General features: G+C 41.0%; 3 protein-coding genes across 3 annotated transcripts; 2 read left to right on the top strand and 1 right to left on the bottom strand.

The window, feature by feature from the left end:
* Positions 1 to 48,553: 48,553 nt before the first annotated feature.
* Positions 48,554 to 148,176, top strand: ATG10 (autophagy related 10). The gene is made up of 7 exons (XM_054398275.1): positions 48,554 to 48,679; positions 53,689 to 53,805; positions 110,628 to 110,754; positions 123,981 to 124,078; positions 145,602 to 145,699; positions 146,009 to 146,128; positions 148,020 to 148,176. The coding sequence occupies exons 1-7, from the start codon at positions 48,554 to 48,556 to the stop codon at positions 148,174 to 148,176; spliced, it is 843 nt and encodes a 280-aa protein (XP_054254250.1).
* Positions 148,177 to 156,663: 8,487 nt separating this feature from the next.
* On the bottom strand, positions 156,664 to 158,721 carry RPS23 (ribosomal protein S23). The gene is made up of 4 exons (XM_054397860.1): positions 158,664 to 158,721; positions 158,204 to 158,363; positions 157,257 to 157,377; positions 156,664 to 156,853 (listed from the first exon to the last, which is right to left on the bottom strand). Exons 1-4 carry the CDS (start codon positions 158,665 to 158,667, stop codon positions 156,707 to 156,709), a joined length of 432 nt encoding a protein of 143 aa, XP_054253835.1. The 5' UTR covers positions 158,668 to 158,721; the 3' UTR covers positions 156,664 to 156,706.
* Positions 158,722 to 158,770: 49 nt separating this feature from the next.
* Positions 158,771 to 183,770, top strand: LOC128979857 (V-type proton ATPase subunit S1-like protein). Its single transcript, XM_054398271.1, has 7 exons — positions 158,771 to 158,853; positions 173,478 to 173,518; positions 174,319 to 174,371; positions 176,074 to 176,315; positions 181,300 to 181,350; positions 182,054 to 182,297; positions 183,468 to 183,770. The coding sequence occupies exons 1-7, from the start codon at positions 158,771 to 158,773 to the stop codon at positions 183,768 to 183,770; spliced, it is 1,017 nt and encodes a 338-aa protein (XP_054254246.1).
* The last annotated feature ends 104,588 nt before the right edge of the window (positions 183,771 to 288,358 follow it).

Genomic DNA, 288,358 nt, shown 5'->3' with positions numbered 1-288,358 from the left:
ATGATTCTATAATTCTATGACCTGATGTTCACACTATTTGTGGGGGGGTTCACTTAAGACTAACTCCAGTCTAGCCGAATCAACAGAGTGATATATTGGAACAAATTGTACAGGCTCTTAGGGTGAATTTTTGATGCAGCATTGTCTGAAAGAAAACTAATTTGCATGCTTCATGATGCAAACAAAAGAATGTTAAGATAGGATAATTGGGAGAGCCACTTAAAAAGCAAACTGGTCTGAACTAAAAGTGATAATGCAGATGGGCTCATTTGGTCACTCTTTAGCATACATTTCTGCATCTTCCTTGTCTGTGCTTCCTCATGTCTGAAAAGGAGAGATGGGCTGGAATAGAGAAGCAAACTTCAGTCAGTGAGTAAATATCTCTTGAATATTCTTAATTTCAGAGCAGCATTTCTGAATAATTCCATAACTGCACAAACATTAGACTGTTTTTATTTATCGTATTGAAGAAATAAGCCTGACAGTCACCTGAGAGCTGGACCTCCATTTGCTGTTAACCAGCATAGCATTAGAGTGGTTAGGGCAAATACAAACAGTTATGAACACAGAACGTGATGTAATGTATTACATATTTAATCTTAATTTATATGATGTCTGGGCAGTTACTGAGAAGTGAATATAACTAATAGCAGAGGGATTACATATGTAAATCTAAAATTATTAATAACTAGGATATGATAAAAAACCACACACACGTGCACAAAAAGACCACAAAAAAACCCACCAACCCCCCCAACAAACCAGGGGGGGGAAAAAAAAGAAAAAAAACCCAGAGGAAATCTAGTATGAAGACAAAAAGTGGTTTATCATAGCTGTTATCCCTCCCTGGAAAAATCATGTTCTAACCAGGGAGACCCACATATCTGTGATGAAAGAATTCATACTGTTTCTTCAGGACAGAGTTACAAGCATGGGATAAAATTTTTGAGTATTTTTAGTTGGTACTATTTTATTTACTGTAAATACTGTCATTAATGATACTGTACTACCATAAAATCCCCATTATGCAGTGGCCATTTCTGTGCCATCACAGACAAAAAAAGGGCTCTTGATCCAAAGAGCCCTTCAAAAACTTCAAAAACAAGCAAGGGTACAATCACCTGCGACACCTGACCCGGAGATTTTGGGATCAGCATTGTTCTGTGGTGATGTAATACAGCATCTTAGCCCATCAGCCACAGCTACCATCTTAACCAGGTTGCCTTGGTAGTGTCCCCTGTATTGGTACTCTTTTGACAAAAGCACTCTGTAGACTCTTCTCTGACATGCCATAGACCAAGAGGCGAAAATAATGAGATTCCACTATCAGAGTTCAACCTTTTAAGCTAAAAGAATTGTAAGTGCGAAGAAATTTATTTGCACGAAGACCATGGGAGATATACGATGTTTTAATTCTAAATAAAATTCAAGCTTTTAATAAAATTTTATTTGAAAATACCATTTTTAGTATGTAAAAGAAGTACTTAAGTTCTGGTAATTTGAACATGTTCCAATCCAGCTATTGAGAAAGGCCAAACTGTACATAATAAATTATTGTTGAGAAATAGGTATCACATTATCTACCTTGTCCATGGCAAATTATAAAACTATTTTAAACCACAAATGTTGAGTTCTTAATCAAAGAAACTGCTTACAATAATTTTAGCATGGATTTTTATACAGCTGTAAGGATGTATGTCTGAGGGAAAGATGACAAATTTTTTTTTATAAGATCAAATGTTATTCAAAAATTCATATCACTGTATTTCTTGAAATTGTACTTGCAAATCCTTTCACTTTTCTCTCCTCTTCAGTACTGCCATCAGCTCAACACTCTGGTCTTCACAAGCAAAAACACCATGCATGGTTTGCCTATATGATGACATCACAGGGGGCATTAGAGCAACCTCAGAACAGTAAAGATAACAGTGAGACTCTGCTTCCTTAATCGAAGTCAGTGGGAGTTTTTCCTGAGTAAGAAGGTTAGGATTGGGTCCTTGAAAAAAAGAAGGTAATGAGACATAACTAGGAATAATAGGGTGATATGAAGACATAGAAAATGTAGGTTGAATATCATTAAAATCTTCCTGACAGTGAGCTCTATTATACCAGGGAATAATCTCATTGAGTTCAATGGGAGAACTGCCAGAGTAAGATCTGAGTAAAGGCTGGAGTAGCCTTGGTTCTGATCCAAAGCCCACTGACATCAGTGGGGATCCTTTCATAGACTTCCATGAGATTTGGATCAGGCCCAGGGTGAACAGTGCAGGTATGTTTGCCTGAACCCCCACAATTCCCAACACTTTTTTTCATACTTGTTGAGAACAATTCTTAGATGCATCTAAATACCAGCAACACATGGTGTTACCAGTTCATTTAAGCATAGCTAAAACTGATCAGTTTAAGAGGCATCTTCCACATAGTGCAAATGTGAAGAAGCTGTTAAAATTGCCTGGCTGCTGTTGTGCAATCAAGTAATTTAAACAATAGAGGCCACTATGAAGAACACAGGTATGTCATCAGGCTATACTGTGTACTTACAACACAGTGGGGTATGGATGGAGGCTGGGTATTATCTGAATTAGAAACCTCTGATTTTTGTTTTCATTCCTCTCAGTGCTGTGGACAAAAAGCAGGGAAGGTACAAGCAAAGATGCACCAGGCACAGTATCAGATACTTACAGAGCACTGAGAAGGAAAAGTGAAGAAACAAACCCTTTTTCTCATTCATCTTTTGTACACTTCTGGTAAATAAACTGGATCATGTTGGAGCTGCCAGCTCCTGCATCTGTTTCTCTCCTCACAGACAAAACTTGCAGAATTATAAACTTTAGCTGCTACCTGATTCAAGAAAGGCAACAGACTAAATATTTGTGGCTTACGCCTTTGCACATATAATTTAAGTCATATGTTGTTTTGTAGACACCAGTGATTAAATGCATTTTAATACTGGCAACCATTGAACCTCAGTAGTGTCACAAATACCAAACATTAAAAATTAAATTCCTTAACAGTAAACTGCTGTTTTTCTTAACAGTAAAATGCTTTTGTCCTTTAGTGATTTTCCTGCACCTGGTTATTTTTCTCAGCATTGCAGGCAGCTCTCCAGCCTAGGCATATGTTTCTATCCTCAGCAACAGACTGGCAGTTACTTACATGAAGGTTTCTCCTTCTCAGTAAAGTTTCTATTAGCTCATCACTTGGGTCGTTGATGGGAGAGGGGAAAGGGAATCAAAGAGGAAGGCCCAAAGCTCATCATTTTTTTATTAATTAAGATATGTACCACAGCCAATGAGAAGGAGCTGTAGAGATCTTTGGCACTTGCATGAGACTAATATAACCAGACTGAATAAAATTACTGCATTTGTCCAGGTAAATTTATTAAAACTTCTATGTATGGGGGAAAATCAGTATGCAACTTGCAAAATTTTCACTTCCAGCACTCTTGTAGAGGGCTTGCAGTAGCTCCAGTATGTTGATCCAGTTACTATAGTACTTTACAATTATATTAAACTCAAAGCAAAATGACAAATTGAAATCATTGACTACACCTCTCCTACATAATTTGAAGGTGTTGAATTAGACAAGTCATAGGAAGTATTTACAGAATCACAGAATCACAGAATTTAGAGTATCTTCTAGACAATGTCACTGCCTCAGTGAAGATTAAGTTCCAGACGCATAATTCTGCATATGTGGTCTTCCTAATCCTAGAAAACTCCAGTGATGAAGATTTCATCCTAGGCTATTTCAGTGTTTCTCTAGCCTTTCTGTTCAAAATATTTTCTTAATCCCTAACCTTTATCTTCCTAACTGCAATTTAATCCACCAGCAAACCGACAAAAATGTATTGCCTCCTTCATAGCTGTTTTTTGAGTATTGAAGTCTTGTACCATGCCTCTCTCTCTCTTCCTCTGTGTAGACTACCCAACCCCATTTCATTCACTCTTACCTCACAGATGAAGTTTTCTAGTCCTGATTCTCCTGCTCATCTCTTGTCTCTCTCTCGATTGTTGTCAAATTGTGGATCATATGTAAGGGTGTATCAGAAGAGGCCTTTCAGCACCAGGTAAAGCAGAGGGATTACTTTACAAGTTTTGCAGATGACACTCACAACTATCCCTGAATAACATCAACCTCTTTTGGCAACAGTCTGCTACCAGTTTTCACTTCTTGTTAAACTTTGGTTTACTACAACTCTAGTCTTTTGTTTCTGCAGCACAAAGTCTGTCCTTGTCCTGCGTAGCTTCCTTGGAGTGAAATTTTGCAACTATCCACACTGAATTTCAATCTGATTTTCAGCATTTTTCTAATTTTTCAACAAAATTTTGAATTATTGTCCTACACCTGAACATGATTGTGGCTGCCCTCCACTGACGTTATCTTCAGATGACAGAAACCTTTCCTAGTCTATTGTCTATGTCATTACTAACACTACTAAATGGTATTGGAGCAGAAAAGATTCCAAATGTGGAACTCTATTTGATAAGTGTTTCAACGTTCATAATGAATCTCTTATTATTATTCTTGATGCCTGTTACTCTACCACAGAAAAAAGTTACATTGGTTTGACATTATTTGCTCTTGACAAATTTATCTTGGCTGCTACTTACCTTTTTTTTTTTTTTTTTTTCCTTTCAGAACCCCACAAATAGTTTAATTAATTGGTCCACAACTGAAGTTAAGAAGAGTGATCTTTTATGAGTTTGTCCTCTCTCACTTGTTTGCCCCTTTTCAACAGTCTGGGACCTCAACCACCCTTCATGCACTTTCAGAAATAACTAGTGGTAATGCTGCAACTCCCACAGCTAGGTATTCAAGTAATATCTAGGCTGAATTTCAATGGATTCAATCCATTTAAATATACCTGAAGTTGTTCAGGCATCCAAGGTTTTTTCTTCTTCCCCTCCAAAATGTAGTTTCAGTTCTTATGCCTTTATCTTTGGTGATAAATACTTTTGTTGTCTGATCATGGGTTTTGTTGCTGTTAAGATGGATTTTTTTTTAAAGGGCTCTTTTAGTATCAGTATCTTTTTCTTCCTTTTGAGAAGTAAACCAACTTTCTCATTTGATTTTCTTCTTCCTACTACAACTCCTTTAGAACACCCTCCTGCTCTGATTTATCTTTCTTATTAGTTGTATTTCATTTTTTGTCATGGCCCTTTTAATTTATCCTCCTAGTGTTATACCCTTTTGTAAGCTGACCTAGTTTCCAGCTTCCTATACTATATTCTGGTGTTTTAAGTCATTGAAACACTCCTTATTTAGCTACATTCATGTATTAATGTCCTTCTGCATTGGATGAGTTTACACTTCTGCCTTTAATATAAGGTTTTAAAGGAACTGTCAAATCTATTGGATATCTCTGTTTCGTTTCCCAGAAAATCTTTCCAATTCTGTGTATTTATTGAATAACAACTTGAGGATATCTATTGGTTTGTTTTGCTTTCCCAGATTAAAGACTAGGAACTCTGATATTTTATGGTAAGTCTCACCCAAGCTGGTTTACACCTTCATGTTCTCAAACAGTGCCAATGGCTGGCTTGAATAAAATCTAGAAGAGCATGTGGGGTGTTCTTTTTTTTTTTTTTTTCACAACTGATTAGAACTATTTTTTGCTAGAACGTGCTGGTTTGCCTCCTATTTTTTTGGTTTCCTACCAGATGTCCAGAGCCATTAAATTTCTGCATTTCACCAAGTCCAGTGCTTTCACACAATTCTGTCAGTTTACAAAAGCATCATTCACTTAATCTTCCCGCTTCAGTGGCATACAAAAGCCTATGCTGCCACAGTGCCCTCATTTTTTTTTCCTGTTACTTTCACCCACAAATTTAGAACCCATCGATCTTCTTTCCCACCCTGGAGACCTTGGAACAATTCTTGCATAATCTTGATATGGAAGAAACATTACCTCTCTTTTGCCCTCCCCACCCTGTCAGAGCAAGTTATACCCTTTCATATTAATATTCCAGTCATGTAAATTACTTGAGCAAGTGCCTGCTATGCCAATTAACTTGCAGTTTTGATCACGCACTGCGACTTTCAGCTCTTCCTGTTAATCCCCCTACTTTTTGCTATACAGTGTTGCAAGATATTGAGAGATGGCTTCATCCTTCTCCTTGTCCCTGCTGTAATGTTGTTAGAAATATCCCTAGCTGTTCTACTTGTAGGACTTTGAGCTGAACTTCTATTGTAACAAACACATGGATTCTTGTAGCAAATTCACATTATTTCCAATTTAATGTCCTCAAAAGGTGGGTTGCAAGCCTATGCCATCCCAACTGAAAAAGACAAATCAGAAAAATTAATTTTAAACACACTTCCTCTGCTCCAGCTAACTTGCAAGGTGTCTGGAAGCAAGAAAAGAAAGGGTCGGCTAAAAGAGGAGATCAAGTAAACTTGGCAAGCTTAAAAGAAGTTACTTGCTCAGGGGAACCAGACTGAGACATGGGAGATTGTCTGGGATGCAATCAGGAAGGAGAGAGGTCTAGATAAGATAAATAGGTGTGCAAACTCCTTCTTGGAAGCCTTTCTTCCCCAAATACTTTATTTCACTAAGTAAGCAGTTCTTGCCCAGTTTCTGCAGATTACTGCGGCAAAGGGGAAAACGTTAAGCACACATTTCATTGAAGCACAAACACATTGGCCACAAGTGAAAGGAGGAATGAGATACTCCCCCAGGATGGGCTGAAGCATTCATCCTGACATTTGGGTTTGCATTGAGTGGTTACTGTCCTGCATTCTATAGTCTAACCTAGCTTTTGGGCATGAGTCTCACAGTCATGCAGTTCATGCCATGCATCAGCACTCACTGTAGAGTTTGGTTTCAAGTGTGAGACATTTTGCACCTACACTTGAGCTCCTCTGCACACAGAAGCCATCTGGCTTTTCCAAGACTAGCAGCATAGCAGCGAACTGATTGCTTTATAAAGGATTGGGATCTAAGTGTCTGCTTAAGCCCCAGACTAATATAGACCTAAACCAAATCTGAAAAATAATACAGTAAAAGGTAGAAATGCACCAAACTGTAGCACAACTGAAACCTGGGGAGGCCCCAAATAGCTCATTTTGACCTCTGAAAGCAGCCCACATAATCAGCTCAAAACAGCACATCAGTGGCAGGATTCTGATGTGGCCACAACTGTTATCACATGTGAAAAATCATGAATTCTGACATTGCCTTTTCTCTACTTTTTTTGAAGATGGATGGTGTTTTTTTCTTTTCCCCCTTCATTCATTTTTCTGTATTTGCAAAGGAGAGATAATCACAAAGACTCCTTTAAAATAATGTAATGCTACCAGAAGTCATAAAGGACTCTGCTGAAAAATATATAATAGGTTGAACAAGGGATTAAACTGAAAAGCAGTTTCTGAAATGCTTGTTAAAATCAGGCCCAGTTTTGTGGAAATAATGAAAAATTCGAAAAATTCTGCTGTTAAATAACATTAACATTCCCTGGGTTACTGGAGCTCCCCAGATACTTAGAGAAGCTATTAGGAAAAATTTGGGGGGGATTCAGGAGGGCTTTTCAGCATTTTGTGAAAGCACATTTTCTACCAGATGTTTGTAAAGACAAAAAAGCATATTTGATTCCACTGAATCATCAGCTGCATGAGAATCTTTGTCTTCTGAAAGTCCCTTAAGCACTTTCTCTAGATCAAATATTAAAAGGAACTCTTATTAGCTAATATACATGTATATTTCTGTAGACAACAGAAACTGGGATTGGAAGCTTCTCAGAAAATTTTCTAACAATTTGAGGGACAGGTTCTTAGTTTCTAGGATTTTTCCAGAACATTACCATCTAGAGTATGATGATGTTTTTCAGATTAGCAGAAGATGTTGTTTATAATGCAGAACCCTCTCTGTCATAAAATTATGTGAAAAATATCAACATGATATATTTTAATGCCACTGATAATTGCTATCACTTGGTAAATGCAAAAGCAAATCATATTCATGTGGAAGAATTTGCTTTCTCTCTACTCAGGCTTTATTGAAGCATGATTTTCAAACTCTCTGTGATGATCACATGCATAATTGCTGCTGTTGCTTGTTTTTCAGTGCTTCCAGTTTATGTGATGTTTCTAATGAAAACTAATATATCGCAGTCACCATGAATAAGCCAACATTTACCAGCAATGACCATACAATGGCATCTGGAGTGATACAGCTATAACTTACTGAAAGCTCAGAAAAAAATGCTTGGGTGACTTGGATATGACCTGAAAACCAGAGGGTCTTGCCTCCTGAGCACCTTCCGCGGATCTTCAGCGACAGAGCTGCTGAAGCCAGCGTAAGCAGCTCTCCCACCCCTCCAGCTGCTTCTTCCCACCTCTGGGCCGCCCACAGCCAAAGAAACAGCTGTGCCCGCACAATGCAGCGGGTGGTACAGGAACAAGGGCTGGCAATGAGGAGGGCTGCTTAAAACGCTGGAGAAACACATGTGGTGGTGTTATACAGTGCCTAAGTTCCTTAGGTGGTTTTAAAACCATCTCCATTCATTCACTCAGCACAATTGCCACTTTTGTCCATCTCTCCTTGGAAACAGCCTCAGGAAAACAGAAGGATAAAACACACTACAGCCAGCTGTGACTTCTTGGCTGTATCAGTCCACAATGAGGAACAGTTAGTGTCCAAGTGCACTGATGAAACTTCAACTTCTGGATGAAAATACAGAACCAATGCCAGTAGGAGACAAGCCTCCTACAGGCATTAGAGCAATCTCTGAGTTGGTGGAAATCTACCAGAGCATGGAGCACACCGCATTGGTTTAGTGGAATGACAAAAGGTGACTAGCCCTGTCACCCTTCATAATCAAAGCAAAAATCCCAGCAATGACTCACTGGATTTGATAGGCAGTAACTTTGTCCCCTCCAACAGTGATCTTCACAGGCTGCATATTTAAGAGTGCTAAAATGCAATTTTCTCTTGTCTGCATTGGGGTAAATACGAGTAGCACAGTTAGATACACTGTGAAACATCCTGTTAGGATTAGTTGCTTTCACTCCTCTGTTGTTGTTCTTCATATGATGTAAAGATGAGTAGAAATTAGAAAGATACTGTTGGCTGCTCCCTAATAATGCTGTAGACGTAAGGGTGAAGACACAAGACAAGCTCTGTTGGGCAATATCAGCTGCACTGATGAATTGCTAACCACAGGATGGGAGAGGCAGCAAGTTGTACAGAGGCCTTTAACAAACAACGTTGATGATTTCACCAACAACAGCCTGCAAGATGCAGGCTGCAGACCAGGACAGCTGATGTGCTGTTCTACCATACACAGGGGCAGGCAGGCACTTGGCTACCATGGCTTTGCTTGCCCCGTTCAATGGGTTGATGTCCCTGGCTATTTGTTCTGTCCTGCAGCAGCAGGAATGAAAGCAGGTTACTCACGGCCTCTGCCAGCAGCCTGAAGTGAGGTGTGGTAGGCAGACGTTTCAGTGGGGTGGAAAAACCTCATCCTGGCCCTGATCACAGGCTAAAGTGAAACACTGAATTTAAAGTGTGCTGCCCTCTCCATGGTAACAGCTTGTGTGCACATTCCTACTCAGAGACAAAAGTGAGGTAATTCAAGGTAGTCTTAACCCTCATTTTAAGCATGCATGCAGTCCATGCTCCACCATACAAGCTGACTGTTGCAAATTCCTGCCCTAATTCACCCCTGAAGTGACTTGTCCATGTATTCATATCCCAAGGCCATCTGGTCTAACATGGTGTCACAGTGGAAGTCAGAGTGTTATTACTGTCCTGACACAGAGATGAATGACTTCCTACCCATCAAAGTAAGAGCCAAGTTTGTAAAATGAGAATCTGCTATACGAATAAATGTTTTGGCGGATGTGAAGTGGGTTAATACTAGTCTCTCAGCTTGAGAAACCCAAGTCACGTGCACCAACAAATATAATTGAAAGAGCATGTCACCACAGTAGGTATTTTCCAGCAGATGAAAGTGACCACACAGTTTGAAACAACTCATTAATTTGCAATTTCTTCTTAGTTCAAAACAAACATAGGTGTATCATTTAGGGATTAGATCTCTCATTCTCTGTGGTTCTTTAATCTGTTTCAGTAGTTGCTAGAATCAGATGTTTCAAATAAAAGTTCAAGGAGCTGTCAGTAAAGATGTGTGGTAATCTGCCTCATATCTTACTTGTTTATTCTTAGATTGAGTGATGATCTGGAACTTGAGGCTTTATATCTCCTTGTGTATATGTTTATTTTAGTTTATCTATTATGGTTTTGAATGTTCTTGCTAGTCATACAAAACATTGCTTTCTTTTGTAGCTTGGGAGCTACTTGACTCCAATTATCTATTGTGGCAATGTGTTCCCTCATCTAGTATCATGTGGTTTGATAAAATGTTTTCTTTCATTGGTAGTGAATTTGTAAACTCTGATTTTCAGTGACCGTTACACTGCCCTTATGCATCAAACAGTGGGAACAGAAGCTCTTAATTTTTTTTTTCTGCAACAAACCATGAAACCATCATCACAGTAGCAAATAAGGACAGAGGTAATCCTTATGGAGACCTAACTGTCCAAAACACTGCCTGGCCCTCACAGGTGCATCAACAAGATCATGTATCTTTTGTAAACAGTATCTTACAATGACTGATTTTTTAGTTATGAGCAACTCTTAGAGGTTCCAAAGTCTTGAAAAAGGTCCTATGCTCCCTCGTAACTTTTCAGTTGTGCTGTACTAGTTTCCAAAGATGTAATATGAGAAATTCTCTGGCCTCAGGTACTAATTCCTCATAAATATATCCTTCTTACTCTGCAAATGGAGATTCCTGCTCACAGACTGCTCTGCAGAATCCTATAGGACATCTGACTTCTTCCAGCTTTGTCAAAAAGCCATTGCAAAGAACTCCTCTAAATGTACAACTGAAATAGCACATGACAAAGCTTCTGTCTCCTCGGCCTGAGACTGAAAACACTTTTTCTTTCCAACTCTCAATTCCAAAACTCTGGGTTTTTTGTTTGTTTGTTTGTTTGTTTGATGTGCTAGATCACCCTGCTGTGGCATTAAGTCTTAGTAAAAGTGGATGATTACTTGTAGTCATCTTCACGACCTCTGGAGATCTTCTCGGAGAGCTTCTTAGAGCTCCTAGACCAAACTGTTTCTTGACTTAATCCAGGTATTGTTCCAATTCACATGCTATTTGTGCATGAGAAAAATCTGGATGTAGAACATCTAACACTCGGAAGCTACTTGCATGAAAAAAGAAGATGGCTGAAAAAGCCAAGGAACTAATTCTTAGGAACTGCAACTTCAGTGCTTGAAATAAATCTCTAAATATCAAGACATGTAAACTCTCCTGAGATTGTAGAAAAAAAAAACGTAAGAAAGAAAATTCAGTTTTGCATAGGTAGCGTAGAAGGATTTGGCTTAGAGAAGCCCTTGTTTAACACAAACAAAATATGTATAGATGTTTCATCTGAGTTACAGAACTAAACAGAAAAGCTGCATTATGGTAATGGGTGAATCTGAACTAGGGCAATGGGTGAGTCTGAATCTGATACAGAAAAGCCAAATTAGGGTAATGGGTGCCCATCTGTTTGATGAATGTTAAAGGTACATAGCTCTGGGTACCATATGTGAAACCCTGAACTCACTGGGAATTCTGAAATGATACTTCACCCTCTGGATTTCATGTCATTTATTCTTCAGTTAAAGAAGAGTTAATGTTGGTCTATGCGTGTGTGTCTAAGCAAAGTGCTATCTTTTTTAGATAGTGAAAAAATCAGACATTAATTAGTAGCAAGTAGCAGAGTTGGGCAGCGAGCTGTGTGGAGAATGCAGCTGAAAGAGCAAAGTGGACCCGTCTGGAAAAAGCAGCAGACAGAGTGGAGTTCACAGAATGACATAAAGTGATAGGCTGGAATAGTGAACCATCCTGGACAGGGAATTAAAGAAGAAATGAGATAGGCCAGCTTGCCAGGAGGCAGCAGGGCTTACTGGACAGCTCTGGTTTTAATGACTCTCTTGCAAACCACGTTTGCAGGATGTCAATAGTACTCATGCTGCATTTATTTTATTTATGAATAGACATCTCTGCGGCAATGATGAATGCATAAATATTCCAAAGATACAAAACTCTTTTTAACAGTCGACACCACATCTTCACATGATGAAGCTGTGTCACAACACAGTAAAAGGTGTCATGACATTAAGTGGCGGCTGATGTGGTGATGAAGTATCAGGATACTGCAGTTAACGGCAGCTGTAACACTGCTGATCTGACATGCGTAAGATGTGAGCACAGGGGCAGCTTCGTCTTTCATGGTAAAAACAAGAGCAACGTGATGTTACTGCTCCCCGACACGAAGTACTGCCCAACTTCCTTAAAAAGGGGTGCTCAAAGGTAGGTCCATCCGTCCCTCCTTAGGAGTCTGGTCTTCAAAAGATGTTGAGCAGATGGGTCAGTGGGAATTGCTGGATACCGGACATTTTTTAAATTCAAAATGGGCCTCTTACTATGTATCCAGAAAATTACTTTTGGAACCCAAAATGCTGTGTTTTCAAGGAGGGCCAGCACAGTAGCCCATCAACTGCCAAACACCCCCAGGTCCACCAGGATCAGGCAGACCTCACCCACTGCCTAGTGCAGGACCCCGGAGGCTGGTTTTGTGTCCCGGGGCAGAATGCAGGCAGTGCTCAAACCAGGTGATGCTGGAAATGAAGCATCTACGTCGTTGAGCTGCCGCGGGGGCCCATACCCGCAGGCAGGCCTGCGGGGAAGACCAGATCCCAAGGGCAATCCACTGCCCGGCAGGGAAGGAGTTCTGCGGACACCTGCCCCGCCGAGGGCCGGTGGACGGCGGGGGGTCAGCTCGGGGCAGGGTGGCAGCCCCGGGCGGCAGCCCCATACTTGGCAGCGGGGCAGACCTGGGGTCCGTCCCCAACTCGGCGTCTGGGACCCGGCGCCGGAAGGAGGGCTGGGTGCCCAGCGGCCCTCTCTGGGCAGCGATCTGCAGCGTGAATCAGCCCTTGCCAGCAGACGCAGTGTCTTCCCTGCGCCTGCCAGGTTCCTGGAGGAGAGAGAAGAGGGGGGAAATAAAAAAACCCAGAGGAAACAGATCGTCCCCCACCTATCGCTGCCCCTTGACACCTTCGGCCTCCCCCGGCTCGACCCTGACCGCGGCCAGGCGGCCCGGCCGGCATGTGCCAGTCTGCCGCCGCCACCGCCTGCCCCCCCAAACCCGGGTAGGCAGGAGCCGCGCTCCCGCTCCCACTTCGTCTTGGCAGGGCACCGCCATCAGACGGAGTGGGAGGAAGAAACATTAACTCCAGCAGCTGTTTCTTGACCCCAGCTGTCAGTCTGCCCGAGAATACGTTTGGCTCTTTTTAAAAATATATATTATGATTATTATTTTAAATTGGACAAGTTCTACCGAGGGGGCACAAGGAGGGAGTTTTCGGGGGAAAGTTGGGTGCCCCCTGTCTCCCCCAACCCCTTTCCCACCACCCCTCTCCTCAGGCGGGCGCCGGGCTGCGGCGCAGCAACTCCGCGCTGCCGCCCGGTTCCCCCGCCTGCCCGGCGCACGCACACACTCACGCACACACACACACGCACACACACACATACACACAGCCAGCGCTAAGAGCCGTAGCTAGACTACAGTAATTCCCCAGCATGGGCGGCTTGAAACTGCTCGGGCTGAATAGCATTTGCTGTTCCGTCCCCGCGCCCGCCTCCCGCCGGCCCCGCTGCCTCTCCTCCTCCTCCTGCTGCTGCCGCTGCCGAAGTTGTGCTGACACAGGCTGGCTGCTGCACCAAGTTTGTCCACAGCCGCGCGCTCCGCCCGCCGGCGGGAACGGGGCGGCCGCCATCTCACTTTGGGGGGCAACGCGGGAACGACGCGACGCCCCTCAGCTAGGGGTGACCCTCGCTTATACGCCGCATCCCGGCAGTGTGTCTGTGGGGGGTGGCCTGTGGAGTGCGGAGTCCTGTGCAAGGCGGTTGCCTGTGGGGTGGTGGAATGGGGCACAGTCTCCTCTGAGAGCAGGCGTATACTTGCTAGCCTGGCAAAGGGGTGGGCAGGAAGTTCAGTTTTGCCCATGAGTATTTCTTTGGTTGTTAGCTTTTTTTTTTTTTTTTTTTTGTCTTTAGTATGTGGGGAAAGTGGCAATGCTCCTTGGGCTTACCATGGTGTGACTTGGAGAGGGCAGCCCAGCAAAGTCAGAGGTGAGATTCACATGATGGTATCTGCTCCTATGGTGGCCATCCTTCAAACAAAGAGAGGTGCCAAAACTGTTTGTCCTTGCGTCTCGAACCTGAGTAAAGCTGAAGAATGCAGAATTTATGAACACACACATACACACGGGATGCAGAAGCAGGTATACCCACACTTTCATTGTCAGGCAGGCCAAAGATTTCTGTTGATGTGTTCTGCTGACGTTGGACCAAGGTTGCTTGAAGTTGCTTCGACATAATCTTAAGGGTTTGGAGGTTTCAGGGGGGTGGTTTGCTCTTGGCTTTGTGCCCTCTGAGTCCTCTGAAAGCTTCCCGAAAGAAGGATTAACTCTTTGCAGGGCTCGAAATGCATGTTCCATAGGCACAGCCCTTTTCAGTGCTGACTTCTTTGAAAATAAGGGGCCTCTTTAGCAAAGCCATAACCTGGCATACCTAAGGGTCATGACTGAAGGGAGGAAAGAGAGTGAGCAAAGTGGTAACACTTGAATTTACTTGCGGTGGCTCTTTTCCCCTGCCTCTCATTTAGTTTATGTTTTACAGCACAGTGAGCAGAAAGCATGCAAGCATACCTGTGCCAGTGCCCTCATCTGTATGGAGAAAGCCTAAAAGCTGAAAAGCTTTGGCTTGCCAAGTGACGATCATTAGCTAATGCCAAGGAAGTGCTCAGAGCACAGGTTTACCTTTCACCAAGTGAGCAGTCCCACTTGCTTTGGAAGGATATGGTCCTGAAAGGAAGGAATCTCAGTATTGCTCCTGCTTGCAGTGCCTCAAACATGCTGTGTATTTTCAGCCTAAACTGAACATCTGTCCACAGTGATCTTGTGGTATCTAATAAGGATGCATCATTGTTTCATTCCTCCGCAGCAACCATGATATGGGAAAAGGAACTAGGAGGAGAAGATGATTATTGAAAATGTGTCTGTGGGTGTTTGTTCATTGAGGGGGAAGGGGTGAGGTTGAGTACTTTGAGAGCTGGATGAGGGCAAACAAATTCATAAGGGACAGAGCAAGATGATCATCTTTACTGTGCTATGGACAACAGGCGATTCATCCTCATCAACTTTTTACATGAAGTAGTACTTTTATGTTCTGTACCAACTGTAAAAAAAAAAATCTTGAACACATTGTATAGATTGATTGAGGGATATTTATCTTATTAAACTATCAAAGAATATTTTTACTGTTAGGTAGAAAAGGAATGCTTGTGTCTGACTTCTCAGATCTATATAAAACCTTATTTTGGGGTGATCAAAGAGAGAAATTTTAAATTAAAATTAATTTGATTAAAACTGGTGAATAGCTGTGTTTTGGGTTTCTAAAATAAAAATTATTATTGTACAAATGAAAGATCACTGATTTATTTTGGAAATGTCTCGAGCTGCCTGAACAAAAAACAAAGATGCTCTCATTGCTCTTTGAGAAAAACTGTACCATCTTCTTGTAAAGTTTCTAGAAAGTACTATGTTCATACTTAAATCAGGTCAGCATGATCATCTTACTTTTTTATATATCTTTCTAGTTAGCACAGTTGTGTTTCTGGGGAAAAGGACTTGGAGATCCTATAATAATTTGTCCACCATATGCTTCTGACTCTGCCAGCTGTGGGACACAGGTGAGACAAGTTTCAGGACAAGTTTCCAGATATACAGCTAAGTAATTTTCACCAGTCTTTACTTCTAGTGATAATGAACTACATCAGCAATGAAAACTGTTCCTAGTTTTTAAAACTTTCCAAAAATTGCTGATTGACTTAGGAAAATAATAAATGAGTATATGGCTGTATGCATTTGAAATATGCAGTTTTATATTTCTGTGATTCTTTCACCTTTTTAATCGCATTTTTCTTCAATACTAATTGCCCAGTCTGTAAGTTAAAGGTATTAGCCTGTGTGAAAACTCTGGGCACTGTACTCATTTGAATTCAATTACCTGTCTGCTAAATAACACATTAATTTGCAAATGTTGGTATCAGATGTCTTAGTCTAGAGCCAAAGTGGGACATCCAAGTACAGAAGGTATGTGGGGCTGGGTGCTTGGGATATTGAAGATGTATTGTTAATTGAATATTTTCTAGGAACTTTATATCAAATTTTAATGTGTTAATTACAGCTTGCAAGTATGTGATTTTTATTCCAAAAGTTTTATTTTAAAGTGGCTTCATTTTAAAGACTACTTTAAAATAGCTTCATGTGGATAACAACTTGAGTCACAGAACTGTTAAAGAGTTCATTTGGCTTTGGGATCTTAGTATGTCTTCCCATTGGAACTGCATACCTGCATGGACTGCAGCTGCTGCTCAAGGGAATGGAACATCTCTCTTATGAGGAGAGACTGAGGGAGCAGGGTCTCTGTAGCTTGGACAAGAGGAGACTAAGGGGTGACTACATGTGTAAAGGATGAGTGCCAAGAGGATAGAGTCAGGCTCTTCTTGGTGATGTCCGATGACAGGGCAAGGGGCAGTGGGTGGAAGTTGAGTAGGAAGTTCCATGCAAACATGAGGAAAAAAAAATTCACTGTGAGGGTGGGGGAACACTGGAACAAGCTCCCCAGGGGGGTTGTGGAGTCTCCTCTGGAGATATTCAAAACCCACCTGCATGCATTCCTGTGTGACGTTATAGGTAATCCTGCTCTGGCAGGGGGGTTGGACTAGATGATCTTTCAAGGTTCCTTCCAGCCCCTAACATTCTGTGATTCTGTGATTCCATATGATCCTTCAGATGCAGTTGGTTTTCTGTTACTTTGATGGGTCTACTGGTCTGTTTAAGTACCTTACCCTGTGAGCTATTTAAGTCTCTGGCGAAGCTGGTATTTTCAGTCCTTTCGATGTCTGCTAGAAGCAGTGGTGCTCTTTGTGCATGAAGTTGTTGGCACCTTGATGGATTGGGCCCTGGGCTCTCTTAGGTCTGTTGCCTCAGCTGACTGCAGTGAGTCTGCCATAAAGAGATCTGTGGATAATATAATGTTTTATCATTGCAGATAAATAGTGACTTTTGTGCGTTTGACTTCTTAAATCTTCTTGGAGAGACACAAATTATTTGATCAAGCTGTTTATCAAAGCTGTCTCTGAGTGAGGTCTCAAGATGCACATTCATCATTATGAGAAATTCTCTTGTGAGACTTTTAAGGGCTTCCTTCTCTAATCTGAACCTATAGAAACATTTTGGTAACTGAAAAAGAATGACTAAACAACTTCATTGTTTCATGCATGATTATATAGTATATAATGTCAGTGATTGCCAAGATGACCCATTCATCCATCTAAATTTGATGAGGCATATTAGAGGCTGCCTACACAAATTTTCTTCTGAAAATGGCAAATGAATGCCTGTAACTCTAATTCCGCCCACTCGCCACCATTTTCTTTGCAGGGCACATAAACAGAAGAGCAAAATTTGTTCTTCATAGAGACAGGGTGGCATAACTTGAGCCTGCACAGAAGACACTGAACTAGCCAACAGTCAAATTTTCTTGTCATTAGTCACATGGACCCCATGACAAATTTTGGCAAATTTAGTCTAGCTTGGAGTAAACAGGAAAAATAAAAGTGAGGGGAATAAAAGTGTGTCTTCTGTTCTCTTAGTTTGTATACTCCCGAGGCAGCCTAAGGTCACTCTAGCTATGTTTATAAAATGTCCCTGTTTATAACAGTGTTAATAGAAGGTAGTCATCAGCTCCAATTGAGAAAGAATTCGCACAAGGTTAACCAGAACACAGTAATCATGAGCTTCTTGTTCTTGTCAATAATTATCATTTAAGTGCACACCTTCTTTTTTTCTTATTTTCTTTCTTTTTTTTTTAAGTAGTATTTCTATTAAAAACACTAAATATTGAAATATTGTCTGGAATGATTGGAATATTATGATATTCCATTCTGTGTTTAGTACTCTCATACAGTAGCTTTTAAACTCTTCTTAAACCAAACACCCAGTCCAGCTGGCTTTGTTTTATGCATATTTCATAATAAGGCGGAAGAATGTGTTGCATGAAAGTAAAGATATATTTGGTGGAGCATTGTTCTGCACAAAAGAAATAAAAATATGGTGGGCTAGTAGATACAGCTATGATAAACAGAAAGAGTTTGTGCACTACAGTTACACTCCATATTTAGCTGGTATAATGATTTAATACACAGAAGAAATGAAAGTAACTGGAAGAAAAGGTTTAATCTCTTTAGAGTTCAACCTCTGTATTTTCAGGGAAGGCTAAATCCTAACTCAGTTGCATTGTGAAAAATCAAATAATGTTTAAAAATTGTTCTTAAAATAGTAGATCAATTTTTTTTAAAATGCTACCTGGTGGTAACTAGGTGGTGTCAAATCCCCTAAGATTAGCAAAAGTTGTTTTTTCATTTGCTTGGGTTTGTTGGGTTTTGTTTGTTTGTTTGTTTTCCTAAATATAAGCTATTATCTGTTCCATATTTTGCACAAAAATGAATTTTATCAGCCTTGTAACTGTAAGTGCATCTCGTGCATATTTGCAATCCAAATGCAGTGTTCCCCATTCATGAAGAGGGCAGTACAATATCTAGGCAGAATAATCAAAGTCTATAAATCAAAGGTATCTTTGTAGAATGCTGTAGCTGCTTTCACTGAAGTTGGTGACAAAACTCCCAGAGGTGTCATGGGTACAGGATCAGTTTTGTAAAAATATAGTATACACATAAACAGAAATAATAGGGGAAAAAAAAAGAGAGAATAAACAGTGACTGGATGAGGCACTTGGTGCCATGGTCTGGTTGATTAGATAGGGCTGGCTGATAGGTTGGACTGGATGATCTTTGGTCTTTTCCAACCTGGTTGATTCTTTGATTCTCTGATTCTATGAAAATCAAGCTGTTCCATGCAGACAAAATTAATCTTTTTCTAAACTTTTCAAGCTAACTTTTTGTTCTTCTTCACTGCAGGTGATAACCATCTCTATCAAGTTTTGTAAGAATAATTTTATGTTAGTGTTGATGCCAGTTTTAACCCAAGAATACCTGAAGTTGGAATCTGTGAGTGTTTCATAATATCTATCATGTTTTTACATGTTTAGCAGCAGTGCTAATGATGGTACGATATGTAGAGGGTGTGCTGATTTATGTTTAGTTAAAAAAACATGTATAATGCTTAGGTTTGAAAATGAAGGTGGTAAAAAGTAGATAAATGAGATCTGGATAAACAGTTGATAGGAGATTAAATTATAATAAATATTCAATATATATTTTTTGTTCTGAAAAATTTGCGTAGTGTTGTCTGACTGCTAGAGGGATTTCTTAGCCTAGAAATCATGGGGAAAAAGCCTGATAACTTATAATTAAGATTTCCTGATTTATTTTAGATTTGGACAGCAGTTTATTTATTAATACAGTGGCTACCAATCTTCTAGTCATGAATCATGGCATAGTATTTAAGTAACCCCTGTGGACAAATCCTAAATCTATCCTTCTTATAGCAGAACGTAGAAAACATTTTTTCTTACTATGTATTGGGAAATTAAATAATGTACCAAACGCCCATTTAGCATGTGGCTTGATTCATTAACATATAAAATGAGAAAGCGTAAGCATCTGAAGTATGGATTTAAGATTTCAATAGCTCTCTAAAATGTGAATATGGTCCGCAAATGAACTCCATATAAAGCTGAAATCTGTGCTTATGTCCCACTAATCATACAAGTCTGAACTACAGAGTAAAGGACACCAGTAGTGACTGCACAGTCCTGTATCTGACAGTCTGTTTGTAAGGTAAACTTTTTTGCTTATTTTATCAGTTATTGTATAGGCAGAGGCTTACTCCTATATTCATGATGATGCATGAAACTAACATTCTCCTTGTCCTGCTCATTCTTTACATACTCTATCTGCTTGTATTTCTTTTAGGTCCACAAGTTAACAGTTGTATTAATTTCTGTTTGTAGTAAATCTAAGAAAAAACAGAGAGGAGGTAAATACTGGAACTATTGAGATGCATCTCCTGTCACGTAAGTTTTCTGACTATTTAAAACATTTCACATGTAACATATGCCAGAAAATTTTATTCTGAATCCTCCTGCGTTAGGGTGAGACTTTGGGTACTCGCCAAAGTACCTCTTTGGTTCCTCTGATCCATCATTAGGGACCAAACTTTGATCCCAAGTGTTGAGTGATTTAAGAGCCTTCATTTATCCATATTGCTTGGATATATGGTATGAATGAGAATGGTCATATTGGTTTTGAGAGAGTTCCTTCCTTGCTGAAAAAACGAGTCATAGTCTATGCATAGTTGATCAGGAGAAGGAGAATATGTCATGCGGAAGTCTAATGTGGGTGACCTCTGCAGTGACTTCAGGGGTTGCAGAACTGGTCTTTGCAGGAGGAAGGGGTTGGCATGATGCAATACAAACAAGGACAGTATTGCCAAGAACCAGAGTCTCCTGCCAGCCCATACTGATCAACAGTGAGGTACCATAGCGGGAAGCATTCCTCAGTTAAGGAGGAGTGAATGTGTCTTTTTGCTGGAGCAGTCTGGAAAAGGTTATTTTAGACTAATGCAGAATGTGTATTCTTTCATATACCACTGTGTGCTAATGCAGTGCTCATAAAGTTCAGCTGGAGTTACACTGTAGTACACGAGACAGAAATGGTTCTTGAAAAGCACCTTTAGTCTTTTGCCTGTATATTTTTTGAAAAAGTGCTGTGATGTTCTCAGACTGCATATTATGCATGTCCCAAAATTAAAAGCATTTTGACAGATGATGAGAAAGATTTTATCTGCTGAGAGCTGTGTTTGATAACACAAGGATGGGGAGCTCACATAACAAGAAATTTAATATGTTTTTACTACAAAAATGTACCAATAGTCTATAATGCCCAGATACTGTTTACAAAAGTCCCATGAGAGCTGACCTGTTCCTCAAAGCCTTACGAGCATTCATCATTGCCTGCCACCCTTCTCAAACTTCCCTTTAATTTAGTGCCTTGTGGTAGTAAAGAGATGTATCTGGTCTGTTTTGTATACCAGTAGTTAGATGTAGCAAAGATGTAAAAAGAAGTATCTCTCCAATATTAACACATAGCAGCTGGGAAGGTGCTCTCCTGCTGGGATTAGCTAGGGTAGTAAAGGAATTTTTTAATGAACAGAATTAAATTGATTCATCTGACTGGTACTAGGAAATGTGTTGATTATATGATTATGTAGCTATTGCAGACTAGTGAGCTTGTATTTATAATTTCTGTGTTAGTCTTGTAATTTGTGTCTTCTGTGTGTCCTTAATGTTTCTGCTTTGTTGGGGGGGGAGGGGGGAATGGTTACAGTTATTGTTATGATGTTAAGCCTAGATACAAGTATTTTTGACTGGGAAGAATAAAGGGCTGGAACATCATCAGCCTTGCACACATCTATGCTAGTGCTCTAAAACTACATGTTGTAAACTGGGAGGAAATAATATAAGCATGGAAGACTGTAGCCAGTGTTAAAGAGGCAGATTACTCAGCTCTACAGCCTAAATTGTATTCCCTGTACAAAGATTAGCTGAGCAGGGTGTAATAATCATAGACTTGTTTCTGGGAGTTGAGGAAGAAGTGAAAACAAAGCAGAGCTAGTGCTCTGTTTTTTAAAACAGGGTGTGTGAGGAATTTGGAGAGAGAGAATATTTGGGCAACTTTTTTTTTTTTTCCTGAAAAAAGAGAGAGGAGGAAAAAAGAGTAAATCACTTCCTTTAAGATTTTTTTTTTTTTTAAAGGGAGTAGTTAGAACTTCTGCTTCTCCCAGAAGAGGAAGTCCTCTTGATATGTTAGGAAGTTTTCTTGCACACTGAGGAGGACAGCAATAAGAGAGAGATTCCTAAGGGACCCATGATTCACCCCCCCCCTTCCCCCTCCCAAACTAGCCCAGACTTTTCATGTGGGTTTGTGCAAGAATGATGACAGTACCAGAAAAGCAGTTCCTGATTTTAGATCCTGCTACTAAAATCTTACTGTGTTTGTGGGTTATAGGAGTCAGGAGGAGATCACTAATGAGTAATTCAGAGAGGTTGGAGTTGACAAAACAGCTTGCAAAGTGACAACAGGACTGCTCCCTCCATCTCTGGGGCTCAGGTTACCTACCAGCTCAGGTCATAGTTCCACCTGGTTTCATTGCAAAGCTCTGGTGCTTGAACTGCAAAGAAGCTACTGCTGTTTGGTTGCAGGATGTTTCTCTCTCTAATTTACCCAACATCTTCCTTCATCTTTTTTTCCACAGAGAGGGTTTCAAGCCAGCCCCTTCCTGTGATTACAAACCTCCTCATCTGTGAGAATTGCCCCTGGATTCCCACCTCTGGTCTCCCACCCCTGGTCTTTGCCTGTATGCATCTCCTCAAGATGCTGCTTTCTATGTTCTGATGTGTTCTGTCCCTTCTGTATTTCTCCCTAATTTGGGCCTAACACACTCAGTTCATCTGTTGTGATAATCCTGAGTACTAGACCACCTATTTAATCAATATTTGTGTTACTACAAGTTTATGGTAAGTGATATGGCATTGATAGTAGCTTCAAATGACTGAGATTCACATTTCCTGCTAACATGGGTGTGTTCAGTTAGTAATATCTTGCCAGGCTTCTTGCAATGCCAGGTGTCCACATCCATCTTAGGCACATAAACATGCTTATATATTGGAGATAGGTGATCATGTATGACAGAGTCACAGAATCAGCCAGGTTGGAAGAGACCTCCAAGATCATCAAGTCCAACCAATCAGTCAGCCCTAACTAATCAACTAGACCATGGCACTAAGTGCTTCATCCATTCTTTTTTTAAAGATATCCAGGGACGTTGACCCCCATGACCTCCCTGGGCAGCCCATTCCTATGGGCAATCACTCTTTCTGTGAAGAACTTCTTTCTATGATTAAGCCTAAACTTCCCCCTGTGCAGCTTGAGACTGTGTCCTCTTGTTCTGTTGCTGGTTGCCCAGGAGAAGAGATCAGCCCCAACCTGGCTACAACCACTCTGTAGGTAGTTGTATGCCTGTTCTTCACAGGCATAGGGAAGTGGTGATGTCCCTGTACTCAGCCCTGATGAGACTGCATCTTGAATACTGTGTTCAGTTCTGAGTGCCACAGTGTAGGAAAGACATTGAGGTCCTGGAGTGTGTCCAGAGAAGAGCAGTGAGGCTCTTGAGGGGCTTGGAGGGCATGTCATACAAGGAGTGGCAGAGGGAGCTTGAGTTGCTTAGTCTGGAGAGGAGAAGACTAAGGGGGGATCTTGTTGCTCTCAACAACTACTGGAAAGGAGGCTGTAGTGAGGCTGGTGTTGGTCTCTTCTCCCAGGTAACTAGTGATAGGATGGGAGGAAATGAGTTTTAGTTGTGCCAGGAGAGGTTCAGATAGGACATTGGGAAAAACTTATTTGCTGACAGAGTGGTGAGGTGTTGGAACAGGGAGGTGGTAGCATTGCCATCCCTGGAGGTGTTCAAGAAGTGTGTAGATGTGTTGCTGCAGGATATGGTTTAGTTGTCATGCTAGTTGGGTTATGGTTGAACTCATTGATCTTGAAGGTCTTTTCTAGCGTTGGTGAATGCCCAGGGTGGACCTGCTTCCAGATGAACCCTGGCTTGTAAGAAGGGAGGATGTTTTCTGTAGGACCTCTAACTCATTTCAGAAGGCAGAAGCTATTTGGTTGGTGAGTCGGCAATATTTTAATGATTAGAACCACAGAATTCTACTCTGGTAAATCTCATGACAGGACTCTGTCCCTGTCATGGGATTCATATATGACATGAAGCAAGTAATTTAACCAGATTTATCACAGCTGGTCATGGTCTGTGCTCTCCTCTTTTTCTAGCTTCCTTACTGGAGACTGTGTGACTTAATTTGTGGAAGTTGTGAGCGCTCATGGTGGCAAGCAAAACCAGAGAGGACTGTCCTCAGCATATGTAAGTTCTCTGGGAAAAAAAATTAAGTCCTAGGACTACCAAATTAACAGATATCTCTGGTTTTCTTCTGTGCATCACAATTCCCTCCTATAAAACAGCATCAGTCTTAAGGAGTACTGCCCCACCTTACACATGAACAGTGAAGGTTCCTCTGATGAAGTGGAATGCTGTCTTTATGATAAACACCCCAAAAAGCAATAATTCAATCTTGCAAACAGGGTTTAAATTTAGTACAGTAAATAAGACCTGCAACAACACATTAGAGAATGGGGAAAAGCATAAAAAATGTATAGCTGCTCATTAAACAAACATCATGCATCCTATGCCTGCTAAAGGTGGGCATGTACTATACAATTCAGTCACCAATTACTACACCAGGATGCTGATGTGTAAGGTGGACAAATTAAATCTTGATTCTGTGTTTGTGACTTCTCAGTACTTGCCTTTGCAAATACAGTAATATTCTTTTAACATATTCTTTTCTATAATGTATGTATAAATGCTGATAGTTTTGCTAATGTTGCTCTTCAGAGGGCCACTTTACTAGTGGGAGGGTCACTTAAAGTCCTGGATAAATCCCTCTTTCATAAAACCAAAGAAATAATAAACATAGAAGTACCCAAAGAAATAAGCCTGTATATGTATCTTAATCCCTCAGCAGTCCTCCTAAAATACTAAAGGGCACTTCTCCTTAATGAGGTCAGCACAACCAAAAAATTGAAGCAAAGATTCCAGAGAAAAGTTTAGCCAAAATAAAACCAGAAAGAATATTCAGCTTGTTTTCAAAACAGTGCAATTCAGGATCTTATTTTATATATTTCACCAAAATCTCCTTTAAAAACATATATGGATAAGAGAAAGCACGAAAAAATTGTAGGGGTAGTTGTTTTATTACACAGAAACCAAAGAGGCCAGACTTAACAACACGTTTAGATCAAAAAGCAAATTCTTGCCTTATCTGGAAAGTAGCTATTGCAACCTTTTAATGCAAGATTAGCACAAATACGAAGACAGAGATAATGCAAAGGTTATGAGGCTGGTTTTGCTTCATATGGCAGGTTTTGGAAAGACAGGTGCAGTGATTTCATATTTGATTGGAAACTCCAGGTTTTAGGAGGAATTACATTTTCATTGCATAATAATCAACTGCACAGAAAAGCTGAGCTTCGTGACAAAAGTCTGAAGATGCCCAAATATACTGGTAGGTGTTCAGGAGTGAAATACACACCTGCTGCCCAGAGTGCTGATGTATACACCGTCAGCAACCATTGCCAATAACTGAAGTAACTCATAGGTTTGTAGGATAATCCATGCTGGAAGGGGTCTTAGGAGGCCTCTTCTCCCACCTTTTGCCCAAAGCAGAGCAAGTTATGAAATCAGACGAGATTACTGAGGGCTTTTCTCAGCTGGGTCTTGAAAACCTCCAGGGTTGTAGACCAGAGACTGGAAAACCTCTCCAGAAAACCTTGACGGTCCTCATGATGTGTAGTTTTTCTTTCCTAGTATCTATACCAGAACTTTGCTTGTTTCAGCCTGTGCTCTCTGTATTTTTAAAAAAACATGGTTTGATTGCATTGCTAATGGTTTATATCTGACTCCTCATTGATAACATTTTAAATACATTTTAAAATACATATATAATTTCAGCTGTATCTGAAACTGATTGATATTAAAAGTGATTTTTGTATGCAGTAGTAACTTTATATGATTAGAATGCTCCAAATACCAAACAAAAGTGTAACACTGGAGTAGAATAATCACTGTCTGATAAAATATGTTTGTTAGCACCATAAAATGTCAATGATAAACAATGCAGGTATTCCCCAATGAGAGCAAAATACAGCAAAGTGAATCTAAATAAAAAAACCAGACAAGCTCAGATATGTACAAACTTGTCCTGCACACACCTTCAAGAAATATTATATACGGCTGTGATCAAAAGGATCGTCTGCAGTTTCCATATGATACCATCATTTCAGGACTGGCATTTAGTGTTATAGCTCATGGATACAAACTTTGAAGAATATTAACAATATCCCATCTAATGACCCTGTGTTTTTAATATTCTCTGTCTCAGCATGTCTACTCAGTGAAAAACTTTATTCTTTCTGACAAGCTTCTCTCAGTACCATTCAAAAGGCTTGTGATGTTACTAGTTCACAGTGACAGAAGACATACCTGGAACTGAAGTGCTGAGTAAATAAGTAAGAAGGAAAAAAAAGGCACAGAATGACTAGGAAGGAGGCACTAACAAACTTTTGGCTTTTATCTATCCCATTAGACGGCAGGTCTGGGCTGGAGTAAAGCCTGTGCAGGATATGTGGGGCAGAAAACTTCCCTTTGTGGGAAGTCCACAAAGTTTTCCCAACCTTTAGTTCTCTGAGTAGAACCTGCCTAAATCAGAACACTCCAGTGTTTCAGGCTATTTCTTTATAAAGCTGCAGGGCAAATGATATATGAAAGACATAATAAGATGTAACCATCTATAACCAACTGGTAGAGATGCTATAGACTTGTCTTAAAAAAGACTGCACCCAAGTAGTACAGGACAAAGGTACAGTACTTTCAGGACAGATACATGCTTCAGAGGTAAGACCAAGTGCCAACAGAGTCATGAAGTTTATGATAAGCTTTGCACTGTAATCACATGCCTTGGAATTAATTACTGAGCTTCTTAAATGGTCATGCTAATGTCTTTACTTATGAGTTCTTACCTGTAGAGGTATGGTCTCATAATTACTGTAATTACAAGGGTTATGAGTCTCATCACTCAAATCACCTTGCTCCCTCCAGACATTCTCAAAATTGCTACCTGTCTGATTCCCACACACTAAAAAGGTAATTTTGGAGTAAAGTTTCCATACTGAAAAACACAACCCAAAAAGTCAGAGGAAAGAATATACAGCTGTATCATTTAAGCCCTAAACACTCAGAGGTTTCCTTTCTAAACTTCTGCTATGTTGACTCCATCATCCAAAGCTGATGTACAGAACCTACTACCCTGAGCAGACACACCATATCATATATAGTTAGGTTTTGATGATAGGCACAGTCAGTGTGGATTGTACATGTTACTGTAATAAAAATGTATATTTTTATATATTTTATCATTAATATTTCCTGGTGGTGGTAACTTCAAACACCACTGCAACTTATTTACAAAATGTATTCACAGGTTCAATTATTTGATTGTGGGTTTTACACTGCACATATAAAGGCAGTTAAATGATTTAAGCACAGATCTAATATTTACAATACAGCAATTCAAATTGGAAATACAGGTGCTGTGATTTGTGGTTTTCCCACAAATGGGATTCTGTGGCAGATTGGCCAGGAACTTACGACTGGCTCCTCTGTCTGGTGTCTTCCCAGATGCTGTGGCTATGATGATTCGAGCAGTCCTTGGCTCGGAGAGGGCTAAGGAGCCTCTCTCTTGTCATGCCCAGTTCACAGTCTGGAGCTTGCCCTTGGCTCAGAGAGAGCTAGGGGGCCTCTCTCTTGTGTGCTCTGTCTCTGGGCTGCAGCCTCTTCTGGGATTCAATTCCCTTGGAGCTTTTTCGCTTTCTGTTCAGGTGCAAAGCCTGGCTGAAGTTGTTGGTCTGCTAGAGCAGGTTCTTCAGCTGCTACTCAGGCAGCATTTGGCTCTTGTTGCTGTCTGGGTGAGAGCAAGGCAAATTGCATGACTTCTTGGCTGGTTTAAATACTGTCCCAAGACTATTAATGCCCTTTGGTAACACAGAACCCTGATAACTGGACCTATGGGATGGGGCCTATCCAAATATGGCCAGGGGCACCCACAGTTCACAGCTGTGTTACAAAGTTAATTACATGTGGTACATGTTTATCAGGACCCCAGGAAGTGTCCAGGTTTGCACATCTGCAAGTGCTTAGCCAATTGTCTGGGCTAGGGCATGTTTGAGGGTTTGACCGTTCAGGACAGTTACATAGTGAAAAGTAATGTGCATAGTTTTCTTAACTGGTGTTTATGTCAGATAAGAGATGGTGATAAATATTCAGCTGTAGTGTGAGTCTGAATGGCTGCAATACTGACAGCTGTACTGGCAATGTACTCAGGACTGAAGGTTGTTGAGTATTTCTTGGGCTTGTTTTTCCCTTTAAAATTGTAGAATAGTAGAATCATAAAGTGGTTTGAGTTGGAACAGATCTTTAACCATCATGTAGTCCAAACCTGCTATGGGCAGGGACGTCTTTCACTAGGTCAGGTTGCTCAGGGTCCTGTCCAAGCTGATTTTGAATACTGCCAGAGGTAGGGACATCTACAATTACTCTGAGCAGCCTGTTTCAGTTCTTCAAAACCTTCACTGTAAAATATGTCTTCCTCATGTCCAATCTAAATCTCTTTTAGTTTCAAATCGTTAACCTTTGTCATGTTGCAACAGGCAACAGGCCCTGCTAAAAAGTCTGTTCCCACTTTTCTTCTAAGTCTCTCTAAGTACTGAAAGGCCATTATAAGGTCTTCACAGAGCCTTCTTTTCTCAATGCTGAACACCACCAACTCTCTCAGCCTGTCCTCACAGGAATGGTGCTCTGGTCATTTTTGTGGCCTTCTCTGGACTGGCTCCCAACAGGCTGGACTTCAAAGGTGGACACAGTACTCTAGGTGGGGTCTTACCAGAGAAGAGGGGCATAATCACCTCTCTCCACTGGCCACTATTCTTTTGATGAAGCCCAGGATGCAGTTGGCTTTCTGTGCTGCGAGTGCACATTACTGGGTCATGTTCAGCTTTTCATCCACCTGTACCCTCAAGTTCTTTTCTGCAGAGCTGCTCTCCATCCTGTCTTCCCTGAGCCTGTATAGATGCTGAGGATTACCTCAGCTTTGCACTTGGCCTTGGTGTATCTCATGAACTTCACCTGGGCCCAATTGTCCAACTTGGCCAGGACCCTCTGGATGGCACCACTATTTGGACACAGCTATCCAGCCAGTTCCTTATCCATCTAACAATCCACCCACCAAACCAAACCCATCTCTCTCCAGTTTACTGGCAAAGGCTGAGTCTAGTTAAGCATCACATAGAGCTGAGTAGAAAGACGTTATACATAAGACAGAAATTACTTAGAAAGCAAAAGAAATCACAGAATTACAGAATGGTAGGCATTGAAAGGGACCTCTGGAGGCTCAAGTCCAACCTTTCTGCCAAATCAGGTTCACCTAGGTCAGGCTGGTGTGCACAGGAACATATCAAAGCAGGTTTTGAAAGTCTCCATGTAAAGAGACTTCACCTCTTCAGCCAGCCTGTTCCAGTGCTATGTCACCCTCACCATATAGAAGTTTTTCCTCATGTTGAGGCAGAACCTCCTGTGTTCCAGTTTATATCCATTGCCCCTATCTTCTGTTCTATAGTGAACAGTTGTGTGCTTAATTCTGAAAGTTCAGAATTGCCTTATGGCTAAATGTGTGCATGTGTGAAACCTGAAATTTCTGGAGATGGTTGCTGTGTAGCCCCAAAATACATAAAAGAAAAATGAGAAAATGTAAGCGAGGAACATTTAGAAATGTAACCTTCTTCCCAGTTCCCAAGAATTATAAAAACTGATTGTCTTTTGAAAGAATGCTGAGTGAATTTTGTATCTAAATTCAATTATTCAAGATATCTTAATTCTGCTTTAAGGGCCTAATTACTGCCTCATTGACACTAATGTGGAGGGGCATCCAATGAAGAGAGAGCATGCTATAAATAGAAATCCCAACTAGAGGGCTGCTACCGGAGTGTTCCTGATAACTGTGTAATCCAAACAAGCAGATAAAGAAAGTTCAATAAATGAAATGCAGGGTAATATAACTTCCACTCTCTTAGTGTTATATCTCATTTATGTCTGACTTTACATCATGTGCAGTACAGTTATAGTTAAATCTGATTTGTGGCAACCTGAGTTTTATAAATGTCATCTCTTTAGCCTTTTCTGGATCGAGTTGTAGCTACTCCATTTCAAGGACTAAATGTTCTCTGAAAAAGAACATTAGTTACAGAAGCAACATGGGCTTCTTATGAAGCCAGTTAACGGCAATGTGGGTTAGTTTGGATCTTTCATCTTTACTAAATCAAAATACAGTAAATCTTCAGGTACTTCATGAATACATAATTCTTTAAAAGGCTCACAATTATAATAAACTGATACTGTCTCCACTAGATCTTGATGTGTTGATTATCACCAACAGGGACCTACATCAGGACTTGGGTTTGTTAATGTTGTATCACTGGGTCTATGAATACGGTTACAGGATCGGGCCCTTAAGATACTATCTTACAACTTCCTATTTCTAATCATACTGGAACATCTTACATCTTGTTTGTGATACTGATACGAAAAACAAAAATAATGAAGGGAATGAACATTTCTTGCTAGGAAAACCTTCCCTAAGCTCAGTTAAGTGTTCTGCTTTTCACTTATTTAATATCATATCTCAAAATCCTTCAGTTCCAGTGGCCTGATTATCTCATCATCATGCCTTTAATTCCCATTTACTCTAAACAATAATGTACATTTTCATAATAAGTATACTTTGATTTTCTATACACCCATGTTTTCACTTGAGTGTCTGAAGGGGCCTTAAGTACTATTGAGTTAATCTTCAAAACACCTATTACATTTTCCTCCTCATCCTCATTCTGCAGTTAAATGAAAATAACAGCAAGAAGCAAGAAACTTGCCAAAGGTAATACGAGAGAGGTTGTGGCAGAGGTGGAATAGTGTGAATTTTCTTTTCTACCTTATCACAGAATCATAGAATGCACTGGTTGGAAAAGACCTCTTGAGGTTATCTAGTCCAACCCTGTAGTAATTAAGGACATCCCCAGCTAGATCAGATTGCTCAGAGACCCATCAAGCCGGACCTTGAATGTCTCCAGGGATGTGACCTCCACCATCTCCATGGGCAACCTGTTCCAGTGTTCCACGCCCATCATAGTGAAGAACTTCTTCCTAATGTCCAATCTAAATCTACTGTGCTCTAGTTTAAAACAATTGCCCCTTGTCCCATCACTACAAGCCCTTCTAAACAGCCCCTTTCCTGTAGACCCCCTTCAGGTCCTGGAAGGCAGGACTATAAGGTCTCTACAGAGCATTAAGGTCTCCATAGAGCCTTCTCTTCTCCAGGCTGAACAACTCCAACTCCTTCAGCCTATCTTTGTAGGAGAGGTGCTCTGGCCTTCTAAAAATTTTTGAGGCCCCCTCTGGACCTGCTCCATCAGGTTCATGTCCTTCTTGTCTTGCAGACCCCAGAGCTGGGCAGTTGCCAAGTGAGATTTCAACAGAGCAGAGTGGAGTGGCATAATCACCTCTCTCGATCTGCTGGCCATGCATCTTTTGATACCACCCAGGATGTGATTGGCCTTCTGGGCTGCAAATGCACATTGTTGGCTTGTGTCCAGCTTTTCATCCACCAGCACTCCTAAGTCCTTTTTGACAGGGCTACTCTCTGTCACCTGATTCCCCAGCTGGGAGGGATATATATCCAGGGGGAATTGCCCCAACCCAGGTGCAGAACCTTGCACTTGTCCTTGTTGAACCTCTTGAGGTTTACCTGGCCCACTTCTCCAGCTTGTCCAGGTCCCTCTGGTGACCACCTGCCCCTCTGGCCTATCAACTGTACCAGTTACAGGATCACATAATGTCAGGGATTGGAAGGGACCCAAAGAGATCATCAAGTCCAACCCCCCTGCCAGAGCAGGACCATACAATCTAGCTCAGGTCACAGAGGAATGCATCCAGATGGGCCTTCAAAGTCTCCAGAGAAGGAGACTCCACAACCCCTCTGAGAAGCATGTTCAGTGGTCTGTGCCCCTTACAGTAAAGAAGTTCCCCCTTGTGTTGAGGTGGAACCTCCTGTGCTGCAGCTTATACCCATTGCTCCTTGTCGTATCACAGGGAGCAAGTGAGAAGAGCCTGTCCCCTCCTGACACCCTGACCTATCCTGACTCAGATATTTATAAACATTTATTAAATCCCCTATAAGTCTTCTCTTTTCGAGTCTAAAAAGCCACAGGGCTCTCAGCCTCTCCCCATAATGCACATGTTCCAGTCGCCTAATCAGCTTCATGGCCCTCTGCTGGACCCTCTCCAGCAGATCCCTGACCCTCTTAAACTGGGGAGCCCAAAACCAAACACAGTAGTCAAGATGAGGTCGCACCAGGGCAGAGCAGAGGGAGGGAAGAACCTCCCTCAATCTGCTGGACACACTCCTCTTAATACACCCCAGGATCCCATTGGCCTTCTTGGCCACAAGGGCACATTGCTGTCCCATGGATAACTTGTTATCTACCAGGACTCCCAGGTCTCTCTCCATGGGGCTGCTGTCCAGATCACCTCCCAGCTTATACTGGTGCAGTTTCATCATTCCTCCCCAGATGCAGGACTCTGCACTTGTCCTTGTTGAACCTCATTTGGTTCCACTGTGCCCAGCTCTCCAGTCTATCCAAGTCTCACTGAAAGGCCACACAGCCTTCAGCTGTATCAGCCAAGCCTCCCTTTGGTGTCATCAGCAAACTTGCTGAGCAGACTCTGTCCTCTCATCGATGTCATTGATGAAGATGTTGAGCAGCACCAGACCCAGCACTGATCCCCAGGGGACTCCACTAGTCACAGCTCTCCAGCTGGACCTGGCACCATTAACCACCACTCTCTGAACTCTTATCTTGTAACCAGTTCCTAATCCACCTCACTGTCTGCTCTTCCATCCCACACTTCCTGAGCTTGCTCACTAGGATGTCATGGAAGATGGTGTCAAAGGCCTTGCTAAGGTCAAGGCAGGCTACATCCCCTGGTTTCCCTGAATCTAGCCATTCAGTTATGGCGTCATAGAAGGCTATCAGATTAGTCAAGCATGATTTCCCCTTGATAAATCCATGCTGACTACTCTTGATAACCTTCTCTTCTAAGTGCCTTAAGATGCCCTCCAGAAAGAGCTGCTCCTTGATAGTTCCCTGGAACCTCTTTCTTGCCCTCTTTGAAGACTGGAGTGACATTGGCTCTCCTCCAGGCACCTCTCCTGTCTGCCATGATTTGGCAAAAATGATGGAGAGTGGCAGAGTGATAACATCAGCCAGTTCTCTCAGCACTCTTGGGTGCATCTCATCAGGGCCCATGGACTTGGGAATATTCAATTTGTGTAACTGATCCTTAACCTAGTCTTCACTGACCAGTGGGAGCATTCCCTCCTGCAGGCTTCCTCTCCTTCATCCAGGATCTGGAGTACATAGGGGAGTTCAGTCTTAGGTGTAAAGACTGAAGCAAAGAAGGCATTCAGCAACTCTGCCTTCTCTGCATCCTCAGTTATGAGGGCTGCCTCCCTGTTCAGCAGTGGCCCCACACCTTCCCTATTCTTCCTTTTTCCTACTGGTGTATCTGCAAACCTCCTGAGGGTGCACTCAATTTTCATATCTATATCATTGATGAAGATATTAAACACCACAGATCCCAGTATGGACACCTGAGGGACACCACTTGTCACTGCTCTCCATCTGGACTTCAAGACATTGAGCACCACCCTCTGGATGTGACCATCCAGCCAATTCCTTATCCACTGAACAGTCCATGCATCAAATCCTTATCTCTCCAACATAGAAGGATGTTGTGGGAGACTGTGTCAAAGGCCTTGCAGAAGTCCAGACAGATGACATCCATTACCCTGCCCCTGTCCACTGATGTAGTCACTCCATTGTAGAAAGCCACTAGCTTGGTCAGGCAGGACTTGTCCTTAGTAAAGCCATGCTGGCTGTCTTGAATCCCCTCCCTGTCCTCCATGTGCCTCATCCAGCCACACCCTGGCCTTTCTGACCCCATGCCTATACAACCAGGCAGCATCCCTATGCTCTGCCCAAGATACCTGTCCCTGCTTGAACTGCCTGTGCAGTTCCTTCTTGCCTTTTACTTTGACCAGCAGGTCTTGACTCAGCCATGCTGGTCTCTTCCCTTCCTTGCCTGGTTTCTTACACCTGGGGATTGAGAGCTCTCATGCTCCAGGGAAAGTGTCCTAACGATTTGCCAGATCTGTTCTGCTCCCTTGTCTCTCAGGGATCCTATTTACTTGACCCTTGAAGAGCTGGAAGCTTGCTTTCCTAAAACTCAGGGTTCTGACTATGCTCCTTGTCTGATTCCTATGCTTTAGGGCTGGGAACTCCACCAGTGCCTGGTTGTTGCAGCCCAGGCTGCCTGCAGTCTTGACATCCCTGATAAGCTCACCTCCATTGGTGAGCACCAGGTGCCCTTGGGAAGGGCTGTGTATTTCCTGTCTTTAGAAGTTATCATTGAGGCACTCCAGCAGCCTCCTGGATTGCCTACAGCTTGCTGTGTTCCTTTTCCAGCATATGTGGGGGTGGCTGAAATGTCCCAGCAGGATGAAAGCCTCTGAGTGTGCTGCCTCCTGTAGCTGAAACAAGAAGACTGAATCAGTAGGGTCTGTAGGTTCAGGTTGGCCTGTAGTAGACATCAACCACAAGGTTCTCCTTGTTGCCTTGGTCTGTAATTCCTACTTGTAAGCTTTTAACTTGCTTATGGCTATTCTTCAGGGACATTTCTTCACACCTCAACCATTTCTTAGCATAGAGGGCCAGACCTCCTCCCTTCCTCTCCTGTCCCTTCTGGACAGCTTCTAGCTGTCGATAGCTACACTCCAGTCAAAGGACTCATCCCCTCAAGTTTCAGTGATGATCACTATATCGTAGGTTTCCATCAGCACAGTAGCTTCCAACTCCTGTTTCTTGCCCATGCTGTTTACATTCCTGTAGAGCCACTTCAGCTGCGCAGTTGGCCGTGTCACCTTCTTAGGGAAACATCTCTGCCTCATCTGTGTAAGATTTCTACAGTGCTGCAGTGTCCCTAGCATGCCTCAGGTGGAAGGACCTTACCAGCAGAAAAAAAGTGGATGATACCACCCTCATGACTAGGCCCCAGTAACCCTCTAGCTGGGTGCAGCAGCTGTTTCCAAGGGTACTAACCACCACTGTTAGCTCCTTCCTAAAAAAAGGCCAGACAGTCACTAGACAGGCAATATTATAAGTGCTGTTGAAAACAGGCATGAAAATGTTTTTATACCTAAACAAAATACATCCATCCATAAAGCCACAGTGTTTGACCATGAGCAGGTGAAGGGACAGGAAAAGTTAAGACGTGTTGGGATGAAGGGGATTAGACAGAAAGTGTCCTGGATTTGCGTAAGTCTTCTAGATGGCAAGCAAAAGCATCAGGGCTGGGAAAACACAGTCCTCCTGTTCACTTCTGCTGGGTGGGTCTCATTCGAATGGGTGCTTGGGGGTACATTCTGCTGTTGTTACATACAGAATTGCTACCTCTCTGGCCTCTAAATTACAAATCACATGCACTATGCATACATTGTACATTAGGGATCCACAATTTAAATTTACATCTTATTTTGGCTTTGCTTCTTGAATTTGGCTGTTTGGTGAAAATTTGTAGGAAAAGAAATCTGTCTCTTAAACATGATTTAACTTGAATCATATCCAGTCAACTCTCAATTATCTGTGGACAATATGTGCCAGATGTGGCCCATTTCGCTGTGGAGCTATATGTAAGCTAAACACTTTCAAGCTATATTTTAGCTATATATCAGCTAAACCTCTCTATAAATCCATGTCAGCTCTGTGCCTATTCAGCCACAGTGTCTCAGCATTGTCCTCCAGATAAGAGTAGCATGGGGTTATGGACCCATCTGGATGATGCTGAAATAGAATTAGTGAATCTGGTCCGAGGGAACCCATTTGCTACAACTTTGCATGATGCTTTGATGTGCTGGAGAGGATGTGCTGGCTCTGCAACATGTACCCAGCCTGTAGCATTCTGTAGCACTCCATGAAGCCACTTGCGAAGTTCAGCACAAGTTCTGGGCCTTGCTAGCTGTGTTGGATCTCAGCTACTCCCAAGTATGCTGATGGTCTCAGCCATGCATCATGGTACCTCTAGTACCCAGTTTTATCATTCATCAGATGTTGCAGCCCTACCATTATTCCAGATAATGAGGATTAATTGCTGTAAGAAGTCTATCCTGACATACCTCCATCGACATCAGCAGAGTTACGCTGTAGGTGACTTTGGCTGCTGAGTGAGGTGGATCAAGTGAGGTCATTCTGCCACTTTACTCTGCTCTGCTGAGGCCTCACCTGGAGTAGTGTCCAGGTCTGGAGCCATCAACATAGGAAGGACATGGAGCTGATGGAGCAGGTGCAGAGGACGGCCAGGAAAACGATCTGGGGGTTTGAGCACCTCTGCTACAAAGACAGGCTGAGGGAGCTGAGGTTTTTCAGCCTGGTAAAGAGAAAGAGGAGGCTTCGGGGAGACCTAATAGCAGTCTTCCAGTACATGAAGGGGGCCTACAAGAAGGATGGAGAGAGACTGTTTCCAAAGGCCTGTGGTGATAGGTTGAGGGGCAATTGCTTCAAACTAGAGAAGAGCAGATTTAGATTGGATGTTAGGAAGAAGTTCTTTACCATGAGGGTAGTAGAACACTGGAGCAGGTTGCCCACCGAGGTGGTTGGGGCCCCATCCCTGGGAACATTCGAAGTGAGGCTTGACAGGGCTCTGGGCAACCTGATCTAATTGAGGATGTCCCTGCTTACTGTGGAGGGGGTTGGACTAGATGACCTTGGAAGGTTCCTTTCAACCCAGACCATTCTGTGATCCTATGATTTCATTGTTATGTTCAGAAACTGTCAGTGCTGATTCTGATGAGCTGGTGAAGCTAAAGTGTGCTATTTCACAATGAAATTAAATAAACCATTCCAATTTCAGTGTCAATCTGCCCTTCATCCTCTTGCCTTCCTTTCTTTGACTCTTACTGTATTATTTACCTTGTGGAAACCCTGCACATGGCTAGAGTACAGTGGCTTCAGTTCAGAACTGGAAGTGGTTTGGGCAACCTCTACACCTTCCCTGCATCAGATATTCCAGTGCAGTGTAACTGTGTTACAGGTAAATACAACTTCAGTGAACAGAGTGGAGGTACAGCCTCCACAGCCAGGATACACTTAGTCAGCTGGGTCAGTGCATTTGGGAATCATAGACGCTGAAGAAATTACAAGGTGAGTCGTAGTGGTAGGGAAGAATACTGGGGCTTCAAGATGACTTATTTTGAAATTCTGCTGGCAGGGGTTTGGAAGACTAGACTCCTACAAATTCTTATTTCACACTCATTTCTGTGGTGGCAATCATCGACAGTTTCAGGGTCAGGAAAGTATTCCAGCATCATTCAAGGGACTGTCTTGTTTGACAGACAATGATTCTATACAGCCGTGCTACAAGTTAAATATCAGAATAAATGTACATTTTTTTTCTGGGGAGAGAAACCCAACACACTGGATTTGATAATATCTCAGTAATTCCACAGCTGATTGGAATTTTGAAAGTCTGGTAGATTTCACATAATTCAAGAGAATGAAAAAAAGACTTTGGCTTTGTCCAAATGAGGATAAACAAAAGCACAAGTGTCATATACTTACTTATGTTAGTTAATAGAATTTGGTGAAGTCTAGTGTAGAAATGGTATTTTTAGAACATGCTAACCTGTCCATTTTATACAGTAGATCTTTCCTGTAAAGAAAAACCTTTTCATTAATAGTTCAGTGACAACTAAATGGTCAATTCATCATCACATTCATGGTCAGTTCATTCTCACTTCATCATTTTATGAGGATGGCTTCTTTTCCCAGTCCTGGCAGGTGAACCCTTATGTACATCTTTCAGGCAATGAAGATTTTCTTTGTCACTCTGAGCTGATGAAGAAACAAACTCAGCAGACTGATTCCCAAACTCCCCATTAATTGGTATGATGTCCTTCCACTGGGCTTCTAGATATCTCATTTGATAAATGAGGAAAACCCCATCACTGCCTGCAATGATATTTTTGTCTTGTGTGCTGAAGCATTCACTACATTTATAATTTCAGTAGTAGGTTTTGAAAATAATAAAAGATGATGTTAAGATGTTAGGAACAAGTTCTTTACCACGAGGGTAGTGAAACGCTGGAACAGGTTTCCCAGGGAGGTGGCTGGGGCCCCATCCCTGGAGATACTCAAGGTGAGGCTTGACAGGGCTCTGGGCAACCTGATCTAGTTGAGGATGCCCCTGCTTACTGTAGAGGGAGCTGAACTAGATGACCTTTGGAGGTCCCTTCCAATCCAGACCATTCTGTGATCCTATAATTTTATGATTCTATGTGTTTAGGAATCAACCATATTCTCCATTTGCAATGCATGCAGTATGACTAAAAAAAAAAAAAAAAGTAGCTTTAGAAAAGATTGTTTTTATCATGCTGAGGCTGTTCTCTTGCTAGATTTCTCAGAAATGGGCAAATAAAAAAATACTAAGTTAGAGGTTGCAATGTTATGTTGATGAAGACAGTAAAGTATTTTCTCCAGTGCTGTACATCAAACTGGATAAATACCCCTTCTTCCATTTCTGTGACAGACACTTCCAAATAAGAACAGTTAGCTGTGCCATTGGGAAGGCTGAACTGGTGAACAGTCCAGCTGTTCAGAGAATAAGAAGGAACAACAGACAGTGGGTTTGAGAACACAGGAGTTGGATCTGGCAGCTATGAAACAGAATTGGCAGCAGGAAGTAAAAACCTGAGAGACAGCTGACGTTGGCCCACATAGTGGTCTAGTCCACCTCTGATTACAGCAGCATGAGAGGCTGTTTCAGGAATACAAGTAAGCCTAGCCCTGCTTGAACCAGTGTGAATCTCCTTGTACCTGGATGTAGTCCCATACAACCTGCTCTAAATGAACCAATTTTAGCAGGGGGTCTGGACTAGATGATTTCCAGAGGTCCCTTTCCAACATCTACCAGTCTGTGATTCTGTGAACACACATGAGAAGAGGTACCAGGAAAGACAGGCAAGGGGCATACCAGAGAAAATACAAAGCCCACTCTGTCTGGTTGCAGTTTTATTTATTGCTGTCTCTGTTACTGTGTATATTAAAGCCAAGTTTTAGATTACTTTGTTTCTGCACCCATTCAGACTGCATTTTAAGAAGTGGTTTTCAAATGGTAATGGAAAGATCATTGCCAGGCTATGCTCCTGCACTTGAGACGTATTTAATAACATTATTTCCAACTAGATTTCTTACAGAAGTATCTCCAATCTGCTAATCATAAACTTGCACTGGCTTTAACTGGTATACTTTCTGACAGCACAAATCAGCATTGCAGGTCCATGTTCATAATCTGGTGAATGTTCTTTAGAGTACCCAAGTCCACAGGCATATCCACAGCTTCTACCTAGCCAACATCAGAAGGGATTTTCACAGTGTCTTCAGTCAGCCAAATGCACACTCCTGTTTTACTCTTCCACTGTTAGGTAACTGATTTTTCTCATAGGACCTATGTATTTAGAGAAGGATATCACGGTCCTTAATAAAAACTAGTGGTTACTAAAATGACAGGGAACAGTAACACTGTGTGGGTAACATTACAGGGAAGGGCCTCATTTTATCTGTAAGCTAAAGCACTAGGCTCCGTGACTTTGGTGTCACTCGCTTTGCTCTGTTTCCCATGTTGCTGTTCAAAACATTGACCTTATTGAACCTTTGCTGAGCTAAAGCACATTGCTTTTCTAGATAGTGTTACTCTTTAAGAACAAACTGGGGGCATCTGCAGTCCCTCAGTATCTCCAGAGCTATCCAGGACCTCATTCAGCAACAGAAGCATTTGTCTCCGAAAACCACTTATTTCTCTCTTTGGGACCATCAGCAGAAAACCAGTTTGGGTTTTTTCAGGGCAAAATGAAACCCAAGAAACAGTCTCATTGCTGGAAAGACACATATGATAATCCCCAGATCAAACATATAGATGATGTAACATCTCTAGCGTGCAGGATGTTGTGTCCACACAGTGCAGTGCCATGAATAACATAAGTCAAACTCGCTGGGATACACCATGCACTGAAAGACATACAAATACTTTCTAACAGGGATATCTCTTGTCATGGTGTGTTAAATGCCCAGAGGACGTTCCAAGGTAGAAAAAGGGTTTGGTATGGACTCAAAAAAAAATGACCTTGAAGGGATTATTTCAGTCAGTATAAATTAGAGCAACCATAAAGGGAAGTTTTCTCCCAGCCAGCCTGGAAAGCTGCTTTGTGCCTCCTCAGCTTTCTTTCACTTAGCTGCAGGGTAAGGCTAACATCCTGATGCATCATGCAATTTGTGTCATGGACTGAGGTCAGACAGAGTATGTCTTGGTTTGAAACTCAATGGAACTTACTAAGAGTGAAGAGCTACCACTAGACACCTGCCTAGTCAAGCGCACACACCTGCATTCAGGAATTTGCTATGACAGACAAGATCCCGTTTCAATGTCTTTTCCCATATGACAATTCTATAGTACCTGCATGTTGGTCAGATTGGTCAAAAAAAGGTACCCAGACAGAGTATCTTAGTAAATACGACTGGGTGTTTCAACTTCCACTAATGAAAAACTAGCATTTGTTCAAAGTAATGTTTTATGTATTTTGGTGGAACTTGAATTCTTGCAATTATACATTTGTTCACAAGAACCTGGGCGGAAAATGATAGGAATTACTCTGTAATTATTAGTAACATTACGTGATGTCCACTACTATTTGTCTTATTTCTTGCTTAGCTTCTAAATGAATGGTTTCTTCATAGAATCGTTTCAGTTGGAAAAGACCTTTAAGATCATCAAGTTCAACTGTTGATGTAAAACCACCATAGCCATTAAACCATGTCCCAAAGTGCCATGTCCACGCATGTTTTGAAGACGTCTAGGCATGGCAACTCCGCCACCTCCCTGGTACAGCATCTGACCACTATTTTGGTACAGAAATCAAAACCTCCTCTGATGCAATTTGAAGTCATTTTCTCTTGTTCTATTAACTGATACTAAGGAGAAGAGACAAATCCCCTACCTCACCACAACCTCTTTTCAGATAGTTATAGAGAGCTGTAAGATCTCCCTTCAGTCTCTTCTCCAGTCTAAACAAGCCCTGTTCCCTCAGATGCTCCTTGTAAGAGCTCCAGCAACTCAATGAAGACTAAGGGGTGACCTTATTAATGTTTATAAATATGTAAAGCATGAGTGCCAAGAGGATGGAGCCAGGCTCTTCTTGGTGATGCCCAGAGACAGGACAAGGGGCAATGGGTAGAAGCTGAGGCACAGGAGGTTCCATGGAAATGGAGGGAAATTTTTTTTCACTGTGAGGGTGAGGGAACACTGGAACAATCTGCCCAGGGGGGTTGTGGAGTCTCCCTCTCTGGAGATGTTCAAGACCCACCTGGATGCATTCCTGTGTGATCTGTTACAGGGATCCTGCTCTGGCAGTGAGGTTGGACTGGATGATCTTTCAAGGTTCCTTCCAGCCCCTAACATTCTGTGATTCTGTGGTTCTTGGCAGTGAGAGACCTAAAACTGAACTCAGTATTTGAGGTGTAGCCTCACCAATACTGAGTACAGGAGCAGGACTGTACAGTGTGTACTGTACCTGATCCAGGCCAGGATGCTGTTTGCTTTCTTGGCCACCTGAGCACACTGCTGGCTCATGTTCAAACAGCTGTCAACCAGCACCCCCAGGTCCTTTTCTGCCAGGCAACTCTCCAGCCACTTTGCCCCAGGACTGTAGTGCTGCTGGGTGTTACTGTGATCCAAGTGCAGGACCCAGTACTTGGCCTTGTTAAACCTCACACAACTGACTTCAGCCTATCAATCCAGCCTGTCAAGATCTCTCTGCAGGAGCCTTCCTACCTTTCAGCAAGATCAACATTCCTGCACAATTTAGTATCATCTGCAAACTTTCTGAGGGTGCACTCAATCTCCACATCCAGATCATTGATAGAGGGTGCAAGCTTCTTTTAGTTTTTCCTCTGTCTTGGGTAGTTTCTGTTGTTGAATTATTTTACCAGAAAAAAAAAAAAAGGAAAAAAAGTGTAGAATCTGTCATTCTTTATTCAAGAAAAAATTCCCTCATTCTTCAGTTCAGCCAGTCTCCTTAAAAAAGTTCTTACTTTTTCAGTAAACTTTCAAGTTAAGCTCTACAGAAAGCAGATGGTTTGGTCTGCTCTTGCCTGTCATTTCCCATGCAGCCAGTTTCCCTCTTGACCTTTCTATCTATCATCTGAAGAAAATATTCTCAAACCACAACCTTTGCATGTTACATTCTGTCGTATTGGGTTCGTAATATTTTGTAGGAATCGTGAATAAAATCCTGTTTTCTTAGCATCAATATCTGTCTGTCTTGACTGACTTCAGTGTTAATTATGAGCTGCTAATTTTAAATGTGGGCCTGCAGACCTATACCTGATGAATAACTGGAATAATTTACTCTGGAGCTTAGCACTGGGCTTTATTTGCCTTCTATGTGTAAAACGAATCCTAGTTATGATCTAGCTAGCAACTTGAACAAAAATATTTCATGTTGTACTTTGAACTGGCTTCTGACTTGTCAATTTTAGCAAACTGAACAGAGGGAGCATAGGTTTGCTGGTTTAACAAAACCAGGAGACAGGTGGTAACTCGCTTATTTATTACAGTTGTATCTATTTACTATAGGCTCTAACAGTATTCTTTTATTGCACTTTCATGTAATCCTGTGTTGTAATGACCTTTGCTCCTCTGTCTGTAGATATTTTAATGTTGTTTTGACCGTGAACTTGTAAGCTGATTAAAAAATTTATCTTTCTGTATCAATTAGTTCTCCTCATTATACTCAACATCCTAAATCCAATATCCCTGCTTAGGAGCAACATTTTTGCGGTCTCCAACTGCTATTATCTTTTATATTAATAATCTGAGTATTTTACAGGTAGCCTATGTCAAGTTGATTACAATATGTATTGGTCTAATAGGGGGGAAATGAAAAAGACCAACCAAACCCTAAGAATGAAACACGAGTAACAGAAAGAGAACACAAAACAAATGAAAAAAAATCTGAAGCCTGAAATAATTACTAAAAATTTAGATAAAATAAGTAGAAAACAGAAGGAAAAATTGCCAAAAACAGAAGGTGGCAACAGTCACTGCATTACGCTAGTCATTTCTTCAGTGCTGGTTGGTAGCTGCTGGAGTGGAATAAAAATACTCATGAAAAATGTATACTGTTTGTATACCTCTCAGTTTGTTTCCTTTTGAACTTTCAGAACAATCACAGGGCACAAGACTGTGCATGTTGAAGGCACAGACCATGCATCTACAAAATTTAGCTCCATTCTCCAGTCTAACAGTTACCAAAGCCTTCCGCAAATTACTTAATTCCTCTTTTTCTGCCAGCAAAAGGAAAATAACACTACTTGTCTACTTCTTAAGAGCACTGTAGTATTACAGTGATTATTGGAAAATAAGGTTTGTTAACAATTTTCAAATTGCAACTCTCTACCTACCAGGTTCTATCAGGGGAATTTTGACTATTAAACCTCCTAAAGAATGAAGCAGAAGAATGCAGAATATCTTACTATACATTACTGGAGCAAGAACTCCATAAACAATATTAATGACAGACAATGAAGAGATTTAAACTAAGGAGTTGTCCATGGTGAGTGTTTGCTAATACTAATTTTCAACTGGAACGAATTCCAGTGTTTTATTTTTGCAGATGCTGCCTGTATATGTGATGCTTCTGAAAATGCAGGTAGGGTACATTTGCTGCTGTGACCATGTTAGTAAAGCAAATGAAGAAATTGTTAGCACAAATGGTATGTTGGGTTTGAACATGCTGTCCATTAGCCTCATTAGATTTTTTAAATGACCATCTTGCTTTGGCTATATCATTACTTTGTATTTGGCCCACCTGGCAATATTCCTTTATTATAAAACTTTGCAACCCAGGTTCTGCCAGGCATTGGCAATAATAGATTGTGACCTTTTTGTTTAACAACATTGGCCAACATCTGAATTTATGAGTAATCAAAAACTGAATTGGAAGAAATAGCACTGGAATTACTGTGAATTGCTTGGGATCTGAACCATACTAAGGAGGGATTTGTGAAATTGAATGTACTTTGTGTTAATTCTATCAGTCTGAGAGCTGTAATGTTGCCTTTTTTCTTTGGAGAGTGTAGTGTTGCCTGAACAGCCTGACTGATCAGTGGATTTTGAATGAAGCTGTGTTTCTTGGGACCAAACAACAGGATGAAGAAATGAAAAAGACCTTTTTCACTGCCTGGCTGATTACAACCACTGATGTTCCTACAACAATTGTGTTTTACTCCCAAAAAGTATCAATGTGTGATAACATATATTAACATGTATACATGAATCTGTTCAGAATAAATAAAACTGATGACCTATTATATGTGTTTTAAGTGTATGGACATCTAAATAGTGAGACAAGGAACAGGACAATTAATGCTTTTGTATGGCAGAGATGAAATGGAAGCCTGGGGCATTTATTCAGAGTACAGCAAATGGAGTTCCTATGAGAAAGAGGCCCCCACTGCAAATTACTGAAAAGCCCTGGTAACAATACTGGAGATGACCAAGCTGATAACCAGATGCTAAGAATACACCACGAGTCTGATTTGCTCTGCAGGCAGACAAAAAGGGAAACAGATGTAGAAAACTCAGACTATTAGACCAAATTTGTCAACAGCAGAGCCGAGATAGGAATCTACTTCTAGTAAGTAACCTGTCTATGTAGAGGTAAGTAGTATTTCTGTTAGCAGTTTTTTAAAGTTAAGCATATTAGACCTTAACTTCTGTAACACCGAGTTAGTTATGCTTGTTATGAGGAAGCCAGCAAGTCCTGAAAGGGGATATTCAGGTCAGTATTTTTTCACTTTTAACAATAATTATTGTTTATGTTCAGGTTAAGGTCTACAGATAATATGGCCTATTTGTGATGCTCCAACAGTTTGGCTAATCCTGTACTTTTAAAATGACCACTAGTATTAAGATTACTGGATCTTCACAGGGGTCTTTTACTGATGTTTACAGAGGCTCAGAATTTTAAATAAAGCAAATGGATCTGAATATGGCTTCATATTCTGGAAACTGACAGTCACAGTGACTCGTTTGCTAACTTCAATGCAAAATCAGGGCCCTATCAGCCACTTTTAAAATGAGCTGTAAAAAACCCGATGATTCTTCCCTAAGAAAATCCAGAGAGCCAGTAACAAAGCTAAAATTAGAAATCAGGAGCTGTAGCTTCCAAGGCAATGCACATTATGTGACATTTTTTCAATACCACAGGCATTTTGTGTTAGCAAAAATGGCTTACAGAATATATTCCACAATGTAAAAATGTTCCTTCAAAACTCAGGATTGGATGACAACATGGTGCTTGCTTTACCAAATTTCAGAACCCCAACATGTAAAAGAAATAAAGAACAATGTAAGTAATTCTGATTATTAAATAATGACTATAGCATTGCAACTTGTAGTTATAATGGTATCACCCAAGCTACACAACTGTTTTAAAAAATAATATATATGCAGTCACAATGGTAATCCGTGGAGGTACCGCAACCTGTTCAAAGCACATCACACAATTAATCTTTCTCCAGAATACCTTCATGAAACAAGCCTTTGCTTAACTATACCTTTTGTTGAAAACTACAGACTTAGATGGAACATGTTCATTGTTCACAAAGAGTAGTGAAAGTTATATTTAAATATGAATCATATTTGAAGAAATTGGCTGCTAACTGCCAAAATCTAGAAAATAGAATTTTAAGAACAAAGAGAAATGGGTTACCTCAGGAATATTCCAGCAAAAACCTATGGCCCATGTGAGTTTTCTATACGCACCAAATTACTAACAAATAAGGAAATGCACAGTCAGAGAAGTCACATTACAACCATCTAGAGCACAGCACCATTTGCATACAAAAGCTCTCCACTGAGCATGATGATTGCCAAAGCTGAGGGCATAGGTCTTGTTTACTTTAAATTCAACAGTCATAAAATTCTTTAAAATGGCAGATTACAGCTAAATAGGCAATGTCAACATTTTAAGGCCTATCCAAATATAGTACATTCTGCACATACGACAGTTTGGATAGCTTAGTCATGCCAGACAAGCCCTTACCACTGAAAAATGCATGGTTTTGTAAATTCTTCTAAAATTTGTGTAGCAAAACAGCTGCTGGTGCAAATTCTCATACCTGAAGTAACTATGTAGATAACGCAGCTGGGTAACAAAATGAACATGGAAACCTGGATATAGCTCAGCATTATGGCTTTGGCGAGATCCTGCGTTTTTTATTTTCACCAGAACAACTGTCTATAGTTATTTCTGGTTATTCTTCCACCTAACCCCCATGCTGTAAGAGAGCACTTGGGTGCACTGGCCATGTTAGTTCACATTGCCCCAGTCCCCACCAGGGAAAAGTAATACCATGGTATTTATACTGTAGGGAAAGAAAGGCGATTACGTCTGTGGAACCAACTAGAAACACTCACATAGAACTGGCATTGTTGAGCTACTGGAAGAAAGCCAGCCTTACCAAATCTGTCTGGGGCTAACACTTTTGGGGGCGGGAGGCGACAGAGGAGCTCTGAGAGGAGGCCTTTCCAGAGCCGTGATGAAGACGCTCTCGCCAAGCACCTCATACATTGCTCCATACATCGCCTCACGCAGCGAACCCCAACGCTTGCAACACAGCTAAGACAGGCTCTCCCTAGCGCCCCAGCCGCCCTCATAGACACGCATGCGCAGTCACCATCTGTGGCCGCCGCAGGCCGCGCATGCGTAGTGGGCGGGGCGGGTGCGGGACTGCGAGCTGGCGGGAGGAGGAGGAGGGTAGCGTATGTGGGGGGCGGTGCGGTGGGGCTGCTTCCTCCCGCTCTGCTCAGCCGGCGCCATCCACTGGGGCTGTGTTTGGAGGTGTTCTGTGCGCGGTGTGCGTCGGGCCTTCCTCCCGCCTTGTCTCATGCGGGACGGGGCGCCCGCGCCTCACGCCGGGCCCTGCTGCCGCTTTACTCTTAGTCTCTGGTGGACGTCGCCTGCCTGTCCCAACTGGAAGCTCCCTCGGCGGGGGCCTGAAGGGACGTGGGCGGTGCCGTGGGAGCCGGCCCGGCGGGGCAGCGGGGCTCAGCAGGGATGGGCGGGCAAGGAGCAGAGAGAGTCTGGCTGTCCGCGGTTTCCTGTCCTTCGTGCTGCTTGTGAGGCCCGTGGCCGAGTGGGACCTGTTAATGTGGATCTGCTCGTCACTGTTTCTGAGGTAGTTCAAAAAAGGGAGGCATGGTGCATACGTGTTAGCAGCCTGGTATCTTTACAGCCACCAGTTTCCACTAGTACATAAATCTTCTTTAAACTTAGGTGGGAGCTACATGCTCATTAGGTGCACATACCACAGTTTTGCAGTCCATCTTCTGGACTGGGAAATTCAGGAATTGCAGATACATTGACAACGTCTGTTTGCACATTTCCTCTCTGTTGACAGCAAAGTAGCACAGAGTAATGAGGGCTTGGACCAACAGCCATTGAAAATAATGTGTTTTCAAGTGCTGGATAAATGATATATGTCATAGCATGATTTGATTTAAGGCCAGATCCTGAAAAATGATGCATGAGGTGCTGCGTCCCTTTTATTGCTTGCTAAGGTGTGATCTAGTTGTAATAGTTACTATTTGTATGTGGTGCTGCAGTGATGCCTGATGTCTATAAACACATTTTCAGAATTTTTGTGTTACCTTTAAGACCCTATGAGGGAAGCATTCAAGGGGTAGGGAAGGTACTAATTTGAAGCATTCCTATAGACCCCTGAAGCCACATTGTTGGGCCATTTAGAGCTGTGCTGCTGGCATAAGCAGGAGCAGTTGCCTCTGCTGGACCTGGCTGGCCATGCTGGCTTTTGTGGAGCTGAAAAGAATGGTAGGCCAGTTAAAGTAGCCCACGATTGGGTTCAGGTTTCTGGTCACTAGTTGGACCATACTACTAAGGAAACATGCCAAAACTACAGTACTGTTGAGCTGTGGGCTCCCCAGTATGAGAAAGACAATACCATGCTGGAGCAAGTCCAGTGAAGATCCACAAAGATGATTGAGGGTGTCTGATGTGTGAGGCAAGGCTGACAGAGCTGGGACTCCAGCCTAGAGAAGAGAAAAGGCAGTCAGAGCTTATAAATATGTGTAAGTACATGAGGGGAAGGAACAAAGAAAATGGAGCCTGACTTTTTTTTTTCAGTGTTATGCAGTGAAAGCACAAGAAGCAGTGAACGCATGCTAACAGTTTTATTTTTTTTTTCATTTAAACAAAGAAATTACTACTATGGTAATGGAATGCTGTAACAGGTAGCCTAGAGAGGTTGAGTCATCTCCAGCCACCTCCTTTAGTTAATCGTACCAGGAGACAGAACTAGACAGTCTCCAGAGGTGCCTTCCAAACTTAGCCATTGTGTTTATATCTGATTCTTTAATGTACTTGAAGAAACGTATTATTCAAATAAACTTTTTTTCCCCTCAGTGCTTTGTTACTTTACTATTGTTGCAAATCAGTGAAAGTTTTTAGTGTTAATTTCAATTGTCAGTACTAACATTTAGTTTGTTCTGCAGATGTCCTGTAGCATGGCAGGTGAAGAGGACTTCTTTTTTGAAGAAAAAAGATTCAAGCAGCACTGTGAAGAATTTATTAAACATTCTCAGCAGATAGGAGATGGTTGGGAGTGGAGAATTAGCAAGGTAAATTAATGATAAGTGTTAATTTTTAGGTACCCTTATTGGTCATTTTGAGCTGTTGGCAACCACCACAAGCTGGAACATCCGTTAAAGTCAGTTTACAACACATGAATTAAATGGCCCTTGACACAACTGGCCCAAGAACAAAAATAGTGCATGGGTGATTTATATGGAGATTTGGGCCAGTATGTGGATGGGGTTTGAGATTCCAGAAAGAACTGCTAGGATGGCCTTTTGTAACTTGTATAACAGAGGGGTAGGGCTATCTGAAATGATTTCTGTTTTAATCAGAAAATGTCTTTTTAGACATTAGGCAGTCTTCATTTTCAGAGATCATAATGACAGGGAAAGTCACAGCTCTTGCAAGCCTTGTGAATGGTTGGCTGTATTTAAAGTTGAATTAAAAAAAAACAGTATGCCACAAAAAAACCCTGTTACTTTTAATCTTTACTGTTGAAATTCACATTCCAGCTGTTGGTAGCTGTACCTTGTCTGCTAAGCTGACAACCTTTCTTTTATCAGAACTCTCCCTGTTTTGGTAGTTTAGATTCAGATCAATTCATCCCTTAACCTTGTCAGTGCTCAAGCAAGGCATGTTGAGCTCCCTGCTTGACATGTTTTCCAATATTTTAATCAGTCTTGTGGATCTTTTCTGAATCCTTTCCAGTATTACAAAAATCCTTTTTTCATTTGTGGGCAGAACTAGACAATAAATGTTGTATCACTGTGAAATTCAAACCTTTCTACTCTGGGCAAGTACTTACGGTTATATATCCAAGGATCAGGCTAGCACTTTTAAGCTGAAATAGCACATATCCCTTCCTCTAGATGTGTATCTTAATGCTTTATATTAAAATACATGTTAGTTGCATACAGCAATCAGAAGAATCTGTATTAATGATCAATCATTATTTGCTTCTTCCCTATAATTCAGTCCTCACCAAAAATAATTACATATTGTTTCTAGGTCATTAATCAAAAATTTAAATAGCACGGGACCAAGACTAGTCCCACAGGACCCCATTAGAATCACTTCTTTTTGTGATGATTCTCCATTTTTTTCAGTTACGTTTGAGGTCTGTGAATTAATAATTTTTCTTCTTCTGGTGTGTGTCAGATTAGTGTAGGATTACCTTAATTTTTTAATTTCTACATGTGTAATCCACAATTACTTTACAGAAGCCTGAGAATATATTGTTATAAATTTTATCTTTATTACCCAATCATGTCTTCTTAAGTTGACCCTGACAAAATCTGATTTGTCTTAAGAAATAAGTAGGTTTACTGTATACTTATTTACTGAATTCTATGTGACATCTTCTGTTACTTTTCTTGGAATGACATCAGGTTAGTAAACATACGGTTACATGAATTATCCAGTATATAAATTCACATTGATACATGCAGGTTTTTGTCAAAGTTGTTTGACAGAAAAGAGTGTCAAGCACTGGAGCGGGCTGCCCACGGAGGTGGTTGAGTCACCAACCCTAGACGTGTTTTAAAGGTTGTTTAGATCTAGTGCTTCGGGATATGGTTTAGGGATTGACTTTGTAGGGTAGGGTTGTCAGTTGGACTTGATAATCCCTGGGGTCTTTTCCAATCTGAATGCTTCTTTGATTCTGTGAAATGTTTACAGTGCTCAAAGAAAATTAGCAGATTTTACATACTGATTTAAAAGTACCTGGTGATGTCCACTATATGCTGATATTCTGCTAAACCACTGCTGAAATGTAATAGTTATGGCTTACAGCTATATCATTTGTATTTATTATCTAATAACAATATCTTGAATACTTTCTTCTTCTGCTTTGAGTGCTTCTGTTATTTTCCATCTAATAACAAATTCATGCTGTGGGATGTTTTTTTTTTTGTCATACCTTTTTGGATGGGTGGGTGATGTAGTTTTTCATATGTTCTCTTGCTTCTTTGACTGATGTTTGGATGGTTTGGGATACTTGTTATCTGTGTATTTCTGCTGTAGAAAATGTATTGTGCTAGTAGGGTGTTAGTTTTTGTTTGTTTGTTATTTTAACTTTAATGGCTTTAGTGGTTTCCCATGCTTTCATGACTTTTGGGGAGAAAGATCATGTTTGTACCATTTTGAAATGCAAGAAATCCTGAAGTAAATACACGCCATCCTTTCTACGTAAGTAACAGTGCAGTGGCATTTGTAACTCTTTCATCACAGATGAAACAGAATTTCAGTAAGAAGCAGAATCTTGGCCTTAGATGCATTCTGTTTAGAAGTTTATAGAAAAGTGCAAATACTAGCCAAGTGTCACAATGCACCTTTTCTTACACGCAGCCATTTGAAACTTTATATTTCAGTCCAAGGCTGTATTTGTGAGGATTTATTCAACAAAGAAAGATGCTCTGAGCCTCTGTTGGGAATTTAATACATGGGTCAAAGTTTGAACTTTCTGGAAATAAGAAGCTTTGCTGGAAATAGCAGAATGAAGTAGATTTTTGTTCCTACATATAAAAAAAATAAGGGTTTTTTTGTTTGTTTCTTTGGGTTTTTTAACGGGCTGAGTTGACAACTCTGTGATTTGAGTGTGTGATTAAAACCTGGCCATTGAGACCATCCATTTACAGTATGTAGTTGGGGAAGGAAGCTTTTTGTTAACAAGATGTCTCATTGTCTTACTGCTTTTTTTACCAATACATGTTGTGGGTAGTTTGGGGCACTCTAAATTTTGCTTATGTAATGCTCTTGGATCCCATTCCTCATTCCATACTCATGTGAATAGACCCATTGATAGGAGTAAGACCACACACGTAAACCAGGCTTGTAGAGCTCTGTTCTTGTATTTCTATGGTTTTTTGTAAAGATTAAATTTAGATAATGAAATACTTAATGTTTTTGTGGAGCTGGCTCTAGTGGCATAAGCTTGCATGGGCCAAACAGAACCCTGTATTTATCAGTGGTAAGAGACATGTTCTAAACAGTTATTTTTATAATTTCTTTATTCCCCAGAAGAAAGCTCTAAGACAGCCAGTAGCTCCTCTACTGTGAGACATGAGGGAGCTAAACTTGAACCCTCCTAATTAGGAATTGAAAGTTAAATCTTGACTGTGAAGGCTACCCTCTGTTTGCTTCCTGTTTTATGTTTATTTCATATTTAGTTAGGTTAGTCTAGGTGATCATATCAAAGGCTATATATCAGTTCCCTTTTGCTTTTGATAGTCACAAGACATCTGGAATAGAAATAGACTCACTTTCCACATTAATGGGATCAAAGTGCTTGATAAAATATTAATTTATTTATAGGGGCAGAAGTGCCCAAAACACATAACACTACAGAGAGTGCAGCAGGAGGGAAGCTTCTCTTTCCTGCCACCTCTTCCCTAGCCACTGACATGCAGCTATGAAGTAGAGAGACTGCTAACTCCATGTTTCCAGTTATCCATAGTCACTTTTTCAGATACTGTAGAATGCTTGACTCTGCTGACAGGAAGAACTGGTTCAGGGAGGTGAATGCTATATACAGCCCTTCTCTAGGAGAGCTCGTGGCGTCTTGAGGTATTTTACCTCTGTGGGTGGCTGTAGTACTTTCTTTGCTGCTATATAGGGATAAATACCAGTGCAGATAGCTTTACACCTGCTGACACTTGCAGAAAGCTCCACTTGAGAGACTTGAGTGTTGAGAGTGAGGGAGGTGGCTTTTCTATCACCAAGTTAAGCTTAATTTTTGTCACTATCATGATTCTTCTTTGTGCACGACGCAGGTGGCTCTGCACTTAGGACATCCAACAAAGTTTGGGAGATGCGTTCTCTTGCTGAGATTTAGTGAGAATAAGGTATGCAGTAGGAGAAGTTACAAGCAAGGTAACTGCTTATAGTAAAATTCATGGTTAAAAATTGGTGGACCAAAACATATTTATCAAGCATAATTTTTTAAAGTATGAAACTTGATCTTGATTGGAACAAAGTAAACAAATAGTTCATAGCAGATTTTGGGGGTGCATATATTCTAGAGTGTCCTTGAAAAGGAAGAACTAGTGTGTCAGAATAAAACTCAGGTTGATTGAAAGATCAGAATACATGAAATAAACTGTCACCAGTGACAGATTAACTGAAGAGTTAAATTATAGTTAAATTTGCAGCCTTGTCAAGCAATTTAATACTACATTAATGAATTTTGTAGAGAGACTGTTTTGAATAGGATCCTTTTTCATCAGATGTTGCGCATATGCTTTCTGTGTTTATCTAAAAAAAGTCATAATGAAACAGCTAATAAACCCCCAATTTATTTGTTTCCTTTAATAAATAAGTACTTAACATACAACTACTGTACTTTTTATCTTTTCTTAACTTTAAATAAATAACTAAAAAAAAGTTTATATACGTGTACGATAGTCAGGTCAACAAGGGAGGAAAGCTCCTAAAACCTTTTGCCACTCAGATTGCAGAGAGGCCTTTTACAACAGAGGGCTATGTGGCCTGGGAAACAAGATGATAAAAAACAAACTGGGAGAAGGTATAACTTTGTCTGTTTTCTTTTACATTTGACCCTTGGAGGTGATGAAGAGAAGGGAACAAGTTGTGATTGTGCACACATCATTCTGAGTGTTGGGTTGCTTTTTATTCAGAACTTTAAGAAAAGTTAGAAGTGCAACAGAGCAAAAACAAAACCAAGAACTGGCAAGTTTATATTGGCCTTAATGAATTGCTTGAAATAGGTCAAAATTGTTAATAGTTGCTTATTTCTTGATGACTTTGATGCACTGTCTTCCAGTCCTTTGGCATTCATCCTGATCCCCGGGTAGCAGTTGTCTTACGCAATTAATAGCTATGTTAAGTTTTTTTTTAACAGTTCAGGTTTCTGACTTCCTTTAACACCAAGAACTACCTGTGAGAAGATGCTGAAAAGCAATGCAGTCATTGGTGCCTATAAAAAGACTTGGAGCTTATGCCTCATAGCATGCTCTGTTTATTTTCTAGAACAGTGATGGTATTTAGCAATTTGGTTACAGAAATTTTCTTTTCTTTCTTGTTTTTTTGAACATAGGACCTTAGTGACGGTTATCTTAGTAAAACACACTTCCAAGTCAGAAATAGAAACATCCCACCAGATCTCAAGGAGACAGACGATGTTGTTGAACAAACCTTGTTCTCACATGTTGAAGTAAGTACATATTTCAAACTTATACATTTATAGAATAAATCTTGAACAGGATTTTTAAAAACACTAAACTATTAAATCCCTACTGAAAAATTTCAGATCTTAAGTCATAAATGGCTTTGAATAGTTCTTCTTAAAATTGTTCTTATTGAGGTATACAGCTATATTGGGAGGAAATGGGAATGCTCTTTTTCTGTATATATTTTCTTTATTGAAGGATAGTATCTCTTTGCATATTGGTTCATTGACAGTAAGGAATTTTTTTTTGGTGGAAAAAGATTAGCCGTTGAGGTTTTGTTATCTTAGAAGTAAATATTAATTTAAAAAATAAAAAAAACCCTTTGAAGTTAGTATTACTTCAAAGTGATACATAATAAGTAGTATGTAAGAATTCTATACTCAGTATATACTTTTTACTGTGGAACTAACTTAAAATAAGGATCAATTTCTTTAAACTGGTGGTGGAAAATAAAGTAGATTTAGGTCTTGAGTGAGAGTAACCTTCTTTATTCCAGAAAACGAAACCAGTTCATTAAACTCAGGATGAGCTGATCTGAATAATTATTTGCTTGTTTGATTCTGCATTAGACCTTCAGATTATTGAGTAATTAAGATATAAACAGTAGAAATTCCCTCCCTTGTTAGGTTGTTACTGTAACTATGAAAAGAAATCTTGAATTATAATTGAGCGAGAGCAATATATTTTGTATATTAGAAACTGCGAAATGAATGGGCATGGTATATTCTCCAACTACCTCAGCAGACTGTTTTTTCCTCCCCCTTCCCCCCCCCCCCCCCAAACCTCTGGTACTGGGTCTGAAACTAGTATTGTTTTGGGCCTAGTTTCTGAAGGAAATGGCACTTAAACCAATCATGCTGTCTGCTAGTCTGTGATAAAGGTATTTCTACTGATTTTTGAGTTCATGCACAGGTTTCAGCTGTATTTTAAAGATGGTTTGGTTCTTGAAAAATTTGTGAAAGTAGATGGCTGGCTAGATGAAAGCTACTTTTATGGCCATTTAGAAGTCTGATCTTTATGTTCTGTTCATCTAGTCAATGGAAGTACAGGACTGTACTAAAGCAGCACCTTGGTCCTTCAGAGTGTCATGAGGAACAGCTGGGGTTCACATGACACAAGCTGAAAACAAGACATGGTTTTGTAATCAGTAAGATGACTCATTCAGTCTGCTGAAAAAAATAAATAAAATTTTGCAACCCCATTGCTGATAGACCAGCTTTGAAAGGATGTTTTAGCAAGGTGTGTGTTCGTCTCTTCTCCCTCAGGTTTACCAGGAGAGGTTTAAGTTGGATATTAGAAGAAACTTCACCACTGAAAGGATTCCCAAACACTGGAACAGGCTTTCCAGGGAGGTAGTTGAATCCCCATGCCTGGGGTTGTTTAAGAGATACAGAGATGTGGTGCTGAGTGGTATGATTTCACACCAGACGTAGAGTGAGTCATGGTTGGACTAGACAATTCTGATTCTATGATTCTTTGATACAAATTGGAATCTGTATCTTTAGAATCGTTAGCTTGCATTTGATAAGCATAGTAAGTCATCTAAAGGCTAGATGAAGCGTTTTAAGTTCCCTTTTACTTTAAATTCTAGATTGTTTTTCTTTAATTGAAAGCCAATGTCAATGCTTCTGAGGTTGTTGTTTAATTGTCACTGTAACATTGTTTGTGTGCTTCAACCCTGATTTACAAGAACAGCTTACTGTTCATAGTCAAAAGTGCTTTTGGCAATTACGATTTTTTTCTTTGTTAATAATTAATTAAATCTTTGTTACAGAGTGTATTTTAAAAGAACATCTTGTAAAAGGTTATTGAATCCCTCCTATAGAATCAACTATAGAAGAAGTATGACAACACAGAAAAGGCTTCAGAGCCTGTAACAGACTGAAACAGTCGTTAACATAATGAAATATAATAACAAATAGTCTTTAATATACTGAAATATGATTACAAAATTATGCTAGGAGTAAATATCTTTTGTTATGGTAAGATACTATTATTAGTAATTATTTCTTGAAATATTGCGGAGGATTTCTGTGGTTTGAAGCAAAGAAAAGTCTAGGTTGGAAGATAGCTTGTACAGAAACCTGTTCGTCTTTGAGAAGGAGCCTTTGTTCATGTTGAATACCAGCAGTAAAGATGAGGATTTAAGCAAGAGAGGTCTTGGAAATTAATTATGTAGATTATAAGACAAGAGGATATGCATAATAAAAAAAAAATGGATTTTCCTCTCCAAAATATTCGCTGCCTAATAGGAATTATGTCAAATTTACATTCTCATTGAACTGAAGGGTAACCAGTCAAAGTTATTTAATCTAGAAAATGAGAAAAGCACACCACTAAGTTGGAAAATGAAATTTTGCTGTAGATACATAAAGTAAAATTATATATTTAACACTGACAAGAAAGATGGAAACAGTGACTGTAGAGGGGATAAATTTTCTCAAGCACAGCACTGCATGTGAAAGATGCATGTTCTTTTCCCCACATCTTGAATGTGTGCCGCACTGTTCTGATGGTCTGTTTAAGTATGTTTTGCTTTTGTAAAAATATATATTTCATCCTCAAATCATGCCATGTTATGGAGGTACTGCAATATCTTTTAATAAGTTATTGAAATACATTCTGATGAATAGAGTTCAGCAAAAGTTGCGATCTCAGTAGAACTTGGAAAGGTGTCTACTCGTTATATGCATTTAATATTTAGCGTTTTTTCCTTTGAAAATGCATAAATGTTAATTTTATATGCTTAAAGTCTCAAGGGTCTCTTTTTTTTTTGTTTTTTTTTGGTTTTTTTTTAATGTGGCCATTTTCTGATAGTTGCATATTTCACAATTTTAAGTTTCAGAATTACTGTTGCAGATTTTTCTATATTGTATCTCTTACTGAAATGTTTCCATCTGGCATTCTGCAGTCTGATCTTCTTGTTCAAGGCATGGTAGGAGAGACGATGCATAGTTTCATGTAAGATAATTAATGAGTGTGTGGTGTGAGCTGAAATTCCCCCCCCACTGACAATAACCAGGCTAGCTCAGTCTGGAAGCAAATGAAAAGCTGTATTTACAAGCAGAGTCTAAAATCTACAATGAAATGCAATGAATATGTACAAATATACAAAATTCACAACATTCACAAATATATACAATCAACAGAAAAAGCACAACGATCTCCCTTTGCTTCCCCCCAAGGGGATCCTCCCAAAGGGGCCTCCCTCTCCCAGGAGCTTCCCCCCCAGACCCCCCTGGACAGAGAAGCAGAGTTAGTTAAGCAGAAAGTTGTTAACTTAGCTGCCAAGGTCAGTGTGTTATCTTCAGCCAGAAGAGAAGAAGAAACAGCAGCCAGACAGCCCAGCAACTGCCCCCACTGCCGAACGCAGAATGTGCAGAATGCCTACTTTGTTTTGGGTAATAGTTCTTAAACATTTCTATCTATCCAATGGAAGTGTTTAGAACAATCGTTATTTTGCTTTCTTACACCCAATAGTGACTTATTTACATTCTTTCACTTTCTCTGTTCTGAACTTTGCAAGGAAAAATTAAAAAGACAGTTTCAAACCATCACAGTCCACCCCTTCTAAACAATTCCATTGGCTGCTACTATCATTTATCTAATCTAAAATAATACCTACAACAATAGGTGAATAAAGACCATAGTCCATTCCGGCTATCTCAGATGTAGATGATTCAAAAGAGTCAAATCACAGGAAAAACAGCAAACAGCTTGTTTCCTCGCAGATGGAGCGAAGAAAGGAACAGGGACTCTCAGGTGACTCAGGGCTCTCAGGGTTCGTGCACCGTAGATCTCATGAACTCTCCTCTTGGGCGCGATGCTGTATCTGCGCAACACTCTGAATTTAACCTCTCTCAGCCAAAGTTAGATTTCTTTGTGGAATACACTGAATTTCACCATTTTCTTGCATCACCCAATAGGTGTGACCAGGACCTTCAGCAGAAACCACCCCTCGGACAGGTTTGGCCTCTCCTGAAGGAGAAAATACCCAAACAGTTTTGCCTAACAGATTCTTTTCTCTGATAACAGGAACTCTATCACCTTCTTCCTTTCGCAACAAATCTGATTGGGCAGGTCCAGCTCGATTCACTGAACCTCTACTATTCACCAACCAGGTTGCTTGTGCTAAATGTTTCTCCCAGTTTTTCAAAGATCCACCCCCCATGGCTTTGAGAGTGGTTTTCAGCAAACCGTTGTAGCGTTCGATCTTCCCTGCAGCTGGTGCATAGTAGGGAATGTGGAATATCCACTCGATGCCGTGCTCTTTGGCCCAGTTTTTTACAAGATTGTTCTTGAAATGAGTTCCGTTGTCTGACTCAATCCTCTCTGGAGTTCCATGTCTCCACAGGATTTGTCTCTCCAGGCCAAGAATGGTGTTACGTGCAGTTGCATGAGGAACTGGATAAGTTTCCAGCCATCCAGTGCTTGCCTCTACCATAGTCAGCACATACTGCTTACCAGATGGAGAACGAGGTAGAGTGATGTAGTCAATCTGCCAGGCTTCACCATACTTGTACTTGGACCATCGGTCACCGTACCACAAGGGCTTGATCCGCTTTGCCTGCTTAATAGCAGCACAAATGTCACAGTCATGGATGACTTGTGTGATAGCATCCATGGAAATGTCAATGGATCTGTCACGAGCCCATCGGTAGGTTGCATCTCTGCCTTGATGTCCTGACGAGTCATGGGCCCACCGAGCTAAGAACAGCTCACCTCGGTGTTTCCAGTCAAGATCAGGATCAGGATCAGAGTTTGTGTCCACCTGGGAAACTCTTGCAGCTAGATCTGCCTGATGGTTGTGTTGTTGTTCCTCAGTAGCTTTGCTCTTAGGAATGTGAGCATCGATGTGTCTCACTTTCACTGGGATTCTCTCAATGCGAGCAGCAATGTCTTGCCACAGATCTGCAGCCCAGATTGGCTTTCCTTTCCTCTGCCAGCCATTCTTCTTCCAGTCTTTCAGCCAACCCCACAAGGCATTGGCTACCATCCACGAGTCGGTGTAGAGATAAAGCTTTGGCCATCTCTCACGTTCAGCTATGTTAAGAGCTAGCTGGACAGCTTTTACCTCTGCGAATTGACTGGATTCTCCTTCTCCATCTCTCGCTTCTGCAACTCTGCGCGTTGGGCTCCACACTGCAGATTTCCATCTCCGCTTGTTCCCAACAAGACGACAGGAACCGTCTGTGAACAAAGCATATCTCTTTTCATCATCAGACAGATCACTGTAAGGAGGAGCTTCCTCAGCACGAGTTACTCTCTCCTCTGGAGGTTTTGCACAGCTTGTGCCTTCTGGCCAGTTTGTGATCACCTCCACCAAACCAGGCCTTTCGAGATTTCCCATTCGAGCTCGCTGTGTTATCAGAGCCATCCACTTAGACCAGGTAGCATCTGTTGCATGATGTGGTGAAGAACCTTTGCCTTTGAACATCCAATTCAGAACTGGCAATCTAGGAGCTAGAAGAAGTTGTGACTCAGTTCCAATCACTTCAGAAGCAGCTTTCACTCCTTCATAAGCAGCTAAAATCTCTTTCTCTGTTGGAGTGTAGTTTGCCTCTGAGCCTCTGTAGCCACGACCCCAGAAACCAAGAGGACGTCCTCGTGTCTCCCCTGGAGCTCTTTGCCATAAGCACCAGGTTGGACCATTGTCACTCGCGGCCGTGTACAGAATGTTCTTAATGTCTGGACCAGTTCGGACAGGTCCCAGACCCATCGCTTGGACTACCTCTCGCTTGATCTGGTCAAAGGCTGCTTGTTGCTCAGGACCCCATTGGAAACTGTTTCTCTTTCGAGTCACATCATAGAGAGGTTTCACAATCTGACTGTATCCAGGAATGTGCAGTCTCCAAAATCCCACTATGCCTAAGAAACGCAGAGTTTCTTTCTTGTTGATGGGATTTGCCATGGTGGAGACTCTGTTTATCACATCCATTGGGATGTGACGGCGACCATCTTGCCACCGCACTCCCAGAAACTGGATTTCTCTGGCAGGTCCTTTCACCTTGTCTCGCTTGATAGCGAAACCAGCTTGCAAGAGAATGTCAAGGATTTTATTACCTTTCTCGAAGACTTCTTCAGCAGTCTCACCCCAGACGATGATGTCATCGATGAACTGAATGTGTTCTGGAGCTCCACCTTTCTCCAAAGCATCATGGATCACTGCATGGCAGATGGTTGAACTGTGAATCCACCCCTGGGGCAAACGATTGAATGTGTACTGAATGCCTCTCCAGGTGAAAGCAAACTGAGGCCTGCATTCCTCTGCTATGGGAATAGAGAAGAAAGCATTAGCAATGTCTATGGTAGCATACCATTTGGCCTGCTTGGATTCCAGCTCATATTGGAGTTCCATCATGTCTGGTACAGCTGCACTCATGGGTGGAGTTACTTCATTCAAGGCACGGAAATCAACTGTCAGACGCCACTCTCCATTCTGCTTTCTCACAGGCCAGATTGGACTGTTGAAAGGTGAATGAGTTTTGCTGATGACCTTCTGACTCTCCAACTGACGAATCAAGTTTTGAATGGGCACCAAAGAGTCACGGTTGGTTCTGTATTGTCTGTGATGCACAGTTTGAGAAGCAACCGGCAGCTTTACATCCTCTATCTCATGTTGTCCCACAACTGCAGATTCATCTGAAAGCTCAGGTCTAATAGACAACTTCAATTTTCCTCCATCAATTTCTACAGTTGCTATTCCAAAAGCCCATTTGTAACCCTTAGGGTCTTTAAAACGCCCTTCTCTCAGAAAGTCAATTCCCAAAATACAAGGTGCATTAGGACCTGTTACAATAGTATGTTTCTTCCACTGCTTCCCAGTTAAACTTATATCAACCTCTATCTTAAACAACTCTTGAGATCCACCAGTGACTCCCTGAATAGTTATAGATTCTCCCCCTTGATAATTTGATGGTATTATGGTGCACTGAGCTCCTGTGTCAACCAAGGCCCTGTACTTCTGAAATTTTGAAGTGCCAGGCCACTGGATGTACACATCCCAATAGATTCTGTTATCTCCATTATCCCTTACCTCCCCCTGGCGGAAGGCAGGGCACCCCTAATGGTGGGGATTACCTCCACATGTACAGCTGGCACAACGTCCAGCACCAGAATTAGGATCACTGTTGGAGCTATCAGAGTTGTTCTGGGAAACTGAGGAAGCGACAGCTACCCTCCTGGTATTGCTACCTCGGGATCTGCCCCTCTGCAGCTCCCGTAACCTCTTGAAAAGATCAGAAGTTGGTTGACCATCCCATCTGTTCATGTTCTCACCAAACTGATCACGCAGAGTTATCCAGATACTGCCACGTGATTGCCTCTGCTGTCTGTTTTGGTTTGGCCTGTTTTGGAATGGCCTCCTTGGAGCACGTCTGTTTCTGACAGCTGAAACTTGTATCCATCTGGAGGAAGAGGAATTAGAATCATCCCCCTTCATCAAGTTGGATATGGAGGTTTTAAGTTCCTCCTTCAGCTCTTTCATGCAATTCTCCATCTTTCCAGACAAAGTTTCAATGGCTGAAACCAAAGAAGTGCGTGCAAGACTATCCTCCAACTGCCTCATCTGGTCAGTGAAATGGCCAACAGTAGGAGGCACTCCACCATAATTTCTTGCCACAATCCTGCTTGCCAGAATAGTGGCATAATTAGGAGGAGCAAGCTTAATGAGCTTTTTGGCAAGGCCTGTTCCAACAGGAATTTCATCAGGATTCAGAGTCTTATGATCTCCATACATTACTTCTCTCACAGCAAACTCTCTCAGACGCTTGATTCCCTCAGCTATTGTGGTCCAAGGCTTAGGGTTCCATGGTAAATCATCTCTGCTGGGGTACCTCAGCGAGACTGCCAGTAGGAGGCGTGCCCACAGAGAAACTTTACCAATGCACTTGCCTAGGTGCCTGTCTATGCCTGTATCCTTTGAGAGCATCCCCAACTGAGAGGCCGACTTGTCGCCTACCACCAATGCTGGGGCTCCCATATCAAAACACCTGGCTAGCCAAGACAGGACTGGCTCATTATCTCCTCTGATGTAATCCTTCCTCACATGTCTAATTTCCTGTCTGGGTGCATTAGCTGACTGTATGTCATCCTCATCATCACCATCATCATCATCATCCTGAGGTCGCTGTCCCCATAATCCTATTTTAATCCTCCGTTGAATTTCTTTGAGTTCAGAGGCACTACCAGCAGTTGCTAATCTACTAGGGTCTACATCCTGACCTACATCTCCATCATCCATGTGGGGTCTCAAGAGGTCTACCAGAGTTTTAAGGCTAACCCTCTCTTCCTCACCAGAAGGATCTTTCTTAACAGAGGGACCCTGAGTAGAAGGACCCTCATCTCCATCTGCACCATCTCCTGCAGCATCTGCATCTCCTTTACGCTTTCTGGTTACAGTGGCCACCAAATTTACTGGCTTGGTTTTCACATTCACAGCAGAGTTGGAAGAGCAAGTAGCCTTATGTCTTTCTTGACACAGTGCTATCAGTAGCCATATGATTATTCCAAGAAGCAACAAATTTAAGATTAAGGCTAGTACAAGATATCTAGGGTACCACTGGTTCCAAAGACCCTCTGTAGTTGTAAGAGGAGTAACAAACTCATATGTGTCTGCTAGCAGATCCATAGTTGAGTTACCATAGCTTCTTAGCCCAATAAGACCACAACAGAATTCACCAACATTCAGTAACTTGTTCTTAACCCAAAGAAACAACTTATATGCCACATATCTCACAATCTTGTCTATCATGCAAGAAATGGCCCATCTGTAGACAATTGCACCGATAATAGATGAAATAGAATGACTCAGAATCCAAAACAGCTTCATTTTGCTTCCTAATCTGAGCAGAAATAAATCACAAGCAATCGAGCCCCGAGTTGGAGCGCCAAAAATAAAAAGTGTGTCAGTGTGAGCTGAAATTCCCCCCCCACTGACAATAACCAGGCGTGCTCAGTCTGGAAGCAAATGAAAAGCTGTATTTACAAGCAGAGTCTAAAATCTACAATGAAATGCAATGAATATATACAAATATACAAAATTCACAACATTCACAAATATATACAATCAACAGAAAAGCACAACCGATCTCCCTTTGCTTCCCCCCAAGGGGATCCTCCCAAAGGGGCCTCCCTCTCCCAGGAGCTTCCCCCCCCCCAGACCCCCCTGGACAGAGAAGCAGAGTTAGTTAAGCAGAAAGTTGTTAACTTAGCTGCCAAGGTCAGTACGTGTTATCTTCAGCCAGAAGACAAGAAGAAACAGCAGCCAGACAGCCCAGCAACTGCCCCCACTGCCGAACGCAGAATGTGCAGAATGCCTACTTTGTTTTGGGTAATAGTTCTTAAACATTTCTATCTATCCAATGGAAGTGTTTAGAACAATCAGTATTTTGCTTTCTTACACCCAATAGTGACTTATTTACATTCTTTCACTTTCTCTGTTCTGAATTTTGCAAGGAAAAATTAAAAAGACAGTTTCAAACCATCACAATGAGGAACAATAAGAAAGGAAAAATCAGGAAATTAAGGTTGGAATAATCAATATCCATCATTAGAAACAACCAGTGTTGACGAAAAGACAAGGTAAACAAGTACTGTGGGATATGACAGAGCATTAGGAGCATCAGGATGTTCCTCTCCTGTTCATGGGAGTCCAGTTCAGAGATCACAAACAGAATGTTAGCTTTGGCAGGTGAGGTGAAAATTAGGAGGAAAATGAGAAGACAATTTTTTGAAGCCAGGTGGAAGTACAGGCAGGTTATCCACAGTGAGGCAGTAACAACTATTTAAATAGCTGAACCAAAGACGCAGCAGGGAAGAGGTGAGAAATTGCTGAGTATATCCTGCTGCAGCAAAGATGTTGAAGCTGCCGAAAAGCAAAATTACGGCTCAGTTTTAATCTGTGAAGAGTTACTAAAGTATAATAATAATACAGGAAGTAAACAGAATAGCTATATTCAATTCAATAGAAAATCAATTACCAGTTATGACAGTTAAAAAATGTACCAATCTTACAGGATCTTCAGAGACCTGATCAAATTATTTGAAAATTTTATTTCAACACATTGGTCATATGGATAGTTAATGTTTGTAGCTTTCATCTTGTTGTCTGGTATCTAAATAGTTGGAGCCATCCTAGTGAAGCAGTGGTGAATAACTACGTGTTCTTGTCTTTCTACAGAGCAGTCTGTGTTATGTGGTATGCTTGATTCCATTTATACAAGTTGTGTTTTCATCTGAAAACCAAGAATAAAATTCTGTGTGGGTTTCTTTCTGCTTATTTTAGGATATGTGCAATATAGAGCTTGTCACTTAAATCTTTGTTTCATCCTGAGGAGGGAAAAAAGCATTTTTGGGCATAAATCAGTAAGCCTATTTTAGGTGCCTTCTCTAGAAGTTGAATCTAAAAGTGTCTGTTTTTATTCACTGATGATCAAAGGAAGCTAGATGGTTAACCTGGATGTACATTTCTGCATTTTGTCATGGGAATCTCATGGGAAGCTCATCTGGTTCTGAGCTCATTGAAAGCAGGAGTTATTTTTGCTGGTGACTTCACCGAGGCAAAGATTTCACTTTGTTGGTAACAGTGAAGCTTATGCTTAGCTGAGGACTGTGTTTTGGAAAGTAGGAACTCAAAAAATAGAGGATTTAAGGATAAGCTGTTGGAGCAACTGACGCTGCCTTAAGCTTTGGTCAGAGACCTTATGTTGGGACTTCTGTGCTTGTGCAGTGGCCTCTCTGATATCGGGGGTCAGATGGGACAATCACAGTCCTAATGTGTAACAGACCTGCACGTGCTAGTACGCTAAAGAACCACCTTTTTTATGATGGTAGTGGTGTGAGTATCTATATTCAGTTTCCTTTTGGAAATTATTACTTGCACAGAGGTTCCTGTATTGCAGGTGTTATGAAATGCTAGGGATTAGCTGACTGTCATTAGGTTGCTTTAGGGGGGGCAGCCTGCTTTATAGGACCAACAGGAATACACTTAGAGCTAGGAACAGATTTGGGAACCACAATGCTGTACTGTAGCAAGCTGGCATGCTCTCTAGTATGAAGCAGGTTTTCTATTTTCTGGTACTGGAAGGCTTCTGCCTTACACATAACTGTTAATTGATGGTTTCTTCAGCTCATGGGCAAGCCAGCAAAATTCATAGTTTCCTTCTTAACTTTTCACATGTCAGTGAACCTTTGATACCTGCTGGTTTCCAGACTCACTCTTGCTAATTCCTGAGTTTTCCTGGAAGTAGAGGAATTATCTTGTGGACTTGTACAAGGACTGTGTAGGGTGCTGGGGGCTGTGAGAAGGCTCACAACTTTAAGTGGGTGCAATGTTAAGTGTCATGGGTTGGTCTATACTTTTTATATTGAAATAACCCTTAATATAAGCTTAGATGAAGGGATATGTAAAAGAGGATTTATGTCCACATGGATGCACTTACAGTATGAAGCAAGGTGCCTGGAAAGAGGTAGCTTAAATGCTGGTAACTACTTAGAGCAGTTTAAGAAGGTTTCTGTCTATACTTTGCAGTAGCTGAGTTGTCAAGCCATGTATCTAACCAGGTGCCAGGAGAGCCTGTTTTATGCAGACCCTGTCTTTCCATTTTCTGTCTTGATAGAAATGGATTTGAGGGTGTTCCTCTGGAATGCCATTCTCTGATTTCTGTGGATTTAGTTTAATCAAGATGTTTATTTTCATGTCTATATTGATAAACAGAATTTACTGACGACATTGTGACTAACAATAAGCAAACTTTTGACTGATTTTGTCGAGGACACCCTTCAAACTAGGAAGACTGGATTCAGTCTCTAGGATATGAACTGAAGAGTTCATAAACCTTGTAGAGTATCTTCCAGTAGAATAAAAATGGCATGATATGCAAAGCAAGGACCTGATACACAGACATTTGAAAATTTTTAAGTTGCAGTGTTGTTCTGTTTAAATTTTTATTGAATCAGTTGTTGTCTTTCTGTGCTGTCCCAGCTTTCTGCCATTTCTGAATGGCACCTATATTTTTCTGCAGACAGCATAAATCTTGTGGAACCACTGTACTATGTTCTGTCTAATTCAACAGTAGCCTTCAGTGTATGTTCTTTCTTGATCCAAATCATATCTGTCCTGCCAAGAGATCTGTCAGGATCTGTATCAATGAAGATGGAATCATGTCTTCTTTTGCATAACTTAGTATATCAAGTATTGAAAATCTTCTATTACCCAAATTTATAGAAGAGTTTCATGCAAGTAGCTCATCAGAAGTTCTTTACTGAGACTAGATGCAGTAATGACCAGCTGTGGGATGAATTAACCTGGGCTTGGTGTTGAGAGAGATGTTGTGGCACTGTTATCTAGCTTCAGCTTCCATGGAAACTGGAATCTTACCCTTCTATATTTGTGGGGTTTTTCCAACTATCCTTCTTTTTCTCAGTCTAAATAAATCCCTCTAACTGAAAGTATTTAAATAATACTTTGTTATGAGGCTAGGTAGCCAACTGCACTGGAAAGATGCCTTTCATCATAGACTTCTGTATTTGCCATCATCCAGCTCTAGCTTTAAGTGCAAAATGACACATTTTAAGCAAGGGCAGAACAATTCTGTATATTATTATGTGAATTGTTGATAAGGTGAAAAATACTGTGCAAAATTCGAAATTAAGATAGTCCTCCTTCCTTGAGGAACTTATTTTCTAAATGAGTGAAATGGGAAAATCTGGATTCACTTTATGTATTCTTTTTTGTTTGTTATTCAGATAGCTCAAGGGAAGCAATAACTTGGAGTAGTAATTCTCTGTGTGTGGTTTGTCTCATCTCTCATGGGTATTGCAGAAGAAGTGAGTCAGTGTGGAACCATTTCTGAAGCTAGAGCCATTGCTGCTTTGTTAGAGAGTGGGCAGGTTGAGAGTATTGAAGGTCTGATGTCGCCTTTGCAAAATGAGCACTTCACAAACCTGTTGATACAGTGTTAGTGAAGATCTGCTTATGGATGATATGGGAATGAGTCTGACGTCTTTCTTAAACTTTATAATACCGTGTGATTTGCTCTTCAGCTGTTTTATTCAGTTTGCAACAACTAGAGAATTACAATTCTTAGTAATTATTAATCATTTTTTCTTTAAACAAATCCATATTTTTAGAATTAAAAACAGCTCCCTTTTTTTGTGCAAAAGTAAATAAGATGAACTCAGTGTAAACATTTGCATAACCACAGTATTTGTTGGATGGTTAAAACATGTGAAGTGAAAATCCAGCAAACAGTGCTTAAGGAGAAAAATGTAAATACATTTGATGGAATCCATCACTTGCTGAAGAAAATTGAAAGGGCCTTAGTAAATAGGAAGAAAATAAAGTATTGCTTACTTAGCTAAAACATTAGTTTGTAATGAGTGATCCAACCTTAATAGCAGTGCAGTTGCTCAGAAACAGGTAAATTTACCCCTGATCATTTTGATAGCTTCTCTGTTGCTCTGAGAAGTAAATAATATTGCATCTGTATTCAACCCAAAATATGTTTCCTTAAAAAAATTGACACGAGATAATTTGCTAGCTTTGATAGGAATAAAGTATTCTGATTTCAGTTTGTCTTATATCTACTCAGATCTTATTCATCCATCAGTCTTGGCTTCCTATTCCAGTTACAATAGGTCTTCTGGGATTGATCTCTTCCTTTGGTGGTGCTGCTGCCCAAGGTGTTGTTAGTCAGCCTTAGCTGGGCCACAGTATGTATTTTGTGTTAGCCGGGCCAGTGTTTGATCCCTTCCAAATTCCTTAATGCTTCGTTGTCTGGCATATGTACCAGAAACCTTTTCTAATGTCAGGTCACAGAAAAGAAACTCAAGTTGTTGATGGAAACCTGTGAAAAATAAATCAAGAAACCACTTATTCTAAGGATATATAAAGTGTATTACAGAATGTGGTGAAGATGTCTGTGATTTCTCTTAAATATGTGTTAATCAAAAAATGGAATTAGCCTTTATTAAACCACAAGAAAATATTCTGGTGTGGATTTTATTAACTGTGTTCTACATGAAAAGAGTTGGCAAAAGAATGGTGGTGTTTAGAAATATCAAGGCTGGAAGAAACTTTGGTGTAGGCATTACACCCTTTTCTTGAGCTGGAGAAACTCAGTAAAGGAAGAATGATATGGTGTCAGGAATCATTTGAATCCCAGGTATGTCCTGCTTCTGAGCTCCCTCATGTATGAGATGTCTCAGTCATGATGGAAGAGGCTAAATGCTTCTGCTCCTGTAAAGTTCTGGAAATGTGAAGTTTTAATCTCCCACACACAGACCTTTGTATATCATTTTCTGTGTGTCACCCCTGGTATCCTGGGAAATCTTGATAACAGTAGTTACATTTAGTTTTCAACAGCTTTGATGACATGCTGTTGGCTTGACTACCATTGAAGGTGGTGGGACTCTGATCTTAATTCTCATACACATTCTTTGATTGCTGTTCTCTTTTAACCAGTAGGATCTGCTTAATAAGTTTTTACTCACCTTAAAAATTATATCAAAGCAAATACATAAACTAATTATGAAGGCTTTGGTAGAACTGAAGAAGTACATTGTATCACCTCCAAAAGTGATTTCTTTTTAGTTATGATGTTGGTCTAGATTGAGTTCAACTTTTGATCTGCTCTTCAGAGTTGTCACTTAGTATTAGTAAATAAATGCTACATCAAACACAGAAAAAGGTGCTCTAGTTCAGATTTGGTAACTGAATGTGACAGTTAGTTGGTTACTATGTTTGAATTTGTGTCATAATGTCAGCAGAATGTCTTGCTTCTGCAGTAAATAAACCTCCGTTTCTTATGGAGCACACACACACTGAGACTGTGGTAGGTGAAGGTGGTTTTCTCAGAGTATGAACTGTGAGAGAGTAGTAATACCACTGACAAAATTATTTGTAGGTATTAAAAATGTACTTTTTTTCCTGTTAGTGCATTTTTCATAACATCTAGAAAACTCTTTTGAAAAACATATAGAGGTGATTTTAGCACATCTACACCAAAAAAAATCCAGTTTGAAGTCTTATTTTTTTTAATTCTTGAAGTTAAAGCGTAATTAATGTTACTTGTCATAATGTAATTTTTTATATATGTGCCTTTTTAATTAATCAAGTCATTATTATGAGACTGTAAAAATAATAGCTCAAAATGATGCCAGAGTAGACTTCAACAGAAACTGTCTTTTCATTGTAAGTTAAAACCGTGTTGCATATAGAAGTACCAGAAATATGTAGGCCACGTGTTCAAGTAGTTGCCTACCTGGGCTATGTGTTTCTCCTCTCACAGAATCACATAGAATCAACCAGTTTGGAAGAGACTCATCAAGCCCAAGCAATCCCCTAACCCTAACTAATCAACTAGACCATGGCACTAAGTGCCTCATCCAGTCTTTTCTTAAACATTTCCAGGGACGTTGACCCCATCACCTCCCTGGGCAGCCCATTCCAATGGCCAATCACTCTTTCTGTGAAAGTGAGACACATCGATGCTCACATTCCTAAGAGCAAAGCTACTGAGGAACAACAACACAACCATCAGGCAGATCTAGCTGCAAGAGTTTCCCAGGTGGACGCAAACTCTGATCCTGATCCTGATCTTGACTGGAAACACCGAGGTGAGCTGTTCTTAGCTCGGTGGGCCCATGACTCGTCAGGACATCAAGGCAGAGATGCAACCTACCGATGGGCTCGTGACAGATCCATTGACATTTCCATGGATGCTGTCACACAAGTCATCCATGACTGTGACATTTGTGCTGCTATTAAGCAGGCAAAGCGGATCAAGCCCTTGTGGTACGGTGACCGATGGTCCAAGTACAAGTATGGTGAAGCCTGGCAGATTGACTACATCACTCTACCTCGTTCTCCATCTGGTAAGCAGTATGTGCTGACTATGGTAGAGGCAAGCACTGGATGGCTGGAAACTTATCCAGTTCCTCATGCAACTGCACGTAACACCATTCTTGGCCTGGAAAGACAAATCCTGTGGAGACATGGAACTCCAGAGAGGATTGAGTCAGACAACGGAACTCATTTCAAGAACAATCTTGTAAAAAACTGGGCCAAAGAACATGGCATCGAGTGGATATTCCACATTCCCTACTATGCCCCAGCTGCAGGGAAGATCGAACGCTACAACGGTTTGCTGAAAACCACTCTCAAAGCCATGGGGGGTGGATCTTTGAAAAACTGGGAGAAACATTTAGCACAAGCAACCTGGTTGGTGAATAGTAGAGGTTCAGTGAATCGAGCTGGACCTGCCCAATCAGAGTTGTTGCGAAAGGAGGAAGGTGATAGAGTTCCTGTTATCAGAGAAAAGAATCTGTTAGGCAAAACTGTTTGGGTATTTTCTCCTTCAGGAGAGGCCAAACCTGTCCGAGGGGTGGTTTCTGCTGAAGGTCCTGGTCACACCTATTGGGTGATGCAAGAAAATGGTGAAATTCAGTGTATTCCACAAAGAAATCTAACTTTGGCTGAGAGAGGTTAAATTCAGAGTGTTGCACAGATACAGCATCGCGCCCAAGAGGAGAGTCCATAAGATCTACGGTGCATGAACCCTGAGAGCCCTGAGCCACCTGAGAGTCCCTGTTCCTTCCTTCGCTCCATCTGCGAGGAAACAAGCTGTTTGCTGTTTTTCCTGTGATTTGACTCTTTTGAATCATCTACATCTGAGATAGCCGGAATGGACTATGGTCTTTATTCACCTATTGTTGTAGGTATTATTTTAGATTAGATAGATGATAGTAGCAGCCAATGGAATTGTTTAGAAGGGGTGGACTGTGATGGTTTGAAACTGCCTTTTTAATTTTTCCTTGCAAAGTTCAGAACAGAGAAAGTGAAAGAATGTAAATAAGTCACTATTGGGTGTAAGAAAGCAAAATACTGATTGTTCTAAACACTTCCATTGGATAGATAGAAATGTTTAAGAACTATTACCCAAAACAAAGTAGGCATTCTGCACATTCTGCATTCTGCAGTGGGGGCAGTTGCTGGGCTGTCTGGCTGCTGTTTCTTCTTCTCTTCTGGCTGAAGATAACACGTACTGACCTTGGCAGCTAAGTTAACAACTTTCTGCTTAACTAACTCTGCTTCTCTGTCCAGGGGGGTCTGTGGGGAAGCTCCTGGGAGAGAGAGGCCCCTTTGGGAGGGTCCCCTTGGGGGGAAGCAAAGGGAGATCGATTGTGCTTTTTCTGTTGATTGTATATATTTGTGAATGTCGTGAATTTTGTATATTTGTATATATTCATTGCATTTCATTGTAGATTTTAGACTCTGCTTGTAAATACAGCTTTTCATTTGCTTCCAGACTGGGCTAGCCTGGTTATTGTTGGTGGGGGGGAAAATTTCAGCTCACACCGACACAGATCAAGCCTAAACTTCCCCCCCTACACGGCTTGAGACAGTGTCCTCTTGTTCTGGTGCTGGTTACCTGGGAGAAGAGACCAATCCCCACCTGGCTACAACCACCCTTCAGGTAGTTGTAGATGGCAATAAGGTCTCCCCTGAGCCTCTTCTCCAGGCTAAACACCCCCACCTCCCTCAGCTGCTCCTCATAGGGCTTGTGCTCCAGACCCCTCACCAGCTTTGTTGCGCTTCTCTGGTCATGTTCAAGCAACTCAACAACTTTCTTGAACTGAGAGGCCCAGAACTGGACACAGGACTCAAGGTGTGGCCTAACCAGTGCTGAGTACAGGGGCAGAATGACTTTCCTGTTCCTGCTGGCCATGCTATTCCTGATACAGGCCAGGATGCCACTGGCCTTCTTGGCCACCTGGGCACATTGCTGGCTCATGTTCAGCCTACTGTCAACCAGTACCCCCAGGTCCCTTTCTGCCTGGTTGCTCTCCAGCCACTCTGTCCCAAGCCTATAGTGTTGCATGGGGTTGTTGGGGCGAGTGTGTAGAACCCGCACTTAGGTGTGTTAAATCTCATTCCATTAGACTGTGCCCATCTATCCAGTCTGGCAAGGTTTCTCTGCAGAGCCCTCCTACCCTCTAATAGATTGACATCTGCTCCCAACTTGGTGTCATCTGCAAACTTACTGATGATGGTCTGAATCCCCTCATCCAGGTATCAGTAAAGATATTGAACAGGATGGGGCCCAACACTGATCCCTGGGGGACACCACTAGTTACTGGCCACCAACTGAAAGTTGCTAAGGTCTTTTTCTGCAAGGCATGGTGACTTTTGCATCAAATGTTTTGATAGCTATATGCTTGACATGCCTTGATACCTGGGGAAAACCATCAGGGATTCCAACCTCTGCAATTTTGTCAGTGGAAGTACTTGTGAGAAATAAAAATCTGTGTTTCTGTTTTAAATTTAGAACTATTACTGTTGTAATCTTAGTAAAAAAATTGTTGTAAAAATAGACACTTCATTTGTAATTTTTTTTCAAAAAAAATTCTGCAATTCAGTGGTTTGTTGCTACAAGTTTTGGTTCCCCACTCTTTTTCTACTCCCTCCAAACAGAGTTCAAATTGAACTGCCATGAGTGGAAGATACATTGAAGTGATAGGCATATCACCAGTGCTTATGGTGGTACATACGCAATACCATGGCATCCTATTGTGTTGTTTACTATTTTAAAACTAGTATGTGTTGTCACATAGTACCACTGTGGCCTTTCCTAAGCAGGGCTGTGCTTGAGGATACCAGGAATGAAGGGTTTGTGGGCATGTCAGTAGTATACAGTGACTCCTTGTTACATATGAGCAAGTAGATACCAAACACTTCCCCAGGTAAACCTCCAAAACTGCATTGTTCAGGAGTTGAAGGAGGCTGTACAAGATATTGTTTCTGCTAGGTACAACTCATAAATGGGGCTAGCCGAGTGCTTAAAAGCTTACTAGAATGCATAGAAGACCCTCATGTGTTACTGCAAATTTTATTCTCACAGGTTGCTTTCTCTCTAAATTGTGTGTTTTCATTCTGAGACTGTATGCTTTAGGATTCAGTAGAAAACAGGATATGTTTTGCTGTTAGTTGTTCAGAACTGATTAATCACTGAGATATGCAAAAGAGTTATCCTCCAAGCATGCATATTGAAACCAACAGTGCTATTAAATATAACAGAAAGAAGGTTAGGTTGCATTCTAAAAACAATCCTTCATGTCTGTCTGGAATAATCTGGCTTCCAGAAGGTAAAGGGAAGGGATTTTTGAGCAATAGAAATTCTTTTGAAATGAATTGATACAGAATTGTGTTTTGGTTTGGCCAGTGTAGGATATGGAGATGTAAGAAAGCCACATAAATCATGAGTAGCCTTTTGGAAGCCTGGGTTTTAGAGTGTGCTTCTGTTTTATGCTTATACATCTCTTCTAAGTTAATGATGGTGGCAGGAAGGGTGGAGGAAGTGAAGAAGCATGAGCCCTGCTTCCAACATTCTGGGTGGCATTGCTGCACCAGCACATTGGGCGGTACATGCTGCACCAGGTGTAGATTAGCTTATTACTTCCCAGAGTGGTGAGGGAGTCCCGAGGGAGATTGCAACACCCTCATCATGATTTCAGCATTTGGCTGCTTGAGGGCCAGTCTGGTGATGAGCTGCCGTGACGCCAGGCAGAGCATTGTCTTTTTGTCCAGAATGTACTTTTCAAACGTTTATAACATTAGCTCACAAACAAGAAACATGACACTATAGTATTTGTCAATGCTGTTTTACCACAGAGGAAACAAAATCACAGTCTCACCATTTGTTAGCGTTTTACTTTTTATGGGGAACCTCAAAATACTTCTTGCTGCCAGTATCACACATATGCCTTCCTTTGTTTCTTTTGAATTAAATTGTCCTGGTACAGTATTATGCTCTAATTTTCTAGGGACAATGTTCATCAGTATTGGAGCAATACTCTTATTTCGGCCAAGTGCCTGTGTTATGTGGCAGTGTTATAAGATTCATCTTTCAGAGTATTTGGATTATTTCCCTGCAGCACACAGGTCATGTTGGCTTGGAGTGAATATCGCAGATCTAGAGCTGTAGTGAGAAATGGACAAAATGGCTGAACTTGGTGCTGCTTTGTAGAAAATCGTTATTATCCTTTCAGCTGTGAGGTCTAACTGTGAGTTTTGTTTCCTTCCCAGCACCTTCTCACCATCGTAGTCTCTGAACTGTTTGCAAGGTTCACTCTCAATGTACATGAAACAATCCTTTTCTCCCCTTTGTTGCACAAAACAGTTATCTCCTACTCTGGAAAAAGATGCAGTCTCAGTCTTTTTATGCATGTTATACTTCCTACGCTGCAAATCTTATTTGTTAGCCTTATTAATTTAAAAAGCATCCACTGCTGATTTTGTGTTAATATAGTAATGGCAGTTTTTTAGCTGCTTGAGGTCAGGATGCAGTGTCCTTTGAGGACATTGTTGAGTTCTGCTGTGTAATCAGTGTGTGATTTGGAGGTCTGATCTCTCCTAGACACAATTAAATAGCACTGAAGTTGATTGAGATTTAAGAATTTCTGCTGCAGAAAAATAGGTTCTAGAGTTATGAAAGTTTTATTGTCAGTGATAGCACTAATTTGTCTTTCATCATACAGACAGGCACACAGTGAGGAGGCAGTGCTTTGTTATCTTCTAGGAGTCAAGTCTCCTTAAAAAATGTAGCTGCAAAAATAAGACTTTTTTCATGCTGGACTGGTACTCAATATGATAATACCAAAGCAGAATGTTCAAATTTGGTACTAATGTGATTACAAATACTCTGATTTCAAAATTATTATTGTAGTTTACAGCAGAAATGAAATTGGCTCTGTGAACTTGTATAGGATACAGGTGTTTTCCTGAATGAGCAGGACAATGTCTCTAATATATAGCAGGTATTTTAATTTGAATTCATCTTGTTAATATTGTGTAAGCTTTCTGCCCTGGTTTGCTGGGGAGTAGTTCAGGCATGGCTTAGACATGCTTATTAACAGTTTAAATGAGACATGCTTGCTTCTACTGTATACTAGATACTGAAAGCACATTCTAAGGAAAGGGAGCAATGTTTAAATGTTCATATATGTTTGGGGAGAGGAAAATACACTGCTTAGCATAAATGGATGTCTGAGAGTATTTTGCTGAGTGGGCAGCTTTCTTACGATGATATGTGGTGGTAGCAATGACAATAAGTAATTTCAATTGACTCAAATGCCTTTTGCCATTTTACTCTGAATTCTGGAGGAAGATGTAGTGTCATATGCTAAATAAGATTTAAGTTTGCTTTCTGAAAAAGAAAACAATGAAGTGTAAAAGCTCCTTGAGATCATGAGATAGACATTTCTGTGGGATGAGTGATAAACTAAGATGCAGAAAGGTGGATGGCTCTAGTACAGAAGAGAGAAAGCTATGGCTTATGAGGGGTGAAAGACTGTGCTGCACGTTGTAGGTCATACTTCATAACATAAGCTTTCTGTCTATCCAGTGATTTTTGTAAGGCAGTCATTAGTATTTATTTCCATCTGTACTTTGTATTTTTCCCTAGTTGGTAGCTTGCCTATAAAATTTCTTTCCCAAACAGCTGAACTTCACTTGCAGGCTGACAGGGCACAAAAAAACACCTTCAAAGGAAAGCACATTAAAAAAGCTTAGAAATCACCAGAAAGCGTTAACGGCTCTGTTGGCTGTTACACAATGGGATGCAGGAATTGCAATAATGTTCTTCTTCCATCTGGTGCTTGCAAACTAACTGTTTTCAGAGACATTCATTGCTGTAGCAAACTGTTCACTTATTGATTCATGTGTAGCTGCCCGTTATTCTTTGGAAAAGACTTGGGTTGAAATCAGCTCAGTTCTTTGTTACAAAAGTGCTCGGTGTCAAACATATTACAAGAAGATGTCAGTCCAAATGCAAATGTCTTCAAATTTCAAAGCATCTCTGCATGTTGTATGTATTTGGAATGTACTGTGAAGGTGTAGTCCCAGGAGTGAGGATCTTGACTGACAATACTCAAAGGAAAATCATTCAGTATCTGTGCCAAAATGTCTGTCTTCACTGAAATGTCAATTTCCTTCTTAAATTTCCTGGCTTATGTTAGCTAACATCCCAGCCTTAAATTTTCTTCTTTTCTTAGAATCTCTGTAGTTATTTTCTTTGTTACATCTGGACTGGTTAATTTTCAGGACTTTGAGATAGCCACTGATTGGAAGGTGTCACTCTGAGAGAGAAGAATGTTTTGGTGAACCAAAGGATAAGGAAGAGCTGGAGCCAGCGTTATTTCACTCCTAGTAGCAAAAAAAAGGAGACAACTTTTTTCTGGAATGTACCTTTTCGTTTACTTATATTGGTTACCAGTTGGGACAATATTGGAATTTCCAGTTTAGTTACTTTACTGCAGACAAGGACCATTGTAGATCCTCAAGAGGATTATTTGGAGGAAACTTGGGCCTCAGCCTTCTTGCATGATTAGTATTTACAGCTTTCATTGGAAGAGCTTCACAGTTCTGCGAGGAGAAAAGCGTTGAAGACAGGCAGGACACTTACTTCTTCTTGCTGGGCCATGAGATAAAAGAGCTGATACATAATGTCTGAGCACAAACCTATTAAAAATACCAACTCTTGGTCCACCCTGAGGACTGAAATGTGTTCATATGGCAGGAGTCTTTGACAAGATGTTCATAGGAAGACTTGCTGGATTAGCCATCACCCATCTTCTGTTATCCCAGAATATAAATGAATATCTTCAGTCCTGCAGTAGTGAGCATGTAAATGAACTTAAAATACTTTCGGGTAAACTATTAGTAGGAATTCCTAGTATTCTGCTCATTTTAGTTGTGTCATAATAATAAGCATTTATGTAAATCTTGTCGTGCTTTAAGAAAGTGTGAGCAGCAAGGGGTCAATAGAAGACTACACTTTAAACATTCATTTTAACACATGGAAACTTTTAAATGCTTTACTGTGTAACAGTCTTTTTTTCCTTTTTTGGAAGGATTTGGTGTTCTATACATTGATGTAACCATGATAGGTGCTTATGACATTTGTCATTATGTGTGGAATACCTAAATGCTACATGTGCAGTGACTGAAATACTTACTGTCAGTTACTGGACTGGAGAACCCTTGTGAAGAAGGAGCAGTTTATAGCAGCTAGAAGATGACTGATCTTCATCTGCTCTTGATATGGCGTTATGGGAGAAAAAAAAAAACAACTGTTTTACAGGAAGCAAAAGTCTCAGTTGAGCAAAACTTTTTTAGTCTTAGAGCTAGCGAGAGAAGTTTGAACAAATAATCTGTAACAGCAGATAATACAGCAGAAAAAAAAAATGGGAAGGTATGAATGATGTACAGATATATAGCACTAGAGTCCATGAAGTGAATGTGCTTATAAAAGTTTCTTTCCTACAAGGTTTTAAATGTCCATATCCTACCCACTTTTCACAATGCATTATTACAATAGAGTGATAACATACACATTTCTGTTTCAAACGGTGGGCTCCTGTACTGCAAGATTTCAAAATAAATAAAGGTGAAACTTTGTATAATGTGTGGTATATACTGTGATTTTCTCTTAAGGATTTTAGTATCAAGGACATGTAGGATGAAAGCATAGCTCCTGTAGGCAGTAATAGGGGAAATCCAGTGGTTTTGAGTGCCTGTTTTTTGACTTAGGTCCTTTGGAAGTAATCTTGAGAGGTCACAGTGTCAGTCCATTTACTTTTAGAGTAAATTAAACTAGGAGATCTGTAGCAGGTATGTTCTGCATGGGCTTTAACTTGGGATGAAGGTATAAAGGTGGAAACCAATGACTCATTTTTATGTAGAGCTTTGAGCAGTTGGTCTTCCAGTTATTGAATCAATGCCAAATGTGCGCTATGATCTTGGAGCTTCATACACTGCAGATTTTGGGGTCTCTGCACCACTGATAGTCTTGATCTGTTCCTGTAGTGCTGTGTTACTTGCTAGTAGGTAGCTTGTTATGCTAGGTGGTGTAGCTCTAAGTACCTTAGAATACCAGCACTTGTGCCTAGTACAGTAGTCCTCCTAAAGTAATGACCTGAGTGCCTGTGTAATTGGTGGAGAGCAGTATGTTTTGAGTATCTTGTTTGCTTGGCTTCAGGCAGCAATATTGCTTTAACTTCAAAGATGTAATTTTTGTGTTAGCCGTAACTGTACAAAATTGAATTGTTAAACATTGGAAAGATGAGAATGTAGAAGGTCTGCTATATCAAGAGTTAGCAAGGTCTAATACTTTCTTTTGGATTGTATTAGAAAAGCTGGTTTGATCTGATTTTCTGTGATGTGTGTTTCTCTCTGTCCTTGCATCTACCCAGAAATTCTTCCATCAATGGAATAGTGTTAACCACATTTGAGCCAGGTAGAGGTTTTTAAAGATAATTAACCTCCTTAAGTTTTATGGAATTAAATGGCTAGTTGGTGGATAGAGACCATAAAATTTCTTTGCCTGAGGGAAAACTTGCAGCATGTGCTTACTGTATTCCAGAGGATCCACATGATAAAGACCTTATGAATGTTCCAGCTGAAGGAAAAGCTCCGTCCTTCCTTGAACCTAAAACTCAGTTGAGCACAAGATGCAAATCTGAAGGAAAGAAAAATCTGCTAGACAAAACATTTCAAAATAATTCAAGGTAATTCTAAGTGTACAATATTTAACAAGCAGCTTGATGATCAATTTCAAAACATTTCATCGTGTGGATCTGATGTGATATGAAAAAAGAAACCTGAGCTGATTAAAGAGCTGTGCTTACATAAATAAAAGATTGGGTTTTTTCCCCTATTGAATTTCCCCCCCCTGCTTTCTTCAAGTACCCATGCTTTTGGGAAGACAGGAAGTACATTTGACTGACTGTAAGTGAAGTGCACAGATGGGCAGCCTTGTAGCCCTGTCAGAATATATTGGATATTAAAATATTGTATTCTTTGGTGAAGCTCAGCATACCTTTAGATGACACAGTGTCTATCCCTGTGAATGGAAGATTCGAATGTTTGTGAATAGTAAAATTGTGATGAACCTTTCTGGTAGCATAATCATACATGATAGAGATGTTCAGGACTTTCTAAGTGTGTGTCCTAAATTTCCAGACGTAGAATCACAGAAAAACCCCAGCTGGAAGAGACCTCAAAGACCATCCAGTCCAATCCTCAATCCAGCACTGAAGGGTCAGCACTAAACCATGTGCCAGGTCCACATGCTGCTTAAGCACCTCCAGGGACGGTGACTCCACCACAGCCCTGGGCAGACCATTCCAATGTCTGATAACCCTCTCTGTGAATAAATATTTCCTATCATCCAGCCTGAAAGTCCTGTGGTGCAGCTTGAAACCATTTCCTCAAGTCCTGTCGCTTGACAACAAGGAGAAGAGGCTGGCCCTCTCCTGACTCCAACCTCCCTTCATGTAGTTGTAGAGAGTGATGAGGTCTCCCCTCCACTTTCTCTTCTCCAGTCTGAACAACCCCAACTCCTTCAGATGCTCCTCATAGGCCATGTGCTCCAGGCCATTCACGAGCCTTGTTGACCTTCCCTGGGCATTCTCCAGCACCTCAACTGAACACAATACATGAGGTGTGGCCTCACCAGTGCTGAGTACAGGGGGATAATCACCTCCCTGTTCCTCCTGGCTGCTGTGTTTCTAATACAAGCCAGGATTCCACTAGCATTCTTGGCCACCTCAGGACACTGCTGACTCATATTTAATCAGCTGTCAACCAGATCCTCAGGTCCCTCTCCAAGTTGCAGCTTTCTGATCACACATCCCCAGATCTGTAGCTTACCATGCAGTTGTTGTGACCCAGGTGCAGGACCTGGCACTCAGCCTTTTTGAACTTCAGACAGTTAGCCTTGGCCCATCAGTCTCACCTGTCTAGGTGCTGCTGCAAAGCTTCCCGACCCTCTAGCAGATCAACACAGCCACCCAGCTTGGTGTCGTCTGCAAATTTACTGATGGTGCACTCAATCCCCTTATCCTGATCATTGATAAAAATATTGAAGAGGACAGGACTCAGTACTGAACCCTTGGGGACACCAGTAGTGACTGGGAGCCAGCCAGACTTAACTCCATTCACCACCACTCTTTGGGCCCAGCCATCCAGCCAGTTTTTAATCCAATGCAGAGTGCACTTATCCAAGCCTTGTGCCCTGAGTTTCTGAAAGAGAATGCTGTGGGAGACATGTGAAAGGCTTTAATAAAGTCTAGGTAGACAATGTCCATGGCCTTTCCATCATCTGCTAGGCAGGTCACCTTACTGTACAAGGACATCAGTCAGACAGGACTTGCCTTTTATAAACCCATAGTGACTGGGCCTCCTCTCCTGGTTTTCTTCTAAGTAATGTGTGGTGGCACTCAGAATGACCTGTTCCATGACCTTTCCTGGCACCAAGGTCAGACTGACAGGTCTTATTGTAGATGGGCATCACATTGTCCAGTCTTCAGTCTACTGGGACCTTCCCAGTTCACCAGGACTGTTGATAAATAATGGTGAGTGGCCTGGTGAGCACATCTGCCAGCTCCTTAGGATCACTTGGGTGGATCCCATCTGGTCCATCAGACTTTTGCACATCTTAAGTGGCACGGTATGGCATTGACCATTTCCTTCTGGATTGTGGGGGCTGCTCTCTACTCTCTTATCCCTGTCTTCCAGTTGCAGGGGCTGGTGTCATTGACAAATACTGAGGCTAAGTAGCCATTCAGCAGCTCAGCTCTTTCCTTGTCTTTGGTCACCAGGTTCCCTCCTTCATCCAGCAGTGCATGGAGGTTCTCCCTAGCTCTTATTTTACTGTTAGCATACTTATAAAAGCTCCTTTTATGATCTTTAATGACCCTGGCCAGATTGAGTTCTAGTTGAACTTTGTCCTTTTTAATTTTCTCCCTACATATCCTTGCAAGAGTCTTGTACTCTTCCTGAGTTGCCTGCCCCTCCTTCTATAACCAGTAGACTTTCCTTTTCTTCCTGAGTTCTACCCAAAGCTCTCTGCTTAGCCAAGCCGGTGTTCTGCTCTGCTGACTCGTCTTCTGATGCACAGGGACAGCTTGTTCCTGTGCCTGAATGTTTTACCTCTTGAGGAATGTCCAACCTTTCTGGACTCCCTTGTCCTTCAAGACTGCCTCCCAAGGCATACCATCAACCAGTCTCCTAAACGAGTCAAAGCCTGCATGCCGTAAATCCGAGGATTTAGTTCTATTGTCTTCTCTCCTAACTTCACTGAGAATGGTAAATTCCACCATCTTGTGGTCACTTTGTCCAAGATGTCCACCAACCTTTACATCTCCTACTAGTGCTTCTCTGTTTACAAGCAGCAGGTCTAGTAGTGAGCGATTCCTCATTGGCTCATTCACTAGCTGTGTAAGGAAGTTATCTTCCCACGCACTTGAAGAACCTCCAGGACTGCTTCCTGTCTTCTGCGTTTCCAGCAGATATCTGGTAAGTTGAAGTCTCCCATGAGAACAAGGGCTAGTGACTCTGAGACTTTTGCCAGGCACCTATAAGGCACATCATCAACCTCCTCATCCTGGTTAGGTGGTCTATAGCAGAGCCATCGTGACATCTGCCTTACTGGCCTTTCCTTGATGCTTACCTACAAGCATTCAACTCTATTATCACTGTGATCATCATGCTCAAGAAAGTCAAGGCCATCCCTGACATATGGGGCCACCCCACTGTCTCTCCTTCTGGGCCTGTCCTTTCTAAAGAGTCTACATCACACCATGTTTCTGTCAGGACAATAATATCATAGTTTTCCTGCTGCACGGTAGCTTCCAGCTCTTGCTCGTATTGACGTAGATACACTTCGGCTGGGGTGCCTTTTTGCTCCCTTCTTGATCACTCCCAGGCACTAACGTGAGTACTAGCTCATCAGTGGCCCTTGCAACCTCCTTATCTTGTGGTCCATTATCCCCTTACCTCACCTGAATACACGGTCCTATCCAAAACCGCTGTGTGTGGTACTAAAGTAAATCCATAATCTATACAGCAAGGCTGTTGACTCCATGGAATTTTATTACTCAGTTCTTCATATATGTAAAAATTCCTAACACTTGTGGAAAATGTTGGAATTACTCTGCAGACACTATATAGTGCTAGGCATCTTTCATGTTTACAGTAATCATCAGGGCATCTTTAAAGCAAGATGGGGTAGAAAAACTCTTTTTAAAAAAATACTACATGAGGAATACTTAACCTGGTTTTTTTGTGATTTTGAAGGTTTTTTTTTTCTGGTTAGTTTCTTAGTTTTCTAACTCCAGTATTCATGGGCATTGCTTGCTGTAGCAGATCTCATGGCAAGGATGTATTAAAGTTGTACCCATCTTTTCAGAAGTTAATGTAAGGACTCATTGTATTGTGAACTGTATCTGATTCTGCTGTACAGGTAACAGTAGCCAGACATGAAAAACTCTTTAACATCTAGATTTTTTAATCAAAGTGAATCATACTTATTGATGAAGTAATGGTATTTCTAAGCTATGTTTTCAAGCACTGGAGCTAGTCTGAATTTCTTAGGCACCCAGAATAATCTGGCCATCAGGAATCTAGAGAAGCTGTATTTTGCCACTCCTAATCAGATTTCTTGTAAAAGACTGACTTTACTACTCAATGTAGTTTTCCAGACTTTTCACCTTTTCTACTAACATTACTTACTTTCTTTTTGCACAAAAAGAGTGTTCTCCTGCCACAGTACAGTCTCATTACAGAGTTTTATTTCCCATCCATCGCTAGAAATACCTTTTTAAATAGCTAGACATTAAGGTCTTTTTTTTTTTAAAGTCTTCTTTTCTGAAAACTACCCAGATAACATCATGACAGAAATATTAATAAAAAGGAAGAAACAGGAAAATAACACGAGTGGGGTTCTTATTGATGTCTTTTAGTTAAAGTTCTTAATTATCTTCAACTAAAATCCCTGTTGTAATCTGTTACACTTAATTTTTCTGAAAAGTGTTCTGAGGGTATTTTATTTAGCTGGTACTTTCAGATTTTGTCCATTAGTATTTTAAACTATATCTGAGGGTTCTCTTCTACCCATCGTTTCTCAAAGGCAGCTCTTTATCATAAATCTCCTGTGTGTAAACATCAGTTTTACAAGTCAGCTGTACTGACAACTGGTTATGTTAAAGGTGTTCCAATGAATAGTATCTCTTTTTATCTCACATCTAGAAATTGTGCTGCCACGAGTCACTCCTTTGGAAGTGTGAAATCCTTCATAAAGGACAGCACTCTTCAAAGATGTAAATAATACGTAATTAAAAAGCATGATCAATTTTCTTTAGTGATTGAAGGACATTTAGTAACCATACATGAGTAATTCAACAAAGTGCTTAAGCAAATCAAATCAAAATCAAGTGCCTCAAATTTTATTAAATAATTATTAGCAACTGGACAGTAAACACTTTGAACTGAAGTTACTGTTAATATGAAGACATGCAAAGAGTGAATGGATGACAAGTGCTAAGAGCACCCTTAACAAGTGTAGGGGGGTAGTGAGCTGATGAAATAACTTGGTAGGGAAGGGGAGGAGCCAATTCTGGTCACGTGGAAAATACCTTTAGGGCACTTCCAGAATGCTAGAGGTTAGATTAAAAATAGTTTCACTTTCAGCATCAGGATAGTAGGATTTTCCTGAAGTGTTGATCTCTCTCTTGAATTTTCCCCTACTGGTGCCAAAGAACAATTATTAAACAGTGTCTCTGACTGTAGAGTAAATACAACTGTATTAAGCTGGTTCTGAAATAAAATGTTTGTTCCTAACAACTTAATCTTTTGAATTTCTAGCATTTTACTAAGTTCTATGAAATGTACTGACTAATCCAATAAAGAAAGTTGCAACTGGATTCTCCAACTATACTCTTCCAGCTTGCAGTTACATATTGTATGTTGCAAGTAACAGAGAAGAGATAAAACAAAACAAAACAAAAACATCTTTCAGGTATTTCAAACTCAGGTTGTAAGCTGTTTTCCGGGGTCTTGTATTTATTATCTTTTTGAAGGAGTTACTAAGTTCTGGAGGCAAGAGTAGGTGTTATTCATACGTTGCTTTGGTAGGCACGATTGGGATATTAGTCACAGAGTAGGATATTATGTTAACCCAAGCAAAATACCATACTAATATGGCTACATTCTTTGTGGTACCTGAGCACTCTCTCCGGAAGCCTTTGCTGAAACAGAATCATTCTGATAATGTCAGGAAACCAAACAATGTAATGACAAGGCTCCATACTCAGAGTAGTTTGCACCTGCCTATACCTTCCATATTTGTGTTCAATAGTGTGCTATTCCCTGAATAAAATCTGTTATTCCCTGTGAAATAAACTAAACAGGAGTAAGTGTAATCTTTTCTCCTTGTTTACCGTCTTTCCTTTTGCTGCACTTTGTAATGTTTTTCTTGAATATTTTTAGAAATGGTAGATAAATAGCTATCATACAGCAAGTTCTCCATGGAACAACAATGTGCTCTTGTGTCCAAGAGAGCCAATGGGATCCTGGGATGTATCAAGAAAGGTGTGTCCAGCAAGTCTAAGGAAGTTCTTCTACCTCTCTACTCTGCCCTGCTGAGACCACACCTGGAATACTGCATCAAGTTTTGGGCTCCCCAGTTCAAGACAGATAGAGACTTGCTGGAGAGAATCCAAGGGAGAACCACGAGGATGATTGGGGGACTTGAGCATCTCCCCTATGAAGAGAGACTGAGAGATCTGGGGCTGGAGAAGAGAAGACTGAGAGGGGATCTGATCAATGTCTATAAATATCTGAGGGGTGGGTGTCAAGTGGAGGGGACCAGGCTCTTTTCATGAGGAGAAACTTCTTTACAGTGAGGGTGACAGAGCACTAGAACAGGCTCCCCAGGGGGGTTGTGGAGTCTCCTTCTCTGGAGATTTTCAAAACCCACCTGGATGCATTCATGTGCAGACTACCCTAAGTGATCCTGCTCTGGCAGCGGGGTTGGACCTGATGATCTCTTGAGGTCCCTTCCAACCTCTGATATACTGTGATAGCTGTAGTATTTGGAAGAATATAGAAAGCTTCTTCAACATACGTCTCTCTAAAAAAAAAAAAACAGTTAGGCAAAGTACTTATTGTGGAACCGGAGGATTTATAAACTTTTAGATTAAAAGAACAGTTGAAACAAGAAATTTTTACCATGTCAACAATAGCTGTTGAGAGCATACTTTCTGAATTGTTTTCCCTTCTACTGTGCTGCAAGTGGTTTGTTGGTAGCTGTGACACTATTAAATTCAATTATTATTCTGGTTTTATTTCTAAAAATGGTAAGACTCTTCTGTGTGTAACAGCTGATGGATTTTTTTTTTTCAGCAGTTGGGTTTCTTTATGACCAAAATCTGAAACTCTTTTGGACGTGGTTTTGTTCTATAATTCTCACTGCTGGCTTAAAAAAAAAGCTTGAGTGGATGTAGCATGAATTGATGATGTTTTAGGTAAATAGATGGACAACTTGAGTATTTAGGTTTTTTTAGTTCAAAAGAAGAAATTTTTATTTCCTAAAGACATTTAATGAATTTGGCTGAAGCATGCTTTGACTCCCTTTCAACTGAAAGTACAGAATAGTCTGAAACCTCACCATTGTAGGAAGATCATTAGGACAATAAAGCAACCTTAAGGAATGGAGCAAAGGTATAGCTTAGATGTTTTAGATATAAAATAAGAATTTCCAAAAAGAGAGTCTGCATTATATCTTGAAAATAGGTCTGAAAAAATACTAAGACAAATGTCAAGAGGTTCTTTAACCCTGCATACAGAAAGAATAAAGGGAAAGAAGCAGGCCCAGGAAAAGATTGTAGGCAAGGTGGTATTTTACTTTCTCCACCAGGTAAATGGAAATAAATTTCCATTTTCAGTAAAGACAGTTTCAGAGATGGCTAACGAGAACAGAGATGTATGTAGAGAAAAATTACTTTGTTCAAAGAGGAAGCAAAATTAGAGAGGAGATCATGAAGTAGAAGGTAAGAGAAATGTTTTACCGTAGAATTCCTGGCAGATACCTGTCTTGTTGGATGATAGTTTTGGAATGAAAAAAAGAAAATAAAATGGTTTATTTTTAAAAAAGGCAAAAAGCTCTAGGTTTATTCACCTAAATGTGAATAAGTTTTTGAAGAAGAAATAAGGTTAAAAATGGAAATAAGTTGGAATGCAAGATGGGGTTACAGAAGATAGTGGGTTGATTTGTTACATGTATATGGCAAAATAATTAAGCTGAGTGATTCTACCACAAAAATTTGCCCTTGGACAAATTCTGTATTTTAACTACTAATTGTACAGGAAGTAGGAGAGGGTTAATTAAATTTGCTGATAGCAAAATATCTGGAGGCATTGTCAATATAGCAGAAGATGAGAAATTCTTGTGGAGAGAACCTAGAGCACTGGCATAATAGAACCAGGATGAAATTCAGTGGTGCAAAATATAAGGTCATGTAATTGGGGAGTGAGGATAAGATAATTCTGTTTCAGAAGCTTGTGGCTCATTAGTTGGAAATGACTGAGGAGGAGAAATAAATGGGTGGTTTAGTTGATTGTAGGATTACTGTGAACTGCTAATGGGCATGAATGAAGTAAAGACAGTTTTAGGTTCTATTGGGGTGTTGCTCTCATCTGAAATTGGTATTATACAACAAGGACGTTGAGGACTCATCTGTCGTTGTGGTATGTTTAATTTCAGTTACTCCCACTCAAAAAAAAAGGGAATTAAAATAAATAGTAGAATTGTTATGGTGATTGGGAATATCAGATTGGGAAAAGCTTCTTTTATGAGAGAGGACCAGAAAAATTCATCTTACGTAGCATAGGAAAAAAAAAAAAGCCTGAAATGAAATACAGTTTTTCTCTGTTAATACATTAGCAAAGAAAGGTTTGAAATGCTAGGAAATGAAAAAGCTATTTAAAATAAACAACTTGGATAAACTTGCACTAGAAGGAGAGGAGAAGTAAAATGCTGAAATGGCTTTACAAAAGAATAGTATTGTGCAGCCAGTAACTTTTCAGATAAAACTATATAAGTTTAGTAAAAGGCATTATATGATGTTTGGTACCAATGATAATGAGATACTGAATTTATTGACCCAGAAGATCCATTTGCACTCCCATTTCTTAAGTCATTATTGCAACTTTTGTGTTATCCATGACAGTGGTGAAAGAGGTATTTGAAGTTAGTGCCTTTGTATGTATGTACAGGTATGTATATAGCAGTTTTTGCAAGGCTGCTTTGGAGGGTCAGGAAATCAGACCAGAGATTGCATAAGAATGTGTATTTTCCCTTGTAAAACAGGACCCTAATTGTTAACATTTTCTGTCTGAGAGAGATTTTCACTTTTGCCCTAGATAAGAAAGTACTAAAAGCCTGGGATCTGATTTTGAGAAAATGCAGTTCTCAAAATCTTTCAGATTTTATTCTTTAAAAACAAGTTATCTTTTCATGTAAAGTTTAGATACGAGTTTCCACTTCTTTTATGTCCTTCACATAACAAATCAGAGACATACTTTACAGAGGGAAGAAAGTAGAGGAATTTTGTCAAGAATTAGACTAACAATTCACATTTTCTCCTTACTGTTCGGAGTCTTGCTTAATTTCTGAGACTTCAGCATACCATTTGGAATGCCTGTCTCAGGATAAGCTTTCAAAAGAAAATGAGGAAATAAATTGGTTTAGTTGGAGAAAGTGAACTGAGAATTTGTGAGAGTTCCTAAGTGATCAACCCTTCATATCTGTGAGGGCAGGAGTACTTGCTGTGACTAGACTGTGAAAAGAAACATGTAAAGAAAGTCTGGGATAAGCAGACAGTTATTGGTATGGACTAAGATTGTTCCCTGCTAAAAGTTGCTTAATGATGGTACACATTTTTTTTTCCACACAGAGGCTGAATGGGGACCTTTTGTGCTTCCAACTTTCAGACCTGATACTGCAAAAAGTATTATTACTTGTAATGCTAAGCAGTGTCCATGGGCTTCAGGTAGCTTGTGTCCACATTATAAGGAACATTAGGCATTTAGGAATTGTGATTGAATACCCTTTGTTGCATTTGTTTTGCCCTCTCCTCCCCCATTTTTTCCCCCCAGGACTGGAAATGTGAGTTATCATAGCCATTTATATCATGTCAATCTAAAAACTACATTCTTCTCCAGTAGAACAACCAGGAGATGATTATTAAGCCAAGGAGCAGAGACGACAAGAGAGAGGTCCTGAACACAAAGCAGAGAAAGAGAGCGGAGTGATCACTGTCTGAGCAGCCTCAGAAGGTGAAGCCTTGGTCCCTGCTCTTCCAATTTAGCTTTAGAGCTGAGCTCTGGTGGATTAGACAGGGAGAATGCTGCAGTGTTGTTTCACCTTTCTAGTGGAGCTGTACCTTGAAGCGGAGAAATGCTTTAATGGTAGTTAAAAATACTGATTTCAATGGTACACATTTTTAGATTATCCATAGCTTTAGGCTTTTAGCATTTTCTTGGGAATCTTGTTTCCAGCTTTGTTATCAAGAACAGAAACTTCTGGGTATTTGTTTTTGTTTGTAACTCATCTAGTGTTAGAAAGCAACAGAACTGACAGACGGCCTTCTCCAGAGAAAGTTGTGCTGGTTTGAGGCCAGCCAGATCCTCTCTTGCCCTGACAGGGACAAAAGAATGACACTCACACAAATGGATTGAAGAGTGATGGAAAGTTTAAATGGAAAAGCAATTGGTGAAACTACAGAAATTACAAGCATAGTGACAAAGATATCCCAAAGCATACAGAGTCCCTTACATAACACCCCAAAGACCTCCCAACTCTTCCCTTCTCCCTGAGGGTATACCCAAACCCCCCAGGGCTCTTTCTTCCCCCCCCCACTGCTAGGCAAGTCTCAGGTTGGCCAGGTCTGAGACTGCCCCCTCCTCCATTCTCCTCCTGGCATTAGGCCTAGACAGGCCTAAGAGGCCTTGAGATACTCCCCCACTGTTACCCGATAGAGAGCATCTCCCATGGGAGCAGAGAGGGAAGAAGGAGGAAGGGAATGACTTTGCAGATGGGTTGATAGGGCACAGGATTTATGGGTAGAAATACGCCGTTCTCTGTGTCCACCTTACTGGGTTGGACACTTGGGACACTGGAGGTGTAACTTATGTGGCACCCAGCCTAAACTGGCACAAGAGTGTATCTTAGAAGAGGAGCATGTAAAGCTGGCAAGCAGCAGGGATCTCCAACCTGAGGGAAGGTTGGGATATTTCTGGAGTTGTGCATGCGTCCTGCCAACTGGAGGGGTACATGTGCACCTGTTGTCAGCTGCTGGCTCTTAGGAAAACGTCCTGGCAGGCAAGGTACAGGTGGACTAAAGCAGAGCCCTCGGCAATCCTCCAGATTGTTACATGCTTCTGCACACTTCCAGCTTCAGAAAAGCACTTTTTACCCAATCTTTGCAAATAACTGGTATTCAGGACCCACACTATGAGTTGAAGCATATGTGCTATTAAATGGTCCGTATTACTTACCTTCTAGTGGCTGGAAGTGCAGTCACTTGGAAAAAGAACAAATGTTTTTGAAAGTGCCATTTTACATACCTGTCCCGAAAGCTTGCTGTAGTGAAATAGATGTGTTTTGAATATCAGCATTGTTTTTAACTTCCCTTGCCCTTGTTCTCAACCCCACGCATCTTCAGGAACTTGGTTCAAGCTTATTAAGTTGTTGTAATGTTAGAACAATGAGGCAATATGTAGTAAAGAGTTGGAGGTGAATACTTTTTTTGATGATGATAAAATGAAGATTGTGTAGAAGTAGTAGCGAGTTTTCATTTCCTTTTCCTAAACCAGAAGACCATTCTACTTCTCCCTCCTTCTCCCCCCTCCCTTCCCAAATGTTATCTTCACTTCTGTTTCATTTTTTTATACCCAACTGCTCAGCAGCATTTCGGGTGAAACATCGGTTATTCTGGTGTTATGTGGGCACTGATTTCTTGGACCATGTTAGTGTTCTCCCCCATAATGTGCCTTGAAGCCTCAGGAAGTTCCCCAAGAGAGTAAGTTGTGGCACGTACAAGGTTTATATGCATTCCATACAGGTTTACGGAAGCCTGTCCTTTAGTCAGATGTGCCTGTTAAAACACACCCATGCTGTCATAAGTGTGGAAAAGGATACACCACCTGTATAATCAGTGTCTTACTGTAAAAAAAAAAACCCTGCTAACCTTGATTATGGAATTACAGTTTTATATGAGAAATCTAATACTAATGTGCTCTTAGGTTAATTGTGTTTGAGTGACTCACACAATTCCCAATTGTGATTGGCAATCAATAGCAAAAATATGAACACTAAGTCATGTTTCTTCATCAAAATGACAAACTCCAGAGCAGACAGTATAATTGTTTGCTTTTCTGTGTGATAGACACATGATTACTCTAGTTTTTTGCTAAGAATAAGTTCACCGGGGCTGAAGAAATTCATGTGTAAAGTACCAGAGACAAAGGCCTATGTAAGAAAAGGGAAGTGTAAATATAAAACAAAAAGGCCATTTAAAAAGTTGGGCTAAACATTTGCAGGGTAGCTAATGGCAGGTATTTTATAAATACCCTTTAGAAATTTGAAACAGTGTAGAGCTTTTACAGGGCATCTCAAAGAGGTTAACATGGGAGGAGAGCAATGTTGGTATATACATACGTGGTCTTTTAGGAAAAGAAACAGTGATTTTAGAGTTTATGCAAGTAATAGAACTTACACAACTGTTGTTTCTCAACGGTGTTTAACCCTAAACCTTAAAGCCAAACTAAAATCTCTAATGTTTTTAACTTTCCAACATGGTTTTTCCTGTTTCCTTGAGTCCTCTCTCTATAGCAGAGATTTAAATGCCACTATTTTCTTTCTGGTTTTAGTTAGAAAAATTATATATTTCAATCTAGCATCTGGGTTTTGTTTTGGTTTTTTTTCCCTTTTTCGTGCTTTACCAATGGTATGTATGTTTTGGCTCAGTTAATGTGTGTTGCTTAATAGTTGCAGTATCAACAGTTCCTTTGATACCTGTGTAATTAAGAGATAAGCCAAGAAAAGCTGGTTATTTTGAAAGCACCTTATGGCAAAAGGATGAAAGCTATTGAAATCCTTTTAAAAGTTAGATTGTTTCTCACTATGAAATTTCAAGACAGTCAGGGAAGGGCAAGGAGACTTCTTGGTTTCAAGATGGAGAACCTGTGGTGTACTATTACTGTGCAAGCTGTTCCTGGGCTTGATGTTGAGTCCTGTTCTTTGTTCATGATCATCTAACTCATATTTCAGTTACTGTGTGGACAGGAGTTTTAGCTAACATTTATACATTTCGGAGAAGTGGGACCTTGGTAAAGCCTGGCATGTGATCTGCCAGGCTAACATGATTCAAATACTCTGCATTTGTTTGTATGATTTTTCCTTTTTATTCCAGATTAAATTGTGTAAAACAGTGTCATGTATCAAGAAGGTTGCTCGTATTCAACTACCATGAACCACAGTAAAATGAAATAAAGTAAATACATGATAGCTGGCAGTCTGTTCTGGAAAGCTGATACCAGCCCTTTTTTCCACACATATCAACCATACTTTTAAGGAAATACTGTACCTTTATAAAATCTACGTGTTGTTGTTTTTTAACATTGTTTTTATTTTTTAAAATTTTTCCCTATTTTCATCTTTATTCCAAAGATTATGTTAAGAATTGAGATTTTCTGTTGCTGTTTTTTGTAAAAGAAATATTCTATACCACGAGAAAAACTGTATAACTGAAGAGCTAAGAGGAATGCTGACAGAGGAAACGTGGGAAGAGAATTTATAATCAGAATATTTTAAACTGTGTTTTAAGTATGCTTTCAGCACCTACTTCTCTGATTAATCCTTATTTGAATAGAAAGCAATTTTGTGAGAGGGCTAACTGTCTCAGTGTTTAAATTATACTTCTAAGTTAAAGATACACATCTACCATCTACTGCTAGTTCTCTGATCAATTCTGTGCCTGGGTTTACGCTGAAAATCACTAGCATGAGATTTTTACAGGCACAATCATTTGGTTTTCCTTGGTTGTACCTAGTAATAACCTTGCACTAGCTGAAGAAATTCACAAATCTTGGTGTTACCAGGTTGAATTATTACTTTGTTTTGTTCTCCAAGGTTTCTTTGTTTCTTCAGATGAAATATAATTTTATTTTTGCTTGTGTAGGGGCAATCATCCAGCTTTCAAAACCATGCTTTCCAGTAGCTCACAGAACCATTCAGAAGTATTTTTGTAACTTATGTTTTTAGTACGTAGAGTTATTCTTCTCTAAGTTATTTTCTAAGTTATTTTTTAGATTGTTTCAAAGCATGATTTCAACAGTGACTAAAGCTGTGCGAGTCCCAGGATGTAGTGAAGGGTCCTCTGAAACATGGTTATGTTAATATTGTCCTGTGATTAGGTGACATTGACTGTTGGTAAACTATTCATCATGGTTTGTACTGATTTTAATTTTAAAGTTAAACAATTATGAAAAGAACTTTCTAAACATGTTGGTATCTTACTGCTGAGCATTTACAGCTTGATAATATTTGGTCTTTATTTTGGAATGTTTGGTTTTGGAAACAAAACTCTTTAATATATTTTGTGTATTTCACTGCCATGCCTTGTTTTTGGAGGTTGCTAATGTTCATGAACAGTTTGCCTACTGAAACTTCAGAACTGGGTGTGAATTTATTTTGCTAAAATAGAGAGTTGTAAGGTAGCTAATTATTGGTTTGAGCGTTTGGAAATACACAGCATTTTGGCACTAGGAATCAGAATAATTAAATTATACTCTCAGTTCTGTTGTGAATTTACCATGTAAGCTTGATCAAAGCAGTTCACATTTCTGTCTCAGTTTTCATGGAGTAACTTGTATTTGTAGGAGGTAGAAGTTAACAAAACAGAAAAATTTTGTAGAAGACTAATCTTGATATAGAATACACAGTGAAGTCTGTAATGCCACTTTGTGTTGAAAAACCTCCTTATAATATTCAGTAAAACTACTAAGGCAAAAATCTTAACTGAATTAATTCATCATTGCATTGTAGTGTTCCTTTTCAACTATTCCCTTCTTAAATGAGGAATAGATGTATTTAGGATCTTGCCTTTCCCTGGTGTATGTTGTTCCTCCTGGGCTTATTACTGGAAATTTTGCCTAATGTTGTGTGGTAGTGTTTGGTTTTTTGTTTGTTTTGTTTGTTTTATCTTGGTTTTGTTTGTTTGTTTGTTTTGAGATGCAACTGCAGAATAAGCAAATACGGTGCAATGTTAAAAAAAATATATAAGTTAAGTCTGTGAAGATGCAAATATCAGGACTAAGCTGTCATTTATGTTACAGACAATAAATCTATACTTCAAAGGTACAACAAACTGTATTTCATAATAGGCCTGCGTATAACCCATGTTAGTGGAGTGGTCTACATTCTTCCTCCATGTGACACATTAACTCATGCAGAATTAAGCAAAGGGCAAAAGCAGCCCGATTCTTCCTGTTTTCATTGTCATCCAGTTTTAAATTTACACTTTTGCCTGAGCAGAGGAGAGGGTGAGACATTACACTGCCCAAATGAAGCACAGTCTGTCATGTGAGGAATTCCTCCTGCATGTTCTGTTGTAATGAGAGCATGTTTATCAGTATGGATTCCCCTGCTGCAGGTTGTTCAGCTCGAGTAGCAACCACCAGTTTGAGTACTAACACACTGTATTGTAAGTAGTTACGCATTTCTCCAGTGACCCATATCTCTGAGCAACTGGAGGACAATTTAAGATAAAGAAAAAGAAGTGGTATTAGAGGAGGACTAGGGGGGCTAGCTTAACCCTTTCTACCTGAAAATTTAGTTTGAAATACAGCTTCCTGTTGGAGGTCTGTTTCTAGGGGGAATGGAAGGAAAATAACATTTTTTTACTGGATGTGTTGAAAGTGATGGAAAAGAGTGGAACTGATTCTTGGAAACATTAGTACTTGAGGGAAAACCAGAAATATTGTTTCTAAACCCAATGAAATACAGAAATTAAAAAAAAATCATTTAGAAAAGTGTAAGAAACTATTTAGAAATGTCTCAGTAAGATGGCAAGTCTGCACTAAGTGTGCTCTACCATCAGGCTTCCAGCAAGGTGCTGCTAGTGTGGCTGTAGGTTAAGAGCCACCATGAGTGATTCCTGCTGCAGTAGTATCTAGAACCCTCCTTGGTCCCTAATGAGACAAACTTGATGGATAAAACCACAGATTTGTTCATATGAGTGTGCCTACTGCACCATGTATTTGAGATTGCTGCTATCTCAATTCTCTGTGTTATTGAACAGCTTAGATGTTTTAGGTGATGTATGAGGCAGAGCTGTAGCAGTGGTAGATGTTTTAACTCTGGACCTTGGGGACTGGGCTGTTTTGAAGTTAGACTTTTGATTTTATTTTAATTCAGATTTATGTATTATCAGTTGTTTTCAGAGGCAAAGAACAAAACTGATGCAACTGTAGCTTTCTACATGGTGAGCTGCAATGTATTTGTTTTGGTTTTACATTCTGTCATGTAAATGCATATTTTGACTCATGAAGCGGTTTTTCAGTATATTCAGTATATTTGTCTAGTAAAAACCTTGTAAAAGGATCTGAAGTATCCCTGGGATCAATATGAAATAAATGGATTTTCTCTGACTAGTAATATATAATTACAGTCAGGTTTATAAAAATGCAGTTCTCTTTTGCATAGTACTACATGAATACTGTGGCAGAGGTGAAGATCTTAGAGAATTTTTAAATGGAAAATTAATTTTTTACAAACAGAGGTTTTCTTTGGGAATTAATTTTCTAATTAGACAAATGGAAATGAAGTAGTTAACCTAGGATCAGTTTAATCCTAGTGAAAGTGTGATGATATATTAACCCTTTCTGAAAGTTTTCACTGTGGCTCAACAGTATGCTGCATCTACCCAGCAGAGCTGTTTTTTTTAGCTATTTCCCCACCAATGATCTATTGGGAAAGATGTTATTCTACTTCTGATGGTATAGTCTTTCCTTTGACTGTATGGCCATTAGAGTAGTTAAGTGCCTTTCAGTGTCTCAAGGTTGAAATAAGCTGTCTAGAAACTTGTTTTTATGAGTGAGGTTCAGATGAGCATCAAGTTATGTACAGTACAGGGATCTTCACACTGAATGTCCAGCTGATTCACTTGAATTGGTTCAGCAGATTTATATGGCACACTTTAATTTGGAAGTACTGACTTTAAAAATATTTTACATCTCAAACCAGAAAGTTTTTGCTGTGTAAAAAATGTTTGTATTTAACTTCTGTGTTATTGAAGAAAAAGACTAAGATTAGCATATTGGAATTTCTCATGGTACGGAAATTCCAGTATTTTGTCACAGCATTTGGAGTTCTTTTCTTTGTGTAAAACATGGTTGAGCAAATGAGATCTTTGAAGTGTGTGGGGAATTCCTAGCTGCATAGGAGAATGAGGTGCATTCATCTTTTGATTTGTGTCAATACTTCTGTGACAAAGAGGTAGAATAGAGCTGAGATCAGCTTGTGGGTAATCTTGATGTAGCAACACTTGTGTTATAAACTCTGTTTCCTGTAACAATTTCTGTCTCCTGCTGTATTGACTGTGCTTCCCAGCTTTGTATCATCAGCAAAATTTGTCTACAGATTTTGCTTTTGTGCTCAGGTTATTAAAGAGTATTTTAACTAATGTACTTGCAGACTTGTTGTAGAGGTGCTTAGTCAGTCAGTCAGCTGTCTCCTGGTCAATATTTCTCCTTTTTAGCTTATCCCATTACTATTTCCCCCTTTCCAGTTTCTTATGTATTACATTTTTAACATTGTCCACATCTTCTCTAGTTTAAATAATAATTTCCCATTTGGCACCGTATCAGATGTTTTGCTGAATCCAGACAGATTGAATCTCCTGCATTTCCTTGTCCACTAATTTAGTTACCTTATCAGAGGAAGAGATCAGGTTAGTTTGGCATGCACTTTCTTTGGTAAACCAATGTTAATGTTTTATCTCTGTTTCTATAAAACTCTATGTGTTTAACTTTCCTTCAAAAATGGCCCTAGCCCCTGTATACGCTGAGGTCAGGCAACAGTTTTTGAAATATCTCCCTATGCTCCCCCTTTCTTAAATGTAGATACTTTTGTTGTTACTGTTGTTTGGGTATCATCTGGTTGCAAAACCCCCCCAACCCATACTGCTGAATCTGTACCTTCATAAGTCCATTCTTTCAGGCTTTTAGACTGGAACTTGTTCCTGTATCCCTTCTTGGCTCTTCTACCAGTGACCAAGATAAGTCCTGGTCATCTATTGTGGGATGAATATCTCCTCATCCTCAATAACTATTACATCATGCTCCCATCTTCTGCCATAGTGCTCTGAATCTGCATACTGGGCACTAAGACAAAATCTGAAATTATGTTTGGGGTTGTTCCTTTATTATCTTTAGTTTCAGCCTCAGCGTTACTACATTTTTGCACCATTTTTTTCCTTGTTTTTCTTCTACTCATGTCCGGTGAGCCTAAGTCTTCAATACGTACCTTTTTTCTATTTTGCTTGCCCTTTTTTTTTTTTTTTGTATTCTCTGTAGAGTTTTTTGCATACTCTTGATACTCATTCAGAGGTGATTATTCACTCAGTTAAGTCTGCAGTTTTATCCTACAGTGATTTTTTTTTCCCAGTGGTTCAGGGTGTAAATTTTAGGCAGTTTTTATATCTCTGATTTATGTAAATCTAAGCCTTTTCCAAATTCCAGTTTGTCACATTTTTAATTTGGATGCTTTAACTCATTATCTTCCTTAATTTTCCAAGTGTTTTTAAGAATCTTAATGTAGGTTTAGAAAGGCTTATCATGGACGGTTTCTCTCAAACACATGCTCAGTACAGGAGGGCCCAGAAAATACCTGTTGTGTGACCATTCTGCGTTTTACAGTACAAAACATGTTTCTCGGTTCATCATAGAAAGTTAAAATCTGTTGTAAAATACCAACAGCTATTCCTTTAATTTGTAAGATTCCTAGCTGATCCTAGGAAGCAGAGCACGCTCTGACCTTCTGTCCAGAGCATTAAAATTTCAGTGATCTCTGCCAGTCTGCCAGTGGAGGGATTCCCACCTAATTTGCAGTCTTGCAGTGGGTTGATTTTGAGATTTTGAGCCTAATATCATGAATGCATCTGTCTTTATGTATTTGTTTGTACATAAATGTAATTGAAATCTTTGAGCCAGGTTTATTTTACGTAAGCACCTACCCCATAATCATCTTGAAACTCTATTAATCCACATAAAAGTTTTTGCTGTTGTTAATTCAGTGACGTTTTAGTGAAGAAATTAGTCAAATATCACATCTAAGACAAAGTGAATCTTGCCAGTGTTAGAAGCATTGTCTCCAGCAGTTCCTGGCAGTACTAATCGCTCTACAGTATTTGAGAGATTTCTATCCAAGTAAAATCCTGTTGGCCCTATTTGTACTCTTGTGGATCCTATTTTTGTAGTTCTTCCTCTAGCTGATCTTTGACCCAATCTGAGTATCTTCATCTGTATTACTTGTATCTCTCTGCAGTATTCACCTATGGGATATGGGTACCAAAAGTGTTTTCTCTTAAACAGAGAGTGTACTGTGCTGTGTTGCTCCAAGTCTTGCAGCAGCCATCCACCAGAAGTGTTGCCAGCGTTCTTAAATCAATGTGCTTCTCTTTGACCTCTCCCTGTCTCCTGTATTGCTCAAAACCACCCTTTTCACTAAGTGTGAACACTAGTTCATACTCACTCTTTCCTAGTGATGCCTCTATCACTTTTCCTCTTCTTTTAGAAAAAAAAAGAAATTATTACATTTTACTATTTCTTCACAGTTTTATTCTCTTTTTGGATCACAGATAAATCTTTCACAACACTTCTCTCCTGATTTCCTGTTTTTAGAACACTTACTGTCTGTACTGGATGTAACTGTAAGCATGAGTAACCCCTGCTCAAATGATGCCCTTTTGTTGAGAGAGGTCAGTTTTGTGAATGCCTGCCAACAACAAAACATCCCTAAATGCTCCGAAGCTAACTGGTAAGTTGTCTGCTGGTCAATGCTATGATATTGTACCTCCACTTTTTCTTCTCTTGAAAAGGCAAATCCCAAAGAATCATCAAATGCACTGAAAGTTCCATGAAACCTTCATTTCTTTGAACATTTTCATCTGCCTGCTATAGTTCTGTGAGTTATTTCTGGAGAAATGTGGATTTAGGGTTTCTCGTGAGTATGAGGGGCGTGCACTGGAGTTTCTTACACTTTTGCTCCATCTGGGTCTTGGAAGTCACTCTTATCACTGAGTGTCAAGAGTAGAAAGTATGTTTCTGTCTGTCCTGTGTGCTCAATGAGGGGGTCCTTCAGGAAAAAATTACTGTCTGCTATAAATTAAATTTCACATATCTACACTTACGCTATGCATAGATATTCAGATGTTTGTGAAAACATATGACTTGATTTTTTAAAAAGCCAGTGTTTGCCCTTTTTCTATAAACTGCATACAGTCTTGTAGAATTCAACATATTAAAGGTGCTGGTACTTGGAAACTGATTCTTACAGCCGTAAATTCTTGATGTGCTCCCTTATTACTTCCAGACTCAGCACTAAGTCAAAAATGCAGAAGTCCACTTTTACCTGAAACATTACAGAATAGGGACAGAATAGCAGTATACAGAATAGCAGTAATGTTCAAAATATCATATAGACACCAGGCCTTTCAACAATTATTCCTCCAGGGATTGCAGCTGAGTTGCAGAAACCTATAAACAGAAGTTAAGAAAGAAAACAATTAAATTGTGGCTTTGATTTTTGGTGCAGCAGTACCACTCACAGCCTCTGCTTTATGAATTAAGTTATCTTATAGGAATTAAAATATATATTTAATGTAATTTTAGTTGCTTTTGCTTTCCCTACTTCCTTTGTTTTGCACATGATGGAAGTTTAATATTTAGGAAAGTACTCTCATATTTGATTCTAGATTAATTCCTTTACATAACCAGAAATAATTCAAGTAGTAAATATCTTGCCACTTCTCTGCAATCCTATTTGGGGGTACATGCAGCAGCACGCAGTACAATAAAAGGTTCTTTCAGCAAATGTTTAGGAAAATACTTTCCAAGAGATCTGCACATGATTAGAGTTACTGAGTGCTCTCCTATTCGTCTTCCTGTTTTGGAATTAAATGCCTTCGGGACACTTGGAATATCTCAGTTTTGAAAAGCAAAAGCAATTTAACCAATTAGATACTTCATCGTCTTAGCTATGATTTTAGTTAGTTGTAAATGGAGATGAATACATGAAATAGTCCTGAGATACCTTAAGCGAATTGAAGGGATAAATTAACTCCAGTAGCCATAGAGTAGCTTGTGAGAAAAACGAAGGCAGATAAAATGTACCCACAGTCAAAGAGATGTTCTGGTTCTTTCCCTGCACATGTATGCAATTACTGTCTCTTTTCTTATTTCTTGTATCCTGTGGGATACTGAATGAATCACTTTCTGATATGGTCAAGGAAGTTTGGGCTGTGAAGCCTATCAGGCTTTGTGCCCTCTGGGCACAAAAATCACTTGTGGAGGCTAGTGTGATATGGTGTTGTTCACCAGGGCTATGTTCCTTGCATTGAGTGACTCATACTAAGTGCAACAGAGAGGTGTTGCCTTTGGACTTATGTCTGAAGTGCTCTTCTGAGGTAAAAGAAATGTACCTTTGAGTTTCCCACGCAGAATGAGGAACTTTGCAACACAGGTGAATATAGCATTGAGATGGAGGAGGCAGACATACCAGCTTTCCTTTTCCTTCACCAGTTTCTGCTGCTCCCACAGAATTAAAAAATGAACAGTTGTTTGCAACAATTTGCTAATTGGTTGAAGTATTTTACATTGCTCATTTATAAAATTTGTGAAGTAAAATTTAGATTACTTGTCAAGAGTTGTATACAGAACAATCTCTTTATGTCTCTCCACCTAGCGCCAGGCAATTCAGCTACAAGAACCCCTAAAATGAGATAAATTAATTAATTTAACATTATGTGGGATTTGCATGAGTGTGTAAGTTCTGTAGTAACACTACAACAGTACCTATGTACAGCATGTACCATTTTCTGATTGTTGCAAATATTCTGATAACAGTAGTGCTTCTGGTCACTGGTATTTATGTGGTGGTGGACCATTGCATGTGTTTTCTACCTCATACTGCAGTGGAAATATTTGAGTATTCCTAGTTCTGTGCTGGGCATTCTTGTCAAGTAAAAGAGAGTTTGCGGGAAGATGGAGGCTGTTAGAAGATGCAGTCCAGGCAGAAACATTGTGAATTATTCATACGTATTTTCTATTTGGCTTGAAGGAATTGTAAAGCAAATTCCAAATTCTTAGTTTTGAAGCATAGGTGGCTTCCAGGTGCAGTTGTATTGAGTTGTACAAAGCTCTTGGCTGTCTATTACTTTAGCTGAGATGCTTCTCCACTTCTCTGTCTTCTTTGGTTTTCCATGGCAGTCTCCGAATTGTGTTACTGAGCCATAGGAATGTACTATAGCTATCTTTATTGTCAGATAATGCTCTAACTGACAATTTTTAATTGCAGGAATATATTGCATTGTGTCTTCTCATCTGAATTTTGTCAATTTTAGCTGCATTTTGTCAAACCACAATTACTTCTTTGTAAAGCTTGGTAGCAGATAAATTTGCATTGAGATCTATTATGTGCTGCATTCCTGGAAATTAATAGTATCATGTAATACAGCGTGGCAGTTTTAATTTGAAATCACATTAATAAAAGAAGTTAATCAGTACTTTCTATCCAACCACTATGAACATCTTCAATATACGTTTGGGCTGGTTGTGATCAATGACACTTGATAACATTATATTTATTAATACTTAGAATGGTCTTGCAGAGTATTGTGTTTGAAAATGAACTGAAGGGCTTTTGACCTGCCCAAATCTGAATTCAGACCTTTGCATTTCCTATATAACAGTGATTAAAGACTAGAAAGTCAGTACATCTGTGTCACATCATGTATTAATAAAATTAAGAGTCTTTCAGAGCAAGCAAAAGCTGAAGTTACTTGGTTTGATTTGATCTGGTCCTGTTCCATAAAGAAATTATTTATTACCTCTATATGCTTCCAAAAAGAAAGCGTCACTGGGTCATAATGTGCTGCGAGTTTTATAAAAGTGTGGCAACAAATACAGTTGTTTTTTTTTAGAATTGACAAGAATATTCATAATTATTTTCAGTGGTATTTAATTTTTTGAAGTACGATTATTTAAATTTGAAAACTTTTGTTAATGAGAGAATAATAGATACACGTTAAAGTATAGTTAATTTGATATCTTATATTCAAATAAATTAGCTGTAATTAAGCTACATGATTTATGATTATTATTTCTAATTCTTGTGTTTATATAATACAGGGTATGGCCAAGCTTAGATTAGCATCTCAGGAAACTCAAGTTGTATCATTTTGACAGATACTAACTTTATCAGATACTATTTTCTTTTTTGTTTAGGCATCATTCAACTTTCATAATTAGGACAGTCAGTCTCTGTCCCAGTAACTGCCTTTCTCTGACAGTATCATGGATGAATATTGGTGCAGACCAGCCTCCCTGAAGCATTTGCCCAGCCCCACTGCAGGGACAGGCCACGCCTTCAGCACAGCAAACCACTCTGGAACTGCAACCATCCCCACTTCCCGTTCATCTGCTTTTAATTGTAACCTTTAAGTTCACATTTCTTGGCTTTATAATGCCAGATTTTGTGACAATTCGAGCGTTTCTGTCTGTAACTTTTTCACTTGAATTACTGCTAAACACTGTCTGTCAGTCTTGGCACCATTTTCGTACAGTTTCCCATCTGAGAAATTAATGAGGATTTGCGTTTTTCTTCTCTGAAGGAAAGGTTTGTAGGCATTTGGTGTCAGCCTCTCCGTTGAATTAAGCATGGCCAAAACTGGGTTGCTGCTGAGATTCTCAAAGCAGAAATAATAATCCTTGTTCTAAAAAAATAAAACTGACCTAAAATACAACTGAATTGCTGCCTTTGTCTTCATGTGTAGCAGGTCTTTTTTTTCTTTTTGCCTATTATAACACATGTTATTACAAAACATAGAGCCCCATTCTGGTAGCGCCTGAGTTAAAAAAAGTAATAATCTTGTGAATTAATACTTAACTTTGAAGTAGGAACTTTTTCCAATTTATACAAATGCAAGATAATGACAAAAATAATGGGAAAAATACTGCTATTTGGATTTTGTGTGTCTGGTTGAAATTTTCAATGATTAAAACTTCGCTTCTGTGTGAATTTTCTATTTTTTACTCTAATAGTTACAGCAAACTGACTGCAGCAATGTGAGTTCACACCTACTCCATCTACTTATCATGAGCCTTGAAAACTCTGTGCACCCGTGCATGTACCTTTGACTTGTTTTCATATGGTAGCACTGAGGGCTGGTTTGTTTTGCAGTTATGATAGCTTCTGAAGCAAATTCCAAAATTTCTGTTAAACATAGTTTTTTTCCTGTAATCCTAGAGTAGGAACATTCACACATTTATATCACTTGAGGTTGTATCCACTGAAAGGGCATGGGTGCACTTGTCAGGTCCGGTCAAAATTTGGTCCAGAAGAAATCTTTGCCTGCCATAGACAGTCCCAGGTTGGTCATGCCAGGAGCTTCCATTGCCCATTTCAGGACTGGATCTAAGAAGGCTTCTGAGAACATGAGTGCCAAAATGTGCCCTGCAAAAGATATCTAGAGGAGATCATGAAAGGAGTTAAATCTGGCTGGCTCCCAGTCACTACTGGTGTCCCCAGGGGCTCAGTACTGGGTCCTGTCCTCTTTAATATCTTTATTAATGATCTGGATAAGGGGATTGAGTGCACCCTCAGTAAATTTGCAGATGACACCAAGCTGGGTGGCTGTGTTTATTCTGCTGGAGGGTTGGGAGGCTTTGCAGTGGCACCTAGACATGTTAGACTGATGGACCAAGGCTAATTGTATGAATTTCAACAAGGCCAAGTTCCAGGAAAGCTGAAACTTGGAGAAGGACCTAGGGATATTGATTGATAGTAGACTGAGTATGAGTCAGCAGTGTGCTGAGGTGGCCAAGAATGCTAGTGGCATCCTGGCTGGTATTAGGAACACAGCAGCCAGTGGGAACAGGGAGGTGATTACCCGCCCTGTACTCAGCACTGGTGAGGCCACACCTCATGTATTGTGTTCAGTTCTGGGCCTCTCACTACAGCAAGGGCATTGAGGTGCTGGAGAATGCCCAGAGAAGGTCAACAAGGCTCGTAAATAGCCTGGAGCACATGGCCTGTGAACAGTGTCTGAGAGAGTTAGGGTCGTTCAGTCTGGAGAAGAAGAGGCCAAGGGGAGACCTCACCGCTTTCTACAACTCTCGGAAGGGAGGTTGGAGTCAGGAGAGGCCCAGCCTCTTCTCCTTGTTGTCAAGCGACAGGACTAGAGGAAATGGTTTCAAGCTGTACCAGAGGAGGTTCAGGCTGGGTGCTAGGAAATATTTCTTCACAAGAGAGGGTTATCAGACATTGGAATGGTCTGCCCAGGGCTGGGTCCCTGAGGGTGTTTAAGCAGTGTGTAGACCTGGCATTTAGGGACATGGTTTATTGTTGACCATTCCATGTGGGATTGAGGATTGGACTGGATCATCTTTGAAGTTTCTCCCAACCAGATACATTCTGTGATTCTGTGATGCTGGTTGGTCTGTATTGGCAAGTAGTGTGAGGGAAGTTGCAGGCAATCCTGATTCAGTTCTCTCCTTTAGCAGAGGGGCTGGAAGCTGCTCATTGGGTGCTAAGGTATTGTGGAAGCCATTCTGTTTCATATGGAATAACTAAGTGTATGTTGGGTGAGACAGAGGAAAGAACTTTGGACTCACGTTTACAGTACTCAGAAGAGGATGGACGTTCTGTCCCTGCAGAGGGTCACCTGCAGAGTGGTTTCCAAACCTTATCTGTCCTTAAGGAAAGACTAGAAGCAAAAGACAGGAGGTACAGGTACCACCATCTCTAATTGCTTTTCATCTCATCACATACTTAGAAGGAAGGACTGCTGTAAATGTGTAATTTCTGGGAATAATATTGCCAAAGAATATTGGAGGCAGTGGAATTAAATGCGTCTCTACAGCTTACAGATGAGGTTGCTCTGTTCTTCTGCACAGGGTGTGTTTGTGACTGTGCATGCACCCTTCTTTTAAGGATGGAGTCTTATACTCCAAACATAAAGAGGAGAAAACATTTGTTGGTTTTGTTTTTTTTTCCTGAGGGAGTAGAAAAAACCACAGAATTTTGTATTTAATATGTGACAAGCCAGGACGATTGAAGAATGATTTTGAGCGAATTCCCCACCTTTATGTGAAAAAAACATTCAAAATTGTTCTGTTTTCATGGTCCATTGCTTCTTTTGCTTGAACAGATTTTGTTTTCACTTGTGATAGCAATTTTAAAGCAATCAAAAGACAAATTTAATTTCCAGCCATTAGAAGTGAATGTTAATGCATGAAGGACTGATGCAGTTTTATGTCCTGCATTTTTTGGGGAGTGGAAGTCTTGGTTTTGATCTTCTGGAATGCCTTGAATTACAAAAGACTGTGCGTTTGTTTTTTGTTTGTTTGTACTTCAGTTGTTTTGGGGGTTTTTTGTTAGTAACCTATTTTTTTTTGGAGAGAATAGTAATTCTAATAATGACTGGATTCTTTAACAGTGTAATGTTCAGGGTGCTGACTTGCAGTCAGACTTTCCATTGCGGAATGAAGTATTTCAGGAATCTGTGTGGCCAAAGGATTCCATTGCCTGTTTACATGAACTTGCCTCTGAGTTTTTCCATTGGTGGCTTAGTGACTTGTCAAGGTAGCTGTGTCTTCCAGAAGAAGACTCTCTGGACACAGCAGTAACTTCACTGAATAATTTAAGGGCCACTTTCTCTCTCTGTTGTGGAGGGGCAGTATTTAACCAGGCTCTTCACATGGCTAGCTGAATTTGAAGAAATAGAAGATAGTGGGCAGGGTTTTGTAGCTCCATGCGGAAAATAAATCTGTACGGTAACTTCCTCAGAGCTTTTTTGTTACCTTCATACTGGCTTATCTTTCATGAGTGGTGGCAGCACCAGAAAACACATGGAGATTGTTGTTTCCCCACATATACTTCACATAAAAGAACATTTTAATATTGCATATAAAATTACTGTAATTGGTGGCAAATATATTTGTACACCATTCATCTTATACTTAAATTATTCAGGAAGATGTCCACATTTTTATGCATTTTTACAGGCCATGATACAGTGTGGTAACTTTGATTAGAGCCTATAAATTTTAGCATAGTATGTATATTCAATAGTGAACAGAAAATAATGACAATCACTTAATGCAAACTGAAATTCTCCTACAGTATTAAATTAAAAATACCCCCATGTGCTAGGATGGTTTTGAGATTCTTACACACCTTGGTTTGTTGCTTTTTTGTTGCTCAGCATGTTTATTTTTGCAAGGAGATTCCCCCCGGCCCCCCACTTTCTAGGCATCCTTGCAGTTTTCATGCAATACTTCGTTTTGAAACTTGAATCCAGGCACCGGGTGTGCCAGCACTTCAGCCTTCACCCAGTCAGCCAAGCTTCCATCTCCTGCCATCATCCAGCTTGCAGGCACAATCTGAGCTTGTGATAGTGTGAGGTGGGCTGCTGCTCAGAGGTCCAACACTGTTCCTCTGCAACCCGGGTTACCTTGCTGACCACTGTGATTCCATGCTGCGTTTTTGGCATGGAAGGGAAAGGGAGGATCAGATCCGGAGACTCAAGGTCTGTGTAAGGGTGGGGAATGATTTGAGACTAGACAGGAGGAACAAAAACTGGCAGCAAAATGACCTGCAGAGACTAGACCCATGGGGGCTGCAGGCAAAAAGTGAGACATAGTCGAAATAAATGTGGAGAACACCCAGGAGGAAGAATAAAGAGCACAGATACAATCTCACGGTGCTGCCACACCCTTCACATTAAGCTCTGGTGTAGTGCTATCTGATGAACACTGTCCTACCATTCAGTTTTCATGTTCAGATCTCACTATTTGCCAACGGGAAAGTGAGAGTTTTTGTGTTTCATAGAGCAGCTCATAGTTGTCTCTGAAGAAAAAGAAACACCAAGTTGGAGAAACAGTGCTACATTTGTTTTCAACTTTAGAGGCTGAAATGAAATTAAGTGTAAATGTATTTCAAGCAATGAAATCAGATTTGCTTACTAATCTCAACTGCATCTCCTCCTTTTCTCCCCTCACAATGAAACTAGCAGTACCAGTAAATGTGTCTGCGTCACCTCTTCCTCCCTTTCCTGCCTGCAGCCCAATCCTGCCATACTCCCGCACGAGAATTTCCCAGGAGGCTGGCCTGTAGCGGGAGGAAATAGAGGTCAAGACAGCAAGAAAAGAGATGAGGAACATGGGAATTGGGAGAAAGGCAACACTGACTTGAGATCCAGGAGAAATGTGCCTGCTGTTCTTTAAACCATTTCTCTTAGCTTTTCCCCAAAAAAGGGCATTAGGGCTTGCTTCTGCATTTCAAAGGGAAATTGAGCTGAGCAAGGAAGGCTGGCTTAGCCAGCTTCTGCAGGAGAGGTGGGGAGAGGGAAATGTTTGGTGTCAGCAGACAAAAATCTCCTTTTTTTTTGTTGTTTGTTAAGTCTGTCACCTTCCCAGTTTACCCTGTCACTTCCCTGGCCCTTCCCTTTCCTTTGGAGCCCTCCCTCCAAAGGTGACTTGCCTTAACCCATACCTTCCTGCTGCTCTGCAGTTTCAGAGCACAGTTTCTACTAAAGAGTATCAAAACACACTATTGACTCTCCCCTGCTGTCAAATTAACTTGTTGCCAAGGGTTTTAAGCTTTGCTTCTTCATCAGGAGGAATAAAAATAGTACAAATACATTATTTTGCCTTCAGAATGACATGCAGCATCATTTCCTATCTAGTGATTTGAATAATTTAGCCTTTTAAAGGGAACAAATTGACTTAATTTGTTTAGGGGATACTTAAAGGCTGAGAACAATTTTATATCAATTAAAATTAGTGATAATTCATTTATGATGGAACTAATATAATTAATTAGGTAGTTGCTACTTATCTTTTTTCTAATACATACATTGCTTTTAAACATCTGCTCAATAGTCCGTTCTGATGGCAGGAGAATAATTTTACGTGAGAGCAATAGAGGAGCAGATGCTTCCTGATGACAACTTCCCAATTTGTTTAGGGAACAGTCAGTGAGTCCTGAATTCACAGTTTTAACCTGAAGCATGGCAAGCATGCAAGCAAATTTGCAAAGCAGAAACAAAAAATTGAGAAATCTAATTACTTCATGGCATTGTTAAGAAAAACAATTTTGTTAATGTTTCCTTTTTTTTTTGTGTTGTTGTTAATGTGGGGTCTTTACAAGATCTAAGTAAAATTATGAAATTGTTTTGTGATGTGCATACATGTATGAATTTTCAGCAGTTATGAAAAACTTGGTTAAAATTGATTACAATATTGCCTAGTACATTAATTAAAATTCAGCATTAGCTCAAAAAGAAATTATTATGCACAAAAAAGGAAACAGTTGGAAAAAATGTAAATAGGGTATCATATGACATTCATAAAAATATATTTCTATGGGGTTTCTTTTGTTACACATTTTTTTTCTCTTTTTTTTCTTTTTTTTTTTAATATTTATGGCCTTATCAGTTGGTTAAAGAGTGAAAAATAAATCTTTTCTTTTGGGCTGATGTAAACTCTCTGAGGCTTCGTGGCTTTATTCAACCATTCATTGATTTTTCAATGTTTCAAAGATCACCTAAAATGACTGTAGTCATTTTATTCATCTCATCAGCAAAGTTCATCTCATCAGCTAGGGAGATACCATCAAAACTTCCAGTCTCCAAAATGTACTTTCCCTGCATAAATACTGTACTTGTAGAGACTGTAAAGTGCAGGATTACACATCAGTGGTGTATCTTTTTATGTAAGAAACCTCAAAACTGCTGTTTACTGAAAGGAAAGGGGATTATAGGTGGCCCTAAGAGGGATTCAGCTATCTGCCTTTGTATGCAGATCACAAATACAATGTGCCCGTTTGTCACGAGAAACAGCTGAGAAAGATCTGAATAACACAAAATTACGTAGAGTAAGTGTAGAAACTTTTAGTAGCCTGAAGTCCAACTTGTTACAGAGTAGAAGCTTTTGCATTCAAGTGAATGCTTGATTTCAGAAACTGCATAAACTATCAGTCAAAAAAGATCCAGGATAATGCAAAATAAACATGTTCAAACATGTTCTGCTCTCCCAAAGAATAAAGCAGTAAAGATTTCTTCTTCTCTGCTGCCTCTTCTGCCATCAAACTATGTATGTGTTCTGGGAAGGCCACTTTTGGATAAAATCGCCTTTTTCTGGAAGTAATGGGATATTTAGGGAAATATTTGACTATCTAATATACATCTAGTAATGGTAAGAATTCTTAAGATTTCTCAGTGGCCTTCTCGAGGAAGAGTAGAATTAGAAAGTCACTTCTTTGCTTTCCTTTTCCTAATCCAAAAGATAAACATAGAAATTGCTTTACAGGTGAAGTCCGTGCTAACTCAGTCCAGTTGAATTCTTAATGATGAAATTGTTCCTAGCTTAATTTCTGACTTTGTGAGATAGTAAGTAAAGTTTTTATAAAGCACATTTTCCCTAAGGGTGTACATCTTTGAGTATTTAATTTTTGAGTGAGTATTAACTTACTGCTTTTCCTCAGTATTAGGCGGTAGTAAAGAACATGGCTTCTTTACCATTCAGTCTAAAATAATCACAAATAGATATCAGATGAGAGTATACAGTCATTTCACCTTTATGCACAGAAAACAGGAGAGATAAGATGTATATACACAAATCTTTTTTTCTGGAACAGTAGTATTTAATACATGAACAGGTAGTCTTGCCATAAACAGGTAGTTTTGCTGTCTCCAGGAGAACTATTTTTTCTAGTGCCAGGTAAGCTAATAATCTGATGAAACATTGCAGTATGGTTTTAATTCCAGGAGGTTGATACAAAAGGTTTTTATAAATTTTGATATAGGTTCAGCTTTAAATATGGACTCTTCCTCAGCCCTACAAACTTGAAAGACACTGAACATGTTTTTTGTTTTCTTTTCCCACCGTTATTTCTTTTACTATTTTCACTAAAGCATTTGAAAAGGGACCCATTTTAAAGAATATTCATCATCATATTATTATCTATTTTCCTTGAGAGAGGTTTTTTTAAATTTGTATTTCATGTCTGATGACACCGTATGACGTGTGTGAGGAGGCAAAGAACCTTGCCTTCTTATTCTGTTACACATTTATATGGGAACTGGGCATAGGATACCTAACTTCAGCTGGCTCATGAAGTCGGATACAGAAATCATCAGTGTCCCTTCTGGCATTTTCTCTTAAGTATCCCTTCACATACAGTCTTTAAAACTAGGCTAACAGAGAAAGCTCTTTCTTTAACATTTCCTTTCAGTGCTTTAGATATCTGTTTCCTGATAAGCTAAAATCAGCTATTCCTGCAGCTGCCCAGAAACCTTCTGTTCTGTGAGGATCTATGATTTTCTCGTTTAATGTCTAAAAATGTATTTACAGTAATGTGGTATGTAGCTTCACAAAGTCTGGCCTTTCTGTTTATCATCTTTTCTTCATGTGTTGCCGTAACATTTGATTGTCTAGTACACTGAATTTTGGAAAAATAATTTTTATGTGGGCTGTCAAATAAACTGGAAGTGTTTTGTGTGTCATTACTATTACTGAGTATCAGTGCTTATATCTCTTCATAGGTAATTCATTGCTGAGTTAAGGATATGAGATAATAGTGCCAAATAGTTTTAAATTTTGTGGGTGTTAAACCAGCATATAGTGCTTAAAAGATGCTGCTGGTTCTTCTTCTCTGTTCAGTTGTCTTTATTTTACTTGGACAGAGACAGCCAGTATTCTCAGTTGCTTGGCAATAGTCAAATTGTGAAATGCACACCCAAGCTGTGGGGCATTATGGTTGCTTAGTTTGTGCATGTAAATTTGAGGGTTTGAAAACTGAACAAGTCCACACCCATAGTGTCTTCTTGGAAAGTTTGCTCAAACATTTCATCTTAGTGGTATTATTAATTTAAGGCTTCCATTTGCAGAGATGTTGAGTATTGACAATTTTTAGAAAAGTCGGAACTTAGCATTGTTTGAATAATAATTTGAAATGTTAGGAAATTTATGCTGCAACTGGGGTATATGTCAATGCAATAAGTTCCATCTCTTCTGATTTATTTCAAATCTACAATAAACTTTTCTTACCTATGCCTGAAAACATTAGCAGGAAAAAAATTGTCTCATCTTAAAAAATATTATTAGCAAAAACAACCTCTGGCAAAAAGCCTTTAAAGAAGGTAGAACAGAGAGTGTTTGGTGGATACATCTGAATTGTCTTTTGGCAAGCAAAACTAGATTATTTAAGGATACACTTTTAAAATGATCTATACTAAAGGTAATGAGGAGTGATGCAACTATAATCACCTTATTGTACCAGTTATTGTGCCATAAAGATTTTAGAGAGCTTTTGTCTGTTGCTTACAAAAGCAGCTTGCACTGAGAAAGACCTTGATTTTGTAAATGCTTATACATTGTTCACAGCTTTTGGAAGTTAGTCTGTAAGATGTCTTTGTAGGCTTTGGACTTCTGTGATTTTCTTGCTAGTACTGAAAAATTCCTTTGGAAATTTCAATGAGTGAAATCACCCCTGTGAAAGGGGTGATTGTCATTATTTCTGTTCTGTATATTTGTTGAATTTATTACAACAGTAGTAATTACTTTTCCTTTGATTCAGATACAGAAGTTGATGTATTACTGTGTTCATGTTTGTTGTTTTAGGAGTCTTTGGAAGATTCTCAAGTAGCTGAAGTCTGTGCAACAGAAGAAGTGATTCGCTATGAGTATCATGTCCTGTACTCCAGCAGCTACCAAGTACCTGTGCTTTATTTTAGGGCATGCTGTTTAGGTAAGACCAATCTTCTATTAGGCAAAAGGAAGCATAAAAATGTGTTGGATGCAGCAGAATTTGTATTAAATTGAGGAACAGTGTAGTTTTCATATGTAATAAGAAAGTAAGAAATGAGGCTGGTCACCAATAAATTTTGTAACGCTCCCAACACAGAGCTTCAGGACCTTGGAGTGGATGATATCATCTGAGCTTGAAGGAAGCTGATCTTTGGCTCCTGGCATCTTGCCTGTGGTTGACTAGAACTGCTGGTCATTTTTCTTGTTCTTTTCTTTAAAAGAAACACAAAAACTTAAAGCTGCAGGTTTGAATTGACTACAAAATAAGTGGACACAGTTACAGTGCTTCAGCAGAACTGTGCCTGTTTCTTTGGAACCTGAATTTGAGCCACAAGGCTGGATTCCTAATGTACCTTTAAAATCATACACTGTTTTCTATTTAAATTTGCTGGTTAAAAGAAAATATAACATTAAGGTGTTGCCATTTTCTGTCCATTAGAATTGTCTCTTGAAACATTAACAGATCTTCTTTCCTCCCTGATATGTATGTCTTGTTACTCGTTATTCAGTCTCTGTAGCCACTGTGATTTTACTCACCATCCTGTCAGGAAGGAAGGAGGAATACACAGCCTCCTTCCAAGGCCGCTGTTAGTGTCACTTATTCAGCAACCACAGAGTGATCACACTGCAGCACTGGCTGTGCTGTGTTCCTCTCTGACCAGAGTCTCTGTACCTAGGGCAAAGGGATTGAAATCTTAAAGTCATTTCATACAGTCTCCTATGTGGCAGCATCAGCATCTTTTGTGTTTTGAATAATCTCCTAACTTTATCTAGATAAAGATGTTTGAATGTTGCTAGTGGTATCTTTTCCTCTTTAATTAAAAAGTAGCTTAAGCTGCTTTGAATATGTTTGGTAGATTTAATCACTCTCTGCCTTATATTGTTTAATGGTTTCTAATTTTGCAATGTTAGCGTTTTAAAAGGCACTTTAGATTTAAAATTGAAGAACATATTCTCATAGACTCCCCTGTGGAAAGATCTTAGTCTGAGATGCAGTTTCAGGAACAGATAATTTGGGGTAAATTTTCAAACTGGGACATGGGGAATTGGGGACGTTGCTCTGTCTTTACAACCAACAGAACTCATTTGCACACATCCTGCTGCAAATTTATTTCTAGAATTATTACAGGCATTTACAAATGTGCAATGTTCTGCCTTTAAAGTTATTGTGCGGACAGGAAGATAAGAAAGTTTTTCTGTAAGAGACAGATTAACCTATTTGTGGTCCTGAGAAATGTCATCTTTTTGTTTTTAGCTGAATTAATAGTGCAGTGTCTCTTCAGAAGATGGAGATGCTGCAGGTAGAGGAAATAGGACACTATTTCTACTGTACTGTACTTTCATATAATTAGTATTCACCATAAGCAGTTAATCACCAGAGAAGAGCTCCCAGAGACAAAACAAGTTGTTTAGCTTGTCAGCATCAGGGAATCGGAGGTGTTGAAACATGACTCCTTATAGCTGGAAGTGGATATTACAGAACCTAGTGGATGATCTAATGCACAAGCATAGTATTATGTGCCAACAGCTCCCCTTGCAGTATGAAACTGTAATTTTTCCTACAAGTACAATTATGTTCTAAGACACTTCTTGGGAACCTTTCACAGTGGAAAACAAGGACTTTATTTAGATAATTCCTCAAGTCATCTGGGTTCTTTTCAGCATTTAATATTCTCTGTCTCTTGAAGACAGAATGATACAAAATGCTGGCAATAAGTGCTTTTCCTGTAATATTTTCAGCTGGAATTCTCTAGTTATGGATGGCTTTCTTTTGAAAATAAAAAGTTCTGTCATCCCTGCAAGTTATTTGCCTGCAGTGTCTGAAGGTCCCAACATGGGGTTTCAGGAACATGCAGGTGACCGTCACTCATCACTACTTGAGATATCTGAGCAAAATATCTTTCATCTTGTCCTGAACGTGGTGTGAGGAAAACTCTCTGTAATGCCCTGAGATTTTTTAACTCTGAGGCAATAGATTTTTCTTCATGTGATAGATTCCTCACCTTGTTTCTTAGACAACTAGTAATATTCACTGCATTCCTCATCTGAAATAATCAGACCTACATCAATTTCCTAGTCAAAATTCCTACCATTACTTGTAGTTTTATGTAACAGAACTGGTTCCTCACAAGTCTCATTTCCCTTGAATCCTGTCCATACTGATCCTCTTGTTAATTAGAGCTTGTTGCAGGAGGTGAAGGTGAGCTGTAATTTTTCCACAGCCCTGCCCTGTCTTGCTTTCCCCAGCAGCAGGGCACAGAGTTTGAATTAAAATCTCTGCTTCCTCTCTGGCAATGTGTTAAATGACCATTACACCTTGAGGCCTGCCTAGGAAATAATATTCCTCTGTCTGACCTGACTAAGTAGTTTTGCTTGTGTCGCAATATTCAATTCCTCACCTTCTGTGTTTCAACAGCAGCTGGTGCCAATCTGTCCAAATCTGTGCTATTAGAATGTGCTGGTTGAAAGAGACCTCTAGAGGTCATCTAGTCCAACCTCCATGCAGTTGGCAGGGACATCCTCAACTAGATCAGATTGCTCAGAGCTTCCTCAAGCCTGACCTTGAATGCCTCCAGAGAAGGGCCTTCAAAACCTCCCTGAGCAACCTGTTTAAGTGTTCCACCACCCACATAGTAAAGAACTTCTATAATGTCCAGCCTAAATCTACACTTCTGTAGTTTAAAACTGCTGCCCCTTACTGTAGTGCTACATGTCCCTTGCAAACAGTCCCTCCCCAGCTTTCCTGTAGGCGTCTTTCAGGTACTGAGAGGCAGCTGTAAGGTCTCCCCAGAGCCTTCTCCAGGCTGAACAGCCACAACTTGCTCAGCCCTGTCTCTATAGGAGGGGTGCTCCAGCCCCTTGATTGTTTTTGTGGCCTGTCTTTGGACATGCCCCAGCAGCTCCATGTCCTTGTGTTGAGGGCCCCAGAGCTGGACACAGTACTCCAGGTGAGACTTCACCAGAGCAGAGCACAGAGACAGAATCACCTTTCTTCATCTGCTGGCCATGCTTCTTTCAATGCAGCCCAGGATGTGATTGACTTTCTGGGCCGCAAGCACACATTGTTGGCTTGTGTCCATCTTTTTGTCTACTAGTACTCCTAAGTCCTTTTCCATCCTGTCCCTTTGACCTATCAACTGCACCACACTGGTTGGTGTCATCAGCAAACCTCCTGAAGGTGCACTCAATCTTGATATCTATGTCATTGATGAAGATACTAAACACCACAGATCCCAGTATGGACCTCTGAGGAACACCACTTGTCACTGCTCTCCATCTGGATATTGAGCCATTGAGCACTACTCTCTGGATGTGACCATCCAGCCAATTCCTTATCCACTGAACAGTCCATGCATCAAATCCTTATCTCTCCAACATAGGAGGATGTTGTAGGAGACTGTGTCAAAGGCCTTGCAGAAGTCCAGACAGATGACATCCATTACCCTGCCCCTGTCCACTGATGTAGTCACTCCATTGTAGAAAGCCACTAGCTTGGTCAGGCAGGACTTGTCCTTAGTAAAGCCATGCTGGCTGTCTTGAATCCCCTCCCTGTCCACTGTGTGCCTCATCAGAGCTTCTAGGAGCATCTGTTGCATGATCTTAGGCACAGAGGTGAGACTAGCAGGTTTGTAGTTCCTGGGGTTGCCTTTTCAACACTTTTTAAAAAATGGGTGCAATTGTTTCCCTTCTTCCCTTCCCTTCAGGACTTCACCTGAGTGCCAGGACTTTTCACGTGTTGTGGAGAGTGGTTTGGCCACTAGAGCAGCCAATTCCCTCAGGGCTCCATGATGCTTCTCATCAGGTCTCCTAGATTTGTGTACATTCAGGTTCCTCAGGTGGTCATGAACCTTGTCTTCACTTAGATTGGGAGGGACTTTGTCCCCCTAATGTCCGTCTTGTGGTCCTTCAACTTGGGAGGTGTGAGGAGAGAGCTTGCCACTGAGAACTGAGGCAGAAAGCTGTTGAGAGCCTCAGCTTTCTCCTGGTCTGTTGTTACCAGCTCACCATTCTTGCTCCTCAGGGGGATATGAATTCTTTAACTTTCCTGTTCTGGTTGACACACCTGTAGAAGCCCTTCTTGTTGGGTTGTTACTCCCATTCTGTGCCAAGTTCAGTTCCAGCCAACACCTGACCTTCCTGACCTCATGCCTATACAACCAGGCAGCATCCCTATGCTCTGCCCAAGATACCTGTCCCTGCTTGAACTGCCTGTGCAGTTCCTTCTTGCCTTTTACTTTGACCAGCAGGTCTTGACTCAGCCATGCTGGTCTCTTCCCTTCCTTGCCTGGTTTCTTACACCTGGGGATTGAGAGCTCTCATGCTCCAGGGAAAGTGTCCTAAAGATCTGCCAGATCTGTTCTGCTCCCTTGTCTCTCAGGGATCCTATTTACTTGACCCTTGAAGAGCTGGAAGCTTGCTTTCCTAAAACTCAGGGTTCTGACTATGCTCCTTGTCTGATTCCTATGCTTTAGGGCTGGGAACTCCACCAGTGCCTGGTTGTTGCAGCCCAGGCTGCCTGCAGTCTTGACATCCCTGATAAGCTCACCTGCATTGGTGAGCACCAGGTGCCCTTGGGAAGGGCTGTGTACTTCCTGTCTTTAGAAGTTATCATTGAGGCACTCCAGCAGCCTCCTGGATTGCCTACAGCTTGCTGTGTTCCTTTTCCAGCATATGTGGGGGTGGCTGAAATGTCCCAGCAGGATGAAAGCCTCTGAGTGTGCTGCCTCCTGTAGCTGGTGTAAAAGGACTTTGTCAGTAGGGTCCCTTTGATCGGGATCCCATTGAGTTTCACTTATGGCCACTGTGTTGTAGTTTTCCAGCAGTACTGTAGCTTCCAACTCCTGTTTGTTGCTCATACCATGTGTGGTCCTATAGGGGCACTTCAGCTGAGCTGTTGGCCATGTCACCTTAGAGGAAAACCCTAAGGTGTTCCGCTGATGTTTCCCTGCTGCCTCCTGCTCATCTTCCTAACATTTAACATTCTGACTGTGCTGCAATGTCCCCAGCAGGCCTGAGGACAACAGATGAAGGCCCTTAGTAGCACCTCATCCCTCCAACCCTGTTATCCCCCTCCCCCTTCACATGTAGTTTAAGGCCCTGTTGATCAGCCCCACAATCTCCTGAGCAAAGATCCTCTTAGGTGTCTTCCAAATAGACTCTTTAGAAACTTTTCTAGAACAATTAAATCCTGCCTTTCTCCCATCCTGCCTGAGTCCAGTTTTCATTGACTTGGACTCTCACAGTCCCTTCTAGGAAAGAGACTTCCAGGAGAGTTGCTGGGGAGATTTTCCTGTCATCTTCCATGTGTTTGGTGTCTCAGGAGATTGTGTCACTGAGAACATGCAGTTTTCACTCTTCTCTGCTACCAGTAGTGCTCAAACATCACAGGTCAGTTCTTCCTGCAGAAGGGCAAAAGTTGCATTGAATCCTTACCTTTACTGCTTTCTAAATTTAATGAAATGAAATAACTTACTTTCTGGAATTCATCTTTACACCTCTTTTTCTGGTGACACAAAAGTTTGTTATGTAAAACAGTGCAAGGTAAGGTTTGATATTTTAATTGCAACAGAACTAAGACATTTTGAGAGACATTACAGTTTTTGGTAGTCTCTGGGGATAGATTTACAGGGAAGATCCTGTTCTGTGCTAGGACAAATACTTCACATGAAAATAATAATTAAGTGTGATGACTGTCATCTGGAAAGATGTTTGGGAACATTATAGGATACAAGAATATATTTTTAGGCTCCATATATATTTATATATATATGAAATATTTTTCACTACCTCATTATACTTCCTGTGTGCCATATATTTCTTAACTCAGGCCTCCTGAAATCCTGGCCTGTATCAGGACCTCAAGGTGGTGGTCTTAAATACCTCAAAGTTTCAGAGAGCTAGGTGTCATTTCTGAAAATCAGTCTAATACAGGCCATACCTTTTAGAAATGGGAGCCCTTTTTTCTTTCTTTGGCTTGGGAGATTACCAAATAGGTAGTTGAAGAAATGCATGAACCCCTGCTGATGTCTGATGTCAGCAATTAGCCCTCTTAGAGACAGATGGTACGGGCAATTAGCCTTCCCCTTCGATGCTGGTATCAGCCAGATGGGCTGGGCTAGGTCCACTAAGCTTTCTTTAATCAGCAGAACATTTTTCCTGTTTCTTTGTCTTTAAGATATCAAGGAACTTTGGTCTTTTCCTAAACTGTCATAATCTGAAGTCATGTTTTCAAAGACCTCCTGCACTTAGAGTGTGGTAACAGCAAAATTATGAAAGGTGGACACTGGCCTCATTCCACCATAAAAGAGGAAGTGGTCAATGATCTGCTACACTGCTTAGGTGCACAAAAGTCTATGGGGCTGGATGGGCTATACCCGAGGGTGCTGAGGGTGTTGGCAGATGTGCTCACCAAGCCACTTTCCATTATTTAGCTGAAGTCCTGGCTAGCTGGGGAGGTCCCAATGGACTGGAGGGTAGCAAATGTAACACCCATCTACAAGAAAGGAAGAAAAGAGGATCCAGGAAACTGTACACCTGTCAGTCTGACCTTCGTAACAGGGAAGGTCATGGAGCAAATCATCTCAAGCAACATTACACAACATACAGAGAACAACCAGAGTGATCAGGCTCAGTCAGCATGGGTTTATGAAGGGCAGCCTGACCAGCCTGATCTCCTTCTAAGCAAGATGACCTGACTGTTGGATGAGGGAAAGGCTGTGGATATTGTCTACCTAGACCTTTGAAAAGCCTTTGGCACCGTTTCCCACAGAATTCTTGTGGACACCTCAATACAGGAGAGATGTGGAGGTGCTGGAGTGAGTGCAGAGGAGGGCAACAAAGCTGTGAAGGGCCTGGAGAATAAATCTTTCAAGGAACTACTGAGGGAGCTGGGGCTGTTTAGTTTGGAGAAGAGGAGGCTGAGGGGAGTCTTCATTGCTGTCTACAACTACCTGAAAGGATGTTGTAGAGAGGCTGGTGCTGGTCTCTTCTCACAGGTAATTAATGATAGAACAAGAGGGAATGGCTTCAAGCTGCAACTGCGAAGGTTTAGACTGGACATTAGGAAAAATGTTTTCACAGAAAGAGTGGTCAGGCATTGGAATGTGCTGCCCAGGGAGGTGGTTGAGTCACCCACCCTGGATGTGTTTAAAGGTCATTTGGATGTGCTGCTTGGGGATATGGTTTAGGGGTGAACTTTGTAGAGTAGGACTATTGGTTGGACTTGGTAATCCTCAGGGTCTTTTTTAACCTGAATGTTTCTGTGATTCTGTGAGTCAGGAACCACTCTGCATCTTAAAGAAATAATAGCTTGTCTCACACTTTTATTTTTTCTATAGAGGTAGAGAAGAATCATGAATGTTGGCTAATGACTGAAAAGGAAGAGCAGAGTTAACAGGAGTCAAAAAGGACTGCAGTCCAACTCCTCTAGAAAAGAAAGAAGGAATGAGATTTTCAAGTTGACTTGCTCAAAACATGTCTAGCTCTCTGACATACAGATAGATTGATGCCAATAAAAACCCCACTGATCAGTAGTTAGAGAGAGCAAGCTTGTAAGAGAATGTAACTCTGCCAATTCTGAAGGCATGACTTTTTGTATTCATAATCATACTGGATCTGCCTGACTGGGCACTTTCCAGAATGCAGAGTTACTTATTGAACTCAATAGCATGTAATCACTATGTCCTTTCTCAAAAAGGTAGTTCTTAAGACCATGTCCTGCAAGAACTGGTTTTATTGTGGCTTTGAACATAAATAAAAGCAAATAATTTGTATAATCAGATATTCTCCAAGCTGTGGGAGTGTTTTTTCTTCTGTGGCAATGGTTTCTTAAGAATGTTCTGTTGGAAAATATGCCAGAATGAAGCCTTAAAGCAATTTTTGCACCATTTCACCAAAAGTGTCAATTAACCTTTACTTTGAAATCTAAGAAATTATTAAAAGCCCTTAGTAAACATCAAGAAAATAGAATACAGAATACAACTTGGGAAGCCTGAAATTTTTCTCTGAAAATATATGTGAAATTGGTATGCCTAAAGAATGCCTGCCTTATGCAGAAATGAAGGTGCCAAGTCAGCTGGGAGCTGCAGCTCCTGTGTAGTCTTACTGCTGCACCTTGCCACTGTGAGGGGGCACACAACCATCTACTTTTTAACCATTTCTTATGTGTGGCGACTTACATTACTTAACCCCAAATGGACCATTAAAAAGCTTTTCTCAGAAAGAGAAAAGTCTAGACAGTTTAAATAAAAAACATCTGAGTTTGTGATACAAAGGCTGTAGTTATTCTGACCTGCCTGTTACGGCAGGTGAACTGGTGGATTTGAGCCTGTAGTTCAGTCATGGTAGAGACAGAATCCATCCTTAGGAGTTCTAGATTCCTATCCTTTATCTCCTTTTAACAAAAATCTTAGCTGGTTACTACCTGGGCTCTTCTGTGCTTTCTTGCTGGGTAGATGTCAAGTTCATTGTTTCACAATCTGCATTTTGCAGTCTGGGTTAGTACTGATGAGCAGTCATGTGTCACATGCCATTATGGCATTATGGGCATGGAGCTTCAGATAAAGGTACAGTAAAGCTGGCATGACCCATGAGCAGCTGTTGCTGTGTGGTGTACATTTCCTTTCACTCTGGAATTATTTAATGAGCTAAATGACACAAAATGTAGGTATAACTACAAACTTCTGTCTGCACACCCACTCCCAGCTAGATGGGACAGGCTGCAGGCACCTCAGCAGCTGTGTCGATGTGGGAGAATGGTGACTAAACGTATTACTGGGTGAGCATAAAGCCTCTACGTTCCTCTCCTGCCACTTCTCTTGGCTTAATGCTGCTGTTGCCTTCATTTTCTGGGAGAACTTCTTGAGTTCAGCTCCATTACAGAAAAGACTGAGAAAAGAAGTAGAGAGGCTGCTTGGCTCAGCAGGTGCCACAGTGGCCCCTTGTTGCTAGCAGCAACAATTACAGACTCCTCCGTCAGCCCAGCTGGATATTTGAGGTCTCAGTGGGTTGCAAGAATGTGGAACAGCACTGCTAAACATGTGAATGCTGGCGGCCTTGGAAAAAGGGGTCTAAAAGTGCCCAAAGAATAAAGATGTATGTTTTGTGTAAATCTGGGAGCTTGCAAATAAAACGGATACACTTGTATTACTTTATACAGATGACCAAATTCACACAAACGAAGGAGCTTAAAAATATTAAAAATCTATCCGTCCACATTACCTGAAATGAATTTCATCATCCACACTAATCTTCTGACACTGAAACAGGAGCAAAACTAAAACAAACTGCAAAAAACTCCAAACTCCTTTCTGAGGTGCTTTCTAACAAACTGTCCTTCTGCAGTCATTTTAAGTTCTTGGCTGAGCATCTGGGTTTTGTTTTGTTTTGTTTTTAAATTGAGAGAGAAAAAGGCATTCTTTAGGTCTTCATTTCACCAGAGAGGACAGGGAAATCACCCATCCAGCCCATCTCCTTTGGCAAGGGTCTTGCAGTTCCCATCTATGTAGCTGAACCTCACATCTGTTTTGACTATTGATAATTTACTTTGTCCAGCTGCATCTGGCCTCTCATCTAGAAAACTGAGCTAGTCAGTTAAATAAGAATTTATGGGAAGATGATACTTGGGAGCACATATATAAGCTTACTCAGTTCAAAAACCACACTTAAACTCATTTAAGGCTTAGTGAAATATATTAATATTGTGCAGAAAATTTAAAATGTAGGGAAATATAAATCCAAGCAAATTTTGCTGTAAGTGGGTGCTGATTGACATGAGCAGACAGTGTGTGCTTGCAGCCCTGAAGGCCCATGACAGCCTGGGCTGCATCAAAAGAAGCATTGCCAGCAGATCCAGAGAGGTGATGCTGCCACTTTACTCTGCTCTGGTGAGACCTCACCTGGAATACTGTATCCAGGTCAGGAGCCCTCAATACATAAAGGACATGGACCTGATGGAGCGGGTCCACAGGAGGGCCACGAAAATGATCAGGGGGTTGGAGCACCTCTGCTATGAAGACAGGCTGAGGGAGCTGGGGTTGTTCAGCCTGGAGAAGAGAAAGCTCTGGGGAGACCTAATAATGCTCTTCCAGTACCTGAAGGGGGCCTACAAGAAGGATAGAGAGAAACTGTTTACAAAGGCCTGTGGTGATAGGACAAAGGGCAGTGGCTTCAAACTAGAGAGTGGTTTTAGGAAGATGTTCTTTACTATGCAGGTGGTAGAACACTGGAACAGATTGCCCAGGGACATGGTTGAGGCCTCAATCCCCACAGACGTTCAAGGTGAGACTCAACAGGGCTCTGGGCAACCTGATCTAGTTAAGGATGCCCCTGCTTACTGCAGAGGAGTTTGGACTAGTTGACCTTCAGAGGTCCCTTCCAACCCAGACCATTTCTGATTCTAAGTGCATAATCAGAATGCCCAGATGATTTTTTTGTTCCTATGTGAAACACTGCCGTGACTCTGTATTAGCTATTGAAGTATTTTACTGTCTGTGATCTCACTCCGATGTGAGCTGAAACTTCTGTATTTTCATCTGAAAATAAAATAATTCCATACTGAAATATGGTGGAAGATACAGTGCTTCTTACATGTGAAGTAATAAAATCCATGAGGTAAAGACAAAACTTAATTTTAACTATAATATGATTAATGCTTCAATAATATTTGATGGCTTCTGTAAATGAGATTAATGGTTAGAGTAATCCATTCCATGTGTACGGTCTGAATTTGCTCAAGAGTTACTGTGAAAAATCACAAAGAAAGGTGTGCAGGATGAAATCTAGAGTGGCAAATTGAATTTTGCATTAGAATATGTGTGGGGTCTTACAAGAGCAGAGTGAAAGGGAAGAATCACCTCTCTTGACTTTCTGGCCACACTCCTCTTGATGCAGCCCAGGATACGGTTTGCCTTCTGGGCTGCATGAGTGCGCTGTCGACTCACGTGGAGCTTCTCTTCAAACAGCACTCCCAATCTTTTTCTTCAGGGCTGTGTTATGGATAAAGGGGTGCAGATGTGGAGTTAATAAAAATATAAATTATTTTATTAATTTAGAAATCCCACCACCCATTCTACATTTTCTACAAATGTAGAAAAATATTGTTTACGGGTTCGTTGCTGGGTTGCACAATATCTCCCAGAGTACAGGGACAGGTACAAATGGTCAGTATTTGGAAAACAATAGAACCCTGAAGCATTATATTGCCCCTGCTAACAAGAGAAGGTATTCTCTAGAGACTTAGGCAGGTTCCAAGTATACTCACTATGCTGGTTCCCATTGTGGGTAGTCCTCCCAGTGTCTCTGTTTCTTGAGGAATTGTTCTGGACTGCAATGTGAGGTCCACATGTGCAGGGGAGAAAATCCCGGGAAGAGCCTCTAGTGCTCTCTAGCCAACTCATTTTATATCAGCTAATGGTCCAAATGTCCTGTATTGCAAATGCCACAGATCATATTCTACAGGCCAAAAAAAGGGCAAGAAATTGATCAGCATCAGGTTCTGCATTGTCCAGGCTTGTGCTGGCCTGGGGCTCTGCCCCGACATGTGCCTCGGGGGAAGGGCCCAGGTATCAGCTGACAGGGCCTTGAAAGGTGGGGAGGTGCCTTCTTCCTTACCCCTCTTCCCACACTTTCTGATCTTCACCCCCATCCCAGTTTCACAGAGGAGTGGGTGGGGGGTTTGGATGCATTGCTACAGGCTGCTTTCAACCCACTCTGTACCCAGCCTGCATTTGTGCCTGGGATTCACCTGTCCCAGGTGGAGGGCCTTGCACTTGGACTTTTTGAACCTCAGCAGTTGTCACTGGCCCGCTTCTCGAGCCTGTCAAGATCCTTTTGGATGTCATTCCTTCCTTCAGGTGAGTGCACTGCACCACACAGCTTGGTGTCATAATCAAAATCGCTGAGGGCGCAGTCAATGCTACGGCCCATGTTCCTGACAGAGATGTTAAACAGCACTGTTGAGAGGCATCCATGCCCATGGCAGTGGGATTGGAGTAAATGATCACTGAGATCCCTTCCAGCCCTTCCAGATTCTATGATGATGTTCTGTGATTTTGGACTTTTTTGGTTTCTCTTTGCAACTTCAATAGAAAACAAAATTCCAAGTATGCATGGCATCTTGTATTCCATGCACAAAGATGATCTGAACTTAAATTGCAACAAATTTCTTAGTAACTGTTAGACTACTTTTTGCACAGCTCTGGTATCTGCTGTCATAACACAGAGGGCATGATGGTGTAACAAGTCTCATGTTCATGAGAATGACAGTTGAACTAGTGAATATGCTCTTACCCTCTCAGATACTATACTTGCCATGTGCTTCTGCTATATGGTGCCTATATAAGTTCAGAACTTGGAACTTTTTTATAAAAATGTGCAGAAAGCATGAGAAAAAAACAGAGGCTGTAGGCAGCTGGTTTAACTTACATCTAAACATGGCATTCAAATGTTAATTAGGTGAATAAATCTTGTTCGTTTTACAGACATGAAAATGTCAGTAGAATAAAACAATTTATCACAGGATAATGGTTTCTGACACCTCATAAATGCCAAGATGAAGCTACTTGCTGAGAGTATATCAAAATATTCTATTGTTGTTTGCCAAACCCAAATATTTAGGAAAAATTGACATGCCTGTTTTCTAAATGTCCAGCATGGATATCTGGGCATAATTCTAATATCACAGCTAAAAAAACCTGGTGCAGTAATGCTCTATAAATGAAGCTCAGAAAAAAACATGGGCATTTAATTTTCCTAAATGTAGTAAACATTTGTCTGCACAATTTTGTTGCTTAGATTTTTTCCCCCTGTTGCTATGAATTGTGTGTATTTACACGAGATAAGTGTTCATGATTTTTTTGTTTTGTTTTGTTTTAAATTTGCCTTATCTGATGGCTGTTTTGCAGAATTAGTTTAACTTCACACCTTACAACCAGGACAGTATGTTTGGGTGACAGAGACGAAGGCTGAGCTGGGAATTTAGGGTGGTTTTATATGCACCTTCAGTCAGGATTTGAGCGATGCTGTTTTGGAGTCATGTTTTGCTGTTGTTTTTTCCATCTGCTTCCAGGTAATCAGCATTTTCAGATTTAGTTTTGCTATTCTGTATTAAACATATAACATGCTTAAGAGTTTTGACTGTGGGTGGTTGTTTCCCCCCCCTCCCTGCAGATGGAAGACCTTTAACTCTGGATGAAATATGGAAAAGTGTTCATGCATGCTACCAGGCTCGTCTGCTGGAGGGGCCATGGGACACTATTACACAGCAGGTGAGAAACCATTGGTCCAATACAAAATTGATGAATGCAGTATATGCCTGAATCTTCAATGGCCTTATTCCTCTCTGGGAGACAAGTGAAATATATGAAAGTCTGACTGAGGTGGTGCTGAGACAGTTTGAGTCTTGGATTTTGAAGGATATATTGGCATTCACCATGTAAGGCTTGATGTGACAGTATATCTCATTTGAAATACTTTTCCAAAGCCAATCTCAAAAATTTTAGGTGATTCCTGAGTAATTATGGATTTGAGTAAATACAAAAGGAGGCTTATTTATGTAAGTAAAATATATTAGTGTAACTTTTCACAGATTGTCTGTTAATCAAATTACCAAAAAGGCTGTAATTTTCAGTTTTAAATACACTTGCAATCCATAGGATTCAAGGAGAAAAAATTGGTCCCTCAATCAAATAAGTTACAGCCATCAAATGTCCTTAAAAATCAGTAATTAATGAATGCTGTGTTTTACAAGAACAAGCAGATTACTAAATTGTGATATCACTGCTGCCTTCTAGAGATATTCAAATCACTTTTATTTCAAGTGGTTTTAAAGTCACCAGATCATTTTAGCAACCATTCCCAGACTTGTGATGATGACTGTCTTGAAACCAGTGACACTTGTTCAAGGAAAAATGAGGTATGGTTTAGAGCTGGGTTGATTGTTCTGGTTTCTTTGCTCTCTCTGGGCCTCCAGTGCAAGTATGGACAAGGGACAGAGGCTCTCAGGGTGTGAACAAAGATCTCAGTATCACAGTATCACAGAGGTTGGAAGGGACCTCAAGAGATCATCAGGTCCAACCCCCCTGCCAGAGCAGGATCACTTAGGATAGTCCGCACAGGAATGCATCCAGATGGGTTTGAAAGTCTCTAGAGAAGGAGACTCCACAACCCCCCTGGGGAGCCTGTTCCAGTGCTCTGTCACCCTCACTGTAAGGAAGTTTCTCCTCATGTTGAGGTGAAATCTTCTATGTTCTAGTTTGAACCCCTTGTTCCTTGTCCTGTCACTGTGAACCACCGAAAAGAGCCTGGCCCCCTCCTCCTGGTACCCACCCCTCACATGTTTATAGACATCGATCAGATCCCCTCTCAGTCTTCTCTTCTCAAGACTAAACTGCCCCAGGGATCTCAGTCTCTCAATACTAATATGTCTTTTCTGCCTCTCCTTTCCTTATTTGAAGTTTGGATTTTAGCTGTTTCCAGGTACATAGGTCGCTCAACACAGCATCTGGCACAAGAGGGATGTAACCTCAGCTGAGTCCTACAGGTGTTTACTTAATTCAATGAATACAATTTACTTACAGGATGCCTGTTTGTAGATGGTACTCAGTCATGGGAACACAAGCATCATTCATGTTTTTGCAGCCACAGACTAATATTTATAATATAACAGCTCCCTAAGAATCTAAGAAGTATTGGGTTTTCTGTGCATGTCTGAATTCCAGTTGTGGGTTTCTCCCATTACACACTTTGACACAAATTATTTATTACCTGACATGCCTACCCCAGAACGACGATGAGAAAATTAGATTGTAATAAAGTAATGTAAAATATGGTAGCAGATAACTGATTTTCTGCACAGCAAAGTGTTGCTGTTCAAAATTTTTAGGAAAATGATATGGTTTGTTGCTGAAGCTTCAGATTTGTAAGTAAATCATGTCTGTTTCTGCATAGAGAGACAGAGGATTCAGCTAACTTTGCCTTCATTGCATCCAACTTCTTGCATTCCTACTAGACAGACACCAGTAACCCTGCAGTTGGGTGCTGGGTATCCTTTAGGGCTAACATCCCTGGTATTTCCCAGCTGATCTCCTCTGGCTTGTGGGTAGTTTTATATTCCCACCTGCAAAAATATACAGGAGAATCTGCTGTGTGCACTCCAGAAGTGGTGTGCCTTATCTACGCTTACATTATACATGGGTTCAAGCTCTTCTGTAGAGAGCACAGTTTCTGTCTATTCTGTTAGGTAATAAACCATAATGAAATGTTACTGGGGATAAAGCATAAACAATATGTTTGGAATGTGTAAAATCAGAGTGGTGGAAGCCAGAAGGAAAACCAGGTCACTTCCATCCGGAGATTATTCTTGGTTCTTCAGGAACACTAAGGTGAAACTGTCCTGCATCTGATAACCAACCTGATAATCTTTTATGAGGACATACCCAGATGGAAAGATGATGGTAGAGCAGTGGATGTGGTTTATCTTGATTTCAGTAAAGCATTTGACACTGTCTCCCACAGTATCCTCACAGCTAAACTGAGGAAGTGAGGTCTGAATAATCAGGTAGTGAGGTGGATTGAGAACTGGTTGAAGGAAAGAAGTCAGAGTTGTGGTCAATGGGATGAAGTCTAGTTGGAGACCTGTATCTAGTGGAGTCCCTCAGGGGTCAGTACTGGGACCAGTGCTGTTCAATATATTCATCAGTGACCTGGATGAGGGCACAGAGAGCGCTGTCAGCAAGTCTGCTGATGACACAATATGAGGTGGAGTGGCTGACACACCTGAAGGCTGTGCTGCCATTCAGTGAGACTTAGACATGCTGGAGAGTTGGGCAGGGAGAAATTGAATGACATTCAAAAAGGGCGAGTGTAGTCTCTTGCTCCTGGGAAAGAGCAACCCCATGTATGAGTATAGGTTGGGGACTGACTGTTTGGGGGTCCTAGTGGATGGGACGTTGACCATGAGCCAGCAATGTGCCAGCAATGCCATTCTGGGGTGTATTAGAAGGGCTGTGGTTGGTAGGTAGAGAGAAGTTCTCCTCCCCCTCTATTCTGCCCTGTTGAGGCTGCATCTGGAATATTGTGTCCAGTTCTGGGCCCCTCAGTTCAAGAAGGACCTCAGGGAACTGCTTGAGAGAATCCAGTGCAGAGCCACAAAAATTATTAAGGGAGTGGAACATCTTCCGTTCGAGGAGAAACTGAGGGAGCTGTGGAGAGGAGGAGACTAAGGGGTGACCTTACTAATGTTTATAAATATGTAAACGGTGAGTGCCAGAAGAATTGAGCCAGGCTCTTCTTGGTGATGCCCAATGACAGGACATGGGGCAATGGGTGGAAGTTGGAAGTACAGGAAGTTCCATGGAAACAAGAGGAAATTTTTTTTCACTGTGAGGGTGAAGAAACACTGGAACAGGCTGCCCAGGGGGGTTGTGGAGTCTCCGTTTCTGGAGATATCCAAGACCCACCTGGATGTGTTCCTGTGTGATCTGGTATAGGTGATTCTGCTCTGGCAGGGGGGTTGGACTGGATGATCTTTCTAGGTTCCTTCCAACCCCTAACATTCTGTGATTCTATGAGGTATGTAGATGCAAAGGCTTGCAGAAAGAGATTTTGTGGATGGTAAAATGTGTGCAGTGCTGAACTTGTGTTTATGACATCTCTTCAGAGCCAGTTCAGCCAATGTGAGTGCAGTGACAAACACAAACTAAGATGTAAGAAAAACCATTTTTGGATAAATTGGTGAAGCTATGGCAGTAAACTTCTAATGTATATAACATCACAGAGACTTTCTATTAAATAAGGGGATTACAAACTAACTTAAACTATTTATCCTAGAGTAATACAGACTGTACCTTGGGCTAATAGCACGATACTGGAGCTGCTGGCAGGTAGCAGAAGCCAGGGAAGTTGAGATACTCCAAAAATCCCACTGCATAATTTGGAATTACTTTACTTTTTTGTCTTTGGCATTTATATATGCACCTTCTCCCTGAAGACCATGTACCTGTGGCTCAAGGCTGTTGAATTCCACCGACGTCAGTGAAGTTAGTCTGCTTTACATCAATACTGAACTTGATCCAAAGGACCCAGCTACATTCCTGGATTGGAAATGTAGCTTCCCACATGTCTGTGAGAAAGAACCTCTGCGAAAGCAGCTTTAGGAGGGCTGCAGTTTTAATTTTAGTTGAAAGGAGAAAGTCACCAGGCCGTGAGAGTGCATTTGTTTATGGTCATTCAGTCAACTGATAAGAGAAAAAAAGAATGCATGGTTAATGGAAGTGTACCTCTCTGGAGCTGAATCAGAGCAGACGAAAGCACTAGTACAATTAGTACCATCAACACTGTCTTATTTTGAGTGCCAGAAACCACTGGTGTAATAAACATTTCCCATGTAAAATGAGAAATACATATGCCAGTCCAAATACAAAACTGCAGTGAAAATCAGAGTATTCTCAAAAGAATTACAAAAGATAATGAAAACATACTGTAAACACTAGCCTGCAAACCTCACATCAAAGCAAGAGACAGATCTACAAGAAAAGGAGTATTTTTCTCCCTTAAATGAATCAGGCGTTTGAATTGAAATTCAGAGTTTTCTCATTCCTTTCTGATTTTCTGCTGACCCATTTTGTTATGTGGGTTAGGCTTTGCCTGCAGGGACACAGATCATCTAATGCAAGTCACTGGACAAACTCACCAAATCAGGCTTGAACTCTCAGTACACATGAATGACAGAGAGAAAAGGTTTAGGATTTTGCTCCATAACAGGTACAAATTTTAAATTCTATAAGCAGTCCACCACTGGGAAGAAAAATTGAGCTTACTACTGTCCGTGCGTAATGTTTTTTAACTTTTATCCAGGGCTGATTTTGTACTTTGATTCAATAGTTAGTAGATCAGGAAAAGACAGCCACTGCTTCCTTTTTACCCCTCCCAAATCCAGGGTCTTACTAATCTTTTGGGATTTATATTTCCATGTATTTAATGAAATGGGAGTGCCATGCCTGTGAAGGTTTTTGATACAGCTGTATTTTTGCCTGTACTCTCTGTGATAAAATACATCAGACCAGGAACTGAGACATTGCCTAAGTTCCAAAGAGTTCAGATTTTTGGCAGTTACATTAACAAACCCAAATTTTAGGTAAAATTTGAACTTTTTAATTTACTTTTTATTGTTGTGTAAAACCCCTCATTTTTACAGAAAGTGTCTTCAGATATTTTACTGACTAGGTCATTTTTATTGCAAAAAGCAGAATTCAACTAGTTACCTTCTCATAAATAAATTAATATGATAAGGTTGCATAGTATTTTATAATGATAATTGATAAATGGTGATGATTTAATTGCACTTCCTCTAGTAATAATTTTAAAATGCTCAAATGAAGTTCCTGTGATTGGCTTGCTCCTGAGTTAAACCTCCCTGGAGTCTTCAGTCATCCCTGTTCTACATCCGGTGATAACTTGCATTAGCTGTTTTAAATAATACAAATCAATTATAACATACAGCTGTTTAACAAAACTTCTAAATGTTGCTACAGGTCGCTGTGGGTATTTCCTGATGGCTTATAATGATATCAATTTAGCACACCTGGTAAGATCTGTGTGAGCTGGAAGTAGCTTAATTTTGCAATGACAGGAAAATTAAGGAGTATTTATGGATTACTGTTGCATTTCAGAATAGCTGCCAATTGTGATTTTAGCTTCTTTTTACAAAGAGTCAGAAATGGAGTTGCAGGCATGGTATGCCCATCCCCAGAAGAGTTTACATGTAGCTTGGTGAGTGCTTGAGAATATCCTGTGTTAGTCATTGCTCTCTGCACATTCTACACAAAAGAATGTCTCTTCACCTTTTTGAAATAATAGAGACTAGACATGTACTCCAGAAGGTCCTCCCCAAGTCTTTGTATCCTTTCCTGAACTGCAGACAGAGCTTCCTCAGTTGTCCTTCAGCCTGGCCTAGGAGGGAATGCCAGCCCTGCATCTTGCATATTGGGAATGCCTCTCAGGGTGCCAGCCTTGATGTTTTTCCTGACTGCACTCGTTTTCAAAAATACTTATTAAGCTAGTTATATATATCAGCCCTAAGAGCAAATAAGAGACCTAAATGTTTGAAAAAGACTTAGTGGGATTAAACCCAGATCCATTGGACTGAGAGAAGTTGCAAAGAATGTAAAAATAGCTCTAAGGGTGCCAGAGAGGTTTCAGTTAGTAGTGGAAAACAAAAACCAAGATACATTCTCCAAAATCTCCAGCAAAGGTATCCAAGTAAAAGAAAGTTATAGTACATGTCTACTACTAGTCTTGTGGTAAATGGATGGCAACAAGAGGGACACGTATTTCTCTCACATCTTCTACGATATTCAGCAGACAAGTACAGTACAATTTTAGGTAAATACATAGTGGCATTGTGTAAAACAACTCAAATATAGTGGTCCTTCTTTGTGTAATTGAACAGCAAATCCACAACATTATGATCCAGGTACAGTATACCAGAGGTGTAGTTAAGTTGGCAGTAGTCCAGAAGTGCCATGGTCAAATGCTAAGTGGTGAAAAAACACAAGAATAGGAAAAAGATTCAATCCAAAGAACAGAGGCTAGAGAATAGAGATGAAACAAAGGCCGATTATTATGAAATGACTATAAAGGTGAACAATTGTATTTTAGCACATAGTAGTGCATGATTTAATAACCAGGAATTTAAAAACAAGGATAAGTGAGGTTTAGTTAATCTGTAAAGGCAAAATTTTAAATTCTATCTCTTGGAAACTTCTGATGTGAATGGGAGATAGGAGGCAACAGAAAATGACTATATGATTATAGCCAGACCTTCTGTCTGCAGACTGTGTAGCATTAGGTCCTTGCTGTGGAAGCTGGAAATACAGAAGGTGTAAGTACCAGAAATCGTATTTTGTCTTCCAATTTTTAGAAACCTGCTTTTCAAAATTATGGCCTGTAATCATGAAGATTCAAGAGCATAGAAGCTTCAACAGAGAATATATACACATTTTTGTATAAGTTGTCTGTATACAGCAGTGAAGATGCTTTGAAAGTTTTAATGTATACCTTACGGCCAAACTTTCAAATAGTAACTGAACTATTTAAAAATATAAATAATAAAAAATGAACAGAGATGCTTAACTGTCTTAGTGATCTGTGTTTACATTTTTCCAGCCATAAGCTGGAAATGACAGTCTTCACAACTGAAGCCTTTTTTTATTAGAGTGGGTGTGGTGGTTTGGCCTTGGCTAGGGGCCAAATGCCCACCAAAGCTGCTCTATCACTCCCCCTTAGATGGACAAGGGAGAGGAGAAAATGTAGCAAAAGCCAGCTATAAGATACAAGCAATTTAATAATAATGATAAGCAAAAGCAATAGACAGTGTGGAAGCGAAAGCAGAGAGAGAGAGATGCTACTTCCCATCAGCAAGGACAGTGGTTGCTCTCAGGAAGCAGGGCTCTCTGTGTTTGGTGGTTCCAGATTCCATGGACAAATGCCTCCCTTCCTTCTTTCACTTCGTTCTTATATCTAGGCTGATGTCATGTGGTGTGGATTACCCTTTTGGCTGGTTTGTGTCAGCTGGCTCAGCTGTGTCCCCTTCTGAGTTCTTGCCCACCCCTCAGCATACTTTTGTGGCAGGAAATGTTGGAAGAACACAGCCTGGATACTTGTTCAGCAGTAGCCAAAGCACTTCCGTTATCAACTACTGCTGCAAAACTAGAAGGATGCTTTGAGGAGAATTAACTCCAGGTCAGCGAAACCTGTTTCTCCTCAACATGAGGAGAAATTTCTTTACAATGAGGGTGACAGAGCCCTGGAACAGGCTGCCCAGGGGGGTTGTGGAGTCTTCTTCTCTGGAGACTTTCAAAACCCAGCTGGATGCATTCCTGTGCAGACTACCTAAGCGATCCTGCTCTGGCAGGGGAGTTGGACCTGATGATCTTTTGAGGTCCCTTCCAACCTCTGATATACTGTGATACTGTGAAACCCAGTACAGTGAGTATTGGATAAGTATTGGCAGTATATGAATTTTTGTCCTTTGGTGTGGCTGGGTGTGCCAAAATTTTGGAAGTACCCCACGTCAAGGACCAAGGCAATACTGTAGTCTCTACATCCACTTGAGTCATTGGTTTCTCCTGACACTGTGAACTGGTACTTGATTGGTGATATGTACAGTCACCTATTAGAAGATAAACTAAGACCCATTTATTTCCCAGGCACCTTCTGAAAATTGTTTAAAAACAGTAGAAAATTTACTGGATTGGAAAATGGGTGAAGGTACTAGTAATTTTTCATCCTTTATATGCCCTGATAGGTATCTATAAAAATGTATACAAATTAGAACAACTTCAACAGGGCACAGTAAAGCATTCCCACCTTAGAACACCATGTAGGTCATTGGTGAACTGCTCTCTTAGGAGGTTAAGAGATTTACTCTAAATCAAGCAGAAAATAAATTTGAATCTAGGTCACTTGTGTCTCAGGTGAGTTCTCTACTTGCTTGTAGAGTAAAGGGAGTATAACTGCATGTCTTTCTTTTTGATGTGTTTTGTGCAAAACTTGGTTTTGGTAGGCATTGCTGTCACAGACATACTCTGGGACTCCTATCAGGGTGTAAGTCTAATCTCTGTTGCAAGATGAAGTGCCGTATGCACATGCCCCAAACCAGAAATGTTATTTTTCTTTTCTGTGGGGAGTGACAACAGTGTGAGAAATACGTATTTCTAAAGCTATGATGAAGCTGAGTAATAACTTTACAAATTTTAGATACAGTCCCCTGAACATAAATGCCCAAGTTAATTTTTTATTCTTGTCACTTGTGCAAGTCCCTGTCTTAATTATTTTTTCCTATGTGGAAGCAAATTAGCAACAGAATTTGAAAAGCTCCTGAACGAACTTGATCACCAAAAATTTTGGTTTTAGCACTGTGATGTTATCATAGAATCTGACCTTCCCCTGAGAAAACAAAGTCATAAACACAATCAAGTAGATGTGCTAATGCTTAATCAATGCTTAGTGAGGTTGGAATGTAAAATCAAAGATCCAAGGACAGAAATCGAATTGCGTTATTGCAGGAGGCTCAAGAGTTGAAAAACTGCCCAATAAAACAAGAACGAAAGCTTGTCTAGTTGAAGGTACTGCAGAAATAGTCAAAATGCCAAATCTGTGATCAGGACTCTGAAGGATTATGGAAGTTACAGAGCACGTGTCCGTACCTCCCTCCCTACTTAAACAAAACTGTTCAAACACAGTTACTTTAGAGCTCTGTGTGCAGGGAACTCCACCTCAGCTACAGCAGGGGATATGTTTCATGTGTGATACCTTCATTCTGGATTTGCCAACAATAAATCAGCATTTTGCTTGTTTAACACTGCTGTCTATCCAGAAAAAGGCATTCAGACTGTTCAGATAGTGACTGTAGATGCAGCAGTTTGTGGAGACAGTGCAAATCTAAGCCTCAGGACTCTTATTAAATCAGATCTTCTGCCAGTCTGGAATTCCGCTTCCAGAAGGGAGCAAAAACCTTCAGGGTTCTTAAGAATGAAAAATTTACTGTGGTTACTTTGATTGTGTTACTCTGTCACTTTGTCTTCTCAAAAAACTTCTCTTTCATGAGCCTGTCTTCATGGTGCTGCAAAAAAGGTAAATCTAAAGGTCTAATTTAAGAATAGTGATCTCTGCAATTGCACTTCCCTTCAAAGTTTATTTCTCCTTTAGTGTGTTTCTGCTGTTCTATAACCTTGAATGAATTCTTAAATATGGGAGATCATTGTGCCTGTGTGCTGTTGTATTAAAAGATGCTCTATAGTGCTTCAGTTCTTAGCTTAAAGGCTCACTTTGTATAACTCTTAAAATAGAAAGGTGTGGAGTGTTGATACTCATGCTAGTGAAGTGAGGACTGAAGGTGATTTTGCTAGTTTCCTTCTGCATTGCTCATGCATCATCAGGTGCAGACTGTTGAACTCTTTTTGGAGTCCTTACCTACAGTGAATAAATCTGTTTCCATCTACTGGTAGCACTTCTACTACAAAAAGGGATGAATTAGCAACTCCAACCAACAAAGTACTGATTTTAAGTTTAAAAATAGTAAGTGATAAGGAATTCTGTGTCTGGTTTTGGTTGGTTGGGGTTTGTGGTTTTTTTTTTTTATTCCTCAGTTTCATCTGAATGCAATGGTTTTGTTCTGTCACTTGATACTTAGCAGGTTGTTGTAACATCATTTATGTTATGTGTCCATTGTGTTACATAAAAAGTAGTCAACCAAACCTAAACTACCCAAACAACTACACAGTATTTCTATGTTAATCCAGAGTCTGCACTTTTCCAATATGTAGTTGAGAATCTGGAAAACATATTCCTTACAGTACTTCAGTAATCCCATCCATTACATCCCGTAATTTATGACAAGGTTAACAGAAAAATCATTAAATGTTATTCCTAAAATATTGGGGCTGTTAAACGGTATGATGTTTAAAAAGCAGTAAGACACAAAACTCTGAAGAGAACACACTGATGCTGTGTTGCAGAGGCACATCTTGCTGAAACTGTGGTAGGAAGGATTTAGATCATTATGGCTCAGTCATCTTGAAAAATGTGTGTAGGTAGCTATTCTTAGACATATAAATCTTTCTTGCCATATTGTGGGATTTTGCTAAGTGGGAGAGGCTGTATGCAGTGCATCTTAACAGAAGGTTGCTAAGATCGCTCTGAAGTGATTTTGAGTCGTATCAACAGTTGCTATGGATCTCTTGCTAATATTTTTGGAAAATTATTAGTACAACTTCCTGAGGAAAGGGAGTCTCACCAGTATAGACTGGGAAGCTGTTTTGCAGGGGGAAAATCTTAATAATTGGAAAGCTGGGGGTATTTGTTTTCAACTAAAATTTTCTGAGGTGTGTTGAAATTCTGTGGTGTAAACCAATCAGAATTGTACAAGATAGCAGGTAGGCTTTATTTCAGAACTAAGTATTAATTAATAATGTCTGCCAGCCCTACAGTTTAATTATGCTTTTCCAATAAGACTATAGACATAAACTTGGTCCAACAAATTTCACAGGATGAAGACCGAAGAGTGAGCTAGTACTAAATGATGCAGAGTTGATACAGAGGCTTAGTGGATAATTTACATGTAGAGATAAAAAGCAGTAGGAGGATCCTTGCCAAATTCTGGGGCACAATTCAGGACAGACCCTCAAGTCCTGGCACTGTTGTTGCTTGAGTTCATCAGTTACTTGAAATGAAGCTTCAGTAATATTTTCCATACATGGGTTTGTGAAAGGCAGGTCCTGACTAATCTCATCTCCTACAACAAGGTGACCTGCCTAGCAGATGATGGAAAGGCCATGGACATTGCCTACCTAGACTTTACTAAAGCCTTTCACATTGTTTCCCACAGCATTCTCTTTCAGAAACTCAGGGCACAAGGCTTGGATAAGTGCACTCTGCACTGGATTAAAAACTGGCTGGATGGCTGGGCCCAAAGAGTGGTGGTGAATGGAGTTAAGTCTGGCTGGCTCCCAGTCACTACTGGTGTCCTCCAAGGTTCAGTACTGAGTCCTGTCCTCTTCAATATTTTTATCAATGATCAGGATAAGGGGATTGAGTGCACCATCAGTAAATTGACAGATTACACCAGGCTAGGTGATCTGCTAAAGGGTAGGAAAGCTTTAAAAACAGCACCTAGACAGGTGAGACTGATGGGCCAAGGCTGTCTGAAGTTCAAAAAGGCTGAGTGCCAGGTCCTGCACCTGGGTCACAACAACTGCATGGTAAGCTACAGATCTGGGGATGTGTGATCAGAAAGCTGCAACTTGGAGAGGGACCTGAGGATCTGGTCAACAATTGAGACCTCATCGTTCTCTACAATTAACTGAATGGAGGTTGGGGCAAGGAGGGGGGCAGCCTCTTCTCTTTGATGACAAGCGACAGGAGTAGAGGAAACAATTGCAAGCTGCACCAGGGGAGGCTCAGGATGGATATTGAGAAATAATTCTTTTCTGAAAGGGTTCTCAAACATGGGAATGGTCTGCCCAGGGCAGTGGTGAGGTCCCAGGGGTGTTCAAGTGGTGTGTGCACCTCGCACTTAGGGACATGGTTTAGTGTTGACACTGCAGTGCTGGGTTGATCTTTGGACTGGATGATCTTTTAGATCTCTTCCAACCAGATATATTCTGTGATTCTGTGATTTAAGATGTTTTGACTGGAGGTGGGGAGGACAGGTATCTGCAGCTATAGGAAAAGAGGAAGAAGAAACCTGTCCCTTTCTCTGAACTCAAAATGAAGATTGAGTGATGCTTCAATGAACCTTCTTATATTTGTTATAGTTAAATTAATGTTCTGCTGCTCTTCTGCTACAGAAATTTGCTTTCCATTCCTTGTGGCAGTTCTCTGTTTTCTGTCTGTTACATCTATCAGTGTGAAGAGGAGGTAAGAATACATGCCATCCCATTTCCTGGTTACAGAATTTCAAACTTAAAGTGGTATGAAATATCTCTTTACAACATCCTTTTGTCCAGGAGTTTTTGGGATTATAAAATGAACCCTTCTGGGGGATATTCGTCAAATGCCATTATGGACTTTTTTTTCTTAACTTACTATTTTTTAATCAGGGTAGGAAATCTGTCTCCAGAATCTTTTCCATACTTCCACAGCTTGTTGGATCATTTAGTTTTGCACCTTAGATGAATCTCATAACTTAAGAACAGATTTTAAATAGTAATTAATTAAGACTATATGCTGCATAACTAAAGTGGTGACAACTGAATTAATCTTATTTTGGCAAGCATGGAAGAAGAATCATCTGTTTATTTTCTTAGGAAAATGGCTGAGATGCCATTTCTTGACAATATAATTATGGACCTGCCAATTTTTAGCTATAAAGTTTTCTTAAAGAATCCTAGATCCAAGTTACATGTTTGTGAGAAGTATAAGCTTTTAAAACATGGTTTTGTCTGAGCATCACCTAGTGCTTTAATCCTCTTCTTCTTAGTAATGTAAGTCTTACTCTCTAATGAAATATGAAATATATATAAATGTATATTGGCAGTGTTGGGTATTCTTGATTACTGTTGTCCTTGTCCTAGGCATGCCTTTCAAAGGTCCTGTGATAGATATTCAGTAGCTTTTAAAAAAATAATAAAAATTGTGAAAGAGGGTCATCACCCTCTCAAAAATAAAATATTCTAGAATTAGGCAGATTTTGAGAATAAAATATGAAATAGGCCCTGATTATCTATTTATTATATTTTGTCTTCTGTAGTATCAAATGTTACAATAATAAGTTAGGTCTGCTCAAAAAGTGCATATGTGTATCAGGTCTTATCTGTTGTTACTATTCTGCTAGTTGTAGAAATCACTAAATGGAGAATATCTTTTTAATACACCTAAAATAAGAAGGGCCTAAAGATGTAAACTAAAGTAGAACTTCTGATTTAAACCACTTTCTCTCTGCCACTCCTGAAAACACTTCTGGCAAACCAGCTTTGTCTGTGACTTTATGACTTACCCTATGTGTTGTACAGGAGAAAGACTGTGGACGGAGGTACAGGTCCTGCTTTGGATGCAGGACAGCTCCAATAGCTTTAAAAATGGAAAAGTAAAATTGATGGGTTTGTGGCATCAAACTGTAGGCATGCTCAGCTGTCCCTTTCAGCTGAAGATGCAGCCTCTCTTAAGTAGCTGTCAGTTATCAATATAGAAGTGATGTGCGCATGGAGCATGGGGGAAAAGGAAAAGTATGTTTCATTGCAAGCTGTAGTTAAGGCAGCATTCAGGCTCTGATCAGCCAGGCCTGAGAACATTAACAGGGTTATAAGATGTCCTGCAAAAAGAGCAGTTTGTGATAGGAAGTATTTTTTTCTTCAGAATATGCATTTTTACCTTTGTGGGCATGACAGAATTGAAACAAGAGGTGTAAAGTGGTAGATGTGGTTCATCTTACAGAAATTCTGGCTGCATTAAATTTCTTCACTGTTTGTATATTATGATCTGCCAAAGCAACGACATTTACCCAGAAAAACTTACCTTTTTGATTAATTGCCTCTTCAGCTTCAACTTCATATTTTATGAAAGAAGGGTATGATCCACCTTGGTATTTTGTGTGGCATTAGAAGTAGTAAAGTATTACAAAAATGTGTCACTAAAATTAGTTGATATGTCCTTTGAAATACACAGGGATCAGATACATTAAATCATAGGGACAATTGTAATGCTCATCTACAAAGAAGAGCTGGAGTGTAAATCAAAATCCCTCCACAACCTTCTCCTCCAAAAAAAGGTTCAGTAATGACAGAAATTTGCCTTTTTTGGTCTAGTTCGCACTTCTTTGTCTCATCAGGGCCCCTCTGAGTTTTCCCTTGCTCAGTACCACAGCAGATTTATTTTGATTGTCTAAGAAAATGCAGGAGAACAGCAATAGTTGCACTTTCATAGTCATTCTTCACCACCTGTTACAGACAGAAGTAGGTTGTTTCATCTTCCAACAGGCTTAGCAGTGGGAGTGCTTCTCTGGGTTTTATGGCAAAGTTATAGAAACTTTCCTCAGTTACCCCACTAGGATGACTTGGCTTCTGCTTGCAAATTGAAATCAAGGTGACTGTAAATATGTTATCTGTCCCAGATAATAAGCTGTATCCTATGCCTGCTAGGTTAAATGGCTTCTCCCTTCCCCCTTCCCCCCCCCGCCCCCCGAATTGAGGACTCTGTTTTTAGGCTTTTTTGGAGCTGATGGCTGTTACACCAAGCACATTTCTCTCAGTAGCCAGTCTGTCCTCTCTGAATTTTTCTTCTAAATTGTAATTTCCCTGTAACCAATACCAATCCCAATACTAAAACATTATTTTTGTGAAATGTCTGCATTAATAGAAATGTCGTGACCTATGTCAGTAGGATGGAGAAGCCCTATACAATTAATATCCTAACAATGGCTTTATTGCTATGATCTATACCTTACATCAGGATGATAAAAATTTCCTGTATAATTAAAATTCCTCAGCGTTGTGTGTGCAACATAGTGATTCCTTAGTAATAGAGTTTCTGTTGTTGTAATTCTGTTATTAAAGCAAAATCTGTGAGGGGAAGAGGAGAGGTAAATTTGGAGCAAATTCTTGTGACAGCTCTTGCTGTCCTGTTGCCTTTGCAAGCACCATTACTGGTCCTTGTAAGCACAATATGCATGTACTCATCTGACTTCAGTGCTCAGGCTTAAAATTTCCCTAGCTCCCATTCATAAAGGTGTGACTTTACTTCTACACCCAAACCTAACCACTTGTGTAATTTAAGAATAAAGTCGTCCCTCTGAGCTCGAATTCAACATGGTTCAAGTTTCACATGTTCACAGCTACTGTTCTGGTTGTGGGACACAGTCAATCTGAAGAGCAAAGTAAGGTACTATTGCTACATCTAAAAATAATGAGTGAAAAAGAAGTTAGACTGTGAATTCAAGAATATAGAATACTAGTATTATCATAATGTTGCAAGAAGGATTTTTACCCTAAAGGGGGTATTTGTTTCAATAAGTGTGGTGAAGAATCAGTGAAAGAAGAAGAACATGCATCTTCTTTCTTCACTGCATCACTATTTCCATTTTCCTACATGGAAGAAATTATGAGGGACAGGTTTTATCATTTATACTTTCTTTTTCTGACCTGATGACCAGGATTGTAAACACTACCGGGAAAATGTCTGAGCAGGATTGATCCTGGCTGTGTTGTTTGGTGGTAGCATCCTGCTTTGAGGTTTTGACACCCCTCCATGAATTTATTTTTTTTTTGCAAAGCAACATTATGCAAACTGGATCAGGGAACAGGCAGTCTAAGGCACAAATCCGTTGCACTATCATAAATGGAGAGACCACAAATGTTATGATGGATGCTTGAAGGCACTTTAATGTAGCACTGGAGAAAATAGAAGCCATTATTACTGAAAGAGCTCCAGTTTTGACAGAAAAAATAACTGGTGCTGTTACAAGAGATGTAATGACAACAAAGTACCTGCTGGCTGGGGAAGAGAAAAGCAGAGTACAGTAGAGATACCACAGGCAATTACCCATTACCTGAAGTAATGTTTATTTTTAATTTAAATGTGACATGGATAGTATTTCCTGTATGCACTGCTTGATAAAATGACATAATCCAGTCTGGTGGAAGTTTTAGGCTTAATTATACTTGTGCTTAGGAGCTACACAATCTTTGCTGCTGTTCAGATTCGTGTCTTAACATTTCCCTGTGCAATGGGCACTGCACAGGAATGGGGGTGAAGTTAGTTTTCAGCATCTTAACTCTTGATACCCTGCGAGGGTCATCCCATTTCATTAGTAAATGCAATCAGTAAACAAGGCAGGTGAAGGATGGTTAATCAAACTTTCACATCCCTGGTGGACTTTATGAGAAAAGATCTTCTTACATGATACAATAAAAGCTGCTGCTCAACTGGAATATTTTACTGTCCTCTTGAGAACCTATAGCATTCACTTTATGTTGTTATTGCTGAGTATTTGGGGACACTGTCTAAGATAAACCTCAGAGAAGGAGGTTTAAGCTCACAATGAAGACAGCTCAGGACTGTGGATGAATGGTTGTAGTTGCACAGCTTTCGTGCTGGTAGTGCTGTTACATACAATCTTCTGTAGCATTGCTAAACAAAACTATATTAATTTTCAGACTATCCAATGAAACATTTCACATCTTTCATCTGTCTCTCTCTTGCATAGTTCTGCATGGGAAGAGTTGAGGTCACAGCTATAGAAATGCATACAGAGCATCCTTACAGTCTTCCTCGAAGTCACCTAGTAAAGAGGCCTTTCTACAGAAAATTCATGAAGCAACATTTTGAGTTTCCAAATTCAGTGGAGCTAGTTGCTGCCTGTAAAAATTTTATTTCCCATGAAAGTTGGGTCAGACTCGGAGGGATGTGCAGATATGTGATGGACTCCTGTGTGTGGTGCTGAACAGGCGAGTGTTACGAATCAGCCTCGTAGATACACAAGATCTTAGATAGATACAAGTAAATAATGTTGCTGATTTCAAATAAACTGTGTGTCAGTGTATTACTGTCCAGACGAGTTGTGGGCAACCTGCAATTGAGCTCTTTCTGTACAGTGCCAGCATGTAATTGTGAGAGTTGGCTTGAAATTCTCACACATTACTCTCTAAAATGCATGACCAACTGGAGAAAGATTAATTGCTAAAGCAGAAGTGCCTCTTTTGTTTTGGCACTATTGAAGTGCCTGGGTTTTTTTGCATGAAGTCCTAGTAGGGCTATATTATATTTTTACATAACTGGCTAGCCAAAGGCTTGTAATACTGCCCTGGTACTTTGCTCAGGATACATTTCACTGCATGTGGAGTATCATTCCATGAAATGACTGCAGCCAGTAGTAAATATGCTCATGAAGCTGATGCAGCACTAAGTTTCATTGATTCTCACACTGTTGATAGTTTGAGAAGGACTTGGGAATCACCATAGTGCAGATGAGCAGCCCTCTCTCATGGCATGCCATGAGTAGCGGAAGTGTGAATTTCCCACTTTTCCTGAGAGAAGAGCTGACCTACAGGGAGTGCCCCCTGTGGTGGCAAGATAAAACACTATCTTCTGTTCTGAACTCATCTGCAGTGACTACCAGCGAGGGCACTAATTAATGGCACTTTGACTGTGCAAAACCTGACAATTGCATATGCACCCGTGGCACAGTAATGAGTTCTAGCTACCACCAGCATGGGCCAGATCTGAACTGGTGACCTGGCAGTGAAAAGGCTCTCTAGCCCGTTACCAATTCTGAAGCCATTCAGGGCTTTGATAACTCTTGCATTTTTATTGGCAGCTCTCTGGTGCTTCCTCCTCAGAGCTGCTGTGTCAGTGATTTAACCTTGAGTATACATTAAAGCCTCTTGGGGATGCCATTATGTGGAGGACTTGGAAATTAGGATTTACTGAATCAGATCTGATGCTCTCAGAGAGTGTTTTCCTTGATGCTCAAAAGCTCTTCTTCCCTGCCTCAGCTTTTTCCGTTTTTAGAGGCTCCTGATTAATGGGTCTTGGCTTAGGATTTCTTCTAATCTCTTGTGCTTTTATGGGTTTTCTAACAGTGTGTGACATACTCCTATCTTTCAGGTTTTGAAAGATCATGGCAGTTTCATGCCTTTTCTTTAGGTTAAGAAAGCTGCATGCAGCAAGCTTACTGAAAAAATCTGACTTTGGACACAGTTGTATTGCCTGTGGACTTTCAGTGCTGAAGGATCTGTGTAATAATGAACTTCAGTTTCCTGGATTAGAGGTAAACCAGAAAGTGACAGTGCTCAGTTTTCAAAATACCCTGCAAAGTGGAAACGGAAGCAGCTGTTCCTGGATGTGGAGACATGCAGCTTTACTGCATGTGCTTTCTCAGAGCCTGGATAAGGGGCAGCATGAGTTTAACTAAACCTCTGGAACAGTTCATTGTTACCATTCAAAATTCTGAGGATTATCATGAGACTTGCACTATCCTGGTACAGGTATTACTTCAGAAAGTGTATGAAGCAACCCTGGATAATCTGAAGAACAAAGGGAAGAGAGGTTGACTAACCAAAATTCAGAGCCTTTGTATCAACCCAGAAGTAATGGCTGGGTCTTGTAGCACAAACCTCTTCCTTACATCTGTTAGATCTGGAGGGGAGGAAAGAGCCTTTCCATTCTTTCAAGAAGAATGGATATTCTTTCTGAATATTCTTTTGAGAAGAATATTCAGCTTTCAAGAAGAATGGAGGAGACATCACAGGGAACTGGAAGTGTGAACAGATTTCACCTCTATCACATTCTTGTAAGTCACAGATTGATGCCAAAGTGCAAAAGCATTCTGCTTTTTCAGTCGGACACATAATTGTTAGAGCTTGGGAATCTTTTCAGTGTCACTCTCTCCCCTTGTAAAATGAGGAAGAACTAAAAGAGGAGCAATGTAGATTGTGAAGTTAGTAAGCTATTTTTAAAAATTAAGTCGGGCCTCCGTTTGTTACTCACTAACGGTTGGCTGAAGCAAGAAGTGCTGGGTAGCATAAAACCAGATAACTGGATGGTTGGGAATGACTTAAGGCTGAATATTCAGCTTTGGAAATTATCTTTATGGTAAATTCAGAGTGCTAAGTCACTTAAAGGCCAGATTATCTTCTCTGTTCTTTTTAGGAGTGTGTGCTCTTTGTGCTCTTTCTTTGTGTAAAGGAGTTGGCTGAAATTGCTGCTTAATCTACCTTTTTTTTTATTAATAGTTTTGTAAATATTGTTAACTGTCTTATTTTGCAATTTTTGAGGAATACCATTGGCACAATCTATATATTTTCAATAATTATTTGGAAACCCAAGCTGATTGAAGATAGCAGATAATTAGAAAGGATTTTTAGTTCAAACTACCACTTTTCTCAATGGAAAACAGCATCAGTTCACTTTTACCAACAGCAGATGGTAGCATTCTTGCACAAGTTATGTGTTTGCTCTGCAATGTAAAACAAGGCATTCTGAACACTTTAAAAAATATGTTCTGAAGCTTCTGGGGATTTTTTTTCAAGTTTTCTTAGACATAAAATGATTGATTTTCATGAGTACATTTTCACATGAGTACGTTTTCAACCAAGTGTCCTTCACAGTTTCACAGAATGTTAGGGGTTGGAAGGAACCTCGAAAGATCATCGAGTCCAACCCTCCTGCCAGAGCAGGATCACCTAGAGTAGGTCACACAGGAAAGCATCCAGGCAGGTTTTGAATGTCTCCAGTGAAGGAGATTCCACAACCTCCTTGGGCAGCCTGTTCCAGTACTCTGTCACCCTCAACTGTAAGACACCCTGTTTAATATTTAATAACATAAACCACATCCTATTTGCTGAACATGACAGGCTAGGCTTTGCTTTTTTTTTCTATGCAAAGGGTTGAAGAAAGAGCTTTTAGTGTGCTGCAGGAAGATTTTGCAAGCATCTTCTCAGTGCAGGCAGTTTACTACATGGTAAGATAAAATGCCATCACAGAAGTAGGGGAGCCAGACTGTGTCAGCTTGGATGAGGGAAATCTGTGTCAGAGCATGAATTTAGCATCTCTTCTTTGCTGTCGAGAAACAGAGCCACCACAAGAAGCACAACTAAGAAAAAGGGTCTTTACCCATCACATTAATCCTCGTAGTCAGTCTGAGCTGTGGCTTTGGTAAGTATTGTAGGGTAGTAAGCCCAGCTCATGTAGCTGAACAGGGAATGCCATGCAGAGGTGGTGATCTTGCTGTTTTCTCTGTTGTCCACGACTGCTGCTCCCCACCCACTGCCTTGTGCTGTGTGCTTCTTGGCTCTGGGTCCTGGGCTCAGTGACATCTAAGCACAATCTGTGCTCGGCTATAACAGGCTGTCATGGTGTTTCAGATTCTACATTTTTCTTCTCTGAAACCCCTTCCTAGCCATTCCCTGCTGTGCTGTTATGCCCCTTACTGCATGTGGGGATGAGGTAGGATTTGTTTATTTTGGTGCAGAAGTACTAGCAGCGACCTCAGCATATTAGAGGAAAATCCCTTCCCTAGGCATGGTGCATGAGGCAGTTGGATATGCTGATCTCCTCGTATCAGCCGTGTAAGAGCAGATGAGATCACTGTTAAAGCTTTGCACTGAGTGCAAGCTTGATTAAGTCAGAACACGTATTCTGTTCGAGTGCCGGCTGGAGATGAAAGTGAAAGCTTTATGGAGCATTGGATTGGGTTTTCTGCAGCACCGTGTGCAGTGTGAAGGAGGAGAGGAACAGACAGAGCCTTACCATGGTGTGAGGAGTGTGTCTGACTGCAAACGTAACTGTGACTAAATTTTATTCTTTTCCTCAGGATGGTTTTGACTGGGTCTTGAGGAGTAACTGTTTAGGACCTTTTCCTGTAGAATAGCCTAAAATGAGGATGTGCCACCTAGTGGAAGTTAAATCCACCTTGAAGGCTCTTGCTTCTTACTTCCTCCCACTGGCTCCAAATTAAACCATTTTTCCTTCCCACCACCAGTTTGAGAAGATACAAAGATAAGAGGTCAACATTTTTACAGAGCTTTCCTATGGGGCAGATTGTTTGATATATTGCATTTGATCAGATGCCTGTTTATACAGTAGCTTTGCCTACTTGCAAGTAAATTGCTGATACATTTACTTAAGTTACTTTTGCAAACTGTTACATTTTAACTAATGTGGTGGCAGAGCCGTCACTTCCCTTTACGTGCCTTATGGGGAGAGACTGAGGGACCTGCGGCTTTTTAGTCTGGGAAAGAGAAATCTGAGAGGGGATTTAATAAATGTTTATAAATATCTGAGGGCTGGGTGTCAGGAGGGAGGGGACAGGCTCTTCTCACTTGCTCCCTGTGATAGGACAAGGAGCAATGGATGTAAGCTGCAGCACAGGAGGTTCCACCTCAACACAAGGGGGAAGTTCTTTACTGTAAGGGGCACAGACCACTGGAACAGGCTCTCCGGAGAGGTTGTGGAGTCTCCTTCTCTGGAGACTTTCAAGGCTTGTCTGGATGTGTTCCTCTGTGACCTGAGCTAGATTGTATGGTCCTGCTCTGGCAGGGGGGTTGGACTCAATGATCTCTTTGGGTCCCTTCCAACCCCTGATACCCTGTGACCCTGTGATCTTTTTAAGGTAGAAGAATATGGTCTCATGTATTAATTTGTCAACGACTATCAGTAGAAGAGCAATGTGGGTTAGATTCTGCAATAAGAAAAGTTGCATGAAGGATTGATTGGGTCCTCCATTGTCTTTTCCAGGTGCATATGGTATGTTTTGTTTTCTTCTTGCATAATAAAATTATTGATGTTCCCTCTTAGGAGCACCCCTTGCTTGGACAGCCATTTTTTGTTCTGCATCCTTGCCAGACTAGTGAATTTGTGTCTTCTATACTGACCAGTTCACAGAAAGACAACAGGTGAGGAACACTGCTGTGTCTTACAGGCTTCATGCAATGCAGATGAAGTGGAAATGGTCAAAACAACTTCTTTGGTCCAAACAGAGTAAGATTCTGTATTGACACTTAAGGGCTGAAAGTTAAAATACATTTGCTATAGACAAAGTGAAGCAATAGTCCCATACGAAGTTATTTTATGACTATCAAGTGTGTTTACTATTTAAAAAATGTTGGGGTAATATTTATCGTGCTTTTTTATATTTGGGTTTTTTGTTTGGGGGGGGGAGGTTTGTTGTTGTTGTTGTTTTTTAATTTTCTTTTTTTCCCTAGACACACAAATTACATTATATTGTGGCTCAGTACTGTAGGCCCAGTTGTGGGTCTAAATCTGCCCCTGAGTTATGCAAAACTAGCACTTGAGCAGAATACAAATGCTGATTCAGATGAAAGGTAAGAGAAAATGAAATCACCCTCTTTCTCTCCCATCCTCCTATAAAATTAAAAAGATCAGATAGATAACTGGCAAAATCATTATCTTCTCCTTTGGGGCTCTTGGTTCAGTTCATTTAGGACTCAACTTCTTATATTTTGCTTACAAGGCTGCCTTCTTCCCTTACTTTACAATACAAATTTGCACTGAAAGATGTGCTTAGCACATTGCTGTCACCCTTCATGACTGTCAGAAGGTCCCTGATGTCCTGGGGTCTTTCTCAGGTGTGTAAAAGCATTTTATGATGGTCTCTCTAGCACATGGTTGGTGGTGTGATTTAGCATAACTCTGCTACAATTATTTTAATTTCATCTCCTTTTTCTGTTTGATGTTGCCAATTCAGACCTCTGAGATGAAGGACAGATGATGGTTAGTGGTAGTAAAGCTACTGCAAACTTTCCTAGGAAATAAACAATGGAATTCTTCCCAACTGGTAAGCAGTGCAGTGCGGAAAAATCACTGTCTGTCACTCCTTCTCTGAAAAGAATTTCCTTGACTACAGTGGAAGATCTAAGAGCTGGATGCAGTTATGACAAGAACTCTCAAGCACCACCATGCTCCGAACTCCTTTGCAATTCCATTGACCCATTGAAGTCATTGATCTCCTATCTCTGTTTTACTGTGTTTATGGCTTATTATAGACTGTGATTATGACTTAACTGGTTATTAATGAGGATGAACACAAGTGCATAAGTCTGTAGTTCCTTGATGCAGAGTTGAGACACACTTAGTTTGGGTCTAGTAAACTTACCAACTGAAAATCATGTCTCTAGAAAATCTGCACCTTCTGTGAGGATATCTACAGTGAAGTACTTGCAGGACATGATTTAAGCTTGTGGCAGTACTTGTGTATGCTGACATTACTCTGCCTAGGGACCACCTTCTCCACCACAGCCTGATGATGCATGAACCACCCTTGTGTTCCACAACACACAGAGAATATTCTCACCCTCCTGACCATACACAGATATGGATGTGCTGGAATGTGTCCAGAGAAGGGCCATGAAGATTATCAGAGGGTTGGAGCACCTCTTCTATGAAGACAGGCTGAGAGAGTTGGGTTTGTTCAGTCTGGAGAAGAAAAAACTCCAAGAAGACCTTATTGTGGCTTACTGGTATCTGTAGGGTGCCTACAAGAAAGCTGGTTAGTGATAGGACTAGGGGGAGTGCTAGAGGAGGGTAGATTGAGATTAGACAGTAGGAAGATGTTCTTCACTGTAAGGGTGGTGAGACACTGGAACGGGTTGCCTAGAAAGGTGGTGGAAGCCTCATCCCCGGGGGGTTTTAAGGCCAGGCTGGATGTGGCTCTGGGCAACCTGCTCTAGTGGAAAGTGTCCCTGCCATGGCAGGGGGGTTGGAACTAGATGATCCTTGAGGTCCCTTCCAACCCTGACAGTTCTGTGATTCTAATATCCTAGGACCAAATAATACTTTTGTGAGCACATTTTGTGTACATCATGCTTCAAGGAACAAGGAGGATAAGGACTGTAGACAGAGTACTTAACAGTCTCCATCTGACTAAGCACATACAGTTCTAGAGTTCAAGGTGCCTAACGCTGTGATATGAGAACATCTGGCTTTTCAGTGCTTCACTGCCTCCAAAGGAGGCTCTGCCATACCCTATGGGAGTTACTGTTGTAGTCAATTAGTATTTCTTATTGCACTAGTAGTTGTTCACAGGTTTAGTTCCTATCCTGCAGTCTTTATGCAAGCTTCCCTTCACAGCTGTTGATTTTTGGGCAAGCAGGAATTGCATGATAGTGCAATCAGTGAAAACCAGATTTAAAGTAACTTTCATACAAGTCGTCTTGCATTCTTTCCCAATCATATTTTATTTGTTGTATAAAACAGACCACAAGTCCTGAGCAGTTGGGATGGAATTACAGATTTTACTTCATCTGTTCAGCAAGCAGTAAGTCACCTGCATACAGCATCCAATGTATGCCACATCAGAGCTGGAGATGTGAAATGCATTGGGTTTCAGATTCTGAGTTTTCAGGTGTTTTGATTGGTTGCATGTTGTTAACTTACATATTATTGGTGGATTGAAGTACAGTGCAGTCTTTACTGTTTTATTGGTGCAGAATTATCTTGACAGCCTGTGGTGGTAGGCCATGACACATGGCCAAGTACAAATCCAGACAGGCCTTAAGATTTCTAGACAGGTCCTTTCTCTCCCCTTCTTCCTGCCACAACAACAGGCCAAGACAGGAAAAGGAACAAAGGGGACAGGACCTTGCCTGTCTGGTAAACAAGATGCCCATCTGGGGTCAGAGCATGTAAGCTCCCCCAGATATGAGGTCCTGGCCTCTGCCTTTTATGGCCATAAGCTGGCAGAAGGCTATTCCGTTGGGTGGCTACATGTTCACTTTGGTGCCCCACTAGACCAAGTGACCTCTGGCATTTTGTAAATATACAAGTGGCTAGGTATCCTGGGGGCTCCTGCTCAAATCGGCTCCTGCTCACATCCCCTTGCTCAGATCCACCTTGCTCAGATCCTCCTCGCTCAAATCTGCCTTGCTCAAGCCTTGTCGTTTCGAGTGTCCTGCCTTGCTCCGAGTGCCTGCTCCAGAGCCCTGGGATAAAGCCTGAGCCTCGAACTGGATTACAAACCGACAGTTTCTGGAGCCTGTCAGCAGAGAGAGTGAGCTAGGGACTATCTCCAAATTCCCACTTTAATCCTTGTGAGTAAACCCTGGCCTGCTCATATCTTCCTAAGGGTTATTGGCCAGCCTTTGGTGTATAAGTGGGTGAAGCTATTTGTGTCATAGCTTTTTCCAATCTCTGAACTCTCTAAATTGTGTCAAAATTGCCATTAAACCTCCTGGAAGAATTCACGACCGAATAGAACCTGTAAATAATTCTATCAGTTTTGTACATAGTTTTGGGGTGGTGTTTTGGGAAAATAAAATAACTGTATTTTATAATTCCTGCCTTGTTAATTTAATTCAAAACTAATACACAGCCATTGGGAATTAATAACCAAAGCACGAAATTTATCTCATTCTGAGTCATAACAACCTGAAAAGCCATTTTTTCCATGTAAGATTTATAAAATATGGCCTTCCATTCATGTACCATGCCAGCAGCTACCCTGCCTTTTTAAAAACGTTTTGTAACATGCTTGGCAATTGCATCCATAGCTGATTTTCACATTTAAGGGAGACTTACAGAGGAAGGGAAAAAAACCAACTCAAACCCATATAACAGCAGTTTTTAAATATCCATCCTTGTTCTATGATCTTCATTTTGTGATACACTGGAACACTGGAGTAAAAGCAGTCAGCCCATCTCAGCTGTGCGTCAACTTCTGCTTCTATCCAGTGTATTGGCACACTTACACCGTGCTGGCTAGCCCTTGGGACCTTTATTCCTGGTGTAACTTACAACCAGTCTTGAGCAGCTTTATTTAAAGCTAGATCTGAATTAGCTTCTTCTGACCTTAGCGTCAGGGAAGTAGAAAGGATTGATGGAGTTGTTCCTTGTAAACCATGAGCACAGAATACTGCATCAGCATATCTGAGAACCAGTTATGCTCGTCCTACCAAAGTGTCACAGATGTTGCTGCACTGAGGGTTGCATATATAGAAGAAATTCCACTTTTAAACTATAAATAATAGAGTGCAATCCTGGATACGGAATGGCTTTAGAGTAACCTAGAGCTGAGAAGCTAGTTTTAATGTCCTCGTATTGTTAAATGAGAAGAAAAGATCTTGCAACACCTTTGAGTATTATTTTCACTACTAGTTGTTAGACTGTGAGAAGACTCAACTGCTAAGCTGCTGCTGTGCAAAAGGTATAAGCACATTTTCACAGGCATCTCTTGGAGAACAGCTCTTCCTGTTTCTGTCTTGGAAGCAGAAACTGCAGTACAACAGTGCCATGACAGGACTTGGCTAGTTGGGCTTTTTCACTGTAGGCAAGAATTCTTATTGCAAATCTGTGAAGTGTTACTGCTCTGCTCCAAATGTCAGCATCTTGTCCATGTGACACTCCGTACATCAGATGGTGTAACTTACAGATTGTAATTGCTGACAAGAGAAAAAAAATATGAAGTTTGGGAGAATACACCGTAGGCACTTTCTCCACTCCATCAGCCTTCCATTGCATCTTAGTCAACTTTTTCTTCTTTTCAATAATCAGAAGAAAAGTGGAATTTTTGTGTAGATAGAAAAATATTTTATGTGGAGGAAGTCTCAGCAGCCATTGCTTCCTACCTTGGTTTATCATTAATAAACAAAATTGAGGACTATTTGGACAGGTCATTGCACATTGTACTAGTCTTAAGATTTCCTCTGTCAGAGGCAACCCTAGGCACTTGTCTAATGGATGGCTGCACACAGCAGGATATTGTTTTGTCACTGTCCGGACAGTCACACTCTAACTCCCAGACATCTTTGTCCTAGCAATAACTCTACCTTCTGGGTATCTTATGACCATACATTCACTTGGCTGGACACTCAAGTTGTTCCCAGTTTCTGAAGCTGTCACTGTCTTGCTTCCTTCCTGCTGGTAACACGCCTCCAAATTCCGTTCAATGAGTACATAGACACTGTTCCCACAGTTACTGAGACATGATGGTGATAATGGGAAGCATGAAGCAGGTGAGCAAACTGACAGTTCCCCTGTCCTGCTGCAGGTCTTAACCATTTAACATCACAACAATTTAACATCATAACAATTAAGAACAAAGCCAGTATTAGTGTTGCCCTGAAATTTTTTTAGACCTATGAAAAAATTCAGGTCAGTTAGTACAAATACACTTATCTTAGACTGAGAAACAAATACAGGGAAACATAAATATTTGGGGTCAAGGGGAGATATAATCTTGTTTAGGTATCTACTTTCTAATGCATTCTGTGGGAGGTAGGCATCTAATTTCCCATTTAGTGACTTACAGGATGTTTTTTACTGTTTATGTACAGAAATCCTATTTTACATTCAAGTTAATTGCAGTACTGGTTTGTAATTTTCTGTAGCAAATCTACTGAACATTTCTAAATCCAAGCTTGGGTTTTGGCTGAAACCTTGCAGTTTACAAAAAATAATAAAAAAAGAAAAATCCAGTTCCACAGTTTTGTAAATTTGTTTAGTTGTTCAGCCTTGCTAATCTGAGAAGACATATTGAGGACCATTGCTTCTGGGGACTTCCTTTCAAGAGAACTGACTCATACCTGCCCTTGGTTACAAGAATCAGCAAGAAGAATGAATTTCATGTGTTCAGCTAAGCCAAAAATACGCTTCACTCTGGAATGTAGTTGCTACCTACATAATCCCTCATTTGTGACAGCATGACCAGGTTAGAATTTAACCCCCATCTGGTCTGCCAGAAGGTTTGTAGCTGGTTTTGGTTACTAAAAGAAACATGCCTTTGGTCAAACCGCATGCTTGTTTTCTAAACAGCAAATGTTGAGCTGGTTCATTAGAGCTGAATATAGTGAAGTAATCAATATCAATTCTTGTTGCAACTCCATGAATTTCAGCAAAACTTTTCATTAACTTTGTTTTTCCATTTGCTGTGATGATGGTTTAATGAGTTTGTTTGGACATCTGTATTTATATTGCACAGTGTTTCAGTTCCAGCACAAAGGAAGAAGGATGGCTCTTTCCTCTGAACTGTGAAGTTGAGTTACTTCCTCCAAAATACTCTCCTCTAGAGAACAGGGTGTATTTAAATATCTGTCTGTATTTTTAGTAACATAGGCTTTTAAAGTTTTTCGAAGAGTTAGATCATGTCTTAGCCATAAGTTCTTACCATCTAGAATAAAAAGAATGTATACTTGAAGTTCATAGCTGGAAAACTAACCAGATATTGACTGCTTGAGAAGAGTTAGGAAGGTGTCACACCTGTTATCTTTATATCCTAGATTCCATGATAGTCTTAAAAAAACCTGTACCACAAGGAAGCTTTCACTTCACCGCTGGAGAACTTGTTGTAACTGTCACCTTCTGAAGATCAATTTCAATTTAAGGTGAGGGAAGAGTTTACTCCTGTGTTTGAAAAGAGAATGGATTTATGGAGCCTTGCCTTGAACACCACCTTTTCCCCCAAGCCTCTTAGAAACCAGGCTGTTACCTGTAGTAGTATTTTTCAGTAATGTTGTTGGTACAGCATGCTGGAAGGGGGAGCCCTAAGGAGATCAGGCTGCATGCTTCTCTGTGTGCTGCGGGGTTCAGCAGCCGTGCTCTGTTAGCCTCATCAGGATAGGCCAGATGGAGACAAGTAATATTCAGGTGCTTCCTTTCCCCACCTTTGTTGCTGCCCAGGATTAGGCTATAGATAGAAAAGAATCCCAGTAAGCAGATTTTCACAGCAATCCCTGGTGTTCGTCTGTATCTTCTGGAATACATCACCTTAAAAGAGGGCAGTCTTCATGACTTTCTGCTGAGCAAGCACTGCAGTTTATAGCACTCCACTTTCAGGAGCAGGTAGAACCCACAGCAGAATTCAGGCTGAGTATGATTTCAGAGATGTGGCAAACTGTGGAAAAGAACTGATCCTTCTTTCCTTTGCACCTGAACTAATGCAGCTAGCTTTAATAAATTCTTGCTTTACTTGTTTGCTCCCAGTTTTGTGCATTCTCCTACTTCTGGTATCTATTATTGTTCCTCCACCTTAATAGTAGTCTCTTCTCTTCCGTGTCCTTGGCAAACTTACTCTTCTGTATCTAGCCACCGTTTAGCTATGCAACAGCAATAAGGAGATTTCCTACCAGGAACTTACTGGATCAGTTAAAAGCTAAATTTCACATTTGGAAGATTTCCTTTGTTAAAGTCCACATAAACAACCTTTTATGCCTCAGCTTTCCCCCTGATTGTACTGATAGCAACATCTAGTGGCAAGATTGACTCATGACAATGCCCTACTTTTGGAAGCTGGTCTAGCTCCATTTGCCTCCGGGTAAATCTTCATCTGCTCTCCTGCCAGACTGACTTCAGAACTTGAACAGAATTTGAACCACCAGGATTTCAATATTCCTCTTCACTGGCTGCTGTAAAATCTTTTTGTTCACAGTAGTATTACTGCCGTCCCTACTAAAAATTTTTACTATTTCAAGAAAAGCAAATCAGACTGAAGAGAACCAATCAGACTGAATTTGCTGGAATAACAAACCCAAAGCTGCTGATTTCTTTAGCTGAAGTAATCTTTCTCCTGTAGAAGTGGAGCTTGAATCCTAGCACCAGCAGTCGTGTAGGAAATAATTTGCATACATAAGACCTGATTTCTGGATTAAACTAGCTGACTGGGATCTGTCACTGGAAACTGCTGTCAGACTTGTGAGTTACAGTCCAGTATTCAGTAGCTTCTAATAGCACTGTAATCAGGGATCACTGACAAACAGTTAGAGCCCTTCTAGCTGTTTTGCATGTAATTTTGCATCTGATTTCTCTCACATGTACCTGGAGTTGGTTTGTTATGTATTATTAGTAAATACAGCTGTGCTGATGGCAGCCAGTGCTGTCAGACCTGGTTGTGTACTTATATATAGAATTGTAGAATCAAAGAATAATTTTGGCTGGAAAAGGCCGTTTAAAATCATTGACTCCAGCTATTATCTAAGCTACCAAGTGTAGGGCTAAACCTTGTCCCTCGGCACCACATCTCTGCATCTTTGAAACACCTCCACGAGGAGCTTGTTCCAATGTTTGAGAACGCTTCCAGTGAAGAAGTTTTTTCTGATATTCAACCTAAGCCTCCTGTGGTGCAACTAAAGGCCATTTTGTCTCCTCCTACCACTTGTTACTGCAGAGAGGAGAGCAACCTCCACCTTGCTACAACCTCTTTTCAGGTAGTTGTAAACAGCGAGGTCTCCCTCCTCCTGCATGCATCTCTTTGGTGTGCTACTTTTACAATGATGAGACAAACCCACGTTCAGTATTGTGCCCCAACAAGGATTTGAATCCAAATCTCACAAATTCCCAGATGAACCAGTAGGTCTTTTGTAGTAGGTAGATTCCCAATCTGTTCTTAAGTTTTACTCCATTTTAATATAAATTAAAAAATACTAATTGTAGCCTAGCTTTTGGGATGAATTGTGAGGATCAGGTTCATAGGATGTTAGGGGCTGGAAGGGACCTTCGAAGATCGAGTCCAACCCCCCTGCCAGAGCAGGACCATAGAATCTAGCACAGGTCACACAGGAACATATTCAGATGAGTCTTGAAAGTCTCCAGAGAAGGAGACTTCACTCTGTGAATTGTTTGCACTGTAACTTCAGCCAAATAAGTATCTTGGAAGATTTATTGCATAAAACATTTCTTAACATGAAACAAAGCATCAAAAAGCAAAGGTACTTCCATGGGGCCAAATTCAGGATGAAATATATGACTGCAGGTATCAAATGAGTATGTGGCAATAGTCTAGAGGTGGATACAAGGGTCCATGCTGGCTTCCTGGTTGATGTTCTCTTCCACAAGAACCTGCTGTCCACACGTTCATGATGTTGAAAAACTGGGAGAAAAATGATTGACAATATGAACTGATTAAATACTTCAGTTTTTCAAATAGCTGGATTGTGTCACAGCCATCTTTGAAAAGTAAAGAACCCCCAAACAACATTTAGAAATATTTTTAGCCTAGCAAAGAAAGCCTAACAGCCCTGTGCAGAGATATGCTCCAGGCAGGACACAGCAGTTAAAACCTGCTGGAATGCTCTAGAAGAAATGGGCATCTTAGGCAGACTCACCTAAGTCCAACTAGACTTTAATTTGCACTTAATATGAAAGCATCTGGGTGAAGTTCTAGGGGCTGAGCAGGACATAGATGAGACTAGATGGACGGTTTAATAATCCCTTCAGGGCCTAAACCTGATAAAGTGTGTCAGGTGCCAGTACCTGTCTTCACAGTAGAAACTTTTTCATTTGAGCACCATGAATAAATAGCATTTTCAACATTCACAGTGATTATTTTCAATTTGTGGAAGGCTTTTTTTCCAAAATAAGCATTAAAATTCATGCCATTTCTCAACTTGCTTGAGGGGATGTTTTGATTCCTGGTGAATTTAATAGTGCCAGAGAAAAGATTCGGGTGGTTTTGGCCAGGCCTAGCAGTGTGAAATTTCATTTCAGTTCCTATAGGAAGAATTTTATGACTCGCATGACTGAGGATAAAATTCCAGCTACACTAGGCAGTTTCAGAAGAAACAGTTTATTTCTTCTAAAGCAGACTGGGTTGTGTAGGATGTTACACTTAATACAAACATCTCTCCCAAGCATATCTACACTCAACCACTGAGCAGATAGGCAAAAACATGGGCATAGTGTGCAATACCCAGAGCTCTGGAAAAAACCCACCATCCAAAACCCACCCATCCTGACACAGTTATGGGACAGTTTGTTCCATATCCGAAGAAAAAACTGTTCTCCTGTGCCCCTGAAGAACAATTCATCTTTCTTCATAGTGTTATTTTAGAAAAATGAATTCTCTTTATTTCTAAGTATGGAATGGAATGACTAGCAAAAGGTCACAGTAGATCTAACAGAGATGCAAGATGTGATCTTGCTGCCTGACACATCTCATTCCAGCAACTATATTCCCGCTAAGTACAGCACTACCATCTGTAAGACCTTTTCTGACAGAGAAATGCTACTTTGTGGCAGTAACCTCTTTACCTCTTGCACTGTAGAAGCCATCCAGTTCCTGGAAATGCAGCCTATCCAAGGCAAGCTAGCACACTGACTTTTTGAGTGATGCATAGCACGTCAGCTCTCTACTGGATCATGTGCCAGAGGATGCAGCTATGATCTTAGGAGCCTCCAGACCACATGCCAGAGGATGCAGCTCTCTTCCTCTATGATCTTAGGAGCCTCCAGTTCTCATAAACTACATAGGCAATGGAGCAAACACTGGAGATCTTTCCCTTCTACAATGATGCATACTTCCTTATGCCAGAGCCCCTCAATTTTACTGTCATCCTTGCACCTAAGCTTCAAAATCTTTACAGTTCCGCACTATTGGCAGCACAATAGTTCAAGAACGCTGTTGTGGAGCCTTTTTCACATCTTTTGGGAAGACAGGATTGTAACAGGCCTCAGAAAGGTCTATCAATCATGATAAGCAGGACAGCTGCTGTTCCAGTTAAACTCAAGAAGCCTTCCTGAAGGTACTGGCAATCAGGGATAGTTCATAAAGCACTCAAATACCCTTTCAACTCTGTGAAGTAATCTCTGAAGTTCCTGGCAGACAGCTGTGCTGCACCACACAACACAAATTTGAAAGCACAGTGCTTTTCAAGATTATCTACTGGTTACAAAGATGTTCTGGCTCTACTGTCACAGAATCACAGAATGATAGGTGTTGGAAGGGACCTTTGGAGGTCATCCAGTCCACCTCCCTTTCCAGAGTATGTCATTCAACAGCAAAGCATTTCTCACAGAAGGAAAAGCCAGCTGCCAGCAACACAAAGGCTGCACTCGCGTCTCTTTGTGGTACTTGCACACAAACATTAAAACCCCATAATCCTTAAAAAAAAAAAAAAGGCAATAGAAGTTTTTTCAGTCAAAAATTTTATTGGCATTCTTGGCAAATCAACCTGAATTTATGATCTTGGTCTCTCCTTCTTGCCCTTGTACAAAGCCAACAGAGAAACGTTGGCTACTTTGACAACCTTGAAGCGAACTCCAGGGATGTCACCAACAGCATGACCCTTCCGACCAAAACCAGCAACCAGAACTTCATCGTTTTCCTGCAAGAAAAGACCATGCAGTTACAGAGGTACAGATGTTAAACCTGCACATACTTCTGAAATGGGTAGCCTTAAACTTGAGCCACACCTAGGCTTTCTAAGGGTGGAAATACTGACAGTTATTAAGAAACATACATGCATAGAGGCCTGTTATTCCTTCAGTGTTTTGAAGAAACCCGACGCAAGACATCGTTTAGCTTGCTGCAGCACGGCTGAGAACTGCTTTTGTTAGTGGAAGGTAAAGTACAAAACCATCTCTTTTTTTGTCTGCCTCCGCCACTACAGCTTTAAGATGTGGGGTGCAGAACACCACAGACCCCTGTCTAACCATCCCCTAAATCCATCAATGAGGTGCTTCTTTATGTTGACATCTAACTTTCATAGATCACTTCTTGTAAATTACCTCGATGAAGTTCAGGCAGCCGTCGTTGGGAACAAAAGCTGTTATTTTTTTGCCATTCTTAATCAGCTGGACTCTAACACATTTTCTGATGGCAGAGTTGGGTTGTTTAGCTTCTACTCCACTACAATGGAAGCACACGGAGATCAGCAAAACCAGTTTGATGAACTAGCAGATACTTATTACATTACCATAAATTACTATACTACTTTGCCTTAAGTTGTATCTATACTTCAAAATGAGAAACTGTTACCTGTTTAGAGCTACTCAACAGATAGAAGTCCAGTTCCTAAACTAAGTAAGCATTTAAGAATAATCACATACAGATGAATAGTAATTCAATAAAAATTGGTGGGGGGTGGGGGAGGAGAAAAAGAGGAAACACCTTGGAGCTCTTGCAATGTTCCAGTTAAACTTAAAAATTACAAAACAAACAAAAAAACCCCAAACAAGCAAAAAACCCCCAAAACATCGAAAGAAAAAAACCCCACCAAAACAAACAAACAAAAAGCCTGCGAAAAACTTCTAGATACTATTTTAGACACATGGCACACATGTAAAATCCAACCCTGCCTAAATCCAAAACCTGTGTAAGTGGTATTTCTAGTCTTTTTCTTATGAATAAGCAGAATTTTTGAAGTGACTCGTGTATTAGAAAAAATCCCTGTCAGCACTGCCACTTAGAAAAATAAACCATTTTGAATCAAGCACACCAAAGCAAATAGAAACGTGCCATGTTACAGCCCGCAAAGCTCTCCCAGATTTTTAAAGTAAAATAACTTGGCGATCTTTCCTTTTTGAGGGCCCTCTGGAAGGGCTCACTTCCAGAGGGCCTTCCCAGGGCAGCTCGATGCCCCAACGCCGCGCTCTGGCCGGCCGCGGGGCCGAGCCCACGTGGAATGGTGGCCTTAAATTGGCGGCGGAACTCCGCTCCGCGGACCTCTACCTACACTTTCTCCAGCACGATCCCCTTGGCGTGGGAGGCGCCACCGAACGGGTTGGCCTTCAGCGCCGTGCCCAGGTGAGCCTTCTTGTACTGCTTGTCGTGCCATTTCTGGTCGCGGCGATGGCTACGGAGCTTCCGGGCTGTGCGAAGTCCTCGGCACTTTCCTGCGGAACAAGAGCGAAGAGAGATGAGGGGAACGCTCCCGCATCCCCAATCCTCTCACCAGGCCTGTCCCTAGCTGCGTATTTGGGGACGGGGCCCGGCCGCACTGCTCCCGAAGAGCAGCGGCGGCGTGGTAATGGCGGCCACGGCGCTACCGCCCAACCCGGTGTCGTAAGGGCCCAGACCCGGTGGCAGGCTAGCGAAGCACAGCGAGGAGAGCGCCACGGACGCCGCCGCGGTACCTCCACTGCCTCATCCCGCGCCCCCGACCGGCCCGGCCCAGTTGCCGCCGCAGCGCTCACCCATCTTTGTGCTGCGGCTGCCGAGAGCGAAAGAAGGAGTCCCACCCTCTCCACGCAGCCTAGCTGCTCCTGCAAGGCCCTGTCGCGAGCTGGCCGCGCCGCGCCTGATGGAAACTCTCGCCCGGCACCGCGTGCGACAACCCCGCCAGCCTGCGGAGGCCCGCCAGTTCGGTTTCCTCAGCGGGTCGCGGTAACTGTGTCCGCAGCCGACTGTCCCTCGTTTTAACTTGTTTAATACCGTTTCTCCGCGAGTTACCTACCTTGCTAGGAAGCGGGGCAGGCACAGAATGCAGCTCGTCGGCGTTCTGCCTGGGTGCTCTGGGAAAACAGTGATGTGAAGGATGCTCAGGTTCAGCCTGGCTTCCCCAAATAAATGACCCCTGGTCGCCCTCTCTCTCTGTCGACGGGGATAATTGCAGTGCTTTCCATTGTACAAAGAAACGGAGGGTGACTGCCAAGCTCGAAACAGGCAGGGAGCCGTCTTAAAAATGAGGCGCATATGGTGGCATTACCTGTATTTCGTATGGAGCGGGCTCTGCTGTAGCTTGGAAGGCGCCTTCCTGTTGCCAGTGTCCTTGGGAGTTCACTAAAGCTCCTCTTGTACCCTTGCATCCTCATCAGGTGCCTCCCAAGATGTTTAAAGTGTGAGCAAAAGCAGAAGTGATCCCCCAGGGATCAGTGTTGGGCCCCATCCTGGTCAAAATCTTTACTGATACCTGGATGAGGGGGCTGAGTCCATCATCAGTAAGTTTGCAGATGACACCAAGTTGGAAGCAGACGACGATCTGTTAGAGGGTAGGAGGGCTCTGCAGAGAGACCTTGCCAGCCTGGATAGATGGAAACAGTCTTGCGTCGGTGTGAGCTGAAATTCTCCCAACCCCCCCTCCCCCCCCCCCCCCCCCCCCCCCCCCCCCCCCGCCAATACCCAGGCTAGCCCAGTCTGGAAGCAAATGAAGGCTGTATTTACAAGCAGACAAATGCAATGAATATGTACAAATATACAAAATTCACAACATTTACAAATATATACAATCAACAGAAAAGCACAACCTATCTCCTTTTGCTTCCCCCCAAGGGCACCCTCCAAAAGGGACCTCTTTCTCCCAGCAGCTTCCTCTCCAGACCCCCCTGGACAGACAAGCAGAGTTAGTTAAGCAGAAAGATGTTAACTTAGCTGCCAAGGTCGGTACGTGTTATCTTCAGCCAGAAGAGAAGAAGGAACAGCAGCCAGACAGCCCAGCAACTGCCCCCACTGCAGAATGCAGAATGTGCAGAATGCCTACTTTGTTTTGGGTAATAGTTCTTAAACATTTCTATCTATCCAATGGAAGTGTTTAGAACAATCGTTATTTTGCTTTCTTTCACCCAATAGTGACTTATTTACACTGTTTCACTTTCTCTGTTCTGAACTTTGCAAGGAAAAATTAAAAAAGACAGTTTCAAACCATCACAAGTCTAATGGAATGAGATGTAACACATCTAAGTGCTGGATTCTACACATTGGCCACAACAACTCCACGCAACACTACAGGCTGGGGACAGAGTGACTGGAGAGCAACCAGGCAGAAAGGGACCTGGGGGTACTGGTTGACAGTAGGCTGAACATGAGCCAGCAATGTGCCCAGGTGGCCAAGAAGGCCAATGGCATCCTGGCCTGTATCAGGAATAGCATGGCCAGCAGGAGCGGGGAAGTCATTCTGCCCCTGTACTAGCACTGGTTAGGCCACACCTTAAGCACTGTGTCCAGTTCTGGGCTCCTCAATTCAAGAAAGATGTTGAGTTGCTCAAACATGTCCAGAGAAGGGCAACAGAGCTGGTGAGGGGTCTGGAGCACAAGCCCTATGAGGAGAGGCTGAGGGAGCTGGGGTTGTTTAGCCTGGAGAAGAAGAGGCTCAGGGGAGACCTTATTGCCATCTACAACTACCTGAAGGGAGGTTGTAGCCAGGTGGGGGTTGGTCTCTTCTCCCAGGTAACCAGCACCAGAACAAAAGGACACAGTTTCAAGCCGTGTAGGTGGGAGGTTTAGGCTTGATCTGAGACAGAAATTCTTCACAGAAAGAGTGATTTGCCATTGGAATGGGCTGCCCAGGGAGGTGGTGGGGTGTACGTCCCTGGAGGTGTTTAAGAAAAGACTGGATGAGGCACTTAGTGCCATGGTCTAGTTGATTGCTTAGGGTTAGGGAATTGGTTGGGCTTGATGATCTTCGAGGTCTCTTCCAACCTGGTTGATTCTTTGATTCTGTGAAGTATCACCTATGGTGTATTTAGGGAGAGTGGGGAAGATGCTGAAGAGCTCTTGATAGCAGAGCTAGGGTTTCTTTCGACTTTTGACAAATTATTAAGTACATTTCCTCTAAGTCTCCCTGTGGAGAGTAAAATCCTGTAACAGAAACAAGCCTTTATTAATTTTGAGACCTACCTTTAGTCCATGCTGCCAAAGCAGCAATCTGTAGATGCCAACTGAACAGGCATAGCTGCGTCATTCAAGCAGACCACTCTCTAAATAAAAAAGTCATGCACGCAAAGGTAGCCACATGATCCTGCTCCCATTGGTCCTTCCTCTCCCTGGACAGGTTTTGTCGCAGTGAAATACCACAAACTGCTAACTCTGCTGTGAACAGCTGCCCAGCAGGACTGGTGGCAGCTGGGTGGAAATGGGTTATTCTCTTGGAGAACGCCAGCACTGTTATGTAACAGCTTCTAAAATTAAATGTTTCAGTTAGCTGAGCAGATAAATCCACAATCCCACAATTTGTCTTAAAAGTCCTGCTATAATCTGCTCCCCAGTGCACCATGTGAAATCTGATTTCTGACGTCCCGCAGACCTGGAGAGAGCCTCAAATGAAGGGCGTCAGGAACCAACCTCTCCGCAGCTAGTCCTAGGCTCCCCGCCGCTCATACCCCGTGTCTCCACCGCATCCCCACCATTCCCCGGTCCCGGCCGCGCGCCGCAGGGGCGGGAACTACAATTCCCGTCGTCCTGCGCGCCGCCGCCATATTGCCCCCGTTTGTGCACGCCGGAAGTGCCGTTCTCGTCCCGTGTCAGTGCGCTTAGCGCAGGCCATTGGAAAGACTGTGTAAAGTTGTTTCAGTGTTTCTTGACATGCCTCTTCCTGTCAGGAAGAACAAGAAAAAGGTCTTCAGTCTGGAGAAGAGAAGGCTCCGAGGAGACCTTATTGTGGTCTTCCAGGATCTTAAGGGGGCCTACAAGATATCTGGGGAGAGACTTTTTAGGATGTCAGGTAGCAATAGGACTAGGGGGAATGGAGCAAAACCAGAAGTGGGTAGATTCAGATTGAATGTTAGGAAGAAGTTTTGCACCATGAGGGTGGTGAGACCCTGGAACAGGTTGCCCAGGGAGGTGGTAGAAGCCCTCTGCCTGGAGGTGTTTAAGGCCAGGCTCGATGTGGCTCTGGGCAACCTGATCTAGTGTAAGGTGTTCCTGTCCATGGCAGGGGGTTAGAACTAGATGATCCTTGAGGTCCCTTCCAACCCTAACAATTCTATGATCCTATGAAAAGTGCAGGTCCAGTTAGGGCTTTGACTAGCTTGTCCTGTACCTCGGCGCCAGTGGCTTCTGTCACTTGGCATTTTACAAAGCACTGTGTGTAAAACAAACCAGGCCCTTTGGCTGCCACAATTCTCGAAGTGTTGGAACCACTTTCCCCAGTGGTAGGTCTACCTTCTAATGCAGACTGGGCTGATTTGCTGTTTATTTTGTGTAATTATCCCTGTAGCTCCCGCCTCCTCACCTTCCCACTCCCTACTGCCCCCCTACCCACCCCCCACGCACACTCCTTCCCTTCCCTGGAGGGTAGGCCAAGAATCAGAACATTAATTCTGCTACTGGAGAGAGTCCAGTACGGGGCTATTAAGATGATGAGGGCAATGGAGCATCTGTCTTAGGAGGAAAAGCTGAGAGACATGGGGCTGTTTAGCCTGGAGAAGGGACCTTACTGATACTTATCCATATCTAAAAGGTGAGTTTGAAGAGGGTGGGGTGAGACTTTTCTGTGGTGCACAGCAATGGGACAATGGCCAATGGACACAATCTGGACGCAGGAAGTTTCATCTGAACCTCATGAAAACATTCATTAGAGAGTGACAGGCTGTCCAGAGAGGTTGTGCAGTCTCCGTCCGCACCAGCTGCAGTAGAGTCTGGAGTCTTCTCAGGACAGGATGGCATCCTTTGAAGTTGTTAGGAATGGTGAAAGGAGCAGAAGAAAGGCAGGAAGGAGTTAGAGAAGTAACAGTATTAATTTTTGCATCATCCTATTTTGTATGGTGAAGATGAAGGCTAAAAGGCCTGCAGGCAAATTAGTTGTGCACAGAGAGGATTTTCTTGGACCTGAGACAAGCTATTTTCTGCCAATTTTCTTTCCATGCTTCTGTTTCATTGTCAATGCATTGTGAATATAGCTGAATCAGAGGAAAAATGTGTGTCTCAAAGCTAAAAAAATAGTAATGATATATTAATTGCTATTACCTTGCACAGTGGCCGATACCTTATACTTTGGTTGAGACATACTATTTTAGAAAGGTGGTCTGTTCATGGTGAGCTGATACATATCAGCTGAAGGTAACTGTAAATGGTGTTGAAAACAGATTGTGCCATTGTCTGCCTGAGGAGATGCTAGCCAAAGAGATAAATTATCCATGTTTAAAATTATGTCTGCAGTCTCACTCATTGTATGCAAACTCAGTGTGTGTGTAATCACTGCAGCATCAGGCAGAACAGCTGTCATCTCAGGGTCTCCATCAACATTTATGTAAGCATCCCATTTGACAGGGGTTTGCTAGACTGTGGTGACACATTTGGGGATGTGTGGGATGCCAATAGTATTGACTGGCCAGCCTATCAGTCTCTGATTATTTGTTTCACAAACTCGCAAAACTGTGAACCCTAACACTGAATATAATTGCGATCTGTTTTCTTAACTACCTTCCCGCCCCCCGCAAGACAGATCTAAAAAATCCAGCAGTTTTTAAACTGCAGTAAGATCTCCTGCTGTGCCTCCTCCCTGGTAGTAGACATGTCTGAACCGCAGTGGTTCTAAGTGACAAAAACAACTAAAGGTAGATGCTTTATCATCAAAGGATGAGTTTTGCATGAAGAGTAATCATGAACAAAAACTTACTACCAAAGAGGGAACGAAAGATGGTAAACCACAGTTTAATCATCTTATTTGGAATATTGATTACTTTTAGCCCACCATAGCTCATCTTATAGGATGTAAACAGAACTGTTAGCAGTGGCTTTGTTCTGAAGGAGGTTCATCAGATGCCTTTGTGGAGTTGAAGGTGATCTTGTGTGTTCCATAAACCAGTGTGTGACGATCCTTTTTCACCCTTTGTCCACTGAAGCATGTGGCTGAGCAAGCTTTGTTTAGTTGATTTCAATGTAAACCAGGCGAATGTACAGCAGTCATTTGTCAGCAGAGTCACAAGAGCTCATCTAACCATGCCCTTGTCAGGCTACTGCATGTAAGACTCTATTCAAGTTTTCTTTTTAAACTCAGTAATATAGAGATGGTGGCTTTGTCATTGTTCTTCACCAAAATTAGGTAAATGCTTAGGATGACTTCTTTGCTTTCGGTGGATCTACTTTCTCTGTAGATACCATGTGAATCTGTTTAGGCTTGAACTTCATAAAAAGCAGCATTTTTGATAATTGTATCAAATACTTAGTATCGCTACTATTATTAGCAAGAGTCGAGATAAGGAAAGACTTCTTCATGCTTCTTTTACTGTTATTTTAGATGATGACTGCTGATCAGTGAATTATGAACAGCAAGTCAGTATATTTAAATTGATTTATACTGGTTTCCCCTGTGTTAGCAGTTTGGCATTACATGTTTTCTCAGTTGTCTGCCCAACCTGTTTCAGGTTTGTTTCTGAGCAAATGGACATGTACTTTCCCCCTCTTTGACTATGTGAAATTGTTTTCTTTGAAGGCAGGCTCTCTCCAGAAATTGATAGCACCATGGAAACACACAGGCTGCCAGTACAATTGTCACAGAATGGACTGCAGGACATTATCCTGGATTCACTATCTATACTATCCTGTACTGACTGTCTGCTTGATGTTTATACTACTTTTCTGTTATCTGCTGTCAAAGGACACATTATTTTTCAATTGTGCCATACTGGTTTGTACTTCAGTGTTTTTATTTCTTAGCTTTTGCTCCCGTGATGATGAAGAACACCTAGAAAACTGCAGCACATGAATGAAATCTCATGACACCATCAGAAAGCCTCTCTGTGCCTTTCTCTCCCCACTTATTTAGGAAGGACCATGGATCAGGTATACTGCAATGCTTAACAGTTGGCCAGTGACATTAGTGGCTTCACAGTTTTTAGAAGAGTGTGTCATGCTTCTTCCCCTTCCCAGGAATGCTTAAAATTTTCAGCTGCACCATGGCTCTGTATTGGTATAATTACTTTAGCATCATACATTTCTGGTGCTTCACAGAAAATTAAGAGATTGTTTTCAACTCCTTTATCACTGCGATCCCTTATCTCATTTTTTCAAGCTGAGAGTCACACATAAGTATCTGGATTCCTCCTTAAATTGGATAGAAGCTGTAATACTGAGGACAAGCTGTTGAGAGATTTTTAAGATTAGTGAATACTTTCTGTATCACTGAAGGAGAAATGAATTAAGATGGTAAATCCTTTTTAATAGCTATGATGCTAAATCTCCTATCTTTATCTTATATCTGAAATGCAACAGACATTGATAAGGAGCTCTTAACAGTGAAGCAGGGCTTATTGCATGATCACATCAGCAGGAAGCTAATGTTAGCCTGTAAGCAAGAAAGCAGTGGTGTGTGTGTGAGTACATAGATCAGTAAATGCATCTGTGAGTACACATAACTGTTAGCAGGAGCAGGTTGTGACCATGTCCTTTCTGATATTTAAGTGGAGAAGGGTGCAGTGAGGAAATGCTAACTAAGCACTGGTGTGAGCTGCCCACGCTGAAGGCAGGTACCAAGAACCCATTTCTGCCTGGACCCCACAGTTCCAAGCAAGTCACAGATCCATGGCTGTGTTCTTGAACATGGCCAGACTGCACATGAATGTGCTTGCAGACACTGGGAATGCAAGCGTGTGGAGAACACATGGGTCATAGGTTTTGAGGGGTCAGATTGTGTGTCTTGCCCTCTTTGTCATCACTAGGAGAGCTCAGGTATATTTTGCAAACCCAGATGAGGACAGAGGGTCTGCAGAAGTGTGCCTGCAACCATACATCTGTTGATAATGACTCATCCCAGAGCCAATCTGCTATATTCACAGTGATGGAGGCACTGCAGTTTTGTGGCCTGACTATAAGTATAAAAGCAATTGAGCCAGAAAGCTGAGCATACACAAACTGAATTAGTACTGAAGAAATGAAAGCAATTCCAAACACTTGACTTGTAATCTTGCTATGTCAGTTTTCACTTCTGTAAATTGAGGATAATACTATGAAGGTATTATATGACTTAAAAGTATATGTAATTCTTTCTCTGTTTATCTTAGGAGAAAGTTCAGAGCTGTTTGGAAAAAGCACCTTCCCTTTTCTTTAAGGTTGAGTACAGATAGGAAGTGCTCTTCAGTCTGATTTTAGAGCCTGCAGAGACTGATTTTCTTCCTCTTTCCTTTAGCAAAGAGCTCACACCCTGGCACAATTTCCCCAGAACACGCAACAGGGAGGCTGGAACGTGCCAACGGTAGATGTCCACTGTCAGAATTAATCTGAGCACACGGAGAGCTTCTCCCGCGGGCGCTGGTGCAGTGATGGAGCGGCGGATCCCGCCCTGATTGGCCAGGTCTGCTGCCCGTCACGCTGCCCAGCAGAGCGCGGGCGCCCGGCTGCCCGGCTGCCCGCTGGACCAGAGCAGCAGATGCGCTGGGTGTGGAGGAGCTGGCTTGTCTTCTCAATGGAAGGACGCACCGCTGTTAGGTCCCTGCTGCTTCTTTTGTACGTGGGATTCGCCGTGTCTCTGGAGCAGTTGAACGCCACAGGGGATGACAGGTCAGTGTATCCAGGAACTCTGCTGGCAGAGTTGAGTGCAGGCTTTAAATGCTGTCATCTGGTCAGTTGTGCTGTGTGGAAGTGGATTTGATCACAGCATAGAATGTTAGGACATAGCTTTGTCTTCTCAGATTTAAAAACACTTGGGGCTAATACAGAAATGAATTCTTTTGAAGCATACATTGCATCAAAAACATAACTTTAAAACAATTTTATAAAAAATACTAGAAATGGGTTTTAAATGAGTGTTCTGTGGGCATCTGCCTTATATTTCATGACATTTTAATGACTCTCACGTTGACTTTCCCTGGTCTGTGTGAAAATGGAGTTATAAATAGAGTAACAACAGGGGTGTGAAAACCAGTCCAAGAAACATAGGTGCTAAAATCTTCTACTTGTGTAGAATGAATATTTGAAGCATGAATTCAATATTGCAAAGAAACGTTAAACTTATGACATGAGTAGAGATTTGGATTTATCATTGTTTATAGCACTGTTTTATTCTGTAGGGAAATAGAAATAGGAATCCCAAATCATAGCAGGGAAAAAAGGCAATTTTTAGAGCTATGCATTCTAAAAGTGTAAACAGCCTAAACTGTATTAGTTGAATCATGCCCCAAAGTCACTCAAAACACACAGGTAAAGTATGCTGATGAAGGTCACAGCTGGCAATAACATCTGTGCATATAAGGCAAGAAGGACATGTGGTAATATGCTTAAGCTTCTATTAAGAGATCTGGTAGTCAGTTACTGATAAGTACTACAATATGTTTTCATTTAAATAGCTTACTTGCTGTTCTCCTCTGCCAATTTTCAGATTTTTTTAGTATCTTCTTAGCATAATTGCACTTTTTTGCAATCAGATGCCATCAGATGAAATCAGATCAAAAAGGGTTCAAGCAGTGGAGCATTACATGAACTTTATTACAATAAATATTGAGAAATAAAGTTTTGATCCTTATGTGGTGAATTGAATAGGGATTTTGCCTTTGCATTCTGTGGAGGTGGGATCATGCCTGCACAGCCTTAATGTGCTAGAATTTCTGTGAGCTCAGTTTCTTTCTTATATTAAAAATGGAAGCTTCAGTATTTTGTCATTCTGATCCAGTTCCTAGTGGACATCCATCAAAGTGCAGATCAAATCCCAGTACTCAGTACATTGTAAAATAATTATGTAAATCTGTCTCCCTGTGTCAAGTCACACATGAGACTGCCAAGATATGACACAGAATACTTAAAATTTAAAAATTGTTGAGAGTCATGGGCTTTGTAGATATTTCTTAATGCTAGAACTTAAATAGATACATCTAAAATATTTAATAATATTTTTTTTAGGGTGTTTCATAGAAGGAACTAGATTTTGCTGGGAGTCTGGGCTCCCAGGCTTCCGCATTTATGATTTTAATAACTTGATTGAAATTACTTGCAACCAATATCCCTAGGACTGTAAGTAGTTCATTGCTACCAGGTACTCAGCAAGCATCCATCACCTTCCGTAACTTTGTTTTTAGTGCGTTTGGAGGTTCACATGTTATTTTCCAATTAAGTGCTTCATAAAGTAATTGAAGCTAGTTCGGCAGCCAGTGACGATATTAAGAGTGACAATTCTGAAGTAATGCCCTCTGATGCATTTTGTCAGAGCAGCAGCATGAAGAGTAAAGCATTGTGTGAATATGGCTTCATATAACCTGATGGAGTGAAAACTCTCTATGGCCTCCACGTTTCATTGCTGTTGAGTGCCAGCCTTATTCATGTGGCTTATTTGAGTGGGCAAAACTCTCCAGGGGCTGGATTCTATGTGGACTTTTTTAGACAAACAGGCCAGACTTGGTTATCTTATGTAGATGGATAATGTCATCTGATAAGAAGGAATTTACACTTCTTTATACTTATAATCTTATTTAATTGGGGTTTACATAGTGATTAGTCATCCCAGTACTTTGTATTAGGGCTAATCCAATTTCATGTGGGTTCCTGACATACTTAGAATGGTAAATTTGACATACAACATGCATGTCTGGGGGTATCTGGGCTAGTTATTTACAAATTGGCAAGGAAAAATATTAGTTATTGAAACATGTACCATGTATGCAATTGAATTTGCAGTTTAGGGGTACAATGGGTGAAAAAAAAACAACTTTAAAAGTCTCTAATTCAGTGCTCTGAAAAGAATTTGCTGATGCCAATTTTCAGTCTAGCCACTGTTTACCGCTAGTTTTGCAAGTGGTGGAGAAGGTGGCTCTAGTGCTAAATAATTTCCTGGATGTTATACATGGAATTAGTATATTTATATATAAAAAGAAACACATATTTTTAATGTGTTGTTATTTTCCCCATTTTTTCTTTTAGTGCTTTGTTCTGTGATAGATGCTTCGGCTGAGGGCAAAAGGGCCTTATTACTTGAGGTTGCATGTTGACTCTCCAGCTTGCCTTTTGCTTGGAAAGGCTGTTGATTTGACAGCAGGATGGTTATTGAAGGCCCCTTGTTCCTGTCACAGATCACATGCTTCTGTGACACCTCAGGGTGATGAGTGTCAAAGGCAGCTGACAGATCTGATAACATCAATGTCAACTTGTGCTTGTTCAGAAACCAAGGCGAGCCTTGCCTTACACCACAGAGATTATGCCATAGTGGTCTGGCCATAGTAAGTCAAAGTACAGACTGCAAGCCTTGCTATGGTGGCTTTCCCTCACCTTTCTCTAATGGGGCTGCATGTTTTGTGCTGGAGAAAAGGAGACAGCCAGCATTGCTAATGGACAGAGTAACAATCAGGAAGATCTAGGTGGAGGTACTTGTGTGCCTCTGCCTGCTCCCATATGTGCCTGCTATTTGGCTGATTGTATTTGTCATGCAGTGGTACTTAGCAGTGGTTCCCAGGTCACTCTGTCCTCTGTGTTCTTCATGAATGCATGAATATTTCATTGGCTGTGCAGACTCATCTATATTTGAGTATCTTCATGCTGAGAACAGAAACTTGACATTTCTTCCAGAGCAGCATGGCTGCACATTGCTGTGGTTTTATATGTGATGCAGAGGGGTCAAACTGTCTTGTCACGATCTCCCAACCTGTGCTGCAGCTGCTTGGAGGCTGGTTATGACCATTATGGTCAGAATGTAACCTCACAGGGTGTGTGCAATGAGCTATGCCTCATATATTCATTCCATGCACTTCGCAAGGCTTGGTGTTGCCTAAATTAGTGTTACTCAGGATGATTTAGTTGGCATGACCATAGTATTAGCTTCCAGATAAGAAGCTAAGTGAAAGTTTTTTGTGTGTTTGTTTTTTTTTTTTTTTTTAATTTACAATTGTGAAAATAAAAATAACTCATCATTTCCCCATAACTGGATAAAAAACTTTCAAGTCACTGAAGGAATGAAATGCATTGCATGATTTTGTACTAGTGTCTTCTCATCCCAGTGTTTCAGTCTGCACAGTGGAACATGGTGATTTCCAAACTGAAATTAATGGGTTGTATGTTTTTAATTATGTATACAGAGAGGAGCTAAAAGTATAACTCAGTAAAACTAAATATATATATGTGTGACTAAACATAACTAAAGTTAGGATAACTAAATAATTTACATCAGTTTCTTTCTGGTGTGCCTAAGTTTTATAGCTATTGTCATGAAATTATGCCCCAAAATTGCCTTTTCCAGTCTGAAGTCACAATCTGTTATGAAGGAGGACTAGAAAAGAAATCCCAATCTAAGAGAGAGCTTTACCTAAGCGTGGAAACAAGGTTTGGTCCATTTTAACCCTGTATTTTGTTACCCATCTGTCAAAATGAGGATTATGTCCACCCTCCTCTGAAGGCTGCTTGCTGTTGGCATGAGACCTTTGCGCAGCTTGGAAACCTCAAGGGGCAGTAAGAGAAAGTGGGACATGCTAAAAGTGGGTCCTTGAAGCACAGCCTTCTTGAGGTCAGTGGGATTTAAAAGATACAACTGAAGAGAAAGTTGGTCTCCCTATATGTAAATAAAACTGCCAGGTTGATTTTAAACAGTGTTATCTGCCTTGAACTTTTTGGATGTAAGAGGGATTGGACGTGGCACTTGGTGACATGGTTTAGTAGTCACGAGTTCTTGGGTGACAGGTTGGACTTTGATGATCCTTGAGGTCTTTTCCAACCTTATTGATTCTGTGATCTTTTTTCACGTTCTTTCAGCTCAGATCCCAGTCACTGCACCCATGCCACAGAGCCCAGCTGCCTTTTTGTGCTGTGTTACAGTTTCTCTGGACACAGTCTTTAGCTTTAGTGTCCTCTTTGCTGAAGGGACTGAGCAGCCTTCCTGATGATCTGGAGCAAAGTGGCTCATCAGACCTGGTGTCTGATGTCAAAATGACAGCCTGGAGAGCAGACTCTGCTTCACTTTTGCCTATTTTGCCTTCTGGGTTTCAGGAATTTGCAGGGGAACACAAAATATCTATCTGTGGCAGTAGAGAGTTTGTGAAGGAACAGTTCTGGTCCCCTCAGTTTAGGAAAGATGTTGAATTGCTGGAGCATGTCCAGAGAAGGGCAACGAGGCTGGTGAGAGGCCTTGAGCACAAACCCTATGAGGAGAGGCTGAGGGAGCTGGGACTGTTTAGCCTGGAGAAGAGGAGGCTCAGGGGAGACCTCATTGCTGTCTACAACTACCTGAAGGGAGGCTGTAGCCAGGAGGGGGTTGGTCTCTTCTCCCAGGCAACCAGCACCAGAACAAGAGGACACAGTCTCAAGCTGTGCCAGGGGAGGTTTAGGCTGGAGGTGAGGAGAAAGTTCTCACAGAGAGAGTGGTTGGCCATTGGAATGTGCTGCCCAGGGAGGTGGTGGAGTCACCATCCCTGGAGGTGTTCAAGAGGGGATTGGACGTGGCATTTGGTGCCATGGTTTAGATAGGCATGAGGTTTAGGGTGACAGGTTGGACTCGATGATCCTTGAGGTCTCTTCCAACCTTCTTGATTCTATGATTCTATGATTCTCACTGGAGAGACACTGATAAGAGTGAGCCTGCTGCCCTCCTGAATCTTGCATGTAAACAAGTCACTGCATGTGAAATATGGGCACTGTTGCCATGGATTTCAGGCATGTCAGGTTCAGAGTGATGGAATTCCGTGACTGCCAGAGTTGCAAGGGCACTACAGCAAGCAGGGCAGGCTCTAAGCTACCCCATATATCTCTTTTTGTGGCTTTACATTGTTTGGACTCATAATTATCTGTCATTAAGGATGCCACAATGGAAATATAGCTTGGGATCACTCCTGCCATACATGCTAGTGGGTAACACAGATTCCTTTACCCAGGGCCATCCATCAGGGAGTGATTTCACCCAGCTCTTCAAGGACTCCCCAGAAAAGCCAAGGCTTGACTCTGCAATGTACAATTTATACATAAATACTGAAAACTGTGTTTATTCCTAGTCACAGAATAAGAGAATATTAGGGGTTTGGAAGGGACCCCCAGAGATCATTGAGTCATGTCCCATGTCCCCTCCACCCCCCACCTCCCCCATCAAAGCAGATTTACCTAGGGCAGGTCACACAGGAACACATCCAGCTGGGTTTTAAAAGTCTCCGGAGAATGAGACTCCACAGTGTCTCTGAGCAGCCTGTTCCACTGCTCTGTCACCCTCACCATAAAGAAGTGTCCCCTTGTGTTGGGGTGGAACCTCCTGTTGTTCCTCATGCTTGCATACTGGTCTTTGTCTGTATCTTTTCAAGTGTATATTTTTTCAACTATTATGCCATGCGTTGTGTTGGAAAGGCAGTAAGAAACAAGACAAAACTAGAAGATAGATGTGTATTTCTACATGAAGTGGCTGTGAGGTCACTGGTCTGGCCCCACCATTGCTTATGGCCTGGAAGGCACTGTGCAGGCAGAAGTAGGGTGTCTGTTCAGAGTCTCTGTGGGATGATAGTCAGCTGTGAATGTGGGGTGCTGATATGTTCACCTTCTGGGGAATGCTGGCAGCACACTTGAGAAGTGGACATGTTATCAGATCAGTAGATCAATCCATTGTAGGGACTGCAGGTCCCATGGAAGCTGCTGTGGTGTGGTTAGGTACAGAATGGTGTTTCTGTGACTAGTCTGGTCCTAAAGGAGAGCTTTGTTTCTCAGAGTCTGATCTTGTAGATCTTTTGATGATGTACATGAGTCTACTGGACTTCATTCTCTAATTCAGGAAAGCCAAATCACTTTTGCACCAGATGAAGACTTACCGCTAAATTATAGCAAAGAAGAAAGTCAAAAGCTGAAAATTTCATGAGCCTGGTAGCTGTCATTCACAGTGTTCTTCACTTGCACCCTACCTTGCAGCTAACTTCCATGGGATTTGCCTGGGAACTCTTCAGAAGCTGTCTTTAGATGGCTGTAAATCTGGGTTTAAGGCATACTAACCCAGTGCATTTACTTTATCTTGGAGGAGTTCAGTGTTTTGCTTCTGGTCTTCACTGGGAGCTCAGGATGGTGCAGCACTATCCTTGTTTTACCCTGCTTGTGGGCTGGAACTGGTTCAGTGTTTAACCCAAAAGAGGTCCCATGGAGAAGGACAAGAAGGGTAATGAAACCTTTAATTGATATGGTAAAGATATGGGAATGCCTGGTGGGGTTGATCCATCAGAGATATCTCTGAAAATGAGGCATTTTTATCCTGAGTACACTGTCTTTGGGATTCATTTGCCCTGTTTCTGTGACATTAACGAGAGGGATCTGAGTTATATTTTAAATATTTTATTGAAACAAGCAGAAACAGGAGCTGTAAACTTGCTGCAATCTTTAAATTTATGCTGTACCATAAATATTTTTCTCCTCTTTTGTAGTTCACCTGCATTTCCAGATCAAGACTCTCTGCTAAAAAGTGGTAAAGCTTTTTTTTTTTTTTTTCCCTTCACTGGTCTGAATGCCTGATACTGGCTTTTGTTAGTGGGGCTGTAAAAGATCTTCATTCCCAGATGTTCCTTCTGTTTGCATTAGGGACTATTCTGTCAAATGTTTTGTTAAAGCATTCCGTCTTTCAGCAATACCATTTAAAGTATTTTCCTGGTTAAAATAATAATTTACTGACTGACTCTGAGGTACAGTAGGAAGGTAGAAGAAAGTCGTATTGACACTTTTTTTTTTTTTAACCAAATGTTTAATGTTTGAAGGATGGAACTCTGAAAGCGTTCATGAAATGATCTATCATCTGTGAAACTTCACTCTCCTGGCAAACAGCTGGGCCGTTATGTTATTTGTCACAGCTTTTCATCTCTGGTCAGTGTAGGCAAAGAAATTCCCACCCACAGTTACATGTGTTTGCCATGCAATTTAGCACACCCCTTTTGACAGCAGTCTGATGTATGAACGAAGTGAAGCTTTTGATATGCTTGTGCTGAATCCTGACATTTTTGGGCACAAGAAATTTTCCCAGTAAGGGTGTCATGATGTTCAGTGAAAAGAAGTGGAACCTCCTTGTATGGGTAAGGTAAAGTAAAATAGAAAATGCAAGTATTGAAGGCAACATTTGTACTAAGCCAAATATTTTCCAAAATAAAATCAAGTATTCTGAATGCACATTTCCTGAAGGGATAGGTATTGTCTGCATAAGAACATGCAAAATTGTGCTTTTTATGAATGATTGGATGTTTTCTTTGTAGGCTGATAGCACGCTTTCTTCTGCAGGTCGACGTTATGATGGTGGTGTGAAGCCAAAATTGAATATAAATCAAGTGCAGGTAATGTTTGAAGGACTGAATCTAAGGGTTTTTTATAGCATGTTGAGATCTTATTTACATTCTTGAATTAAATAATACAAAATTAAGTAATTGTTTACAAGAAACAGCTAGTGAAACCATCTAAATTACTGTAATGTGGTACTGATTCACTACCTGCTGTACAAGATATCTTCAATAGTGAAGTGGGATTTCAGTTGCTACCACTGCTGCTGACTGGCAGTGGGTCTGGGTACAGGGTGTTACTGGAAGAACCAAATCATATCATCCATAGTCTGTAGAATGCCATTTGACTACTGCAACCAATATTTTGGTACTTGGTACTGAAAGAATAGCTGAAGCAAAACTGCAGATTGTGTACAGTTAGAGGGGTGGTTTCCCTGACAGCAGCCTGTAGGACTTCTGAAAAATGGAGCATAAATTGCTTCCTTACCAAAACCCCTTCAAGTGATGCAAATAATGTGATGTAAATAACTTGTTGATTAAACCTCTCACATCTGTACTTCTGAGAAGACAGTCTTGTCCTTTACAGAAATGACAGTTGTAGTCTGTTTTTTGATGGCTAGTGCATCTTATTTTCTGACCATGATCTTACCTTGCTTTCAGCTTGTTGCTGTGATTGCTTACTAATTTTAATCCTAAAGCAGTCACATGCTGTAGGTAAGGCCAGGTATCAAAAAGGCTCTTTCAGGGTCTGAGCTAGGCAATGTGACTCGCTAATCTCAACAGCAGAAAAAAAAACCTCTTTAAGCCAAGACAAAGCTTTGGGGCTTTGAGTCTTTGGCATCCCTTCTGGAACTTGTTAAGGTGCTGTTCATGACTGGGACTCAGAAGACCTCTCCTGCTTGTGCTTAATTGTATGACATGCAAGACAACCATGCAGAGTCATGTTCAGATGGGATACATGTGTAGGTGGAAAAAGCTGTTGTCTGCAGATTTTGGCTTCAAGTATGGAAATGACATCTAGATCTCAAAATCCTTTCTGATCCCTAATTCACTTAAATGATATTGTCTGAAAACAAATTGTCCTCCTTTTGCAATGAAATTTGGGTCAGAAGGAACAGCACTTCTCTAGTGTCTACAGGTGACATGGAAGCTGCAGTCCCCAGAATTTAATCTAGCAAACTGTATTTAAAGGCAGGGATCCATACCTGAGACAATGTCTTTCTGCATCAGACATTTTCCTGATTTTAAAACCATCAGGAGCCAAGCTGTCTAGAGGTAGATGTAGGTGGATGGTTCTTTCAGCTGGACAGCTGCCTAGTGTGCATTTGGCAGGGTAGGCCGTGTCCTGCGCCTAAGCTGAGCCCTCTTTAGCATGTTGAAATTTACAAGTGTCCTAGAGAGTCTTTTGCTGGGATGAACTCCTTGTGATTCTAGCCTTGCTTCGACTTTTTATATTTGGCAGATTTATACTGTGATGAGGTGAGCTGGGAGCATGCTGAGAATGTGGTGTGCTTCAATTATACTATCCTAGTAGAATAAATTTAGCTCATATTTGCTCTCTGGTGAGTTGTGCTGGAGCTAGAATTCCTGTGGTGGGAAGGTGTTAGCCAGAGATTTCTCTGCTTCTGTAGTTTAGTACTGCTGCAGCTGAAAACTAGTCCACAGATGTTCTCCAAGTGCTGGCCTCATTTATTCTGGTAGGATAGAGAGTAACTCCTGAAATGCACATCTCATACTGGTGTTTTATGGGGTCAATCAGGTTGTCAGCTACAATTTGAGCAGGAGAGGAAAGTGGGAAAGAGCATCCTGGAAGCCGTTCACTCACAGCCACTCCAGCCCTCTCAACGTCACAGTTAATGGCATCCCCTGCATTCTCTTCTGGGCCAAGAGGATCATGATTAAGTTTGAAAACCACACACAGCTGGATTTGACAGAGAAGACATTTGGTGTCCACGCAACAGTGGATGTTGGAGATTCAAACTGCAGTGAAGACAACGCAATGTAAGGTGACATTGTACTCTGTCAGTGGAACTAGTACTGGGTAACAAGTCTAATAAATGCATGCTGAAGGAAGCAGACCTTGTATTGTATGGTGCAGAGCCCCAGGGGCGAGTTCCTTCCCATGTTCTGCCATGGCAGGCAGTAAGGCAGCAGAAGTCATGTGCTTTCACACCAGTCTTATGTGAGGCACACAGACGTACACAGTCCTCACCTCTTGCAATGGTGTAGTCAATACTTGTGGCCAGCCAGGTTTACTCTTAGTACCTATGAAGCTAATGACCTCTTTAGTCTCCAGCTGTTCTGCATAGCTGCTTGGGAGGTTGAATGGTGGATCCTGTGCTGAGTGTAGAGGTGTAGAGTCTGGCTGTGCATGACTACTTATCTGTTCATAGGGTATGTGCCAACAGTAACATAAACCACTGGTACAAGACGCAGATGCATAGTTAGGTAAGCTAAGTCCCAGGATGTGGTCTGTGAGCTGCTGAAACCAAAGAATGAATTCACTACAGGTTAGCACGTGACGTGAAAAGTCTCTGAATAGCTGAACTCTGCATCCCAGTCTGTTAGGAATTTCTTCAGCATGAACAACATCTAGCAGCTTTGCTCCTGCTAAACCCGAGTGAGAGCTGTATTTGCCTAACTAGACCCAAAATCCTCCAGTGTCATGGCTAGGCATGTAGGGTTTTTGATTTCCTTTGCCATGCTCCTGACCATTTCTGTCCCTCCATGCCATGTGTTGTCTGGCTTCGCATCTAATACTAGATCATTGATTCCACTCCAGTAGGCAAGAGTCTGAAAATCAGGAGGTAGGTACAAAACTGAGCATGTGCTGAGCATTGAGTCTACCCTGTGAATGGTGTTTAAATCTGTAATGACACAAAACAGTAAAATAATATGACCAAACCCAGCAATTAGCTCCTATACAACATTTCACCTATACATCTAAAGACATTTCCACAGAAAATGGCTGTTACCTTTGATTATACATCTGTGAAGGATAACCCAAGATGCACCAAAATTTTAGTGACATTACAGCAAAACTAAAAGCATAATTGGAATATAAGCTAGGTTTTCTCTTTGTAGTATCAGTATTCATCAAGGCAGTCTGAATTATTTCGCATCTTAGTTTTTCCAGCACTATGCTTTGACAGGCTGGTAAAGCATAAAATACTATTATTTTTAAAATAAAAATAATGTTATTATTTTAAAAATAAAAATAATAATAACAAGCATGAATTCTTCTCTTCTGGTCTGCAATTGAGAAATAATCCTAGTCTTATTAGAAAGTATAGTCATCTAATAGAAAACATATTCATGCAAAATTAAGGGTTTCAAAACCTGAAGTGTGGTTTTATAGTTTTTACTAAGGCTTGAAAAATCATAAAGACTATGCAGTGCTGGACAGCAGAGTCCTGCTGGAGCTGCTCTTTGGAGGCTATTACAGTGGAACAGGCTTACTCTGTCTACCTGTCTGTCAGAAGTACCTCTGTACTCTGGTTACAGTACTGCATAATTCATTCACTTCTCCCTCTCTTTCTTTGGCTGGAAGGGAGGTAATTTTCTCGTGTTGTGGGTTTGCAGCTAAACCAGTGTTGATAACACACTAGTGTTTTGGGGTTTTTTGCTGTGCAGTGCTTTCACAGCATCTGCTTGTCAGTCTCCTCCACAGCAAGTAGGATGAAGTTGATGAGAGGCTGAAAGAGGGCCCAAGCTGGCCAAAGTTACATTCCCTGCCATGCTAAGCAATAAAAAGCTGAGGTTGAGGAAGAGGGTAGGAGTTGTGTGTCTTTCAGGGTGTGTGATGGTTTGAAACTGTCTTTTTAATTTTTCCTTGCAAAGTTCAGAACAGAGAAAGTGAAAGAATGTAAATAAGTCACTATTGGGGGTAAGAAAGCAAAATAACGATTGTTCTAAACACTTCCATCGGATAGATAGAAATGTTTAAGAACTATTACCCAAAACAAAGTAGGCATTCTGCACATTCTGCATTCTGCAGTGGGGGCAGTTGCTGGGCTGTCTGGCTGCTGTTTTCTTCTTCTCTTCTGGCTGAAGATAACACGTACTGACCTTGGCAGCTAAGTTAACAACTTTCTGCTTAACTAACTCTGCTTCTCTGTCCAGGGGGGTCTGGGGGGGAAGCTCCTGGGAGAGAGAGGCCCCTTTGGGAGGGTCCCCTTGGGGGGAAGCAAAGGGAGATCGGTTGTGCTTTTCTGTTGATTGTATATATTTGTGAATGTTGTGAATTTTGTATATTTGTACATATTCATTGCATTTCATTGTAGATTTTAGACTCTGCTTGTAAATACAGCTTTTCATTTGCTTCCAGACTGAGCTAGCCTGGTTATTGTTGGTGGGGGGGGGAATTTCAGCTCACACCAACACAGGGTGGCTGTTGCTCAGAGATTCACTGGACATCAGCCTGCTTTTGGGAAGTGGTCACTGATTGCTCTTGCAGAGCATCAGTCTTTTTTCCCCTCTCTTTTTTCATTTATTAAATTCTGTCTTGTCCCATGAGGTAGCTGCTCTTCTTTTTTTTTTTTTTCCTTTTTTTGCTGGGATCGAGAGATACACTATGGCTACTAAGCTTTTTCTACTCTGTTCTGTGGAGAAGGAGAGGGGAAAGTGCTACTTCTCCCCAGTAGTTACTCTTGTACTTTGCTTGTTTGTGGTACATTGAGATATATGAGCTTCCCTGACTCCTACCCTTTGAATATATTTCAGAATCCTAACAAAGGAAGGCCTGTCCTATTCTGAGTTCTCACTAGGCAGGGGGGTGTGTGTGTGTCAGAACATTTGACAGATTGCATGAACCGTTCTGTAGCACCTCTGCTAGATTCCACGTATCAAGTCATTAGAAACTGTATGTTTGAAGTATCCATTTGCTCATTGCAACTGACAGCATCTAACTACTGAGTGAGGCCCCTACATGCGAAATCATGCTCTATGGATAGAAAAGTGGAAAATCTGGGATTGTAAGTCAGACTCAGTGAAATTGCTAAATACAAGTGTTAGGTTAGATCTGCAGTCAACCTGCATTCATAGCAGAGAGGAAAGGGAAAAACTGGCTGGAATATATCTCAGGTTTAAAGACTGACCTAAATTATGCCAGTTGATAGCCAAATGCTCACATGATGCATTACCCGGGTCACTCACCCCAGAAGAGTCTCTTAAACTTCTCCCTTCTTCAGCTGTCTTTGTTATGGTAATACTCTGTTGTGGCTTTAGGCCAGCTTTCAAGATAGTTTATACTGTCTAATCAATGCAAAGTAGATGGAGTGTCCTGGTTTGGGGCCAGACAGCTCCTCTTATTGCCCAAAGAGGGACAAAAGAATGACACTCACACAAACGGATTGGAGAGTAATGGAAAGTTTAAATGGAAAAGCAATTGGTGAAACTACAAAAACTACAAGCATAGTGATAAAGAGATCCCAAAGTGTTCAGAGTCTCTTCTACAACACCCAATACGTCCCTTCTCCCCACCTGAGGGAGAACAACACAACAAGCTCCCAACAAACAGGATATCTTCATTGTTGGTCTTCTCTTGATTCTTACCCATAAACACTCAACCCTGTCGACACCATTGTCAAGGTAGAGAGTTAAAATGCTCCCTAACATACAGGGCTCATTGCCTCTTCCTTGCATATCTCTTCTGAAGAGTTTATAACTATTCATTGCAGCTATCCCATTGTGGGAGTCATCCTGCCATGTTTCTGTGATGGCAACTATATCAGTTTTCCCACTGCACAACGGCTTCCAGCTCATCTTGTTTGTTGCCTATGCTGCATGCATTGGTGTACAGGCACTTCAGCTGGGCTATCAATCTCATTATCTTTTTGGGGCAGAAGCACCAATTCCTATATGGCCATTGTCAGGTCATTCCATGGTTTCTAACACATCAGTAAATGTTGTGTCTTTGCTGTCACATGGTTCTCCATTTGCTGTCTTCATTGAGATGGCAGACCAAAGGACCTTGCTTAGCACACCATCCCTCAAACACTGGTGTGCGTCCCCCAGGCTTATCACTAGTAAGCCTGGTTTTATCCACTTCCCCCTTCAAATCTAGTTTAAAGCTCTTTCAACAAGTCCTGCTATTTCCTGGGCAAAGATCCTTTTCCCTCTTTGAAACAGGTATATCCCACCTGTGTCCAGCACGCCTGTTGTTATCACAGAATCAACCAGGTTGGAAAAGACCTTAGAGATCATCAAGTCCAACCTGTTGCCTAATACCTAACATGTCCTGACAACTAAATCATGGTTTTAAGTGCCACATCCAATCTTTTTTTGAACATCTCCAGGGACGGTGACTCCACCACCTCCCTGGGCAGCCCATTCCACTGGCCAGTTACTCTTTCTGTGAAGAACTTTCTCCTCACCTCAAGCCTAAATTTCCCCTGGTACATGTAAACTGACACAAGGCTCAGAGCCTGGTGTTGATCTGCTGGGTCTTTCCATTTCTTCCTTCACCATTCCCTAGAACTAGGAAGGTGGAGTAGAACACAACTTGTGCTCCTGATCATTTAACCAGTCATCTAATGATGCACATGTGTGAAATTCAAACTCAAATGTCATCTGCATTTCTTGTGCTCAAGTATCTAAAAAGATGGGAATAATGTGGCTGTCCACGCTTTGCAATGATGTACAGAAGTGATTCATGACTAAGATATCATGGTTTGAGAAGAAGAACACAGAACAAGTTAACCTAATTGTCAGCTGATGATGGAAGCAATGGGATTGGAGTGTGTTAAAATTTGAGCACGCAGTTCTGTTCCTTCCGGATAATCTAGGCCTCATTCAAATTAACAAGTCAGCTGCTGGATTTCCCTGTAGAAAGTGAATCCTTTCAGGGTTTTATTTCTAGTGACGTTAAAGGTATAGTGAGCAAAAGGCTCCATGTAAAACTGTGCTTAACCTTTCATGATGCTTTTTTCACTTAAGATTTCTTAAGTTTATTTGCTAGCTTGACGTTACTTGCTTTCTGACCTAGGCTTTCTCTGAAGTTCGGTGACATTGGCGATCTAAAGGGACTTGTTATTAGGTAAGTTTGTATAACAAACAAAACGTTAGATGTTTAAAGAGAAGATAAAGATGATGAGTAACCATTGTTATGCACTTGTGCAATTTGGTTTTGGAGACTTTATGTAAGCAAAAATAATAGTAGGACTGTTGATTGTGTAGTTAAGACAGCTGCATTTCCTAGGTCTGTCATTTTACAAACAATGTCTGTCATGTTTTATTAGACATTTCTTCTACTATATTGACTTTTCTATTCATGAGAAAAGTTCAGCCCATCTCTTTTGAACAGACCCTTCTCACATCTGAGATTTTGCTGAACCTTGCTAATTAACTACATTTTTGTCTGAGAATTTTGCTGTAAGACCTGGTGGTGCAGGCCATTCAGGAATCAGGCTGTAACCTGCTTTATATGTGCTTCTTTGCAACCAAAGAAAACAACATTTCATGACAAAAAGTTTTTCATATCTTGTATGTATGTACAATATGTTGCATATAGATTTTTCTCAGTCACTTAGGAAAAATCCCTTGCATTTGCCCTCACTGTGTGGGAAATAGCAAACTCCTTCAGCTGCAATAGTGAGGAAACACAAATCACTTTCCAGACTCAATACCTAGAGCTCACACGGATATAAATGTGTATCTTCTAGGACTGTTCAACTGAATTTAATAGTTGCAGCTCTCAGCCTTGTTTCTTACTCATCTGTCTTCCCATACAATATTTTCAGATTCTTATTAACAACCAGCTATTACCAGCTGTCTGTTCAGAACTGGTTCAGTCTACACAGACTGCAGCTCCTTTACAACCATTCCATACAAGCAACATTTAATGCGACCAGAATATACGCACCAGCAAGTTACTCCTACCACTGTGAACACGTGAGCAGCTTGCAGAGATATGATGCACTTCTAATACCCAGCTCTGCAAATGATCTGTCAAAGCTTTGGGAAGTCACATTTATTGATTTCCAGGTAATGCCATTGAATTAAGCTAAATGGATCCTATAGATAGGCTAATGGAAAATTTTGCAATTCACTGCCAAGGAACTGTAATGGAACTGAATAGAAATGAACAGAAATAAAAAATGAATAGAAATGAAACAGAAACTGAATAGAAACAAAGACTTCTATTACTATACTTATCTTCCAGTCAAAGGAAACAAAGAACTATATAGGTTTTCTGTGTTCCCTTTAGTGTGGAGTTCTGTGTGTCTGAGCTGGGCTCTCAAACCAGCATCTATAACGTCATCAGTCACCAAGTATGAGATTAATTGTCCTTAACTTTTGATGCCTAACAATTTTAACCTGGTGCCCTAATTAAAGTCACCCCAGTCTGCCTCTAAAGCCGTTGGGTAATTCCTCTGACCCATCTTAAATCCTTATTTAGGATGAGATTAATCATCTTCTCAAAGTGTCTATTTTTCTGCATTTGATAGTAGGAAGTCTACAATGACTGGACTAGGATGTCTTGCTTTCATATACCTAACTCACAGGCAATGAAGAAACAAAAAAGTGGGTTGGAGGAAAAACTGATCTCCCTTGTCTCACTGTGTTATAATTGCCCATGAAGTGACCTGGTGAAGCAGTCAGTTCCCTGAGTGCCAATGTGATAAACTTTATGTTAGAACTGAACCCACAAATAAAACTGGCTATAGTTGAATGAAAACCCATGCAGCTGCCATATGCTGCACACTTGGATCTGGTGAGAAAGCTCTAACATTAAGTCGTCCAGTTGAGACTATTTCTTTGTTGTGTTGAAGTTTATGTGGTTTGAAAAAGAGGCTCTGGAGATTCTCAACAAATGATACTGGAAATGGGCTGCTAACTTGAAATGTACCATGCTTACAATTAAATATGACTGGGCTGTGAAGAGTGATCTTAGAACATTTTGTTTAAAACACAACTGCAAGTCTTTGGGGCAGCAGAGTGAAGGGGATTAGAATAATTGATGGTTTCTAGAAGACTGACCTGGATAACCTCTGAGCATTAAGTCCAGATAGCACTGCTTGATACAATTTTGAAATAAGTAGATATTAAATAAAAAATTCTTACTGTCACCAAGAGCAAATTCTTGATTTTTTTTTTTTGTGAGCAAGGCAGCAAATACTTCATTTAATACAAGCCCTTTTATTCTTTTTGTAGATTCAAGGTTTTAACATTCAAGAAGGACATTTTGCCTATGCAAAGGACTGTGCATCCTTTTTCTCTCCAGCAATACTTATGGGATTGGTTATGTCACTGATTCTGCTTCTGGTTCTTGCCTATGCTCTTCACATGTTGATCCACCTGAAATCTCTTGACAGGCACTATGAATGCAAAGCTTCTCCTGCCTATTTTGGACAGATGAAAGACAGTGATATTGGGGATGAGAAAGAGCCACTGAGAAACAGTGGAAATGAGTCCTATGAACTAAGAAACCAACAATTCTGTAAAATCTATATTTAGCAGTATGCTAAACATAAGTGGTATCTTCTGCTGGCACTGTTGTACATAGGTTTTACAGGTTTTTCACTGACAGATGAAAGGAAAAGTAGGTAACAGACTGCTATTTAGTGATAACTATCTCAAAGATGCCTTGGGAAACAAGATGAGAAAAAATAATCCTTTGTGAGTAAGAGATTTTGTGTAATGGAATTTATTCCTGTAGTACAAAACCAAAATGAATATCTTTTCAGCCAGCTACGAAGTCCTGAAGAGAGAATCAGTAGTTTGAAAGTAAATAAAGATATAACAAACTGGAAAAAAAAAAGGGAGAAAGAAATCTCTCTGCTTACTCTTTCAATGGCAAGATTTTTCTTGGGTTTTGTGTTTGCTTCATCCACCCTGCTTTGTGTCCTGACAGAATAGCATCCATTCCTTTCTCAGTATATTTTTTCCCTTTTATTTTCCAAACTGCATCCTTTCCTCTTTGTCCTCATAAACTCCTTTCCTTCCTTTGGAGCCTTCAGAGCCATGTAATCTGTGTATTATGCACTACACTGATGAAATTGTGATGGCTCTGATACAGCAGCATCTTGATACTTTTCTCTGTCTAAGCTGGAGGCTTACTGTAAGGATCTAGTGAGAGAACAGTAGACATCTGGTCAAAGGCTTACCCTTAACTTCCCGGCTCAGCTCCACACCAAAAGACGGATTATGAGCATTATACCCTGTAATTCTAGGTTAATTTCTTTTCTATCAAATCCTTTCAGTCTCCCTTGGGAATTTTACCTGAACAGAGATCGCCCATGCTGTAACTGAAAATAAGTATAAACAAAGTACTGGAAGCTCACTGCCAGTGAAACAGATACTGTGATATAATCTTCACTCCTCCTTCTGATTGTTTAAGATACTGTCTTCCTTCTCATTGTTTTTTATGTCAGTCAAAGTTTGGGAAACTCCAGATCAGCCTGTATTTGGCTCTGACTAGTAGCAAGGAAGTAGGCCATAATGTACTCACTGTAGTGCTTTTAGGTCACAAGTAATACAAAGCCACATGTTACAAAAGCTTCTGCAAAACCAGATTTAGTAAACAAATGCTTTTGTTATTTCAGATAATAGATCTAATTAGTTGTTTGTAGACTTTGTAAGCAATACTGCAGGAATCTTTTAACACCTTGAGAGATGTCCAAAGATCTCCTGTTTATTAGCAGGAATGACAGACAGACTGGGGTCCGAAGCACTTAATTGATTTAGGAAGGGACTTAGAGGTTAAAAAACCCCACCATCTTCAAACTATGACCAAACATAGAAGACAAGTTCCTGGGGACTTGGCAAGGCTGCCTGTGGCTGGTTACTGCCAAACTTTATCTGTTCCATAAAGGAAGCAAGGCAAAACGTGAACCTCTGGGAACCTAAATGAGAAGGTGCAAATAAAACCCACGGTATTCTACATAATGTGGCAAAACACTCACCAGCCTGGATCCCTCTGCTTAGACACGGTGGTGACAGATGTAGGCTCATGACAATGTTAGAGGGAGTTCAGGATGCCAGTGCTAAATACGTGATATTCCTCAGAGTCTGGAGAGCTGTTCTATTGTGCCTAGGGTTTGCTTGCCTGTCAGGCAGTAAAAACCTGGTACTAATTGTAGCCTGACTGTCAAAATTACTGTCATGCACTGATGTAAAATACCCACTCTGCAGAGCTGTGTATTGTGGCTTTGGGCATGGCAGCACACTCTAGACATCATGTTTTTTGGAGGTACAATGTGCTGGTTTCTCCTGCAGAGCTCATTCACCTGTTTAACATCTGATGGTACTGTCAGTCTAATTCTTACCTATCATCATCTTTCATGTTTTAAATAGGCAGTATTAGCACCATTGCTGTAGGAGGTGCTTATGAGACTGATAAATCAGGAATAAGGGAGCTTCCATTTAATCATATCCCTTGCTCCTTGTGTCCTTTTAAACTTCCTTCCCTAGTTCTTTTATGACCCACATATGTTCTGGTTTTGAGGGTGAGATGGTATCTGCTTGAGATTACACTTGAGATACAACACTGCAAATCTCCAGCATGTGTCTGTGCAGAACTTTTGGTGCAGAACTTTTGGTGCAGAATTAAAAGATAGCTAGGGCCCTTTCAAGCAGGAATGGACTTGAACAAGAGAGATTAATTTTTACCCATTATTTACAATGCAAGTTTCTTAAAAAAAAAAAAAGGCAGATAAAAATAGTAAAGAAAAATAAATTTTTGCTGCTTTTCTCAGCTTTTTCTAAATCAGGACACAACTGATAGTAGTCCCAGCATCTCTTGAATGGAGGAGAACATTTAGGAGTTATTTTTGCTGTAAGTAGCAGATGATTCTGCTTACACAAGGTATGCTCAGGATCATCACATTTATACTCAGGTGTCAGCAAGAGTTAGAAAGAATAAATACACTAATTGAGGTAGACAGGAAATCCAACATTCAGTCATAAGACTGGAATTATGAACCATATATTTCATAGAAACATAGAGTGCTTTGGGTTGGAAGGGCCCTTTAAAGGTCAGCTAATCTAACCTCCCTGCAATGAGCAGGGATGTCTTCAATTAGATCAGGTTGTTCACAGCCCTGACCAACATAACGTTGAATATTTCCAGGGATGGGGCAACCTAGGTCAGTGTTTCATCACCCTCACTGTAAAAAAACTTCTTCCTTATATCTAGTCTAAATCTCTCCACTTTTATTATAAAACCATAACCCCTTGTCTGTTGCAACAGGCCCTGCTGAAAATTTGTAAAGAATTAATGGGGGTGCTAGTGGAGTTCATGGGGGAGTTAATGGGGATGCTAGTGAACGAGAAGCTCAACATGAGCTGTCAATGTGCACTTGCAGCCCAGAAAGCCAACCAGATCCTGGGCTGCATCAAAAGAAGTGTGGCCAGCAGGTCAAGGGAGGTGATTCTCCCCCTCTACTCAGCTCTGGTGAGACCCCACCTGGAGTACTGCGTCCAGTTCTGCATCCAGGAGCCCCTATTACAAGAGGGATATGGACATGCTGGAACATGTCCAGAGAAGGGCCACCAGGATGATCAGAGGGCTGGAGCACCTCTCCTATGAGGACAGACTGAAAGAGTTGGGGCTGTTCAGTCTGGAGAAGAGAAGGCTCCAAGGTGACCTTATTGTGGCCTTCCAGTATCTGAAGGGATCCTACAAGAAAGCTGGGGAGGGACTTTTTAGGCTATCAGGTAGTGACAGGACTAGGGGTAATGGAATAAAGCTGGAAGTGGGGAGATTCAGGCTGGACATGAGGAAGAAGTTCTTCCCCATGAGAGTGGTGAGAGCCTGGAATGGGTTGTCCAGGGAGGTGGTTGAGGTCCCGTCCCTGGAGGTGTTTAAGGCCAGGCTGGATGAGGCTCTGGCCAGCCTGATGTAGTGTGAGGTGTCCCTGCCTGTGGCAGGGGGGTTGGAACTGGATGATCCTTGTGGTCCCTTCCAACCCTGACTGATTCTATGATTCTGTTCTATACTTAGTAGGAAAACTGCGCTGGAATTAAAAATTGTCATCACTTCAGTTTCTCTTTCCTGGTGTCATGTATAAAAGCAAACGCCCACATCTGAAAGAGACAAAATGTGGATTTTTGCATTCCCAATACACTGTGTTTACTACGTGCCAAAACAGCCCTTATCAAATGCATAATCTGGAACAACAGAAGTATTCCATTGCTCTGGTCCTGACACAGGAAAATTCAAGTTAAATTAATTGTTTACTACAAAAATAAGCTACATTGGCACTAACAGACACATTAATTAAAGACAAGCTTTTTTACATGGTCCACACTGCATAATTTTGTTGCTGCATGAGAACGCAGCAGCCTTTTAACATGTATAAGTTTATTCAGACTACAGCCTTACAGCACCTTTTCAAAACTGATTCACTGTTTCAAATTCAGGGCTCCATCCACTCACACAAAGTCAAAGGGAAGAGTCTCCTTTCCTCTAACTGAAACAGTATTAATTTCACAGACTACACAGTTCTCACTTTGCAATGACAACACTGAACTGAACAACACACACACCCCCCCAAACCACAAACATTTGGTTTACCTTCATTTCAGCTTCGGTAAGTACAATTTTATATAATTTCCTCTTACCCCAATATCAGGCAACTTCATACCTGCAGAAAACTAGAGTTCCAGGCAGTACTTCAGTGTGAACTGAAGTGGTGAGCTGTAGAGACAGAATTAGTTGCAAATGTACAAGGAATAGCAAAGCTGGGGGCACTGTGAAGAGAGGGAGGAAAGCCATGTATCTACTGGCTGGTAAGTAACACTGAATTTCAGCAAGCCAGAAAAAAAAAAAAATCTTTCTTAATGCTTTTTTCCTCCATTAATGCCATTTCCCTCCCCTCCTTCAAGCACTGATTCTTGCTGTAATAGCACCGGTGTTTCTGGCAAGTTTTGTTTTGTTTGTTTGTTGGTTTGTTTTGTTTTTTAATTGGAGACTTAAAAAAAGCTGGATGCAAACTTCAGCTTCAGATGTTGTCCCCAGGAACACAGGAAGAAGGTCTGTTAGGGACAATGGTAGCCTAGTATAAAGGGAAAAACTGCCACTTCAATCCTGAAGAGATCTATTCAAACATGAGTATCAAAGAACTCGTATCCCTCACTTCCTTTGCTTCTTATTTATATGCACAGAAGCTAGACTTGGTGAAAGAACAGTTCCCAAGATGGAGCTGCTACATCTGACAGGCTGGCAAAAAAATTATCACCTCTGTGAGGACTGTCTCACCAGAGAGAATCTTTACTCAGAATCGTTCTACAGAGATCTTCTGGTACCTGACACCAGGGCTTCGGGCTATCATTCAAGTTACTGTTACTGGTTGTCTGTGTGGTTTTTGTTGCTCTTCTTTGGATATGCTCCAGCACTTCAATGTCTTTCTTGTAGTGGGGAACATAAGATTGAATACAGTATCTGAGGTGTGGCCTCAGATACTAACTAGTACTAACTAGAAACATGACATCGGGTGTTATCACTGCCAGGAGCAGATGCTGCCTGTGGAACTTGCTGCTGACTTCAGAAACTGCAGGTCTTCAGAAAGAAGAGTCTGAGATGAAAGGTAAAATGACTGAACAGAATTAGTCTGGGTTTAGCTCAAACCTACACTGAGTACAGTGGGACAATCACTTCCCTGCTCCTGCTGGCCACACAGTTCCTGATCCAGGCCAGGATGCTGTTGGCCTTTGTGGTCACCTGAGCACACTGATGACTCATGTTCAGCTGGATGTCAAACAGCACCCCCAGGTCCTTTTCTGCTGGGCAGGCTTTCTAGCCACTCTGCCCCAAGCCTCTAAAGTGTTGCCTGGGACTGTGTGACCCAAGTACAGGACCTAGCACTGGGCCTTGTTGAATCTTGTACAACTGACTTCAGCCCATTGATCCAGCCTATCTGGATCCCTCTGCAGAGCCTTCTCACCTCTGAGCAGATTGACACAACCAGATCTTAAATCTGGTTCAGTTGTTCCTAGCTCACACCTCATATTTGCTTTAACATTGCAGGCCATACTTGATGACTGAGAACAGAGATCCAAGACTACTTTTGGAGCTGCTCAAACCCTATTAACCGTCAGTTCTTTAATGTGAATCATATTCATTGTAAGAAAGTTTCTATTAAAATTCAAAATTTGTCCTAGAAGAAGAAGAAAATCAAGAGCTGTCACTTGCATGTAGCCACGCTGGTTGGGGTGCCATGCTGTGTGGCCTTCTTGGTTTACATACAGTAATAGAGCGGAAAGAAAGGAACACATACACACACCGAAGAGCCAATCTGGGATTCATCATAAGTCAGCAGGCTCACTGTCTGAGAGGACTCTTTTCCTGCCATGGACCACTGCTGCTTTCTGTCCATCTGTCTGTGCAGGTAAAACCTCATTGCGGAGTAGTTCTAAAATTAACACAAAACATCGAGAAAGAATTTGCCTAGCCTAAAGGAGAGTGAACAAAGTAACCCACCTAAGGGACCTTGACCTTTATAGTAACAGTATATGCTGTAAATAATTCCAGCAAATGTGATTTTCTGTGTGTCTGGTATATCCAATTGTAATATTGATGTGTTTGCAGCTGCTTCTGACAAGGAAAGCAGCAGTAGACAGATAGAACAGCTCTGTCAGTAGTAAGTTTTTCTGGAAAGACATCTTCAACACAAGATCAGGCTCTGCTGAAAACTCTTTTTCGTAATAGTGGTTCTTGGCCTCCATGGGAGCTTACCACAAACACTAGGAAATAATGTTGCTGTGGTAGAATTTTAGATATAAGCTTAACCGCAGAGGAACACTCTGTTAATATGAAGACCTTCATGAGATATGGAACCAGAGGAAAGTGCTAAACCTTGTGTATACATTTTTGCACTTCTCTTCCTTCAAAATGACATCTTATAATTTATCTGAAAATGTAATTTGTTTCTCCTGAGTCAGTGGCATAAATTTGGTCATGACTTTTTATTTTTGAAGCCTAATAAAGAGATTCAGTTCCTGGAAATTTGGGAACATCCTTCCTGAGCATTTTGCATCTGCCTAATTCTGGGTGCTTTTTCTGGATAAGTTTTATAATTTCTGTACCTCAGAGCCACAGAAAAAGCAGCAACATATTTTGTTTGGCCCCATGCTTCCTGTTAGGTTATTGAGCTGCCTCTCAAGCTATTGAACTCCCTCTTAGATATCCAGGAGCTAAGATAGCTGCCCAGAGGGGCAGCAGGTTTAGCTGTAGGTCTCCAGAGGCAGTCTGAAGAGGCCATCTGTGGCAGCTGGATGCTTTCCTCCCTTCTACATCTGTCAGTACCATTGCATGTTCAAGCATGAGAAAAAAAGTTTTCTGTCATTCCTACATACCTGCATTTATTATCTGTCTTCTCAAACAAACAAAACCAACCAACCAAAACAAACAAAACACCCCAACCCCACCCTGAGAACCTGAAGTACTCCACAAAGTGTGGAGAAGAGTGGGAGAAGAGGTGGGGATGTGGGTGAGGTAGGATGAGGGACTGTTGGGAGTATCATTGAGTGCCTCAGCTGTTTCTGGCACTTTGCAAATGCTTGTCTCTCAGTTTTGCAGGGTAGGGCAGGCTGTCTCCTTGCTCTGAACAGCAGCTTTCCACAGTCTGAAGCTCACCAAGCTCATACCCTTGAGATTGCAGGAGTTTTTACTTATCAGCAATGAGCAGGTTTTTTACTCTCAGCTGCAATTTCCTGTCACAAAATATTAATCAAGAAATTGAAGAGCTTTGTTCCAGTTACAACCATAACTTCAAAAATGTGAAGCCTAAGAGAAAATGACAATTTTGGCCTCGCTTCTTAAAAATCCTACATTTAACTATTCTGAAAGCATGGACTGTGAAATGAGGTGTGGTGTTATTACAAATCCTGCCCTAATCAGCAAGCTGTGCAGCAGAGGTTTGTAGCTCTAAGCCTGAGCACTAAAAAAAACAACATAGCTGTAGTCCTGTACCAACATCCCTGTTGGCAAAGTGGTGAATTTGTGAAATATGAGAACAATATGCTGTGTACCTTGCATAGAAATATGCCTCCAACAGCATGGCTGCTTTTCAGAGTAGAGACTGTGATGTTAAAGAAGGCAAACATTCAGGCCTAAGGGAGAGCAGACAGAGAAGACAAAAAAGTGGAAATGGTGGAGAACCCAAATTCAAAAACATCATGCAAATGTCCTCCAACCTAGACATGGGTTGCTCTGCAGTTATCTCCAAAATGACTTGTGCTAGTTGGGTTTGTCCTGTAGAAGATGGTGTGTCCCTGGAGAAATCCCTTCAGGTTTTTCTTCTGCTTTTAGGCATTGGTGGAAATCCTTAAACCTTTTGCTAAAGAAGCATACCCTCAGTATCGATGTTCTTTCATTTCAAACATGCTTCTGTGGCATTTGTCTTGAGGCTACTTGGCTCCATGCACAATTTTAAATCCAGCTGTTCATCGTGTGGATCTCCTCTGTCATTGTGGCTGTTGCCTGCAGTGCTAGCTGGGCATTTTAAAGGGTTGAAATGCTTTATATGAACAGAGCAAAACCAATGCTTTGCCAAAATCACTTGAGACCTTTGTCCTCAGGATCTGCTATGTGGTCCCTTAGGTTTTCCAAGAACTGCACAGTGAAAACTTAAAAGATGCAGAATTACACATATAATCTTGATGTGGCATTGGGAGGATTAAAAGGCCACTGCTGCTGAGGAAGTGATTCCCTAAACCTCTCCACAGGCAGAGTTTTCACCTAATTTAAATGATGAGGAGAACTTCATTTCTCCTGAAAATCTGCTTAGTGAATTACGAAAAACACTTGTGGGAATTTTTGTGGAAGTAGCAGGAGTATCAAACTCAGGTGGTGTCTGAACATGTATTTAGCTACATTTTCTGGCTAACCGCTGGAAAACGTCTCCAGGCTGTGCTACAACTCGTGCGATTGGTGTTTGCTCTACAGAGGAGCTATCGCACGGCTGGGAGCTGGGCTGGGTTGCCTCTGCAGCGGCCTCCTGTGTTCCTTCAGAGCAGGACAGCCCCCTGCTGAGCGTCTCCGACCACTGCAGCTCTCGTTTCTCTGAAGAAATGAAAGTCATCCCGCTGTGCTTTTCTTCATGGGTAATCAGGACAAAATCACGTGGCCGTGGTCACCCTGTCAGATGAAATGGGCCATTTTATTGTTTGGTGTATTATGGGAAAGTATATGACTTTAGTCCAGCTGATGGCTGGCCACCAGTGATGATCCCCAGGGCTCAGTGCTGGGGCCGGTTCTCTTCAGTATCTTTATCAATGATCTTAACATGGCGATTGAGGGCAGCCTCAGTAAGTTTGCAGATGGCACTAAACTGGGTGGTTGTGTCGATCTGCTCAAAGGCAGGAAGGCTCTGCAGAGACATCTGGACAGGTTGGATCAATGGGCTGAGGTCAATTGCGTGAGATTCAACAAGGCCAAGTCTTGAGTCCTGCACTTGGGTCACAACAATCCCAGGCAACTCTACAGGCTTGGGACACAGTGGCTGGAAGGTTGTCCATTAGAAAAGGACCTGGGAGTGCTGGTTGACAGGTCTCTGAACATGAGTCAGCAGTGTGCTCGGGTGGCCAAGAAGGACACCACCACCTTGGATTGTATTAGTAACAGTGTGGCCAGCAGGAATAGGGAAGTGACCCTGCCCCTGTACTTGGCACTGTTGAGGACAGCCTTTAGTAGTCTGTTCAGTTTAAGGCCTCTCACTCCAACAGGGACGTTGAGGTGCTGGAGTGTATCCAGAGAAGGGCAACCAAGATGGTGAAGGGTCTGAAGAACACAACTTATGAGGAGCGTTGGAGGGAACTGGGATTGTTTAGCCTAGAGAAGAAGGGGCTGAAGGGAGACCTTGCTCCTTGCAACTATCTGAAAGGCAGTTGTAGTGAAGTGGTTGTTGGTCTCTTCTCCCAAGTAACTAGAAATAGGAGGAGAGGAAATGGCCTCAGGTTTCCCCAAGGGAAGTTTAGATTGGATGTTAGGAAAAATTTCTTTACAGACATTGTCAGGCATTGGAACAGGCTGCCCAGGGGGTGAGCAAGTCACCATTCATGAAGGCGTTGAAAAAACATGTAGGTGGGGCACAACTGGGACATGGTTGGGCATGGTGATGCTGTGTTGATGGTTGGACTTGATGATCTTAGAGGTCTTTTCCATCCTTAATTATTCTATGATTCTATGACCTGTTGCTAAGGGCTTTGTTTTCTGGCTACTGGAACAGCCTGTTCAGACACAGGAACAGAGCTGAACAAGCTGTTAGGCATAAAAGCAAGCAAAAGAGTGAGCTATTGATGACAGCCTGGGTCTTGCAACTGTTCCAGGCACCGGGAGTCTGTCATCTGTACAAGCCTCACTGAAATCTGAAGGTTCCATGTCCAGGAAGCTCCAAATGAAACCAAAGAATACCGCTATGTCATTGACTTTGTAGAATCATAGAAAAGCTTGAATTGGGAGGGATCTTAAAGATCATCTAGTTCCAACCCCCTCTGTCATGGGCAGGGACACCTTCCACTAGACCAGATTGCTTAAATCCTCCTCCAATCTGGTTTTAAACACCAGTACTGGTACCTGAGTTCAGTGGGAACCCTCACTTTACATGCAAGGTGTCCAGGATCCAGGCTTAGAGTTAGGATCACGGTAATTTTTTCTCTAGTTCCAAATTCAGAAGTGAGTTAAGGGTTGCAATTATCAGTGAATGTTTTAGGAAGCCTAATGGGAGGGAATGGCCCTGTATGTCAGTCTAGGCTAGGGACTGACCTGTTGGAGAGCAGTGAAGGGGAAGGGGCCCTGGGGGTCTTGGTGGATGGAGGGATGACTGTGAGCCAGCAATGTGCTTTTGTGGCCAGGAGAGCAAATGCCATTCTGAGGTGTATTAGAAGGGGAGTCGTTTGTGGGACAAGGGAGGTTCTTCTCCCCCTCTGCCCTGGTGGGGCTGCATTTGGAATATTGTGTCCAGTTCTGGGCCCCTTAGTTCAAGAAGGAGCTGCTTGAAAGAGTCCAGTGCAGAGCCATAAAAATGATTAAGGGAGTGGAACATCTTCCTTACAAGGAGAGACTGTGGGAGCTGGGGCTTTTCAGCTTGGAGAAGAGGAGACTAAGGAGTGACTTCATTAATGTTTATAAATACGTAAAGGATGAGTGTCATGGTAGGGCCATGACATGGCCCAGTCCAAACCCAGACAGGCCTTAAGGTATCTAGACAAGGTCCCTTTCTCTCCCCTCCTTCCTGCAGAAAGACAGGGCAACGTGGGAAAAGAACAAAGGGGACACAACTCCTGCCTGTCTGGTAAACAAGTTGTTTACCTGGGTGAGAGCACATAAGCTGACCACTGCTCCCCCCAGAAACAACGTCTTGGTTTCTGCCTTTTATAGTTACAGCCTGGCAGAACGCCTTTCCACTGGGCAGCTACACGTTAGCTTCAGTGCCCCATTGGACCAATCGATCTCTGGCAGCTTGTATATATACAAATGACTTCGTAGTCACCTTTGCCTTGCTCAAACCTTGCTCAAACCTTGCTTTAAGCCTTGCTTCAAGCCTTCCTCAAATCTTGCTTCAAGCCTACTTGGACCTGTCTTGTAGAAGCTGTCTCAAGTTGCCCTGACCTGCCTCGAGCGCCTGGTCCAGAGCCTGGGATAAAGCCATGAGCCATACACAACAAGCAGGAGAAGCTGTGAGCCTAGAAGCCGGATCTGCCTAGCCTGCTTCCCTTTGCCACCAGAATTGTGCCACACCTCAGTTTACCCAGAAGCCAACCACGTGCCCATCACAAAGAGCGTCGTTAACTGCCCGCCATCTGCTGAAGCCAGATCAGCCTGGGACCACGCGGTAAACTCTCCTTGGCTGCAGTCTGCCATGCCCGTGCTGTACCAGGTCTTCCCAAAGCTAACACAGCAGCGGCAACATCCCCCCTTCAAGACAGTGAGTGCCAAGAGGATGGAGCCAGGCTCTTCTCGGTGATATCCAATGACAGGACAAGGGGCAATGAGTGGAAGTTGAGGCATAGGAAGTTCCATGGAAACATGAGGAAAATTTTTTCCCTGTGAGGGTGAGGGAACACTGGAACAGGCTGCCCAGGGTGGTTGTGGAGTCTCCTTCTCTGTAGATATTCAAAACCCTCCTACTCTGGCAGAGGGGTTGAACTGGATGATCTTTCGAGGTCCTTTCTGATCCCTGATGTTCTGTGATTCTGTGAAATTGTTCTGAATTACTAAAGTCTCACTGCTTCCAAGATGCATTATAAAATGCAGCCAGGCATTTCAAAGGAAATGCAGCTAATGTTTGCAAGCTGATTTAAGAAGAAGGAAAACACCGATATACTGCTCCTGGAGATGTGCTGGATGGCTGTGCTGGTGTAGGAGAGCATCTACAATAGTGAAGGATGGACATGGGTACACCTTGAAGACCAGCCTCTGCCCTCCCTTTAGAGGGAGGGTTGAACCTTAACTACAGTGCTTAATGCTGCCAATCTCATCAAATAATCCTGTGTGGCCTACCCAGCTCTCCCAGCAGAAGATCTGAGACTTATGAAAGGATCCTGCCAAAGGGGACCAGAGGTGACCTGGGGAGGTGAATGGTGGATGTTTCATGCAGAGACCATTCTGAGGTGTTTTTTAGCTGGATACGAGCTGGTACAAGCCAGGGTGCAGTGAGGGCTGCCCTCTATGGGTCAGGGAGATATTCCACAGCTCCTGAGCATGGCAAGAGGGAGTGAGAGCCTGGCCTGGGCTGAAGTGGAGGCCTGGAAAATGGGCAGAGATTGGGGAGGCTGATCACAGAATCACAGAATGGTAGGGGTTAGAAGGACCTTCTCGAGATCATCAAGTCCAATTCCCTTCCACATCACAGGTACATCTAGATCAGGTTGCACAGGAACGTGGTTAAATACTATAGATTTTGTTTTATTTTTTTACTTAGTTGAATAGTATAGATTTAGAAGTTTTCTTCTGGTTATATATTTTATCAGACAACCTTGAATTTCCAGTAAATTATGTAAAAAGTCATGTGCTGTTGTTGAACTGCTGGACTAGCCCTGGCTCTGTAGGAGCTTCTTTGTAGGACCCATTTTAGAACAACAGGAAATTGTAATAGGTGAAGCTCAAATACATCATGCTGCTATTGACACTTGTCTTCATTTTAAGGAGCGAGACAGATGCTATTCACCCCTTCCCAAAGGATTAAAGAAAATGCCTCACACAGGATTGGAAAGAAGTAAAAGTTTAAATGGGAGTATTATTGGTAATGACATACAACAGTACCAAAACATGCAAAAATTACCAAACAATTCATATTCAGCTCAGCAATCCAGGCTGGGCTTCTCAAAGAAACCTCACTAGACCATCACATCCCCAAAACCTTCCCCCTCACCAGGCCTTATACCCTGGGCCTCAAAGTCCCTTAGGCCCCAGTGCTCCCCTTCCATCCCCCCCATATCTCCCTACCCAGACGTGAATGACACAGTAAAAATTGGATGGGCCAAGGATGGAGCCAGGCCTCAAACCTCCTATGCACAACCAGAGATAAGGCCCCCATGTGTACAGGAGGAAAAAGGCACAACAAATAGAAATATCTGTTTATAAAGTGTTGCAGGGCTTATGTGAATGAAATTACATAGATTACACTTTCTGGTCCATCCCTGGACTTTCTGGAAGTCCTCAACTCTGTGATTCTTAAAAGTATCCAGCCTTAAACCCACATCAACACTCCATATTGTCCTGAAGGGACAAACCCCAAAACATCCCCTAACCCAGACAATGGGCTAAGGACCTGTGAATGCACAAACTTGGACACTTCCTGGGGTCCAGATAAATGTGTAGCATGTGTAATTAACCTTGTAACACACCTGTGAATTGTGTGTGCCCCTGGCCATGTTCAGATATGCTCCATCCTGTAGGTTCAGCTATCAGGTTTCTCTGTTACCAAAGGGCATTAATTGTCTTGGGACACTATTTAAACCAGCTGAGAAGGCAGGCAATTTGCCTGGTTCTCACCCAGACAGCAACAAGAGCCAAATCCTGCTGGAGTTGCAGCTGAAGAACTTGTCCTAGCAGGCACACTACACCTGGGCTTTGCACCTGGACCAAAGCAACCAACGCTCTGAGAGCCCTGTGCTGGAGGCAGAAAGGGGAAAAGCCCCAACAGAACTGAATCCCAGAAGAGACAAGGAAAGGCTACATTAATGGCGCAGCGAGACCTAGGGTATTCAATGGTGGGATACCTTCACAAGATAAAAGATGTAATTACAGCCTCAGATTTGGAATGGGTGAAAGAAAATTGCAAAAATCCAGATCATGTTATTGAGAAACTGGCTGAAAGCTCTAGTGAGTCAAGCAGCGAATGTGTTGTAATTATGCATGCTTGCATAGTTTCAGCACTGGATGAATTTAAAAACTATGAGGAAAAGATTCAGTATTATAAGGAAAAGGCTCAGTCCGATGATGGAAAGATCCTTTATTTGGAAAAAGAATTAAAAGATAAAAAGGGCACTGACCCAGAGGCTTTATGATTCAGTTGCCATGCAAAGTAAATAACTGGCTGAAGCTTTAAAAGCACAACATGATGTGGCTAGATTCTCAGCGCCAACCTTTCCTCTTTACTGGACACCAGAAGGGAGAGAACTAAAATAACAAACTTTAAAGCAGCTATCCCAGGCACTGCAGATGGGGAGAGAAACCCTGCCCACCTGACAATGGAGAGAAATGCTGCTCACTCCAAGACTGCCTGAGGAAAGACAGCAGCCATAGCCTGCAAGCCAAACAAAGCTCCAAGAGTTATGTGCCAGAGCCTGAGACCTGCTTACCCAAGATTGGAGAGAAGCCTCCAAGATGTGGCAAGACCAGCCTGAGGAGATGTGAGAAACTCAGCCAGCAAGCAGAACTCACCCAAATCACAGAAAGCAATTCTGCAACAGAAGCAGGCAAAAAGCCCTTGAATGGAGTCGGCAGCCTGAGATGCAAAAGGAAAAGCCTCGGAGCCTGATCCAGAGTGATCACCCAGCAGGAGGAAAAATGGTCACCCACTACAGGAATCAGGAAATGCACCATGCAAGAATGTCCCCTGCTATTACAGCTTCTCTAAATCCAACCCAGAGCAGAATGGAGGTTACACCAAAAAAAACAGAGGGTGCGACTCCAACCTATCCAATGACCTGGAAACTTGGACTCTTTCTTGTATTAAAATTCTATAAACAAAACGGCTTCATTAGGTCAAATAGTTTGCATATGTGTGTTAACAAAAACCTTCACTGTACAAGAGGAAAAAATCAGTCTGAAAAATCAATCCCAAATTCAGGACTGTTAATTTATGGACTGCTTCTCTAACACTCATTTATCTGGATTTCATCTAGATTTATTTTTCTGTTCTTAGCTAGGGGCATTATTTGTTCTTCCTAACCATCTTGCCATACACCACATATTACTAGCAGATCTTACATAAACTCCTAGGACTGGGATTTCTAAAGCCTCTCAAATTACAGATTAACAAGACAATTCCAAAAGATTTAGTGTTTTCAGGGCTATGACCTTTGCAGATCTGCAGCGCCCCACTCCAAGCAGCCATCGGCATGTTCAGATGCTTTCAAAAGTGGTTGAATCCTACACTGGTACTTTGTGGCTGTGCAAGGGATGAGAAACATTCTTGCTAGTGCAACATACATTGCACTGTGAAGAATATTATTATAGTTTAAAGCTAAGTGCCTTAGCTTAGTGTCCTAACTGTAAACAAGAATACAAACTTTCTGCAGATATTTGAATAAAAAGTAAATAAAAATAGACATTGGGTACAAAAGAAAAATAATGATATGTCTATATAATCCCATTGGTTTGCTAATGAGGATAAAAGTTAGCTGTATAAACACTTCTCTCTCTTTTCACTTCTCTCTGCAATTTGTGTTTTTGCATTGCTCCCTTATCTATTTCCTGACCTTCTGCCAGCATATATTGTGTCTGTGAGGTACTGGGAAGGGAAGGAGGGTGAGAGGGAGGGGGAGGTTGCAAGCAGCCCCTCTTGCTTATCCAGAGGGGTCTGGGAACAATTCAAGGGGGTCCTTGTGTTGTTCCTAAATTGTAAATATATGTATATATATTTTGTACATATTCATTGCATTTTATATTTCTAGATTTTTGCTTGCTTTTGAAAATATAGCTTCATTCTGCTTCCAAACCTTCTGAGCTAGTCTGGTGATTTATTTTGAGGGTAAATCTCCAATTTGTTGAGAAAGTTATTTCAACGCACCACAAATATTAACAGTACCACTATTGCCAATACAACCATAGTGATCCTCTAGAATTAATTTCCTATCAACAATCCAGAAAAGTGGCTCCTGTGGAACTGCTGATCCTTGGAGGCAACAACTACTCGACCTCAGCTGCTGTCTGATGTCTGCCTTGGAGCAATGTCTACCTGATGTTGGTGAATGTCATGTAGTTTGGATTAAAGATGGTTATGTTGTCATCTTGACTGGCTCATGAAGAACAAGAGAAGTATTTGATAGTTAGTAAATTATTAGCATCTGTCACAGCTTGTTTGGTCTTCAGGAAAGCTGGAATTCAAATACTGGAGAAATGCAGAAGGATGTTACTGAAGCTGCAGTGTTAATACACTCCTCTCTGTAGCAATATGCACAATCATGGAACAGCAGAGGCACTAGACAAGAAGAAATTCCACTAGCACTATGAATATAGGTAAGGCATATTCCTTATATGTTATATTCTTCCATGGTAAAGTCTAGGAAGAATTTGCAAAAAACTTCCATTTCATGTTGCAGCAATCTTGAGATCTCAGAATCACTGAGGGAACCAAATTATCACTTCAGATATATGTGGATCAGTCAAAAATTTCTGGTGCTCCTCCTCACAGTCCTGTGCTAAATATATATATCTTTTTGGATGTCTCAACACAATGCAGTCAAACCATGTTATCTAGCATAGAATCATTAATTTTGGAAAAGACCTCTGAGATCAAATCCAGCTGTCAACCCAATGGCACTATAACAACTACACCATGTCCTCAAGTGCCACAGGTACATGATCTTTGAACACTTCCAGGGATGGTGACTCCTCCACCTCCCTGGGCAGCCTGTTCTAACACCCGACCAGTCTTGCAGTAAAGAAATTTTTCCTAGTATCCAGCCTAAACCTCCCCTGGCGCAAGCTGAAACCGTTGCCTCTTGTCCTGTTGCTAGTTACTTGAGGAAAGGGACTGAACCCCCACCTCACTACAACCTCCATTCAGGTGGTGGTGGAGGGCAAGAAGATCTCCCCTCAGCCTCCTTTTCTTCAGACCAAGTAATCCCAGCTTGCTCAGGTGCTCAGTGATGTGCTAAAATCCTGACTCCTCGAAGTGTAGATACATACAAGTTTTCTGTATGTTTCACAGTGCAGCAGCAGTCTGTTAGGTGCTAATTTTGTCTTCCAAGTAATGTATTTTGATAAGATTTCTCTTCAATACCTGGTGAAGCTAGCAAGCTAGCTTGACTGGAACCAGTGTAGAATCATGCCAAAACTGTGACAGAGCGTTTCACTTATTATTCTGGAGAGAGATCGTTATTTACACATTTTCTATCCAAATTCAGTAAAATGTTGCCTAATATGAGAAAGATTCCAAACTTTCAGAAATAATGTGAGGTGGTTTTTTTTTATTATTTGTTTGTTTGTTTTGTTTTGTTTTTTTTCTGTCAGGCAGTTTGCCTCATACTATTTCTCAGCAATACTGGAGGCTTCCTCGTGTTGCTTGGGTGAAGATAGACAGACATCTTTCTGTGGAGGACAGATGTACCTCTGATAGCTGTTCACAGATGGTTTTAAATATAATAATCACCTCCACAGGCTTTCCAGCATCAAGACTGAAAATGGGAGACCTAATATACCTATGGCATGTTCATTGGTGAATCAGTGGTCACTGGAGCTGGCAGAAGACACTTTCCTCAGAAGGTGATTGATTTCAATGCTTTTTGCACAATATCTGCCTGAAGCCACTCAACCTAATACTGGGAGGGTAAACCAATGGAGGGAAAAACAAAGATAGTATCAGTAGTTTTCAACCATTAGTAGTTTTGAACCAGTAGTTTTCAGGTGTTTACAGTCTTTTAAGTAAAACAATGGAAAAACAAGATCTTGTTTAATATCTCCTATGTTCTTCCTCAGGCTTTATAACTTTTTATCTCTTTTCATCATTTTCGTCTTATAGGGAGACTCAGGTCCCTTGTCAGGTTGTTTTTTGTTCAGTCTTCAGTGTTGTAAAAAACTGCTCACCTGTTGTTCTTTCATCCCAGGATAACAGGACTGTCCAAATCTGAGAGTATGAAGTCTAGCTCAGATGTATACAGTAGGTTTTCTCATAAGTTGTAGAACCAAATTCTAGTGATAAGCTTTTAATGGCTTCTTTAAAACCAGGTAATGTGCCTGAAAATCCTATTTTCTTCTTCCAGACAAGGAAATAAATAATGGTAAACTTGTCTATTTTTATTTTGGTTAGCAACTGTTTTTACATTGACTGTCTTAGGCCCCTTGGATGGATTTCTACTGCACAGAAATGCACTCAAGATTCATATTTCAGAAGAAGTCATTATGATGTCCTAAAATAAAGGTTTTCTCTGTCTAGGTTGGAGATGTGTGCCTTCTTGGAAAAAAAGGTGTTGAGAGGGGATTGAGAATTTATAGAAAAAATCTGCTAAAAATCAACAACAAAAACCCAAACCAAACCCAACCAACAATATCTGTTGGACTCCCCTTATCCCCAGGACATTATTGTGAACCTAATGTCTTTGTTGCCTCTTTTCACCTTGGTCATTATCAGCAAAGATTTGGATGTGGTCATATCGTCTGTATTTCAGATTCTATACTTCATCAAGATTAATTGACAAGGAAACTACTTGACCATCATTGCATGTGGACTCAGACTTACTGTCATGAAGATTTTCCTATAGTTTTTAGGAGAAGCAAGACAACGGCGTCTGAAAGCAACTATATGGTGACAAAATTCCACATCCATGCAAAGCAATCAGGAAAGACTTAACAATAATTTGATCTTGAAAAGAAAGCACTTGCTGTGCTTTGCACAAGTGCTGTGCACTTTTGTGGTGTACAAGAGTAGATTTGAAAGGGTGTTCTTTGAGGTTTCCAGAAAAAAAACGCATTCTGTGAGTGGAAGATGTGTCTGTTAAAGTACTGCATTCCTTGCCCACCATTGCATTTTCTCTATAACATTGCTCTGTAATTCTTTAATAAGGTGATGAAACTGCTGCTTACACTAGCATTAGAAATTCAGAAACACCTTCATGTTCTCTGAGGACTGCAATTTATTCCCCCGGAGTCCTCCAGAGGTGCTGTGAAGAATGAGGTCGCCATTGTGCTGTACATTGCGGCAACACCAAATTAAAGATAATACATGTTGGTTAGAAGGTCTACAATTTATGAGCCTCTTGTCCCTGTCCAGAAGTGTTTATATTGGTTAATTTGTCCCCCTCTGTGTCCAAATGACTGTCTTCAGGCAAGATTTACTCATTGTCTTTCTTTGTCCCATGTTCCAGAGACGAAAATCTACTCAGAGTGCTAAAATTACCCCTCCTTTGGGGCAGAATTGGGACCGGCTGTTGTGGCTTCTGGTACAGACCAGGAAGGAGAAGTGGACAAAGCAATGGGGAGCTGCTCAGAGCCTCAAGATGACTTATGATTAACCTCCAGAAGCTGATCTGAAAGCCGCCCTCCTCTAGTAGAGTAAGCAGTGAACACCTCCCATAGCCAGAGGGTTGTAATACATCCCAGAGTGAATAGAGTGGATTTTCATATGCCTGTTGTAAACAAAGCACTTGAAAACATCCCCATTCAGCCTCTCCTTGTGTGCTGAAACAAGAAAAAGAAAAAAAGGGCAGATTTAAAGTATTTCAACAGGAGGTGGTATTATTTCCAATCTAAGCTTTTCAATCCATCACACTGAAAAAAAATCACAACCCCTTTCCCCCCAAAAAACCAAACAACAACAAAAAAAAGCATGAATCAATCTGAATGGTAAGGAGTTTGTCTCCTATCTGGTAGCTGCAGGGGTCATACACCCTCATTGTGGCTTCTCATAGCCAACAGGATTTATTCTTGATTTTCATGTATCAGCCTTGTCTATTTGATCTGATAGCTGTCCGTGCTTATCAAACCTCAGAGTTGTTTTGAACCTGCCCAAAGGCACTCTAGATAGGAATGTCAGGTTTGTTCTGAAGAAACTGTATAGGAGCTTGGGTTTGTGCACCTTTCCTTTTATCATGTGGGTAGCTGGAATTTGTGCATTGAGGCAGGAAAACACCACTGTGAGTTGGGGATACACACAGAAAGGTGGCAAGCTCCTGGATTGTACAAATGGGATAAGACTCTGCCTGGCTTTCTACTATCTTCTTTTTTTTCTAGGGCACTTGAGTCACCGGCTGAGAAACTGGGGTAAAAATGAACTCAGAAGAGAAGCAAAAATGATTATCAGTCTGAAGACTCTAATTCCCTGCTCAGGCAGAATATGCTACCACACTTGTCCTGCCTCACCTCATCAGTTCTGGATTTTCCTCTGCCACAGCAACTGTTTGACTGCTCTTGTTTTAGGAAAACCCCAGGCAGAGCATACACTGCTTTGTAAAGAGGCTTTACTTGAGTGTGTGCAACACTTTGATACGTTGAGTCAGATTCTCAGCTGGCATGAAACCAGTTTTAGATGATGTACATGCTGCTTTATTTATTCTTACAATTTATGGCCACATACTCATTTGAAATATAAGAATCTAACTGAGACGCTGGAAAAGCCAGTGGGGATCTCTGGAGGGATTCAGTGGGCTTTAGAGGTGGTATGAGTGGAGCAGAGCAGTAGTTTATTTTTCCTATCCATCAGCAGTGGATAAAAAGCGAGTCTGGGATTATATGAAACCTGAGGTGACCTCAGCAGCCTGTGCTGCTGTCCAGTACATCTCCCCTCACTCCAGAAAGGACATCGAGTTGCTGAAGCCTGTCCAGAGAAGGGCAGTGAAGCTAGTGAAGGGTCTGGAGAGTAGGTCTTATGAGGAGTGGTTGAGGGAACTAGGATTGTTTAGTATGGAGAAGAGGAGGCTGAAGGAAGACTGCATTGCTCTCTGCAGCTACCAGAAAGGAGGTTGTAGTGAGGTGGGGGTTGGTCTCTTCTTGCTAGTCTCACGCTGGAATGAGAGGAAATGGCCTCAAATTGCAGAAGGGAAAGTTTAGACTGAATAACAGGAGAAATGTATTTAGCGAAGGAGTGGCCAGGTGTTGGAGTAGGCTTCTCAGGGAGGTGGTGAAGTCACTATTCTTAGTCATATTCAAAAAACACATAGACATGAGAATTTGGGACACAGTGCAGTGGCTATTGCAATGTTAGGTCAGTGGTTGGACTTTATGATCTTAGAGGTCTTTTCTAACTGAAACAATGGTGTGATTCTATGATTCTATATTCAAGAACCTTTTGCTCTGTTTGATGGGAGCTTAATTTTTCTCACTGCCCATCTCACTCTCTACTTGTTTTGCTTGGTGTCTTGTGATATAATCTTTCCCTTCCGATTGTCCGTCAAGAAGTTCAGCATCTGCCCTGTGCAGAAGGCTCCCTTAATTAGCCCCATGAGCATCCCACCTGTGGTCTTTTTCTCTTTTCTGTCCCTTACAACACAAATGGCTGGTGTGAGCCTTCCTGATGTTGATTTTTGCATGTGCCCTTGTCATATCATTCCTGCCTGACCCTTTCCTTAGCTGCTTACTTAGTGACATTTGAGTAACCCAAAGCCTACCCTTTGGTGGACCATCTTACAGGACAACAAAGAATTTTCTCCCATCTTTTCCCTACTTTCTTCCCCTTCCTGTTCCTCCAAACCCTTTTTGATCTCTCAGAGGTTTTATGCTTAACAAGACTGAGTGCTGCTGCTCTCTGCCCTCCTGCAGATTGATTCCTTGGGGTCTGCACTTCCCCTCTTCATTCCTTGTGGCTGTCAGATGTGATTTCCCATGGCCAATGCAAAGTAGAGAAGCAATTGCAAGCCTCAGGCATTCTTCCTTTTTCAGAAGGGGGTCAGGTCAAGGCTGGCTATGATGAGCATTGCCAGTGTGATGGAGGAAATCCATTTAATAAGGTGATGCTGATTCTTTGGGAGAAGGAATCTCTTTTACCATCCAACTTGATACAAACAAAGATATGGAAAATCTTTTTCCTCCTCATATCCTGAAAACTTTGTGGCAGAAGACTGCGTCTCACTGTAGAAGAGATTAAAGGAGACTATTGTATGAGGGAAGAAGTCCAGAGTATGGCAATGACAATTACTCAGTGCCTGGGGAGGAGAAACCACATGAGGAGAACTTTAAAAAGACCAGAAGGATTTAGTACGGAAAGGCAAGCAGGAGGAGGAAATAGGATAGTGCGATATGTTTTACTAGAGGATATGAAGACAGCCAAACAAGGGATCATTTCTCAAATAAACCCATTGATCTAAGGACATGGGGTCACTTTGCAGCATATAAGGGCAACATCTTTCAGGCAAGTCCATTGAATTTATGCATATGCGTGGTTCACATTGACACAAGGAAATCTGGGAGTGTAAAGGAATTCAGCTGCTCTGTTGGGCCTTGTGTTCAGAAAGTGAGATTCATGTCGCTGGCTCTGGTTCTGCACGTCCTCATGGATGGGTCTATGCTGAGCACATGTGCAACATGGGGGCACAGCCCTCTCCCCCCCCCCTTTCCCAGACATTATCTGGCTATGTCTGGCATATGGGATGGTGAAGCAGGAGAGGGACTCTGCTATTCTGCAGATGAAAACGCACCATCTGGAAGAGCTCTATTGCTTCCCTGCCTACACCCACATCTCCTCTGTCGTGCCCTGTTCTCATCTCAGTGCTGGGGGAGTATGTGCTTGAGAAGCTGGGGTATATCATCCACCCATAGCAGGCTGGATGAGAAAGAACAGCAGTCCTCCCTGGACATGCTCTGTTAGCATCACATATGTTTGTGTGTGTATAGATCCATTATAAATACTTTAAACACAGCAGACTGTTTTATGGTTTCCTTTATGCTGGGAGGTGTGGGATCTCCCTTGAATTGTAGGCTGCCATTGGATTTAAAAGCAGCAATGTCAAACAGAGAAATGCTATGGCTGAAAGAAGCTGCTTGGCTTTCTAAAGGTTGTAAACAGCTGTGGGGCATTACTCTATAGAAGGCAGATGCTATTATTTGAAGAGATGTGGATAAAAAAGACCTGGAAAAAGACACAACTTGCTTAAAGGTAAGAACTGGAGATCTTTCCCAGGTCAGTAAGAGATGCAGATCTTTACTTCGTTCTTAGTGTTAACTGTGACTACAGTCACAAGAGGTTAATTTTCCCTAAGTGTTTTGGTAGCTTTCTCCACTGCAAATAGTCAGTGTCTTTGCCTTGCAGTGAAAGCTGTGCACATCACTTTGTCACTCACACATATAAGTTCATCAAAAGCCTTTGTGTCATCACACAAGGGAAGTGTCATCAAAGAGGGGCAGGGTTCATGACATAGGATTTTATTTCCTTCCATCTGCCACTGCAGATCCTGTTCTGCTTACCAGATTTTTTTCTACAACTGCAAAAATGTGAATTAGGTCCTGTGTCAGAATCCAAGAGGGTTTCCAGTGCCGTGATGAAAACTCTCTCTGGCAGATGGCAGCTCCTCAGATTATGATCCATATAGGCAGATGTCTGAGAAATAACTATTCACAAAGATTTTGAAGCTTGGGTCAAAACTGTCCAAAATGTCAGCTTAAGGACTGGACTGTCAAAAACAAGCATGGTTACAAAGCTCCTTTTGGCTCTTTTTTTTTTTTTTTTTTTTTCCCCATTCATTTTAACAGACTCCTTTAGGTAACTCTGGTCTCTCTTCTTCTACTAGAAGACTGGAAACCCAACAGCACTGGAATCAAAAGATCAATGGCAGGGTGTCCCCTGCAGCTGTGTAGGATGTGTTTCACGTGTGCTTATGTCTTCCCTGGCATGAAACAGCTACCAGAGAGTGGCTCCTCTTCCCTGAATTGCCTCTGACTTCAAGGCCAGATTGAGTAGTGTTGACATTGTTAAGGAAAGTCAGTGAAAATCCTTCCATGTCCAAGTCCCTGACTGTATTGAGTGGTATCATGTGCCTGAGCTGCTGAACAGGACTCACTAAGGTGTGGACAGCCACCACTTCTTCTTGGAGGTCTACAGCTGTCTAGACAAGCTTTCAGAAGATCTGGGAGAGAGCCAGAAAGCAAAGATCAGAGTCAGGAAAGTCTGGCACGGTCCCTGTCTGGGGTCTAAGTGTTCTGTACAAGGAGGGTTTTTCAGCACTGCCTCAAAGAAGCACAAAGTCACATTCGCACATCAGGGTGCTGTCCCCACTCTCCCTCCCTCATCTTCCAGAGTACAGCTGGGATGTGGGATTTGAGTTAGCAGTTGTCAAGGGTTGCTCTGGCCACTAAACAAGTGACAGATGCTCTCAATTAATCCCTCTCGCTTCCCAAAGGGGAAGAGAAAGGGAATAAGACACAGAGACTGATGGATTGGAAAACAAAACCAGTCCACATTTAATAAAAATAATAACAATAAAATTAAATATTTTCAAATAGAATAGAGAACCGATATCAATCCCAACTCTTCTGATGGCAGTTACATCACTGTCATCATTGACGCTCTGAAGAGGTGTTGGGGAAATCCCAGACTGGACTCAGGAACAGATGGGAACCAGACTCAGGAGCTGTATAATGAAACTAGACTCAGGAACTCAGGGATTGGGATTGAAGACAAAATGGGCAGAGCCCCCTCAGATGCTGGGCACTGGATGAAGCAGAATGAAGCCCCCACAGTCCAAGAGCAGATGGTTAGAGGGCTGCTGCACCACCTAAACACACACAAGTCTACGGGGCCAGATGGCATCCACCTCAGGCTGCTGAGGGAACTGGCAGAAGCTCCCCCCAGGCCACTTCCCAACATTTACCAGCAGTTCTGGCTAACTCACAAGGCCCCAGCTGACTGGAGATTGGCAAATGTGAGACCCATCTGCAAGAAGGGCTTTAAGGAGAATCTGAGGAACTACAGAATTGTCAGTCAGACCTGTGTGCTGGGGAAGGTCATGGAGGAGATCATCTTGAGTGCTATTTTGCAGCACATGCAGCACAACCATGTGATCAGGCCCAGTCATCGTGGGTTCATGAAGGGCAGGTCCTGCTTGATGAACCTGATCTCCTATGACAAGACGACCTGCTTTGTGCATGAAGGAAAAGCTGTGGCTGTTGTTTACCTGGACTTTAGTAAAGCCTTTCACACTGTCTCCCACAACATCCTCCTGGAGAAAATGGCTGCTTGTGGCTTGGGTGAGTGGATGAGTGGGCAGGAGTATTGATCTGCTTGAGAGTGGGAAGAGATCTGAACAGGCTGGATCAACGGGACAAGGTCATTGTATGAGGTTTAACAAAGCCAAGTGCCAGTTCCTGCACTTGGGTTGCAACAACTCCAGACAATGCTACAGGCTTGGGGCAGAGTGTCTGGAAAGCTGCTCAGCAGAAAAGGTCCTGGGGGGTGTAAAAAGGAAAATAATGATAGTTCTAAACAATCCCATTGGGGAGGTATCTACCGTAAGAGTTAGTCTGGTAAACAATCTTTCTCTCTTTTGGCTTCCTTGCTCTGGGAGAGGCTAACTTGCTTCTGCTTGACCTCGGCAGTGTTCTTTGTTTTGTCTGAGTATCCCAACAAAACAACTCTCTACTCTTTTCTCTTGTCCCTTTGTGATCAGAGGGGTAAGGAGGGGCGGGGGGCAGGGAGTGGAGACACTACTAGCTCCCCTGGTTTTTGGCCAGGGGGGTTCCTGTGCTGGTTATAAATTGTAAATACCTGTAAATATTTGTAAATAGTGTACATATTCATTGCATTTCATTGTAGATTGTAGTTTGGCTTGGAAATACAGCTTCATTTACTTCCAACTGGGCTGGGCTGGCAAATCTAATGTTGGGGGGAATTTTCAACCCACCATATGTGGCCAGAGGAGTAAGGGAGTACTCAGAACTGGTGAGGGCACACCTTGAATACTGTGCTCAGTGTTGGGCCCCTCATTCGAAGAAGGACCTTGAGATGTTGGATAGTGTACAGAGAAGGGTAACATAGCTGGTAAAGGGTCTGAAGAACAAGTGTTATGAAGAGCATCTGAGAGAGCTGGGATTGTTCATTCCGGAGAACGGGAGGTTGAGGGGAGACATCATTGCTGTCTACAACTCCCTGAAAGGAGGTTGCAGTGAGTTGGGCGTCAGGCTCTTCTCTCTAATATCAAGTGTTAGAATGAGAGGAAATTGCCTGAAATTGTGCCAGGGGAGGTTTAGATTGGGTATTAAGGAAAATTTCTTTCCTCCAAGAGCTGTCAGGCACTGGAACAGGCTGCCCAGGGAGGTGGTGAAGTCACTGTTCCTTGAGGTGTTCATAAACCATGCAGGTCAATGGTTGGACATGATTACTTTAGAAGTCTTTACTAAGCAAAGCAATTGTATGGTTCCATGATGCTTGTGGTCATTCAGCTTTATAATGAATATGATCAGCATGGAATGGAATACCTTGCATTGTAAAGGGTTATTAAGTAATTACCCTTACAAATAATAAACGAGATGGCAAAGGGGTATTAATAAAAATGCTAGTAACCCTTTGTTCATGAAAATTGCCAAAACTTGTTAAATAGGATTGTTGTATGTTTGGAATATATATTTACAATGGGAATACACAGTCTTTGGGAAAAATATAACAATTCTGTGCAAACTAGGAGGAAATAACTTGGAAAGAGAAGGTCCCCGGGAGCAGATAGTGCTCAATTGCAGTGGGGAAGAGACTCAATAAGAACCTTTAAGCTGGTTTTACCCACACGGGGAATGCTGCCGCTGCTGTTATGTTAGCTATGAAGCTTTGGGGCCCGCTCGTACGGTGCTGGCACAGCAGACTGCTGACAAGAAGAGTTTGCCGTGTTGTCCCAGGCTGATCTGGCTTCAGTGGATGGTTAACAATGCTTCTCGCGACAGGCGCTTGCTTGGTGTCTGGGTAAACTGAGGCACGGCACGATTCTAATGGCATGGGGAAGCAGGCTAGGTGGATCCGGCTTCTAGGCTCGTGGCTCATCTGGCTTGCTGTGTATAGGCCCTTGAGGCAGGGCAGGGCAACTCGAGGCAGCATAGCTTGAAAGCAACACCTAAGAGCAAGGCTTGAAGCAAGGCTTAAGAGCAAGGCAAAGGTGACTACCAAGTCAACCTGTACATATACAACTTGCCAGAGATCGATTGGTCCAATGGGGCACTGAAGCTAACCTGTAGCTGCCCAAAGGAAAGGCGTTCTGCCAGGCTATAACCATTAGGGGCAGACACAAAGGCCTTGTATCTGGAGGAACAATGGTCACCTTATGTGCTCTTATCCCAGGTAAACAACTTGTTTACCAGATATGCAGGGGTCCTGTCCCCTTTGTTCTTTTCCCGTGTTACCCTGTCTTTCTGCAGGAAGGAGGGGAGAGAAAGGGACCCTGTCTAGACACCTTAATGCCTGTCTGGGTTTGGACTGGGCCATGTCATGGCCCTACCATGACACTTGCTGGTCAGTTTAGGGTCACCTGTTCTCCCTGCAGGTGTGACCTCTTTACTTACTGCACCTCCAGGATGGTACATAAGATTCAGCAGTGACCTTGGTCTGTACACCAACTGGAAGCATGGAGTGTTAACACTGCTGGAAGCAGACACTGTGAAAACATGCCATTAACTTCACAAAGTGCAGTTACTCAGAAGAGACTGAGCTTAAAAGTAAAATGCCACAACATTAGGAACTGACGAGGCTGGGCTGCAAGGGTGGGTGGCACCCAGAGAGAAACAGCAGAGAGAAAGTTAAATGGTGAGAGGCAAAGAGAGTGCAGGCCTAGTACCTGTATAGGGCTGATTCCTGCTTTCCAGGCAGGTCTCTGAGACTTGACAGGAAAAACAAACACCTTGAGCAGCTACCATACAGACTGCCTGGTTATGCTTGCAAAATTTCAGCCCTGCACCTTTTTCCTTCTGTTAACTGCTGTATATGCTCTTGCAAACACACTGTGTTCATCCTGTCTGAAGGACCACATTCACTGACATCTGCAGCTTTGGTGTGAAAAACAAGCTTTAGGATCTGCAGGATTTTGTTCCTGCAGGGGAAAACATGAAAAGTTCATTATTTGTTAACAGAATTTGATCCACAAACTTCTCTGAAAACAATCCCTTATGGGATTCAATTACCAGAAGTTTAATGATGTATAAAAGGAAGCATTTGTGAATCCAGAAAATGACTTACAGCTCATGACACCCATCTTTAAACTCCAGAGCTGCTAAACAGTTAGGAAGCCCTCAGTTCTGAAACATGTACCTGGGCTGGGCTGTACTGTACCCATTACACAACCTGCACAGTGGAAGGCATAGGTGGATGACTGTATTTGATGGTTGCAGAAAATAGTTGAGACTATCAAAGGGCAAAGCCTGAGAAGCATAAATCCAAACAATATGTCAAAAGAGTGATTAAAAAATCCCAGGTGATATTGCAGCATTTTCCACCAAGCAGTTTGAAGATGGCTTCCCTCCTTCATGTCTGTAGCTAACACTATCCACTGAGACTCTTTTGCAGTGTGTAGCATTTTCTGAATATACACTCATAAATTGTGGGTCTGATTTCATTCCTGTTGAAGTCAGTGGGAGACATGCAGTATGCTTAGCAGGAGATGGGTTACCCTTGTCATCATTAGTTTTGGTTTCTTCTACAGCTGTGGATGAGCCTCACTCTTGCTGTCACAGGGAAGTAAAAATTAAGATGTCCTGCACCAGGGTAATCTGCCATATCTTGCATAAATTTACCTCTCCTGTGTCTCTAGTATATTCCCCTGTGTCTTTCGCTGGGACTCTGTGGAACATTGAAGACAAAAGGGTTACTTAAGGTTTCCCTGACAGACTGCCCACCCATGCCACCCCACCATTCCTTCTTCCAGCTTTGCAGAATGAAGTTGATCCCTGAATTTAGCAGTTATCTCCCCCAGGGAGATCACACAGCCACAGGTAGCCTTTGTGAGCGTTAATCAAAGCTTCACTTCTGAAATTTTTTAGAATTTTTTATTTGAGGATGAAATACTGCTTGCCTGGTAGAATTAATTTCCCAAGCCACTTGCCTCTTCAGAGAGGCTATGCTCCATCTCATGTGATTTGTGGACTGGCAAATATTCTAAGGATGTAGGCAAATCGAAATCTGTGCATCTTCAAGCTGTGTCACTAGTGGTTGATGAGTCCTAGTGATCAAATCTGATTAAGGGATAACAGGTGCTTTGATTTCACTGAAAGAGTGTCCTTATCACAGGGGCAGCAAGGAGTCCCAGGCTGTCAGTATTGGTGCACTCTTAGTGGTGGAATGAAGGCAAGTAGATGTGAGCTAAGGAAGTGACTGATTGGTCCCGAAAGCTGCACAGTGATTCATCAAATTTAAAGCTTTGGGAAAAGTTCAATGTTCATCAGATGTTGTGACTCCAGCATCTCAGGCAGACATTGCATGAAACACTGTGGAGTACGGCAATTCCACATGTGATTGTGGAGGCTGTTTTGAGAAGATGGGTGCACAGACATTTTGTGTGAGCTTTGTCCATGATGCCAGGAAACTGTGAACTCTGACAAAGTCCTGGCATTTGCAATTAAATTTTTATGTGTTATTGGGACAGTAGGCTAAGTCACTAGCTCTAAACTGTAAAAGGGGAGGAAATACACTTGCTGGGAGGAAATACACTTGCTGCTTTCAATAACCTCTTTAATGGTGGTTGGGACTCATTTTTTTGAGGTGTGCTGTGAAAGGATGAGTGATGATTGACACAAGTAGCAAGAAGGAAAATTCCATCAGAGTATAAAAAAAGGGGTTGATTAATTAAGCATTGAAAGAGGTTGCCTAGAGAGTCTGTGGACTCTGCATCCCCGAAGATAACTTGACACTCAACTGGAAAAGCCCCTGAGGAACTTGATCCCGCTTTGGAAAAGACCCTGTTTTGAGCAGGAGGTCAGACTAGGTGACCTCTAGAGGTGTTTTTCAACATAAATTGTTCTATGATTCTGTGATGCTATAAAGTGGGTTTTTTTTTTATTAGTTTTAATTAGTTTTCTAGAACATCTTCTTTTTTTTCCTACAAATCACACAACACTGTCCTGCTCCCTTGATGGATTATTTCTTTGTGTCAGAGATGTTCATGCAAGGTAAGTGCTCATCACTTGATTGCTGCACAACCTTTTCCATCAACTGTGTTATCTATCAGCTTTATTTTAAGGGAAGCTCTCAGTTCAAGGAAAGCTCTGACACTGTTTAATTCACTTCTGCTGAGATCAGGTCTGATGTGATATCCAGATCCTGCACAGCAGGGATATGACTGTCTTCTTTAGAGGTTATGGCTCCAGCGTAATATGTGAAGATAGAAGAAATATTTAACTCATTTAATTCCAAATTACAATAGACCATCTTCCCCACACCTCAAACAACATCATCTTCTTGCTGCAGTATTCTTGTAAAAATATGAGAGCAATTGAAACAGAAGTGGGCCCAGGCTGGACACATATTTCTGTTTATCACTTACACTGTAATTATAGAAACTACAGAGAACTAAATATTTTTTTTTCCAGAGGTGAATAGGGCAAAACTTCAGAAGGTTGGAAAGACATAATCCATATGGGCTGGTAGAAATTTGTGTCCAGTTATAACCTATGGACAGAGATGATACACAGATGTCATGGTTTGAGATAAACCAGAACTAATTCTGTTCCTCCATTTTACCTTTCATCTCAGATTCTTCTAAGAAACTGCTCTTTCTGAAGTCAGCAGCATGTTCCACAGGCCGTGTCTGCTCCTAGCAGTGATAACACTCAGTGTTTCTACTTAGTACCAAGGGTTGGTGTGCAGACCAAGGTCACTGCTAAATCTTGTGTACCACGTTAGGAGTGCAGTAAGACCCCACCTCTGGGGATGGTACTGGTGACTCCAAACTGACCACCAAGGGATTCTGTTCCATATGCATCATCTTCAGCATAAAGCTGAGGGATCACACAAGTCAAGCCTTTTCTTCAATGACAGGCTCTGAAGAGGACTCTGCTCTGCCTTAGATTCTGACTCATTTGTTCCCAAATTGAGTTCTAGATCCATTTCCTGAATCCAGTTCCCATCCGCCACTGAGTCCAGTCTAGGACTTCCCCAATGACTGCCCACAGCATCAGTGATGAGAGTGATGTAGTTGCCATCAGGGAGGCTGGATTCAGTATTGGTTTTATATATATTTCATTTTATAGCTATTATTTTTGTTAAAGCTGGTTTAGTTTTCTTTTCCAGTCCATCAGTCTCTCTCCCTTACTCCCTTTCTCTTCCCCTTTGGGAAAGGAAAGGGGTTCATAGAGATCATCTGTTGCTTGTTTAGTGGCCAGTCCTAACCTTTGACACAAAAGAAGATTTTTTTTGTCAGGATAAATACCAAACATGGCATCCAGCCTTTTGCCAGGCTCTGGAATGTCCACATAGTGTGTACTGTGTGCCTGGAAGTGAGCATGGGTCCTGGTAGGTGTTCCATCAGCACAGGGCTATGCTTGGGCCATCTCGTGTATCACCCTGCAGGGCTTGTTCTCAGTGGCCACAAGGAGATCCTTGCAGCTGCTCGACCACACAGGATAGGCACCTGAGTGGTGGTTCGCTCTGTGTGCCTTTCCTCACAGGAGCAACATCTTCATTTGCTATTACTTCTTTTTGTGTTGCCCTCTTACTTACAAATCAATGAGCAACTTCTTCAGGTGTAGCTAATTAATAGCTTACTGCTGCTAGAAAGAGGCAGACGGATGTCTCTAACTCCCTCTTTACTCCTGGCGTACTTTCAGTTAAACTTTAGTGATTGCTGATCTCAGGGTAAACTTAGAGATCAGCAACTGACCTGGAAGATTTTCTGGTTACTTCATGTAGTTATCCTGAGTCTAAATTAACCAGTGTTAGGTCTCCAATGTACACTCATTTGCATGAGCTTGGTAAAACCAGAGTAACTACATTTCTGTGTTCCTCTGAGTGAAAGCTAATTTTCTTCGAAAACACATGTAATTTTCAATTACTTGAATTTTTACCTAACTAACTTAACCTGGTTTAAATTATGAAATGCAGGGACTGTGGAGCAATGGCCTTTGTTTAAATGTGACAGCAAGAAGGTGAACAGACTCAGCTGCAGATGTAGTGATATGAGTTCAAACCCTGTGCTCAAGGCCATTTCCAGTTAATCTAACTTCCTCCATGCCACAAGCTGCAGCTGCTTTTATATTTTTTCTATGGGATCATAATGGCCGGTTAGATTCAAGTGAAACTCGGTCCTGTGAGACAGCTTCTGTGTCTGTAAAAAAAAGGTCAAGCCAGGTGAAACAGAGTGGTGGTATAGACTTCTTTTCAAGCCAGTTCCTAGGTGTAAGAAGCTGAATATTCTTCAGTTAGAGAAAAATCCCAACAGCTGCACAATCGGATCATCTTAAACTACAAATACTCAGATAATGCAATAGTATGTCCTGGGTTGGTGGGTATTTTTATTTCTTTTTTTTTTTTTCTTTTCCCAAGACTATGTACAAAAGGCATTTATTAGTTAGGAATAACGAGGGCTGCAAACTTATTTCCATAGGATATTGATGGATGGGAAGCAGATGCTTTTTTGTTCATGACAGGACTTCCCTTGTATCCCACACAGCGCAGTCTGATCAAACTTCACTGCAGGGATGCGTAGCACCTGGACTCGGGGCATTTTTAATTAGAAACTTTAGGACATGTGACTTTAGTAAACCAGGGAGCTTGTTTAAAATATGTTCCAGCTGTTGCATGATTAAACCCCTGTGACTGTAAGATTGTCCTTTGCTTCTACTTTTGAAAATGCAATTATTACCAGGGTGTCAGCAGGACAGGAGATGTGCTCTAAACAAGCATGAGGAATGTTGTTCCCCACTTATACCCCCATGTTTCTGCATGTGGGAGTAGTGAAATCCTCTCTCAGGATTCACTTTGTTTCTCCTTTTCAAAACAGGCTTCCTTTGCAGAATACAGGTTTTTCACACAGTCCATGCTAAAATGCCAGGCCAGTAGTTCCTGTACTATGGCCAATTATCTAGTGTCAGGTTTTTGATCATATATTGGAAATCACAGTATCACAGTATATCAGAGGTTGGTAGGGACCTCAAGAGATCATCAGGTCCAACCCCTCCAAAGAGAGAAGTTTGGTTTTTTTTTTTAACATGGTACTGCCTTTATTTTCTTACACAAGGCTTGGTCTTCATTGCAAAGTACTTCAAAGGGTGGAAGCAGCTTTTGGTGGAAAGAAGGGACCAATATTATTTAGTATGTTCTGGTCAGTGGTGAGAAAATAATTTTGGTTTTCTGAAGATATACTCTAGTCGTTCATTGTGACAGCACCTCTGCACACAGATTATTTCTCTATGCCTGACTACTGTAGGAAGAGGAAGTGAAGCCAGGGACATCTTTCCAAGCAACACACAGGATGGAGATGAGAAAAAGGAAGTAGTCTATACGAAAGTTTGCATTATTTGGAAAAGAATACATAAGAAGCACATTAAACAAAGCTTACTTCCATGAATTCCTAACCATAACAATAAATTTAAGCTTTCTAAGAACTGTCATGAAAATAATTTTGACACTAGGAGCAGCTCTGGAAATTAACAAATAAAGAACTGCCTTCAGAAACAGACTGCTAGCTTGGCAGAAGATTGCAGAACGGTTATAAATCTGTAGTGTCTCTTTTGCTCACGCAGAACATTGTGACGACCCTTTGAAGTCTGAACTCCAGAATAAGAGGACTGATCTTGAGAGGGATAAGAGATAAGCTGACCTCCTGCCAGATGGTGGTCATGGGAGCTTCCCGGGACAGGGCAGGAGCATGGAGGATGATCCTCAGAACGAAAGGACTGATCTTGCCATGTGTGACTGAGTTCCAGCAAGACTCATGCAAAGTGTCAAAAGGCACTGGAAAATACAGAGAACAGCTTTGCTGAGCTATACCTTCCTCTTCTCCTCCTCCTTTGTGTCTCTCTGGTTTACTGTGTGCTTCTGGGATATGCTCAGTGGGACTTTTGGGGTGATTGCTAGGACTTTGTTACTGTTTGAAGGGGGAAGTTTAGCCTAGTCCCTGACTGCAAAGACTGAAAATAAATTACCATTGGATGTAAAAGAAAAATAATGATAAGGACTATATATAATTAATTGGGTTGCTAATGAGAATGTAGAGCAAAGGCATAAACAGTTCTTTCTCTCTCCTCTTGCCTCTCTGAGATGGGTTGTGGCACTGCACACTCCACCACTCTGAGTTTGGGGGGGCCTGGGGTGGTAATTTCAACCCACCACATTCTTCCCTCACTTTACTCTGTCATGAGGTAGGCCAAGTGCTTAACAGCAGCCTCCACTTTTTGATTTGCAAATTATCAGTGATGGGAAACAAGTTACACTATGGGGTAAATTTTAATTTTTTTTTTTCTATTTTGAACTCTTTTGCCTCTGCCTCCAGCTCCTGGTTCCTTGTTACAGCTGTGTCTGCTCAGCTGAAAACCACTACAGGAACTGTCTGTGCTCCATGGAGATGAGTAGGCTAAAGAACAAATATTCCCAAGTCTTTCTCTCTCCCTTAACCATAATTTTTCTACTCTTTCATCAACATTAAGCCTCTTTATAATTATGCTAATCTTCCCTACACTATAAAATCCTTATTTACCTGCTGATACTAGAAACAGAGACAATATTGTTGTAGTGGTTGCCCCAATGCTAAATCTGAGAACATTTTACATCCCTATCCCATTCAATATTCCTTGTGCACACACCTAAAATTCTAATTAGTACTCTGGATATATTTAACAATAGCAAATCATGATGCAGAGATTATCCATCCTTAAATCTTTTAAAATCATTATTTCTCATGACAGGAACATTATATCCTGTGTGTATACTATTATTATTTATCTTATATGTAAAGTTTACTATCTGTCTGCTTAGACTGATATGTGCACCATTGGTCTATTGGTTAATCCAGGTTGTTCTCATTCATTGTCCTGGGCTCTTTTAATTGTTTACTGCTCTCCCACCTTTGCTGTCATCTGCCAAGTTCAACGCTGGCAGTTTTATGTCTTTTCCCTGGATCCTTCACAAAATGTTATACAGTATAGGGTCAGTAACTAGTTTCTGTAAGTGCAGTAAAAGCACATCTAGTTGTTTTTGGTTGTCTGTTTACAATCACCCTTAGAAGTCTGATATAGATGCATGTCACATGGGGTTTGTTTTCATTCCAGGTTGGTTTTGTTTTTAACTATTATTAGTGTTGTTTGCTATCAAGTGATATCTCTTGTAGAAAGTTGTTATTATACCAGCTGCATCATGGGACCAGCTGAATTATTTTCTTTAAATATTTAAAATATTTCTGCTGCCCTTATGATTTTGTTAAATTATGATTAATTCAATGAAGGGTTCAGGGTCAGGCAAATTTTAAAATGCCCAAATGAATAATTAAGATTTTTTTTTTTTTTAATAATGGAAGATACGTAGTTTTTGTCAAACAATACTCTGGTACCCAAATGTGGTTTGAAAGAGGTTAGAAACTTCTTAAATCATAAAGGAACTTACTGTATTGTATTCAATGAGATATGATACAAAATTCACTCATTCTTTTGCTTTGGTAAGAAGAACACACTTTTGCCTGGCAGAATTTGTTTATCAGCCTTCAGTGTTTTACTTTGATCAGTAAGGCACATGACTGACAGTGTAGGAACTTAGAAAACTGTGATAAAACATTGTCCTGTGGTAACTAGCAGACAAAAACTTGAAGATTTAAGTTGAAAGAGTTGTGAATACAGGCTGCCCAGGGGGGTTGTGGAGTCTCCTTCTCTGGAGACTTTCAAAACCCACCTGGATGCATTCCTGTGCAGACTACCCTAAGTGATCCTGCTCTGGCAGGGGGGGTTGGACCTGATGATCTCTTGAGGTCCCTTCCAACCTCTGATATACTGTGATACTGTGAATAAATAAAAAATATAAAAAATAATATAACAAAGTCAGTAGGCTTCAACAGTAAAGTAAAAAAGGTAGAGGATACGATGGACTACCTCATCAAGCTCAACTCATTGTCTGTCCTGTCATATAATTGTTGTGATCAATTTGTCAAACACCAGTTTAAAACTTCCTAATTTCTAACCCTTCATTACCTCTGTTGGAGAGGACTTTTCCTCTCTGATGTGTAAACCATTGGATTTGAAGTCCAATACACTTCACAGATTGTACACTTTTTGTTACTGTGCCAGTACTGTCATTAGGCTGGAAAGCCATTCTTCCTCTCTGAGGTTTGCCCACGGGTGTATTTTTAGAGATCAATCACATTCCCTCTCGATGCTGACTTTGATATGCTAAGCTAGCTTTCCACATATCCTCTGTAACAGCGCCTGCCTTCTCCACTGATTGTCCCAGCAATCTCCAGCCCTGTATCTGTTCCCAGTTTGGCTCATCTTTGAACACAGATGGCTCGACTGCATAGGCTGTTCCAGATGAGGTTTCATCCCTGTTTAATAAAATAATATTAATGGCTTACCTGTCTTCTGGATACCTCGTCTGATGTGCTGGAGGACTGATGTGCCTTTTTCACATGACTTTGATGATAAAGCTGGTCTGATGTACTAATCAATGCAACGGACATGCACACTTGAGCAAGGGACTCAGACCCCAGGATTACTTTGTTCCAGACTGGCATTATCACTCAGATTTTACAGTTTTATTAAATACTTAGGTATGGAATGTTAGGTATGGAGTGTGGCAATTCCGGTATTTTAGGATGGAGCTGTTTGGTCTCACCTAAACATACTGTGTTTATGTATAAGTGGACCTTTGTCTCTGCTGATTGCTGATGGCTGAGATGTGGTGGAAGCCATGGCATCAGCTTAACTGGTAGTATACGGAATGATGAATAAGCACTAAAGATACCTCTGAGCTGAAAGTGCTGTGTTATAGAAGGAATATTTGTATTTAGCTACATGAAGAATTGACAATGGTAGAGGCCAGGGTATGCAGATGAACCTGCTCAAATAATTGCTAGGGGTGTAGTTCAGGTTCTGTGGGAGATGGAGAAAGTTTTCACATGCCTGGTACTGGGTGTGACTGTATTTCTGACAAAATCAGGTGTTTGCAGTTTCAAACACTAGGAACTGAAAGGCAATCATAGATAGTGGCCTGATGAGGTAAAAAACTCGACCAGAGAAAATCTCTGGAGCTTTAAACCAAAGGTGCCAACCAGTACAGAATTCCCACTCCTGGCAAAAGACAAGTGTTTGCAAGGAAAGCTTTGAGGTCTGCTTGGATGAATCATCCCTTCAAAAAGAAGTGAAAGGGAAGCAGAGGTTAATAAGGACTTGAAAAAGGTCAGCAATAATTTGAAGTCAAAATGCAGGTATCATGGTAGTATTGATTAAAGCACAGAGATACTAGATTTGGCTGTAATACAACTGCTGTACTTGAACTACAGAAACCAGAAAAGAGAACAAAATTAATGGGACCAGTGTAAGGGTTTGGTTTATTTGCAGATACACACAACATTATTTGGTGTGGATCTTGGTCTTCGTGGGGGCAAGGTATGATTGTTGTGATTGGTATTTGGAAGGCTGAGCAGAGGCGTTCGTAGGTTTGGGGGGTGGGCAGCGCGGAGGGGATGGTTGAATGTTGTAAGCGATGCAGAGTGTGTATAAATGATTTTGAGAGGTGCTATGATGTTGGATAGTGCTGTGTGTGAGTCTGATTTGAATTGATTTATTTTATAGTTTTTATGTTGTGTGGGAGGAAATTAATGGATTGGTGAGAGATGGAGTAAGGATGGGGTGGTGTTTAAGGTTTTAATTTTGTGGTGATGTAGTTTATGTTTTTGTGGAGATTAGTTGGGAGAGGTAGTTGTAGGAAAGGTTGTGGAAGGAGGGGGAGAAGTGTGGATTTGTGTTATGTGTTTGGGGAAAGTTATGTGTAGTTTAGTGATTGGAAGAAGCAGGGAGATGATGTAATTGGATTGTGGAGGGGAGGAGTGGGGAGTGGTTGGTAGAGGTGGGTAGATTGGTAGAGGTTGTTGGTTGGTGTTTGATTTTTTATGTTTGTGTGGGGTGGAGTTTAGGGTGTTTTTATTTGTGTTTTGTTTATGGTAGATTTTGAGTTGTTTTTGGGAAATATGTATATTGGGGGAGATATAATTATATGATATATTGGTTTATAGTTTAATTTTAGAATTGTAAAGGTATCGTGCCGCGAAGTATGGATCTGCCCACTCCCCTTGTGCATTGAAGGGCTTAGGAAGGAATTCAAGCAAATACTGTCTTTAATTAGGCAATTCAGATTCTTGATATAGAGTAATTTAATGAAGGAAATAAAGCCAAACCCAAATCCAGCAGTACAGTTTTATAATCTGTGGAATAGACACCAATTACTCTGCTGTGAAATAGACATCAATTCCATTTTCAGCCTTGATCTCTGACTTTGTGAGAAGATCTGTGTGGTCAACCAGAATTATGTAGGATACTGGCAACACAAAAATTTCATACTGTGGTACATGCTTTTACTTAGATGTTTTCAAAATACTCTTTCTTGGTTTACTCTTTGTAACTGAAACCAGACTACATAAATCCCACCACGGCATTGCTTCAGAACAAGCTTCCTCTCACCTTTTCTTTAGTCATAGTTTTGGTCATCAAAAACACATGATGCGTTATGATCACAGGAAGTAGAAATCCTAGGACCTCTCAGGTACATCTCATTATGAAAGTGCTTTATGGTTTGCACAAGATTCCTGTCTGCCAGGTTTTCCAGGTTCTTCTCCTCCTCTACTCTGCCCTGGTGAGGCTGCATCTGGAATATTGTGTCCACTTCTGGACCAGTTCAAGAAGGTCAGGGATGCTTGAAAGCATCCAGCATAGTGCCATAAAAACGATTAAGGAAGTGGAACATCTTCCTTATGAGGAGAGACTGAGGGAGATGGGGCTCTTTAGCTTGGAGAAGAGGAGACTAAGAGGTGACCTCATGAATGTTTATAAATATGTAATGGGTGAGCGCCAAGAAGATGGAGCCAGGCTCTTCCTGGTGATGCCCAATGACAGGACAAGGAGGAATGGGTGGAAGTGAAGGCATAGGAAGTTCCATGGAAACATGAGGAAAATGTTTTTGACTGTGATGGTGAGGGAATACTGGAACAGGCTGCCCAGGGGGGTTGTGGAGTCTCCCTCTCTGGAGATATTCAAAACCCATCTGGATGCATTCCTGTGTGACCTGGTATAGGTGATCCTGCTCTGACAGGGGGGTTGGAATAGGTGATCTTCCGAACTCCCTTCCAACCCCTGACATCCTGTAATTCTCTGATTCTGTGATCTGCAATGTAAGAAGAACCATGAGGGTGATTAGAGGACTTGAGACCCTCCCCTCTGAAGAGAAATTGAGAAACCTGGGGCTGTTTAGTCTTAAGAAGAAAAGACTGAAAGGGAATCTCATCCATGTGTATAAATATCTGGATGTGGGTGTCAAGTGGAAGGGGCCAATCTCCTTTAGGTAGGGGGCAATAGTAAGACAAGAAACAACAGGTAAGAGCTTGAACATAGAAGATTTCACCTGAAAAGGAGAAACTTCTTTACAGTGAGGGTGACAGAGCCCTGGAACAGGCTGCCCAGGTGGGTTGTGGAGTCTCCTTCTCTGGACACGTTCAAAACCTACCTGGATGCATTCCTGTGTGGACTACCCTAAGTGATCCTGCTCTGGCAGGGAGCGTTGGACCTGATGATCTCTAGAGTCCCTTCCAACCTGTAACGTACTATGATACTGTGAGAGTGTGAAATAGGTGAATGGCATTGCACAACAGACTGGATAATGCCCAGTCATATTTTTAATCTGAGTTTGCAGACTCTTCTGAAGTGAACATCCATCCAACAACCTACTGAAATACTCTATGAGCATGTTTGCCAGCAGTCCAAAGGAGTAATATGGTAAGAATGCACATTACACTCTTATGCATTGCTGTTGCAATTACACTTAAGACCTGCAGAGACTTAATTACATGTAGAGTTTTTCCTTATATAACAGATTCATGGGCATTAAAACAACTCAGTACCTCACTAATGGTGAAAGTCTCTGGAGTTAAGAGGCTGAAATCTTCAAATGACAGTATGTACTTTCCTGCTTTAGGGCCCTGGGGAACTGCAATTACACTGCTGACCATGTGCAGTGCCATTAGTCAGATACCAGGATATTATGTAATGTTAGTTCCACTTACATTTTGATACACCTGCTGTTCTCTAATACCCATTCCTTTACTTTGCTCTTGTGGGACCCCACCTGGTGTACTGCATCCAGTTCTGGAGCCCCCAACACAAGAACGACATGGATCTGTTGGAGCAGGTTTAGAGGAGGGTCACAAAGATGATCAGAGGGCTGGAGCACCTTTCCTATGAGAACAGGCAGAGAGGGCTGGGGCTGGGGAGAAGAGGAAGATCATGGGAGACCTTATAGTGGTGTTCCAGCAGCTGAAGGGGGTCTACAGGAAGGCTGGGGAGGGAGTATTTCTAAGAGCCTGTGGTGACAGGACAAAGGATAATGGTTTAAAAGGAGAGCAGAATACATTTAGATTAGACATTAGGAAGAAGTTATTTACTGTGAGGGTAGTGAGACACCAGAGCCTGGAGACACTGTGGTTGCGTCATCCCTGGCAGTGTTTAAGACCAGGCTGAATGAGGCTTTGAGCCAGCTGGTCTAGTGGGAGATGTCCCTGCCCATGGCAGGGGGACTGGAACGCAATGATCCTTAAGGTTCCTTCCAACTCAGGCCATTTTATGATTCTACTGAATCCACTGATCTGGACTATATTTATGGTCCAAAAAAAAAAAAAAAAAAAAAAAAAAAAAAAAAAAAAAAAGGGCAAAGGATTCTATGTAAAATCTGCTAACTATATTTATGAAAACCACTTCCCATGAGGGATAAGTTCTGATAACTGAAATAGGTCAAGCAGCATGCATTACCTCTTCAAATTCTTCTCAGACAGGCTTTTAATTTAATACTAGCTCCATTCGAAGCTCATTGCTTGATATTTTGATTAGGAATATATGATGACTGGTAAAAAAGTAGACATATACTTTTCCAGACAAAAAAACAAAACAGGCTAACAGTCACCTTAACTCGTCTGCAATGACAGCAAATACATGCACTATTTTATATACGTAATTACAGGCCTACAATCTGAATGTCTGGCTCATGAAAAATGCAAATAGTGGGGAAATTATTTATCATTTATGAAAGGGCCTGATCCAGGAGCTCGTGGGAAAGTGCAGATTCCTCCTTCTTTCACTAGGAATTACAAGGAGTAGAAATAATAGTGGGAAAGAACAGCGTCATGGGTTGGCAAATATTAAGGTAATAATTCTGGGGACTAAATCTGCACACATCTAAGCCCCACTGAAGTTAAACATGCATGTGTACTTCAAGTATTGTATTAAGCTGGGGCTTAAACCCAAGTTAAAGCAAGTAATTATCAATCAGTTATGTAGACCTGCTGTACTAGTACTAGCCTTCTCTCCATTCTGAGTAATTTTGGCCTTCTTAAAAAAACTGGTTTATGTGTTTGATGTGAAATTCAGAGGAAACAAATCTAGGTCACTGGCTCAAAATCAGGGACTCTGTGAATGTAACTTGATCACTCGTGTAGTCCCTCTCCAGTTACAAAGGCAAATTAAAAACATCATTAACAGAAAGCTGTAAATTATGCTTGCTGTCTTAGTTTTGCCATAGGATGGAGCAAGAATCTTTGATTTTACAACGAAACATCCATCTTGGACTGCCTAAAAACTGGAGAAGGGAGAGGTGTGGAGACTATTTCCAAGTTTACCTGCTGTCCTTTCTGACTGACCTCTGCCTTGCCTGCATCTGGATTGCAATTAGAAAATATTCTTAGTCTAGACATAACTATTGATTAAAACCAGGCCTGATCTTCATGTTTGATGGATAATTGAGTTAGCCTTTATTAACCCGCAGTTATTAATTTCACAAGTTACAAAGGAATCATTGATGTGAAACTCCACTTTTAGATTTCAAAATGTAAGTGCTTTCCAAGACCAAGCTATACAGGGCCAGCTTGGTAAATGTGTCTATTCAGCATTTAATTAGGTGCTTGCCTTCAAATAGGAGTAACTACAGATACCTAGCACTGTATATGACTGTGCTATAGGCAATTCCTCTTCTTCTTCCCCCCTAAAATATGTTTCTGATTGACCCAGATATACAGATATACACGGAACTTGGGTAGTTAAGCTGAAATTCACCCTGCACTTGTTGGAGCCAGAGATTTTGGTAGGTTCACATCCCAATTTGTTCTGAAGGACTTGGCTATCTTTTCTTGGATTTAATTTAGAAGAAGTATGTGGATTAAGGTGCTCCTATCCTTTAGATACTGTTTACAGGGACACTTTAACTGAAGTTCATTGTACTGCTTTGGATTTGCAGATTGTGTGGTTTTGGTGCACCTACCCAGGAACTGACATCCCACAGTGGGACATTATTCTATAGTCAAGTGAGTATGGGACTGCATATTTATAAAGTAAAACCAAACCAAACCCCAAAGAGAATAACCAGTCATCAAGTCTGTTTTTTACTTAATTAATTGCCCAGCTATTTCCAACATCTCAAAAATATCAGTGGATTTAAAGGATTTAAATTTTCTAATCAAGCCGACACGTTGTCAGTTTCTTTCTTTTGGAAAGAGGGAAAGATAGGAAAGAAATCCAAAATGATCATTTAATCACTCACTACAAAAAAAAGTTTCTCCATGGAAAATGCCTGCAGAGCCACTGTGCTTTGGGACAGATTTTATGTCTGGGGGCAAAGTCTAATTCACGTCCAGGGTTAGGGTGTCTCACTTTCAAGTGGTGGGAGATGTCAGGCAGCTGCTTGCTTTGATTGTCCCCTCTGAAAGACACAAGGGCCATGTTCATGTCTCACAGTAATGGAAGCTATGTTCCATGACCCTCTACTAGGGTGTGACCTCTTATGGGGTAAATAAATTGGCTGGGACACACAGACAGTGGTGTCAAAATTGAGGTTTTGTATCCAGATATTTCCATTGTCCAAGCACCTTTAAAGAGCAGCTTTGATGCCTGTTTTCCAAGGGTTGTTTTGAAGATCACAACCTAAATCTCAAAGTAAAGTTAAAGGTGTTATCTTAACTGAGTCTAACATGATAAAAATGAACACTGTTCATAGATACCTGTTTGGTATCTTCTTTTTTTAAAAAAAATATTTTAACCATAAAACCAAACACATAATGTTAATAAATTACACATAGGCTGTTAGCTTTCATACATGAAAAATTATAGGGTTGCCCAGCAGAGACTATTGAACAACACTAGACAGGCTTTCTGTCAACATTATTCAACCTGAGAAACTTGTATGACAGAGCAAATGTCAACATCTGCTTGAAGCCTCATTCTTCAGAGTTATTCTCAGTGATGAGAAGAGGGTGCTTGACTGGAATGACTGTCAAATTTAACCTGGAAAACAGGTCCATGAGCACAGAGAGTGCCTATGCACTTCCAGTCATGTAGTGTATCATGATCTTGGATGTACCTAGCACGTGCAAAAGGCCTGTTGCCTACTCTGGTTTCAGAGTAGCATGAAAAGGAACAGAGGAAACCAACTTCCTCAATGTTTTTATAAATCTTCTGTGGAGCATTTCACCGTGTCTTCTACTTTCACTTGGGTTGTCTCAGTTACCTTTTGTCCACAGTCGTGATTTCAGCATGCCAAATTTTCACTTGTTCTCTTGCCACATCTCTGGATTTTGGGAGCTTTCATTTTGCACATTGGAAATGTGACACTGTAGCTCTACCTAAACTGCAAGACTGAACAGAGGTTGCTCACAACTACAGCTGATCCTCCCTCTGCCAGTGCCTCTGTTCATGCACTTCCTCCCTGCCTACATTTCTGTGGCAAGGGACCTGTGGGAACCTGTGCCCTCATCTAGGGCCCAAATTCCCAAAGAAGTTAAAGTACCTTGATTCAGGCATCTGATTCTCCTTGCTTATTGCAGACTGAGAGATGATTAATCTAAACCAGTCATGCTATGGAGCTGGAGACAAATCTTTTTAACACCATTCTAATGGCATCTTTTGCAGTAGCAAAACAGAGAAGAGGCCATGATGAAAACTGAAAGTATAGAAATGGAGCTTAGTTGCCATGTATAAAACAAGAGAAAAACACAGACTAATGAGAAACAGAATGGACTGAAAGGAAGGGCAAAACAATGCTTGTACTATGGAGAGAAACATGAGAAAGACAAATAAGTTGCCAGCTGCATGAGTTTATTGTAAGTCAAGGAAAAAAAAAAACAAACAAAAAAAACCAGAGGAAAAAAACTCCAAAACAGCCAAACCCCAAAGCCCAAGTATTTTGCAAACAGTGACAGAAACAGTCTGGAAGTATTTGCCAACTGGAGAGTCACAGTGAGATCTCTTTGGACAATATTGTTTTCGCTGCTTCCCACTGTACTGGAGCTGTGAGGAGCAAAGTAAGAAGCTTGTTTGTCCAGATAAAACTTTGGGTTGCATCAAAGTTTGCAAGCTTCATACCTGGCAGTGGCTTGACTGCCAACTTACTGAAGTCTAAAAATCACCACAGAAACGTGCTGGATGGGTCCTTCACACTGCAGGAGACAACTCTTTTACTCATCACTCCATGTGCTTTCTAATGATGTGTGGCAAAGGACAGTGCATGCTGGTATAGCCGAGTAAAGCAGGCTTCACCAACTAGATTTCAAAACCTAGTTTTAAAAGAAGTTAGGATTAGGGGAATGCTTAGGATTTGTCATTTACAGGTGGAGTCATGATGCTGACTACAATCTGTAGTCCTGCTGATGGAGCCACTCATGACACAGGCATGAGAGGGAGTGCAAGTGCACAGGATGACAGAAGACGATCAAAGTGATTTAAAATGATGGACAGATCATAGAGTCACAGAACACAGGGGGTTGGAAAGGACCTCTGAAGATCATCTAGTCCAACATCGCTGCTAAAGCAGGGTCACCTAGAGCAGTTTGCACAATATTACATACAGGTGGGCTATGAATCTCTCCACAGAAGCAGATTCCACAGCCTCTCTGGACAGCCTGTTCCAGGGCTCTGGCATCCTTATGTTCAGATGCAGCTTCCTCATTTCAGTTTGTGCCCATTGCTCCTTGCCCTGGCCCCATCCTCTTGACACTTACCCTTTAGATACTGATAATAATTTATAAGATCCCCTCTTGGTCTTCTCTTCTCCAGGCTGAACAGCCCAGAGATGCATAGGCAAATCCCGTGAAGAGTAAGAGCCAGTTTTTGACTGCCAGAGTAGGCAGCTCCTGTGCTCTGCAGGACAAATCCTGCCCCAGTTTGTGCACTTTTTCCATATGGTGCCTTTCACCGGCTCTTAATACATCATTCTTCTGATGTGAGTGGTAAAAAAATTAATAAAGGGACAGGGCTGACTAAACCTTTCAATAATTTTAAAACATTTTTGCCAACTTCCTTATAAATCTGCTTTTTATTTACCTGAAAAAGGTCATCTGCTTCAATGTAACCTTCCTTATTACACTAGCATGACACTGTGTGTGCCCTCTCCTCGCTGCCTCCTTCCCTCCCTTCCTGTTTTTCTGCTCTGAGCTGCCTTGTGCAGTTTTCGTGACAGCCCTCGTCAGATACATTTCTTGGAGCATCTTTCTTTGTTCAAATGTAGTTGCCAGAAGTGCATTGTCTGAGCTGTTACTACAACATGTCCTCAAAGGACATTGCTCTGAGCTACTTTGGTCACTCTCTGCTTTCATCTTCTGTGCTGTCAAATTGTTTTCACCCGTGATGGCCCTTGTCCATCAAATGTACTCTCCCTATAAATACCCTCAGGCAGGAAACCCATTAGCAGACGGACTCCATGACCTTCCCCAGAAAGCATTGAATTTGCAGCTGTGTGTAGCGCACGGAAGTGAGGGAAGGTTTATTTATTCTGTTTTGTTTTAAGACCTTGTTTTCTTCCACGGGGGCAGATTTCTTCACACCCAGAGAAAGGAATCATCTCTCTAGGTTGCTTTCTTCACTTGATAATCACCTTTTAATTTAGTACCTGCTAAAACGAGGAAGTCTGTATTTCAGGGAATGAGCATTGACAGAAAGCGCTTCTTCAGATATCCCGTTTGAAGTGCTACTGAAACATGCTTGTGGGACTGGAATTAGATCTTATATTAAGGAGAAGAGAGCTGTCCTTTGTTCAGGGGAAAGAGAAAAAAGCCCTTAAGGGAGCTCCTTTCCATCACAGTTGATAGAAACAAGGAAACAAGGATACTGCCACATACAAGCCATGTGTGCGGTGGTTAGCAGCAGCTTGTATTCTGCAGCTATGCTGCCTGCATGGGGGCAAGATGCACATGCATAAGCCTGGACACTGTCCCACCAAACTGTGTGTGTATGCATGGCAGATGGCAGGAGAAGGCTTACCTCAGTTCAGCCCTGCCAGTGGATGTGGGCACCATCTTCAGCCACTTCTGGCTCCTCATTGTTGGCTGTGTTTTCAGCCCTGAAGTTCTGTTAGCCAGTTTGCTTGTGTGCCTGCTGCTTAACTTAATCTAGTTGAAAACAAATAGGTAGCAAAATTCTGGTTTTTAGAATCAGACAGTCACTGGAAAAGGCTTCTAACATCATCAAGTCCAACCCTCAACCCAACACCACCATGCCCACGAAAGCATGTTCCAAAGTGCCACATCTACACATTTTTTGAACGCCAGGGACGGTGACTCCACCACCTCTCTGGGCAGCCGGTTCCAATGCCTGACCACTCTTTCAGTAATTTTTTCTAATATCCAATCTAAACCTACCCTGTTGCAATTTGAGGCCATTTTTTCTTGTCCAAAAAAAGCAGTTAAACCAATACTGCAGTCCTAAAGTGAGGGAGGCTGATATGAGCAGCTCTGCTGGCAGATTTTGGGGGCAATGCCTAATAAAAGAGCTGTGCTGAGCCACTGGGAATTGACCACTGCTGGGACAGCAGTCAGTACATCTTCTGTGCCCAACAAGAAGCACTCAGAGCAATGCAGATATGTGTGAGAAAGGCCATAGACAGCCAAAGCCACATTTGCAACGCGTCCATAAGGAAAAGAGTAAGAAACAGTCTCAGGAAGAGTCCTAGCTGGAAAACATTTTGGAGTTTTGAACGGAAAAGTCTTGTCTCCTGCTGGTTGAACACAATGGGGGAAGGGAAACAGGGCTTTGTACATTCTCTGCAAAAAAATAGGAGTGCATCAGAGAAATATCTGATTTCTTAATCAATTACTTCTCCTAATGGAAACAGTATGTCCCTCCTGAAATTCTGCCTAGATGCTCAAATCAGAATGGGTGACAACAAATGGATGATCATCTCACAGAACCAGCTTCTCCCCACTACTGCAGAAAGATGCTAACTTCATGTTCTATGCTGGCAAGGATTTTTTGAACCACAGAAAAGAAAGAAATAATTTTTAAAACTCTTTCTCCTATTGCTGTCCTTTTTTGGGGATCAGAAAAGTTGACTCCTCTGTGTGAGGGATCGCTGGCTGCTGTGGTTTCACGCACACCATCACAGCAATGACCTGACTCTGTACCATACTAGATTAATCTTCCTTGTGTGTGTGCAGGGATCTCTCTGCTTTATGTTGTGCACATACACGCTTGAAACATATACAAACACTTGAGTGGTGGCTCCTCTCTCCCAGTGCAGGTGTAGGTGAACAAAGGGTTACTAACAATGCTCTACACAGCACCATTAAGAAATGCCATCCCACCAAACTTTGAAATAGTGCCCTTATTCAGATGTGCAACATATGTTCAGAGCACCGTGACAACCCAGACTTGTTCCTGTAAACTATAGTGGAATTGGAGGATTTGGTGACTGGTTTTTTTTTTGTTATGATGCCTGCCTCTTCTTTTCCATGAGACTGTGTGAATTTCTGAAATATTGCCACAGCACGTTATCTTTGGGAAAAAAAAAAAAAGAAGGAAGAATACTTACTATTTTAATCTGGAGAGGAGAGCACTGTGATGAAGAGTTTGTTCTGTTGCCTGGTAATATATTTCTGAGCTGGAAAGTATTTGCAATATCTTGTTGACAAGACACACATGTTTATTAGGAGTGAAGATGATACCTAGTAGCTTAATCTTTTCTGCAGAGACAAAAAGCCCTCAAACCGACAGCAATGCAGCAGCAGAGGGCATCAGCAGCCTGTGTATGAAAGCTCCCACGACAGGAGCATTTGCTAGCAGAGCTTAATAGGACAATGATCTTTTAACTAGTGGATGGAAACCCTTAAAGCATCTTTGTAGCCGTGAAAAGTCAGTGTGGTGAAGCATTTTGTGTTGCCTTATTAAAAAAAAAAACAACGTAAATACAGCATACAGTGGCCTGGCACTGCAAGGCAGTGGGCAGTGGGAGTGATAAACTAGGCAGGTCACTTTGCTGAGACTGCCTCTCCAGCTGAAGCTGAGGGTTCCACTGGATTAAACAAAGCCTTGTGCTATTTACAATGTGGTTTGAGTTTGAGCTTGCAGAGATTTGCAGTGCCCCTATGGAACAATAGCTCACTGAACGGGACAAATGTAGAACAGCTTATGAACAATGAACAAACAGTGAGAGGGAGCTGAGTTGTTTTAATTCTCATCCAAAATCCAGGGCAATTGGTTTCTTAACGGAAAATAAAAAGCTTATGAAGCTGCTGGTACATTGTCACCAGGCGAGCAACCATTCAGCATCCTGGAAATTGAATTCAGATTTTTGGGAAGCTTCTTGGACTGGTGGATGGAGCAACACTTGATGATGCCAATCCTCCCTCATACTGTGGTCTTCACTGTTTCCTTTACAGCATTTTGTCAGAAATGGAGGGCTCTAAAATGGCTGCAGCCTGAGACGTTTAGAAATCTGCTCCACGCATCTAGCTCTGAGTAGGGAATCTGTGGAAAACAGAAACAGAGGACTAGTTCATTCCTGTGCCACAAACACTCTTTCTTGCATTTCGTATCCTCTAAATTAGAATAAAGCCTGACCATTTCAGAATCCTCTGCTTCCCTGGTGCTAGTCGCAGTGCTTCTGCAGCCTGAGGGCAGGTTTTGTCATCACTACAGAGATGAAGAACCTTGGCTTGCATGTGAAAGGCAACGAAATTCTTCTTGAAAGTGGTAACCTTGGCCCTTTGTTGAGATAGATTTACTGTACTCTTATGGATGGGAGGCGGTTGCTTCTTTGTCTTTCATTTTCCTGCATGTCAGGGAGCAGAGAAAGAAGGAGATTGTGAGAATATTGACCCCAGTGTAAAAAGGTACAGGTCTTAACTTTTTTTTTTTTCTCCCCCTTTTCTTTTCAGGATGCTTATGTTTCCTCTGGTTGTAAATCTCCATAAACTGATAGCTTAACTGCAAGGGAGATGCTCAGTGAGGAAAAGCAAATGAAGACAAAATCACAGATGCACGTGAAATAAATGGTGCCTGAAATGCTAACTAAATATCTTCACAGTTCAAAGGAGCTTGCAGAAGCACATGCATTGCCCTTACATTTCCTGTCCCAGGATCTCATTTGTCACCAACTTAATTTCCACCAAGGCTGAGGGCTGTTTTCTGAAGAACTGTGGGTGCCCAGGAAGGTAATGTGGTGTTGGAAGCTCAATCAACCTTGCTTGCATGTACATCTCCTGCCTTGCTCTCTTGTGTGTGTTGACAAACGGAATGCCACAGCTCCAGTAACATCCCCTTCACGGGGACTAGTACAGAGACTAGCTGTGACAGCTTGGGGTCATGCCAAGCAATCCTTTCAGTCCAGGAAACACCATTTTATTCCCAAAAGACCTCTTATGCCAAATGGAGCTTAATTTCGCACTCTCTACAAGTATCTTGCACCAAGGCTTCCCCCAACTAGCAGAAACGGCTCTCTTCCAAGCCATTAGCTGACCATCAACATTGTCTCCACTTGAATGAGCTTCTCTCACAAGTTTTGGGCTCCCACGACCTGCTCCTGCTCTTTGGCTGCTTGACTCAGCCCCAGGCTGCACCATGAGAAGAAGGTCAGAGATGCCTCATGTGTGCAAGAGCTGGTGCATTGGCACTCAGATAACATACACTATTTCTGGGATGTTTCCTCAGGAAGAAATAAAGGCAGATGTATAATCAATGACTGACAGTGTGCCAAGAGCTGCTCCAAAATTCCAGTAGATCTTCCTTAGACAAAAATTTACTTTACATTTCCAGGGCATGTATGTACTTGATTAGTCTCCAGATACAAAGAGACCTCCATTTTTTTGGACACATGGGAAAGATTATGTCTGGGTGAAAATGTGGGCCTCACTGAGGCTGGGAAGGAAGTAGAGACCAGACCAGCACATTTGCCAGTGGTATGAATAAGTGAGAAGATTTCATGCAGTTCATGTCAGTTGTTACCTTTTATCTATGCTGGAAAGCAAAACACCAGTAAAATGGATGTGTTAAGTTTAAACACTTTTCCAGAAAGTTGAATTTATCCAGAGGGATTTTTTTTTTCCTGGAAGCAAGTTTTGGAGGAATTCTCCAGCTTCTATTATTGCAGTTGAAGCTTCTTCCTTCCTTTGACCATTATCTTCTTCAGGAAGACTTGCCTTTTGAAGACTTGCCTTTTGAAGACTCTTTTGAAAAGTTTTCCCAAACCAAGCTCTTCAAAAGAGACTTCCTATAGATAATTCTTGCTACCTCATGGGTACGCTTTCATAGTGGGTTGGTTAGTTGGACTGTGTCCTCTATAGTATTGAGTAAAACACAATAAACAGGTTTAGGCCATTGTAATAAACCCATGCGTGAATCAAAAACACCTCTTACACAATCAATGTGTGTTTGACTCTAGGGTCCAGCAGAGGAATTCAGTTGGTGGGGTATTTTGCTGTAGTGTTTCTGAAAGATGCTGCACACTGAGGTACAGGAGATTGACGAGTCCTCTTTCTCTAGCTGCACACAGGGAACAGCACTTGATTTGAATGTGCTGCAGCCCACAGCCGGGAAATAAATCTTCATCGACAGCTCATTTACTTGTGGGTTCTTCTGCTAAGAAGGCCCACAACAACTCTACACAGGGTTGTATTTGCATGATGCACTTCAATGTTTTTATGTAACTATGCAGCTAGAAGAAAATTAGAGGATATGGATATTTTGGGGGAAATAAACCTGTCTCCTAGACTTAAGTTGCAGAGCAATAACTAGAAAGTGATAACAGTTTGTAATAGAAAAGTGTAAGCTGAACAAGGCTCACATCTGTATCTCTGCTGTAGCTGCACTGCTTCCAGAAGGACAGTGCCTTGTTTTTGAACCAAAGATAGTCTTTGTTTATTCTGACCTCCCATCTTGAGAAGCAAATTGGTCTCATTTCTGAATGACACAGGGTGTGCCCTGGAATATTTTTGACAACAACAACACACAATGAAAAAAACCAAATCAAACACACACACACACATGGAAAACAAACAAAGAAACAAAACACGACCAAACAAAACCAACCAACCAAAAGAAAAAAAGAAGTAAAATAAATTTAAAAAAAAGAAGTAAAAGAGGAGAAACAGAAAGAGAAATAAATCCAAATACCCTTTGGATTATGCTGGCCTACTAAATTTTTTTTTTTTTAATTTTCTTTTTCTAGAAAAAACGTTGTGGATAGAAATAGATTAGCACATAATGTTGAAACATGGTGAATATGCTGACATCTCATTGTTTTGGTCAGGAAGTAATTTGTCATTGTTACAAAAATGTAAGATGACTGTTTCAGAGTTAATTGACTATGTTGCAAGAAATTTTGAATTTTGGATTAAACCCACTGGTCAGTAAACCACTGTATCTACTTGGATGGATCGGACTTTCCATATGAGAGTGGGAAAACCTCCAAATAACCAGTAGGTGTTTATCCAGGCTTTGAGGTTGACGGCATGGTTATGCTTAAAAGAGCCAGCAAGGAGCCAGGGTAGTGAGAGATCAGCCTGAGCACTTCTTTTTTTTCAAGGGAGGAAGCCGATATAATCCATTCTCCCCATCCCTCCCCCTTTCCAGACCTCATTATCTCAGAGAGCTTTTCTGGATGGGATTCAGGAGGCCAATTTCAGCATTAAGACAATCACTGAATCCGAGTGAGAAGAACTTTTCAGTGTGATGCACTTTCTTAAACACCATGATCTCCTCACTACTGCAGCAGGGGAGCAGTCAGGCCCCACCTCAAGAAGTTGTTTTTCCCAGACAGTGGAAGAGATGGTCCTCATTCTGCCTTAGGACACCTCTCAAAGCCACAGCCCTGAAGGCACAGAAAGGCCTCTTTTCTGAACTGCTCCTGACAGGAGACAGGTGTAAAAAAATTGAGTGTTGCGAAAGCTGAGGCTCCCCTACATGCTTAGGAAGCAAACCTTTAGATGTTAGACAATTAAGGACTTGGGGTTAAACAGCATCTTTGTGAATTCCATCGACTTTCAATAATGGCAGTAGTGGCCCAAAAACTCCTGGAGGCATCTGTATCTCTGCTGGGAATCTTGTCATGTGATTTTAAGCCACTGAAAAAAGAGGTGACTTGAAGTATTGATTGATAGATTTATCCTTTGCAATGAAATTCTCAGATGAATGCATCTATCCTCTTGGCTTGTGAGCAGCTTGGAGCTGATCTTGTTTCCGCCTGTGAAGGGTTATTATATTATATGTTTGCCTAAAAGAGTCAAGGGCTGTGGCTGGGTTCATGGAGCTGAGGCAAGGTTCTGAAAGTGTTGGTGCACAGGCCCTGCCTGATCCCCCAAGCCCTGATGAGCTTGTGACACTAGTCTCATATCCTTCTACTCAAACTGGTCCACGCTCAGCTGAAGCAACATTCTGTGATGGCTAAATGTGAGTCCTGCCTTAATAAGCATCTAGCTGGCATCATGCTGCCTCTCTCAAGCTCTGCTGGGTCCATGCAGATGGCAGGAGGTTTCCTGCCATATCCTTCCATGGAGATAATCCCCTGCTCCCTTCCCCTCTGTGGTTTAATTTGTGTCTTATTCTTTAAAAGCAGCAGAAAATTCTCATGCTGTACAGCATCTTTCTGCCTTTTCAGGCATCCAAATGTACCCACGTTGAAGCATAGGAATCCTTTAGAGTGTGAATGGAGTGTTATTTAATCTTATAAACAGCGTGGTTTCTATTACACGTTTAGTCAAGGTGAAGCTGCAATCACTTTGAAATGATGCAAGTAGATTTTCCTTATTCTTTCAGAAATAAGGTGTAACTCACTATTAGTATTTGAAGCATGTTAAAATCACCAAGATGGGACTGTGTGCCTGCTCCTGGAAAATCCCAGTGTTTAGGTCTAAGTCCCTTCTTTTCTTCATTTACATTCTTCATTCAGGAACATTTGAATGTGTTCCTGCATCCCCAGTGAATGCTCTAATAGCTGGACTATTGGCTATTCAAAGTGGGTTTCTGTCATTGTCTTCCGGCAGACATAGTCTGCCTTAAAAAAATGAAATCCCATGACTAGGCATGTAACCTTATGGCTATAACCCAATGCATTGTGGTGGGTTCTTTTATTTTCTTTTTTTTTCCTTTTTTTTAATGCAGAGTTGAACATCTCCAACAAACAAAAACTAAAAAAACCCCAAAAACCCAACAAACCAACAAACGACCACAAAGCAAAACAACAACGAAACCAACCGGAGAGACAGCTGGGTACACACCTGGGATATGAATTCAAGATACATATTTCCAACACTGTTTCAGTATGGACATCTAACATACCTACATCCCTTGGGATTGCTTTAATACCAGTTGCTTTAAGCTTTAGTATTCTGGGTTTTTTTTTTGATCAAAAATATCTCCAAAACAGTTCTCCAGCTTCATGATCCTGAAGAAAGGAAACATCTTTCTAGCCAGTGGGACTGCAGGACTTCCTTACTGAATCTTCTTACTGTAGGCTGTACATAAAATGGAGGTTATTTCTAGATAGGATGTGGTCATCTGATCATAGAGATCTCACCCTCACCACTGGACGTTTTTAAGATGTAATTGAACAAAATGCTGGATAATCTCATTGAGATTCCCTTTTCTACAAAAGGTTAAATTAGATGATCTTTTGAGGTTCCTTCCAACTTGAACTGTCTTGTGATTCTATGGTAAATGCATCTAGCTGGCTAGGAAACTCACTCCTTGAAACTTTCGTAACTTTTCCTGCAAATAAAAGGAGAACCCAGGTACCTTGACTGAGTCTTCAGAGAAGCTGAAGAACTGGCTGCTGTAACACTTTGTAAGATAAAGCCTCTTGGTTACTTAAGCTGAACTAATTCAAATAACTTGGTCAGAATATACTGATCTTAATTCAATTGCCTTTTGTGCATTCTCTTAAACTGGTTTATAGTTGCTGTCATTTGGCACACATCAAATCAGAAATAAATGTTAAGTCAATAAATAGGCCTTGCTTGACTGGAGTTATATAGCTTTTAGGAGTAAGTTTGTTATATACTTTTTCAGTGCCTAAGAAAACACACAGCTCTTATCACTATTTAAGTAATGATCACAACATAAAATCGTTTATTTGATCACATTTAGCCAATTGTTTGCAGGCTGACATGCACAGACCTCTACAGCTTCAGTCTGTAGATAGATCCTGGATCACAGGGCACTGATTCTTCCTTCAGATAACAGAATACTGATAGCAAATGAAGGATAACATACAGTAATTACAAATGTATATCAGAGTGGTTATCAGCCACTTTTGTGAACAAAAGCCCATTTGTGGGTAACAATAACAAATAACAAGGATGTGTTCCAAAGAAATTGCTACTGAAATTACAAGTGTTGGGGTTCTTGGTTTTTGTCTTGTGACACAACCCCTGTAGTTGTCCCATTCTTTTGTTTTGTGCCAGTTTGAACTAATTAGATTGAAGTCAGAGGTTTGCAGTGAAGTAAGAATGATATAATTAAACTGTGATTATATTTAGCACAGTATTTTGGAGAAGTTTCTGTTCCTGTCTGTGCTGAAGCTGAAATAGATGACAGTAGTTTTCACTGACTCTGAACTCAAAAACTGTAAATGGCAGCAAAATCTGTTTTCTTGCTATGTTTTTGTTCAAAATCTGTTAGAAATGTTAATGAATTTCTAATCTTATGATTAATGAGTATCAACATTTCTGTTTTACAGAAGCTGAATGGCTAAAGGAGACATCAGGGTGAGGACTACCAGACCAGGTACTAAAAGTGGTTGTGGTAAAGGTGGTGGAATAGAGGCACTAAAAATCACATCCATCTGAATAAGCTGCTCTTTAGCTCAACTTTGAGAATACTTGGCCTGTAATAATAAGTTCTTCAACTAGAAATACTGCCTATCCAATCCTTTGACCTTTTCTAATATATATTATTTTTTGTGCTCTTGGATGTAGTTCTTCACTTTTAAGTTAGATTGTAAACAATGCTGTAGTGGAGTCACAGAGATGAAAAATATACATGAAACTAGAAGCATTTTGCCTTTCTTTGGTGGCTAGGAGTGTCAGTGAAAGTTGAAGGCAGTTTCTTGAATAATATATTTAAATGCTTTCTTCTGCAGTTGACATGCATATTAAAATAATAAAAAAAAGGATTAAGTAAAGAAGAGAGCAGCAATCTTTGCTAAAGTGGAGTGTTATTTTGCTGATGAGGTAAACCTAGCTGACATCAAGAACAGGCTAAGCCTGCCAACTACATGCTGATATTGGCTGACTGTGCCTTTCTTACAACCACTGCTATAATGGAGATTGAAGTCATCTTCCATGCTTTCCATGTTATACATGGGCTGGTAAGTAAAAGAAATAGGATGAAAAAAAAAAGGAGGAGATCATTGTAGTGGCAGAATGGACCTTTAAGGAAAGTATTGAATCCATGGCTTTTGGGGTGTTAGTATAAGAAAAATATATATCACAACTGTTGGGAAATAAAGGAAACATTTTCCCTTTGTACAGCTCCTTGACATCACTGAGAGTCTTGAAACAGGAGCACATGCCTAAGAAGGTCCTGCTAAGCCACAGGTTGACACATGCCTGAGTGGTCCTTGATGACTCTGGAAATCAGAGTCACACCACAGGGAAGCATCTCATAGGACTAGACAGATTTGATCTAGCCAAATAGAAGAACAGTGACTTTGTTTCCCTTTAGAAATATTAGCTTCTGAAAACGTCTGGGTTTAGGAGATGTAGGATTCTAAAACAGCTAGAGGTAGAGCAAAAAATATTTATTTATGCATCTACTGTGGAGCCAAGAGGGCTGGAAGCCAAAAGGGCTGGCAAAACAGAAATCTGTCATACAGGGAGCAAGAGATGTGTGGACACTACTCCTTCTAGGCTCCAGGAATGAAATTTTTTTAACTGCTAGGAGCTGATTTGATGAGTAGGAAAAAGCTAATAATGGCTATTCTTTGAATTTTTAAGATTTTTTTTTAAAGAGTTTTTGTTTTCTTGATCTTTCCCTCCCTCCCCCCCTTCTCCTAAGGCTTCAAGCACTGTTGTATTTGAGGAGCTTCCTTAAAGACTTTTCACGTGGTTGAATCCTGTGGAAAAATTATTGCCATCATAAAAAAGGTTGGGGGGCTAGGGAGGAAAGAAAAAAAAAATCCAAACCCTTTTGCAGTTTTATTTTTCTGCTTCAGTTTTCATGGGAAAATCCCTCTGTGTGGTTATACATCTATTTTAGTGTTTTTACTTGTCATCATTTTGGTTTTGTAGCTGCTCTGAATCTTTTTGCTTAGAAACAGTCATGCTGTTTGTTGATGGAGAAAGAAAAGGCATTGGACAGTACAGTGATGTAACTTTTGGAGGCACTGTAATTAAAAGCCCAACTTCTCTCATTACTAATCATCACAGTGAAGACTGGGGTCATCAAGTCAGCAGTTGTGACTCCCCAGCCTGTTGATGGCTTTATGTCAACTCCAGGCTAGAGATGGTTAGCTGGCTAGAGCTGTCTTGATCTCCCTGGGAGACCTGACATGCAACAGTATTCCTGCAGTGACCAAGAAATCTCTATCTCCTGTTTTGCTCACAGCTACCTGTTGAAGTCCTAGAGGAATTGGGGAGCATGCAAGAGGATGATTGCTTCTGAGGCAGCTGAAAAGTCTGATAAGTGATTTAAAGTTGTTTTCTAAGGGTTTCCCTGAAGGTGAAGCCCTGACAGAGAAGATAACAGGAGCAAGAACCACACACTGTGGCTTGGGCTGGGCTTCAGGAAGGCTTTCTCCTCCGGAAGGGTATTGCAGCATTATATTGGGTTGCTTACAGGAACTGTGAAATCTCTGTCTATGAAGATGTCAAGAAGCAGGTGCTGGTCTAGTGGTGGTGACAGACCCTCTCGGAGCAGGAAGTTTGGATAGAAACTCCAGAGGTCCCTTCCAGCCAATAGTGCTATGATTATGGGGAGGGGCTTTAAAACAATGTTACCCAGCAGCAATGAATCAAATACTTTTGCTTCTATCTGGAGATGCTTTGGTCATGGATTTTGGGTCTAAAATGGAGAAATGATATCAAGCAATCTGTAGAGTGAAAGCTAGAGCATGGCTTAATGCAGTGAAGAAAGGGGCAATGCTGGAGATATTCCTCTTATGTTAATAAATAATGTGCAGAGCTTTTTCCAAGCTGGGCTTCACCTACTAAACAATTTTAACACCTGTTAAAATGGACCAACTTCTTACACTCTGGCATATTTTTAACCTTGCATGAATAACAGAGATGAATAATTTAATTATTTTTCCTCAAGAAAAAATCTAATATTCAAAATTTTTGCACTTATATTGAAGTGAAAAGATGAATAGGACCCTTTCCACAGGATCAGATGCCCACATTTAACAGTAAGAAATACTGGTGCTCTACATTCTTGCAGCTCATTGCAGTGGAAAAAAACTTACTCTGACAAAGACAACAACTGAAATTTTCTGAAGAGTACAAATAAATTTACTGGAGGAGATGCAAGCAAACCCAGGCAGTAGCTAAGAGAAGAATAGTGATTCACAAATTTTGTCAACAGTTTTTGCTGTGTTTCAGGATCTGGTTGAAGCTCTGGAGCAAGACTGCATATATTTTATAGATTACAAGTGGTTAAGAAGGAAGTGACAAGAATGTTTGGGCACTTGGAAGAATATCTCTCTGATAAGAAATTGAAGAGGCTGAGACAGTTTGTGTTAGAAGGATATGAATAAAGATGGAAATGGTAAAAGGTCACAAGAGAGCAAGCAGTTTGGAGAAGGATGCTCAAAAGAGATGAAAGCCACCATTGTCTCATATTCATAACAGAAAAGCGAAGGCATCGAGTTTGAAGATACCAGATCTTAACTTTACACACAAAAAATAAATACTTTGTTCAGTAGCATGTCCTGCCTGTGGACTTACTGCCACTGGATGCTCCTACATCTAGAAGTTGAAAAAATTCAGAGGTAATTTCTGTAAGAAGAGTATTTAGAATGGGATGCTTTTGACAAGACGACAAATTTCTCCTGAGGTTTTAAATTAATCTCTAATGTCTTGTAACTAGTTAGAGACTTTTACTTATCAAATCACCCATTCTGGTTCTCTGTTACAGATTATGAATCTTCTATTCAAGCATTTGGTGCCTGTCACACCCTTTATAGCAGGGCCTTTGTATTTTACTGTTTAATTGTACTCTTTGTAATATCACTGGGCTCTTTTCTTCAGTGGAAAAAAGGATGAATTACAGTTAATTTAATAATGATTTTCCCCCCAAAGTAACAGCTTGAATATTGTCTCATGCTTTGTTTTGAAGTCTTTATTTATAATATTCACTGAGCAGACATATTCATATTGCAGTTCTATCTGTTGTGTACACCTATTCACTGATTTGTACTGGGATGAGTTTACATGTGGCTGTAGATGATGGATGGGCTTTATGTCTCCACTGCCCTACTCCACTGCCTCCTCCATATTTCCCCCTCTTATGGTTTAAGTTCTGCAACTGACTTATTGAAATGTGGAGTTTGCTCTTTAAGTTATTGATAGCTATGGTTTTATTATAGCATAAGATGTGGCTGGCTGTGGGTGAGTTATAGGGATGCTTTTCTCTTATATAACAGGTTTCCTTGCTTTACCTACAATTAAAATAAGAAAACATAAAGGTGGTAGAGTTGCCTTGGCAGTGAAAAGACATTGCCCTCTGGACCCGGTGGTGATATATGATTACGTCAAAGCCTATCTAGTGATGATTAATGGTAAAGCAGCATTCATTCAACATGCAGCTCTCCAAGACACAGAAAATTGTGGGTTATGTCGTGGAAGAGAATGAATAATTTCAGGCTCTGATTACTCTAGTCTAGGCCTCTAGTTTGACTCAGTGAAGTGGTGATGTTCTTAGCAGTGGCGATTTCCTTTATAAGAGGACAAATGGATTGGGACTGGAGCTGCACAGAGGTTCACTCTTCCTCTTGCCCTTTCCCTTTGCAGATTGCAAAAACCTGCTCAGAGGTAGATGGGTTTGCAGGCTGAAATTTAGACTGCCAACCACATTTGACAGGGAGAGAGATCAGGGAACAGAACTGGGGCTGACAGTTTTATAATCCGCTTGTGTTGAAACTTACCATTGTCAGTTGTGTTATTTAGAAGAAAATCCTCAGTTTGATTCAGAAGATGGAGATTTATTGTACAAAAAAGATGGAATGTTAATGTCTGAGAAGACAGTATGTGTAAGTAACACAACAGCCTCATTCTGTGTTCCTCTATGAATGAATTATCACTAGTATATGTCTTCAGCTGAGCTCCACACCAAAGCAGTAGGCTCCACAGATGGGCAGCTGCCTCCCTTTTCAGAAACAAGAGAAAGGTAGAAATATTCTGGGGCCATTTCTGAAAATTTTATCCATGTAAGCAGTAGAAATGCTGGGACTTAGCACAGAATTCAAGGTTTGTCATGGTGTGCTGAGGAGCAGCCTTGCAGCATGACATGAGGTTTGCTTCCTGTTGCCCACCAGAAACATTCAAGTGGAGGCTCTTTGTGCAATCTCACCTGCAGTGGATGCAGCAGGTAAAACTACCTGGCTGATAAAAAGACATGGAAAACGTTGAAGCAGATTCAGATTTGGGGCCAGGTGCTCATCTCAGTTAATCACACACATAACACTTTCCCTGACTTCTGCAAATGCACCAATGTGACAAGATGTAGTTTCTGTTTCGCTGGAGGCAAATGGCTGTTCAAAAGGTCTGGACTCCTGTGAGTGAGAGGGGAATAAAAAGTAATCTCTTTTCTGATTTTTGCTAGATCCTTCTGATTGCTTATAAATTATACTATCTTAACATGCTTTTGCATATATATATATCTAGATATATCTATATCTATGAGTATGTGTGCACATTGTCTATTTATATATCTACCTATCATCTATCTAACTATCTATCTATCATCTATCAATCTATCTATCCCTCTCTCTCTCTCTCTCTCTCTCTCTCTCTTAATTTACCTGACTATCTGCATTCCTGTGTACACTAATGCTCACTCATCACTGCCTAATGAGAAAGGTGCTGGCAATTTTATTAAAAAGTATTATAGGAGAGCTATGAAATGGAGTAGTCCCTGAAGAATTTCTTGAGCACACCATGTATCAGGAATGTCAAAATGGTCCTTGGAGATGTGCAGACTAATAAATCAGGCAGGACAGTCATATCACGTTTATGATTACACATATTCCCCCATGAAATAAAACTGTACAATTGTGATTGGAGGCACAGAGTTATCAGCTGGAAACAGCTGTGCTGCTGAAACACCCTGTAGCAAGCTATATAAATATTAACAAAGATACCCCAAACTCAACTGTGTCTGTATTTATACATGTTTTGTTGCCAACTGAGGCAGCTGTCAAGAGAGTTGACTTTGGGGAAATGGATGTAAGTTTGGAATTGTGGAGTTTGAAGCCTTTCTGTTCATTTTGCTTGTCTATTCAAATTTCAAAATGTGTACTGAAAGGATCCATCAGACGTACAAAGCTATGGAAAGCCACTTGAAGTGCCACAGGTTAATTTTTAAAGCAGTCATTTAAAAAGAGAGAACCAACTACTTTAGGACAGACTATTTTAGAGTGGGTTTACTTTTAAAGAAGTTCCTTGCTTGCAATACTTCAAGGATTTGGTGCATCACAGAAATATACTTTTCTTCATGATGACCAGGCTAGAGATTGTCTTTTTGATGGCCCTAGTACAAATCAGAGGCATACTCCTTGAAATTAGTGGAGGTATGCTAGACAAAAATGGCATGAGAGGGAGACCCAAGCTTCCGGTGTTCCTGTTGCTCAGCTTTTCCAATAGCAATGAAAGAGGTCTGCAGCTCTCACAAGCAGTGCCTACACCTGCCCATGCTCCAGCTCAGTGTGGCACATCAGTGGCAAGGCATGGATGTCTCCACCAAGTCTAGAGGTGGGTTAGCTTTATGGGATTTTGAGTAGAAGCAGCTTACTCTATCGTCAGTTAGTTAGGAGGTGTAAGCTCAAAGTACAGAATGTAAGCATGATACTCCTGGGTCTCATTTGTAGGCAATTACCTATGCATACTCAAAGGGAGGGCATGGAAAGAAACACAAGGAAAAGTTCTGGGTTTTTTGTAAAGGCAATTTTGGTTAAATATCTGTTGTCATTAAAACTTATTCTATGTGAAGACTGATTGCACAGGCCACATGCAAGGATTTCATAAGTGCCTTGCTCTTTTTTTGTTCTTCATGAAACAGGGATTTACTCTCTTCCCAACTCTGTAGATTTCTCTACTCTCCTAAAATCTCTATCTGTATTAGAGGTACCCAAGGGAATGGATGTTCCACCTCACAAAAGACTTCAGTGTTTCAGTATTTCCTTTTATTGTCAGGCAGATAAACACTCTGAAGATTTTCTGTACAGGTCAGTGCTAGAAAAAATATCTTGGACTGTTTAAGCAAATCTTTATGCCTAGCTAATTATTTTTTATCTTTCAGCTAACTGCACTGTAATAATTTTGAAGTGGGATGCTGCCAGGGATTTTGTGTGTGTGTCCTCCCACTCCATATCCCCTTTTCTCAGCCTGGGTTTATGAGGAGTTCAGAGCTTGGTTCTGCTGAGCTTTCCTTTATATCGGTGCTGCATGCTCACACAGACCAAAAGCCCATGGTGAATTCCAGCAGTATATAATGGGATAATTATACCCCTGTCTCCACTTAAAAGAAAGAAAATAAAGATTAAAATGGAATAAAATAGGTAAAGGAATGAAAAGAAAGAGAGAACGAAGAGGGATAAGGAAGAGGGATAAGGAAGAGAGGAGAGGAGAGGAGAGGAGAGGAGAGGAGAGGAGAGGAGAGGAGAGGAGAGGAGAGGAGAGGAGAGGAGAGGAGAGGAGAGGAGAGGAGAGGAGAGGAGAGGAGAGGAGAGGAGAGGAGAGGAGAGGAGAGGAGAGGAGAGGAGAGGAGAGGAGAGGAGAGGAGAGGAGAGGAGAGGAGAGGAGAGGGGAGGAGAGGGGAGGAGAGGGGAGGAGAGGGGAGGAGAGGGGGGGAGAGGGGAGGAGAGGAGAGGAGAGGAGAGGAGAGGAGAGGAGAGGAGAGGAGAGGAGAGGAGAGGAGAGGAGAGGAGAGGAGAGGAGAGGAGAGGAGAGGAGAGGAGAGGAGAGGAGAGGAGAAGAGATGGAAAAGGAAAAAAAGGAAAAGGAAAAGGAAAAGGAAAAGGAAAAGGAAAAGGAAAAGGAAAAGGAAAAGGAAAAGGAAAAGGAAAAGGAAAAGGAAAAGGAAAAGGAAAAGGAAAAGGAAAAGGAAAAGGAAAAGGAAAAGGAAAAGGGTCCAGCTCTTCTTATTTCCACTCTCATGTCAGACAGCCTTTGCTGACAGGTTGGTTGTCTGTGGAAGTGGTGACTGGTGAGGTGTACACCTGCATGCTGTTTCTAAGCACTGTCAGACTAGATGCTGACAGACTGCACGAACTGTAGGCTTACGTATTTCATATTCAATTCTGACATGCATTTGCTTTCCATGCTCTTCTCCTCTAAGATAACTCACTGTGGGTACTGTACAGTGAGCTGAATACAGCTGGAGAAGGAACAAAAAAGCTCTCAGTCCTATTGTTTAAAAAAACGCTTGCAAATTCTAATTTCTGTTTGATCCTTGAGGATCTTAAATGTTGGAGAACACTATTGAAACATCTCATTTGGTAAATGTCTACACAAATCAACACTGTAGCACTAAATGAGATACTCAAATAGCTCTTGAGGTCATGGACTGAATTATTTGGTAACTGCTTTTCTGTTTTCCTGTGTGTCTGTGGGATATCAGCTTGTGACTGATTTGCTGTGGACTTTGATGGAGTTTGAGAGCATTCTGTGTTGAAATTTGAATCCACATATTACATGTAGCCTGTTTTATTGTCGTATTTATTTTTCTTTTCTTAAAAAAATTCAACCCAACCCAACCAACCAAAACAGCAAAAATCCACCACCACTACCAAACCAAAACAATGCCCCACAATAAAAGGCTTTTACTTATCCATGTGGATTTATCCTAAAGTTAGACAGAAAAAACAGACCCCAAAGAAATAGGCTGCAGAACTGCTAACACTTTTTTCTCACTTGAATAAGTAAAGTTGTCATTCCCCAAGGGCCCAGGAGTATGCTTAACAATCACTAGCCACAAATGCTTGAAATTAATTGCATGCTTAAATATTTTGCATATTTAAAAGAGGATAACTGGATTCGGGAGAGCAGTTCTGATCTGGGAATTAATGCCATATGGAAGCACATTGTCAATTGCATGTGAGTGACTGCAGTTATGTGGAAAAGTGATAACAATACAAATCTCCTAGGTTTTTACTCCTGCCTTTGTTCAAAACAATATATATTTCAGGGTTACATCTGCATTAACTAAATTATTTAATAAAATTTACTGAATAGAAAACAAAGACAAGAAGATCAGACAAATATGTTGGACAAAGAAAGAAAGGTATACTCAGGGAAATTTAAGTAACATATATTAGACAGCATGGGTGAAAGATCTGGCAGCCTTTCAAGTGTTTGCAGGATGTGCTTGTTTCCTCAGATCCTCTATTTACTCTAATAGGCACATTATGTTCAGGCATGAACAACTAAATTCCTTGTGAAATGAATGAAAGTGATTGAAATATACAGTACAGTGAACCTGTGTACATTTAAGCATACAGAGACTTGGTTTCTCTCTATTTAAGCTTGCAATAAAGCCAAGGTTCACACAGAGTAGTTTTTTTCCTGTTTAAGCACATCTAAAGTCTGTTCTTTACTTCTCTTTGTCTTTATTGACCATTTAAGTCCATTACAGCTGTTGCTTTCTTGTCCATATTGTTTGCACAGTTTGTTCCTGCAACACAAAATGCTGTTAACACAACAGTGGTGCAAGGACTAATTCCATGTAGGAGAAGGCAAGCTAAGCACATGAAGATTATGGATAGTAGAATTATCAAACCAAGTGCTAGAAATGCTAGTGCAGCATTCCATGTCTTTCTGTGGATTTTTTTCTCTGGATTTTTTCCAGAAATAAAAATCACAGCTGAAAGTGTTATCAGAAATGTAATCTCATGAAAGCATAAAGAGAGTCACAGAGAAAATGCTAATACCTGAGCACAGTTCTTGTGGAGCATTTCAGAAGCACAAGGACTGGAAGAGTGAGGCAGGATTAATGTTGGTGTTTAAGTCTAGAACTGGTATTGCTAACACTCAGGACATCTGTGTACATCTGTGGTAGTATGCTGCACATGTTCATGATGAGATTTGACCGTGTTCAAAGCATGTGCCATGATGAGAAATTTAAGGTTGTATTTCTATAACAAGGAAATGAAATGTCTAGAAGCTTTGGGTGGGGGGTGGGGGGGTGGGGGGTGGGGAGTGGGGGGATGTTATGCCTTGAATTTCCCTGACAACCAAATTTGGCTGTGTGATAAAGGATGTAGACCATGGCTGACCAAAGGGGAGAAGCAGTGGTACCAAGAAGTGGTAGCTGAATTTTCTGACTCAGATGGATTTCCTAGTTGTTAGTTAATTCTGCTTTCAAGTAACCATAGAATGGTCTGGGTTGCAAGGGACCTCCAAAGGCCATCTAGTCCAACCTCCATTTTTTATTTTTTTTTCCCCTCTGTTCATATCACCTCTCCTGTAATCACTTCTCTCTCTGCCTAAATGCCATCAGTTTTCACCACTTGGTTCACAGTTGAAAGCCCTTGCCTGCTACTGATCGGTAGTTACTGTTTCACGTGTCTGCCTTGATGGTAACTGATGGGAACGTTTGTAGTGTGAATTCAAACAACTGTTCCAGCTTTACTAGTCCTAAGCTTCGTATTTTGCCTGACTGTGGAAAGGAGAATAGGCACTTCTGGGTCTGTCTAGACATGGCTCTGTTAAGTGTGTGTCTGATCATGTGAGTTACTCACTCCAGTAATATTAATAAATGGGACCAAGTCAAATAAAAGACAGTTCCATTAAATTCTCTGAGCTCATAGGGTAGTTATAAAGTCAACATGCTGTGCTATGTTAACATCTGACCAGTGAAATAGTTGTTTCCTGATCCCAGCTTTGGCTTCTAGCCACAAAAAACACAAGACAGATGCTATGCTTTAGTAGGGTCAGGGTTATCAAAGAGATGTGATTAATAGTTGGTTATTTTGCTTTTTGACACTTTTGTTCTGTTGATTACGAAGGACTCCTGGCTATGATTTTTCATTGATGAACTGTAAGATAGATGAGAAGAAAGGAGGGACCATTCTGAAACTGGGTTCTTCCTGGAAAAATACAAAAATGGATGCAGTTTGGACTGGTGGTTTACTTTGATGTAGATGCTACTGATACTGATATCTCAGAGGGCAAAGAGGCTAATGCCTCCTTGCAGAGGTAACAGCTGTAAATGCAAACAAGGTGTTCTGAGCTATTTAACGATTTCCCATCAGGCAAAAATGCTAGAGAATTGAAAACATTGACTTTAAAAGTGCATCAAAGTAATTTGTTAGTCTTTGAAGTAGGAAGTTATTTATAATGGAGGGTGTTCTCTGATGGAGTGATAGTCCTGCAGTGTGCATAACTGATCCAAGGCAGAAAGAGGTTTGTAAAACAATATCACAGTGTTGTAACTCAAATTTGTGAGCACTTCACTCCCTGGAATGGAGGGTTTCTATACTATTACCTTGCTTAGTTTTATTTCTATCCTAAGCAGTGCCCCATAATAGCAATACAAGCAATACTGATTTCACTGATATGACAGTGACATGTAAAAAGTAAAATCCTAAGAAGGGAGACCTCCCTCAGTCTTAAATCACTGATAATCAGATGACGACCCTTCAGGCAGAACACTGGTGAATCAGTTGAAAGCAGATACTTAAAACCTCTGTGCACATGACTTAGATGGGATTTATCACTAATGGGCTGTCACTGGAGGAGGCTCTTTTAAAACTTTCCCAATAACCACATGACGTAGAATTGGACACTGATGTGCCAAGTCCTGCTGGCTGCAGAAAACTGCTGATTCTGTTCTGATACCTCTCCTATGCCAGAAAGGTTTTTGTCTCTTTTCCCCACTTTTACTGCTATACCCTTTACATTTTATTATCGGGAAGTGTCTTGATCATTATTGTGTTTATGACAGCCATTCAGATAGACTGATGATAGGGATACACTTAAGGTCAGGGAGCTGCTTCTGAGACACCTCCTTGCCTTGTCTGCCTTGGCTGTCATGAGAGCTTGGATGGTTGACACAAAACAGGGTGTGAGCAAAACAAGACTCTGAGCTGGGCAATACTGATCATTTCCATATTTATCTTCTTCCTAACCTACTGTTGTGTGGCACATGCAGTGCTCCCTAAGATCAGGTTTCTCCTTCAAATTTATCACTACCTTCCCAAATTTTTTGTTACCTTTACTTTGTACTAATACCATAACTCCACATTAAAAGCAGTAAGGTACTTACTTGGCCTAGGAAATAGCATGGTAGGAATATGTTAGTAATAATTTAGAATGGATTTTTGTTGCCTTCCTGGCTTGGTATTAAAAAAAAAAAAAAAAAAAAAACAGTGATATTTGTGTACCTAATTAATTTTGATTGTTTGGTAAATTTCAGCTTGGCATTTGAACATGTTTTCCTTCACTTCAACTGCTACTTCCTGTGTTTGTCTGCCTTTAATTTTTATTAAAGGAGATTATAAATGGGCAGAACTTCTGCTTCTAAGTAAAAATATGCTTTCTTAAGTAATTGCCTGAATTGCAATATGTTTGTTATTGTTTCTAATTGCTAATTCTCTCTATGCAAGTCAGCACCTTTTTGGTTCAAACGTCCCAAGAATGAGTCACAAGAACAACAGGAGATAACTTCATTGTAATACTGCTCGGAAAGAATAGTTGACATAATTGCTCTGCCTTATTGCTCTTTTTCCTGGCTTAAATAATATAAAATCCTATTTTGTCACAAGAAAAGTTGAGTAACAGGTTCATTTTTATGTCAAGAGGAGCAGCTTATAAGCCTTCTAATTTGAACCTTGAACTACTGTCTAATCTGCTGATTCGTCTAGTGACATTCAATAAACAAATAAAAAGCTGGCCAGAACCTTAGCTGTGCTCCCTGTGAATGAATTCTTAATATATATGTTTTTCCTTTAAATGTAGGAGAAAGTTAAAAATAAGGAGAGATACCTTTCAGGTTACAATGGGAATAATGGTAAAGAAAAGAGAAAAAGAAGTTAGGATGTAAAGGTTGACTATAAAATGTAAATGACAAAAATATTTATGAAATGCAGGCATGTATTGTTGAAAGGGATTAAATAATTAAGAACCATCCAGCATCTGGGGAAAAAAAAATTACTTGTATTAGTAAAAAGGTATAGTGAGGAGACAAAACACCTATTCTGTTAAGAACATACAGAGAAAATAGTCTGGAGAAAGCTGTGTAGGGAAGCAGTGATTTCCCTTGCCACCAAGAGGTTTCATCTTGGCCTGACCAAAGATGGAAAAAAATATTTATGGAATTAAGTATTTTTAAGAGAATGGAGTTCAAACGAGGTGATTTCTCTGCATCTTATTCTTGCTGCTGGAGCAGCACTGAAACTACTCTCATGCAGAAAATTTTTTAAAACAAATTGTAGAAGCTGCTGAAGGATGAGACTTACACAAATCCCAGGCTCCAAAGAGGGAGGTTGAAGAAGAGAGTGCAACTTTGAAAGGTGCAAATGCACAAAGGACAAGCACAGCAAAGGATTTGGCTCTGCAATGCTGTCCCCTCCCTGCTGGAATGGCTGTGTGGACATCTATAGGCAAATAAGAGTTCTGTCACTAGAACGCAGCGGCTGCTCAGGAGGTTTTGCAGCAAAACCTGGACCTCCAGAACTGACTGAAGGGATCTGAAAGGCCAAATTGTGTGCTGGGTCATGACTCTGCAGAGAAAAATCCTGGCAGAGAAATGAGAAACCACAGCTCCTATCAAGACTTGCTGCCTCTCTGACCTTAGCCACAGGTAGCTTTCTGCAGCTCATTCACTGGGGCTGTACACTGGTGCAGGTAGAATTTGGCATCCATGGAGAAAGACTGTGCAAATGAAGGAGTAGAAGTTTGCAAATGAGTGTATCCTTGCAGACTGAGAAACGTCTGCTGAGACCCACACAGAGGTTTCCTGGCAAGATGTGCTGAAGTGGCTGCTCCTCAGCGCAGCCTAGCTGTCCTTTTCTGTACACTGTGAAGGCATTTGTGACCATCAGTGATGCTGAAAAGTAGGATATGGAGACAAAACAGAAAGAGATATGATGAAAAATGTGTTGATGCCTGCATTTTTCTCCTGATTTTGACAGCAGTGTTGGAACTCAGAGCTGTGGAATTTGCAGACTGTTTGAATGTGTCTCACTCAGCACTTGTCAGGGTTGCAGATTGGTTAACCATGGCTGCACCACTGGCAGAATGAATGGACAGGGAATAGAGCAAGTATCTCACCATGGTTTTTACCTGCCCATCCAAGGCCAAATGCTTTTGGTTTCATGGCAGTAAAGACCATGGCAGGTATATGATACTAACAGCAAGTGCATGTTCAACCTCATGATGCTGGAGTGGTTATGCAGTCAAGCTACCAGCAAATCTACTACTTCCTATGGGCTGGGGCTCTGCCCCTGCCCTGTCATAGACTGGTACAGCCTGGGTGTGGGGCGGCAGCAGCTTTGTGAGCTTTTAGGGATGCAGTGAAGATGAGTATGTGGGGTAGCCCTGGGCTGAAGGAGTGCAGAGGGCAGGTTAGAAGAGTAGGATGTGGCTGTGTTCCTGTGTTGTGGGAAGCTAGTACTGTGATTGTGGGTTGCTAATTTAGAAAGTTATTGTAGGAGAAGGGGAGATGTTTGGTTTTCAGCTACACTCTGTTTTCCGTTCCCTAATGGGGCTTTTAGCCTCAGGGAGGGTTGTCCGTCTCTGCTGTAGGAATGCATAGAGCCATAGGTTACAAACCCTTAGGAAGGGGCAAGGAATAAATGGGCAGAATGAGTGTCCACTTCCAGGCGTTGAATTAGTTTTTTCAAGGCAAATATCTTTTGCATTTTGAAAAGTTTCAGTTTCTGCCCAATGCAGAATGTAAAAAAAACCTCCCAAACCTGCTTGATATTCTGCTTGTTCCCACCATTATACTTTTATGGTAGCTCCAGCTACCTGAAGCCCTAGAGAAAAGGGAACTCTGTATTTCATTTGGCAGAATAAGTGAAAAAATAACCTCATGGAGTGGAGAAGACACTCTTGTCTGGTATGTTTATGCTTGATTGCAACTTTGCAACACCTTGAAGTAAATAAGTTAAAGCACAGGACTGTTTTGAAGTGCAGGATTATCATACTGATGACTTCATAGTGAGTAGCCACCAAACCAGCTTTGAGCTGGAGAATAGATTCTGCCAAAAGTGTACCTCCATGGTCAAGGGACCTCTCTGGGGTTCTGCCTGCTGCCATACTGCCTTTAAGGATGGGATAATGTGCTGGCAGCTTGGAGGTAACAGCAAGGACTGGAGCAGCTTTGAAACTGAGGACTGAGCAAGGGGTAGAAGTCATTATGGATGATCAGAGGGCTGGAACATCTATGGAGACAGATTGAGAGAGCTGGGGCTATTCAGTCAGGAGGGAAGAAGGCTCTGGGGAAGCCTTATTATGGCCTTCCAGTATCTTAAGGGGGCCCACAAGAAAGCTGGGGAAGGACTTTTTAAGATGGCAGATAGTGACAGGACTAGGGGAAATGGAGCAAAACTAGAAGTGGGTAGATTCAGACGGGATGTTAGGAGAATGTTCTGCACCATGAGGGTGGTGAGACACTGAACAGGTTGCCCAGGGAGGTGGTAGAAGCCCCATCTCTGAAGGTTTTTAAGGCCAGGCTGGATGTGGCTGTGAGCAACCTGATCTAGTGTGAGGTGTCCCTGTCCATGGCAGGGGGGTTGGAACTGGATGATCCTCAAGGTCCTTTCCAACTCTGGCAATTCTATGATTATTTCATTAGCCAGCAGGAGGAGGGTGAGGGCTTAGACTGTTATGAGTATGCTCTAGGGCATGGGAGTCTTGCTTAATACATGTTGCTGATTTATTTGCTGGCTTTTGCAACATATTATTCTGCCTTCCTTTCTCACTCAATAAAGTTCTCTTAAATTTGGAGTTTGGGAATGGAAAAGTTTTCTTTATACTGGTGTTTACAAACTGGGCTTAGTTTTCTTTGGCTGACTTCTAAGCAAGGACATTGACTTCTTACCTGCTCTTCATGAAGATGTAAATAAAAGTCCTGAATTCTGGCCAATTTCATTGACATCAGCACCAAGAAAAGGAGTCATACTTGGATTCTGTTTTTCAGATGTATAGTACAACTATATTTGTGCCTTTTAAAATAAATGGTTAGCTGATGTTTGTGGACTTGCAGGTTGCTTCAACCAAGAAAGCCAGCAAACAGGTAATCCTGTTTGTCTCTAAATCCTAACAACACCACCTAACACCATTTCTTTACTCAATCTAAACTTTTGTTCTTTAGCTCTGGATTTTGGCTTCTTCACCAGGCTACACACAATCATTGATTTTGCTCTTCCATGGCTCTTTTCTCGGTCTTAGGGTCCCCACTTTCTTCCTCTCTCTGCCCTACCAGGAGAGCTTCATGTAGATGCTTGTAGAACTTCAGGCACAATGCTGGCTTCTACAGAAGTCCCTGCCCTTTCTAACAGCACTCTGGACTACTATGTCATGAGCAACTAATTTTGCAGTTATCATTAAATGGTCAAATATTTCCTCCCTTCTTAAAAGAAAGTTCATATCCATTACTATAATAATGAATAAATATATGATATATCCTGACTTTCTTGTCCTCATCTCTGGAGGCAGCACAGTATATGCAGGCAATGGCAACTGCAGTTTGAAGTGGACTTTCTACCTGGGTGTTTGAAGTAAGAAATTAGAGACATCTATGAAATCACTGGTTTCATAGAGGAGGAAAAGTAGGGCAAAAGAGGACTTTCTTCTTTTTCTGAGGACTGCTCAGTGGACATCTCAGGTTAAGAAGGTTGCATTGTGCCTGTCGCTATGATAATCACTGCTGGAAAGTGCAGAGTCTGAAAATGTGTAAGTGACCCCAGAAACTACCCAAATCCTGCAAAAAATATGCTCTTTGGTGAGGAGGGTGCAGTTTCCACCTTTGGATGTCCCCAAAGAATGAGTTTTTGGAATCAACAAAGATTCAGTAACGGAAGGAAGATTCTGTTCATACTTTGCTAAGCACCGGCTGTCGACACTGCTGGCAGGGGAGACCAGGCCCTAGTGTGCAGCAGCTCCTATGCCCTTTGTCTCATTCACTGATGCTAGTTACAGCTGTGTCCCTGCTGCGGCTGCAGGAATTTCCTTTCAGCCTTCTCATCTTTTTGCCCTGCTGCCTCCAGCATCTCTTTATCAGCAGCTTGCTGACCTGTTAATTTCTTCTTCCCTTGATGCAGAGAATGTCTCGGGACATCTGGTTTTTGGATGTTGGAAAGGGTTAATCAGGTTTGTCAAACAGACATATAAAAATAAACTGACAAGGAATTTTGAGACAAGGCATTATAATCAAGCTCTGCATTAAACATCAATGGAATGGAATGAACCTGTAAACGAGCATTCCTGCCACTAACTTACTCAAGGGAAAGAATCATCTGCATAGCTTTAATTTTGTCTGACAAATGCTGGTTAGCGTATGTTGCAAGACAAAGTATCTGCTGTATAGACAGTGTATTGCCACTACCAGCCTGAATTTTGTGACATCTCTGAGGATCACTGAACCTACATGCTTTTCCCCTTCCTGTTATTCTTCTCTAGTGCTGGGGTTTTGCATTCTGTGATTACTCTTTGAGAAGCATGATAAACAGTGTATGAACTGCAATCACCAGATCTGTTTCTCTCTAACGAGCAGTGACAGAGTTTCATTTAGGATTTTTATACCTAGCGAGGGCTGCTAGGACACTATCCAAAGAGAGCTGCACTGGGAAAATTATGATGTCATTGTAGATGTCTTGCTTATTTCCCCAGAACAAATGAACGTCATCATAAAACTCCAGGAGGAAAACTTGGCTGTGCCAGCTGTGCCAGAGTTATGAACCTATTAAAGCATCTGAGACCAAGGTTTGCATTTAAGTCAGAGGTTATTTGTAGGTCATCCTCATACACCTTTATTTGGAGTCCTAAATATAAGTTTAAGTGCTTCACTGAAACAATTTTGTCCTAAGTGTGTTTAGATTCTCTTCTCTGACATACTGTAGAATAAATGTGTTACTGAATCACAGAAATATTTTTTTTTTTTAATTCTAGAGCTGCAAAAAGAATAATTTCTTTCATAATCCTTCAGGTGTCTATTTTATAGTGTGCTTTAAATGAAGGCTGTAACATGAAATCACAAAGACTTGCAGTGTGCTGAAACTACCTGTCTCTTCCTTCAAAGGACTAGCTGTCATTTCTTCCTTAAGATGATTTACCCTTCTGGGTTCAGCCATTGTGCATTCTTTGAAGCACAGCGGGAGAGGGTCTGTATCAAAAGAAGGATAATTTCCGAAGTGTTCTTCATAATTGTTGTAATAATGGTCTATTGCTGCAATTTTCAGGCTCTTTAGCTTAGGGAAGGATGATCTCACGTGCACTGACTGTTTAGAGCAGAGTCAAACAAAGGCAGAGATGTAGCAGGATTGTAGAATTTGTCACAGCATGCTTGGTCACAGCTGCGGACGCCTGTGCATTTTGGCAGCATATCCATGGTTCAGACCCAAGCCCTGTGTGAGTAGATGCACAATGTTAGGTATCAAGGAAATATTTCTACTCTGTGTCATTTGCAGGATGCAAATGTGAATGATTTCCTACCGAGTCAACAGATATCAGAAATTACCTAATACCTCAAAAACGAGCTCACCCAAAGTTTCATGTGGTTCTACCACAATGAGTAAACTGACTTCCAAATTTTGATCAGATTCACTGTAATTCCATGAAGTATCATCTTCTGTCTTTTAATAGCTTGACAAGGTGTGTTATGTCATTACTATCTTTTAATATCTGAAGATATCCTTGTTTATCACCTTTCTAAATTAGTACATCAATCTTTAGCATTCAGTACCTATGTCCAGTATCTCATTACCTTGACAACAAAAAACTACTCTAGGAAAATCCTACTCCCTTTTATTCACAGGGTCATATCTGTGGTGGTTCTGTGGATTTTATGTCTCATACTATATTGAATATTTTCCTAATGCATTCTTTGGGACTCTAGCTTTCCTCACAGTAAAAATGATTATTTGTGTTGATACACATTGTTTTGTTTTCTTAACTCAAAACACTCTGTATTGGGTTTGGCTGAGCTGGAGTTAATTCTCCCCACAGAATCTTTCTAGTGCTGTGTTTTGCAGCAGTAGTTGATAACACAGCAGTGTTTTGGCTGCTGTTGAATAAGTATCCAGGCTGTCTTTTCAACGTTTCCCTGTCCCAAGAGTACACTGAGGGGTGGGCAAGATCTTGGGAGGGGACACGGCTGAGCCAGCTGACCCAGACTGGCCAGAGAGGTATTCCATGCCATATGACCTCAATTCAGATATAAGAATGAAGTAAAAGAAGGAAGTGGGGGGGATTTGTCCATGGTGTCTATCCTCCCAAGTAACCACCAAGCTTAGAGGGCTCTGCTTCCCGAGACCCACCACCGTCCTGCTGATGGGAAGTAGAGACAAAAATCTCTCTCTCTCTATTTTTCACTTCTGTGTGGTCTATTGCTTTTTGCTTATTATTGTTATTAAAATTGCTTCTATCTAATTATTGGCTTTTGTAATACTTTTTTCCCCTCTCGCCCTGTCCATGTAAGAGGGGGAGTAATAGAGTGTCTTTGGTGGGCATCTGGCCTCCAGGCCAGGGCCAAACCACCACACATTCATGCCACTTTTTAATTTTTGGGTGCTCTGTCCTGTCTGTGTTGATGAAGGACCATGGTACCTTGCAGCATGCTATTTGGAGAAGGGTGGTGATTGTGAACCTCTTTTAATGTTGCCAGCAATGACCATTGTTCTTCATGGTGCTTTCGTTTTCTTCACTACTTTTTGGTCTGATTTGTTTTTTCTTTCACAACTTCCATCTGGTTTCTTTCTAATCTGAACAACTTTATTTTAATTATAACATCTTTCTTATTTCATGTCTGGATCAAAACTCCACAATGAATTCTTACAAGCCAAGTAATATTAATTCTCATGACAAGATCGTCTTGTGAACATGAGTGATTTCAACAATTCTCATTAATTATCAGACCAAAACTAAGTTGTGGGGGGTTTTGTATGTGGGGTTTTTATTCTCCTTTTTATCCTTTGTGCTAGTAAACAAAAACTTTAATTTTCTTTTGGACCACACATTCAACTACAATACCTGTTTCAGCTCTGAGGTGTCCTTTCCAGTAATGAACCACAACTTCTTTCAGCTCTTCCTGAGCTGGCAATGCAGAGGAGCAGAATGATTTCAGTGAACACAGAGCTTTTGACTTCTTGGCCTTTGTGCTAGCTCTTCATGCTGTGTTTCCAAGCCTCCTAGGTGGATGTTACATGTCTATTAGGTAAATGGTGGATCTTTGTCTGTTCCTGTACAGGGAAAAGCCCGAAAATTTCAGTCTGCAGTCATAAATCTAGAAGCATTTGTAAACGTTAAATTCACCTTGAAAAAACAAAAAGAAGGGAAAAAATGTAAATAAAAGGGGCTTACACAATGACAGATTGTGTTTGCACATCTCTCTCAGTATTTTGTTCAGCTTTATTAGCATGTAGGTTTTGATTGAAACCCTGCTTATTATTTCACTTGGTTGGAAACTAATTTGCAGTGAGTCGGTTGTTCGCTGCCAAGGTTAATTCATCAGATGGAGAAGGGCACTTACAGACTCTGCTTCTCACATGTGTTTTGCACTTTCTTGTTGTTCACCTCTTACTCCTAAACCATCATTTACTCCATTTCCAGTTACCATGTTTTTCTTTTTCCCCATTGTCTTTTTCAAGCTTCACTTTACTTTTGAACTTTACTTTTAAAGACAACAAAGATTTGTTTTAGAAAATGAGTGTAGGTGTGCAAATACAAGAAAATAATTATAAAAGTACGGAGGTGTGTTGTGTGATTATTGTTCTGGGTTTTGTTGCTTTTGTTCACTGCCCACAATCCCCAGTCTTATTCTTCAAACATCAGAATGGATATTGCCAGAGCAATCAAACAGCTTTAATTGTCACATTTGTCACTGTATAACTGTAGGGAACAGCTTTCCCTCTAACCCCATGGCACCTCCGTTCACTTGAAAAAGCCAACCCAGTACTTGCAGGCTTAGAATTTTGTCTGCTACTTTTGTAAAACCTCTTTTAGGGCCACAAAGATGATCAGAGGGCTTGAGCACCTTTCCTACGAAGACAAGGCTGAGACAGGTGGGGCTCTTCAGCCTGAAGAAAAGGCGGCACTGAGGAGACCTTATAGCTACTTTTCAATATCTGAAGGGGACCTAGAGGAAGGCTGGTGAAGAATTATTTAGATGGGATGAGGGGCAATGGCTTTAAACTGGAAAAGGGTAAACTGATGTTAGACATGAAGAAGATGAGAGTGGTGAAATATTGGAACAGGTTGCCCAGGGATGTGGTTGACGCCCTGTCCCTGGAGACATTCAAGGTCAAGTTTGAAGGGACCCTGAGCAATCTGATCTAGTTAGAGATGCCCCTGCTCACTGCAGGGGGGGGTTGGACAAGATGAACTTCAAGGGTCGCTTCCAAGGTGATGCATTCTGTGATTTTTCAAGCCCATAGTTCATAGCAAAGAGTGAAGGCATGTACCTGAGAGAACTCCAGTGACAGGGCATCAGCTAATGGGTAGTATCCAAACCTGATAGCTTAGTGCCTTGAAAAGAGAAGACTGGGGAAGTGGTTGGAGAAAGCTAACAGTTGCTACTGTGATAAAGGTCACTGCAGGGGAGGTGGGCAAGATGATCCTTGAGGGTCCCTTCTAATCCAATGTAATCTGTGAATCTATGAATCTGTGAACATTGCTCTTGACTTGTGTGCAAAGAACTATGCATGTCACCTGAGAAATGCCACGTGCAGAAGTTACCTGTACCTCTGGCACTAACATCTTAGGAAGATGGTGGTTATAGAGTGTTCTTCCTGTGGATAGTATTGTGTTAAGGTAGATGAAGCTACCTCTTGTAGAGACATGTAGATATCATTGAGCAGAGCAGAATTAGCTGACTGAGGATGCACTGTGTTCTCTGATTTGTCAGGAGCTGCTGAATCTTTACAGGAAGGGATAAAATACCATCAGCTGAACTGGATGGCACAAGTTTTGTGGCACAAATGCCATAAACATAGAACTATTTTTCTTGGTTTTACTGCTCTTTGATCAAAGAAATTCATGGTTCATAGAGAACTGAAGACATTCCTTTGCCTGTTCCTCTCTGTAGAGGCACCAGTCTGTACTGATCCCCTCAAGCCTGGTAATGAGGCTTGTATAACGTCTATATATGTGTTACTTCCCTAGCTATATTGTGAGAAAAAAATGTACCTAACACAGTCATCCTGTCCTGCTCCAACTGGAACACAAATCCCTAGCATCAAATAGTTGTGTATGGTGTTGGGGTTTTTGTTTGTTTTATTTTTTTATTAGGTTTACAATCCAGTTTTAGCTTCTGTTTCCTTCTGCCACCTCAGTGGTTACTGCCTGTTTCCTGATTTCTTTCCCCTTTGCTGCTTATTGCAGTTACCATGAGGTGTTTTATTACAGAGGTGACTATTTGATAACTACAACAGTGAAAATAGTAGATCTGGAGTTCAAATGCATCTGCTGTTAGGTAAAGGGTGCCACGTTGTTCCTAAACTTTTTGTAATCCCTAACTATATCCTTTGCTATAATAATATGGGAATTGTGGTCATGCTGTGAAATGCTGGAAGATTTAGTAGCTAAGGGCCATGGTGAGAGAAATTGCAAGCATAGTCTATTTTCCAACATCTTGACAGTTTTGTTACTCAGTGGTTACCACAAACTTTTTTCTTGTCATTCTTAAAATGGAATCCCTCTTTGTGTCTCTGTGGCATCCCAACATTACCTACTGTTTTCACCTCCTCTACCACATCACATACCTAGGAACTGGAAACATAGGCTCAGTGTTTGGGTCAGTTCTCTTTAACATCTTTACTGATGATCTGGAAAAGGGAATTGAGTGCACCCTCTTTAAGTTTGCAGATGACATGAAATTAGGTGGCAGTGTTGATCTGCTTGAGGGTAGGAATGCTCTGCAAAGAGATCTGAACAGGCTGGATCAATGGGCCAAGGTCATTGTATGAGGTTTAACAAAGCCATGTGCTGGGTCCTGCACTTGGGTTGCAACAACCCCAGACAATGCTACACTCCTGGGGCAGAGTGTACTGGTTTGAGGCCAGACAGAAAGTCTCTTGCCCCGAAAGGGACAAAAGAATGACACACACAAATGGATTGGAGAGTGATGGAGAGTTTAAATGGAAAAGCGATTGGTGAAGCTACAAAAACCCTACAAAGTATAGTGGCAAAGAACATTCTAAAGCATACAGAGTCCCTTACACAATTCCCAGAGGTTTCCAATCCTTCCCTCCCCCCACCTGAGGGTATACCCAAACCCCCAGGGCTCTTTCTTCCCCCTCCTACTGCTAGGCAAGTCTCAGGCTGGCCAGGTCTGAGACTGCCCCCCCTCCATTCTCCTCCTGGCATTAGGCACAGTAAGGCCTAAGAGGCATCGAGGATACTCCCCCGGCATTACCCGATACGAGAGGACATCTCCCACGGGGGCAGAGAGGGAAGAAAGAGGAAGAGAATGACTTTGCAGATGGATTTATAGGGCGCAGGATTTATGGGTAGAAATACGCCGTTTCCTGTGTCCACCCCTGTGGGTGGGCACCTGGAACACCAGAGGTGTATCTCATGCGGCAGTGGCAGGGGGCACCCAGCCTAAACTGCCACACAGAGCGACTAGAAAGTTGCCTGGCAGAAAAGGACCTGGTGATGCTGCTCCACAGAGGCTGAACCTGAGCCAATGATATGGCCAAGAAGGCCAACAGCATCCTGTCCTGTATCAGGAATAGTGTTGCCAGAAGGACCAGAGGAGGGAATGTGCCCCTGTACTTGACAATGGTGAGGCCACACCTCAAATACTGTGTACAGGTTTCATAGAATCATAGAATCAACCAGGTTGTAAAAGATCTCAGAGATCATCAAGTCCAACCTATCATCCAGCACCTCATGACAACTAAACCATGGCTTCAAGTGCCACGTCCAATCCTTTTTTGAACACCTCCAGGGACAGTGACTCCACCACCTCTCTGGGCAGCACATTCCAATGGCAGATCACTCTTTCTGTGAGAACTTTCTCCTCACCTCCAGCCTAAACTTCCCCTGGTGCTGCTTGAGACTGTGTCCTCTTGTTCTGGTGCTGGTTGCCTGGGAGAAGAGACCAACCCCCACCTGGCTACAACCTCCTTTCAGGTAGTTGTAGACAGCAATGAGGTCTCCCCTGAGCCTCCTCTTCTCCAGGCTAAACAGTCCCAGCTCCCTCAGCCTCTCCTCATAGGGCTTGTGCTCGAGACCTCTCACCAGCCTCGTTGCCCTTCTCTGGACATGTTCAAGTATCAAAGTGTCCTCCTTAAACTGAGGAAGCCAGAACTGGATGCACTTTGGGCCCCTCACTCCAAGGACATTGAATTGCTCTAAGAAGGACATTGGGCTACCATAGCAAGAAGTCTGATGAATAATCACTCTTCTCTATGTTTTTTTTTCCCCTCTACTATTTGGTTGCAGGAAGCATCTTACTGAAGGAGTGCAGGCTTCATTGGCTGTATGACGTGGGCTGTATACTGAAATAAGCCCTTGGTCCACATGGAGCCCTGGATCCAGCAGATTCCATGGTAGTTTCTGATGAGGCTACCCAGCCCTGCTATCCCTGCTCCCCTTGCCCATCTCCCTCTTCCATGTCACACATTTTATATATCATGTTTATTTCCTAGTTTTTGATGTCTTCCAATGTTGACTTTCCATTACTTTCATACACGACACGTAACAGGCATGGAGGAGAGTTTGATCACAAGGATGCATGAAGTCTGGAAGGATTTGTAGAGCTGAGATAGTACTTGTCTGGTAGCGGAAAATGGAGTCAGTGAACTTCAGGTCCTTGTTTTTCCCTCATCTCATCTACCTCCATGCTACCAACAAATGCTTAAATTTTGTTCTATCTTCTTCTCCCTGAGATTATGTGTTTTGAGAACCTCCAGTTTGAACAACACAGATACTGAGACTTATTTTATTGTTCAGTGTTGTAAACCTCCCTGTATGACAGTCTTAAGTAAGTATATGGTCTTCAACCATTACAGTCCATAACTAGTTAACAGGCAAAACTACAGGACACCTGGCAGAACCCTGTAATATGAAGAAGAAAATTTGTATTTTCATTTTCAAGTAGTGTGCCAATCCCACAAAATACCTAACATGTGCTAGCAGCCACTGATTTTTTCCCACAGGGAACAGGACAAGATGTTATTTTTTTACACAGATGAGTTACCTATAGCACTAAGTACTCAATAATGTCTATGACGAGAGCAGTAGATTTCTGATAGTAATTTCTTACATTCACATGTGTAAGTAATCTGCATATACTAAAGTACATCCAACTCTTTCAGGGAAATGTTCAAGGAATCTTCCAGAAGTTGAGAATGTGCAAAATTCAGCCATGCTCTCAGTGTATAGCATTTTAGTGGATCCACGGCAGAGTTTTTCTTAAGAAAGTTGCTTTTGCACAAGGGGAGTCAGAAACTGCCAGTTTCTGAGTCAGAAACTGCCAGGTTTGAGGATGTTTCCTATCACTATAGTGGCAAAAAGCCAAGTAAATGGGGCATATATTTGGAAAAAAACCCATGCTCCACAGTAGTGCAGCATATCGGTTATAAAAATAACTTTCAGTATGGGTTTGTTATGCACTCACATTAGAAACAGTGTAGCTTATCACAGTTAAAAACTCCTTTTCATTTCCATATTTGTGTTAACTAATGTAACCTTTTGTATAAATCAGCCACTGAACACCTTTTGTGTACGATAGGTGGTATTTCTTGCCAGCAAGGTAACATGATTTAACAGTTGTGCTTCGTATTATATATCTCTGCAAGCTGGAAGTCTGGATGATAAATGGTGTGATAAACATTGGAGAGTCACCAAATTCCAAGGAGATTGCTATTGCCTCCCATAACATAAAACTAAATAAGAAAAAGAAAAAAACCCACAAAACCCCAAAAAAGACACCCCTGATTTTACGTTAACTTTTTGTTCATATTGACAGTTAAGGAAATAGTAAAATGTGGTTGGATGGTAATCAGACTTTCTCTTTAGTTATTGCACCACATCTCTTTGTCAGCCACTCATTATGTTTCCTTAAGAGAAAAAGCTTGTAAAATCATAGCTGGGCTTAGGATGCCCTGTTCACACTGAATGTTTGCTTCAGAAGAGTTGGTCAGTGGCTTCTTTTCCAGACATGCACTCACACTGAGCTCCACCCATTAACACAATGTTGTCATTACTTTCCCCCCCTCTTTCCAAAGGTGATGGCTTCAAGGTTCACAGTTGAAGTTGCATTTCTCCTGCTGGCAGTGGATCTGTAGTTTTTGTATTGGTCTGGTTTGTTCAGTTTTTAGAATGATTTTTTTTTAAATTTTAATAAATACTTATTCATGAAAACCAGAGTCCAGCAATGAGGTATTGTTACTTTAAGTGATGCTGACTTTTCCTGAAGGGTTTCAACACCAGGATGCTCATTGGCTACCAGACTAATTGCTTTACACTGCAAATGATGCCCAGGGGTGAAATAACACAAAATACTGAGGCAAATTTTCCAACATGTGTTCTTTAAAATTCCCCTCTGAGCTGGAAGAGTGACCTTTTGTGAACAAATGTTCTTTCACCTTCAGTGTTCAAAACTATTAATGTTTTAGTATGCTTATATGATTAATTCACAGGCTTTCTTTTCAACACTGTAATTTCTGGACTCTGCCTTTCTTGTGGCGTCAGATTTGAGGCAATTTGTTCTCTAAGTCTGTCAATAGTTTATTCAGTACAACTACATTTGATTGCAACCTTCGCAGTTGCTGAGTAAGAGTTACGCTCAGTTACTTCAGCTTTAGACTTTCAGATGAGAAGCCTTTACCCACATTATTCTATAATGCTGATCTTTGCAACTGAGATGGCTTGCTGAATGTTTGTAGGCTGGGAAGATGCATTAGCAACATATTGAATTTCCCAGCAGTGGTTCTTGCTTACAGTGGTGTGTGGTGCTGACCTGTGTGTTCTCTTACCTTGTGTGTATTAAAAAGCCTGGCAATAAGAAAGTTATATATTGATTGATTGATATGATTTATTTATAAAGCAAAATAATATTAGAGATGATGGGCTTCCCTGAGCCTGAACTGTAGGGGGAAAAGGCTTGACTTATGCTATTTAAGTCATGTAGTAGCCCTGATTCCTGCCCCCATATAGCATGCCTATAATTTAAAGACTGCCTTAGGTAATGTGGCAACTACTTTCAGTGGTGAACCTCATTTACTCTTTTTTAATTACCCCATTATTTACTGCCCAGTAGAGCTGGAAGACAGAGCATTCACACATGTATTTCTGCCACCAGTTAGTTCTGAGTGACTCTAGGCATTCTGATAAAAGGTTTCCACTTGCTCAGATTTTATTAGAGCCTTTGCTCTTTGTCGTGGGATCCTTCTTTGAAGATCCTGAGGCATGACTCAAAAAAGCACAGTGTTGGCCAATACATATTCCTGGCTGAATTTTATGTTACTAATTGTTCACTTCTATTCTTTGAGCAAGACAGTGCTCTCTCTAAGCTTTATTTCTTGAACAATTCTTCCTCTTCCCCTCCCAACCACTGTTCTTAGCATGGTATATCATCTTCATTCTCTTCGTGTTTATTACTCAGTTAGGCTTTAACTTTACAGGTCCTTGCATATATATCCCTAATCTGTGTTTTATAGGACACTTGGAATCTTTGTTAAATGTGATATCATTTGCCTCTTATAACACCCTGTACCTCTTGTTTCGTGTCTTATTACTGCCCACTACCAAGAAGAGATTGGCCCCTTCCACTTGACACCCACATCCAGATATTTATACACATGGATGAGATCCCCTCTCAGTCTTTTCTTAAGACTAAACAGCCCCAGGTTTCTCAGTCTCTCTTCAGAGGGGAGGGTCTCAAGTCCCCTAATCACCCTCATGGTTCTTCTTACATTGCAGATCACAGAATCAGAGAATTACAGAATGTCAGGGGTTGGAAGGGAGTTCAGAAGATCATCTAGTCCAACCCCCCTGCCAGAGCAGGATCACCTATACCAGGTCACACAGGAATGCATTCAGATGGGTTTTGAATATCTCCAGAGAGGGAGATATCTCCACAACCCCCCTGGGCAGCCTGTTCCAGTATTCCCTCACCCTTACAGTCAAAAAATTGTCCTCATGTTTCCATGGAACTTCCTATGCCTTCACTTCCACCCATTGCTCCTTGTCCTGTCATTGGGCATCACCAAGAAGAGCCTGGCTCCATCCTCTTGGCACTCACCCTTTATAAACATTAATAAGGTCACCTCTTAGTCTCCTCCAAGCTGAAAAGCCCCAGTTCCCTCAGTCTCTCCTCATAAGGAAGATGTTCCTCTTCCTTAATCATTTTTTGTGTCTCTGTGCTGGACTCTTGCAAGCAGTTCCCTGTTCTTCTTTGTGGCAGTTTAGGCTGGGTGCCCCCTGCCACTGCTACATGAGATACACCTCTGGTGTCCTGGGTGTTCACCCAATAGGGGTGGACACAGGAAACGGCGTATTTCTACCCATAAATCCTGTGCCCTATAAAGCCATCTGCAGAGTCATTCTCTCTCTCTTTCTTCCCTCTCTGCTCCCACGGGAGATGTCCTCTCTTATCGGGTAATGCCGGGGGAGTATCCTCAAGGCCTCTTAGGCCTGTCTAGGCCTAATGCCAGGAGGAGAATGGAGGGAGGGGACAGTCTCAGACCTGGCCAGCCTGAGACTTGCCTAGCAGTGGGAGGGGGAAGAAAGAGCAAAGGAGGATTGGGAAGCTTTTGGGAATTCTGTGAAGGACTCTGTATGCTTTAGGATGTTCTTTTCCACTATGCTTTGTAGTTTGTAGTTCTCTGTAGCTTCACCAATTGCTTTTCCATTTAAACTTTCCATCAGTCTCCAATCCGTTTGTGTGAGTGTCATTCTTTTGTCCCTTTCGGGGCAAGAGATGATCTGTCTGGCCTCAAACCAGCACATTCTTGAACTGAGGGGCCCAGAACTGGACACAATACTCCAGATGCAGGCTCACCAGGGCAGAGTAGAGGGAGAGGAGACCCTCCCTTGATCTACTAGCAACACACATTCTATTACACCCCAGAATGGCATTGGCCTTCTTGGCCACAAAAGCACATTGCTGGCTCATGGTCATTCTTCAATCCACTAGGATCCCCAGGTCCTTTTGCCCTTCACTGCTCTCCAACCATTCAGGTATCTACCTCTCCCAATACAAAGTCAATCATGACCCTATCTGTTAGTGACTTGCTGTAATGCAGAGTCAGAGGACGCTCAAAGTCTCTGTTTCATGGGAAATCCTAAAAAAAGTAAAATAAAAAAAATTAGCTCTCTGTTGGAAGAATTGTCCTTTGAATTGTCTCATGGATGGAACATTTCATTCTGTATTTCAAAACAGAATCGATGCTGGACTATCAGTCAACACTAGGATGCTCAGCCATCTAGATGATTTTTGCTGTGCAAACAGAAGATTAGGCTGGAAATCCCTTGAGTCTCTATGTCTTTGTGAGCAGCTTGGAGACATCCTGAATGCTCTTGTTTGTTCCTCTTGAGCCCTGACTCTAACAGCTCTCTGCAAGGTGGGCTGCTGGGCAGGCAGGCAAGCTGGCAGGGAAACAGGCAGCTGGTTTCCTTCTAAGTATTTAATGAAATCTAAATGTACCATGGGAGCATGTTGATTTCATGGAATCAGCATTTTTCTGACAGAAAGAAAGTTAGGTTGGAAAATTTTTGTCCGACTCTAATTGCAATGTTTCTCTCCAGACCGCTGCTCTTGGCTTTTCCTATGGGAAATTGTGGAAGCTCCATCACTGAAAACTAGTATATTATTAAAACAAGAAGAGATAAAATCATTGCACACCACCTAATCAACCCTTGTCCTTCTTAGGGGACAATGAACTTTACTCATTCAAGTTGCTTACTGAAATTACACTTTCTATTAATTTCAGTATGTATGAGTATAAAATACATTTCTCTCTCCATTTAGACATTTTTAATTATTCCACAGCCATTCTAATCCCGATGGCCATATCTCACTCAGCCTCCCTGCTCCAGAGAGGACAACACAAGCAAGGAAGAAAGCATCTTGTGAATCCAGCAGGCTGTTTTGAGATTTGGGATGCATATGGAGTGAGTAAGAAGAAGGAAACACAAATTCTCTTGACAGCTGTGTTCACTCGTTCTGTTTCCTCTCTGTACAGATGGCTCACAAATGCTGCAGCAGGATTAGGATGGGGTAAAGCATAGACCTGTTGGTCTTCTTTGATGAGCAGGGTGGAGTGTTGTCTACTCCTACAATAAAGCAGTGGTGGATTGAGGAAACTTCATTGACATATGGAAACTGAGATTTTCTGTTGGGAGTAGTTCAGCTTAGATGAATCCCGCTGCATGAAACGTTTTGGGAGAAAGAAAATTTAAAATTGATGAGATATTCTGTTTTGAGACTTAAATCTGGATTTTTAGGTCATCGTTTTTGTTTTAAAATGTAACACAGTGGGGAAATACTGTTGAGGTTTAAAAAGTGGTGAATAATACATATGTTTCTACTTACCTGAAATTTTTTTTTTTCAGCTTTTTTGGTCTGTGAAATTCTACCTTTCCTCCCTGAACAAAGAGTATAAAATGATCCAAAATGCTGTATCTGATGAGAAAAAGTTTTTTTATTGTGTCTGGTCATCTATACATTATTATGTCTTCTTCTAACAAAGTGCATCAGGAAAGGCTATGTGATTTAGGATTATAGCTCTCTGATAAACAGCTTTTGGAATAGGGCAGATTTATCATAAATCCCTTCTGCAAGCAGATGTGCTTTTTGTGCATTTACTAGTGAAATAAAATAAAAAAAAAACATTTTTTCACCTATTAGCAAGGAATAATTGTTTTCTGTTAAGTGGTTTCATCTGCTTTAGTTTAGGAGTTAAATAGCCTATGTCTGAGAGAATGCAGGTGTGATCAAGCAGCTATAAAGCACTCAAGTTTGATGGGAGGGACAGATATATTTTTCTTCTTGGCTGGCAGTCCTTCTCCTGTCTTGAATGTAAGCTGTGGATACCTCTCCTCCTTGCACCTGCACCCCCAACAGGGCTGTTGAGAGGGCCAGAATTTTAAGAAGTTGGCTCTCTTGAGGCTGTTCTCCATCATCTGAGGCTGTTATATTGCAAAGACAGAGGCTGACTCTCAGATGTCTGGGGAAGATCGTTAGGGGGAAAGGAAAAAGCAGCTTGTAAACCCACAATCCACAAAATAATTCAGATGAGTTCTGTGCAGTACATGTGCTCAGAGATTTAGATAAATAATGTAAAAAAGTGACTTTTACTCGACACAACCCCCTGTTTGAATACACCCATGGGCCATCTAGACTCACTTTTTTTTCTAAAAAGCAATCAGTCCCACAGATAACTAAAGAAATGGAGAATTCACACATGGATGATGCCAGACCACAACAGCCTTATACAGAATATACTTCAGTAAGTTCAGTCTTTCTTTTTCCTTAGCTTTACCCTCTCTGTGGTCGCTCCTTGCATACAACAGGTACATACATGTGTCCCTTGCTCCTTAGTACAAGAGGAAAACTTTTTATGAAATGAAAATGCTATATGAGATTTTGAAGACATGCCACCCCACTATTCAAAGTAATCACAGACTTGTCAGGGTTGGAAGGGACTTCAAGGATCATCTAGTTCCAATCCCCCTGCCATGGGCAGGGACACCTCACACTAGATCAGCTTGCTCAGAGCCACATCCAGCCTGGCCTTAAAGACTTCCAGGGATGGGGCTTCTGCCACCTCCCTGGGCAACCTGTTCTGGTGTTTCACCACTTTCATGGTGTAAAGCTTCTTTCTAACATCCAATCTGAATCTATCCATTTCCAGTTTTGCTCCGTTCCCCCCAGTCCTATTACTACCTGACACCCTAAAAAGTCCCTCCCCAGCTTTCTTGTAGGCCCCCTTCAGATACTGGAAAGCCACAATAAGGTCTACTTGGAGCCTTCTCTTTTCCAAATTGACCAATCCCATCTCCTTGTAGGAGAGGTGCTCCAGCCCTCATTGATACAAAAAAAAAGCACAGGGTGTCAGCAAAAGTGCACTGATCATGCTCAGAAATGTTGCTGGTCTGTGAGAGTAAGTGCAGTAGAAAAATCCCTGAGTAAGCTCCTCCTCAGGGCTCTGTGTAAGAATGGCCCCTGGGATGAGCAATCTCATGGACACTGTCTCATAGTTAGGTTGTGAGCATCTTGACTGGCACAGGATGGAGGCATGCCAGGTACTGTGATTTGATGGTTTGACAGTGCTGCTGCTGAAATTCCACTGTCTGAGCACTGTTTTACTTACTAGTGTACTACTAGTAAGTGTACTAGTACTACTTACTAGGCATATCTCTAGAGATATTTCAGTCTTCTGCTCCAAGTGGAGCATGTATCATTATAGCACTGGAGCTTTACCCTGCTGAACGTACTCTTAGCATGTTCATTAAGAAACAGAGAAAATCTGATTCTTTTCTTCCTCCCCTTTGTCTGCTTTATATTTGAAGACTATTACCATGTCTCCCACCAGTCTCTTCTAGACTGAGTGACTTCAGGTTTTTTCATTCTTTCCTTGCAGGTCATGTTTTCTAGACCTCTACTTATTTTTCTTGCTCCCGGCTTTTCCTGAACAGATACATAACAAAAAAATGCACATTTTGCCCAGGAGAGCTTAGCTAAATGTTGAAGACAACACTGATAAAGATAATGAATCTATGGTATTAATATCTTTCCCTTTCTGTGCAAGAAATGAGTAGTAGATTTGTTATTGGTAATATTACCTAACCCTTAAGTTGACTAGACAGGATATTTTCCTGATATTTGATCTCTCTCCTCTTAATGGACCTGCAGTAGAGATATTTCTGAGTCCTAGAACTTGTACAGTTCACGTTATAAATACAATGGGACTCAAGTTCTGAGGCTTATTTTCACCCTAGCATGGTATATTAGAAATTAATTTTGTATAGAAGTATTTTATATACTTAATGTTTTAAATGTTTCAAGTATAGCTTCAGGTTTCTCCTTATTGATAAAGAGTTGTTCAGAGAATGATCAAAGCTTGCCACTGCAGCCAGGGTGTACTGAGCCCAGAGTCAATGGGAAAAATGAGCTCTGCACCATGATGTGACACATGAGGCAGATCTGAAGAGTTGTGGACACAGCACATAGTTCTAGGATCTTCCAGAATTTTCTCATTCTGCAGGCTAAGTGAGAAAAATGAACACTATGCTGAGCTCCCAGTGCAATAACCACAAATCAAGGTGCAGCAAGATCCCCAAGTCCCTTTGGAAAACACCACACCAATAATGGAATTATGTTTTCTGTTTGTGGGGTTTTTTTTAACTTCTTCTGTCCCCATCTTTGCTGTATTTGAGCTTTTTCCCTCTGGCTACCTTCCTCTTGAGCATCTGGAGAAAAAGACATCTCAAACACTTCCATTCCTTTGTGACAAAAAGCAGGAATGCCCGTAATATTCCTCCATAATTTTTCCCAGGAATATTCCACAACAAGCTGGAGGTCTAAAATTTCTTTCAGAGAAGCCAGACTATTTGAAATGCAGCTACATCCAGGAGATCTAGACAGTTCCTAGTTTACACAGGGAGATACTTGCAGAGGAGAGGCTGTTAAAAGTAAGCACTTTCAAAAACATTGAAAAAAGTTGTCTTTGAGAATAATATAATAGATGTGTTTTGGTTTTGTGGGTTTTTTTTTGTTTGATTTTTTGTTTGTTGTGTTTCTTTTGTTTTGCTTTTCTGCTTTCTTTCTTTGAGATAGCTGCATACAAAAAGGATAAATATTTTTCGTATGGTGACTCATGATTTTCAAAAAAAGATAAAAATGAGGTGTTTTCTTGAAAACACAGCAGGTATGACAATTCTTGTAACACATTTTTATACACAGAAAGAAAACAAATACAGCCCCATAATGCTGAATATCAGGATGCCTATTTAACACAATTCTTACCTGAACAATTTACATTTGTCTTGTCATCTTTCTGTGTAGCAGCAATTTTTATTCCCTAAGCCTACAGGGGTTTATTTCTGTCATGTTGTTGAGGACAAGAGGAAACAGTCTTCATCTCTTTCCTTGTGCATTTTAAGTCATTTTGGTGACGGAGTCCATGTCTAGCAGCCAGAGACCTTAATTCCAAGTGTAAAAAATATTATTTGAGCCTACAGGGTGGCTGTGGAGTTCCAACATGAGCTTAAGAAAACAAAACACTAAACCCCATTATTACACATTTCAGTCTCAGGAACATGGGAAGACAAGTCTGTTCTGTAACTGCTCCATGCTTGAAGGACACAGGAGAGTCATGAGTATAAATGTGGAGGAGTGTTTTTAAAAAAAAAAAATGTTTAAATCCCACTTTGTCTTAGTGGCAGCTGAAGCAGGGTACAGCTGGAGATGGGAAGTGTTCCTGAAAGACCTTCTTTTTCCTTGTGGAACAATTCACATTAAAGTCTGGTGCTGGTCTGGACTTCTGACTTTTGAAGTTTAAAAAAGCCACTTTTCTCTTTCATATCTATTTCCAAAGGCTTAAAAAAGACAAAGAGCTTCATTTCACCAATTAGTTATTATTGGAAAAATGCCTTTATAATGCTTCAAGGGTTCGAATATAGATATCTATGCCAGACTGAAGATTGGCAACTCCAGAGGTTTCCAAAACCTGAGGGACAAAAACAGCTTTCATCTCTCCACAGCTGCACATTTTATGTCATTGATTTCTCTCCATCTGGTTGTCAACATCAGCTCAAACCTGTTTGGAGGTTTGAATTCAGATTCTTGGACTTGACTGTGCAATTCCTCTTTGTGAGCAAATATTACCCATTGCACCTGTACTGCTTGATCCCTGTAGTTTTGAAGAATGATCTCCAGGCAGCTGGTCCAGCATGCTTTGTACTGCAATTCAAGTATGTAAACTATTCAGAGATGAAGTGTTCAAAACAACCCTGAAGAAACATTTATGAGACAATCGTATTGCACTGCATAATGGAAGGGAAGTATTTCAGCTACAGAGGGGTTTACTATTTGATAGAAAAAATAGCAAGAGTTAGAAAAATTATATCAAAGTCATGCCCTTTTGAATTGAATCTGGTTCTTAAAGGATGTTATATGTATTATAACTCTGTGTACAGACTGTTGTGCTCTCAGTCCTCTGCAAGTCCTTATCTTACATGCTAAGTTGCTGAGTCAGAGTACTATAAGGTCTAAGCATCCACTGGGAGATATATTTAATGAAACACTAAAATATATGCTTCTTCAGATTTGCTAGTGACAAGTACCAGGTGTTGGGACTAAGTTGGGGAGGAGCTTAGGACTAAACTTGAAGAAAGGACCTTGCTCTTCTGTCATCACACTGCTATTGTTTAGTGAGGAAGGGCTTCTAGCATTCTTGGACTGTAGTCCCCACAGTATGTTGGGAATTGTGAAGGGGAATTACTAATTACCCTTACAAAAATAATGAAGGATATGGCAAATGGGTGTTAATAAAATATTAGTAATCCTTTATTAATGAAAATTGCCAAAACTCGTTAAATAAGATCATTGTACAGTTGGAATATATATTTACAAAGGGAATATACAGTCTCTGGGCAAAATACAAACAATTCTATGCAAATTGGGAGGTAATAGTTTGGAAAAAGAAAGTCCCCAAGAGCAGATAGCGCTCAGTTACAGTGGGAGGAGGCTCAATAAGAACCTTTAAACCCAAAGGGCAATGAATTGATTACTCACAGCTGGTTTTACCCACACGGGGATGCTGTGTTAGCAATGGAGCTTTTGGGGCTCCCTAGTACGGTGCTGGCACAGCAGGTTGCCGGCAAGGAGAGTTTACTTCATGGTCCCAGGCTGATCTGGCTTCAGCAGATGGTGGGCACTTATTGACGCTTCTCGTGACAGGTGCTGGCTTGGTTTCTGGGTAAACTGAGGCACGGCATGAGTCCAGTGGCAAGGGGAAGCAGGCTAGGCAGATCCAGCTACTAGGCTTGTGGTTTCTCCAGCTTGCTGTGTATGGCTCATGGCTATATCCCAGGCTCTGGACCAGGTGCTCGAGGCAGCTTCTACAAGACGGGTCCAAGTAGGCTTGAAAGCAAGGCTTAAAGCAAGGCAAAGGCAACTACCATGTCAACCTATATATATATACCTGGCCAATGCTCGATTGGTCCAACGGGGCACTGAAGCTGCCCAATGGAAAGGGGTTCTGCCTGGCTATAACCATAAAAGGCAGAAACAAAGGCCTTGTCTCTGGGGGTGCAGTGGTCAGTGTATGTGCACTTATCCCAGGTAAACAACTTGTTTACCAGACAGGTAAACAAGTTTGTTTTCCTGTGTTTCCCTGTCTTTCTGAAGGAAAGAGGGGAGAGAAAGGGACCTTGTCTAGACATCTTAAGGCCTGTCTGGGTTTGTTCTGGGCCATGTCATGGTCCTACCATGACAGGAATACCTGCAGTCAGGACAATGGATGTTACTGCAGCCATGTACAGGCATGTACAAAAGTCTTCACTCTTCTGTGCCATATGTTTTTTTGCTGGTTGTGGGGAAGGAGTGACACAGATGAAATGGCCAATCTGTTATCTTCATAGCATCATCTGCCTCAGTCATGTTAGCTCTGCAGGCAATGCATCTAAATCCTTTCATACAGTGACAGCAGGACAGTACACTAACCTTTTTATGACTTACTAAGTAACAGGGAATGAAATTTACTCTGCAAATGATTTAATCTAATTAATATGTGGGGGAAAATGCCCAGTTAAGTAGTTCACTAAACCAAATAAACTTCAAATTACTCCACTGCATGGTGTAGAAGAAAATGATTCTGAGAGGTTACATCTGGAATTTGCATATAGGGCAAAAATATATTCACTATTTCCCTATAGGACTCTCATACAGTTGGCTTTACGTCTGTGTGTGTAGAATGTGGAATTGTGATAAGTGTTCATCTTCTTCCCAACAGTACAGCTGCTTAATTTCATGGGGGCTAATATGAAAATAGAAGCATGTGTAAAAAAAGCAATAATCTAAAAAAAATAATTCTAGGAGTGTCTAAGCTTATTGTAAAAGACACTTAAACTCTGGCCTCTAATGTGGAATCGAGACTTTTAACACGAGTTTTTTCATGATACTTTGCTTTAAAGATGTAAACCCACCAAATGATGAGTGCTGGAGTGATGATCTACATATATTTTAAAGCTGCTCTATGCTGTAATGGCAGTTGTGATACTCTCCTCAGAGTGGTGATCTGGGCCAGCATGATGCCTTCTGTGGTTCCATTTGTCTTTGCGTAGAGGTTAGATATTGTGTTACTCAGGCAATGTAACTGGCAAGGGGTGAGGCACTGGAGTACTTGAGCATGCTGCCTCAGGCTTTTCCAGTGGAACTTTTGCTTTGCTTAATCCAGTGTCATTGACATCTGCTTGCCTTTTCCAGGATATACAGAGAGACCAAACCTAGTGCTAAGCCACTACAAGCAGTTTAACCACAGGGACACGGAGCTTAGTGCAAAACTTGTCTAGGAAGTGACTTGGAGTGGGGAGCCTTGACACAAGTTCATTACATCTTCTCAGTGGCAGAAGTTTCCTGCCTGCCACATGCTTTGTTGTAGTTCATTATTTCTATATGGATCTCAATACTGCAGCTCTGGATGCATTTTCCTGAGGGAGACTGATTGTTTTAGTATGGTATTCCTTGGAATTAGTAATGCTCCTAGCCCTCTATTCCTGATGAAAAAACTCCCTGTAAAGCATGTGCAAAATAAATACTTGTGCTGTTTTCACAAAATGTGCTTATTCTTTCTTTCTACTTCATTGCAAAATTCTTTATTAATCTTTGTTTCAATGTTTGTAGATGAGAGGTGGACTGAGTTGCTAGATTTGCTCTAAGCCATCTTAGAAAAAACTTTGAGTGAATGTGTCCCACAGGGTGTGATAAAATAAAATTCAGAACACTTTAGACCAATATAAACTCTGCAAAATTGAAACCTTTCATATTGTTGGAATCATCACTGGAGAAGCTTTCCAAGTGTCAGGAAATAGTTTTATGTATGTCTGATTAACCCTGTCCCAGCAGCAAAACCCTTAGCAGCTGATTAGATGAAATGGCTGGTTTGCACTTGCAGCTTACCTGTTGATTGTGGTTTTTTTTTCAGCTGTTTTTGTAGCAATATTACAATGTACTGAAGTTAATTCCTGTAAGCATCAAGTGCTTCTGACTGCATTGCAGGACCCAAGACTTTTAGATCCTGCTCCTCTGTAAATAAGAATGACTTGCTATATTTGCAATTACCCTGCATTTGCAGCTATGGCTTCTCTTTGTCTCCAGACTATCTCTGTGCCTGAGCTACCAAGAGGGGTGTGGAGAAGTAAAATAAGTATTGGCTTCTCCTGGTGAGCTGCTGTGAAGTTTCAGTCTGGGTTCAGATCACTGCTTTTCCAGGATATGGTGTGACAATTTAGGGATATTCACTTGGGTTTGCATTCTGGTGCCTATGTTCATTTATAAATATATCTTTGAAACATAAAACATAATTGCATTAATCTTTAGCAAAAGTAATCTGTATGATCATGAAACCAAAGGTTTCCCCTAATATGTCAAGTTCTGTGAAATCAATTGTAATTCAGTGAAATGAGAACATGTTTTACTCATTATGTTTGAAATAATGATTCATATTCTTTCCCGTGGTTATGTTAGCAGACTATTGTTACACCAAAGATGAACTTGGCCTATTCTTCACACATCTGCCAAAATTTTAATTTATTTGGCCTCCTTTTTTATCAGAGGAGCTGGATTTAATTTTTTTTTTTTAAGAGTTAATCTTCTGGCATGATTTTCAGGTCCTTAGGGCCAATTATCGTTACAGTGTAAATTACTCAGGAGAGAAAAAATAAGTAGAAATGGTATAAAATGGAATCAAAGCTTTTTGATTAATTCTCCCGAAAAGGACAGACCCTATCATCTCTGGACTATACATTCTCAAGTTTTAGAAGGAGCATTGACTACCTTGGATCAATTGTAACACCCACTCTGGAGGTTTTTTGCTGCAGTTCAGTAGTCTCAGACTATTTCTTGCTGGACAAGATGTAGTTTTAGATGGGTTGTGGTTTGGTTGGTTTTTTTTTTTTTTTAAATACTAGAAAAATGTTATTCTCTTGTGGTTGAAGGACAGACTAATTAAAATTATTTTTCCAACTTCTTAAGGAAGTAAGATTATAATGCATTCTTTCAGTGGAGATGTGAAAAGATATCAGAAGTTAATGTTTCTGTATTTTGATTTTTCTTTTTGAGTACTTCTCCTTTGGGATCATTTTGACTAGTGAGCTGAAGCATTTTTCTGTGTTTGTGACTGAGAGAGTGGGAGTGGAGGTTTTAATCTGGCAATTATATCTCTTTCTTAAGGGCCTCTTGCTGAGTTTTGAAGTTTTCTCTCACTTAGTAATTCAGTGACTGCACTGACATCACTGTTAGTTTATAAGCCTAAAGCACAAGAATGATCTATTTTAGCTTGAAAATTGTGATTTTTCTCTCTTCCCATGCAACTGGTGTTGCAGTATTTGGTTCTGATTAAAATGTAGCCTGAGGTTTGATATCTGCAATAGTTGTATCTGGCATACTATAGGATTTCCTGAGCATACAAGCTGGTAAATTTAGTGTAACGGGCTTTGAAACCAAGTTGATTTTTTTTTTTTTTAATAAGGAAATTCTTCACTGTGAGGGAGTATCAACAAAATGTTGTAGCAGTTGCTGCCTGAAAGAGATACATGCTTGCTCTCAGATTGTTGATACGTGAATGTCTATGCTGACAACATGTAAAAATAAGTGAAATCTGAGGGAGAGAAGCAGTGAAGTTTAGAAGCTCTGTAGAAAATCTCCATCCGTATCCTCCTTGTCCTGTGAATAACGATCAAACTGTTATTCTCTGGGAAATTACAACTCTGACTGCACTTTTTCCCTGCTTTGGCTTGCAATTTATGAATATATTGAAAACACTTACTGAAAAGGTCCCTTCTGTTGCTGGCAGTTGGTTGCCATCTCTTGTTTTTGCTGCTCTTGCCAAATGGTCCCTCTGCTTTACAGAACATCACCTGGGCTTCTTTGAGCTGAAGGAAAAGGAAGTGCTAGGAAATTTGGAAAGGGAGTTTTCAAGCTGTTTTCAAGGGTAACAAAACACTGACTAAGACTACTGCAAACAAATTGTTTGTAAAATTGACAAGGAAAAAGTACAAAATCAACAAAATTATGAACTGATATTATTGAAGGATTATGTTAAGATCATATTTGAACCAAAAATGGTGTGAGATGGGACACAATTAAACCAACCATAGTATGTTCCTAACTAGTATGAAAGAGGGCTGCGCCTTTACCTGTAAATAAGGTTGATCAGGGCCTGTTCTCTGGCTCTGAGAACAAGCTGCCTGGCTCCATCTGTGTCTATGTGGTGGACATCTATGCTGCGAGAGTAGCCAAAAGCTAGTTTGCTAGGGAAGAGTTAAATTTTGCCACTTTTGCTGCTGTTTCTGCCAAATCTTATGTTTCTGTGTTCCAGCATGATATTGATGGGAGTTCACTATCATCATCTAAGAAAGCACATCTAAGGAGACAGACCATGAAAAACAGGTGGGTAGTGACCACATAGTCCTGTCAGCCTGCTTTTGCCTGCTCTCCTTCCAACTCATCTTCTTTCCTCTCCTTGCTTTTTTATTCTGCTGGAAAGAAGTTTCCCATAATCATCCCAGATTTGCACCATTGCTGAAATTTCTTGAGCACAAGACCCTCTGAGCAGCGCTTTGAGGAGCATGTCAGCCATATAATTTTGCCAGTCCTTGAAAGAGCTGATGGGTGAGTTATGCTTGCTGTTTTCAAGACATGTTCTTGAAAAAGATCAGAACTAGCATCAAGCACTTCATTTATTTTTACTGCCCCTTCCCAAAAAGAACATCACTAAAGAATACTTTCGTCTTCAGCATCTAAAACCCGTTTTATTCTTTCCCAGAGTGAGTAGTTAATAAAAGGACATTGAAAATACTCGTTTATCTCCACAATGAAAAGGAACAAGAACTGAATGAATGACGAAGATGAAAGCCATAATATTGCTTTATGTTTCACCTTCTACAGCAGAGTTCTTTAATTTGAGTAAGGTACTAAAAACTTTCTCTTTAAAGGTGATGAGTGCAAAGACAGAGAATTTAAGTCTTTCTACTTCACACTGTGAATGACACTTAATGTACAAAGACAAAGGATTATTTGACCTTTCTGGGGATATTAATTTCCATTAGATTTCACAGCTGAGCAGCCAGGATGAAGGCATGTGTGGCACTAATTAAACTGTGTAATACTGATGTAGAAAAACTTTGTCTAGCTTGATAGCTAGAAGCAGACTTGCTGTAGAGGCATGGAGCCCTGTACAATACACATTTTGCAAAAGATTTTTATTAAGTCCTTAAGTCTAGCTTCCTCTACCTCCCCAAATAACTCTCGCTCAGCTTTTCCTGTTTGCAATTCTGACACATACCCAATCCAAGCTGTTGCATCCTATGATCTGCTAAATTTTCTGGCAAAGCTTGGCACTGTTCTTACATTTTTACCTTTTTTTTTCCTTTTAAAGTCTGTTTTTTTTTTTTTAATTTATTTTTTTCTTCCCCACCCCCCGTTACATTGACAGCATCAATGTTGCTGTCTCCAAAATGTAAAAAGAAGCAGTACAAATTGTGGGGGTCACATTTGGATTTGGATGGGAACACACTGTTCCTGCTGAGGTCTGTTGAAGCCAAGGTAAAAATCTGATGACAGAATTTCCTTCCCAAGAAGGAAGATGTCACATAGCAAACACACTTTATATAATACTGTGGAATAAAGTTGATGCAATATAGGAGGGCACGAAAACTTTGTCTGTGTACTGAGTACAACTATATTATATTGGTTTCCTTTGTTAAAACCCCAATATTAACAGGAGCTAACACAGAACCCCTTAAATTGGTAGATGTTATATATAGAGCTCCCCATGCCTCTCGGCATATCTAGAAGCCCTGAAGTTAGCATAACTTACTTAAATGGTGACAATTTTGTGAATTTTCAGCATTTATGTGTTACTGGATTTACTAGACCAACTGTACCTCTCACTTTAAAGTGTTGTAAATCTGTAGTAATTGCACTGAGTTTGGAAGACCGCCAGAGGCATTTACAAGTCAAATAGAGGACTTGGCCCTGGTTAGCTGTTCACTGCTCATTGTGCACAAGACATTGAAAGCAAAGTCTTGTCAGTTTTCAAAATGGAAAAATTTTCCTGGAGAAAAAAGGAACAGCCCAGGTCAGATTTATTAATAAGTTTACCACTAAAATTTCAGGGCAGACCATGCTGAAGCCACTGTAAGCAGAGCAGGCACCTGAGCAGCTGTGGACGAAGGCATGGAAAGGTATGGAAACCTCTCACAATACCCTGGAGATGGCAAAGACTAAATTTATAGGTGCAGATGATATGGAGAAAGATTGGAGGTAAAGAACATCCTAGGAACAAAGATGAATGTAAATTTTCTGACATGGATTCAATTTTCATCATCTTGGAAAGAACAGTGATCTACTAGAATGACAAAGGATGAAGGCAGATACCTACAAAGCAGGAATATTTATCCTTAAAATAATTTGAATTGAGAGTTGAGGAAAGATCAGGAGATGGACAGGATCTGGAGCAGTGACTCAGCATACTGGTTGAGAGCAATCAGAAAAGAGAATACACTTAGGCTAATACTCTGTGCACTGAATTACACAGGAAGCTAAAGGCTACTGAGATAACTCCATGGTAAAAATAAAGAAGTTTTAGAAATTATTTTTAATTCTTAATTATAGTTGCTATATACCACCTAGCTGAGGTAATTTGTTTTTTTTGGGGTCACTGATCAGTATTTTTACTCCATGTAGAAAGTGAATTGGGGAGAGCTCATCCTTAACAGATCCCTTAGTTTGTAGGAGTATTTAGAATCAACATTACCAAAGTTACTTGAGATAGACCTGTGTATTTCAAAGGAAATTTTGTTTACCTGCATTACTCTGACACACATGGTTACAGGCATTGCACTCTGGGTGTCTCTTTCTTCAGCAATTTGACATGGGCAGTACCCACCCTCAAAAGCCTCATTTTCTCTTAGAGTTTCAGGTGGACTTGTTTACAGGTTTTCTTTCTCCTCTACTTCTATCCTCAGCATCACAGTTGCAATGAGATGGTACCCCAAAAAACTGAGAACAGTTCCTTCCTTTCCTGACATCACTGTACACACCTTTGCAAGTTATTTGCACTATCTTTTTTTCACCTGTTCTATAACGTAAGTTTAGGTGATTTCAGATACTATAAATTTATATATACTTTGTAGTTAGTATTTTATTCTATTAATGAAAACGTAGAATACAAAAATATCCTTAGAAAATACACAGAGCACAAGAAACAATGCATTTAATCTTTGCTGAAGGACAACCTTTCTGCTCCATTATCCCAATGAGCTTCCTGCCTTTGTGCTGGCAAGTGTAATAGCTCTTTTTATATGGGCCTACATTACCTGGTAACCCAAATACTTCACAATACTCTGCATTTTCTAAGTCTGCATTGCATTTATGGTTCACTTTGTAGTACGTCAAATACTGTTTCTCTGTATGAAAGCTAAAGGTTTTTCATTTTTCTGCTAGTACTTCTTTCTCCTTTGTTAGGAAGTGTGTTTACTTAAGACTAAATGATTGCATTTGGAAATGGAGGTTGGTGAAGAGTGGATTTGCTATCTGAGCTTTTGTTCAAAGCTTCTTGTGACTCAGTTTCTTGTCTCTGACCCCAGTTTAGATAAGCAATTCTAATACCCCAAAACTCATGCCCTTAAAGCCACAGGTGAACTCAAGCACATGTTGTGTAAAGTATTTGCTTTAAAAAAGGAGCTTAGAAAATGATGAATAGCATATGTTTCAAAGGAAGGCTAACAGCTCCCTATTCCTACAAAAATGTTAAAACCTCCCATCCCCACCTCAGACACAGCAGCAAATAATTCTGTAATAACTTTAACAAAATTAAAACTCTCTCTTCTCTGCAAAGTGTAAATGAGCAGTTTATGCCTAATGCCCGAGGCTTTATAAAACTTTAACAGAGATTGCCCTGGTTTAGGTAAGAGAGGATAATTTTTATTGCCCGTTTCTTTGAATATTTTTAATTGCAGTAATATCTTGTATTGAGGAATTTCACAACACACTTTGCATTTAAATATATTTATTTTCATCAATCTGAGACCACATTTTAAAAAAATTACATTGGACATTGGCTTTCTGTGTTCTTTATTCAAAGTTTTACATAGGTTGTTACTGTTCAGAGGCCCCCAGATTGCTGGCTGTTTGGAATAGGATTTACAATGTCCAAAACATAAAGTTGTGACTAATATTTGTCACCTGCATCTCAGAACATAAATCTTTTCAATTCTCAGAATGCCCTGGCATCTTACAGTCCAAAATCAACAGGCAACTTGGCCCATCAATGCATAATTTTAAAGTCAGTGCTGTAAGTTTGTTAAAATCCGTGAAGCTGCAATGAGTCACAAGATTAAATAATACTTGGAATTTGTTAAATGGTCATTAAAAGTTAATTGATATGAGCATTAATATTTGCTTTGAGTTATCCAATATGTAGACTTGAATTCATGAAAATAACAGCTGAGAAATAAAGGCAACACTCAATGCTATTTATTCTACCAATAAAGGAAAAATCTTGTGGTAAAGTACCTGTAGGGGACCAGAGCCTTTGACTTGAGATAGGTGGTAAAAAGACAAACTGGATGGCTTGCTTTCTTTGGGTTTGCTCTCAGCTGTCCCATGTGTCTGCTGAATACAATGACATGAAGATCAGATGTGTTCTTTTTAAAAGTCTCCTTCAGCATTGTTGAAGTGCCAGGTGGACTTTTTCTCCTCTAACGAAAGCAAATAAAAGGTAGAATTTACTGTGGAAGCAAAATGGTAAAAGACTTTAACTCAAAAAAAACATGGGAAAACACTTGACATTCTTCAAGAATTCAGTATGACATTTTCAAAATAGTTCTCACCTTTTTCAAATGTGAGGGGTTTTTCAAATCTAAGGGGTTGTTTTCTCCCTATTTTTGAAAGAAAACATCTTACTTACTTTTGGAGTAAGCATCTTCGTTACCCAGCATTATGTTTAAAAGCAGAAATACAAACAATGTAGAAATGATTGTATATCCTGAAAGCCAAAACATTCTGTATCTAGTCAAAATTATCAAGTTGACCTTAGAATGAAATTTTGCTCTTCTGTATTAAAAAAAATTCCAGCCATTTGTCCACCTTCACATTTAGCTAAGGCTTTTAGTTGCTAGTGCTTTTAATTCTTTTGAAGAGGTCCTGATGATGACAAATCCCAATGAACTCAGGAAGTCACAACCGGGCTTTTCGTCAACATGATTGAGTTAGACCACTGCAATAATGGTCAGTGATGAAAACTTCTATGCAGCAAATAGCACATCTTGCCAAATTATGAACAACAGTGTCTATGGTAGGTAACCACAGAGTTATTCCATCCTAATGGAGTAAATGGATCTTAAAATGAAAGTAAAGACAACAATAAAAAAACTTATTGCAAGACAACTTATGTTTTCATTTGGTTTAATATTAGGAAGACAAATTTACTTCTAATATGTCCTTTACAGCAACAAATGCCACTTCCTACACTTTCCTTTCCATGTCATAGTGTCCATCTGCATTGTGTGAGAAAGATCACTGTACAATTTTGGCAGAGTGCTTAGAAAAATTTTCAACTAAGAGTGGAGAATTCAACAACACATCATAAACAAAGATAATCCTTTTCCTTGCACATGTTCTCTCTCTGGTATAAAAGTGACATTTCTTTACCTTTACTTTTATGTATTGGAAGAGAAGATTTCGAATTAAAATGGGAGTGAGTGCTACTTTAATAAAACCATCTTTATCTTCAGAAAGATAGTATTTATTCTTTCAGACAGGTTTGTGAAAATTAATTCATTCAAGTCTGCATGGCACTTTAAGGTTCTTGGGAAAGGGAGTGGTAGGAAAGAACAGCTCCAAAGCCAAGGATTATGTGGTCTTTATGCCAAGGTGAAAGAGATCAGCAGAGGTGACTTAAAAAGAAAAAAAAAATTTAAAATAGAGTGTTATTTACTGACATTGAATCAATTATTCTAATTACTTTGCAAGTCAGTCTGTGGATTAGGATGGTGGGATAGGATATCCCAAGGTTCTGTTTTGACTCTCAAAGCATATATCAAAACATAAATTACAGTCTAGGAAACTGCTTGGGCTGAGATGCTTATCTCCCAAGTAGATAAGCACATCAAGGATACTTTAAATTTTGTACTGGCCTTCCAATTTGGGCAAAAGAAGTAGAGACTGAAATGAAGAGACAAAGCTGACAGCATCCTGGAGACTGCAGGACCTGGCTGCCAGTCAGTCACAGGCCAAAACTGTTGACAGTTGAAACTCCCTCCTGAAACACCAAGGACTGTGAAAGTCTGGGTAATTTTCATATCTTCCTATCTTGTCTCAATACTGTCAATTGTGCAAAAAAAATGGTAGAGCATTCCTGAAGAAACTATTCTGAGGATAAATGTTATCTGTCTGGGCACCATGGGGTTTGGTCATCTGAGATATCTGAGGTGTCACCTTCTCTATTTACAGAGGTCCAGGTGAGGTGTGTCACACAACCAATTCTATCTTTAAAACATTTTTGGGATCATTCAAAAAGTCAAGAGCAGACTGGTGGGTTTCTGCACCTCACTCGTATTGGGAGGTAGGTTCTTGGAAAGGGTCTTAGCAATGCCTCACCTTGCATACTCTCCTTTAGGTTTGAATATGATGGTACCAGTAGTTTTCTCTCAGGACTGTGTGTGAGATCCAGTGCTTTTCTGACTGATGTACTCTACAAGTAGGTAAGGAAAACCTAAGCAGAACAGGATTTGTTCTGCTCAGCTGAGTGGGGTCTTTAAATAACCCCTCCCCGGGACCCAATATCACCATTTTGTAGGAGGTATCTGCAGTGACAATGATGTTTTCCAGCCATTCACTTGATTCAGGCTGGACTCAGCACCAGATTATTAAACATTATTACGATTTTTGTTTTGCTTTGTTATGTTGTTATAGACTTTCAAATACTTTCCCCCTTTTTTCATGTTTGAAACCTCTGTGACAACATGAAGGACACCTCTGATACATGGCAATGCAGGTGGGAGCTTGTTTTAGGGTCAGATAAAGACTTCAGAACATCCTGTTTTACTGGAAGCTCCAGAAACATTTTGGTTTCTGTTTTGGGGGAGGGAAATAAAATATAATGCCTAAGGCTGATCTGCAAAGGTATTCTTTAAAAAAAAAGGAAAGCTGGTAACATTGTGTGTGTGTAGCAAAACAAGTTATATTAATATTGGTTTTCTTCCTGACTTAAGTCTTAAGAAAACTGGAGAACATCTATTTATTATAGTAAAATACCTCATTTCTTCTTTTCTACTGATTTAATAACACTATATAACTCTGTTCCAGGACCTTTACACATGATTTATACCAGGCTAAGCAAGAAATAATGAAGTCAAGATCCTGGTGGAGGGTAGGAAATGTAAATGGTTGCTAGTTTTCTTCTGAGATAAACCTGAGAGGTCTGGAGGTTATCAAAGAGCTTGCGGAAGACACGGATCAAGGATGACAAGTCAGGCTTAACCTGGACCTTACTTGGAACTCGCTGACCTGACAGACCCTCTGGCAAAGGTTTGGGGAAGGTTTAGGGGAAGGCAGGCACTTAGGTCAGAGAGAATAGTTTCTGAGCTCCCACTTCTCAAGGAGGTGAATGGGAGGGCTGCTCTCTCTCCTGGTGCTTGTGCAACTCTTTTTTCTCTCTTCCTCTTTTGGGATGGACAAGATTGTTGCTATTTGACTCACCTCTATGATGCTGCTTTCTGAAGGTTGACAGGGTTTACAGAGAGAATCAGCACATGCAGCATAAAAAGTGCAAAAATCAAAGACTCTTTCTGCCAGGTGCCTGCAGCTTCATCAGCTCTGTGTTAACCTGGAAATTATTTTCAGCAAATAATTTGTTCCAAGTAACCATTAAAAAAAAAATCTCATTCCAATCTACTACCCTAATTTTGTACTAAGGGTATATTAAAATTTTTTTCTTCTTAGAAAAATTACCTTTTGATCATATTTATCTAATTGATGGTGGCCATAAGAGTGAATGAAAAATGATAACCTATCTTAAAATTCATAAGGCATCTGTTAGAAGTTTTACAGTTTGTTCATCTGCACCTTTCATTTGTCTTTCTGAAGGTTCAGACTCACCTGTTTTAAAATTCAAAACTAATGTTTGTGTAGTTCGTGCACCAGTAACAGAAATGATATGTCTGTGATTTGCAGAGCAATCCCTTTGACATCTTGCAATCCCAATTCTGTAATGATGTATCTGTTATGAGTATGAAAAGCAGAAGTGTGCTATGGGGAGTGAGAAATATCTGCTGACCTGGAACCAGTCAAATCTGCAGAGGCATTTAGACTGAGAACTTCATAAGCCAGGAGCACTACTTAGCAAAGCATAAATTAAAACTTGGGAGACATCAGTTTATGAAAAGTGTAGAGCATCTACAATTCCTACTTTAAAAAGCACTTCAACAGCTGTAAAAATGAGGCATGTCTCAAAGCAAGATCTAATGGGTTTTGGAGATTCATAAATTTCAGTAACAATGCACCTTTGAGCATTTGATGAACTTCAGCTCTACAAGCATATTATAAGGAATTCCATTAAAAATTCAGTGCTCATGTAGGTGGCAAAAGAGAACTAATTTTTTTACAGGTCCTAATTTGAATGTAGGAATTGCCATTTCTTTAATTATGGTTGCAGTTTGTTTCTGCTAACAACTTACAATTTATGGGAAGGCAGAAAGTGTCATTTATCATCATTTGGAAGGCAGAGTCTGAACCTGTGATACTTCATGAGTTATATAGTGAAGATTTTACTCTCTGTTGCATTATCCTGGCACCATAATCTGGGGTCTAGGAGACAAGTAAAACCTAGGTTTGCTGTGGTAGTAGTATTGTTTTAATGACTCTCATCTAAAGTCTTAGGTGGAAACACATAAACATGGCAAAGAGCTTCGAAGATTGTTATACCAACTCTAATAAAGCTTCTGGCAATCTTTACTGTCATGCTAGCTTGCAGACAAAACCCTAGTAATTCTAAAACTTGTTGATACAATCATTTGGGCTGTGCTTTGCTTTGCAGTACTATGAAATTAGCATGATCTGTTCTCTTCTCATCACTTCTGGTTATGTGGGACAGTTAGATACTGTCTGAATTAAAATGGTATAAAACTGGCTACATAAGAAAGATGCAGGATTTGCATATTAGCAGTACCTTTTAGCACACTGTACTGCAAATAGATATGGTTTGAAAAGGCAGAGTATGATCTATTATCTCTATGTGAGATAAATTTGAGCTAATGGCCCTGCAATGATACCTCTGGACAGGCTTTTTCTTTTTTTCTTTTCTTTTTTCTTTTTTTAACACAAGGTAATTTAAAAAAATCTCTTGTACTTGGGATGGAAACAGCTTTTCCATTCTTTTTGTCTAGTTACGTATGTACACATGACAGGTGTAAATAAATGAACAACACATACACATGCACATTTTGTCTACAGATGGACAAGAGGTCCATGATATTTTTTGAGCAAAGCCAGCAGTAGTCCACCTTTGATGGAAGGACTTTCTTTTATATACTTGAAAGAGACAGGTAGCAGCATTCTTTTGATTTATTAGGAAAGGACTGTTCCTGATAGAACTAGAGGAGTGGGACAATAAATATTTCTTTTCAGATAGCCATTCCCAACTATTTGTTTATTTTGTCTACAACACTGAAATAATAATGATATCACCTGGTCTAAACAAATAATAGGTTTAAGAGAAATCATAACCCATTCTTAATTATCTGATGTGTATTTTCTTTGTTCAGTGTACAATTTTTATACCTCAGCAGTGCAAACAGATCAGTGTGGGTAATGAATTTCCTTTCTTCTGTAGTTGTTGAGTTCACCTCTACTAACTAGCTTAGTACTTCAGAAAAAAAAAATGGATTTACTGCATTGTTCCTGCTTTGTTCAAGATTCCTTTCCAGGACATACAAAGTCTTCCAAAACTCCACTTGCACTCTGGATTGTGGTAGCTCAACACCACCAAATGTTTCCA

Source organism: Indicator indicator, chromosome Z (genome assembly GCF_027791375.1).
Source record: "Indicator indicator isolate 239-I01 chromosome Z, UM_Iind_1.1, whole genome shotgun sequence".
In the NCBI taxonomy this organism is placed as follows: Eukaryota; Metazoa; Chordata; class Aves; order Piciformes; family Indicatoridae; genus Indicator; species Indicator indicator.
This window is presented reverse-complemented; position numbering and strand designations above follow the sequence as displayed.

What these genes read in the sequence shown, in the direction of transcription:
- RPS23 (XM_054397860.1), bottom strand. An exon ending in GGGATCGTGCTGGAGAAAGT is followed by an intron (nt 157,378 to 158,203) that starts GTAGGTAGAGGT and finishes CTTCCATTGTAG; the next exon opens with TGGAGTAGAAGCTAAACAAC. An exon ending in GCTGCCTGAACTTCATCGAG is followed by an intron (nt 156,854 to 157,256) that starts GTAATTTACAAG and finishes CTTTTCTTGCAG; the next exon opens with GAAAACGATGAAGTTCTGGT.
- LOC128979857 (XM_054398271.1), top strand. Translation starts at nt 158,771, where the DNA reads ATGGAAACTCTCGCCCGGCACCGCGTGCGACAACCCCGCCAGCCTGCG. An exon ending in AGACTCTCTGCTAAAAAGTG is followed by an intron (nt 173,519 to 174,318) that starts GTAAAGCTTTTT and finishes TTTCTTCTGCAG; the next exon opens with GTCGACGTTATGATGGTGGT. An exon ending in TGAATATAAATCAAGTGCAG is followed by an intron (nt 174,372 to 176,073) that starts GTAATGTTTGAA and finishes GGGGTCAATCAG; the next exon opens with GTTGTCAGCTACAATTTGAG.
- ATG10 (XM_054398275.1), top strand. Translation starts at nt 48,554, where the DNA reads ATGTCCTGTAGCATGGCAGGTGAAGAGGACTTCTTTTTTGAAGAAAAA. An exon ending in GGGACACTATTACACAGCAG is followed by an intron (nt 124,079 to 145,601) that starts GTGAGAAACCAT and finishes GTTCCCTCTTAG; the next exon opens with GAGCACCCCTTGCTTGGACA. An exon ending in AGTTCACAGAAAGACAACAG is followed by an intron (nt 145,700 to 146,008) that starts GTGAGGAACACT and finishes TTTTTTCCCTAG; the next exon opens with ACACACAAATTACATTATAT.